Genomic DNA, 271,558 nt, shown 5'->3' on the forward strand with positions numbered 1-271,558 from the left:
ACGAGCTTGGAGGGTACTATGGTGTTGAATGCCGAGCTGTAGTCAATGAACAGCATTCTCACATAGGTATTCCTCTTGTCCAGATGGGTTAGGGCAGTGTGCAGTGTGGTTGAGATTGCATCGTCTGTGGACCTATTTGGGCGGTAAGCAAATTGGAGTGGGTCTAGGGTGTCAGGTAGGGTGGAGGTGATATGGTCCTTGACTAGTCTCTCAAAGCACTTCATGATGACGGAAGTGAGTGCTACGGGGCGGTAGTCGTTTAGCTCAGTTACCTTAGCTTTCTTGGGAACAGGAACAATGGTGGCCCTCTTGAAGCATGTGGGAACAGCAGACTGGTATAGGGATTGCTTGAATATGTCCGTAAACACACCGGCCAGCTGGTCTGCGCATGCTCTGAGGGCGCGGCTGGGGATGCCGTCTGGGCCTGCAGCCTTGCGAGGGTTAACACGTTTAAATGTCTTACTCACCTCAGCTGCAGTGAAGGAGAGACCGCATGTTTTCGTTGCAGGCCGTGTCAGTGGCACTGTATTGTCCTCAAAGCGGGCAAAAAAGTTATTTAGTCTGCCTGGGAGCAGGACATCCTGGTCCGTGACTGGGCTGGATTTCTTCCTGTAATCCGTGATTGACTGTAGACCCTGCCACATGCCTCTTGTGTCTGAGCCGTTGAATTGAGATTCTACTTTGTCTCTGTACTGACGCTTAGCTTGTTTGATAGCCTTGCGGAGGGAATAGCTGCACTGTTTGTATTCGGTCATGTTACCAGACACCTTGCCCTGATTAAAAGCAGTGGTTCGCGCTTTCAGTTTCACGCGAATGCTGCCATCAATCCACGGTTTCTGGTTAGGGAATGTTTTAATCGTTGCTATGGGAACAACATCTTCAACGCACGTTCTAATGAACTCGCACACCGAGCAATACCACGTGATGGAAGCAGTCTTGGAGTGTGGAGTCAGCTTGGTCGGACCAGCGTTGGACAGACCTCAGCGTGGGAGCCTCTTGTTTTAGTTTCTGTCTGTAGGCAGGGATCAACAAAATGGAGTCGTGGTCAGCTTTTCCGAAAGGGGGGTGGGGCAGGGCCTTATATGCGTTGCGGAAGTTAGAGTAACAATGATCCAAGGTCTTTCCACCCCTGGTTGCGCAATTGATATGCTGATAAAATTTAGGGAGTCTTGTTTTCAGATTAGCCTTGTTAAAATCCCCAGCTACAATGAATGCAGCCTCCGGATAAATGGTTTCCAGTTTGCAAAGAGTCAAATAAAGTTCATTCAGAGCCATCGATGTGTCTGCTTGGGGGGGGATATATACGGCTGTGATTATAATCGAAGAGAATTCTCTTGGTAGATAATGCGGTCTACATTTGTTGTGAGGAATTCTAAATCAGGTGAACAGAAGGATTTGAGTTCCTGTATGTTTCTTTAATCACACCATGTCACGTTAGCCATAAGGCATACGCCCCCACCCCTCTTCTTACCAGAAAAATGTTTGTTTCTGTCTGCGCGATGCGTGGAGAAACCCGTTGGCTGCACCGCCTCGGATAGCGTCTCTCCAGTGAGCCACGTTTCCGTGAAGCAAAGAACGTTACAGTCTCTGATGTCCCTCTGGAATGCTACCCTTGCTCGGATTTCATCAACCTTGTTGTCAAGAGACTGGACATTGGCAAGAAGAATGCTAGGGAGTGGTGCACGGTGAGCCCGTCTCCGGAGTCTGACCAGAAGACCGCCTCGTTTCCCTCTTTTTCTGAGTCGTTTTTTTGGGTCGCTGCATGGGATTCGCTCCGTTGTCCTGTTTGTAAGGCAGAACACAGGATCCGCGTCGCGAAAAACATATTCTTGGTCGTACTGATGGTGAGTTGACGCTGATCTTATATTCAGTAGTTCTTCTCGACTGTATGTAATGAAACCTAAGATGACCTGGGGTACTAATGTAAGAAATAACACGTAAAAAAACAAAAAACTGCATAGTTTCCTAGGAACGCGAAGCGAGGCGGCCATCTGTCGGCGCCGGAAGTATGTGGAAATGTGGAAGAATTCAAGGGTTCTGAATACTTTCCGAAGGCACAGTATATTCTGTGTTCAGATAAACGGTTGCATGAATAAAGGAAGTGTGATCATAATCATTAGGCTAAGACATCATAAATTCCCCCTAGCCTTCAGATGTGAGCCAAATGGCACACTTGCACTTGATACTGTATGTGTTTTTAGGCTATGGATGAGAAAGTGAACTTGACATTTCCAAACGTTTAGTTCAGTTGTATGTGGCTTCGCGATCTATTGACAGCAAGGGTTGCATTAAATAGGCACAATCTTTTTTTTATGATGCATTTGAAGTGAATTCATTCGCAAAAAACATACAGACAAAGCATTCACTGTGAAAGTTGATACAAGTAGGCCCTTCATACTGTATATAGGCTACGCGCAGCACTTTGTTCAATTTATCTGAATCAGTTATTCGCTTTCTTGCTCAAATCGCGAGCAACACCTGCCAAACTCAGACATTTCTCTCAAAATACAGGAATGTCAATTCCCACGGGACTACTTTTCCCTAAAAAACAGTTGGTCACTCTGGCTGGAATTGTTACTCTCCTGCCATGTAGAAATTACTGACATGGCGGATTCGGACAGGATGAAAATTACAGATGTGGTGTTTTGTGCTCGTGCGCCTTAAATACATTACCCCACCTCCCCCAGTAAAACTAATCTTGTCCGAATAGGGTTTATGTCATGGATAGAGTATGTGTTCTTAATGTTTGGACACTTTGTGTGTGTGTGTGTGTGTGTGTGTGTGTGTGTGTGTGTGTGTGTGTGTGTGTGTGTGTGTGTGTGTGTGTGTGTGTGTGTGTGTACATTGTTCAATCAATTGGTGAAAGAGAGCCTCAAATACCACATTCATTTGTACATATCCACTGTATACATGAATTGCGGCAGAGTTGGTTCCTGTTTCAAACACGTCTTCGGTCACCTTTGTGTGGGTCAATCAAAAATACCCTAATTGATTGGATGACAATAGAGCCTCCCACAATGCAGGTGATGGCTGCAGGATGAACTTGGAATAGAGCAACTGCAGGAACATGCAGTTGACTGCAGCCAAAACTTCAATAACTTTGAACACATGATTTTTTAAATAAAGTTCATGCACTCGACATGAAGGTGCAAGTTGGACCATTTTTATCCCCATAATGCAACACACTTTGAAAGCAGGTGACCAACGTGCCCACTGATTTCTCATCTCCTTAATTTACTGTAAAACCAAATAAGTTCTGGCTACTCAAACATTTTGATGAAAGTGATTCCCCCAAAAATATATTTTAAGAAAAGTATAAAGCTGAAGTGAGCAGTACTACCTTAATATGAGTAATACAAATGTTTTTTAGAGTAAGGTAAGTTGTAAGTTTAATGACCCCACTAAGCCACACATGCAATTATTTCCTAATGTGCCTTGCCTTTTCGATTGAATTGTGGAGTTACCACCCATGACTGTATTTGTTAGTGACAGAGACATGATTGTTGAATTCATACTTTGTCAGTTCTGTGACCTTCACCAAGTGAGACCTATCTAGTCGCACTTAATACAGTGGGGCAAAAAAGTATTTAGTCAGCCACCAATTGTGCAAGTTCTCCCACTTAAAAATATGAGAGAGGCTTGTAATTTTCATCATAGGTACACTTCAACTATGACAGACAAAATGAGAAAAAAAATCCAGAAAATCACATTGTAGGATTTTTGGGGAATTTATTTGCAAATTATGGTGGAAAATAAGTATTTGGTCACCTACAAACAAGCAAGATTTCTGGCTCTCACAGACCTGTAACTTCTTCTTTAAGAGGCTCCTCTGTCCTCCACTTGTTACCTGTATTAATGGCACCTGTTTGAACTTGTTATCAGTATAAAAGACACCTGTCCACAACCTCAAACAGTCACACTCCAAACTCCACTATGGCCAAGACCAAAGAGCTGTCAAATGACACCAGAAACAAAATTGTAGACCTGCACCAGGCTGGGAAGAATGAATTAAGGTAAGCAGCTTGGTTTGAAGAAATCAACTGTGGGAGCAATTATTAGGAAATGGAAGACATACAAGACCACTGATAATCTCCCTTGATCTGGGTCTCCACGCAAGATCTCACCCCGTGAAGTCAAAATGATCACAAGAACGGTGAGCAAAAATCCCAGAACCACACGGGGGGACCTAGTGAATGACCTGCAGAGAGCTGGGACCAAAGTAACAAAGCCTACCATCAGTAACACACTACGCCGCCAGGGACTCAAATCCTGCAGTGCCAGACGTGTCCCCCTGCTTAAGCCAGTACATGTCCAGGCCCGTCTGAAATTTGCTAGAGAGCATTTGGATGATCCAGAAGAAGATTGGGAGAATGTCATATGGTCAGATGAAACCAAAATATAACTTTTTGGTAAAAACTCAACTTGTCGTGTTTGGAGGACAAAGAATGCTGAGTTGCATCCAAAGAACACCATACCTACTGTGAAGCATGGGGGTGGAAACATCATGCTTTGGGGCTGTTTTTCTGCAAAGGGACCAGGACGACTGATCTGTGTAAAGGAAAGAATGAATGGGGCCATGTATCGTGAGATTTTGAGTGAAAACCTCCTTCCATCAGCAAGGGCATTGAAGATTAAACGTGGCTGGGTCTTTCAGCATGATAATGATCCCAAACACACCGCCCGGGCAACGAAGGAGTGGCTTCGTAAGAAGCATTTCAAGGTCCTGGAGTGGCCTAGCCAGTCTCCAGATCTCAACCCCATAGAAAATCTTTGGAGGGAGTTGAAAGTCCGTGTTGCCCAGCACAGCCCCAAAACATCACTGCTCTAGAGGAGATCTGCATGGAGGAATGGGCCAAAATACCAGCAACAGTGTGTGAAAACCTTGTGAAGACTTACAGAAAACGTTTGACCTCTGTCGTTGCCAACAAAGGGTATATAACAAAGTATGGAATTAAACGTTTGTTATTGACCAAATACTTATTTTCCACCATAATTTGCAATTAAATTAATAAGAAAATCTTACAATGTGATTTTCTGGATTGTTTTTCTCATTTTGTCTGTCATAGTTGAAGTGTACCTATGATCAAAATTACAGGCCTCTCTCATCTTTTTAAGTGGGAGAACTTGCACAATTGGTGGCTGACTAAATACTTTTTTGCCCCACTGTATATCTGGGTACATTTATTTAAAGTGATTTTGTAGTCATTACTCAAACTGATAGTGTCACAGTGGGTTCAAATTTGAGATGTATCAGCTGTAAAAAAAATAATAATTATGCCCCCACTAAGCCACGCTTCCAATATATACTGTGTGCCTTGTCTTTTTCGAGTGAATTGTAGTTACCACTAGGAGCACAACTTTCACTGAAATTGCATTTTTTCGTCCCCCCCAGTTTTATTATTGGAAAGTGATAGGAAACGAGGCAAAGGTGTGCTTTTGTCACGTCCTGACCATAGAAAGCCTGTATTTTCTATGGTAGAGTAGGTCAGGGCGTGACTAGGGGTGTTTAGTCTAGTTTAGTATTTCTATGTGAGGTTCTAGGTTTATTTTTCTATGTTGGTGTTTGTGTCTGATTCCCAATTAGAGGCAGCTGGTAATCGTTGTCTCTAATTGGGGATCATACTTCAGTTGCATTTTTTCCACCTGTGGGTTATAGGATATTGTTTATGTTTAGTTGCTGGTTAGCACTGCATTGTCGTAACGGTTCGTTTATTCTTTATTTTGTTTTGTATTTGCTTAAAGTTTCACTTTCATTAAAATGTGTGGAACTCAACATACGCTGCGCCTTGGTCCGACCATTATTATTACAAACAACGCGATAGCTTTAGGACCGTCCGAGCGGTCGGGTAGGCTGTTTGGAGTGTTTATCCGACTGGATAAAAGGAATATATATTTATATGTCCCCCCACTTCTAAAAACAACAGTTGCGCCCCTGGTTACCACCCATGACTGTATTTGTTAGTGACAGAGACATGGTTGTCAAATTTGTTTAGTTTCAGCCATGTGGCCTTCACCGAGTGAGTTCCTAGATGGATGTTATCATTATAATTAAATTCTTTATGACAATACATTGCACATCTCATGGCCTTATTTTGATGCCTAGCTTTACCCCAATAAAGTGGCCTGAAACTCATGGTTTACATGCGACATCAGGTCTGTGAGTTGGGTTGCAGAATTCTGTTCATTTTCCCCAAATTCCCAGATTTTCAAAACATCCTGGTTGAAGGATACTGGAACCTTCCAACTGGGATTTCTGGGACGCTTGGGCAATTTCTTAGAATTTTGCAACCCTACCTGCAAGTCACGTTATGCTGATTTGCATAGTGATGTGTATTTCCTATTGGAATTAGTGACGTTACATTTGATACTGGAGCTCCGAGGCATGATTCGAAATTGCTAAGCATTTTATTTTGAAGCAGTGTGCCGATACTTGTATCACTTTATCAGAAGAGTGTGATCAATGATGTCCGAATCTTAATTTTGTCAAACAACCACCTAATTGGTTTTGTATTGGTTTTTAGTAAAAGACAAAAAGGCTACCCTGCGCATGTGCTGCGGCATGTGCGATGTCAGCTATAATAATTTTGACCAGTAAGTGCTGCAAAATAAATAATGTTGTTTTCTAAACTAATCTAATATGTTGGATTTAATGCACCTGTTACTGTGATGGTTGTTCCAGTTTAGATGATTGAGGTAGTCTCAATATTTAATCTTCCTTACTCAGTCAGTCATTTTTTATGCAGGTTGTGTGGTGATTAACAATTCTACTTGTTGGACATCCTAATTCTGGTTGTATTTCAATAGGACTTACACATCACTTTGCCAGCCAATATAATGTGGTTTGCTGACCTTAATGTGGCTTTTAAATCAGGAGATTCCCAACACCGCTGTGTTAGGTTTTAACCAGGTTGTCATAAATTGTCATAAATAATACAATTTTAAAAACTAATAAGGCTGGTGAAATTGTTCATTGAGGGTTCTAGGAAGAACCCTCCAAAGATAAAAGGGTTGTCGGTACCGCACCTTCATAAGGGTTCTATGAAGAACCTTTAGATTATCAAATGTTTCTTGGTAGAACCCTTCATAGAGGGTTTTAGGCAGAACCCTTCATAGTGGGTTCTAGGTAAAACCATATACAGGGGATTCTCTAAGAACTCTAAATAGAGGGGTCTAGATTGAACCCTCTGTAAAGGGTTTTACCCAGCACCAAAAAGGGTTCCCCTATGAGGACAAACCGAAGAACCCTGTATGGTTATACTTCGCACCTTTTTTTCCTAAGAGTGTAGCTGTCTGGCTTTCATGTCCTTGTCTTTTGAACACTCCTTTCATGTCAAAAGTGTCTTCTTTTTTTACATAATTGTCAGACAGTCAAGATAGGCTTTGTTCTAATTAAAATGCACACATTTGTTTATTGTGATGTATCTTACCATATCAAAAACTGGGGATTCACAATGAGGGGAGCTGGAGAATGTACTTAAGGGAATACTAGGGAATGCCGTGATATTATCAAATTAAATCATCAAATGAATGAAATGTTATTTGTCACATGCGCCAAATATAACAGGTAATTTGACTTAAGGCACTTGGGAATGAACAGCAGTTGTAAAAAAAAATCTAATGCAATATATCGTTTTACAAATACAACTAAAAAGGTATTTGTTTGTGGATAGCGAATTGTATTTGTGGAAAGCGATTTACATTTGTGGATTGGTGATTTACATTTGTGGACTGGTGATTTACATTTGCGGAAAGTGATCTACATTTGTGGATTGGTGATTTACATTTATGGTAAGTGATTTACATTTGTGGAAAGTGATTTACATTTGTGAAAACATTTGGCATGATATTGATCCCATAGTTTGATTCGCTGTGGATGGGAGCAAGAGCGCACCAGAGCACCGATTTCTAGTGTCCCTCTCCTCCCCCAGTTGCAAATCATGACACAATGTCTAGGGGTATAAAAGCAGGACCACTCCTTTCACGGCGCACTGTAAGTCTGGTGACGATCACTCAACTCCTTAGCCGGACAGGGGTGTGTGCTGCCTGGTGTGAATGCGAGGATGGCGACGCTTGTGGAGTCCGCAGATATTGAGACTTTAAGCAACTCGAGCAACGTCATGGCATCCCCGATGTCCGCGAGTCTTTCGCACCGTTTTGTTGACAACAAATATTACCTGCTTGTGGTTATTGGGGAAATGGTCACGGAGGATCACTTGAAGTGTGCCATTGCCGATATAGAAAAAGGTAAGAAGACTGAGGGATGCGATATCCTATTACGATTTTGAGGATGTGGTGTAGGCTAGCCTATGGTGGTAGCGGCAGCAACAACATGCTTTGTCATAGGCTACAACTATACTCTATCTTATTTGGAATATTGTGAGAAGAACTAGCCTAGGCCTACATCACGCGCCAAGTCTGGATCCATGCTTTTGTAACTTAGGCTACTTTACGCATAACACTATCTAATTTTGGATGTATCCACTTCCATAGGCATTATTGACAATGATGCCCTCGGGCAACCAGAAAAAAACGTGAACATGATTGTGTTGTTGTTAAAGTGATGTGTTATTGCAGGCTGCGCGCACGGCCCATCCCAGTGTGGTATCTGCAAATCTGTGGTTTAACGCAAATCAAACAGATGGCATCCGTCCACACCTCAACACCCTTTCCCCCTTCACCTTCCTCCATACCCCATTTCTATAGGACAGAATATATTATGTTATGGAAAGGTATAGCCTACCTTTCCATAACACAATATATTCTGCAGTGTTACTTTAAATCAGTCACACGTGGAAAAGCTGTCGGGATTCGGGAATGATTCAGCATTCTTATTGTGCGTCAATGAGACATGTTTTTGCTTTTCTTGGGGATGTGATGCGGATCAGGGCCAGGATATAAGACCACCTGCGTCAATACATTTGTCATGTTTTGGTTTAGTGCATCCGTTGTTTCGTTGTCGGAAATGTATTCATAGGCCTACTGTTATAGAGGGGCCAGGGCCTATATTGTGCCCTTTACCCACACCTAAACTATAACAATATATATATATTTTTGGTGTTACGTAGCATCGCTACACTTTGCATTCGCACTTACTGAGACAGCTTTTGTTCCACTGTGTCACATTTTGCCTACGGGAACAACAAAGGAGGGTGTAGGCTAGGCTTCTTATTGGCCGGTGTGCGCACTCCAATAGTTCCATATTTTGAACACGATGTTGCTTTATGTACATGCGTGATAACACTCCTATTGCTGCTGCATCTTAAATCATCCACCGTGCCCGCCCCAACAGGACCCATCCCATTCCTCATCCTTGCTTTCTCATTCCTGTACCATGGTCTCTCTCATCCGACACCGGCATGTAGGCGTGGCCCACTCCGCACTGCGGTCCCTACGGAAAGTCGTAGGGAGCACTATTCAAACATAAACATAAAGGCGTTTGGGAATGACGGTGCTTGTTTCGTCTGTCAGCATTGGTTGGGCCTTGGGTGGTCATACAGGTTGGCATGACAAGAAGAAACTGTGGCGGTAGAAAAAAATGTGTGCGCGGATTACAGCGCCATGTTTCATAAACTTGTGGAACACTGAAAAACCTGCTGTGCCTACTGCACAGGAGTGATCAATGACAATTAATACTGTGGTTTTCTCCTATATTCTATTGTTTACAGTATAAACACACTATTAACAGAATTGCATGGATTATAAAAACAACAAATGATGGAATCCTACACATTCATATTTTAGGCCATATTCACAAAAACATGTGTTTATGCTTAGTAGATGGGGCCTATATTTTGAAGAGTTATTTATGAATTATGATGGCAAATCTGTTCATAGGCCTTTGCTAAGAACGTATGCTTTACATGAATTCCCTAAGGGATTTTAACGGGAAAACTAGACATTTGTTTTGAAACCTATTATAATATTTATGTATTTGTTATGATTATACGTTTGGTTGCGTTCTTGGCTAGCTTGTTGCATGTGTTGTTTAATGTCTGGTTTGAATGGGTCATGTCAGATATCAATCAGGATTTGGACACAGCTGCATCATGCTGTGCACACAGTTCCAGTAATGCTTCGTCATCTTCTAGCAGGGCAGTTTCTCTCCTGATGAATCAATCAGCACAGACCAGGCTTCACCCTTTGGTGTTCTACTGTTTGTGTCTTCATCACCTCCATGATGTTATCCCTGGACTTGACCGTGTCCAGACTGCTTGTCAATACGTTGCACCTTATTTTGTCCTATAGGCCTACTGGTTGTTATCTGCACTTTGGGGTCAATGTTGTTACTGTCTTGTATTACAGTGGGAACAAGAAAGTATTTAGTCAGCCACCAATTGTGCAAGTTCTCCCACTTAAAAAGATGAGAGAGGCCTGTCATTTTCATCATAGGTACACTTCAACTATGACAGAGAAAATGAGGGGAAAAATCCAGAAAATCACATTGTAGGATTTTTTATGAATTTATTTGCAAATGATGGTGGAAAATAAGTATTTGGTCAGTAACAAAAGTTTATCTCAATACTTTGTTATATACCCTTTGTTGGCAATGACAGAGGTTTTCTGTAAGTCTTCACAAGGTTGTCACACACTGTTGCTGGTATTTTGGCCTAATTTTGGGGCTGTTGCTGGGCAACACAGACTTTCAACTCCCTCCAAAGATTTTCTATGGGGTTGAGATCTGGAGACTGGCTAGGCCACTCCAAGACCTTGAAATGCTTCTTACGAAGCCACTCCTTCGTTGCCCGGGCGGTGTGTTTGGGATCATTGTCATGCTGAAAGACCCAGCCACGTTTCATCTTCAATTCCCTTGCTGATGGAAGGAGGTTTTCACTCAAAATCTCACAATACATGGCCCCATTCATTCTTTCCTTTACACGGATCAGTCGTCCTGGTCCCTTTGCAGAAAAACAGCCCCAAAGCATGATGTTTCCACCCCCATGCTTCACAGTAGGTATGGTGTTTTTTGGATGCAACTCAACGACAGGTTGAGTTTTTACTGTCCCCCCCGTGTGGTTCTGGGATTTTTGCTCACCGTTCTTGTGATCATTTTGACTTCACGGGTGAGATCTTGCGTGGAGCCCCAGATCGAGGGAGATTATCAGTGGTCTTGTATGTCTTCCATTTCCTAATAATTGCTCCCACAGTTGATTTCTTCAAACCAAGCTGCTTACCTATTGCAGATTCAGTCTTCCCAGCCTGGTGCAGGTCTACAATTTTGTTTCTGGTGTTCTTTGACAGCTCTTTGGTCTTGGCCATAGTGGAGTTTGGAGTGTGACTGTTTGAGGTTGTGGACAGGTGTCTTTTATACTGATAACAAGTTCAAACAGGTGCCATTAATACAGGTAACGAGTGGAGGACAGAGGAGCATCTTAAAGAAGAAGTTACAGGTCTGTGAGAGCCAGAAATCTTGCTTGTTTGTAGGTGACCAAATACTTATTTTCCACCATAATTTGCAAATAAATTCATTAAAATTCCTACAATGTGATTTTCTGGATATTTTTTCTCATTTTGTCTGTCATAGTTGAAGTGTACCTATGATGCAAATTACAGGCCTCTCTCATCTTTTTAAGTGGGAGAACTTGCACAATTGGTGGCTGACTAAATACTTTTTTGCCCCACTGTGTATATATATATATATATATGTATATATATATATATATACACAGTACCAGTCAAAAGTTTGGACACAGCTACTCATTCAAGGGTTTTTCTTTTTCTTAAACAATTTTCTACATGGTTGAATAATAGTGACAACATCAAAATTATGAAATAACACATATGGAATCACGTAGTAACCAAAAAAAGTGTTAAACAAATCAAAATATATTTTAGATTTTAGATTCTACAAAGTACCCACCCTTTGCCTTGATGACAGCTTTGGCATTCTCTCAACCAGCTTCACCTGGAATGCTTTTCCAACAGTCTTGTACCCACATATGCTGGGCACATGTTGGTTGCTTTTCCTTCACTCTGCGGTCCAACTCATTCCAAACCATCTCAATTGGGTTGAGGTCAGGTGATTGTGTAGGCCAGGTCATCTGATGCAGCACGCCATCACTCTCCTTCTTGGTCAAATAGCCCTTACACAGAGGGCTAGAGGTGTGTTGGGTCATTGTCCTGTTGAAAAACAAATGATAGTCCCACTAAGCTGATGGCGTATCACTGCAGAATGCTGTGGTAGCCATGCTGGTTAAGTGTGCCTTGAATTCTAAATTAATCACAGATAATGTCACCAGCAAAGCACCCACACCATCACACCTCCTCTTCCATGTTTCACGATGGGAACCACACTTGCAGAGATCATCCATTCACCTACTCTGCATCTCACAAAGACATGGCGGTTGGAACCAAGAATCTCAAATTTGGACTCATCAGACCAAATTATAGATTTACACTGGTCTAATGTCTATTGCTCGTGTTTCTTGGCCCAAGCAAGTGTCTTCTTCTCATTGGTGTCCTTAAGTAGTGTTTTTTGTTGTTGCAGCAATTCAACTACGAAGGCCTGATTCACACAGTCTCCATTGAACAGTGGATGCTGAGATGTGTCTGTTAGTTGAACTGTATGAAGTATTTATTTTGGCTTCAATTTGAGGTTGGTAACTCTAATGAACTTATCCTCTGCAGAAGAAGTAACTCTGGGTCTTCCTTTCTTGTGACGGTCCTCATGAGAGCCAGTTTCATTATCGCGCTTGATGGTTTTTGCGACTGCACTTGAAGAAACTTTCAAAGTTCTTGAAATGTTCCGGATTGACTGACCTTCATGTCTTATAGTAATGAGTGACTGTCGTTTCCCTTTGCTTATTTGACCTGTTCTTGCCATAATATGGATTTAGTCTTTTACCAAATATGGCTATCTTCTGTATACCACCCCCACCTTGTAACAACACAACTGATTGGCTCAAATGCATTATTAAGAAGGAAAGCAATTCCACATATTAACTTTTAACCAGACACACCTGTTAATTGAAATGCATTCCAGATACCTCATGAAGATGGTTGAGAAAATGCCAAGCGTGTGCAAAGCTGTCATTAAGGCAAAGGGTGGCTACTTTGAAGAATCTCAAATATAAAATACATTTTGATTTGTTCAACACTTTTTTGGTTACTACATAATGTGTTATTTCATAGTTTTGCTGTCTTCACTATTATTCTACAATTTTCTTTATTTGTACTATTTTCTACATTGTAGAATAATCTCTCCTTGGCACTGCTGCTTACATACACATATATATATATATATATGTATATGTATGTATATATATGTATATATGTATGTAAGCAGCAGTGCCAAGGAGAGATGATAAACAACAACATAATCCTGGTTATCATGACTCAGCCTTGGCCAGCAGCACCACCCAAAGCACTTGGCAAACTGAAGTTAAAGCACTTATAGATATTTCCATTTATAGATTTCCTCTCTCATGCCAAATGGTATATTTTAATTCCAGGACAGGCCCAATGAACTGGAAGAGTGAGACCAATGTTTAATAGATGCTGGTGACAACATTGAAACTTATAATTTGAACAAATCTGGACCTGCTGCCAACCCAGCTAACACATTTGGTTCCTTGGAAGTTGTGGGAATGTATATTTTTGGTTTCCCAGGATGAGTGAGACCAATGTTTAATAGATGCTGGTGACAACATTGAAACTTATAATTTGAACAAATCTGGACCTGTTGCCAACCCAGCTAACACATTTGGTTCCTTGGAAGTTGTGGGAATGTACATTTTTTGGTTTCCTATTGGTTCTGGGAATGAAGCCATAAGTTTCCTGACCAGTAAAACTGAATGTTTATTCAACGTTCTGTGAACAGAAGTGAATATTTAGCCTGTTCTGAGAATGTTAGTTTTATGTTGTAAATAAACAAGGTATTTCTGTAGTTTTTTTAAAATAAATTTGCAAACATTTCAAAAAAACTGTTTTTGCTTTGTCATTATGGGCTATTTTGTGTAGATTGCTTGAAAAACACATCAATCTTAGAATAAGGCTGCAACACAACAAAATGTGGAAAAAGTCATGGGTTCTGAATTCTTTCCGAAGGCACTGTATGTCCTGCCTCAAACATCATTATGCCTAAACCAATATACAGCTACACTGGCATCAAAAGACATTCAAATCCAAAATAATCACTGCTGCACACCAAAGCAAGGGAGATTCTGAGAACATTTTACTTTCCTATGAGGTTTTGTTTACCTTGTTTACCAAAACACAAATTATAAGTTATTTAAAGGTAATTAAATAATGTTCTGAGAACATGTTTCAATGAGTCTTTCAATAACACTGCTAGCTTAGGTTAACTGTTTTGAACTCCAGGCACAGATAGGACACATGGAAATTCATATGCTTAGGCATTAATCATGCAAACTTATTTATTTTTTATTGTGGCACGGCGTCAGTGAGATTCAAATCTATGATCTCCTGTTCTCTATCAATGGAATTAGTCCGCTGGATGGAGCTAGCATGACATGTTGTTTTAACGCATACATAGCTGTTCATTTTAGTCTATTCAAACAGACCCTATTTCAAAGGAAACAAGTGCTCATTAAGATCAGGATGGGCCAATTAGTGGGCACAGCCAACACACCTCCGCACACTTAACAAGATAGAGGATAGAGAGAGTTTTGTTGATGCTGAGAACGGAATGTAAATGTTTTTAAATAACATTCTTAGAACATTACTAATGTTTTCTTGTGTTTTTTATGGAACGTTATCTTAATGTTCTGAGAACATGACTTTAAATATAATCATGTGGAAACCTTCAGAAAGCGTTATGCTAAAGTACTGACATTCCCACAGAATAATATTGTTTCTTAACAATCTCTGAACATTCTGAAAGCATGACTTTAAATAGAACCATGAGGAAACCTGTAGAAAACATTATGCTGAAGGACTGAAATTCTCACAGAAGAATGATGTTTCTTAACATTCTCTAAACATTTTGAGAACATTACTTTAAATAATACCATGAGGAAACGTGAAGGAAACGTTATGCTGAGGTACTGCAATTCCCACTTAAGAAACATATGGTTCACAGAACATTATGTGCTAGCTGGGTATCCTGCAGCATTCCCAGAACATTATGGGAAGGTATGCAAATTAAACATAGGACAACCACGCTCTCACCAAGCTCTAAGAAACATATGGTTCTCACAATGTTACCTGCTAGCTGGGATGGCCCTTGATGCAACATGCATGGGGAATATTCATAGTGTGCTAGCCTCTGCCTGGCTAGCCTAGTGATAGAAGAAGTGGGTTTTTGCACTGATGTCTTTCTGTTCCTCAATCTTTTTGTTTTGTTTTCCGTGCAGGGATTCGCTCATGGGACACCAACCTCATCGACTGTAACCTAGACCAAGAACTCAAGCTCTTTGTCTCCAGACATTCAGCCCGTTTCTCTGCAGACGTACGAGGTAAGGTCAAGCACAAAACAAACGTGAAGATGTGACAACGCACCATTGGCAACTTTACAGTCTATGCGTGTTTAATGTTGGATATTCACCCTATACTTCACTTCTTTACATTTTCAGAGGATGCCTCTCTCTCTCTTGCTCTTTCTCTCCTTCTAACTCTCTCTCCTTCGTCAGGTACTAGGTGCAGTAACCCCCAGCAGTGTTTAGTGTGTGATCTCTGTGCTGTCTGTGATTGTATTATGTGTCTCTGGATCTGTAGTGTCAGCAGTGAGCTTGGCTGTCTCCCTATAGAGTGGGAAATAAAGCAGTGGTCCTGATAGACTAATAGCTAGCAGGACATGTGGCATGACAGTGGACAGGGTGACCTTGACCGGGAACAGACGTGCAGCCGACCTTTTGGCTTCACAAGGGGTTCCATTTTATAGGCCTTATTCCATACGTATAATCTACCTAATATCCATGCTATTACATTGGAATATACAGCTTTTATTACTATGGAATATTGTCTCTGTATTGTAAAGTATAACCCATACAGGTCATGATCATCTAGGCTGCCCATTGGGCTGATGGCTCCAGCCAAAAGAGAATAGATGGCAGGTGTTGTGGTTTGTGTTAATTACAAGCACACACCTACCTGGTGTAAGTTTGAACTGTACCTAGACAGTATACATAGATTCATATTTTTACTATCCTTGGAAGAGAACATTTCCCACATCCACGAGTACAAAGGCTATTTTAAGCTTAGGGGTTAGGTTTAGGGTTACAATTAGGGTTACAATTATGGTTAGGGCAAGGGGTTAGGTTTAGGAGTTAGGGTTACAGGTTAAGGTTTAGGGTTTAGGGAAAATAGGGTTTTTGAATGGAAATCAATTTTAAGTCACCATGAGGATAGAAAAACAAGTGTGTTTGTTTGTGTGTGTGTTTGCCTTTATGATCTCACCTCTCTGACCTTGGGTTGTGTCATTGTCAACTGACAGCTGGTGAATCAGCAGCAGTTTGTATATTTACATACCTAGAGGTTTGCATATTCAATTTGTTTAGTTTAGTCTTGCCAATGATTGTGTGATGTTGGGATATCCTTGGTGGATGCAGTGGAATACATTAAGTCATGCTACATTCAAATAATATGAAATCCTCACAAACAAACCAAAATAGATGCTAAATATAGATGAAAACCAAAGCCATTTATTACCATAGTGGTCGGAACTGGATTCTAGCTGTGTGGATTCTAGCTGTGTGTCTAGTCAAAATACACTTCTAATGTCGACCGCTAAACAGTGACACAGCAGGGGTTAGTAGCCATTTTACTTTCACCTCACTGAGCATAAAAGCCTTTAAGTGAGGTGAACTGTCCTCCTCTTTATTCCTCCTGTTATCCCTCTCGCTCTCTTTCTCTCCTCCAGCCTCGTCCTCTCTTCCTCTCTGTGTGTGTGTTGTTGCCGAGCAACGCGGCCCGGGTGCAGATGCACAGGAGAACCGTGGGTAATTAGCTCGATGAACCCCCCAGTTGCCTTGTTCTGGGCCTCACAATGACTGATGGAGGGAGGGATAGAAGGAGGGAGTTGGGGGAATGAGAGACAGATGAACTCCTCAGTAGCCTGGGTCTCACAATAAAAGGAGGGAAGATAGGGATGCACTCTAAAAAAAAAGTTTTTTAAAAAGAAGAAAAAATAAACATGTTGAATATGATTGACTCAATAAAATAGCATTCAACATAGGATTGTAATATTTTATTTATTTTACTAGGCTGTAACAAACTCTTATTTTCAATGACAGCCTAGGAACAGTGGGTTAGCCAATTTGAGAATGTATTCTAGCTTATTTACATATTTCCCAGAGTGCCTTTCCTTGTCAGCTCAGGGATATGAACTTGCAACCTTTCAGTTACTAGTCCAACGCTCTAACCACTAGGCTACCCTGCTGCCTCGTAATGTAACCAGCTGCAATAGGATTGTGAGTTGGCTCAACATTTGGGCATATAGCTGACCCAGCATACATTATCAAGTTAAATTGTATGTTCACTCAACTTTGAATTTCAGGTTGAGTGAACAAACAATTCAACTTGAGAATGTATTCTACCTTATTTACATATTTCCCAGATTGCCTTTCCAGTGAATTGTAGTTACCGCCCATGACTGTATTTGTTAGCGACAGAGACAGAATTGTTGTATTCAATGCATTGTGGTACTTTAGCCATCACCAAGTGAGTGCTAAGTCAAGCCGGGGCAAAGGTTGGCCTGGGGGCTATATGTGGACTGCAACTTGATTCAATATGGCCTGTGGAATTATGCTCAGATCACAAAAATAATTTGCTTTACTAAAGTTTTGAGAAAAATATTTGTTATTCAAATTAAAAGCCCATTGAATACTTGCCTTTGTGTAATGATTTAACTCCCATGGCTTGTGGGACATTTATTTTTAAGGAACATATAAACAACTGCACGAGGACAGACAGTGACTCACAGGCTAACACACGTCACAGTTACAAATAGTAGCTAGCTATAAATTGCGCAAAAATGTGTTTTTCAAAGAAAAGGAAAGTAGACAATGAATGTAGGGTGTTCCAGCGAGACTGGACATAGAATATGTCCTTATTGAGGTATCAGGGAAAGCTGTGTGCAAAGGGTGCAAAGAGAGCATTGCTGTCTTGAAAGACTACAATTTGTCCCGACACTTCCAGATGAGGCATGCAGAGAACTATAGGAATATGTCTTCTGAGCAGATGGCAAGTGCATCAAGTGCAGAGTTGCTTTCTCATTTGCAAAAGCAGTAAGGACTTTTCACAAAACTTAATTCATTAAACAACGGAATTGTGAGAGCTAGCTACAGTTGAAGTTGGAAGTTTAGGTAGGAGTCATTAAAACTACTCCACAAATTTCTTGTTAACAAACTATAGTTTTGGCAAGTAGGTTAGGACATCTACTTTGTGCATGACACAAGTAATTTTTGTTTACAGACAGATTATTTCACTTATAATTCACTGTATCACAATTCCAGTGGGTCAGAAGTTTACATACACTAAGTTGACTGTGCCTTTAAACAGCTTGTAAAATTCCAGAAAATTAGGTCATGGCTTTAGATGCTTCTGAAAGGCTAATTGACATCATTTGAGTCAATTGGAGAAGTACCTGTGGATGTATTTCAAGGCCTACCTTCAAACTCAGTGCCTCTTTGCTTGACATCATGGGAAAATAAAAATAAATCAGCTAAGACCCCAGAAAAAAACTGTAGACCCCCACAAGTCTGGTTCATCCTTGGGATCAATTTCCAAACGCCTGAAGGTACCACGTTCATCTGTACAAACAATAGTACACAAGTATAAACACCATGGGATGACGCAGCCGTCATACCTCTCAGGAAGGAGACCTATTCTGTCTCCTAGAGATGAATGTACTTTGGTGTGAAAAGTGCAAATCAATCCCAGAACAACAGAAAATGACCTTGTGAAGATCCTGGAGGAAACATGTACAAAAGTATCTATATCCAGAGTATAATGAGTCCTATATTGACATAACCTGAAAGGCCGCTCAGGAAGGAAGAAGCCACGGCTCCAAAACCGCCATAAAAAAGCAAGACTACGGTTTGCAACTGCAAATGGGGACAAAGATCGTACTTTTTGGAGAAACGTCCTCTGGTCTGATGGAACAAAAATAAAACTGTTTGGCCATAATGGCCATTGTTATGTTTGGAGGAAAAAGGGGGAGACTTGCAAGCCGAAGAACACCCTCCAAACCATGATGCACGGGGGTGGCAGCATCATGTTGTGGGGGTACTTTGCTGCAAGAGGGGCTGGCGCACTTCACAAAAAAATGGCATCATGAGGTAGGAAAATGACGTGGATATATTGAAGTAACATCTCAAGACATCCGTCAGGAAGTTAAAGCTTGGTCGCAAATGGGTCTTCCAAATGGACAATGACCCCAAGCATACTTCCAAAGTTGTGGCAAAATGGCTTAAGGACAATAAAGTCAAGGTATTGGAGTGGCCCTCAAAAAGCCCTGACCTCAATCCCATAGAAAATTTGTAGGCAGAACTGAAAAAGCGTGTGCGAGCAAGGAGGCCTACAAACCTGACTCAGTTACACCAGCACTGTCAGGAGGAATGGGCCAACATTCACCCAACTTATTGTGGGAAGCTTGTGGAAGGCTACCCAAAATGTTTGACCCAAGTTAAACAATTTAAAGGCAATGCTACCAAATACTAATTGAGTATATGTAAATGTCTGACCCACTGGGAATGTGATGAAAGAAATAAAATCTGAAATAAATCATTCTCTCTACTATTATTCTGACATTTCACATTCTAAAAATAAAGTGGTGATCCTAACTGACCTAACACAGGGAATTTTTACTATGATTAAATGTCAGGAATTGTGAAAAACTGAGTTTAAATGTATTTGGATAAGGTGTATGTAAACTTCCGACCTCAACTGTATGTACTGTCCCACAAAATTGCTAGACATAACAAGCCAATTGCTGAGGGCGAATTCATGAAATAATGTTTAATTGACTCTGCAGCAATATTTTGTCCCAACAAGAAAGCTGTTTGAAAATGTTTCCCTGTTAAGACGAACAGTGAAACGGCATGTTGAGGACATTGCAGAGAATATGGAACAGCAGTTGAAAGACAAGGTAAATTATTTTGTGGTTGTTGATATTCTTACGAGGCATAACCCCAGACTTTGAAATTACAGAGAAGCTTGCTTCAGTGCAGTTAATGAAGACCACGGGGAAATATTTGTTGGAGGACGTTAGTAAGTGTGTGGCAATGCTGGGACTGAGTTGTGAAAAGTTATCCAGTGTGACCACTTGGCAGGAAAAAACATTGGCCTTTTGAAAAGGATACAAGATCAAGTAGCTGAGCTGAATCCAGATCAGAAAATGATTTTCCTGCATTGCATTGCATCAGGAGGTGCTCTGTAAATGTGTTCTGAAAATGAGCCATGTTGTGGATACAGTCACTAAAGTGGTAAACTTCATAAGAGCAAAATCTTTAAACCACAGGCAGTTTGTCTCACTGTTAGAAGAGACAGAGTCGGGTCATGCAGATCTCCCCTACCACACAAACAGGAGATGGCTGAGTTTGGGGAAGGAACTTGAAAAGGTGTGGGACCTGAAGTTGGAGATTGCTGAGTTTTTGCAAACGAAAGGAAAATATGTGGATTTCCCTCAACTGCAAGATAAAGAATGGTTGGCTGTTTCTGCCTTCACCGTGGAAATCATGGCCCTCATGAATGAACTGAATTCCGAACTACAAGGGAAGGGCCTTTTTGCACATCCTTGTCAAAGCCTTCAAGGGAAAATTACTCCTCCTGACCGACCAAGTAGAAGCCAACAATCTCACCCACCTTCCGACACTACCAGTCTGTTCCCTATCAGATGACCAGCGGGAGAAGTATACATCGCTGCTGCGTGCTTTGAACGGTAAGTTTTCTCAGTGTTGGAAAATGACATGCTGTTGGTTTCCTCTCCTTTCACCTTCAATATGGATAACGCTCCCACTGACCTGCAACTTGAGCTTATCGATCTTCAGTCTGATGCCGTGATTGGAGAGCTATTCAAAACAATTTCACTGACGAGGTTCTATGCATTTCTCGATGAACAAAACTTTCCAAAGATTAGGAGTCATGCTCAGAAGATGTTTGTACTGTTTGGGTCAACCTATGTATGTGAACATACATTTTCAGTGATGAAATATAACAAGTCAAGGCACAGGTCATCTCTCAGCAATCCTGCGCATAGCGATGTCAGAAACTATACCTGACTTCACTGCTCTAGTCAATGCCCATCAGAGATTTCACTCCCCACACTGGTTGAGTAGTTTAAATGTAATGTTGAGCTCTCTCTCTTTCTTGTGTTGTTGTGCATACCCGTTAACAAGGGTTCTGTCCGTGGTGCTGAATGCACAGTGTACTTTTCCCTCCGTGTAGTTCATTGCATGTTTAATAATGAAAATACCTACCAAAAGGAGAACATGGATGTGGTTTATTTCTGTGCATGTTAAAAATGTATAATACGTATCATATCTGGAGGTGATTTACAGTAGATGTATCTGTCAACACAGTCATACACATGATGTATAATCCTGTAATATGATTCTGGCCCGCAATGGCAAAAATATATTCTAATGTGGCCCACCATGGAAAATAATTGCCCAGGCCTGGCCTAAGTGAACATGTTATCTTTAAAAATAAACACTTTATGACATTAAATTTATCATAAGGCCTTTCTTTGAGAGTTACACCCTAACACAGTGGGTTGAAACTCTTGGTTAAGAAAAATGGCATTATGCTTGCTTGCAAAGTGATGTGTATTTCCTATTGGAATTTCACTCAACAAGCTTGTTTAAATTCAGCTGATTTTGAGCGGAGTTTATTGACACTAACACATTATCTCATATTCTTGTCCTTCTGAAGTCCACTCAACTTGCAAAATTACGCTGATTAAGTAGTTGGTGAATTGGCTTTTTTACAATGTGGAGGGAGAGAATAATAAGCTGTGTAAAGTCTTATAAGTGATGATTTATGAGAAGCTTCTCATCTAGTATTCACAACAATCAAAAATGTAATTAGATATGATATAAATAAATAATATGCTCCTAGGAGATAATTGACTAGAAATGTCATTACCATTTTGCATGGTGAATAAATGATGGTGTTATTCATGTTGAGCTATGTACTATGCTGGTGTGCTTTTAAACTGTAAATTGGCCTGGTTTTAACACCACTTCCCCAATAAACACAATTATTAACAAACATAATTAAGCAAGTGCATATGTTCTCATGTTGATCCTCAATTAAAAGCTTTGAAAACATCAAAAGCCTACCATACTAACAGCGTTATCACTTATGGTTAATAAAAACTATTGAATCCTGGGCAATGCCATGATAACGGAGTGACACGGAGACTCATATTTTTCACTTTAAAATGTATGTCCAACCAAAACCAACGATTGCAAAGTTAAACAAGTCTATGCACAATGACTACTTTTAACAATTTCTACAGAACATCTTACAAAAATACATTTACTTGAAGAACAGTAGAGATGCAAAGTTTAGTAACAGAATGACAGTTTGTGCACAATACCCGAAAGGACACTTTTCACCAAAACCACTAGTTATTGCTGAAAGGTTTAGGTTCCACAGAATAGATCAGGAATAGGGAGAATCAGTGACGATGGTTGCTGCTGCATTAAATAAACTATCAGAGCACTGTGAGTTGAATGATGTTCTAAATGACACCACTAGAGACAGACTAGTATGTGGCCTACGGAGTGAAGCTACACAAAATAGACTTGACTGAAAGTAATCTGACCATGGCAAAGTCAACTGAAGTCAGTGTGTCCATGGAACTAGCTGCTAAAAGTGCACAGAGTTGCAACTGATATCAGAGACAGGGAGATCAAGGCACATTATTATTATATATATTTAATTTGACCTTTATTTAACTAGGCAAGTTAGTTATGAACAAATTCTTATTTATAATGACAGCCTACACCGGCCAAACCCAGACGACGCTGGGCACTGCCCTATGGGACTCCCAGTCACAACCGGTTGTGATACAGCCTGGATTCGAACCAGGGTGTCTGTAGTGATGCCTCTAATGCTGAGATGCAGTGTCTTAGACTGCTGCTCCACTCGGAACCCCTGTGGTAATGTGGGACATCAGGCGTGTACATGCTGCTGTAAGGACATGGATTTCTGAGCCTGTGATAAAGGGCCACATCAAACGAGCCTGCAGAAACAAAAAGAGCCCCGAGAAAATGTCAGAGACTGAAAACAAGGAGGAGACATTCCAGGAGCAGATCATGCATTCTGGTGAAGAGAAGCGGATTGCTTTCGCATTGAGGACATTGAACAAAAGCAGAAACTAACGCACAGATAGGACGAGAAGCCCTAGGCATCATCTTTGGAGTGTTTCAGTTTCACCAGGATCTGTACTGAAGGAACAGCTCCAGCTTCCGTCACTTAATGCAAGCTTAACAAATAAAAATGTAATAAAATGTTAAACAGGTGTAGACCAGCAGAGACTGCTGAGGGGATGGACAGCTCATAATAATGGATGGAACAGAGCAAATGGAATGGCATCAAACACATGGAAACCATGTGTTGATATATTTAATACCATTTCACTTATTCCACTCCAGCCATTACAACGAGCCCGTCCTCCCCAATTAAGGTAGCACCAACCTCCTGGGTGTAGACAAACAGAATACAAACGTTTTTTACCTTTGTAGGATGGTAAAAATTAGGGCAACTAAATCAATGGAGGCCAGAGGAAAAAAAGTGGTCATAAATCAGGAAAATAGGCTGGATGCTGTGGGAGAATTAAGGCTACCATTGAACTTGTCATCTTTCTTCTCAAATCCAGAGGACATAAAACAATATAGAGGTAAGATAGATATCGATTGAGACATGAGTATTTTCATATTTTAGTATAGGGTGTTCATATTAAATACTGTTACGGTTTTCTTCTGGTGAAAGAGAGGAGGACCAAAATGCAGCGTGGTTATTTATAAACATCTTTAATAAAGATGATAACGTGAACAATAAACATATACAAAACAAGAAACCGTGGAAAACCGAAAACAGTCCTAACTGGTGCAAAACACAGAGACAGGAACAATCACCCAACAAAACCCAACACAAAACAGGCTACCTAAATATGTTTCCCAATCAGAGACAATGACTAACACCTGCCTCTGATTGAGAACCATATCAGGCCAAACATAGAAATAGACAAACTAGACATACAACATAGAATGCCCACCCAGCTCACTTCCTGACCAACACTAAAACACACAAGAACTATGGTCAGAACGTGAAAGTACAAAGTACCTGTTTCAAAGACTTCTCACAAAAACAAGCGTATCTCTGTAAAATGTCAACGGAGCACTGAGCGTACCGCAATATATTTTTTATTTTCAAAGCCTGATTCAGCTTGTGTCATGCTTATTTTGCTATTTGTGACCCGCGGAAACAACTAGGAATACTACAACCACAAATCCCCCCCAAAAACATTTTGTCGATAAAGCTGCACCGCATCTGTCAACTTAGTTCAGTGCTTATTATTGGAAGTATTAAACTACGAAATACAGCTCTTTTAAAAAAAAATATAATGTTAATGATATGTTAGAGAAAGACCCCTTTTGAACAATTCAGAACATGAAGAATTACATTTGTCTTGGCAAAGTCTATTTTATAACACAAGGATGTGAAATGTCCTCACCAAGCGCGTTTTCACGCATTTTGGACACACCCTAAAGAGGGAAGACGAGGTCAGTGAAATATCAAGGGACCTCTGGATTCAGTTCAAATCAAATTTGATTGGTTACGTGCACATGGTTAGCAGGTGTTATTGCGAGTGTAGCGAAGTGCTTGTGTTTCTCGTTCCGACAGTGCAGCAATATCTAACAAGTAATCTAACAATTCCACAACAACTTCCTAATACACACAAAGCTAAGTAAAGGAATTGAATAAGAATGTATACATATAAATAAATACAGAAGTCGGAAGTTTACATACACCTTAGCCAAATATATTTAAACTCAGTTTTTCACAATTCCTGACATTTAATCCATGTAAAATTTCCCTGTTTAGGTCAGTTAGGATCCCACTTTATTTTAAGAATGTAGAGAGAATGATTTATTTCAGCTTTTATTTCTTTCATCACGTTTCCAGTGGGTCAGAAGTTTACATACACTCAATTAGTATTTGGTAGCATTGCCTTTAAATTGTTTAACTTGGGTCAAAAGTTTTGGGTAGCCTTCCACAAGCTTCCCACAATAAGTTGGGTGAATTTAGTCCATTCCTCCTGACGGAGCTGGTGTAACTGAGTCAGGTTTGTCGGCCTCCTAGCTCGCACACGCTTTTTCAGTTCTGCCCACAAATGTTCTATAGGATTGAGGTCAGGGCTTTGTGATGGCCACTCCAATACCTTGACTTTGTTGTCCTTAAGCCATTTTCCCACAACTTTGGAAGTATGCTTGGGGTCATTGTCCATTTGTAAGACCCATTTTTAATTTTTCCGTTATTTTACCAGATAAGTTGACTGAGAACACATTCTCATTTACAGCAACAACCTGGGGAATAGTTACAGCGGAGAAGAGGGGGATGAATGAGCCAATTGGAAACTGTGGATTATTAGGTGACCGTGATGGTTTGAGGGCCGGATTGGGAATTTAGCCAATTTAGCCAGGTTAACACCCCTACTCTTACGATAAGTGCCATGGGATATTTAATGACCTCAGATTTAGGAGACCGTTTAACGTCCCATCTGAAAGACGGCACCCTACACAGGGAAGTGTTCCCAATCACTGCCCTGGGGCATTGGGATATTTTTTAGACCAGAGGAAAGAGTGCCTCCTACTGGCCCTCCAACACCAATTTGCGACCAAGCTTTAACTTCCCGACTGATGTCTTGAGATGTTGCTTCAATATATCCACATCATTTTCCTGACTCATGATGTCATCTATTTTGTGAAGTGCACCAGCTCCTCCTGCAGCAAAGCACCCCCACAACATGATGCTGCCACCCCCGTGCTTCACGGTTAGGATGGTGTTGTTGGGCTTCCAAGCCTCCCCCTTTTTCCTCCAAACATTATGACCAAAGAGTTATATTTTTGTTTCATCAGACCAGAGGACATTTCTCAAAAAAATACAATCTTTGTCCTCATGTGCAGTTGCAAACCGTAGTCTGGCTTTTTTATGGAGGTTTTGGAGCAGTAGCTTCTTCATTGCTGAGTGGCCTTTCAGGTTATGTCGATATAGGACACGTTTTACTGTGGATATAGATACTTTTGTACCTGTTTCCTCCAGCATCTTCACAAGGTCTTTTGCTGTTGTTCTGGGATTGATTTGCACTTTTCACACCAAAGTACGTTCATCTCTAGGAGACAGAACACGTCTCCTTCCTGAGCGGTATGACGGCTGCGTGGTCCCATGGTGTTTATACTTGTGTACTATTGTTTGTACAGATGAATGTGGTACCTTCAGGCACTTGGAAACTGCTCCCAATGATGAACCAGACTTGTGGAGGTCTACAATTTTTTTCTGAGGTATTGGCTGATTTCTTTTGATTTTCCCATAATATCTTGACAAAGAGGCACTGAGTTTGAAGGTAGTCCTTGAAATACATCCACAAGTACACATCCAATTGACTCAAATTATGTCAATTAGCCTATCAGAAGCTTCTAAAGACGTAATTTTCTGGAATTTTCCAAGCTGTTTTAAAGGCACAGTCAACTTAGTGTATGTAAACTCTGACCAATTCACTGGAATTGTGATACAGTGAATTACAATAATAATAATCTGTAGGTAAACAATTGTTGGAAAAATTACTTGTGTCATGCACAAAGTACAGTGGGGCAAAAACGTATTTAGTCAGCCACCAATTGTGCAAGTTCTCCCACTTAAAAAGATGAGACGCCTGTAATTTTCATCATAGGTACACCTATGATGAAAATTACAGGCCTCTCTCATCTTTGTAAGTTGGAGAACTTGCACAATTGGTGGCTGACTAAATACTTTTTTGCCCCACTGTAGATGTCCTAACCAACTTGCCAAAACTCTAGTTTGTTAACAAGAAATTTGTGGAGTGGTTGAAAAATGAGTTTTAATGACTCCAACCTAAGTGTATGTAAACTTCCAACTTCAACTGTATATGGATGAGCAATGACAGAGCGGCATAGGCAAGATGCAATAGATGGTATGAAATACAGTATGTACATATGAGATGAGTGATGCAAGAAATGTAAACATTATTAAAGTGGCATTATTAAAGTGACTAGTGATCAGTTTATTAGAGGGGCCAATGATTTCAAGTCTGTATGTAGGCAGCAGCCACTCAATGTTAGTGGTGGCTGTTTAACAGTCTGATGGCCTTGATATAGAAGCTGTTTTTCAGTCTCTCGGTCCCTGCTTTGATGCACCTGTACTGACCTCGCCTTCTGGATGATAGCGGGGTGAACAGGCAGTGGCTCGGGTGGTTGTTGTCCTTGATGATCTTTATGGCCTTCCTGTGAAATCGGGTGGTGTAGGTGTCCTGGAGGGCAGGTAGTTTGCCCGCGGTGATGCGTTGTGCAGACCTCACTACCCTCTGGAGAGCCTTACGGTTGTGGGCGGAGCAGTTGCCGTACCAGGCGGTGATAGAGACCAACAGGATGCTCTCGGTTGTGCATCTGTAAAAGTTTGTGAGAGCTTTTCTTCAGCCTCCTGAGGTTGAAGAGGCGCTGCTGCGCCTTCTTCACCACGCTGTCTGTGTGGGTGGACCAATTCAGTTTGTCCGTGATGTGTACGCCGAGGAACTTAACTTACTACCCTCTCCACTACTGTCCCGTCGATGTGGATAGGGGGGTGCTCCCTCTGCTGTTTCCTGAAGTCCACGATAACCTCCTTTGTTTTGTTGACGTTGAGTTATTTTCCTGACACCACACTCTGTGGGCCCTCACCTCCTCCTTGTAGGCCGTCTCGTCGTTGTTGGTAATCAAGCCTACCACTGTAGTGTCGTCTGCAAACTTGATGTTTGAGTTGGAGGCGTGCGTGGCCACGCAGTCATTGTTCAACAAGGAGTACAGGAAAGGGCTCAGAACGCACCCTTGTGGGGCCCCAGTGTTGAGGATCAGCGGGGTGGAGATGTTGTTACCTACCCTCACCACCTGGGGGCAGCCCGTCAGGAAGTCCAGTACCCAGTTGCACAGGGCGGGGTCGAGACCCAGGGTCTCGAGCTTGATGATGAGTTTGGAGGGTACTATGGTGTTAAATGCTGATCTGTAGTCAATGAACAGCATTCTCACATAGGTATTCCTCTTGTCCAGATGGGTTAGGGCAGTGTGCAGTGTGGTTGCGATTGCGTCGTCTGTGGAATCATTGGGGCGGTAAGCAAATTGGAGTCGATCTAGGGTGTCAGGTAGGGTGGAGGTGATATGGTCCTTGACTAGTCTCTCAAAGCACTTCATGATGACGGAAGTGAGTGCTACGGGGCGGTAGGCATTTAGCTCAGTTACCTCTCCGCGCACCTCCCCACTCTGCAACAGTACGTCACCAGTCCAACTCACTCAACTCGCATCCTGGACCAGTGTTATGGCAATGTTATGAGTACGCATACAAGGCAGTGTGCAGTGCACCTATCGGGAAATGAGACCATTACTTTATCCATCTCCTACCGAGATAAAGGCAGCAGGTGAAACGCGAAAAACCCATTCAGGTATGGACAGAGGAGAGTAGGGAGGAGCTCAAAGATTGCTTTGACATCACAGACTGGGAGGTGTTCTTGCAGGGATCCCCACGAGTTGACAGACCTTATTACGTCACACATCCAGTTCTGTGAGGATACTGTCAATAACACAAAAACTGTCCAAATATTTCCTAACAACAAGCCCTGGGTGTCTTAGGACTTGAAATGTGCCTCAATGAAAGGAAGTTTGCATTCCTGAAAGGAGATACTGAAAATGAATTCAGGTCAAAAATGTGGAAAGCAAAAAACAACTTCAAGGAAAAAGTGGAACAGAGGTTCTGTACAGGCAATCCAAGACAGGCATGGGAAGGGCTTACTGCAATGATGGGATGAGAAGGGAAAAGAGAGAACAATAAAATTGCAGACTGTTCATTCTTTGTAAAATAATTAAACTGTTTTTATGGAAGATTTGACACTGTCTATTTTAAAGACGAATGTATACAAATATGTGAGAGCATCCCCAAATCCTCTACTGTCCAGATAACAGAGAACGAGGTGGCCTCATGCTTGTCAAATATTAAGTGCCGGGCCCAGACAGACTACGGGGCAAAGTTCTGAAGGTCTGCGCCGACCAGCTCGAGTCTTCACACGACTGTTTCAACTCCTGCTGAGCATCTGTACAGTGCCAAAACTCCTGGAAGGTGTTGACCATTGTACCGGTGCCTAAGACGTCACCAAATGACTTTCGACCTGTGGCCCTCACGCCCCTTCTGGCCAAATGCATGGAAAGGGTTGTTAGTAAGCATCTTACCTTTTCCATTGCAGATCAACTGGACCTGAGCATGATACCCTGACCTTGGTGAACATGGTGGCTAGTCACCTTCAACATGCAAAATCCTATGCACACATTTTATTTATTGATTTTAGTTCAGCTTTCAATACAATGCACACACAGCTGAAACGACAACTGGACCTGAATGTCAATGAAGGCCTCGCATGTTGGATCAAGGACTTTTTAATTGACCGCCCACAGAGGATCCTCATGAATGGGGTCCTCTCTGATGAACTGACCCTGAACACAGGGGCGCCCCAGGGGTGTGTCCTTTCCCTGTTGTTGTTCACTATCTACACTAATGAGATGAAGATCCAAGGAAACAATGTGAGCCTTTTTAAGAACGTGGATGACATGGCTCTGGTAGAACTCTTTTTTAAAGATGCTACGTCAGATGGGGACAGCTATTTTAAACAGACCAATAACCTTCAAGAATGGTGCCGGAAATCGTCTGAACATCAATGTGGAAAAGACAAAGGAGCTGATCATCAATGGCAACAACTTACCAATGTCCCAACTACTCTTTCTGAAAGACCAACCAGTGGAGGTGGTTGAGTGTTTCAAATTGTGACACAAATTGATAACAAGCTGAGGTTTACAGAGAATGCAGACTGTATTTTTTTAAAAGCAAGCCAGCGCCTGTTTTTAATCAGGAAATTGAAGGGGTTTGGGGTCAGCAGCTTGGTGGAGAGCATCCTCACGTTCAATATGACAGTCTGGTATGGTAATCTGAGCATGAGGAGCTAAAGCAAACTGACCAGAATAGTAAACACAGCTAGCAAAATAATTGGTCGACCACAGGCGCATTTGAGCAGTCTGTTCCACAAGGCAACAAAAAAGAAGGCACTGGCTGTTTGAGAGGCTTCCCTCTGGCCGGCGCTACAGAATGCCCATGGCCCAGAAGAACATGTTCAAACATAGTTTTTTTTCTTGTGCTGTTGGACTACTAAATGCAAACTAAATTGTGTCGGTGTATGTAGTTATCTATCCAGTGCAGTTGGGACAGCTGTCGGTTGTGAGTGAATGTTTTAATGTCCTCTATGTTTTTAGTGTATGCAACATGATGGACTGACTGGTTTAAATGTGTATGATGTGAGAATGTATGTGTATGTGATCCTTTTAAGGGACGGTGATGCCAAAGAAAAATGTCCGTTCTGGATGGACAATAAAGTTTTATTCTATTCTATTCTATTGAAGATGTTAGAACTGTCCATATTTACATTTCGTCAGCCAACAAGATGATTAGGCTCAACAAACAGCAAAAGCACCAGCCTATGTCAATTTACTATCACCCACAAAAGTTGCCCTATTCTATTGGTCAACTTGTCCTTCTGTGCGAGAAAGAACCCTAATCAAAACATAGTCTGGGACAGTTGTTGGATGCGATAGATCCCAAATTAATACAACCACTCGCATCAAAAACATGTTTTAAAAGCAATGAGGCTGATGCAACAGTTCAGAACGTTTAGCTTCACATGTTGATCAACTATTTAGGCTATTTCTTCACATTATAAGCGCAGCAATGCGCACACGTGTGAAAGTGTGAATGTTCCAAAATTCAATCAATTAACAATCCAACACCTTTCTCAAAAGTGACCACAAATGCGATTATGCATGTAATGCTATATCATAAAGGTGTTTTTTTTTATGGTGAAAATTATCTTCCCCTATCTTGCGCCGCCTATGTATGCCAGTTTGGCTCAACACCAGTTATAAAGCAGATTAATGTGCTTCATTTTAAGAAGTTCTTTGGCCACTTTAGTTGTGATACAAACCTTATCAAAACATATAGGTCTAGGTTACATGAGGTGTTCGACTATGATTTGAAAAAGTTGCACAAAAAAAAGGAACGTGCTGTTTCTTGCTTTACTGCAAATGGTCACATGGAATTTGACTGTGGTGATTTTATTTATTTGTTATTTAACCAGGCAAGTCAGTTAAAAACAACTTGTTCAGGGGCAGAACGACAGATTTTGACCTTGTCAGCTCAGGGATTCGATCTAGCAAACTTTTGGTTACAACACTCTAACCACTAGGCTACCTGCCACCCCTACAAATGACTTGTGACCGCCGGTGTGGCGGTAAAACAGTCACCGTAACGGCCCTAGCCATGGGATGTTTTTTCCACACTGTCAATGCCATTGAAACTATTTCTTTGAAGTTTTTCAATGCATTTTAATATTTGTAGCTACTTTAAGTAAATACCTGCAGTCAACTTGTGCAATACGTTAGGAGATGAAGCAGATCGCGTTCTTCATTTCACTTTATTTTACATTATGAAGCTTACTGTAGTTCCCCAGTGTGTATTGACAGGGGTCGCATTTTATATTGTAAGTCAAGTGTTTTTTGGATTCATTAGAGTAATCAGGGTGTGCAACTATAGTTTCCTTCGCAGAAAATATATTAGTGCAACACATTTAGCAGGAAATAGCTTCATTTTCATCAGATGACAACAGAAGTGCAACGCTATTTGGACTGAAGCCACACAAGTAAATGCTTACAATGAAAAATCAAGGTATTTTTTTGCAAAAATGTTGCATGGCCATCATATTTCTAATGTTTATCATATAAATATTGTAGCCAGCTAAATTTCCTAATATTTTGCTTAAAGTTAATCTCGCATTTTACCAGAGAAAGTAGGCTGGGTACTCTGAGAAATGTACCAGAGAAAAGTAACTACACATCAGTCACAGCGTTGTCTGCTGATAGAATGCTGTTCAAGAATTCTCATCCGACTGGAGAGGTGCAACTGAAGAACAAAATTTGTCTGATGCCGAGCAGAAATTACAATAAGAAACATTTTAGATCTGCGTTTACAAAACGCAGCTAGAGATTTCTTATACGTTTTCTTTTTTTCTTGTGTGAAAAAAGAACAATTCCGCATTAACACAAGCCTTGATAGTTATTTAAGTAAGTTACTGAATTAATAAGGTGACAGTGCATCATATTGTGTAAGCTTTCTGCCGTGTTTGAGAGGTCAAAGCCCTTTGGATGAGTTATCTGTACAGCTGCCACTGATATCTTTTGATTTCCTATTTTTTTTTTTCTCTCTCCTCTCCCTTCTTGGCTCGTTTGCTCCTACCCCAACTTCTCAGAGCAGAAAAGTCAGGCCCGTTGCCCTAGCGACTCCAGACTCCACACAGAAACAGGGTGAACACACTTTGCTTCAGCGTCAGTACTGTTCTTCAGACAAGCATGCGTCAAAACTTTGTTCATTTGCACAATGTCTCTCGTTCACATATGCTTGTAAATGTCCAAACTCACCAAAAATTATATTTGTTAGCTCCTATCTATAGATGTATAACTTTATGAGCTGGATTGCCTGTCTTTGCAATTTGTTTATTTTCTTATGCATATTTGGCTAGCAGCCTCTGTGGAAATTCGCTATTACTTGTGCTAATGTTGTTAGCATTCTAATACACCCAATAGTATGTTTGGTGCCCCCTTGTGTACTAATCCGGTAATTCCTTAAATCCCTGGCTAAGAGAAGGACGGTATGACCATATGAAAATCTGGATACCGCCCAACCCTAGTTTCACATGGCCTTTCCTTCCCACTGAGAGAGAGGTGGAGGGGTTGGAAGGACGGAGGGGTAGAGGGATGCAGGGGGTGGAAGAGGGTAGCAGAGAGGGCCCTTTTATCAACCAATCAACTATAATTGTCAGGGGTCAATCTAGCTTCAGTGACCCTTCCTTTATTGTTATCTCTTTCTTTTAAGAGGTAATGTAAAGGGATAAAGTAAACAGAGGCATTTTCCAAGGTGCACGGAGATGGGTGTGTTAGTTGTGTTTATAGAAAATGAATGCTGGGACTGTGGCCTAGTACTGCATATAGCTGAGTTTTAACATTTTATTTTTGGGTTGAACTGTTCCTTCTGTTCTCTGCAGAAAAGTAAAGTAGGGCACTAACCAAAGCATTTGATCTACATAGAAACCCTGAAAAAGGGAACAAAACGCCCATTTTTTCATTCCATTAGCTGCAGGGCTGTGCACAGTCCTTTTGGGGGGCATGCCTCAATCCAACAAACAAAAAAAACACTCAAACGCTGTCACAGACTCATCAAGCAATTATTACAAGAGGGGAATGCAGCACAATCTGATGAGTAAAGTATTTTGCTAAACTATTTTGAAGTGGAAATGCTGCACTTATTAATAATGACCAACACTATTTCAGTTAAAATAGACGATTGTAAGAAATATTGTAGCCTACTATTACTATTTCCAACCCAACTCCATTTGTTGCCATGTGCAAACAATCACTGTGCAATTGTAGCCTGTCATTACAGCATTTTCTAAGTGCAAGATAGGCTACAGAAATAAACTGTGTTTTATACCTGCATGTGGGGCTGAAAGTCATTCATGTAAGCAGCCAATTTCAACTAGGGATATATCATGTCACTTCTCTGGATTCCAAAGCAAGCAAAATCATACAGCCTATTGGTAACGGAGGTTGCAGGATTGGATGGAAAGCTTGTTCTGTCTGCATCACCCCATCACCCTGCCAGCAGTATGCTCATTGCCAGCGAGGCAGTGACAAAAACTTTGTTGAATCTCAAACTAACGATAGCAACGCCACTGCTAGCAAGATTAGCATTAGCTCTGAGAGCACTGACGACAGTTCAACACGGTTCCTCTCCGCAGCCACTTCCAATTCTTCTGGCATGCTTGCTACTCTCCTCCGGGAAATTCAAGATGGTAAAAAAGGTCTTTCACTAAAAATGTACAAGAAATCGTCTGAACTTCATTCTTCCTTTGACGGCCTGAAATCCTCCCTGAATGATCTGCTTTTGAGAGCAACCGAGGCTGAGTTGCACATCAGCACCATTGAAGATACCATCACATGTCATGACCAGGTGATCAAACAGCTGCAGAAGGACTATTCCTATCTCAAAAATAAGGTGGACTAGATGGAGAACCAGAGCAGACGTAGCAACATCCATGTGGTGGGATTGAAGGATGACAGCAAGGGCCGTGATCCCATTGTTTCTTCACTAAGTGGATCCCTGATGTCCTGGGCATAAACAACTTCACCAAGCCACTAGAAAATGAACGCACCCACAGAACCTTGATGCCAAAACCCACACCAGATAAGCCCACACGGTTCCTCTATTTCCAGGACAGGGAGAAGATACTGTGACTTGAAAGAGCCAAAGGGGACATCACCGTTGCTGGCAAGAGGGTCCATCTTTTCCCGGATATGAGCGTGGATCTCGCCAGTCGTCGCAAGCAGTTCATTCCAGCCACCACAGACCTGAAGGAGAAGAATATCACTGACTACCTCATTCACCCCGCGTGGATGAAAGTTCAGTACAATAGCCGAAGCCATCTCTTCGACACGCCGAGAGAAGAACTGAACCGCGTTTGAATTACAAAGGTCTATCGGTGGGATTTTACACAGTTATTGGATTTATCATGTTTTTGCTGTCCTGGGACTGAACTGCTAATGTCTATTTTGAATTTGGATGTGATTACCCCACGATTCGGCCGCTACAGGTGAGTGGGACTGTTACTGAGTTCTATTACACTCGTTATTATGGGACATTTACGGGACAGCATATTTTGGTTTTGATATTGACTGGGCGACGCAAAATCAGTAGGCCTATTGCTTTTTCCCTCATTTATGTTTCTCTTCTTCTCCTGAAAAGAGACTCAAGCGGACCTTATTGTTGACAGTAAAATATTCAGCATAGTAGATTTTAGTTTATGTCAAAGTTTAGCTAGTAAGAGCAAGATGGAAAGCGAGCAACAATGTATCTCTACAAATGTTTTAGTCCAGCTATCGGGTTGGGTTTTTTCTATGGTAAATGTTGTTTCCTTCCTAAAGAGACACATGGCGCCGGAGGAGATAGTCACTGTTTTACCGGAGTGTGCTGTTCTATCCTGCCGGTGCAGCGTACATCCCGCTAGCTGAATATCCATGTCGTCATTCAGCCACAATTCCGTGAAACATAGGATATTACAGATATTACAGGCCTGCAGTTTATCACAATATACTCTACCTCAGACGAGCAAAACATGTCCCTAATTGAGTCTGTAATACCATAATGCTTCAAGCAGACCACCATAGTCCCTGTGCCTAAGAACACGAAGCCAACCTGCCTAAATGACTACAGACCCGTAGCACTCACGTCCGTAGCCATGAAATGCTTTGAAAGGCTGGTAATGGCTCACATCAACACCATTATCCCAGAAACCCTAGACCCACTCCAATTTGCATACCGCCCAAACAGATCCACAGATGATGCAATCTCTATTGCACTCCACACTGCCCTTTCCCACCTGGACAAAAGGAACACCTATGTGAGCATGCTGTTCATTGACTACAGCTCAGCATTCAACACCATAGTACCCTCAAAGCTCATCACCAAGCTAAGGATCCTGGGACTAAACACCTCCCTCCACAACTGGATCCTGGACTTCCTGACAGGCCAACCCCAGGTGGTGAGGGTAGGTAGCAACACATCTGCCACTCTGATCCTCACCACTGGAGCTCCCCAGGGGTGCGTGCTCAGTCCCCTCCTGTACTCCCTGTTCACCCACGACTGCATGGCCAGGCACGACTCCAACACCATCATTAAGTTTTCTGATGACACAACAGTGGTAGGCCTGATCCCCGACAACGACGAGACAGCCTATAGGGAGGAGGTCAGAGACCTGGCCAGGTGGTGCCAGAATAACAACCTATCCCTTAACGTAACCAAGACTAAGGAGATGGTTTTGGACTACAGGAAAAGGAGCACCGAGCACCTCCCCATTCTCATCGACGGTGGAGCAGGTTGAGAGCTTCAAATTCCTTGGTGTCCACATCAACAACAAACTAGATTAGCCCAGGCACAACAAGACAGTCGTGAAGAGGGCACGACAAAGCCTATTCCCACTCAGGAAACTAAAAAGATTTGGCATGGGTCCTGAGATCCTCAAAAGGTTCTACAGCTGCAACATCGAGAGCATCCTGACCGGTTGCATCACTGCCTGGTACGGCAATTGCTCGGCCTCCGACCGCAAGGCACTTCAGAGGGTAGTGCGTTCGGCCCAGTACATCACTGGGGCAAAGCTGCCTGCCATCCAGGACCTCTACACCAGGCAGTGTCAGAGGAAGGCCCTAAAAACCCCAGCCACCCCAGTCATAGACTCTACTACCGCAGTACCAAGTCCAGGCTTCTCAACAGTTTTTACCCCCAAGCCATAAGACTCCTGAACATCTAACCAAATGGTTACCCGGACTATTTGCATTGTGTGCCCCCCCCAGCCCCTCTTTTACGATGCTACTATTCTCTGTTTATCTTATATGCATAGTCACTTTAACTATACATTCATGTACATACTACCTAAATGACCAACCAACCAGTGCTCCCGCACATTGGCTAACCGGGCTATCTGCATTGTGTCCCACCACCCGCCAACCCCTCTTTTTACGCTTCTGCTACTCTCTGTTCATCCTATATGCATAGTCACTTTAACGATACCTACATGTACATACTACCTCAATAAGCCTGACTAACAGGTGTCTGTATATAGCCTTGCTACTCTTTTTTTCAAATGTCTTTTTACTGTTGTTTTATTTCTTTACTTACACACACACACACACACACACACACACACACACACACACACACACACACACACACACACACACACACACACACCTGTATATAAGCATTTCACTGTAAGGCCTACTAGACCTATTGTATTCGGCGCACGTGACAAATAAACTTTGATTTGATTTGACATAGGTCACTTCAAGTATCACCTAATTATTTTCATAATAGTGTATACCATTCGGTTATCTATTTGAAACCCAGCCCATGCTTAATCCACTAACATATGTCACATTATACGTAAAAGGTCTTAACAGCCCGGTAAAGAGGAAAAGAGTGTATACATACTGTACCTTAAGAAATGAAAGGCTGACATTGTGTTCTTTATAACAAACACATCGTACAGCAGGTGAACACAAGAAATTAAAGAGGGAATGGGTGGGACAAGTTTTTGCGTCTTCTTTTAACTCCAAAGCAAGAGGAGCTGCAAAGTAGAAACATCCCCTTTTGTGTCAGCAACACCATATATGATCACTCAGGCAGGTTTGTTTTGGTGCAGTATGTCTTCGAAGTCTTGGACCCTATTGAATATTTATGCTCCCAAACTTTGATGACCATATGTTTATTCAGAATGTCTTCCTTCAGATTGCTCAAGCACCAGGATGGCTACTGGCTGGAGGAGATTTAAATGTTTGTTTAGATACAGTTCTTGACAGATCTGATAAACCCTCCCCTCTTAAAAAATCCGCCAATCTCACCATGTCATTCATGGAGGATCTCAATTTACTAGACGCTTGGAGATAGAGGCACCCACAGGATAGGGACTACTGTTTTTATTCACACCCACACAACACACACATGCATAGCTTTTTGCTATTTCACAAATTGTTAGATACTGAATATCTCCCCAGATTGCTTACTGACCATTCTCTGGCAATATCACTCTCCATCCTTACCAAGGTAAATGGAGCATATAAATGGAAAATAAATTCTACTCTTGAAGCAACCTGAATGTTGTGCATCCATCGAAGAGCAGGTTCATATTTTTTTCTTTGACAAACAAACCCTCTGCTCCTGACAGTTTCATTATTTGGGATGCATTGAAAACCTGAGGGGACAAATCATTGCCTTTACTAAAGGGTTGAAGAGAAAACACGATGCCGGAATGAATGTCCTTTAAATCTGAAATTCTTGAGCTCGATAAAAACCTATCAAAGAGGCCCGACTAAAGACCTATACGGGCTCTTGGTAAATAAAAAACTGCAATATAGTACGCAGAACACATATCAAACTGAGAGGGCCTTTACTAGATCAAAACAACGATCCTACGAACTTGGAAAAAAAGCCCATATAGTATCGGCATCGCAACAGAAAACAGAGGAAAGTAAGACAATTCATTCTATAGAAACTCTTACTAATGAGATATCCTTACACCCTACTGAAATGAATGATACTTTGAAGAAATACTCTATACTTCCCAATCAGAGATCAACTCATTTCTCTCCTCTCTCAACCTCCCATGCCAGAGGAGGACAGAGAGTGCCTGAGTGATCATTTCTCAGTCCCTGAATTGTTGGAGGCCATTAAATGTTTACCTTCTAATTAAGGAGCTATTGGTACCCTACCTTACGGAGGTACTTAAAAAAAAACAGGAACCGCAACTGCTTTTCAGAGTCTTTTTCTGAAGACGTGATTACAGTAATTCCCAAGAAAGGGGAAAACCCCCTAAAGTGCACCTCCTATAGGCCATCAAGATGTTATCTAAGAGACTGGAGTCACGCCTCCCTCTGCTGGTCAACCCAGATCAGACTGGCTTCATAATTACAGTTTTTTTTTGATTGCTTAAGCAAGATTTTCAAAACAGGGCCCGTGTTTTCAAAACACTACACACAATTAGCACAACCACACACCCAATTAGCAAAACACTACAGATCCTTTGCAAAATTAAACACTCTTGTAAAAACTATACACTTCTTTTTAAAAACCACACTTTGTTACCATATGAAACACACACGTTTCACATTACTATACTCTGTTTGCACGAGTTACACTCTGCTGTGATAAACCTAAAACACTTTTAGCACTTCTACTTCCCTATGATTAGAGTAGGCTACTATCAACAAAGTACAAATATAATGTACAAATTCACCAAACACTACACAATACCCATGTTGTAGACTGAAGAAACTCATTTATTTCTCAACACGCCCAAAATGTTGACATGGAGATTCATAATACTGTAACCAAACGTCACTTTAGTTCAAAAAAAAAAAATAACTACACATTGTCTCTTCGCCTAGCTGGATCTGGCCAGAGAATTTCATCAACATCGCAGACAATGTTGTCATTAGCAAGACACCTTGGAAAGAAACGTCTTGAATGACGAATCCATCCTTGCATTGCTGCTACCTCCATCTGGTCACAGGCCTCCTCCATGGCTTGGATGAGGGGTACCTCAGCCTGGAGACGGAGATCATGTACCTTCCACCGCCATGCAGAGAAAAACTCTTCTATAGGGTTGAGGAATGGAGAGTATGGTGGAAGATATAGGACGGTGAAATGTGGATGTTGCTGAAACCAGTTCTGAACCAGAGCAGAGCGGTGGAAAGACATTGTCCCAGACAACTATGTATTGCATATGATTGATTTGATTTGCTGCTGTTATGTTGTGCAATTGGTCCAAGAATGTAAGTTTGAGTGCTGTGTTGTAAGGGCCCATATGGGCATGGCGGTGGAGGACCCCATTCTGTGTAATGGCTGCACAGAGTGTTATATTACCCCCACATTGCCCTGGGACATTGACTATAGCCCTGTGGCCAATGATGTTTCTTCCCCTCCTTCGTGTTCTCGTCAGGTTGAACCCAGCCTCATCTACGTAAATGAACTCTCCATCCATTCGTAAAACTCTGAAAAACAGTGTCAGGCAAAATTGTGTAGTTCAGTGTAGATCTAGTATACATATTACAGTACAGTAAAAGATTATGAGACAGTATGCAAGATCACACTGCTAAAGTGAATACATACCTCTGCATAATCATGCCGCAGTCGTTTCACCCTTTCGGAATTGCGCTCGAAAGGCACTCGATAAATTTGCTTCATTTGAATATGTTTTTTTTTTAGGATGCGTGCCAGTGTTGATGTTGAGACCTGATGGATATCGTTGAAAATGGCGTGGTTATTGACAATGTTAGCTTGGAGCTGCTTGAGTGTTATAGCATTGTTGGCCAAAACCATGTTTACTATCTCCCTCTCTTGCTGTTCTGTGAACATAGGAGGCCTTCCCCCTTGTCGTCCCTGACCCTCAATCCTATGTAGAAGAAAAAAACAGTATACAATAGTACAGTAATTTCACAGGAAAAGGTAACAGAAGTGCTGATAGTGCATAGAATACAGTACTGTAAGCAGTTACTGAAACCGTGCAGATGTTTTTGATATGATGATATTTTTACAATACCTATTTTCCAGTCGAAATGTTCTCATCACACTTGCCACTGTATATCGGCTTAGATTTGGCTGTACTCGCAGTCCAGCCTCCCTCAGCGTCAGGCCGTGGTTGACAACGTGGTCGCAGATCTCATTTGTCAGATTCGGTCCTCTTTGAGCACCTTCTTGTCTTCCTCTTCCTCCCCTTCCTCCTCGTTGTTGTTGTTGTTGTTGTCGTCCTCCTCCTCCTCCTCCTCCTCGTCGTCGTCTTACTCTTTCTCTGACTCTTTCCATTGTGCTTGAAGACCAATGAACACCTGCTGCTTTTTATAGTGCTTATACACCTGATTGGTGTGTCTACAATTACAGTTTTTTCCAACTGCTTACACACATTTTTCAAAACTGTCTCCTTTTTTCAAAACTCTACACACAATTCCCAAAACTGCACACACAAAATGCAAAATGCCTCACATCTCCTTCAAAATGTAACACTGCATTCAAAATGCCATAAACACATGTCAGAATGAAGCATTTGCATCAAATGGCAAACACTGCTTTCATAATAGTAAATTTTTGGATATACCAAGTAAACACTGTTATTCTAAATCTAAAGCTCTTTGGTCTTTCATAGGCTAAAATCTACATTTCAATACAATGTTCTACAGTGAAAGTAATCTGCTGAGAGGGGTAATAAGTGCACTGTAAACACCAATACAATGTTCTACAGTGAAAGTAATCGGATGAGAGGGGTAACAAGTACACTGTAAACACCAATGCAATGTAGAAACAGAAAATATTTATTAGGCCAAACATTACTGTTGTATACAGTAGCATACAACAAAACCATAAACATATGTAAACCAAAAGTATATTCTTTAGAATACAGTAAAGAACACAATTGTGTGTGTGGGGTCCCGGGGGGGCAGTCCAGGAATTGGTGGGGGGGCAGTCACCAGTGCTAAGCTACGCTTCATCTCTTCTCCGGCCTGGGTCTGGCCACAATACTTCGTCCATATCAAGAGATACGTTTTCTCTTGCCAAACATCGAGGGAAGTATCTCCTAGCATGGCGTATCCAACCTTGGACAGAGGCAACCTCTATGTCCCCACATGCGTCCGCCATTGCCTGGAGAAGCGGCTGTACATTACTGTAATGCTAAAATAGTCATTAGATAGTTGCATACCTGTTCTCATTTCTGAAGGTTCGAATTATGGACGCCACTGTAAATCGACTCAAGTTGGGCTGGACTCTCAGTCCAGCCTCTCTCATGGTCAAACCAAAGTGTTGCCCTAATCTCATCAGAGATGGCTATCCTTCCTTCCCTTCTTTGCCCTTGCCCTTGTCCTCTTCTTCCTCTTCCTCTCCCTCCTACTCCTCTTGCTCTCTGTTCATTGTTGGCATCCATTGTAATGGTAATCTGACCTTTGACCTATTTATAGGCCTATACTACAGTAAAGCAGTGATTGGTTAGTGATCAGTTAAGCTATTAGTGTTTGCACATGTGAGGAGTGTGTGTGTGACCTGGTGAATAAGTGTAGCATTTTGATTGGTTGTGTTTGGAAAAGGAAAGCAAGTCACTTACTGTTAGATTTCTGTGTTTTAGGTAGAGAATTGTGTGTATTGTTTTGAAAAAAAAGTGTTTTATGCAATTGACAACTGAGTCAAAGGCTGAGAAATAGCTTATGGTTTGGGATATTTGGTGTGTAGTTTAGCACTTTGATTGAGAGGTTTCAAAAATCGTGTGACATGAAAAGATTTTGTGTGTAAGCAGTTGGAAAAAACTGTAAGCAAACGAGTATTTGCACACCTGATGACTGTGTTGAACCAATTGGTTGGACGGTGTGGTAATTTGACAGTCAGTGCTTTGGTATTGCAAGGACGTGACTTCATGATAGATTTTTGTGTGTAATGTATGTTAAGTCTGTTTTGCAAATTACTGTGTGTAGAATTTTGCAACAAGTGTGAGGTTGACAATGTGCTTATAGTTGTGCAAATATGGGCTGATGTTTTGCTTCTTGAGTGTAAGGTTTTGCTAATAGTGTACTACTTTTCATTTTAGTATGTAAGCAATCCAAAAAAACTGTAATAGATTGTCTTCCAATAATCTCAGAAAAGTATTTGATACAAAAACAAGACCTAGTGTTGCAGTGTCCCTCAACACCGAAAAGGCCTTTTCTTTCACTTTTTAGATAAGTTCGGTTTAGGCATCATGTTTTTAAACTTGGTAAAATCACTATCGTTAAGCTAAGATCTCATAAAACTAGGATTGCAATCAATGGGATTACTTCCTCTTCTTTCCTTCTCTATAGGAGGAACAGACAGGGTTTCCCTATTATCCCACACCTCTTCGCCCTCGCCATTGAACCGTGGGCTGAGGCTATAACATGCAGTGCCTTCAGAATATCTGCTTTGAAATTCACTCCTCGACTGAGGGACCTTACAGATCATTTACAGATAATTGTATTTGTGGGATACAGAGATGAGGTATTCATTCAAAAATCATACTTATCTTATCATGTGACTTGTTGAGCACATTTTTACTCCTGAATGTATTTAGGCTTACCATAACAAAGTGGTTGAATACTTATTGACAGTTCAGCTTTTCATTTTTAATTAAGTTGTAAACATTTCGAAAAAAAAACATAATTCCACTTTGACATTATATGTAGGCCAGCGAAAACAAATCTCAATTGAATCCATTATACATTCAGGCTGTAACACAACAAAATGTGGAAAAAGTCAAGTGGTGTGAATACTTCCTGAAGGCACTGTACACGGCTTTGAGTTTGGGCTATCAGTTTTTGTGGTCGACCTTATCTTGTTTCTAACGAACCCAGAACATTCCCTCTCTCACTTGCAGAACCTATTAGAGTGTTATAGTTCATTTACTGGATACAAGATAAAAATGTAAAAAATTAAGTGAAATTTGAACTTTGTGTTTGACCGTCATACCATCAAGCATAATGGTTTCAAATATTTGGGCATATTGATGGATGGTAACCTGAAGAACCTCTATAAACTCAATTTGGCCAGCTTGTTGCCAAAGGTGGAGGGCAACGTGTGTAAATGGAAGGACTTGCCACTCGTTTTACTGAGTAGAATTCATGTAATTCAAATGAATGTCCTGCCCAGATTTCCATATTTGTTTAAATCTCTCCCCATCCCTGTACCCGCAGCATTCATTTTCTCTCTCAACAAGCTGACTAGACACTTTATCTGGCACAGTAAAACGCCTAGGGGTTAGCCAGGACAAACTGACCCTTGATTACGGTCAAGGGGGCTTAAACCTCCCCAATTTTAGAATGTATTACTTGGTTGTGCACTCTAGACTATGGCCCTTCCCCCTCATGGTTGAACATTGAACGGTTTCATGCACATGAGGACACTAGGGCAGATTTGTTTTGCAAATGGGACATGAAGTCTATAAAAACTATCACAGACAACCCTTTAGTTAAACATTCCGTCCTGACTTGGTTTAAACTGCATGAGCTGTTCAGACGAGAGGGATTAATTCCCCTTAAACCCCTCTATGGAACAATAGATTGCTTCCCATGTTTCTCCAGAACAGTAACTTTAGATCATGGCCTGATAAGGGTATTACTCTTCTGAAACATTGTTATGAGGAGGGAATTCCTATGTCCTTTGAACTGCTGCAACAGCAATACCACTTGTCTAACAAGGACTCCTTTAGTGACCTACAACCTCATTTTATCAGGGTGAATCTCAAGGGCCAGTGGAACCTACCTAAGATGTCACCTATCGAACAACTCTGCCATGCGGACCAACCACTGTTCAAGACCATTTCCTATGTTGACGATCTATTTATGTCAGGATTACCACTGCCTGGGTTAGATAAACCCTGAATTAGATGGAGAGAAAAACTATCTGGGTATCAATCTTGATGAGGGGTTATGGAGTGACCTATGCAGGGATGGTGTTACATCCACATTGAACTCCAGATACAGACTGATCCAGTTTAATTTCCTCCATCAGCTCTATATCACCCCATCTAGACCTTCACAAGTTCCACCCTGGCATCTCCTCCCTACTTTTTTAGATGAACAGTAGATGAAGGAACATTCCTCCATTCAACTTGGCAGTGTTCAAAACTACAGTTTCTGGCAAGGGTATGTGATGCCATATCCTCAATCCATGGGGTTGCATTCCCCTTAGACCCAGAGGTTTGTCTACTGGGTAACTTTACTAATTCCTATCTTTAAAAAAAGCAGAAATATTACTAGCAATTGCCAAAACATGTATTACCTTGAAATGGAAAGCAGATACCCCGCTGCCAATTGGAATGTGACTATCCAAAGTTAGTAGTAGTACCCCACTGGAGAAAATGACTTATTCGTTGAGGAACAAGTCAGAGACATTTTACAGAATTTGGCAACCCTTTATTGATTTAATGGAGAATCTCCCCTCACATCTCATTGATTGCATCTCTGTATAATCCTCATCTAATGTTTCACACTCAATGTGCAATATGTAGCCTCCTGCATGTGACTGTGTGAGCCAATGTCTCATTTCTTTTTTTATTTTATAAACATTTTGTATGTTCGTTGTCTTGTAAGGTTATTGTCACATTGTTATATTGTTGTCAAATGTCTTTTGAAAAATTCAAAAATGGTATATATTGTACTTTTTAAAATATTTTTGAGTAAATTATACCACCACCGAAAAGGGGCATTTGCTCGACATAGGTAGATGAGGCATGGCGACAGTCCTCTTACCCATCCTCCTTAGGGGGAGTGTACCAGCTTAATGGAGGATATCCTGTTGAGCACAAGAGGTGTAGGCCGCCTCCTCCACCACCCAGCCCAATCTCCTCTCAGGCTGCTTTCGGAAATATGACCAGGCTTAGCAAAGGCAGGTTGGATTTAATCACTGTAATGTGGTTGAATTTAACTCCACATGTAAAACTTGTAAAGTTGTATTTCTGAGAATTGATTTCATTGTTTTTAATGTAACCTTGTTACATCTGTGCGCGTGCCTGATTTAGCTGCCACCTGCTAAGAAGACGGGGCCGGTAGAGAAATAGCCTGTGTTTGTGATGTTTGTGTATGGAGATTGTGTTTCCCGCAGTCAACTATTATTCTCATACAGAAACACAAAGGCCCCGGTTCTAGGCTGCAGGGTTCTGCTTATCAATCTCCATGAAGACCGTGGGGTTGAAACATTTCCCCTGGACATTAAAGTAATAAATCTGATGCTGTTAAGCCAGCCTTTGAAAATGAATGAATACACGGCAAGAGAATACAGTAATAGCTCCAGCTTTGAACTGCGCCAGGAAGTACAACACAGCGTCAAAGAGACAACCAGTTATTTTGAACATGAACTGAGCTAAGCTTGTTCCGCAATTTTAAAATCACAGTTCTCTCCTTGGAATAAAATAAACGCTGTGGATTTCCAATAGCAGTCTGTGTGTCAGTATCAAAAGCTGTAAATCGTATAGGCAGCTATCCAAGACAAACAACAACAACCGCCATAACATTTCCACCATGGATTAAAAAGAAGTCCTTCGACTAGGAACTACGTCTGCTTAACCTATTCCTCCTTTCTAATTTGGAGTGCATGATCCATTGGCCGTTGAAGGTTTAAAAATATATATATACATTACAGGATACGCAACTGGAAAAAGAAACATTACTATCGAGCTAAATCTATTCCTCTGATATGTGAGCCAGTCTTGCATTAGTGGCAGTAGATTGAGCACCTCCTCCATAGTGAGTGACAGCCCTCAGGAGGAGGGTACAGCAGGTGGGTTAATGGGTAGGAGGATCGATCTGGAATATGAAATATGTATGGCTAAATCAGCCCCGAGGCCAGAACCTACTGCTGTATGGAGCCCCCCAGACATTCTCCCTCTCTCTGAGATAATCACGACTGGTAGTCTTTCTTTATACCAGCAGAGCAGATCCACAACCCCGCCCTCAACCTCCAAGAAAGCATCATGCATTTCAGTTATTTCTGTTCTGTTGCAATCACGGTGTTAGTTCTACAAATCTGGCCTGGTTTTCCAGTAGTGATAGAACTTAAGCTTTTACGAGTGTTGGCATGTTATGATATGTGAAAAATCAAGCAGAGTTTTTTTGTAAATTATGAGGGACATTAACACCAGTCTCTTGAATCAAGTAATGTAGCAGCAGTATACCATGACTGTAGAACCTCTTGGTAAATACCACCACGGCTCACCACGATGAGTGAAAGGAGGAGAGGAGAAGGAGACAGAGAGAAAGATTGATTCCCACTGGGCACACACTGGTTGAATCAACATTGTTTCCATGTCATTTCAATGAAATTACGCTGAACCCGTGTGGAATAGACATGGAATTGAAGTCTATGCCCAGTGATTTGGGATGCCACTCAGGTGATTTAAAGGAAGGCATCGCAACTACTGTAGGTGAATGAGGACGAAGGAAAGTATTCAGATAAAGCAAGCTGCTGAAAGTTCCTAAAACAATGATTTCTTGTTTAGTCAGATTCTGGGTAGCTGGGCTGACTCTCGGATCCAGCCATTTCATGGCTATATTGGACAGGCAGTGATAAAGGCCACCTCTGGAGGAACACAACAATTTACATAGTCGCATTAAGACTGTCAGAAACATCTGTATCTGAACAGTTAGAGAGAGAGAGAGAGAGAGAATACATGAGATTTCACAATAAATGATTAATGATTGCCTTTTGATATTAAAGGAGAGCATTATGGAGTTGGAGTTATAAGATTAACAATTTAATGAAGAAACACTGGATTCATAAGATTCATACTGAAACAAATAGACTACAAAGAGATGTTTCTTTCTCACCGATTCCCTGGTTGAATTGGAAGTGACTGGGGGTAACTGGTGGTAATGGCTTCTTGGTGACAGTCTGTGGCTGGTGGTAGGTGGGTGATTAGTAGGCTGTGTGGGTAATTGGGTGTGTGCAGCCTTGATGATTGAGTGGAGGAGACTACTAAGAACATTTCGTCTCTGGAGGGCAGACATGCCATACTGGCCTGACAGGGCAAAGGAAAAAAATTATCTGCTGCAACTGTAGCCTCTGATTTAATAGGGCCATTAAACATTTTCAGCTATTTAAGGCATGCTTTTACATGCACCCACTATCAAAAAAACGTTTATCAATCAGCAAAAAATGTAAGCATTTCATTTATATATTTTCCACAGCACACATTGATTGAGTTATTCTTTCTCCCTTTGTTGTTTTCAGGGCAGAGAATTCTTCACCACAAAAGCAGCGTTCTCGAGACAGTAGTTCTTATCAACCCTTCAGATGCAGCTGTAGGCACTGAGGTAAGTACATTCCATAAGTACATAAATGGTCTAAGGCACTGCAGTGCTTGAGGCGTCACTACAGATCCGGGTTCGATCCCAGGCTGTGTCGCATCCGGCCGCAACCAGGAGACCCATGAGGCGACACACAATTGGCCCAATGTCGTCCGGGTTAGGGGAGGGCTTGGCCAGCCGGGATGTCCTTGTCCCATTGCGCTCTAGCGACTCCTGTGGCGGGCCGGGCTCATGCACGTTGACACGGTCGCCAGTTGAACAGTGCTTTCTCCCACACAATGGTGGGGCTGGCTTCCGGGTTAAGCGAGCAGTGTGTCAAGAAGCAGTGCGCCTTGGCAGGGTCTGTTTCGGAGGATGCATGGCTCTCGACCTTCACCTCTCCCGAGTACGTACGGGAGTTGCAGCGATGGGACAAGACTGTAACTACTAATTGGATATCACCAAATTAGGGCGAAAAAGGGCTATATACAGTGGGGAGAACAAGTATTTGATACACTGCCGATTTGGCAGGTTTTCCTACTTACAAAGCATGTAGAGGTCTGTAATTTTTATCATAGGTACACTTCAACTGTGAGAGACGGAATCTAAAACAAAAATCCAGAAAATCACATTGTATGATTTTTAAGTAATTCATTTGCATTTTATTGCATGACATAAGTAGTTGATCACCTACCAACCAGTAAGAATTCCGGCTCTCACAGACCTGTTAGTTTTTCTTTAAGAAGCCCACCTGTTCTCCACTCATTACCTGTATAAAAGGCACCTGTCCACACACTCAATCAAACAGACTCCAACCTCTCCACAATGGCCAAGACCAGAGAGCTGGTAAGGACATCAGGGATAAAATTGTAGACCTGCACAAGGCTGGGATGGGCTATATATATATATATATATATATATATATATAAATAAAAAGAAGTGGGTAGATCAGCTTTAACATTGCAGACATATTGTGGCTTCCATCAATGTAATTGTCTGCATCATTTCCAATCACCCATATAGATTTTTGTAAATATATACAGTACATTGGACACAAGTTTGGACACACCTACTCATTCAAGGGATTTTCTTTACTTTTTACTATTTTCTACATTGTAGAATAATAATCAATACATCAAAACTATGAAATAACACATATGGAATCATGCAGTAACCAAAAAAGTTATATTTTATATAATGTAGTAACCAAAAAATATATTTCAGATTTCAGATTCTTCAAAGTAGCCACCCTTTGCCTTGGTGACAGCTTTGCACTCTCTTGGCATTCTCTCAACCAGCTTCACCTGGAATGATTTTCCAACAGTTGCTGAGTAATTGTTGGCTGCTTTTCCTTAACTCTGCGGTCCAACTCATCTCAAACCATCTCAATTGGGTTGAGGTTTTGTGTTTGTGGAGGCCAGGTCATCTGATGTAGCACTCAATCACTCTCCTTCTTGGTCAAATAGCCCTTACACAGCCTGGTGTGTTAGGTCATTGTCCTGTTGAAAAACAAATGATAGTCCCACTAAGCGCAAACCACATGGGATGGTGTATCACTTCAGAATGCTGCGGTAGCCATGGTGGTTAAGTGTGCCTTGAATTCTAAATAAATCAAAGAAGTATCCCAGGAAAGCACCCACACCATCAAACCTCCTCCTCCATGCGTCACAGTGGAAAGCACACATGCAGAGATAATCTGTTCACCTACTCTGCATCTCAAAGACACTGCGGTTGGAACCAGAATTCTCACATTTGGACTCATCAGACCAAAGGACAGATTTCCACCATTTTACTGTCCATTGCTTGTGTTTCTTAGCCCAAGCAAGTCTTTTCTTATTGGTGTCCTTTAGTAGTGGTTTATTTGCAGCAATTCGACCATGAAGGCCTGATTCACGCAGTCTCATCTGAACAGTTGATGATGAGATGTGTCTGTTATTTGAACTCTGTGAAGCATTTATTTGGGCTGCATTTGGGTCTTTTACCAAATAGTGCTTTATTCTCAATACCACCCCTACCTTGTCACAGCACAACTGATTGGCTCAAACGCATTAAGAAGGAAATAAATTACACAAATTAACTTTTAACAAAGCACACCTGTTAATTTAAATGCATTCCAAGTGACTACCTCATGAAGCTGGTTGAGAGAATGCCAAGAGTGTGCAAAGCTGTCATCAAGGCAAAGGGTTGCTACTTTGAGGATTTGTTTAACCCTTTTTTGGCTACTACATGATTCTATATGTGTTATTTCATAGTTTTGATGTCTTCACTATTATTCTACAATGTAGAAAGTAGTAAAATAAAGAAAAACCCTGGAATGAGTAGTTGTGTCCAAACTTTTGACTGGTACTGTATATACAGTTTTATATATTACCCATTATTATTTTCCCCTAACCCTTCCACCTCTCCCCTAATAGGAGTAAACTAATGGACAACAACACTTAGGCTTCTACTTCCAGCTTATACATAATATATACAGTGCATTCGGAAAGTATTTTTGTTAAGTTACAGCCTTATTTTAAAATGGATTAACTAGTTTTTTCCCCTCATACTCCATAATGAAAAAGCAAAAACAGGTTTTTAGAAATTTTTGCTTATTTAAAAAATGAAATATTACATTTACATAAGTATTTTTTCAGTACTTTGTTGAAGCACCTTTGGCAGCGTTTACAACCTTGAGTCTTTTTGGGTATGACGCTACAAGATTGGCACACCTGTATTTGGGGAGATTCTCCCATTCTTCTCTGCAAATCCTCTCAAGCTCTGTCAGGTTGGATGGGGAGCGTCACTGCACAGCTAGTTTCAGGTCTCTCCAGAGATGTTCAATCAGGTTCAAGTCCGGGCTCTGGCTGGGCCACTCAAAGACATTCAGAGACTTGTCCTGAAGCCAGTCCTGCGTTGTCTTGGCTGCGTGCTTAGGGTCGTTGTCCTGTTGGAAGGTGAACCTTCGTACCAGTCTGAGGTTCTGAGCGGTCTTGAGTAGGTTTTCATCAAGGATCTCTCTGTACTATGCTCCATTCATCCTTCTCTCAATCTTGACTAGTCTCCCAGTTCCTGCCACTGAAAAACATCTCCACAGCATGATGCTTCCACTACCATGCTTCACCGTAGGGATGGCGCCAGCTTTCCTCCAGATGTGATGCTTGGCATTGAGGCCAAAGAGTTCAATCTTGGTTTCATCAGACCAGAGTATCTTGTTTCTCATGATCGGATTCCTTTAGGTGCCTTTTGGCAAAGTCCAAGTTGGGCTATAATGTGCCTTTTCTTGACGAGTGGCTTCCGTCTGGCAACTCTACCATAAGGCCTGATTGGTGGAGTGCTGCAGAGATGGTTGTCCTTCTGGAAGGTTCCCATCTCCACAGAGGAACTCTGGAGCTCTTTCAGAGTGACCATCGGGTTCTTGGTCACCTCCCTGACTAAGGCCCTCCTCCCCCGATTGCTCAGTTTGGCCGGGCGGCCAGCTCTAGGAAGAGTCTTGGTGGTTCCAAACTTCTTCCATTCAATGGAAGGCCACTGTGTTCTCGGGGCCCCTCAATGCTGTAGACATTTTTTGGTACCCTTTCCCCTGACCTGTGCCTCGACACAATCCTGTCTCTGAGCTCTATGGACAATTCCTTCAACCTGATGGCTTGGTTTTTGCTCTGACATGCACTTTCAACTCTGGGACCTTATGCAGACAGGTGTGTGCCTTTCCAAATCATGTCCAATCAATTGTATTTACCACAGGTGGACTCCAGTCCACTTGTAGACACATCTCAAGGATTATCAATGGAAACAGGATGCACCTGAGCTGAATTTAGAGTCTCATTGCAAAGGGTCTGAATACTTATGCAACTAAGGTATTTCTGTTTTTTATTTTTAATACATTTGCAAAATTTCGAAAACCTGTTTTCGCTTTGTCATTGTAGGGTATTGTGTGTAGATTGAGGAGGGAAAAAAATATTTAATACATTTTAGAGTAAGGCTTTAACATAAACCAATTTGGAAAAGGGGAAGGGGTCTGAATACTTTCCGAATGCACCGTACATTTTCTACGAACCCAGTATATTTTACAATAGTTATGTTTTGTTTGTTTTTAGTCCCATCCTTCAGCTCAACTCAACTCCTCCCATCTGTCTCTGAACACCATCCAGTTTTGATTTCTATTTGCCAAATATTTTTCAACTGTGCTGTGATGTTTCACATGTTTCCGAACCTTTCTATTCTCATAGATTCTACATATTGTACATGTCATTTTTTTCTTTCTAAGAGTATTATATTATTGATCGATTGACTATGACTTTTTAATCAAAAAGTAACACAATAAAATAACAATAAAGAGGCTATATACAGGGGGTACTGGTACCGAGTCAATGTGCCGGGGTACAGGTTAGTCGAGGTAATTGTTCAGCCGTCTTATGGCTTGGGGTTAGAAGCTGTAAATCACCCAGCAGTGCTATTTGCAGAGGGGGACATAACTTGGCAGGGTGTCTGGGGGTCATCCCATTTTGGTGGGAAATCTAAAGAACATTTCCTGTATGTCCACACAATATAATATGACCCATGGCCCTTCTAGCCATCTCTATTTAGAACAACAAAAAGTAAGCAAAAATGCCCACAGTCATCAAGCTAGGTAAGAGATCATTAAATATGTTTAAGTGATTGATAAGACTAAACTCGATCCATGATAATACATTAATCAATATTGTGTTGCACACCAATAGCCTAACAAATGAACAACTCTTACAAATAAAGTACAAATACAACTTTTTATTGTCTTTAAAACAGTACACCCACCATATAATTCATATCATAGGCCTAATAGTACTTGCACACAATATAGCTGGGTCACCCCGTCCTGCCCCTAGGGGTCCACGTAGCGCCCCAACCTAACACACCCCACTCAGCTTTAGAATCTTAGTGAAACATTCATTATTGGTTTCAGGTGTGCTAAGCCAGAGTGACAGCAGTACAGCAGACCCCCAGGGCCAGGACTGAGCAGCCCAGCAACTAGGAATAGCCTAAATCTCCCCTGACGTGGGCATGTTTTCAATATAGACTCCTTTTGTCATACAGTATTCCATATATGACATCCAGACCTTATGAAAGTTGCACAGTATACCCTTAATCTTAAAACAAATCTAGTGATACTGTACATAACTTGACATTTCTTCCATACATTGTGGGTGGATAACCAACCTTCCAATTAATTTTGTATATATATTTTTTTCATTTAACCTTTATTTAACGAGGTAAAACCCATTGAGGGTTCTCTTGGATAATATAATGTATAAATGTACACCAAGGTAATTCTTTGAAAACACGACTGAAATGGAGATAGAAACGGAGTTACTACAAAGAAAGTCTTTCAACTGTGAGTTCACCAGGTTTTCCAAAACCTTTGCCAGTACAGACAGTTCATAAATAATAGGTCACACAGTTTCTTCTGACAACAGTCTCCAGTATCAACATTTCCATGCAAACAAAAATAGGGAGAAGGGAGAATCTGTAGACATGCTAAGATTAAAGAATTGAGCCAGCCTTCAAGACCACAACATATGCAAATATGTCCCCATTTGTGTTATACACTTCCAGCAGAATAATACCATTTCTGAGTGCATGATATTCAGTTTCACTGGCATATTGTACATTCAATGGTTGGTCTTAAACTGCAGTAATTTATGTCTGAAATTATATGAACATGACTGGGCATTCTAACATATCTGTATACGTTCATCATCATCAATAGCGTCTCCCAGGTCTTCCTCACGATTTTTGTTTGACATGTTTTGTGTCATCGGGAAAAACCTCTATCAACCCTTAATACCATTTGGAAATCAACTTTAGAGGTTTGTCAGACTGTCTTAAAATAGCATCTGGCTTGTACAGTGATTGCTGTATAGAGAGAATAAAGTATTGTATCTGCAAAAAATCACCTCACAGACTGGTCTTCCCTGGCTGCCTGACTCTGCTGAGACCCCTGTCACCATCTGATCCTACTAAAATGAGGCATGACAAAGAATTACCTTGGTGTACATTTATACATTATACACTGCTCAAAAAAATAAAGGGAACACTTAAACAACACAATGTAACTCCAAGTCAATCACACTTCTGTGAAATCAAACTGTCCACTTAGGAAGCAACACTGATTGACAATACATTTCACATGCTGTTGTGCAAATGGAATAGACAACAGGTGGAAATTATAGGCAATTATCAAGACACCCCCAATAAAGGAGTGGTTCTGCAGGTGGGGACCACAGACCACTTCTCAGTTCCTATGCTTCCTGGCTGATGTTTTGGTCACTTTTGAATGCTGGCGGTGCTTTCACTCTAGTGGTAGCTTGAGACGGAGTCTACAACCCACACAAGTGGCTCAGGTAGTGCAGCTCATCCAGGATGGCACATCAATGCGAGCTGTGGCAAGAAGGTTTGCTGTGTCTGTCAGCGTAGTGTCCAGAGCATGGAGGCGCTACCAGGAGACAGGCCAGTACATCAGGAGACGTGGAGGAGGCCGTAGGAGGGCAACAACCCAGCAGCAGGACCGCTACCTCCGCCTTTGTGCAAGGAGGAGCAGGAAGTGCACTGCCAGAGCCCTGCAAAATGACCTCCAGCAGGCCACAAATGTGCATGTGTCTGCTCAAATGGTCAGAAACAGACTCCATGAGGGTGGTATGAGGGCCCGACGTCCACAGGTGGGGGTTGTGCTTACAGCCCAACACCGTGCAGGACGTTTGGCATTTGCCAGAGAGAACCTGATTCACACTGAGCACATGTGACAGACGTGACAGAGTCTGGAGACGCCGTGGAGAACGTTCTGCTGCCTGCAACATCCTCCAGCATGACCGGTTTGGCGGTGGGTCAGTCATGGTGTGGGGTGGCATTTCTTTGGGGGGCCTCCATGTGCTCGCCAGAGGTAGCCTGACTGCCATTTGGTACCGAGATGAGCTCCTCAGACCCCTTGGGAGACCATATGCTGGTGTGGTTGGCCCTGGGTTCTTCCTAATGCAAGACAATGCTAGACCTCATGTGGCTGGAGTGTGTCAATAGTTCCTGCAAGAGGAAGGCGTTGATGCTATGGACTGGCCCGCCTGTTCCCCAGACCTGAATCCAATTGAGCACATCTGGGACATCATGTCTCGCTCCATGCACCACAGACTGTCCAGGAGTTGGCGGATGCTTTAGTCCAGGTCTGGGAGGAGATCCCTCTGGAGACCATCCGCCACCTCATAAGGAGCATGCCCAGGCGTTGTAGGGAGGTCATACAGGCACGTGGAGGCCACACACACTACTGAGCCTCATTTTGACTTGTTTTAAGAACATTACATCAAAGTTGGATCAGCCTGTAGTGTGGCTTTCCACTTTAATTTTGAGTGTGACTCCAAATCCAGACCTCCATGGGTTGATACATTTGATTTCCATTGATCATTTTTGTGTGATTTTGTTGTCAGCACATTCAACTATGTAAAGAAAAAAGTATTTAATAAGAATATTTCATTCATTCAGATCATTCATTCAGGATGTGTTATTTTAGTGTTCCCTTTATTTTTTGAACAGTGTATTATCCAAGAATGTAATCAATGGTTCAATAATTGAAATGACCATTATTCCCAGGTCCCAGGCTGTAACTTTAATCTTAAACTGCTACTGTAGGTCTACCCATCAATTCAAGATGGAACTTTGTATCATTCACTGAATATAATGGAAAATTCACTTGAGCTCCGTACACTCAAGTCCGTACACCCTGCTGGGACCCCTATCACCATCTGATCCTGCTGGGACCCTTGTCACCATCTGATCCTGCTGGGACCCTTGTCACCATCTGATCCTACTAAGACATGATGAGCATAGTGTTGTGTACTGACTGCACTAGAGGGCTGCATTCCCGCGGGAAACCTGCTGGACATGCATGTCTCGACAGAGATCATTGCAGCACGACTCACAAGTCCTCAACTGGCAGCTTCATTAAATAGTACCCGCAAAACACCAGTCTCAACGTCAACAGTGAAGAGGCGACTCTGGGATGCTGGCCTTCTAGGCAGTTGCAAAGAAAAAGACATATCTCCGACTGGCCAATAAAAAGAAAAGATTAAGATGGGCAAAAGAACACAGACACTGGACAGAGGAACTGCACCCCGAGTCGCCTCTTCACTGTTGACATTGAGACTGGTGTTTTGCAGGTACTATTTAGTGAAGGTGCCAATTGAGGACTTGTGAAGGCATCTGTTTCTCAAACTAGACACTCTAATGTACTTGTCCTCTTGCTCAGTTGTGCACCGGGGCCTCCCACTCCTCTTTCTATTCTGGTTAGAGCTAGTTTGCGCTGTTCTGTGAAAGGAGTAGTACACATCGTTGTACGGGATCTTCAGTTTTTTGGCAATTTCTCGCATGGAATAGCCTTCATTTCTCAGAACAAGAATAGACTGATGAGTTCCAGAAGAAAGTTATTTGTTTCTGGACATTTTGAGCCTGAAATGCTGATGCTCCAGATACTCAACTAGTCTAAAGAAGGCCAGTTTTATTGCTTCTTTAATCAGAACAACAGTTTTCACCTGTGCTAACATAATTGCAAAAGGGTTTTCTAATGATCAATTATCCCTTTAAAATGATACATTGGGATTAGCTAACACTACGTGCCATTGGAACACAGGAGTGATGTTTGCTGAAAATGGGCCTCTGTAGGCCTATGTAGATATTCCATAAAAAATATGCAGTTTCCAGCTACAATAGTCATTTAAAACATTAACAATGTCTATACTGTGTTATTTTAAATGGACAAAAAATGTGCTTTTCTTTCAAAAACAAGGACATGTCTAAGTGACCCCAAACTTTTGAACGGTAGTGTACGCCTAAAATAACATTGTGGGACTGCGGTTGGGTTTGGGACCAGTTCTTGCGGTTGCAGGTGGGAGTCGGTGTCACGCCCTGATCTGAGATATCTCCGATTTTTTTTTATTTTGGTGGATACTAGGGTGGATACGCTAGTTTTGTATTGTCTAGGGGTTTTGTATTGTCTAGGAGTTTTTTGTATTGTCTAGTGTTTTTGTATGTCTAGGGTTTTGTAGGTCTAGGTATTTGTATGTTTATGGTGGCCTGATATGGTTCCCAATCAGAGGCAGCTGTTTATCGTTGTCTCTGATTGGGGATCATATTTAAGTAGCCATTTCCCTTTGGTGTTTGTGGGTTCTTGTCTACAGTAAGTTGTCGTTGTGCACTTCAGTAGCGGCACGGTTCGGGTGTTCTTTATTGTTTTTGTTCGGCGCTCATATAATAAATAGAGAATATACGTATACCACGCTGCACCTTGGTCTCATCATTACAACGAACGTGACAGTCGGACAGAAAGCCAGCAGGTGTGGGCGTGACCTCTACTGTGCACCATGACAGTGAAGCCTGTAATGTTATTGCTGTTTATTCCTGTGCCATTGTGAAAAGTAGGGAATTAGCTTGGGAAACTGACAGATCAATAACGCACATTTTATATACTGACTAATACAAATCACATTGCACTGATTAAAAGGTCAGAATATCAATCTTCAGAATATCAATCTTCAATCATTTGGCTGCTAGTTTCATCGTTTGATTCAGGTTTAGTTTGATTGAGGCAGAAATAATAGCTAATGTAAGCCAACTTTTAGCCAGCGCTCTCTCTAATGGTACATCAACTGGTGAAAGCTTGCCAAGTTCATGTACTTCTGAAATGTGACAAAACAAAGGCTACAAAACATGTCCATACAAACATCTGCTGTTAGATAGCAATATGAGGTGGCTATTATTACTATCTGACAGATAACTAGAGGCTAGAGTTGATAAGGCTGTGATAGCTACTCACTAGCATAGCTTATTCATTCCCCTATTTATTCACCTCAGTCGAGAGGGTATGAAACATTAGCTAACTTTACTTGCAGGTTACAATACTAGCTCAGCACTGCGAATAAACACTAGTTTAGTTTTTTTTCTGTTAAGTTAAACAGCAGTTACCTTGCCAGCTACATCAGTCAACTAAAGAGTAGCCGGTTTCTATTTCTTTTACAAGCCGGTGAACGAGCGCAACACATACACTGAACTATGCTCAACTCTCCCGTGCTGGTGCAGCCAGCCTTCCAGAAGTTTTGCCTTCACACAGCCCGTCAGCCCGCTGCCCGCTGACAAAAATGCAATTTCAGAATTTGGGGGACATGTCCTGTCCGTCAGTCGTATTGCTTGGGGATAGAAGCTGTTCAAGAGCCTGTTGGTGTCAGAGTTGATGCACTGGTACCTCTTGCCATGCAGCAGCAGAGAAAATAGTCCATGGCTTGTGGTTGGAGTCTTTGACGATTTTCCGGGCCGTCTTTTCACACCACCTGATATAGAGGTCCTGGATGGCAGGGAGCACAGCCCTAGGCTGTCCGCACAATCCTCTGTAGTGCCATGCGATTGAGGGCGGTGTTATTGCCATACCAAGCAGTGATGCAACCAGTCAATGTACTCTCAAGGTACAGCTGTAGAAACTTTTCAGGATTTGAGGTCCCATGCCAAACTTTTTCAAGTCTTCTTCATGACAGTGCGTGTGTGTTTTGACCATTTTAAGTCTTTAGTGATTTGGACATCAAGGAAGTTGAAGCTGTCTACCTGCTCCACTGACGCCCCTTCAATGTGGATGGGGCATGCTCGCCCCACCATTTCCTGTAGTCAAAGGTCAGCTCCTTGGTCTTGCTGATGTTGAGGGAGAGGTTGTTGCTCCGGCACCACACTGCAAGGTCACTGACCTCCTCCCTGTAGGCTGACTCATCGTTGCCGGTGATCAGGCCTACCAACTTCGTGTCGTCAGCGAACTTGATAATGGTTTTGGAGTTGTGCGTGGCCACACAGTTGTGGGTGAACAGTGGGGGCCCCTGTGTTAAGGGTCAACGTGGTGGAGTTGATGTTGCCTACCCTCACCACCTGGGGTCAGCCCGTCAGGAAGTCCAGGATCCAGTTGCAGAGGGAGGTGTTCAGACCCAGAGTCCAAAGCTTGGTTCCGAGCTTGGAGGGAACAATGGTGTTGAACGCTGAGCTGTAGTCAAGGAACAGCATTCTCGCATAGGTATTCCTCTTATCTAGATGGGTGAGGGCAGTGTGGAGTGCAATTGAGATTGCGCCGTCTATGGATTTGTTGTGGCGGTATGCAAATTGGAGTGGGTCTAGGGTGGCTGGAATGGAGGAGTTAATGTGTGCCATAACCAGCCTCTCAAAGCACTTGATTACAGAAGTGAGTGCTACAGGGTGGTATTCATTGTGGCATGAAGCCTTAGAGTTCTTAGGAACAGGAATGATTGTGGCCATCTTAAAACATGGGGATTACAGACTAGGACAAGGAGAGGTTGAAAATTACCATGAATATGCCTGCAAGCTGTTTTGCGCATGCTCTGAGAATGCACCCTGGAATACTGTCGGGGCCCGCGGCCTTGCAGGTGACCTGATTAAAGACCCTTCTCACGTCAGCCTCGGAGAGCGAGATCACCCAATCCTCTGGGTCGGTGATGGCCCGGCTCAACATTGTTGTTGTCCAAATTAAATGCATTTAGTTTGTCTGGTAGAGAGGCACGTTTGGGTCTTCCTTGCAATCCGTAATGGATTGTAGCCCCTGCCACATGCCTCCGGCGTCAGAGCCTGTGTAATATGACTTCACATTTTTCCTATATTGTCCTTTTGCTAGTTTGACCCTTCTTGTATTTATTCCTGTTTTTGGCGGTAGGATAAACTATGATTGCAAAAGAGATTCATGTCACAATTGCATTGAAACTCCAATGAAACATATGTCTTTCTGACATGTTTGATGCCTTTTTTCTGCCTAGGTTTGTCAAATGATCTCAGACACAGCCAGACACAAGCTGCTGGTGCTTTCAGGACAATGCTTTGAAGACACAGGAGAGCTGATTCTGCAGTCCGGCTCATTCTCTTTCTTAAACTTCATAGATATATTCACAGACCCCGAGGTGAGTCAAATTGAGCAAATTGTTTGCTAAACAATTACTATACAATTATAATTGTATAGTTTGTAATACAATTCTTAATCTGCTGAAGTTTACTGACCTATCAATGAGCAACCCTCATCAATACATCCGAAACAATACAATACATTTGTCATCTGTTATCTGTCATAATTGTGTTAATAAATATATTCTGTTTGATCAAACAGTCATGATTTTTATCTCAAGTCTGGAAATATCTCTCTCTTCCCCAGATTGGTGAATTGCTCATCACTATTCACCCAGCAAACAAAGCAAGCCTAGCCCTCTACTGCCCTGAGCAAGGCGACTGGAAAAATTCAAACCTGGACAAACACAACCTACAAGATTTCATCAACATGAAGCTCAACTCACCCTTGATACTCCCAGAGATGGAAGGTCTCTCAGAGTTCACAGAATACCTGTCGGAGTCAGTAGATATCCCATCGCCATTTGACATGTTGGAGCCACCAACCTCTGGTGGTTTCCTGAAGCTCTCAAAACCATGCTGCTACATCTTCCCCGGCGGCCGCGGCGACTCAGCCCTCTTTGCGGTGAACGGGTTCAACATGCTTATCAACGGGGGCTCCGACCGTAAGTCCTGCTTCTGGAAGCTGGTGAGACACCTAGACCGGGTAGACTCCATCCTCCTGACCCACATCGGGGATGACAACCTGCCTGGCATCAACAGCATGCTCCAGAGGAAGATGGCTGAGCTGGAGGAAGAGCAGTCCCATGGATCCCAAGCTACCGGCGACTGGGTGAAGAACCTCATATCCCCAGACATTGGAGTTGTGTTCTTGAACATTCCTGAGAATATAGGGAAGCCTGCTGAACCCAACTTCAGGGTGAGGAAAAACATTGAAGAGGTGGCACAAACTCTCCATTACCTGAGCAAGCTGAATCTGAGGCCCGAGCCTCTGCAGAGGCCGGTCGGGAACACAATCGAACCCATCATTCTGTTTCAGAAGATGGGTGTGGGGAAGCTTGAGATGTATGTGCTTAGCCCATCAAAGACCAGCAAGGACCTGCAGCACTTTATGAAGCAGTGGACAGGTAGTGAGAAAGACAAAGCCTCTGTTCTTCTGCCCAATGGAAAAGAATCAGAGCTCCCAATCTCTTACATGACCTCAATATCTTCATTGATCGTGTGGCACCCATCAAACCCTTCAGAGAAGATAGTGCGAGTTCTTTTCCCTGGAAATGCCACTCAGTATCACATTCTTGAAGGTTTGGAAAAACTAAAACACTTGGACTTTTTGAAGCAACCAGTTGTCACTCAGAAAGAGCTATCTTCTAACTTGGCTCCAGCCTTGAAGCAGGCAAAGTTGAAACATAAAACTGACAGCAAGGAGAGTCTGAAGTCAGTCTCAAGGCCATCACCAAGCAAAAGTTTCAAGAAGGAGTCAAAGGAGGAAGCTCCAGAGAAGGCAAAGACAGACGCAGAATCAGCTCGAGAAAAGATCCAAAAATTTGAGAAAAAAGAGAAACCTTTGGTGAAAAAGGAGAAAGCGAAGGCACCGGAAAAAGAAGTGAAGGCTAAAGCAGAGCCGACACATGAAACTCCAGAAAAGAAGAAGCCTGAAATTAAACCAAAAGCTCTTAAGGAGAAGATTATCAAGAAAGAACCCAGGAAGTCTGTAGAAAAAAAAAATGATGAAAAGGAGGTAAACAAAGAAGTAGCGAAGGAAGATGAGAAGCTAACATCTAAAAAGGAGGAAACACCCAAAAAGGAACAGAAACAAGAAACACCCAAAAAGGAACAGAAACAAGAAACACCCAAAAAGGAACAGAAGGTAAACAAAGAAGAGGTAAAGAAACACATTTTAAAGAAAGACAAAGATTTCAGGAGAGATTCCCCAATGAAGGTAAGGAAGGAAGAGAAAAAGGAGCAAAAGAAAGAAGATCTAAAGAAAGACATAAAGAAGCCATCCATGGATGTAAAAAATGCTTCATCTGCATTAGGTGAAGGGAAAAAACTTGCACCAAAACCAAAACCTCTGAAAAAAGATGACACTACAAAGAAAGACTTTGGAAGCCCTTTTAAGTCCAAGGGGAAACCAAAAGTCACCAAGAAGGACACCAAAGCCACGGATGCTAAATCTGCTGCTGCAGGAGCTGCAGCTGTCACAGCAGGAGTGGTAGCTGCCACTTGTGCTGCGGAGGTCCTTGAGACAGAAAGAGCCACAATGTCTTCTCCAGAGGACCTCACCAAGGACTTTGAGGAGCTCAAAGAAGAGGAGATCGTTCAGGAGGAAGAGCCGGTGGTGGTCCACAGAGAGGCCCTCCTGCACTCTAAAGAGTCTCCTGAAGCAGAAGAGTCTCTGGATGAGGGGATCACAACCACTGAGCATGAAGGAGAAAGCAGGGAGACCCCAGAGGAACAGGAGCATAAAGGCAAGTTGAGTTGCAGCGGCAGTGAGAAGTTTGAAGATGAGGGAACTGGGCTAGATTATGAAAAGAAGGGAGAGACAGAAGAGGTCCATGAGCCAATGAGAAGGGAAATGGACAAGCATGCTGAGGATAGTGAAGACAAGGACTCTGAGGATGAGGGTGCGGATGCAGACCAATATGTAAGAGATCATAACAGAAATGAAAGAGAAGTACAGAAGCTGGGTCTGTCTGTGACACACCCTCACATAACATCTGAGCCTCTCTCTCCGGCTGCATCTATTCATGATGAGACCCTTCCAGCTGGCTCCGACGACGACGAAGTAGCCTCAGATGATGAGAACCGAGACGAGGCATACACTGCTACATCTGGCCACACCCAGTCAACTATTGAGATCTCCAGTGTGCCTACTCCAATGGATGAAATGTCCACTCCAAGGGACATTATGAGTGATGAAACCACTAACGATGAGACAGAGGATTCTCCCTCTCAGGACATGGCCAGGTTTGGAGGAACCACGTTAGGAGACTTTGAGAGGAAGAGGCTGTCTCCGCTACAGGACGGCCCAGAGTCAGACCATTCAAAGAGTAATGCCACTGAAGGCAGGGACTACCACGCTTCTGCGTCCACAATATCTCCACCATCGTCACTGGAAGAGGACAAAGAGGAAGGATTCAAGTCAGACAAATTTGGTCTTGATTCGGCAAGACTCAGCTCTGCACTCTCCACTACTTCTCCTCTCATACGCTCCCCTTCAGCTCCTAAAGGAACCTTTGACTCATACCCCTCTGGATTCGCTGTACCAATTGAGCTGTGCACAACACTTTCAGGATCATCAAAGGCAGCAGCAGGGTCTTCCACCAGCCCCGATGACAAGACATTGGAAGGAACCACCTCACCTCATTCCTCTGGTCACACACCTTACTTTCAGTCTCCTGTGGATGAGAAGTATGGCTCTATACCACCTGCAAATGACCATGGTCCTGTAATCGTAGAGGTTACGGGTGACAAAGAGGATTCCATCAGGGTCAGCCCCATGGATGACCCAATTCCAGACCACACCTCACCTGTAGAGAAGGTGCTCTCCCCAATGAAGAGCCCACCACCAGTAAGAGGAAAGACACACTTTGATTTAGATCAAATGTTAACAATACACTTGAGTCAAGATGAGAAGAAAAATGGAGCTAGAGACAGTAACTCAGTCTCATCCACAAACCCCTTCGCAGGTTTCAAAGAGGAGAGTAAAATGTCGATCTCAGAGGGAACCACGTCTGATAAATCGGGCAGCCCTGTTGATGAGGCTGTAGCAGAGGACACTTTTTCACATGTCGCCTCGGCTTCCACCACCTCACTGGCCACCAGCTCATTCCCAGAGCCTACGACAGATGACGTTTCCCCTGCTCTCCACGCTGAAGCCGGCTCCCCTCAATCAACGGAGGTGGAGGACTCCTTGTCTGTCTCTGTGGTTCAGACTCCAACCCCCTTCCAGGAGGCAGAGATCTCTCCCAAGGGGGACAGCCCCAGGCCCATGTCAATCTCTCCAGACATCTCACCAAAGACGGCCAAATCAAAGACACCAGTACAGGAGCCCAAATCCCCGGAACATTCGACTATGTCATTTGGTCAGGAGTCCCCTGACCACTCATTAGCCCTGGACTTCAACAAACAGTCTCCAGAGCACACCTATGCAGGCAGCTTGCGCGCCACGGAGAATGGGCCGACAGAGGTGGACTACAGCCCGTCAGAGGACAATGATTTGAGACCCGCTGAGCAGTGCCCACCCACTATGGACAAGCCTATGCTCTTCAAAGAGAATGACTCAAGTCACGCCACCTCTGTGTCCCCTTCAGATGCATCCCAATCCACCCCCTCGACCACTACACCTTGTCAGATGAGGGAAATGTCACCTGTCTTAGCCCAGCAGATGGACAAATCCCCTGCCATCCCCTCTTCATCCTCCTATGTTTGCTTCACACAGAAAACAGAGATGTCTCTGGGAGCAGAAACTAATCCCTTCAAATGTGGAGATTCCAAATCCCCTGTCAGTCCCAAGGTTCCCTCCCCATCCTACCTTCCACTCTCCTCAAACCTCTCTGACTATCAGAAGTGTGCAGGTGGCTCCAAGGATCCAGACTCCTCCAAGAAGAGCCCTTCTTCTGGTTCCAGAACAGATGTTGACCTATGCTTGGTGACTTCCTGTGAATACCGACACCCTAAGACAGAGCTGTCCCCCTCCTTCATAAACCCCAGTCCCCTGGAGTACTTCATGAATGAGGAGAACCCTCTGGAGGAAGAGAAGCCCCTGGCTAAGTCAGATGGAGGACCTCCACCCCCCAGCAGTAAACTACACGCTAAGCAATGTGAAGAGACTCCACCAACCTCCATCAGTGAATCTGCCCCGTCCCAGACAGATTCGGATGTTCCCCCTGGGACTGAGGAGTGCCCTTCAATTACTGCAGATGCAAACATAGACTCTGAGGATGATTCTGAGACACTTCCCACTGACAGAACCCTAACGTACAGACACACAGATCCTCCTCCCGTGGCCCCCAGGGACTCTGCTCCGTCTCCAGCCCACCCAGATGTCACCATGGTGGATCCGGAGGCCGACAAGCCACCCCCTGACGACAACAACCAGACCAAGGACAAGGACTCAAAGGCAGAGGGAGTTGAAAAAGCTAAGAAGAAGAAGCTCACCAAGACCAAGTCCTCCTCTCCGGCCAGAAAGACTGGGCTCTCAAAAGTAAAGGATTCAAAAGTAATAGCCTCTCCCAAAAAGAGTGCAGGAGAAGGGAAAGATGCCAAAAATGCCACCAATACCTCTGCGTCAAGGGGTGTGAAAAGTGCCACATCAGGTAAGACCTGGTACTCATCACTCATCTTTTCATACTTGCTTGTGTGTTTAGATCCTTTGCTTCTTTTTCTGATTTAAAAAAAACAAGTTTAAGGTTTAAGCGCTATTTGCCTCGGTATAGTTTCACATTTCTTTCATCCATGATGTACGTTGATTTTCTAACATCTCTGTCTCAGGTTCAGGTAGTGGAAAGGCGGCAGCGGCAATGCCCGTACCCAACTGCCCTCCCACATACATGGACCTGGTTTACATCCCAAACCACTGCAGTGCCAAGAATGTGGATGCAGAGTTCTTCAAATGGGTCAGGTCCTCCTACTATGTAGTCAGTGGCAATGACCAGACGGCCCGGGAGCCCAGCAAAGCTGTCCTGGACTCACTGCTGGAGGGCAAAGCCACGTGGGGAAACAACATGCAGGTTTGGGGAGACAGTCAAAATCTATCGGAATTAACTGTGTTATAATGCCATAGTATCAGAAAGATAGAGACGATAGACGAGGCTTAAAAAGTGTACATAGAGGAAAAATAATATATGCCTGTATATATTTGCCTTTTAGAGCGGAACCAAACAAAGCTCTGAGTTTTTGAAAAAATTGTATTCAAACCCTAACCTCTTTTCCCTGTTGGCAGGTGACCCTGATCCCGACCCATGACTCAGAGGTGATGAGGGAGTGGTACCAGGAGACTCACGAGAAGCAGCAGGACCTGAACATAATGGTGCTGGCCTCCAGCTCCACCGTGGTCATGCAGGATGAGTCCTTCCCCGCCTGCAAGATAGAGCTGTGAACCTGATCCCGGGCCTCGTTCCGTTCCAAATTATGCGTCTCTTCTTCCCTTCATTTCTCCCTTCACTGGAGTGTGCACTCCATTGACATTCCAAGATGCACTTTCAGAGTGAGGGGACTGATGGAGGGAAGGGGTCGTAGTAATTTAGATTGGAACAACCCTCTGGACTCTCCTGATCAAAGGATCTAGTAACCAAGAGATCTAGTGATCAAGTGGATCATGTTGTTAGTGGTATCTTTGAGTTGGGGTGAGGGATGACGTAGACATAGAGTATAAACCACGTAAACACGTAATTTAAACAAAGGCTCTTTGACAACATTAATGAACAATGCATAGCTTACATTACAATTATGTTTGAGTTTGAAATGACAACCGCAAATGTAATTGTCCACAATACTCAAACAAACTATCTCACACAGGTTAGCATCAGCTTTGTGGAACACCTTGAATAAGGAATGATGTTATAATAATATCCGGTATGCATGAAATATATGACCTAAACCAGTGTGGAGAACATGAAGAGAAGGTCCCATCGTATATATTGGTGCTCTTGACGTAGATTTATTTATTCAGAAAACTCTCTTTCCCATGAGCACCAATTATATATGTATCAAGTAACATATAGATAGAAGAATCCATGAGAATACACTTGTTCATACTGGGGAAAAAATAGGTCTAACAATAATAAAAAATAGATATGATGAAATTAATTTATCCTCAAGGTTGGGACTACCAATTTAAAAGTCCAAATTCTTCTGGTACATGCTGACAACTTAGATATTGGGTGTGATAGTTTAATAGGTCATCAAGCAGTCTCAATCCACTGATTACATCTCTGTCCATAAAAATAACTAATATATAAGATTGATTTAACCCAGCTGCATACACCAAAGGATCGAGGAGAATTCATTTAAGTTATTGCCTTAGGAAGTGAATTGAATGTAAAAGATTGATGCACTGAGGACAAATAGAAGGCAGCATAAACTTAAAATAAAATAAAACGAGTTTGTCCCCAACTATCATATATCTGTCTCTATCTGTATAGAGCTAGTTTCGTTTGACACTGCATTGACGGAGTATGAAGAAATACATAGAGCAAGTTAAAGTTCAACTGCACTGAGGGGCCTGTGGATCATGTTAACTGTCTTATTCCATTGCGACTATTTTGAGAACAATACAATTCTAGTAAAGATGTATCCATTCGTTGTGTATCCATTCTGTTTCCGCAAAATATTGTTGATTGTTTTGCCCATTAGTTAATAATGGGCGTCATGATTTTAAACATTTTATCTCAGTGTTTTTAAAAGTTGTTATTTATTCATTTTAAACGTATACAATTCAGTATAAAAATAATGACCTTCTTGCGGGAGAATTGTTTAATGCAAGGTCAAACGTGCATTACAAATAAGTAGAACTTGTTGGCCAAATGTCAAATATGTTTCTTGACCAATTGAATTTGAAAAGCACTGTTTCAAAATGATATCTGTAACGTTCAGAAAGATCCAGAAATGGTCTGCTAATGTTTGTGTTGTACTGATTTCAATAGAACTCTATGTACTGTACTCTCCTGCTCAGTCCGTCCTGCAGCCTTTTGTGTCAACCACAAATGGAGCCCTAGCGACTGCTTGAATGTGCCACAATATGTTCCGGCTTGTGAAGCTTTCCTAAGCTTAGAATTATTTTATTTTTATTTTTTTAACACTGTACTATAATTATATATAGCTTTGTGGCAGGGTGACTGGCCGAAAGAAATGTGCATGAGTAATGTAAAATATAGCAAGTATGTTTTATCTTTTTAAGGATGGGGAAATCTGCCCTTAACTGCCAAAATAACAATGCAAGGCTGTGCTAATTAATATAAGACATACCCCACTGGGGACAGACGTCGGTTCAACGTCTAGTTTTGATTTACATTTGGATTAGTCGTCCAACTATTGTGAATTCAACATGAAATCAACAAAAAGTGTTGACATGATTAGATTTAGATTAAACGTTGGGTGTAAAAAAGAGTCAATTCGCTTATGTTGATTACTTTTTGCAAATCCAATCAGTTTTTCACATTGATTCAACGTCATCACATTTAATTTAATTTTTGAAATGTTGTGGAAACAATGTTGATTCAACCAGTTTTTGCCCAGTGGGAGGTACATGAATAGTTGGTTGTCTTTGGGGTGTTGCCTGCTACACCATTATGGCATGGAGTGAAAAGTGAAACAAACGGCCCCATCCTCTGACTATGTTGGCCGTTTTAAGGTCTTTAAATCTGCTCCATCATAGTCCTTGGCCCTGTAGCTACACAAAGAGGACGTATAGAACCTCGGCCAACCACAGGTCTGTAGAAAAATATATATGGCAGTACCTCTGCCAAAATCGCTATGAGTCAAGTAAAGCGCTGTATAGATACGCCTTGAGAAGAGTAGAACACGAGGGAGAGTGACTGTTTTGGGTGTGAGTTCCAGGTGTGAAAGACAAAAAAACGAGAGACTTTAAAAGCCAGGACAAATAATAAGAAATGTAACGCGAAGCCATAAACAGAACAATAGAAAACTCCAACCGCACACGTCAACCACAAATGACCGTGCCTATTTGGATGCCATGAACATCCAACCATCCTTTACTCAGAACGAACGGTCACTGTTAGGTGAAAACTCACAACGTAGACAAATTAGTACAGTCAACCAACCAGAGGCAGGGACTTAGTTACTGTCTCCATGGCCACGCAATTATCCAGTTGTCCCGTACAGCTCTGCAACAGGAACCTTTAACCATAAACATGACCATTCTGCCGTTCAACTACAAACTATAGTGACCGACCGACCATGCACACCACTCTTTCTTGACCTTTCCTCACGCTACTGCTTTATTGTATTCCTTGCTTTCTATAATCCCTGTAATCTCTCTATCTTTCTCTCTTTTGGATGATTGTTAATACTGTCTGCAGCCTTGTGATATAAAATTGTCTCGTGATCTCTGCATCCTCCCTCTCGTTTTCCAAACTCATACCTAATGTAGCGGTTAGTTTCACGTGAAAGTATTACTTAGTGCTTTTCTGATATTTGCGTGCAATATCTCCTCTCCCCTCCTATAGGACATTTGATGTAAAGGGCACAACTATTAAAAAGGAAACCTACAAAAAGAACCACAATAAACCTATGTTGTGGAGAATCATGAATGTGTGTCTTGGTGTCCTTTTTTCCTGAATGAATGTACAATATCAGTCAAAAGTTTGGACACACCTACTCCTTCAAGGTTTTTATTTTATTTTTTACTCATATCTACATTGTAGAATAATAGTGAGGAACAGAGAGAAGGGAGGAGAGATTGAAGGGAGGAGAGACAGAGATGAGGGAGGAGAGATTGAAGGCCCAGGAAGTCAACCTTTTTGTCACACTGGTTATAACCACTGGGATGGATAGGCGTGCTAGTCTAGTCTAGGCTGCAGCCCGCCTTGAGACACACATTGTCCCATGGACATTGCACTCGCAGGTGGTCTATCGAGTTTTTAAGGTGCCCTTTCCCATGGCAGCATCATTACCAGCAGCACGTTAGCGTGTGTCTGTCTGTTTGGGCCACAAGAACACATGTTCAGTTTGGAACAGGTTGGAACAGAGGCTTAATGAGCTAGTTACAGGGGAAGGTTATCACTGTAACCCCTCCAGATTGACACAACCACGCACTCACGCTCACAAGAACACACACATACACTTGTAACTCCTCCAGATGACATGAATTACTCATAAGTGCTGATGGGGAATTTCCCTAATTAACTGTGTCCAGCCCAGTAGCCATATGGGGTCATTCTGAGTGCAGACATTGTCACTCGCTATCTATTCTGAAAAATACAATAACATGTAACAATTTCAAAGATTTGGCTAAGTTACAGTTCATATAAGGAAATCAGTCAACTGAAATAAATAAATTAGTCCCTAACCATTGGATTTCAAATTACTGGGCAGATGGGCAGCCATGGGTGGGCCTAGGAGGGCATAGGCCCACCCACTTGGGAGCCTGGCTCAGCCAATCATAATGAGTTTTCACCCCACAATAGGGCTTTATTACAGACAAAAATACTCCTCAGCCCCTCCCCTCACTGACGATCCTGCAGGTGAAGAAGCTGGAAGATGTGTGAAGAAGATGTGGAGGTTCTGGGCTGGAGTGGTTACATGTGGTCTGCGGTTGTGAGGCCGGTTGGACGTACTGCCAAATTCTCTAAAACGACGTTGATGGCTGCTTATGGTAGAGAAATTAACATTAAATTATCTGGCAACAGCTTTGGTGGACATTCCTACAGTCAGCATGCCAATTGCATGAGACATATTTGCCATTGTGTTGTTGAGCTCACAGTACCCTGGGAAGACTCAGTAGATGAGGCTTATGAGCGAAAGCATCTGCGCTATGCCGATCTAGCTGCCGAAGCACGGCATCATGGCTGGAACACAGAAGTCCGACCAGTGGAGGTGGGCTGCAGAGGTTTTGTGGCAACATCTACAACCAGACTGCTTAGAGACCTTGGAATTAAGGGCCAGAGCCAGCGTTCGGCAATCAAAGCTGTATCGGAGGCGGCAGAAGGCAGCAGTCAGTGGCTCTGGATGAAGAGGAAAGACCCCAGCTGGGCCCCGAAGTGAGAGGGCCAGGAGGTATGCGGTCAACAATGCTTGACTCAGGGAGGAGGATGCCCCTGCCATGCATAGTCCCATGGGATGTTGGCTATCATCAACAAGGCAACTCCTATGACTAATTGGGAATGGGACGCAAGCGTAGGATTGATCACCCTGTCGCTGGCCGCCTTTGGGGAGGGTGTATAGTGTGAAAGGCCGAAACACCCTAGGAACCAAAGGTACACTACTGATGATGCGCTCCCCAAATTTCACCAGGCTCACTGTTCATTAACTCTTGGAAGTGCTTGCACAAAGGATAGTAACATCTCATCCTGTGTTCTTGGAATCTGACAAAACTGCACATTTTAGAGTGGCCTTTTATTGTCCCCGCACAAGGTGCACCTGTGTAATGATCATGCTGTTTAATCAGCTTATTGATATGCCACACCTGTCAGGTGGATTATCTTGACAAAAGATCAAATGCTCACTAACAGGGATGTAAACAGAGAGCGAGTCAGAGAGAGCGACTCTGTGGCCCATGCCAACCGTTTCAGCCAGGACATTTATTTATTAATGATGATGGCACAGGCCCACCCCGGGGCACTTTCCAGCGCCCGGACGAAGAGCACACAGGGATAAATCAAAGAACAGTCCGTCGTTAGTGGAATAACTTGGCAGAGAGTCAGAGGAAAAAGTCTGGGTTGCAAACTAGACCCATTGTATGAGCTATGTGAATTGGTCAGCTGGTTGTGTCTGTCCACTTTAAAAGCCAGGACAAACCTGCAGTATGTCTGAATGACTGTAACTGATATTTGCATTTAAGATCATTATTATTCTCCAAAATGAAGACAGAATATTAAATGAGATCAAGAACTGTAAATGCAAAAAGTTTTTCAAACCATCAGGTAGAAGGAGTGGCATAAGAACAGAGCTTTTTTAAGGTCTAGGAGGCCTTACAAAAAGTACATACTGTATCAGAGACTCAGGCTCCACAATGTCACAGATAATCCAGCAAGGGATGTACACCAGCCAGGATGTGGGAGGAGAGGACTAGCAACACAGAGGGGTTGTCCACTATCGGCATATCTAATTATTATGGCCATCAAAATGTTAGCATTAAAATCAGATCCAACAATAATAGCAGGGCTTCAAAAAGAGAGACTGGGGAAAAGCAGAAGCTGAGACAAAACGCTGGTTGACTTGACAAACAAGACGAACTGGCAACAGACAAACAGAGAACACAAGTACCCAGGGGATAATGGAGAAGATGAGCGACACCAGGAGGGGGTGGAGACAAGCACAGGGACAGGTGAAACAGATCAGGATGTGACATCCACAGCCTCATAGAGGATCTAGATAATGTTTCTAACCTCTCTGGATTACGGCAAAATGATGACGTGTACTATATTATGTATTGGATCACTAAAAATACAACTTTTACATTATCGTGTAGTTTACCAATAAAATGTTCTGATGATGATGTGGATTTACTTGGTATACATATCCCGAAAGAAAGAAATGATCTCACTCCAATACATTTTAATAGAAAGTTAGCAAACACAGATAAGATCTTGCTACCATGGAAAGCAAAATACCTTTCTATTTGTGGAAAAATCACAGGCCCATTTATTAGATGAATATGAATTCGGAGGGCAGAAATTTTTAAATATAAAAGCATTAGACCTCTCCCTAAAGGCTTTAGTCATACAAAAGTTATACTTAAATCCGAACTGGTCTTCTAACAAATTAGTAAGAACGTCTCACCCTATGTTCAAGAATGGCCTTTTTCCCTTTATTCAGATCACAACCTCTCACTTTCAGTTATTTGAAAAGGAAATGATCTCCCAAATATCGCTATTTTTAAAACAAGCCATAGGAAGTTGGTTGCAATTTCAATTTAATCCACCAGAAAAGACAGAACAAATAATACAACAAATATTGTGTTTAAAATAAAAAAAAATGAATTGATAATAAAAAATATATATATAAAAAAATAATCTTCATAAATGATATTAAAAATAGGACTGTTGGAGTTATGTCACACATGCATATGGACATACAGTATCTGCTCTGACCAAAATTACAACCAACTAATTGCATTACCGCAAAAATGGAAGAGGAAAGTGGAAGGGGGAAAAGGTAAGGATCTTGTCTTTCGGCCCTATATTAGAGACCATAATTAGTTAAAGAAAATTGTGATAAATCCAAAAGTATACCAGTTTCATTTAAGGACCAAATTGACAGCCATGCAATAAAGATTGCAAAATAGTTGGGATGAGATTTTTGACGTACCGATTGATATGCAAAACGACGCCGGATTCAAAATGTACAACATTCCCAGCTCTGCAGATTTTGCTGCGAAGCGACAGAATCATTAGATAATTTGTTCTGGCACTGTCCATACTGTGTGTAGCTTGTTTTTGGTCACAGGTCCAGGAATGGCTGAAGAACTGCAATATTTACCTGGAGCTAACCCTGCAGATAGCACTACTGGGTGATCTGAAAATGTCATTGATCAATAGTATAATAATAGTTTTAGCAAAAAAGCTTCTCGTTCACCCAAATCCAGATCGCAGATGTTCTGAAAGAGCTGCAAAACCTGGATCCGTACAAATCATCTGGGCTAGACAATCTGGACCCTCTCTTTCTAAAATGATCCACCACCATTGTTGCAACCCCTATTACCAGTCTGTTCAACCTCTCTTTCATTTTGTCCGAGATCCCTAAAGATTGGAAAGCTGCTGCGGTCACCCCCCTCTTCAAAGGGGGTGACACTCTAGACCCAAACTGTTACAGACCTATATCCATCCTGCCCTGCCTTTCTAATGTCTTTGAAAGCCAAGTTAATAAACAGATCACTGACCATTTAGAATCCCACCGTACCTTCTCCGCTGTGCAATTCGGTTTCCGAGCTGGTCACAGGTGCACCTCAGCCATGCTCAAGGTACTAAACAATATCATAACCGCCATCGATAAAAGACAGTACTGTGTAGCCGTCTTCATCGACCTGGCCAAGGCTTTCAACTCTGTCAATCACCGCATTCTTATCGGCAGACTCAATAGCCTTGGTTTCTCAAATGACTGCCTCGCCTGGTTCACCAACTACTTCGAAGTTAGAGTTCAGTGTGCAAAATCGGAGGGCCTGTTGTCCGGACCTCTGGCAGTCTCTATGGGGGTACCACAGGGTTCAATTCTCTGGCCAACTCTTTTCTCTGTATATATCAACGATGTCGCTCTTGCTGCGGGTGATTCCCTGATCCAACTCTACGCAGACGACACCATTCTGTATACATCTGGCCCTTCTTTGGACGCTGTGTTAACTAACCTCCAAATGAGCTTCAATGGCATACAACACTCCTTCTGTGGCCTCCAACTGCTCTTAAACGCTAGCAAAACCAAATGCATGCTTTTCAACCGATCGCTGCCCACACCCGCCCCACCCATCTAGCATCACTACTCTGGACGTTTCTGAGCTAGAATACGTGGACAACTACAAATACCTATGTGTCTGGCTAGACTGTAAACTCTCCTCCTCTGTCAGCAACAGGTGTGGCTGAAATAGCCAAATCCACTAATTTGAAGGGGTATCCACATACTTTTGGTGATGTAGTGTCCGTATAGCGCCTCCCACATTACCCCATTGTAGTTGAAATGTAAAATGTTTAAGGTAAGGTTACGGTATGGACGTCCCAAGGAGGCCAGATAGCACTTAACATTTCGTGTTTGAGGACATATTTCCATTATAGTGGTCACTCGACTATCTTGTCAATATAAAATAACATCTTTGTTATACCATATTGGTTGGAAGCAAATTGTGTATGAAACACTGCCTCCTGCAGGTTGTATGACGTTTTACCTTTCTGTTCAGCATGTGCGAAATTCATTTATTTGACTTGATATAAACACTACCAGACATCGGACAGCGAATAAGAATGGAAATGAGATGGAAAGAGATTGATTATTTTACTCCAAGACAGTCCGTTGGTCAGAATAAATATTCGTTTTACGTAGACATTTGGAAATCCGATGTAAAAAAAAAAAATAGTAAACACGGTGACAGGGCGCAGACATTTTGGAATGTACCAACTAAATCGTGAAAAAGTCGAGAATAAAACGTATATATTTATATTTCTCCATTGTTACATAAGTTATTAATTGCATGGTAAACAATAACTATAATTAGTCAATGTATAATAGTTTGCTGTGCTTCTAACAAACCCGGCGCAGCGAAAGCAGATTTTTTTCTTCACCCTTGGTTGTCGCAGTAATTGTACAGTCAGGGGGCAACATGGCGCTTGGAAGAATCAGTGTCTGCTTCCGAGTACTGCTTCATGATATTCCCTCAAAGGGATTATGTCGTGGCCTCATACAATCGGACTGTATGACATGCAGGGTAGGAGGTATATGAATAACGTATTTTATGTATATGATGTCATGGTGCAGTTTCTGTGCCGCTAGCGCTTGCTTGTCGACCACCACGGAATCTGTCTCGACTCAATGTCAATGTTGTTGTGACGGCGGCTGAGCTGTCTCTCCTGTCCTGTTATCATATTTATCTATCTTGGAACTACTTCAACTTTCCATACGAATGTGTAATGCATGCAGCCAATTATCACAAGTGTTGAACTTGTTCAGATAAGTGGGAAAGTACAGTACAGTACCCGGTCCTGTCCGGATGGCCTACAGCTTTTGTCAAATTGACATCAAAAGTTTTTTTGTTGCATTTGAGCTAAAGCCCTTTCTTAACCGTAAGCTAATTCATATCCATGTATATGCTGACTACTCCTGTTGCTTCATTCATTTCAGCAAAAAGGCATCTGCTGTCAGAGGATGTTGTCAAGCTACAAGAATTTCAGCAGCGGAAACTGGCAGTGGCTCATCAAGTGTCCGGATCAAAAAGTAGGCTACTGATTCTGATATGACCTTACTGTTTGGATCTAATACTACCGTACCACAACTACTAGTTTTGAAGTTGACAGACCCATGTTATATTCTCCAGGTCATTATATTGAGGTATTTAATCAGAAGCTGATGAAGAAACAGCTAGTATTGAAGGATGAGTTAAAGCTGCTTCTACACCTTTGCCAATCTGCAGAGGACATGGTCACAGCCAGAGGTGCCATCTACAGGTATGGGTCACAGTGAGATACTAGTTTCTTGCTAATGTATTGTGGCCACTGGCCTGATGATTTAGTATTTCATACTTCACATATTCAGTGGTGTCAAACTCTATCCTGAGTATGCTCACAATTAGCTGTCAAAACAGACCAGAAGATGAAGTCTCCTCAACTGTGTTAGGGACAGATAAAGCATAAGTTTGAAATAGTTTAATGCAATCTTGTAGTTTGACTAATGCTGGTAGTCTGGGGCTCCTTAGTGGCGCAGCGGTCTAAGGCATTGCATCTCAGTGCTAGAGACGTCACTACAGATGTAACGGATGTGAAACGGCTAGTTTAGTTAGCAGTGTGCGCTAAACAGCGTTTCAATCGGTGACGTCACTTGCTCTGAGACCTTGAAGTAGTAGTTCCCCTTGCTCTGCAAGGGCCGCGGCTTTTGTGGAGCGATGGGTAACGATGCTTCGAGGGTGACTGTTGATGTGTGCAGAAGGTCCCTGGTTCGCGCCCGGGTATGGGCGAGGGGACGGTCTAAATTTATACTGTTACACAGACCCTGGTTCGATTCCAGGCTGTATCACAACCAGCCATGATTGGGAGTCCCATAGGGTGGCGACACAATTGGCCCAGCATCGTTAGGGTTTGGCCGGTAAGGTAAATAAGAATTTGTTCTCAACTGGCTTGCCTAATAGTTAAATAAAACAAAATTCAGTTGAAATTCGTCATGGTTCTGTGTTTGTATATGTTTGTGTGTTCTGCTGTCCAGGTACCATGAGGAGAACAGAAACGTAGCATTTGGAGAGTTTAAGTTTGGTCCTCTCTTCATGAGGCTGTGCTATGAACTGGGGCTGGAGGAGATGGCTGCTGCCACACTGACAGACAAGGTAAACAATCTATTAATATGCAGTACTTAGACTATAATAATTAATCATCTCTGAATGAACTAAGAATAACAAGTGCTATAGAGATCATATGATGTAATTATTTTAGTGCAGTCCCATAGACTAGGGCATTGATTGAAGTTTACACATACTGTATTTGGTCAAGTTGTAAATATACGATCTTCTTTCTCTAACAGGATTTGAGAGGATTCTTCTCGGACTCCACCTCCTTCAATATTGCCATAGACATGCTGTTTATGAAAGGATTATATGAGAGTAAGTGACATCCTTTTAATAATAAAAGCCAGCAGGCATTCAACAAGAAAAGGTATATTTATAGATGACTGATCTCTGTCATCACTAAACCCTGTCCATACTACTAGGTGGTCTGGATGTACTGCGAGACATGAAGAACCAAGGTGTGCCATTCAACAAGGACACGTTCACATTAGCAACTGGTACTTGCTATAAACTGGTGAGGATTTGTCCACCTTGCAGACATTGTATTGTTCCACCCTATAGACCTTTTCAACTGTCAAAACAATAACACGTTCTATATGCACGCACAACCAAGAGGTTCCAGAGCAAACATCCAGTGCTAGCTAGCTAATTAGTTGGCCAGCTAGCACAAAATAACAAGTTCATATTTCTTGATTCAACCAAAAAGAACAGAACAAACGTGTCATATACACAAATTGACTTGCTACCAGAGAGACACTAAAGAGAGACACAGTTCATTCTCTTTTTGCTTTGGTGGTGTTAGCTAGCTGCAAATTGGCTAGCACGGCAAATAACCACATAGCTAGCGTGATCAGCGTACCTTGTTAGCCAACTAGATAAATTGTTGGCTGTCGTGAGAGAAATTAATCTAACAAAACTAAATGTAGCTAGCATACGAGTCCAATGTAAACAGGTTTCGTAATGCTTTAGTTGTTAGGAGTGTACTGATAATAAGTAGGACACGTGACATGCTGTCAACTTTGATGGAAAAAAACAATGCATATTCATGGCATGAGGCTAGTAACATAGCATCTCTCTCAACTGAATACAGGCGGTTGACGTCAACAACCCTCATTGAATATTCCAAAAGGGATTACAATAGTGACATGTATCTTATCAGTATATGCATAACATTTGTCAATAGACAGGTGATGTAATGCCCTGTTTCCTGTTTACCAGAACACTCCAGAGTCCTATAGAATCTGTACTGCCCTGATGGAGGAGGGACAGACCAAAGGACACATGATACCCAGGCACGCCTACTGCTTCACTGTGGCGCTAGCACTTAGACAGGTTGGTCATCCATCCTCTCTCGCACTCTCGCTTTCTCTCTCATATACAAATGTGATTCAATATATTTTATTTACCTTCCAGAATGATGTTGAAAAAGCACAATCCATGTTTGGTCAGATTATGAGCACTGACAGCAGAATATGCCAAAATCTCAAAGTGAGTTCTAATATTCAGTCTTCACTATATCTTTGTAATGTGTCTAGCTCCCACCCTGGGAGCAGCCTATTTGATGTAGTTTTGTGGTGGTGTTCCAGGTTCTGATACTGGCTATGGCAGGAGCTGTAAAAGAATCCCTCTTCATCCTGACCCTAGCCTTGGGTTCTAGCACCACTGTCTTTATCAAGAAGCCTGAATTTGCACAGGAAGTGGTGAGAAAAACACCCTACAAATGGATGTTTGTAATGTCTGATGTATAACCTATATGTTATTATCTCCTATACGTTATTATCTCTATACGTTATTATCCAGTCACAAATATAATTAATCAATACGTGTGTGATGTGTTTCTTAGGTGGACCTGGTGCGTTTGCGGAGTGAGGACAGTCCTTTGATGGCGGGTGTGGAGGAGGCAGTGTCCCGTCTCCAAAATGCTGGTCAGGTGACACAACGGAGCCTGGATGAAATGTTGTGTCACACCCCCACGGGGAAGAGGAGGATGCCCATAGGAATGATGGAGGAGAGATTGATCAGCCGGAGGACTCTGAGGCCCCTGCAGTCCACTCTGCTCTCAGAGTGAGGATGAGGACTAGGTGTATCTCCCAGCATGTTTGAGGGGATCGGTTCGTGGTGCAGAATCGCCAATCTTGACCCCATAATGAGTAGTTATTTGGGATGCAAGGTGATTTGTAGATCAGTGATTCTGTGCAGTTCGACTGCAATGTAGTCATCCTAAACTTTAGCTGTCCCAGTCATGGCCATCTCACACCACTCAAAAGGGACTGAACAGAGATGGTCTCTGAGCTTTGCTCTCTCTCTCTCTCCACCTGGACCTTAGTTATACTGTACCATTCAGTGAAATCAACCTTTCCTCTCAACCAGAGACCCCTCTGTATCCTTCCTTCTTGGTATTTTTGGTCTATCCTAAAATATGCTTTAGGGTGGAACCGATATACTTGTAAGTTCAATGGCTTGGGAGATCCTTTAGAGCCTTTCAGAAAGAATAAACTCCTGGCTGTGGAAAGGCTCCCTTGAATTCAAGGGATGCTCACCTCACATCAATGCAACACTATAACATCAGACATTGACAGCAATGTGTGGAAAGAAGAATGTAAGGGTATGTGAGACACACCTGTAATTGTTTGATCAAAATGTATTAAATATTGAATGCTATAAAAACAGTATTTTTCTTAGTTTTGATAGCACTCATATTTTTCCTCTACTTTGCTTTGATTCCTGTCAACAGTTCCTCCTTACATTAGGTAGATGCATTTTATTTCACCTTTAGTTGAGAACAAGTTCTCATTTACAACTGCGACCTGGCCAAGATGAAGTAAAGCAGTGCGACAAAAACAACACAGAGTTACATATGGGATAAATGAACGTACAGTCAATAACACAATAGAAAATCAATAACACAAATGCATCATAGATATACCTGAGTAAATCATAACACTCATTATGTATCCCTAAACAATAGCATTACATGCAGTGGTGGAAAATGTACACAACTGTCATACTTGAGTAAAAGTAAAGATACCTTAATAGAAAATGACTCGAGTGAAAGTCACCCAGTAAAATACTACTTGAGTAAAAGTATTTGGTTTTCGATATACTTAAGTATCAAAAGTAAATGTAAATGCTCAAATATACTTAAGTATCAAAAGTAGAAGTATAAATCATTTCAAATTCCTAATGTTAAGCAAAGCAGATGGCCACATTTTCAAGTTTTGTTTTAATTTACACATAGCCAGGGGCACACTCCAACACTCAAGACATCACAAACAAAGCATGTGTTTAGTGAGTTAGCCAGATCCGAGGCATCAGGAATGACCAGGGATGTTCTCTTGATAAGTATGTCAATTAGACCATTTTCATGTCCTGCTATGCATTCAAAATGTAATGAGCACTTTTGGTTGTCAGGTGAGCTGTATTGAGTAAAAAATACATTATTTTCTTTTGGAATGTAGTGAAGTATATATAAAAGTTGTCAAAAATATAAATAGTGAAGTACAGATAGCCCCGGAAAACGACTTAAGTAGTACTTTAAAGTATTTTTACATAAGTATTTTACACCACTGATCACATGATTGTATCTTGAATGCACCCACCCATTTAATATTGGCGCTGTAGAGTGCAGCATCTGCAGGACCAGCAAAGATTGTCATAACTAAACCAAGATAAACCACAGCGTGTCGTTTCTGATGGAAACAAATGAGTCATAGTGGGCAGAACAAGCACGAGCTAGTGAGATCCTATTGGGATCCTATGCGTTCCAGCATATTTCAGTTAGGTAACGCCTACTCTGCCAAGTGTGCATGTGCAATAACGCAATTCGCGTTTGCACTCCTAAACAACGCTTTTTTTTTTTTTTTACTTTTGCAAAGGGTAAAGTCTACAAAACTTAGTCCACTCTGTTCGTAACATAATTGTAGTTTTAGTAACAGAAAACTTTATTAAGCTGTTTCATCGATGAGAAAATTAGCAGAATTTCGGACAAAATCGATATCGGTCCATCTTCTCCCACTGCTGGCCACTGGGGTTTCTCAAACTACCCGCCAATCGGATGCTTCTCATTTATACATCCGGTGAAATATCTGTCTCATTGCTCTATCTGTGGTACTAGCCTCTGCTGAGTCCAAAACAACATGATGTTCCGGTTTTCAGGGGAAATGGGATGCCTGTGACGCACCATCGTCACTAGTTACCACGGCCACGAAGTCGTAAACACTGCATATTAATATAATGTATTGAGTTAAAATGTGATTTTAAGCTAACATTAACCCTAAGCTTAACCACACTGCTAACCTTATACCTAACCCTAACCTTAAACTATGACCAAAAAGCTAAATGTTTGTTTTCATTAGTTTTTTCAATATAGCCAATTTTGACTTTGTGGCTGTGCTATCTAGTTGAAACTGAGACATAATAATAACGCTGTAACGCAACTAACAAGGCGACAGTATATCTTACCACCTCTGAATGTACTATATTGGTTGAACAATGCAGGAAGGAGAGCGTCCCCCTAACGTGTTTTTTCTTCTCATCAAAACCAGTATCAAAGACCATACAGTATGGTTCTAGAAATTATGCGCCAGTATATAGGTAGTATAGACGATGCCGCCGACAGATATGGCAGCTCTGTTTCTAGCAACTTGTTATTTCTTACATTATCAGCCCAGAATGTTTTTGTGTTATTACATACAGTCGGAAATTACTTTTGTACAGAAACTCAAGTCATTTTGTTCACCCGACCTAGAATACCTCACAATCAAAAGCTGACCGTATTACCTCCCAAGATATTTATCTTCGGTTTTATTCACAGTCGGGTATATTCCCCCTTAAGCTGATACCACAACGCCCTCAAGGAACTACACTGGACTTTGTGAAAACTGGAAACCACATATTCTGAGGCCGTATTTGTTGTAGCTGGGGATATTAACAAAGCAAATTTGAGGAAAACGCTACTGAAGTTCTACTAACACATTGACTGTAGTACTTGCGATGCTAAAACTCTTGACCACTGCTACTCCAACTTCTGGGATGGCCCTCCCCAGCCCTCACTTCGACAAATCAGATCATGACTCCATTTTGCTCATCCCTTCTTGTAGGCAGAAACTCAAACAGGAAGTACCTGTGCTAAGGTCTGTTCAACGCTGGTCTGACCAATTGCTTCACAATTATTTATTTATTTTTTTATTTAAAATTGTACCCCTTTTTCTCCCCAATTTCATGGTATCCAATTGTTTTAGTAGCTACTATCTTGTCTCATCGCTACAACTCCCGTACAGGCTCGGGAGAGACGAAGGTTGAAAGTCATGCATCCTTCGATACACAACCCAACCAAGCCACACTGCTTCTTAACACAGCGCATCCAACCCGGAAGCACCAATGTGTCGGAGGAAACACCGTGCACCTGGCAACCTTGGTTAACACGCACTGCGCCCGGCCCGCCACAGGAGTCGCTGGTGCGCGATGAGACAAGGACCCTACCTACCAAGCCCTCCCTAACCCGGACGATGCTAGGCCAATTGTGCGTCGCCCCACGGACCTCCCGGTCGCGGCCGGTTACGACGAGTCTCTGATGGCACAGCTGGCGCTGCAGTACAGAGCCCTTAACCACTTAACCACTGTGCCACCCGGGAGGCTGCTTCACAATTGTTTTGATCATGTGGACTGGGACATATTCCGGGTAGCCTCTGAGAATAACATCGACGAATACACTGACACAGTGACTAAATTCATCAGGAAGTGATTAGCAGATGTTGTTCCCACTGTGACTATGGCAGCATTCATAGAAAACTGAAAGCGCGAACCATCGTATTTAACCATGGCAAGGTGACTGGAAGTATGGTTGAATACAAACAGTGTAATTATTCCCTCCATAAGGCAATCAAACAGGCAAAATGTCAGTACAGAGACAAAGTGGACTCGCAATTTAACGGCTCAGACACGAGACGTATGTGGCAGGGTCTACAGACAATCACGGATTACAAAGGGAAAACCATCCACGTCGTGGACACCCAGGTCTTGCTCCCGGAGAAGCTAAACACCTTCTTCGCCTGCTTTGAGGTTAACACTGTGCCACCGACGCTGACCGCTCCCAATGGCTTTGGGTTCTATGTTGTCCATGGCCGACATGAGTGAGACATTTAAAGGTGTTAACCCTCGCAAGGCTGCCGGCCCAGACGGCATCCCTAGCCGCATCCTCACCTGGCTGGAGTGTTTACATACATATTCAATTTCTCCCTATCCCAGTCTGCTGTTCTAACTTGCTTCAAGATGTCCACCATTGTTCCTGTACCCAAGAAAGCAATGGTAGCTAAACCAAATGACTATAGCCCCATAGCACTCACTTCTGTCATCATGAAGTGCTTTGAGAGGTTAGTTAAGGATCATATCACCTCTACCTTACTTGACACCCTAGACCCACTTCAATTTGGATACCGCCCCAATAGATCCACAGACGATGCAATCACCATCGTACTGCACACTGCCCTATCCCATCTGGACAAGAGGAATACCTATGTAAGAATGCTGTTCATTGACTATAGCTCAGCCTTCAAATCAAATCAACGTTTATTTGCCATGTGTGCCGAATACAACAGGTGTTCGTTCACCTTACAGTGAAATGCTTACTTACAGGCTTTAACCAATTGTGCAAAAAAGGTATTAGGTGAACGATAGGTAAGTAAAGAAATAAAAGCGACAGTGAAAAATAACAGTAGCGAGGCTATATACAGTAGCGAGGCTATAAAAGTAGCGAGGCTACATACAGACACCGGTTAATCAGGCTGATTGAGGTAGTATGTACATGTAGATATGGTTAAAGTGACTATGCATATATGATGAACAGAGAGGAGCAGTAGCGTAAAAGAGGGGTTGGCGGGTGGCGGGATAAACAGAGAGTAGCAGCAGCGTAAAAGAGGGGTTGGGTTGGGGGGGCACACAATGCAAATAGTCCGGGTAGCCATTTGATTACCTGTTCAGGACTTTTATGGATTGGGGGTAAAAACTGTTGAGAAGCCTATTTGTCCTAGACTTCACACTCCGGTACCGCTTGCCATGCGGTAGTAGAGAGAACAGTCTATGACTGGGGTGGCTGGGTCTTTGACAATTTTTAGGGCCTTCCTCTGACACCGCCTGGTGTAGAGGTCCTGGATGGCAGGCAGCTTTGCCCCAGTGATGTACTGGGCCGTACGCACTACCCTCTGTAGTGCCTTGCGGTCGAAGGCCGAGCAATTGTCGTACCAGGCAGTGATGTAACCCTAACCCTATGCTCTCAATGTTGCAGCTGTAGAATCTTTTGAGGATCTCAGGACCCATGCCAAATCTTTTTAGTTTTCTGAGGGGGAATAGGCTTTGTCGTGCCCTCTTCACAACCGTCTTGATGTGTCTGGACCATTCTAGTTTGTTGGTGATGTGGACACCAAGGAACTTGAAGCTCTCAACTTGCTCCACTACAGCCCCTACGATGAGAATGGGGGCGTGTTCGGTCCTCCTTTTCCTGTAGTCCACAATCATCTCCTTAGTCTTGGATATGTTGAGGGATATGTTGTTATTCTGGCACCACCCGGACAGGTCTCTGACCTCCTCCCTATAGGCTGTCTCGTCATTGTCGGTGATCAGGCCTACCACTGTTGTGTCATCTGCAAACTTAATGATGGTGTTGGAGTCGTGTCTGGCCATGCAGTTGTGGGTGAGCAGGGAGTACAGGAGGGGACTGAGCACGCACCCCTGGGGGGCTTCAGTGTTGAGGATCAGCATGGCAGATGTGCTACCTACCCTCACCACCTGTGGGTGGCCCGTCAGGATGTCCAGGATCCAGTTGCAGAGGGAGGTGTTTAGTCCCAGGATCCATAGCTTAGTGATGAGCTTTGAGTGTATTATGGTGTTGAACGCTGAGCTGTAGTCAATGAATAGCATTCTCACATACAGTGCCTTGCGAAAGTATTCGGCCCCCTTGAACTTTGCGACCTTTTGCCACATTTCAGGCTTCAAACATAAAGATATAAAACTGTATTTTTTTGTGAAGAATCAACAACAAGTGGGACACAATCATGAAGTGGAACGACATTTATTGGATATTTCAAACTTTTTTAACAAATCAAAAACTGAAAATTGGCCGTGCAAAATTATTCAGCCCCTTTACTTTCAGTGCAGCAAACTCTCTCCAGAAGTTCAGTGAGGATCTCTGAATGATCCAATGTTGACCTAAATGACTAATGATGATAAATACAATCCACCTGTGTGCAATCAAGTCTCCGTAGAGGTCCATTGTCACGTTCTGACCTCTATTTCCTTTGTTTTTGTATTTATTTAGTATGGTCAGGGCGTGAGTTGGGTGGGCAGTCTATGTTCGTTTTTCTATGTTTTGGGTCAGTTCTATGTTTTCGGCCTAGTATGGTTCTCAATCAGAGGCAGGTGTCTTTAGTTGTCTCTGATTGAGAATCATACTTAGGTAGCCTGGGTTTCACTGTTTGTTTGTGGGTGATTGTTCCTGTCACTGTGTTTGGTGTCACAGGATAGGACTGTTTTGCGTGTTCACATTTCTTGTTTTTTGTTAGTTTGTTCATGTGTAGCGATTTATTAAAACATGAATAACCACCACGCTGCGCTTTGGTCCGCTTCTCTTCCTCCTACAGACGAACGCCGTTACAGAATCACCCACCACAACAGGACCAAGCGGTGTGGTAATGGGCAAAGGAGAAAGCAGCAGCAGGAGCAGCGCGAGGAGGATTGGACATGGGAGGACGAACTAGACGGTAAAGGACCTTGGGCTCAGCCAGGAGAGTATCGCCGCCCCAAGGAAGAACGGGAGGCGGCGAAAGCGGAGAGGCGCTGGTATGAGGAGGCAGCGCGGCGTCGTGGATGGAAGCCCGGGAGTCAGCCCCAAAAATTTCTTGGGGGGGGGCTAACAGGGAGTATGGCTACGCCAGGTAGGAGACCTGAGCCAACTTCCTGTGGTTACCGGGGGGCTAGAGAGACCGGGCAGGCACCGTGTTATGCTGTGGAGCGCACGGTGTCCCCAGTGCGGGTGCACAGCCCGGTGCGGTACATTCCAGCTCCGCGTATCGGCCGGGCTAGAGTGGGCATCGAGCCAAGTGCCATGAAGCCGGCTCTACGCATCTGGTCTCCAGTGCGTCTCCTTGGGCCGGCTTACATGGCACCAGCCTTGCGCACGGTGTCCCCGGTTCGCCTGCATAGCCCAGTGCGGGCTATTCCACCTCGCCGCACTGGCAGGGCGACCGGGACCATTCAACCGGGTAAGGTTGGGCAGGCTCGGTGCTCAAGAGCTCCAGTGCGCCTGCACGGCCCGGTCTATCCGTCACCACCTCCACACCCCAGCCCTCCGGTGGCAGCTCCCCGTACCAGGCTGTCTCTCCGGCCCATCCGTCCAGAGCCTTCCTCCTCTCCAGCGCTGCCGGAGTCTCCCGCCTGTCCGGCGCCTCTGCCGGAGCCTCCCGCCTGTCCGGCGCCTCTGCCGGAGCCTCCCGCCTGTCCGGCGCCGCTGCCGGAGCCTCCCGCCTGTCCGGCGCCTCTGCCGGAGCCTCCCGCCTGTCCGGCGCCTCGGCCGGAGCCTCCCGCCTGTCCGGCGCCTCTGCCGGAGCCTCCCGCCTGTCCGGCGCCTCTGCCGGAGCCTCCCGCCTGTCCGGCGCCTCTGCCGGAGCCTCCCGCCTGTCCGGCGCCTCTGCCGGAGCCTCCCGCCTGTCCGGCGCCTCTGCCGGAGCCTCCCGCCTGTCCGGCGCCTCTGCCGGAGCCTCCCGTCTGCCCAGCGCCGCCCGTCTGCCCAGCGCCGCCAGCGCCGCCCGTCTGCCCAACGCCGCCAGCGCCGCCCGTCTGCCCAACGCCGCCAGCGCCGCCCGTCTGCCCAGCGCCGCCAGCGCCGCCCGTCTGCCCAACGCCGCCAGCGCCGCCCGTCTGCCCAGCGCCGCCAGCGCCGCCCGTCTGCCAGGAGCCGCCAATGCCGCCCGTCAGCCAGGGGCCGCCAGTGCCGCCCGTCAGCCAGGGGCCGCCAGTGCCGCCCGTCAGCCAGGGGCCGCCAGTGCCGCCAGTCAGCCAGGGGCCGCCAGTGCCGCCAGTCAACCAGGGGCCGCCAGTGCCGCCCGTCAGCCAGGGGCCGCCAGTGCCGCCAGTCAGCCAGGGGCCGCCAGTGCCGCCAGTCAGCCAGGGGCCGCCAGTGCCGCCAGTCAGCCAGGGGCCGCCAGTGCCGCCAGTCAGCCAGGGGCCGCTAGAGCCCCTCCGCCCGGAGCAGCTGCCCCTCTGTCCCGAGCAGCTGTCCCTCTGTCCCGAGCAGCTGTCCCTCTGTCCCGAGCAGCTGTCCCTCTGTCCCGAGCAGCTGCCCCTCTGTCCCGAGCAGCTGCCCCTCTGTCCCGAGCAGCTGCCCCTCTGTCCCGAGCAGCTGCCCCTCTGTCCCGAGCTGCTGCTTCACCTCTGTCCCGAGCTGCCCCTCTGTCCCAAGCAGCCCCTCTGTCCAGTGGGGTCATTGAGAGGGGTGGGCATGGGGAGTAAGCCACGGAGGCGGACAATACGGCGGACTAAGACAATGGCGAAGTGGGGTCCGCGTCCCGCGCCAGAGCCGCCACCGCGGACAGACGCCCACCCAGACCCTCCCCTATAGGTCAAGGTTTTGCGGCCGGAGTCCGCACCTTTGGGGGGGGGTACTGTCACGTTCTGACCTCTATTTCCTTTGTTTTTGTATTTATTTAGTATGGTCAGGGCGTGAGTTGGGTGGGCAGTCTATGTTCGTTTTTCTATGTTTTGGGTCAGTTCTATGTTTTCGGCCTAGTATGGTTCTCAATCAGAGGCAGGTGTCTTTAGTTGTCTCTGATTGAGAATCATACTTAGGTAGCCTGGGTTTCACTGTTTGTTTGTGGGTGATTGTTCCTGTCACTGTGTTTGGTGTCACAGGATAGGACTGTTTTGCGTGTTCACATTTCTTGTTTTTTGTTAGTTTGTTCATGTGTAGCGATTTATTAAAACATGAATAACCACCACGCTGCGCTTTGGTCCGCTTCTCTTCCTCCTACAGACGAACGCCGTTACATCCATTAAAAGCGCAGAGAGCATCATGAAGAACAAGGAACACACCAGGCAGGTCCGAGATACTGTTGTGAAGAAGTTTAAAGCCGGATTTGGATACAAAAAGATTTCCCAAGCTTTAAACATCCCAAGGAGCACTGTGCAAGCGATAATATTGAAATGGAAGGAGTATCAGACCACTGCAAATCTACCAAGACCTGGCCGTCCCTCTAAACTTTCAGCTCATACAAGGAGAAGACTGATCAGAGATGCAGCCAAGAGGCCCATGATCACTCTGGATGAACTGCAGAGATCTACAGCTGAGGTGGGAGACTCTGTCCATAGGACAACAATCTGTCGTATATTGCACAAATCTGGCCTTTATGGAAGAGTGGCAAGAAGAAAGCCATTTCTTAAAGATATCCATAAAAAGTGTTGTTTAAAGTTTGCCACAAGCCACCAAACATGTGGAAGAAGGTGCTCTGGTCAGATGAAACCAAAATTGAACTTTTTGGCAACAATGCAAAACGTTATGTTTGGCGTAAAAGAAACACAGCTCATCACCCTGAACACACCATCCCCACTGTCAAACATGGTGTTGGCAGCATCATGGTTTGGGCCTGCTTTTCTTCAGCAGGGACAGGGAAGATGGTTAAAATTGATGGGAAGATGGATGGAGCCAAATACAGGACCATTCTGGAAGAAAACCTGATGGAGTCTGCAAAAGACCTGAGACTGGGACGGAGATTTGTCTTCCAACAAGACAATGATCCAAAACATAAAGCAAAATCTACAATGGAATGGTTCAAAAATAAACATATCCAGGTGTTAGAATGGCCAAGTCAAAGTCCTGACCTGAATCCAATCGAGAATCTGTGGAAAGAACTGAAAACTGCTGTTCACAAATGCTCTCCATCCAACCTCACTGAGCTCGAGCTGTTTTGCAAGGAGGAATGGGAAAATTTTCTCTCGATGTGCAAAACTGATAGAGACATACCCCAAGCGACTTACAGCTGTAATCGCAGCAAAAGGTGGCGCTACAAAGTATTAACTTAAGGGGGCTGAATAATTTTGCACGCCCAATTTTTCAGTTTTTGATTTGTTAAAAAAGTTTGAAATATCCAATAAATGTTGTTCCACTTCATGAGTGTGTCCCACTTGTTGTTGATTCTTCACAAAAAAATACAGTTTTATATCTTTATGTTTGAAGCCTGAAATGTGGCAAAAGGTCGCAAAGTTCAAGGGGGCCGAATACTTTCGCAAGGCACTGTAAGTGTTCCTTTTGTCTAGGTGGGAAAGGGCAGTGTAGAGTGCAATAGAGATTGCATCATCTGTGGATCTGTTTGGGCGGGATGCAAATTGGAGTGGGCCTAGGGTTTCTGGGATAATGATGTTGATGTGAGCCATTACCAGCCTTTCAAAGCACTTCATGGCTACGGACGTGTGTGCTATGGGTCTGTAGTCATTTGGCAGGTTGCCTTTGTGTTCTTTGGCACAGGGACTATGGTGGTCTGCTTGAAACATGTTGGTATTACAGACTCAGTCAGGGACATGTTGAAAATGTCAGTGAAGACACCTGCCAGTTGGTCAGCACATGCCCGGAGCACACGTCCTGGTAATCCATCTGTTCCCGCAGCCTTGTGTATGTTGACCTGTTTAAAGGTCTTACTCACGTCGGCTATGGAGAGCGCGATCATAGTCATCCGGAACAGCTGATGCTCTCATGCGTGCCTCAGTGTTGTTTGCCTCGAAGCGAGAATAGAAGTGATTTAGCTCGTCTGGCAGGCTCGTGTCACTGGGCAGCTCGCGGCTGTGCTTCCCTTTGTAGTCTGTAATAGTTTGCAAGCCCTGCCACATAAGACGAGCATCGGAGCCGGTGTAGTATGATTGAATCTTAGCCCTGTATTGACGCTTTGCCTGTTTTATGGTTCGTCGCAGGGCATAGCGGGATTTCTTGTAAGCTTCCGGGTTAGAGTCTCGCACCTTGAAAGCGGCAGCTCTACTCTTTAGCTCAGTGCGAATGTTTCCTGTAATCCATGGCTTCTGGTTGGGGTATGTACGTACAGTCACTGTGGGGACGACGTCCTCGATGCACTTATCGATAAAGCCAGTGACTGATGTGGTGTACTCCTCAATGCCATCGGAAGAATTCGTTCCAGTCACTGGCAGCAGAGAACTGGAAGGAAAGGCGGCCAAAGGAGGTGTTGGCTTTGGGGATGACCAGTGAGATATACAGTCTAGAGCGCGTGCTAAGGGTGGGTGTTGTTATCATGAGCAGAGATAAGGTGGAGCTTTACCTAGCATAGATTTATAGATGACCTGGATCCAGTGGGTCTGGCGACGAATATGTAGCGAAGGCCAGCCGACCAGAGCATACAGGTTGCAGTGGTTGGTGGTATAAGGGGCTTTGGTAACAAAATGGATGGCACTGCGATAGACTGCATCCAGTTTGCTGAGTAGAGTATTGGAAGCTATTTTGTAGATGACATCGCCGAAGTCGAGGATCGGTAGGATGGTCAGTTTTACTAGGGTATGTTTGGCGGCGTGAGTGAAGGAGGCTTTGTTGCGAAATAGAAAGCCGATTATAGATTTAATTTTGGATTGGAGATGTTTAATATGAGTCTGGAAGGAGAGTTTACAGTCTAGCCAGACACCTAGATATTTGTAGTTGTCCACATATTCTAGGTCAGAACCGTCCAGGGTAGTGATGCTAGTCGGGCATGCGGGTGCCGGCAGCAAACGGTTGAAGAGCATTCATTTGGTTTTACTGCCGTTTAAGAGCAGTTGGAGGCCACGGAAGGAGTGTTATGGCATTGAAGCTCGTTTGGAGGTTAGTTAACACAGTGTCCAAAGAAGGGCCAGATGTATACAGAATCGTGTTGTCTGCATAGAGGTGGATCAGGGAATCACCCACAGCAAGAGCGACAGCATTGATATATACAGAGAAAAGAGTCGGCCCGAGAATTGAACCCTGTGGTACCGCCATAGAAACGGCCAGAGGTCCGGACAACAGGCCCTCCGATTTGACACACTGAACTCTGTCTGCAAAGTAGTTGGTGAACCAGGCGTGACAGTCATTTGATAAACCAAGGCTATTGAGTCTGCTGATAAGAATACGGTGATTGAGTCAAAAGCCTTGGCCAGGTCGATGAAGACGGCTGCACAGTCTTTTATCGATGGCGGTTATGATATCGTTTAGTACCTTGAGCGTGGCTGATCTGCACCCGTGACCAGCTCGGAAACCGGATTGAACAGTGGAGAATGTACGGTGGGATTCAAAATGGTCAGTGATCTGTTTATTATCTTGGCTTTCGAAGACTTTAGAAAGGCAGGGCAGGATGGATATAGGTCTATAACAGTTTGGGTCTAGAGTGTGACCCCCTTTGAAGAGGGGGATGACCGCGGCAGCTTTCCAATCTTTAGGGATCTCGGACGATAGGAAAGAGAGGTTGAACAGACTGGTAATAAAGGTTGCAACAATGGCGGCAGGAAGTTTAATAAAGAGAGGGTCCAGATTGTCTAGCCCAGTTGATTTGTACTGGTCTAGGTTTTGCAGCTCTTTCAGAAAATCTGCTATCTGGACTTGGGTGAAGGAGAAGCTGGGGAGGCTCGGGCAAGTAGCTGCAGGGGGTTAGAGCTGTTGGCCGGGGTTGGGATAGCCAGGAGGAAAGCATGGCCAGCCGTAGAGAAATGCTTATTAAAATGTTTGATTATCATAATTTTATCGGTGGTGACCGTGTTTCCTAGCCCCAGTGCAGTGGGCAGCTGGGAGAAGGTGCTCTTGTTCTCCATGGACTTTACAGTGTCCCAAAACTTTTTGGAGTTAGAGCTACAGGATGCACATTTCTGTGTGTATTGGTTCCTGAGTTCCCTGAACAGTTGCATATCGCGGGGACTATTCGATGCTATTGCAGTCCCACACAGGATGTTTTTGTGCTGGTCAAAGGTAGTCAGGTCTGGATTGAACGAAGGACTATATCTGTTCTTAGTTCTACATTTTTTGTAAGGGGCATGCTTATTTAAGATTGTGAGGAAATTACTTTTAAAGAACGACCAGGCATCCTCGACTGACGGGATGATGTCAATATCCTTCCAGAATACTCGGGCCAGGTCGATTACAAAGGCCTGCTCGCAGAAGGGCTTTAGGGAGCATTTGACAGTGAGGAGGGGTGGTCGTTTGACCGCGGACCCATAGCGGATGCAGGCAATGAGGCAGTGATTGCTAAGATCCTGATTGAAAACAGCAGACGTGTATTTGGAGGGCAAGTTGGTCAGAATAATATCTATGAGGGTGCCCATGTTTACAGATTTAGGGTTGTACCTGGTGGGTTCCTTTATGATTTGTGTGAGATTGAGGGCATCTAGCTTAGATTGTTGGACTGCCAGGGTGTTAAGCATATCCCAGTTTAGGTCACCTGACAGAACGAACTCTGAAGATAGATGAGGGGCAATCAATTCTCATATGGTGTCCAGGGCAAAGCTGGGAGCTGAGGGGGGTCTATAACCGGCGGCAACAGTGAGAGACTTATTTCTGGAGAGATTCATTTTTTAAATTAGAAGTTCAAACTGTTTGGGCATAGACCTGGAAAGTATGACAGAATCTCTGCAGTAGATTGCAACTCCTCCCCCCAGTTCTATCTTGACGGAAAATGTTGTAGTTGGGTATGGAAATTTCAGAATTTTTGGTGGCCTTCCTAAGCCAGGATTCAGACTTGGCAAGGACATCAGGGTTGGCGGAGTGTAAAACAAACTTAGGAAGGAGGCTTCTGATGTTAACATGCATGAAACCAAGGCTTTTTCAATTACAGAAGTCAACAAATGAGAGTGCCTGGGGACACGCAGGGCCTGGGTTAACCTCCACATCACCCGTGGAACAGAGGAGGAGTAGGATGAGGGTACGGCTAAAGGCTATCAAGACTCGTCGTCTAGTGCGTTGGGGACAGAGAATAAAAGGGGCAGATTTCTGGGCGTAGTAGAATAGATTCAAGGCATAATGTGCAGACAGGGGTATGGTGGAGGTAAGCCCAGGCAGTGAGTGTATTATGTGATGATAAGAGAGGTTGCCTCTCTGGACGTACTGGTTATACTGGATGAGGTCACCGCACGTGTGGGAGGTGGGACAAAGGAGGAATCTGAGGCATGTAGAGTGGGGCTAGGGGCTCCACTGTAAACTAAAACAATGATAACTATGCTAAACAACAGTATACAAGGCATATTGACATTTAAGAGAGACATAAAGCGAGGCATAAAGCAATCACATGTGTTGATTGGGAGAGCTAGCTAAGACAAGAATGGGTAAGACAAGAACAGCTAATTAGCGAAGACAACAACAACAGGTAAAATGGCAATGAATGGGCAGAGGGTCGGTTAACTACACACAGGGTCTGAGTTCGGGGCTAGGGCCGACAGATAAACAAAAAAACAAAAGCAAAATGGAGTACCGTGATAAATTAACAGTCCAGCCGGCATCAGCTATGTAGCCAAGTGATCATAGGGTCCAGTGAACAGCAATAGATGGAGCAGGGAAGCCGCGGCGTAGTCGTTACTACACTGCATTTAAAGTTAGCAGGCCGGGGTGAGTAGAAGCATCTGCTCCGACGTCCGGCAAAGGCCGATTGAGGGCACAGAGGATGGAATTATGTCTGCGGACCAGTTGTGGTGGTATGGCGGGGCGCCGTGTCAACGAAGGGACCGGGCCAGATGGCGAAAGAGGTATTGTAGTTGTAGTGAGGTGGGTTAATAACGGAAGGTATTTTTAATTTAAAAAATAGAAAAGGGATTAAAAAATAAATTGAAATATATACAAAAAAGACGAAAAATACAAACAGCAAACAAGAGGATGACAAACCACGTCTGCACTGCTACGCCCTCTGAACCCCGCCCTGTGCAACTGAGTCCTGGACTTCCTGACGGGCCACCCCCAGGTGGTGAAGGTGGGAAACAACACCTCCACTTTGCTGATCCACAGCACAGGGGCCCCACAAGGGTGCGTGCTCAGCCCCCTCCTGTACTCCCTGTTCATCCATACCTGTGTGGCCACGCATGCCTCCTACTCAATCATCAAGTTTCCAGACGACACAACAGTAGACCTGATTATCAACAATGATGAGAAAACCTACAGGGAGAAGGTGAGGGCCCTGGCGAAGTGGTGCAAGGAAAATAACCTCTCCCTCAACATCAACAAAATGAAGGAGCTGATCGTGGACTTCAGGAAACAGCAGAGAGAGCACGCCCCTATCCACATCGATGAGACCGCAGTGGAGAAGGTGAAAAGCTTCAATTTCCTTGACGTACACATAACTGTTGATCTGAAATGGTCCACCCACACAGACAGTGTGGTGAACGAGGCGCAACAGCGTCTCTTCAACCTCAGGAGGCTGAAGAAATTCGGCATGGCCCCTAAGACCCTCAAAAACTTTTACAGATGCAAAATTGAAAGCATCCTGTCGGGCTGCATCACCACCTGGTACGGCAACTGCACTGCCCGCAATCGCAGGGCTTTCAATAGGGTGGTGCGGTCTGCCCAACGCATCACTGCCTGCCCTCCATGACACCTACAGCACCCGATGTCACAGGAAGGCCAAAAGATCATCAAGAACATCAAACCACGAGCCACGGCCTGTTCATCCCGCTACCATCCAGAAGGTGTGGTCAGTACAGGTACATCAAAGCACGGACCAAGAGACCAAGTGAATCAGCTTCTATCTCAAGGCTATCAGACTGTTAAATATCCATCACTAGCCGGCTACCCCCTGGTTACTCAACCCTGCACCACTCCGCCAGGGCCCTAGACTGCTGCCCTAAATATACATAGCTTGGAATGGAACACTGGTCACTTTAATGTTTACATACTGCCTTAATCATTTTATATGTATTTACTGCATTTTAGTCAATGCCACTCTGACATTGCTCATCCAAATATTTATATATTTCTTAACTCCATTCTTTTACTTTAGATTTGTGTGTATTGTTGTGAATTGTTAGATATTACTGCACCATTGGAGCCAGGAACACAAGCATTTCTCTAAACCCGCAATAACATCTGCTAAATATGTGCATGTGACCAATAAAATTTGATATGATTTTGATCTAGTTTCAGGCGTTTATTTTACCCCTGCGACGTGCTGGCAGGCTACGTTAGGTTACTGCTAGAAACACGCTAGAAACACACCCACATGTAAACAAATGGTGACGTACAATATTTTAATCAGTCCAGGGAGGTTCATGGTGGACAGAAGTGAGGGAGAGGCTGAAAGCTGTGGCTAGCGATCAATCGTTGATAATCAAACAATCAATCAATCAATCAAACTTTACTCTGTGTGGGAGCGGTTCGGCACTGCTGTGCTGTGACTGGGTCAAAGATGGTAGGAGATAGTGATGGAGAAGAAAGTGAACCAAGTATGGAGCATAGTGGTACAAATAAAGAGGGGAGTGAGAAAAAGAAAGCGGGAGAGAAAGGGAGTAGGGGTTTGATGGGGAGCGAGAGGTCTATGGAGGCAGAAAAAGGAGTTTGAGGAGAGAAACGTAGCTTCCAACGCTAGCGGCAGTTCAGAGGTAGAGAGTGCAGAGGAAGGGCAAGATAAATCGCGAGGGGAGCATGGAGGTGAGGAGGAGCATAAAGTGATTCTGAAGTTTAGGGAGGAAAGGGAGAGTTGGGGCAATGAGTCCGATAAGGTTGACGGCTGTGATAAAATACTTGATTGGGGAAGTTATCCATGCTAAAGTGTTAAGAGATGGGAGCTTGTTGGTGTTCTGTAAAGTCATGGCGCGGAGGGAAAAAGCTCTCAGAGGGAAGCAAATAGGGAAGTACAAGGTGGTGCCGAGCAGCTGGACTGATCAAGCAGTGGATTAAAGGGGTGATAACAGGAGTGAGTGTTAGCACTAAAGAGGAGAGTGAATGTTCAAAGATTGCAAGCAGGGTAGCCTAGTGGTTAGAGCGTTGGACCTGCGTTGGAACCGGAAGGTTGAAAGTTCAAACCCCCGAGCTGACAAGGTACAAATATGTCGTTCTGCCCCTGAACAGGCAGTTAACCCACTGTTCCTAGGCTGTCATTGAAAATAAGAATTTGTTCTTAACTGACTTGCCTAGTTAAATAAAGGTAAAAAAAAACAAAACAAGGGGTGGAGTTAGGGTAGATAACCTGTCTATTCTGTTCCACTTCAAGGACCAGGTACTGCCAAATAAAGTCATCATAGGATATGCAGTACCAGCCAAAAGTTTGGACACACATACTCATTTAAGGGTTTTTCTTTATTTTTACTATTTTCTACATTGTAGAATAATAGTGAAGACATCTAAACTATGAAATAACACATATGGAATCATGTAATAACCAAAAAAAGTGTTAAACAAATCAAAACATGTTTTATATTTGAGATTCTTCAAATAGCCACCCTTTGCCTTGATGACTGCTTTGCACAATCTTGGCAGTCTCTAAACCAGCTTCATGAGGAATGCTTTTCCAACAGTCTTGGGTTGAGGTCAGTCAGGTGATTGTGGAGAACAGGTCATCTGATGCAAATAGATTTTGATTTGTTTAACCCTTTTTAGGTAACTACATGATTCTATATGTGTTATTCCATAGTTTTGATGACTTCACTATTATTCTACAACGTAGAAAATAAAAAAATAAAGAAAGGCCCTTGAATGAGTTGGTGTGTCCAAACTTTTGACTGGTACTGTATGAGTTACTATGTGAGGGCTTATGTACCGAACGCTTTAAGATTTTATAACTCCCAGAGGTTTGGGCATGTGGCAACAGCCTGTAAAGAGAAAAAGAGGTGTGCCATGTATGGAGGGGAGCATGAGTATGGGAAGTGTGGGGATCGTGTACAACCAAAATGCTGCAGCTGTGCTCAAAATGTGGCATATAGTGGGTGTGAGGCAATGAAGCAGGCAGTGGAGGTGCAATAAGTGAGATTGGAGAGAATGGTGTTATATGCTGATGCAGTGAGGGTGGTCCAGGTCCAGGGAGATACAAGTTCAAGGGAGAGATGGTTAGGAGCATCTAGACTGGGGATTACGGGGCAGGTAGGCGGCGATATGGGATACATAGATAATAGAATGCTGGTGACGTTCATAGCAGGAGCTATCAATAGCACTGCTAAAGTAAAACAGAGAGGATTCAGCTAATAGTGAAAGCTTCTGGGAGACATCTGAGTACGACAGGGTGACATGGGAAGAGGTTCGAGATTACCTCAATCAGCCGAGGGTGGAGTCATGTATTACTGGATCTTAGTTATGGTGGTAGTACTACAATGGAATGCTCGAAGCCTGTTGGCTTATGGGCAGGAGTTCAAGCAGTTCATTGTAGATATGCCAGCTAAGCCTGATGTGATGTGTGTACAGTCTCAAACCGACTGTGGAGTTGAGGGACATGTAGTGGTTCGTAGGGACAGAGATGTAGGGGGGGATATGCCACCTTCATAATGCAAGATAATCCTTATAGGATGCTAGGCAAAGGTATTAGATGGGAATATGTGGTGGTGGAGGTGTGGTTGAGAGGAGGGGTGCTACGTAGGTGGGTGTTTGGAAGGGCAAAGTGGGATACATTTCAGGAGCTGAGGGAGCAGGTGATGGCTTGGGTGGATATGAGAGGGGATGTGGATAGTATGAATAACTGGGTGAGAACAGCATTTGTGGGGGCAGCTACTGAGGCTATACCAAACAGTTCAGGGAGGAGGAGGAGGAAAGCAGTCCAATGGTGGATGGAGGAGTGAGGGGAAATGGTGAGGAGTAGGAACAGGGCATTTAGAGTACTGAAAAGGATGCATGACTTCCAACATCTGATTCAGTGTAAGCAGGCCCTGGTGAGGAGAACTATCCGTCAGGCAAAGAGGTCATGTTGGCATCGGTTCTGTGACACCAGTGGAAGGGTGACACCTGTGGGAGAAGTGTGGGGGATGATTAAGAGGATGAGTGGGGTTAGAATGGAGTGGGATTATCCAGTGTTGACGAGTGGGAAGGATGTGGCAGTAACAGATGAGGAGAAGGCAGAGATGATGGCCAAAACGTTTGTCGAAGTGCATAGCTCTGCAAATTTGTCAGAGGAGGGGCAGAGGGGAGAGATAGAATGAGGGAGGAACATCCTGGAGTGCTGGATAGGAGGAAGGATGTCAGTGATGTGTTGAATGCACCATTTACCAATCTGGAAGCCAGGGAAGGACCCAACGAGACCAACAAGCTATCGGCCAGTAGCTTTAACATCACATGCATGTAAGATTATGGAACGTATCATTACAGAGAGGCTAACTTATTTTCTGGAGAGCAGGGGGCTAGTATCGCCACATCAGTGTGGGTTCAGGAAGGGAAGGGGAACTATGGACCCAGTGCTCTGCTTAGAATCAGAGGTCAGGAAGGCTCAGGTGAACAAGGAGCCTGTTGTAGCTGCCTTTTTTGATGTGGAGAAGGCGTATGATATGATGTGGAAGCTTGATATTATGGGGGCAGGAGGAAGAATGTACAACTGGATAAAGGATTTCCTGTTTGAAAGGTCTATTCAGGTGAGGGTGGGAAAGTCACTATCAAGCAGCTACCTGGTGGATAATGGTACACCACAGGGGAGCGTGATTAGTCCTCTGTTGTTCACAATCATGATCAATGATGTTTACTCAGGTACAGCCAGATATTGGGAGGTCGTTATTTGCAGATGATGGGGCCTCATGGAAGAGGGGAAGAAATGTGCCATACATAGTCAGGAAGGTACAGGAAGCAATTGGGGAGGAAGAGCGGTGAGCATTAATGTGGGGATTCCGGTTCTCTGTAGAGAAAATTCAGTGGTGGTAAATGTGATATGCTGTCTGACGAGGAAGGAGTGGGGAGCTGGGCTTTCCTCATTGAGGACCATGTATGCTGCATTGATTTGATCTGTAATAGACTATGGCCGTATAGCGTATTAGACCTCATTGGAAAGGCTAAATGTCATACAGGGGCAAGGACTCAGAATATGTAGTGGGGCGTTTCGGATCTCCCCAGTGGCTGCACTACAGGTGGAGATGGGGGATGTGGCATTGCAGATTAGGAGACAGTAGCTGGCAATGAATTATTGGGACAACCTACAGGGACATGGGGTGTCTCATCCTGTGAAAGGGATTTTACAGGAATGCTGGGAACATGAGCGAAAACAGAACACAAGCTTTGACTGGGTGGGTAATACCCAGGTCGAAGGAGATGGGACTGTATTGAAGGGATTTTAGTCCAACGGTAGCTATTCCTGTAAATGCACTGTGACTACTCCCGCCTCCAGTAGTTAATCTAGAAGAGTTGGAGAGACTACAAAAAGATAGGGAGGGTGATGATCCATCTGATTCATTTAAGAGAAGTCTGGATACTGTGTATCAGGATTTTGTGGCCATTTACACAGATGGTTCAAAAGATCCAATGACAGGACGTACTGGGTCAGCATTTGTCGTGCAGGAATGTGGGGTGGCAGTCAGGAAACGTATTACAGATCATCTGACTGTATATATGGCGGAGCTGATAGCCATACTATTGGCCTTGCAGTGGGTGGAGGAAGTCAAGCCACACAGAGTAGTTATTTGCTCTGATTCATGTGCAGTGTTGATGACTCTCCAGTCCATTAGCTCACGTAGCAGACAAGACCTGCTTTATGAGGTGCTGCAAACCCATGGCAGGGTTAAACCGATAAGATTTACTTTGGTCCCAGCCCATTTGGGGGTGGAAGGGAACGAGGCAGTTGATGTACTGGCTAAACAAGCACTTAGAAGTGGGGATGTTGATGTTGTAGTTTCAATGAGCAAGGAAGAGACAAAAATCCTGATATGGACAGTGATGGTGCAGAGATGGCAGGAGCTGTGGAATAGAGATACTAAGGGCAGGCAAGGCTATTTTTAGGGACAGAAGAGACAAGGCTATTTTTACAAGATTAAGGGTGGAACACAGCAAGTTCAATAAATTCTTATATGTGAAAGAGGCTGGAATCTAGTATGAGGGAGAAGGGGATACAGGAAATTCGTTTAAAGAGTATATTAAGTAGAACGTCCTTAGATATAGTCTCGAATATTTTGATATCTTTTTAAGGACAACCGGGCTGGCAGGTAGGATTTTGTTTCTCCCCGTTTCTGGCCCACACTCCAGTACAGTACGTGGCGGTACTGCGCCATAACGTTGGATGCCAACCGCCGAAAAACCCCACCGAAGAAGACAGGACAAGAAACAGTGGAGAGAGCAGGTCGTAATAATCGTCATTTTTGAATGGTGTAAATGAATAATGGTAGCTGTCTAATTTGAAAGAAAAACGGATAACTGGCAAGTTTGTTGGATAGGAAAGTTGGTTAACATTGGCAGTGACACAAGCGAACAGGTTTTGGCGACAGAGGCAACCGTTAGCGTCTAAGTTAACCAGTCTGCTAGCTATGAGCTATCTTGAAGACAAAACCATGCTCAGTTGATAACCGCCATAGATTGTTATCTAGCTAGCCAGAGTAGAGACACGATCAAAGCTATCGTTAACACGTAATATATGTTTTTTGTCAATTGTTAGCAATATCATTGACGTTGGCCAGGTAACGTTAGCTTTCGTTGTCCTAGTGAGCCCCAGCCAATGGCCATTGTTATATTGACAAGGCAAGTCACTGAATAATTTATTGGGGCAAAATGAACTCCGACGAGGCAGCAGCTCCAAAACCTGTCACCGATGATGATGGCATGTCATGGTGGTATCGATGGCTCTGCAAAATCGCTGGGGTCCTGGGCGGTGTATGTAAGTAAACGCTAACCATCCATTTTCTTATCTCCTGTGGTTGCACCTGCTTACTGTATACACGACCGTCCGATTCTAATCGGTCCTGGCGCACCCTGCTTCCACGTCTACAGTCTCTAAATGTTTTAATGGGTCTATGCCTTTCATGACAGTGACAGATCATGAAGCATGTTACCGGCAAGCATTTTAAACGGTTTTCTCATGACCTATTCCTGGCATACTAGCCTATTGTTTATTTTTTTAACATGGCTCTTGACCAAAAATCGAATAAAATAAAGTTGTATTTATCACATGCGCCCAATACAATAGGCGTAGACCTTACCGTGAAATGCTTAAGTCCTTAACTAACAATGCAGTTCAATAAGTAGTAATTTACTAAATAAACAAAAGTAAAAAATGAAAAGAAAAAAAAAGTAACACAATAAAATAACAATAAGGATGCTATATACAGGGGGTACTGGTACGAGTCCATGTGCGGGGGTACAGGTTAGTCGAAGTAATTTGTAAGGTAGGGGTAAAGTGACTATGCATAGATAATAAACAGCTAGTAGCAGAAGTGTAAAAACAGGGGGGGGGGGGTGTGTGTCAATGTAAATAGTCTGGGTGGCCATTGTATTAATTGTTCAGCAGTCTTATGGCTTGGGATAGAAGCCTTTTGGTCCTAGACTTGGCGCTCCAGTACCGCTTGCCGTGCGGTTGTAGAGACAACCATTTATATATAGGTCCTGAACGGCAGGAAGCTTGGCCCCATTGATGTACTGGGCTCTATGCACCAACCTCTGTAGCGCCTTAAGGTCGGATGCTAAGCAGTTGCCATACCAGGCAGTGATACGAGTATTGTTGAAACACACACACAGAATTGTGAGTATTGTGCTGTTGGATAATGAGGCTATATTCTCTTTAGGAAGCTCTGTTGTGCATTCTTTGAAATATTACAGTGTTTAGTCAAGGCCTTCAGTCTCCTCACTGAGCCCCTGTCTGCCCGCCCAGACAAAGCACTGGCACACCACTCTACCCCCACATCTCTTTGTACAGCGCTAAACCCATTGGTCACATGTTCTGATTCAGAGTGGTTGGGTTAAATGCATTCAGTTGTGCAACTGACTAGGTATCCCCTTTTCCCCTCACTGCACCAGGAGGCTGGGAATGGGCACAATCATAGGCTGTCTGCTTGCCTGACTGGCACACATCTTCTAAGTCATCTATTCAGTGATAGCTTCTATTTTATAATGTCTGCTAGAGTATATCTTCCCTCAGGGACTCTGTGTGGGACCAGGGGAGAAGACTGCCCTTCTTATTAAAGCCACGGAAGTTCAAGGCTGACTGAAGGCATTGTTAGCAAAAAAAAAAGGTTCCCCTATTCATAGTGAATGGAAAAATAGCAATCTTCGTGGTCAGTTTTCATGTAAATAAGTAAAAAATTAAATCAAGGTACCAATAATTGCTTCACTTCCTGGACGAGCTCAAACTGCACATGTTACGTCTCCATGAGACGCCATCATAATCGACTTAACTCAATGGCGCATTGAAGCCAAATTTTCACATAGGAATGTATGGTGACACATGATCAATGGCTTTGTCCATTCATTTATACAGTCATTTTGTGAGACAGACAGAGTTGATGTTTGTGCTTATGTTGCACTTCCCCAGCATTAGGCCTATTGCAGCCCTGCCCTCCCTTCCCACCTATCCCTTTCCTGCCTTGCTGTGGCTGTGATACCGGAGTATTGGCCGCTGTATCACATTCCCATGCAGGACCGTTGCATAGTCAATGGGCTCTGTATTATTCAGCATGATGTAGAATCAGAGTGCAAGATAGGTCCTATATGCTTCCTCTGATGTTAGCTGCTGCAGAGTACTGCATGTATGTGTGTCTTCTTGTGTGTGGGTGTCTGTGGTTGTATGGCATGAGTGTGCTAGTTAGCTGAATGGTCTCGTCTGGTACTGTGGGATTAAAAAAAATAATTCAGTGCCATAACTTTTCATTTAATCACACTAGTATAAGATCTCCATCAAGAGCCTCCGGAGTGGTGCAGCGGTCTAAGGCACTGCATAAGGCGTTCACTACAGACCCGGGTTTGATCCCGGACTGTGTCGCAGCTGGCCGCGACCGGGAGACCCATGAGGCGGCGCACAATTGGCCCAGCGTCATGAGGGTTTAGTCGGGATGTCCTTGTCTCATCGCCCTCTAGCGACTCCTTGTGGGGGGCCGGTCGCATGCACATTGGTGCGGCTGGCTTCCGGGTTTAGCGAGCAGTGTGTCAAAAAGCAGTGCGGCTTAGCAGGGTCGTGTTTCGGAGGACGCATGGCTCGGGAGTTGGGGAGTTGCCGTGATGGGACAGGACTGTCACTACCAATTGGATTTCACGAAATTGGGGAGAAAAAGGGAGTCAATTATTTTTTTTATTCCATCAATCAGTCACTAGTAGCGTAAGGTTTCTCTCCTGATAGAAATCCTGAGCCGTGTTTTCAAGATTTTCTATGCTGCAGTATGTAACTTTTTGGGTGACCTAACCAAATTCACATAGAAATAGGAGTTACAGATATGTCACTCATTGAAAGCATGTCTAAGAAGTGGTAGATCTGTTTTAAGTGCGCTATTTCTATGCTTCATGTCTTTTATTTTCGGTTTTGTACACCAGTTTCAAACAGCTGAAAATACAATATTGTCGGTTATGGAAAATATTTCACAGCGGTTTAGATGGTACAATGATTCTCTACACTTTACTTGCTTGTTTTGTCACAAACTGAAATTAGGCAAACTATTAGAATTTTAGCAACCAGGAAATGGCTTGAGCAATTTCTGCATACTGCATCTTTCAATGGTTTCAAACCCCACAAGTTAATAATTTTGCCAAAATCAAAGTTGGGTACAAAAGACAAGATGAGCTACTGTAGTGGGCTGTGTGAATTAATTTACTTAAGTCTGTACCAACTTGTGTGTGTACACAGTACAATGGATATAATACGAGTAAGTATCCCATCTGTCCATTGTCTGGGTCCCTAATAATGCTCACAGTGGACTGGTAGCACCCAGCAGAGCCAACCAGGCAGTGCATAGCAGGGGCCTTGTAGGAACTTAGCAGGGGGCCTGTAAACTCTGATTAATACCCATCATCTGCCTCCTATTTGTCTCAAATATAGCTCTCTGCCAGAGAAGAGCTGAGCCTCTTGTGTTGGTTTCCCTGGTATCAAAACCACGTTTAAATGACAAATTCAGGCCCTTGTGGTTTCTAGTTAAGCTTTATTTGATTTGAGTTTGTATGAATAAGTTTGTATGAATCATCTTTCTAACTTGGAACAAAGACTCCTTTTATTATAGTCTGTTGGTATTCATGGTGTCCCTATTTGTGCCTGTATGTACTTGATCTGGTTGCATAATGAGAAATGTAACATTGCATGTAATATAATTTTCTCTCCCACTGAAGCATGTGCCATCTCAGGAGTGTGGATGTGTGTCACTGTCAACCCCTTAAACATCGCAGCTGGAGTATGGATGGTGTAAGTTTCAGTTTTCCACAATATGATCCTTACGTGTGTGCCTTTGTGTGTTTGCTCGTGTGTGTAAAAAATATTCACCAGCGCTGTGTTAACGTTCTCCTCCTGTTTCAAGGTTGAATGCCTTTGTGTTGTTCCTGTGTGAAGTGCCATTCTGCTGCCAGTTCATTGAGTTTGCGAATGCAGTGGCGGCTAGAGCGGACAAATTCAAGCCATGGCAGAAAGCCTTCTTCTACTGTGGGTAAGAACTGGACTGAGACCTGCTGGCTTCACAGGTCTCACCTGTCCATTTGTCTTGGCCTAGAATTTAAATGAACCTTTAACCAGTTGATAAACCCACTACCGGTTTAATGTGATCCAGTGTTTCCCATACTCCTTCCTTGGGACCCTTAAGGGGTGCACATTTAGTTTTTTGTCCTAGCACTACACAATTGATTAAAATTAACCTTGATGATTATTTCAATCAGATGTGTAGTTCTAGGGCAAGACCCCCCTTGGGGTCCAAGGGACCGAGTTTGGGAAACACTTATTTTTTAGGATGGCACTTTTTCCTATATCACAGTTGAAAAACACACTTCATATTCTCTTTAATCAATCCCTGTTTCTCTTATTTCCAGGATGGCACTGTTTCCCATATTCCTGAGCTTCTCCATCACCACGTTGTTTGGGAATGCCATTGCCTTTGCTACAGGTGTCCTCTATGGTCTCGCCTCCCTGGGCAAAAAGTATGACTTTTCTATTTAGACTTAGTGACAAGATTTTGGTTTGAATGTACTGTGTGTGTACATAGTGTACGTATTTTAGATTTAATTTTTTTTCTCGCACTTTTTCCCCTTTCAGTTCAAATTTCTCAATCAACATTTAGATTTTCAGGTGTTATTAATCAGTAACAAGATTCAATAAATGTAAAATAATGTAACGTCTTGTAACAGGAGACTGCTTTGTTCATACCCCTTATACACTTGAGTGACAAAGTAACCCTGTGAATCTCACATTCAACATCTCCCTGTTTTCTTCGGAAAATCTGACCATAATTCTATCCCGATTCCTGCTTACAAGCAAAAACTAAAGCAGGAAGTACCAGTGACGTGGATGCTGCTCTGTTTTGCTAGCACAGACTGGAATATGTTTTGGGATTCATCCAATGGCACTGAGGAGTATACCACTTCACCGGCTTTATCAATAAGTTCATCGACTTCGTCCCCATAGTGACCGTACATACATATCCAAACCAGAAGCCATAGATTACAGGCAACATCCACACCGAGCTATAGGCTGCCACTTTCAAGGAGCGGGACACTAATCGCTACGCTTATAAGAAATTCCGCTATGCCCTCAGATGAACCATCAGTCAAAGCTTCAATACAGGATTAACATGAAGTCCTACTACACCGGCTCTGACGCTTGTTGGATGTGGCTGGGCTCGCAAAATATTACTGACTACAAAGGGAAATTCAGCTGCAAGCTGCCCAGTGACGCGAGCCTACCAGATGGGCTAAATGCCTTTTATTCTCACTTTGAGGCAAGCAACAATGAAGCATGCATGAGAGCACCAGCTGTTCCGGACGACTGTGTGATCACGCACTCCGTAGCCAATGTGAGCAAGACCTTTAATAAACAGGTCAACATTCACAAGGCCACGGAGCCAGATGGATTACCAGGACGTGTACTCTGAGCATACGCGGACCAACTGGCAAGTGTTTTCACTGACATTTTCAACCTCTCCCAGACAGAGTTTGTAATACCTACATGTTCAAATGTATTTATATAGCCCTTCTTACATTAGCTGCTATATCAAAGTGCTGTACAGAAACCCAGCCTAAAACCCCAAATAGCAAGCAATGCAGGTGTAGAAGCACAGTGGCTAGGAAAAACTCCCAAGCAGACCATCATAGTCCCTGTGCCCAAGAAAGCAAAGGTAACCTGCCTAAATGATTACCGCCGCGTAGCACTCAAGTCGGTAGCCATGAAGTGCTTTGAAAGGCTGGTCATGGCTCACATCAACACCATTATCCCAGAAACCCTAGACCCACTCCAATTCGCAGACCGACCCAACAGATCCACAGATGACGTAATCGCACTCTACACTGTCCTTTCCCACCTGGAAAAAAGGAACACCTATGTGAGAATGCTGTTCATTGACTACAGATCAGCGTTCAACACCATATTGCCCTCAAAGCTCAATCACTAATCTAAGGACCTTGGGACTAAACACCTGCCTCTTCAACTGGATCCTGGGCTTCCTGACGGGCCGCAGCCAGGTGGTAAGGATAGGCAACACATCTGCCATGCTGATCCTCAACACAGGGCCCCCTCAGGGGTGGGTGCTCAGTCCCCTCCTGTACTCCCTGTTCACCCACAACTGTGTGGCCACGCACGACTCCAACACCATCATTAGGTTTGCTGATGACACAACGGAGGTAGGCCTGATTACCGACAACGATAAAGACAGCCTATAGGGAGGAGGTCAGAGACCTGGCAGTGGTGCCAGGACATCAACCTCTCCCTCAACGTGAGCAAGACACAGAAGATGATCATGGACTACAGGAAAAGGAGAGCCGAACACACCGCAATTCACATCGACAGAGCGGGTCAAGAGTTAAATTCCACACCACCAACAAACTAACATGGTCCAAACACACCAAGAAAGACGTGAAGAGGACACGACAACGCCGTTTCCCCCTCAAGAAGATTTGGCATGGGTCCCCAGATCCTCAAAAAGTTTTACGGCTGCACTGACTGGCTGCATCGCCTGGTATGGCAACTTCCCAGCATAAGGCGCTACAGAGGGTAGTGTGTACAGCCCAGTACATCACCGAGGCCAAGTTTCCTACCATCCAGGACCTATATTCTAGGCAAAAAAATCAGCAAAGACTCCAAACACCGAAGTCATAGACTGTTCTCTCTGCTACCGCACGGCCAGCGGTACCGGAGCCCCAAGTCTAGATCCAAAAGGCTCCTTAACATCTTCTATCCCCAAGCCATAAGACTGCTGAACAACTAATCAAATGGCCACCCGGACTATTTACATTGACACCCCCCTCTTTGATTTTACACTGCTGTTACATCTATGCAGGCACTTTTCCTCTACCTACATGTACAAATTACCTTGACTAACCTGTACCCCAGCACATTAATCCAGTACCCCCTGTATATAGCCTCATTATTATTATTGTATCTTTTTTTACTTTAGTTTATTTAGTAAATATTTTCTTAACTGCATATTCGGCGCTTGTGACAAATAAGATTTAACTTGTCATGCTTTCTTCCCTGCTTCTCTCTCCTCCATCTTTCAGGGGCGATGCGGTGAGTTACGCCAGGCTGAATCATGAGAAACAGGGGGATGAGGAGAAGATGACCGGGACGACTGACGGGTCAATATAGTGAGATGGCTATCCCATCATCCCTTTATCTGTTCCCACAGAGGAACAACACTATCCTTAACCAAGGGACAATGATGTCATCCCTGCTCCTCTCCTTTCCTCCCTCTCAGTTACTGAGTTTATTTATTTACCTAAATGGCTGCATCTTTGTCTTACTTGGTGTAATTTTTCCATATATATTTAATGTTGTTTGGTCCTTAGTGTGAATTTTGTTTTCATGACATTTTAACATAAAGGTTTAGCTGCTGTGCTGTTTTTGTTTTCCTGGTTACCCTTTTTGGCAAGTAGGAAAAGTTATGTACCCTCTTAGCCAATCCGCCTTTCAAGAAACCTGGGCGATAGTGAATGTGAAAGCTTTGTTTTTGTGAAGTTATTTCCCCAAATCATGTTACACTCATCGTGCCGCCGGAAATTCATCCATTGACAGTTATCCCAAACGTATATACATTCCATCCAGTAAACCCAAAGATAACAAGTCCTCTTTTTGTTTAATATCCGTTACTTGCGATATACAATGGATGTTTAGGTTTAATGTACCTACAGAGGACCCCGGACACGGAACTATGATGTAACCGTGAATCATAACAGCTTTCAGTGCATGTATAAGAGCTACTTTCTCAGCATTCTAAAAATGTGCATCTAATCAAACAGCTGCATGTTGCGTGTGTTTTGAGAAAACCCGATTAAGAATGTGAGTTGAATAGCTATGCTGCTTTAGCACCTCTTAACCTTTCAAATGCTATTGGTGTTCTCTTCTAGAACCTGATTGATCTATGCCACCTCAGAATGTTTGTGACCCTACATACAGTAGTGGGATCTGCCCCATGGAACCATGCTTTAAAGGACTGATGAGGGAATGTGTCTTGATTCAGGGACTATTTCGTGTGTAACACACAGAGCCATGATTTGCCTTTGTCCCTCAGTCAGGTGAAATATACACTGTTATGTCCAACCTCTGATCACAGGTACTAATGTGTTCAGCAACATGCTACCGTTGGGATTATTTCCCACTTTAGCTCTGGATCGGAAATAATTTAGTTACTCATTGAAATGGTCACCCATAACCAGTTCTCAGGTAGGCCTATTTTGTTTCCTAGATACTGGATAACTAGCTAACATGCTATTGCAGGTCACTTTAACCAATGCAAAAGGTACTATCCACATGAACCAGCTTTTGTAAAAAAAAAAAAAAGAATGAAACACTGAAGGAACACCAGCGATAATCTCACTAAGGCATACAATATAAAATACTATTTAGGCTTAAGTTCATTAATATGCAACATAAGCATGTTAGCAGCTGTCTAATGTAGCTTCACTGTTACCTTCCCTGACACAGAAAGCAACTGGGAAAGAGCTAGAAATTGGGTTGACTACATGTTTCATGCATTAAACCAGAGGTCTCTATTGCCCATATACAGGAGGGACACTAATCCTTAGTTTGTCATGATCTCTAGGCACAGAAGTTCTTCATGCCTACACTATACAGCCACACAATATTGTTATGGAACAATGGGCTCAAAAAAAGGGAAGCGTTAATCTTAAACGTTAACAGGTTGCCCGTGCAGTAGAAATGATAACTGACCTGTAGTTTGCTGTAAGGAGTGTGTGCATATGCTTCTGTGTATTGATGTTGAATTTGGTTGGTCGCTTATTTATGTCACGATGAACTGGAACTTCAAAAGGAGGCCACAAACTCAGTTGCTTATTATATGGCATTGTTCTCTCCCCATCTGACAAAAAAATAAAAACATTCTGCCTTTTAAAACAATGCCCGTCTTTTCCCAGTTATTACATGATCCATGCACATAAGTGTAAAAACATTACATACTGCATGTGATTAAAGATATCAAACTTTTAATGTTAAAGCCCACAAATGCAACAGCTTCTCTAAACCTAACCTGTGGACGTTAGAAGATAAAGAGATTAGTTTAAAACCCCGATCTGAACACTTAAGAGGATGTACCAGACAATGAATGAAAGATCGATGCATAGTTTAAGGAGCACTAGGATATTTGAGTGATTTGGGCTGAGTGGGATTTGAATAAAGTCAATATCCATTTGAACAAACTTCTTTGTGCAATCCTTATGGGTCACCAAACGATCCACTTCCCAAAGACACACTTGTTATTAATTCAGTCAAGCCACCTGGTTAGTCCACAGTCCCATAACAGAATGATGCAGTTAAGACTTCAGAACCAGTCAGGTTCATTTGAGTTTTGCTGATTTGGGCTTCCTTGGTTCTTTGGTCTTCTTGGTTAAGTCTGGGTTGTTATGACTAGCCTTGATCTCTGCTTCCCAATTCTTCTTCGCCATCGTGTACAATCTCATAGTCGCCTGGGCGTCTTGGACCTGCAAAACATTCTCAGACATTGGCTATGGCTCACAGAGGACTACTGTATAATTGTGATCAATTTTTTTTAATTTTTTTTTATAAATGTTGATAAAAAGCTGATTTACGGATGAATGTTCTCCCTGCTGTACTTTGACGTTAAGTATTTCTCTACACAGGAGTTTCAGAGAGGGCCGACCACTCTGAAAAGAAAATTACACTGTTCATACATTCCTCTTATAGTGTTATTATAACCCCTTCTGTCACACATAATACCTGCCCCCCCCCCCCCCCAAAAAAAAACAGCCTTTACCTTCACAATTTTCTTGAAAGGTTTATACTTCTGTGTGTCTCTGATTCTCTTTTTTGGGTGATCCAAGAGCAAAATCTGAAAGATTTCAATATGGAAAGTTTATGTAAATGTTGACAATGTTCTCAAGTCAAGTCAGGTTTTAGTTAGTGTAGGTTAGATCATAGAAGTGTACCTTAAGGTCATTGTGAATGGCGTGTCCCACTAGCGTTCTCCCCTGGAGGATCTCAGCCACCTCTGTCTGTACAGTCTTTACATTCTCACCTGCAGCATATAACAGCATTGATGACACAAAAGTCACATTTGAAAACAATGCGCAGAAAATCTAGTCCAAAATTTCCAAAGCCATCATAAGAACATTAATATAGTGTTAAAAGAGGTCTGAGGTTGGCTCATGCTGGGCACCGTTTTTGATGTTCTCCGGCCGGATGCCGCTAACAGCTGTCCTGTAGTCTGTCACCTTCTCGGTGGGCTTGACGTGTTTGTCGTAGATGCACTTCCCAAACTGGTTGACAAGGGAGACTCGGGCTACAATGCTGTCCTCTCCATCTGGCCCCACACCCACCATCTCACAGTCCATAGCTACCGCCTTAGTAAGGCTGACAAGTGCCATGATGAACAGGGAGAGAAAAAGGCTTGGTCACACCATAATTTTTTTTTCATTCAAGTGACTGAAGACAGCCAACAACATTCTGCTCTGTACTTTATGGTGAAGTAAGCTCAGGGCCCATATCCACAAAATGTCTCAGAGTAGGACTGCTAATCCAGGATCTGGCCATATAGTCTGTTATAGAAAGCGCTACTTTTCCAACTCAGCTGCTACTGTCAGAGCACATGCAGATATACACCTTACGATTAGGAGCTGCTGGTGTCCTCTAACTTACCCCTCGAACCCCCTGTCCTTGACCAGCGCCTTCTCTGTGGTCTGGGCATCTGTCTTCCGAATGCCTTGCATCTTCCTCATGATATCCGCTGCCTCTGTCCCCACTGTGGCCTCAATGTCGTCAGGGTCCACGTCATCAAACCACATGTCCGATCTAGTAGAGGAAAGATTACATGTATTAACCCCCACACACATTAACCAACACTGAGGTGCCAGTGGAAATAATGTGACAATTTGATCTTATGTTTGGATGCAAGTTTGACAACTGACTATTGAAGTGACTGAACACTCGGACACAAACCGTGCACATGCCTTCCACTACAGTGAGAGGTTGTTGAAGTCAAAATCTCAATAGTTATATATATACACACACACACCTGTCAGATGTTTTGCTTATGAGCGATATTGGTAACACTGGATGGACTTACTCAGTGGGTTTCTTTTCCTCCACTTCCTCTATTTTCTTCATCTGTGTGTTACCCTCCACCTGGGCGTTGTTCGGTTTCTTCTTCTTGGCGTTAGGCTGTTCTGTCCCCGATGTTCCTGGACCTTTCCCATTCACCTGGGATTTATTGGGAACGGCACTGTCCTTCCCTACTTTCCTACTGTACACCTGCATGGGCTTGGCATCATTCACTGTCTTTGATAAGTCTTTAGCAGGCTTCTTATCCTCCACCACCTTGTCCTTCTTTGAAATGTCTTTAGTGGGTTTCTTAGGGACTTCCTTCTTTGAGTTCTGCTGAACTGGTTTATTTTTTACTGGCAGGGGATTGGATTTGAACACCTGCAAGTAGAGAGTGAGCGAGCTTTAATAGCATCACAACATCCCATTTTAGACAATAATGACATTGCACCAATGCCTTCAGGTCTGTTATCATCTATCCAAAATATTTATCACAACATTTCTGACTTAGCCAAGTCATTACCAAGTCCTTACCTCTAGTAACGTTTTCCAGTTGGCTGAAAACTGTTCGGCATCTTTCGGGGGAAGCAATGCATTGGTTTTACCGTGATCTTTAGCCACTGGTTGTTTCTTGGTGTGTTCAAAAAACTTTTTCTTTACAGGTTTCTTTTTCTTTTGGTCCTGGCTGGGTTCTGGCGTTTTAGAAGAAGCAGCAGAGTCCGTTTTCTCTGGCTTGACTTTAGACATATCTCGAGGACTATGAGCTTTGATTTCGAAAATATGTCTGTCAATTCTCCTCTTCGAATTATTTTTTGAGTTAGGCAAGCTAACGTTAGCTGCTAAAGACACGTTGCAGTGTAATGGCAGCCTGAACTTTCATTATAACTTTAGGTCTTCACGTCTCATTCTAAAAAGTAAACATTGCTAAGCGACTAGCGTTTGACTTAATATGTGACAGCCGACTATACTTCAAACGTCCTGTTGCTCAGTAAATTGGCTTTTTGGATGACGTTAGCTTGCTAGCTAGTTTTGCTAACATGTGATCAGGAGATCAAGCATTAGTTAGTAAATTAGCTGGCTAATTACATTTGCTAAAGCAATGATTTGACGGTTGGAACCGCAATAGTTCACCTCTACAAATACCTTAATGAATACTTACAAACTCGCCATACTCGTTATGCTTTACAAACAGATATCTACACATGTTTTTCCGTACGTCGTGCTGAAATGTGTACTTCTGCAATGTGTCACAAATGTGAATGTCCGACAGGAAACGAGGGTTGGTCTTGGTTCCTAGAAACATGTTCTTTCTTCGTTTCTTCTATGCTATAATGTCGGTCCGCAAACAATCGCATGCCGCATGCTGTGCTGGAATGTACGATCAATCACGATCTGCTTAATTCAGCACTACCATGATTTTTTTTTTTTAAACAAATAAATCCCTGACTTCTACCACACTCTCCCCAAACACATTAAACTTGATCTATATCATGCTGAAACACTCCACCCTTAGGATTGTTCTGCATGTCAACAACCATTTCAATCCGTTACCCCCAATATCTCTTTTGCGGTCTCCGCAATAACCTTCTACCTGGCATTTCTGCTTTCCACATCCCGAGTCGTATTGATAACCTTACCAATAAAATCTATGAAGACAATTTCATTCAATTATCAAAGTGTCCTTTGACACAGCACATTCATGAGCACAAGATTTCTGAACAGGCCTCAAAACCATGCCAGGACCATCAGAAGCACCAGCCCTGACATTAGGTCCACTTACTACAGGTACATCCATGTAAGCTCCATCAGTCCGCACTGTAGTTCTACCAAACTGTTTGACGGCCTCTGCATACGATACATCATGACTGATCCTATATCTCTGAGCCTCTCTAGCCTCTCTGTACATGGCATCCACCAAATGCTGCGCTGTGTTCTCCCCCACAATTACAGCACTTAACCTTCACATTGCTTTGCCGTAATCATGTGCCCCTCCACACTTGGCACATATTTTCTTTCCTTTACACTGAGCAGCAACATGTCACATTCTTTGTCATTTAAAACACTGCAGTGCATATGGGACAAGTTCTCTAACATTGAAACTAAGGAATCCTACCTGTACGTTTCCCGGCAAGACTTTCTCAAACCTCAGCATCACTGACATCACAGAAGCTTTCACTTCTTTGACCCTCTTTCCTACTGATCAACCTTTTGGGCTCAATCTCTCTGCCTCCCTTCACATTTTCTTTAATATCATATGTGGACATAGATATTGGGACCCCAGTGATGACTCCCCTCAATCTAGCATAAGCACCAGGGACATGGCTTCCACACATTGCGGGGCCAGGCTACCACACAATATTAACAATCTACCATTTCCATTAACCAAGCTAATTTCACTTCACCTACCTATTTCTCTACGGCATTAGTTAGTTGGATAGGGTGTAAGTGAGGCCCTGTGGTCTCATCAAACACTATCACCACTTTCCACTCCAACACGTAAGTACTTTTGCTTCCTACCTTGGCCCTCTTCATGCTTTCTTTACTAGATGCTCCACTGCTTTCTGTATCATGATCTCTCATTTTCCTATCTTTCCACTACCGACCATTCCAGTCCTTGTCCCTCATCCTCCTGGTCCAAATCATCACAACTGACACCCATATTGTTTGCGTTCCAGCACAGCTGTTGCTTCACCAACTTTTTCTCAATTTCCTCCATTTCATCCGCACTACTCACCACCATTTCCCATTCCCCGAACTATGGATCAAATCTACACCGTGCTCAGACAATACATACAGCAAGTCCGCTTCTTCAGTGGGGTTTATCGGTGATTGGCATCCAACATTATGGTGCATTACCGCCACCTACTGTACTGGAGTGTGGGCCAGAGACAGGGAGAAACTAAATCATACCTGCCAGCCCCGTTTCTCTTAAAAAATATAACAAACTATTTGAGACTATATCTAATGACGTTCTACTCAATATATTCTTTAAACTAATTTCCTGTATCCCCTTCTCCCACATACTAGATCTCAGCCTCTCTCTTTCCCTCTGATACTGCCCACACTGTAGCAATACATGCTCCACGGTCTCTGTTTCCTGGCAATATTCACACTTTCCCCTTGGATGCTTTCCGATCACATTTAAGGTCTATTCAACTGGCTGTGTCCCAGCCTTAATCTTATGTAAATACCCTCCTCTCTTCTGTCCCTTCCTGCAATCCTCCCCTCCCCTCCCCGACTTTCCTCTGTACTTGAAAAAAATGCCTGCCCTCCACTGCTCCTGCCATCTCTGCACCATCACTGTCCATATCAGGATTTTTGTCTCTTCCTTGCTCATTGAAACTAAAACCTCAACATCCCCACTACTAAGTGCTTGTTTAGCCAGTAGATCAACTGTCTCGTTCCCATCCACCCCATACGGGGTGGGACCCAAGAAAATCTTATCTGTATACAAATTTGACTAATCCGACAATGGGTTCGTATCACCTCATAAAGCAGGTATTGTCTGCTACGTGAGCTAAAGGACTGCAGACTCATCAACACTGCACATGAATCAGAGCAAATAACTACTCTGTGTGGCTTGACTTCCTCTACCCACTGCAAGGCCAACAGTATGGCTATCAGCTCCGCCATATATACAGTCAGATGATCTGTAATACGTTTCCTGACTGCCACCCCACATTCCTGCACGACAAATTCTGACCCAGTACGTCCTGTCATTGGATCTTTTGAACCATCTGTGTAAATGGCCACAAAATCCTGATACACAGTATCCAGACTCCTCTTAAACTAATCAGATGGATCAACACCCTCCCTTTCTTTCTGTAGTCTCTCCAACAGTTCTAGATTAACTACTGGAGGCGGGAGTAGCCACGGTGCATTTACAGGAATAGCTACCGTGGGACTAAACTCCCTTCAATACAGTCCCATCTCCTTTGACCTGGGTATTACCCACCCAGTCAAAGCTTGTGTTCTGTTTTCGCTCATGTTCCCAGCATGCCTTTAAAATCCCTTTTGCAGGATGAGACACCCCATGTCCCTGTAGGTTGACCCAAAAATGCATTGCCAGCTGTTGTCTCCTAATCCGCAATGCCATATCCCCCATCTCCACCTGTAGTGCAGCCACTGGGGAGATCCGAAACGCCCCACTACATATTCTGAGTCCTTGCCCCTGTATGACATTTAGCCTTTCCAATGAGGTCTAATACGCTATACGGCCATAGTCTATTACAGATCGAATAAATGCAGCATACAAGGTCCTCAATGAGGAAAGACCAGCTCCCCACTCCTTCCTAGTCAGACAGCATATCACATTTACCACCACTGGGTTTTCTCTACAGAGAACCTGAATCCCCACATTAATGCCCACCGCTCTACCTCATCAATTGCTTCCTGTACCTTCCTGCCTATGAATGGCACATTTCTTACCCTCTTCCATGAGGCCCCATCATCTGCAAATAACGACATCCTAACATCTGGCTGTACCTGAGAGTAAACATAATTTATCATGATTGAGAACAACAGAGGACTAATCACACTCCCTTGTGGTGTACCATTATCCACCAGGTAGCTGCTTGATAGAGACTTCCACACCATCACCTGGATAGACCTTCCAAACAGGAAATCCTTTATCCAGTTGTACATTCTTTCTTCTATCCCCATTAACATCAAACTTGATTAACAACCCCTCCTTCCACATCATATCAGACGTCTTCTCCACATCAAAAAAGGCAGCTACAACAGTCTCCTTGTTCACCTGAGCCTTCCTGACCTCTGCTTCTAAGCAGAGCACTGGGTCCATAGTTCCCCTTCCCTTCCTGAACCCTCTCTGATGTGGCCATACTAGCCCCCTGCTCTCCAGGAATTAAGTTAGCCTCTCTGTAATCATACGTTCCATAATCTTACATTCATGTGATGTTAAAGCTACTGGCCGATAGCTTGTTGGTCTCGTTGGGTCCTTCCCTGGCTTCCAGATTGGTACCACTACTGCCTCCCTCCAACTGCCTGGTAGTTTCCCCTCCTCCCACACTGTGTTGTACAACACCAAAACCTTATCCAGTGCCTCATCACTAAGATGGGCCAACATAACATAGCACACCTCATCTTTCCCAGGTGAGGTTAACCCAGCCTTACCGATTGCCCTTTTCACCTTATTTACATCCTCCCTTCTATCCAGCACTCCAGGATGTTCCTCTCTCATTCTATCTCTCCCCCTCTGCCCTTCCCCTGACACATTTGCAGAGCTATGCCTTGGACAAACGCTTTGGCCATCATCTCTGCCTACTCCTCATCTGTTACAGCCACATCCTTCCCACTCGTCAACACTGGATAATTCCACTCCCCTCTGACCCCACTCATCCTCTTAATCATCCCCCACACTTCTCCCAGAGGTGTCGCCCTTCCAATGTTGTCACAGAACCGACGCCAACATGGCCTCTTTGCCTGACAGATAGTTCTCCTCACCAGGGCCTGCTTACGCTGAATCAGATGTTGAAAGCTTTTCAGTACTCTAAATGCCCTGTTCCTACTCCTCACCATTGCCCCACACTCCTCTGTCCAGCATGGGACTGCTTTCCTCCTCGTCATTAGCATAATATTTTTTTATACGACTAAATTACAAGGTAGCATACTCTGCTGACACTGACACACAGATCAATAAAACAACGTTGTGTGATCCATATAGTAATACAACAAACCCAACCTCCATGCCCCAAATCCCCTCAACCTGCCTCTCTGAACAGATAACTTCTGATCCCCAGCAATAACCACGATAACCACTGCCAGTAGGAGATGGCATAGAAAGGTTTTTCACAAAAATACTTTAACACCAGGGAGCAGTGTTGTCTTAATGATTAATCACATTCATCCTGTTTCAGAGCACTGCACCCAAATCACACTTCAACATACAAGACAATACATGTAGGTCTATTTGAAGTATTCTTGCATCAAATCAAATCAAATCCAATTGTATTGGTCACATACACATGGTTAGCAGATGTTAATGCGAGTGTAGCGAAATGCTTGTGCTTCTAGTTCCGACAATGCAGTAATAACCAACGAGTAATCGAACCTAACAATTTCACAACAACTACCTTATACACACAAGTGTAAAGGGATGAAGAATATGTACATAAAGATATATGAATGAGTGATGGTACAGGACGGCATAGGCAAGATGCAGTAGATGGTATAGAGTGCAGTATATACATATGAGATGAGTCATGTAGGGTATGTAAACATATAAAAGTGAAATTGTTTAAAGTGGCTAGTGATACAAATATGACATAACCTTTAGAACTTCGATAAAGGCCATAATATGACATGGCCCATTATTAATAGGATGATTTGTTATTAGCGTTACTCCATTTGAGTATCATGGTTAATTAATTCAAAACACGGACGGTTGAGGAGCAAATCGGTGGCAGTCACCGCAGTGTAAAAATACATATCATAATGTGATTATCAATTGTCACACGAATCAATCCAATTCAATTCAAGGGGCTTTATTGGCATGGGAAACATGTGTTAACATTGCCAAAGCAAGTGAGGTAGATAATTTACAAAAGTTATACACACACACACACACACACACACACAACTACGTAAACTCTCGCGCGTTTTTCCTGAGTGCACGCGCCTCCGCCGCTGTCATTGCTGTTCCCGCCCTCGGCACGGAACAGCAGCACCACATACTCCGTTTGAAGATTATGCTGCGGCTTCTGGCCATTTTGTAGAAGGCAGAATGAGGAGGTGAAGAAGAAAAAAAATAACGCACTAGGAGGGAAGGACAAATTCGGAGGGCGCTCACGAAGAGACAGTCAGCCTGAAAGCAAGATAAAAAAAAAGATATAGATATATATACCAGCCTCAGTGGTTTACCATCGGTACACCCCGTCTGAATCGTGGATTATTACGAGGAAATCGCATTGGAACCATGAGCTGGGGGTCAGAGCTATGGGTAAGTACCAGCGCAGATAACGGTCAATCAGTGGCTATCAATAGTAGAAAATATCCCGAAGACTGCTTGCAAACCAAGCCTGAATGTTTATTAGCTACATTGCAACAACTGCTATAAAAGCCATACCATCTTTCCCAGTAGTCAATCAGCTCATTCCAACGAAGGCGAATTCAAATTGATCATGTTCCCTGCCTTGACTGACATGTAGCCTAGGCTATTGTATAGATGTGGTCAATATGTCCAGTTCTAACTGGGGCAGTTAGGTTTTCCAGACCGCTGTGCATGTGGCTGTTGTAGATTGTACATAATAATGATGATCTTCACTGAGCTATTTCACAATGCATCCAATTCAACACAATTCAACATAACACTAACATGCGTATCTGAAACACACCCCTTTCTTCGGGTTTCCAGGCAGTGCTTCGGCTATTTCACTGCTATTCCATTCCTGACCATATGAATTGGTCTCTCTTGTTATGAGAAAGCTGAACACATTGTAATAGCCTACATATTGACACGGACTACACATTATTCTATGTAAATGAATGCTTGGTGGTAGTGGGGTACCTGTAAACTCTGAAAATATGAGTTTGCCTACATTGTGTGAATATTTAACAAAAAAAGAGCAGCAGGTATATGATGGATTCTTATCAGTGCTTATGGATTTTGTTTTAGATTTAAGCGGCCTACACATTTCCTATATATGGTTTGTCTTGGCAACAGAGAGTCTGAGTTGACGGTTGGAAGTTGAACAGGATATACCAGGGCTGCGGTTTCTCAGAACCGACACTGACACAACTCACTCACTCACTGGGCTGTATGACAGTTAGTTCTCCTCTCATGTCTCACACATAGAACCAACAATCAAGCAAGCACCATAATCAAAACTGGTTGTGCAATGCTGGATCGTCAAAACTCACTTGATTTAGCGAAACCAAACCGTGTGATTGCCCTCTGTTCAACTTTATTTTAAATAAAGAGGAGGAGGAAGAGGGTGAGGAAGTCAAATAGAAGTAGGGGGAAGAGCTGAATACCACTGCAAATTCCACAGCTATGATCCCACATTTCATCCACCCACTCATGTGCCCTGATACCAGAATTTGAAGAAAAATGTAAGCTAGTTAGTTGACCTACAACAGACATCAATCCCTGTATAATAGCCTTGAAGAAAGGCTCTCACTTATTTCAGCTTGTCTGCTTTTGGTGCCCAAAAGAAAGCAACTTAATTCTATATTCGAAGAGGTGCTTCAGATGTGATGGATTCCAAGATACAGGCCTACAACAGACCACACACACAAAACCCAGAGAGTCCCAAACCAGGGACTCTCTGCACACATCAACAACAGTCACCCACGAAGCATCGTTACCCATCGCTCCACAAAAGCCACGGCCCTTGCAGAGCAACCGGAACCACTACTTCAAGGTCTCAGAGCAAGTGACGTCACCGATTGAAACGCTATTTAGCGCTAACTAGCTAGCCATTTCACATCCGTTACACTCACCCCCCTTTTGACCTCCTCCTTTTCCGCAGCAACCAGTGATCCGGGTCACGGCACCAATGTAACAGTATAAGTTTAGACCGTCCCCTCGCCCATACCCGGGCGCGAACCAGGGACTCTCTGCACACATCAACAACAGTCACCCACGAAGCATCGTTACCCATTGCTCCACAAAAGCCGCGGCCCTTGCAGAGCAAGGGGAACCACTGCTTCAAGGTCTCAGAGCAAGTGACGTCACCGATTGAAACGCTATTTAGCGCAAACACCGCTAACTAGCTAGCCATTTCACATCCGTTACAGTAGCCTAGTAGTGGTAAAGCTGCTAGTGTGTTTGGTGTCCCTTGCTGTCATGCAAAACCCAATTTAAGATTGGGGTAGGCACTGTCTTCACCCTTTGTCCTGTGGTGACATCTCTATGCTGTCATTTGTAGAACAAGTGAAGAGTTTATTTCCAAAACGCAATATCCACCAATTTTTCACAGCTCTTTTTTTCTTCTGAAATGATTGCTTATGGGTACCCTCATGTGTGTTTAAAATATTAGTGTTCTAGGATTTTTCATTCATAGATTTTAGATACAAAACACTATGTCAATTGTTTAGCTAGAATGGAATGTTCATATCCTGTATATTTGATTGTGATATGTGGTTGTCTCACCTAGCTATTTTAAGATGAATGCACTTAGTGTACGTCACTGGATAAGAGCGTCTGTTAAATGACTGAAATGTCAAATGTAAATAAATGTTTTACATACATATCTCATACTACTGTAGTGAATAAAAACATTTTTTTTCTAAATATTGATGTCACAAATGCATTATTTGTACATTTCGTTATAAAATGTTTTGTCATTTGTTACATTTTATTGTATAAAACCTAGCAGTGCTACTTATATCTCTGAGAGTGAGGCGGATATATAGCATTTTGCAAAACAAAAACATTATAATTTGTCTCTCGAAATTAAACCATCAAGTGATAGATTTTAAACATTTAACAACCCCATGCCATGATTAGATAGTGGGGAAAATACACCAATCTCTTTCATAATTTCTTTAAAACAATAAAATATTAATTCACCAGCATTTCTGAAAATGATTATATAGCGTTTTGGAATGAAACTCTTCAAGTGCATCTTAACTTACGTTTGTAGGCCTATGGAATGGTGTGTTGCCCCATGGGTCTTATCAAGCTCAGCTCGTGGTGTTTTCGGCCTGAGCACACACAGAGAGTGAGGAAGTGATATTTCAGGAAGTGAAGTCAGTGTCACAGTTAACAAGCCGTGTTTCTCAACCACTCGAGAAGAACATCACTGGAGAGAGTTATAGACCTAGTGGACAGACTTCTTGTGATGTGACGCTCTCAGATGCTTCTGCTGGTCTTGAAAAGAAAAGGCAGGGAAAGACCAGAATAAGCCTCTTTGCAGGCTAAATCATCTGGTTAGGTTACCCGTCGTTAGAGAGAGAATGTTCCATTTAGGTAGTAATGGTACAGTTTTGGTTAGTTGCTCTTTTCTGTTTAATTGAAAATCGTTCTTAGTTACTATCTGTTTTCAACTCTGGCTTCATTGTAACAAAGCAGCAGCTCCCCAATGCTTTTTTTGGAGTGGTTGTGAGAGAGAATTTGACACACAACTGTGGTCAACAAGAGTTGCTGTAGGCCTATGTGGTCATTCAACTTATTTATGTTTCTCATCAAACAGATACCTTTGGTGAGGTACTTGTGTGTGTGTCTGCGTGTGCGAGCCTTTGCGAGTGAATAATACCAGTAATAGGCTACCGATGGGCTGACATAACAGGCTTAGAGTTATTGCATTCCATATGAGTAGAATCACTTGTGGTAGTGTATCGCCTACCCCCACGTAATGATACTGGGGATGAATCTTGTCATGTCTAAATGAAAAGGAATAGGTCCATGGCCGCATTCCTTCAGCTAGTAGTGATGTCGTCCATAGGCTACTCCTACACTGCACACAGCCTTCCACTGAGGTAAAGGGAGTCTCAGTTAGACAGTTTATTGGAAAATCCATTCGGGTTCTCTCTCTCCTCTTGCATGAGGTTGACTTCAGAAATAATCTGATTTCTATTGACCTGCAGACAGGCATTTTCCACTTGACACAGAGAGCAGAAAGTTCTGAACAGTGTAGACCGAACTCAGAAGTAACTCGGTAAATCTAACTCGCATTCTATTGGCTCTTAGTTCTTTTGAACAAATCCTTTCTCTTGGCCTTGCAGCTCCGAATTCAGTGTTCTTATATAGTAGGCCTAGCTGTCGTTCCTCATTGTTATAATTGATGATACAAAATGACATTCAAATAAATAGGCAGATTACTCCTACCTGTTCACTAGGTTTGTTTTGTTTTTGTTATGAATACCTTTTCTCGGAGCTAGTACTAAATATAGGCCCTATAATATGTCATGTGTAGGCCTAATCTCTGTGGATCATTCTCTGGTCTAGAGGGCATGTAGTCTCTCCTGAGGTGTCTGTGTCCCTCTTGTAACACAGCAGGAGGTATGAACACTGGACCTCTCCCTGCCTGCCTCTCTCTCTCTCTCTCTCTCTCTGTCTCTCTGTCTCTCTCTCTCTCTCTCTCTCTCTGTGTGCTTCCACAGATCTCTGGGACACCCCGGTGTGTGCTGCCACAGATCTCTGGGACACCCCGGTGGTGTAGGCAAAAATCTTCCCTGGCTTAATTTCATCAGCCTCAGATATGCTAATTGTTCTTTTTTTTTGTTTGCATAAGTTAAGTAAGGAAACCAGTATCTTGTGTATGCACAGCTTTAGTCTCACAGAGCACCCCCTCTCTCTTCCTTCTCTGAAGCTCTGCTGCGCACAAATGCTGCTATTGACGGAGAAAGTCAAGGGTGGTGAACCGTGATTGGTTCGCAGTGGGGACCGGGCCAGGAAAACATTTTGTAACTACAGAAGCACTGAACTCTACACTGTAACACATTGCAGCAAGTTTGTTAAAGTTACCGACTGTAATTCTATATTACAGTACAGTACTGTAAAAAGCAATGCATCATGGGGGCTCAATGGCATTCAGTTACACTGCTGTAGAATTACAATGAAACTTTGATAGAGGCTATATTTGTTGCCCCCTTACAGTACCATACTGTTTTGTTTTGTATTTTTGAATCTAAAAACATTTTCCCGTAAGTCTACAGTATTTTCCTGGCTATTGTGCTGCCAGTAATTTACTGTAATTCAGTACCACCCCCACAGAATACAGTACCATACTGTAATTTTGGAACACTTGGTATTGTTGTGGCTCATCAACACATTTGGAGGCGTGCCTTCTAAGAGGCTATACTTGTTGCACCCGTTCGTGAGAGTGCTGTACCAATTTGACGTGATATGTGGTAGTAGTTCTACCTCATTAATATTAGGACCCAAACAACATCTCATGACCATCGGGGTGGTAGGGTATCCTAGTGATTAGAGCGTTGGACTAGTAACTGGAAGGTTGCAAGTTCAAATCCCCGAGCTGACAAGGTTCAAATCTGTCGTTCTGCCCCTGAACAGGCAGTTAACCCACTGTTCCTAGGCCGTCATTGAAAATAAGAATGTGTTCTTAACTGACTTGCTTAGTTAAATAAAGGTAAAATATAAATAAATAAAAATCTCTCCATTTCTAAATGTAGGTGTGTAAGATCTTCACTGAACTAATTCTGCTTTGCCTCTGGGAGTGTTTCCTTTGTTTAGACTATATGTAATTATGTATTACAGCATACCAATTAATAGTTGGTGTTTTATATCACTTGCACTTGTAGAGACCTTAACAAAGGCTTCTAAATTGGCAGTGAGTGCAGGACAAAACCAATCAAAAGGACATGGCTAAACACTCAACCATTAAAGGTTTGATACTTGCTGCCACTCTGATCTATATGCATTATTTTATTTTATTTACTATTTTCTACATTGTAGAATAATAGCGAAGACCTCAAAACTATGAAATAACAAAGATGGAATCATGTAGTAACCAAAAAAAGTGTTTAACAAATCACAATATATTTTATATTTGAGGTTCTTCAAAGTAGCCACCCTTTGCCTTGATGATGGCTTTGCACACTCTTGGCATTTTCTCAACCAACTTCATGAGGTAGTCACCTGGAATGCATTTCAATTAACAGGTGTGCCTTGTTAAAAGTTAATTTGTGGAATTTCTTTCCTTCGTAATGCGTTCGAGCCAATCAGTTGTGTTGTGACAAGGTAGGGGTGGGTATACGGAAGATGGCCCTATTTGGTAAAAGACCAAGTCCATATTATGTCAAGAATAGGTCAAATAAGCAAAGGGAAACGACAGTCCAGCATTACTTTAAGACATAAAGGTCAGTCAATTTGGAACATTTCAGTGCAGTCGCAAAAACCATCAAGCACTATGATGAAACTACCCATAACATTTATCTAAAACAGGCTATAGGCTACATGTGCACCACCAAGTCAGAACAGTAGGCTAAGTTATGAAGGGGAAAGGGACAAAATTATTAGGGTGAGGCACATGGGCTACTAACAGCTTACTACACAACATACACTCAGTATTACTTTCTTAGCTACAGTGTGCATATCTCCCTGGCATATTACATCATTTATACAGCAGCATGCAAGACATTTTTGGAATCACTATTATGCTGTGCTCACTTGAACAGGAAGGTGGCGCGGCGGTCCTTCTTGTGGGCAAATTTGGTCATAAAACGGTGTCATCAAAGTCTGGCATTCTCTGGATGTATGCTGCTTTCACGACAACTGGGAACAAGGTTGAATCCTGACATCAGTGATCTTCAGGTCGGAGCTCTGCTCCACCTGCCCCGAGCGACGGATCGCCACTCAGCATGGCAACATTCCATGACAGACGGAAGCCTAATCATTTACGTTCCTATAATCTTAATAAAGCTCTTAATTCAGTTACGCTAGAGGGATCATAGCAAGTAGACCGTACACATACTACACAGTACACTGCTCAAATCCTGGCTCTGAAAGGGAAGAACGTTTTCGGGGTTATTACTTTAACAAGTTCAACACTCCGTTTAGTTTTTCACTTCTCATAGGAGTTTGGCCAGGGTTAGCATGAGAAGGAGACAGACAAACACACACAGACATACAGTACCAGTCAAAAGTCTGAACTATTTGTACTATTTTCTACATTGTCGAATAATAGCGAAGACCTCAAAACGACGAAATATCACATATGGAATCACGCAGTAACCAAAAAAGTGTTGTAGATTCTTCAAAGTAGCCACCCTTTGCCTTAATGACAGCTTTGAGTAGGTGTGTCCAAACGTTTCACTGACGCTGTAGATACTCTCACTTATTCCCACATTATTCCCACACATTCCCATACACACATTGAGGCAGCTCTCACTCTCTCATTGACCGGCCGATGGAATCAGGGAGGGCGACACTGCTCAGAGAGCAGCAACTGAAAGTGAGTTTTTTTGGTTGGCTCAACCACAACTCCACAACAAGAAATTGAACACATTTCTGTGCCAGTCTTGGCCCTTAATAGCTGCATGTTTAGCTGACAGGTTCGATGGGGACAGCAGCAGCGGGGGAGCAGAGGGAGGAATGTTAGCCTGGGTCTTTTGGTTTAATTGTAGCCACATGCCTGTCTGTTGGCCCGACACCCGTTAATTTAATAAAAAAGGGGAAAGTGGTTTGTCGGGGACTCGAGGAGGCCCTTTGAAAGTACCTCAAGTTGCTTTTCTCTCACACTGTTTTAGTGTAGTGTAGTGGAGGGTTCCAGACTGCAGCCACAGGGCAGGGCTGGAGTCCCAGACTCACTGAGATTAATCTAAACCTCATGGGCTTTGTTTGTTTGACTGGCGCTCATGCATCGATAGTTGTAATAGATACAGACAATGCCGAGCTCTTGTTGGGTAAGTACTGAGTACAGTACTGGGCTGTGAATGGCCTAGGGTTTTAAAGTTTGAGATGTGGCTTTCCTCTCTAGTTTCCTGAGTTCCTTCTCCTCCGCTGTTCCGATCCACACCCCTGGTCTGGCCCTGGATTCCCCCAGGGTCCCTGTCCCTTGCAATGTACCCCATGCTGTTCACTTGACATTCAGGTCACTTCCAGGGCTGAAACCCAAGCCTGCTTGTTTCCTCTCTTAATGGTCCATTAAGACTCTTAAGACTCTTAATGGTCTCTCCATTAAGACTCTTAATGGAGTCTTAATGGAAAAATCCACCCTCATTCCTTTAATTTACAGTGTTAAATAACACTCATTTTTGAGAACAATATTCTTTGTGAACAAATGTTTAATTTTGGCGTTATAATAAAGTTGGTAGCAACATGTAAAATCATTGTGGCTCAAGTTCACTACAAAATCCACAATGCAATGTTCTCTCTATGGGCTGGATAGCTAGCTATCTAGCAAATGTAGCTACACTACATGACGAAAAGTATGTGGACACCTGCTCATCGAAAATCTCATTACAAAATAATGGCCATTAATATGGACTTGGTCCTGTCTTTGCTGCTATAACAACCTCTACTGTTCTGGGAAGGATTTCCACTAGATGTTGGAACATTGCTGCAGTGACTTCCTTCTATTCAGCCACAAGAGCATTAGTGAGGCCAGTCAAGTTCTTCCACAGTTACAGTTGACCGGGGCAGCGGTAGCAGGGCAGAAATTTGCCGAACTGACTAGTTGGAAAGGTGGCATCCTATGACAGTGCCACATTGAAAGTCACTGAGTTCTTCAGTAAGGCCATTCTACTGCTGATTTTCTATGGAGATTGCATGGCTGTATGCACGCGATTGGTCGACAGTCTGCTGGGGGGAGGGGGTGTGTGATACGCTCCTTCATTCATTGGATTCCTATCTCCTTTCTATAATATCTCTGGCAACTGCACCATGATATGCACCCTGGGCTAAAGAGGCAGACAAATAGGAGAAATGTGCTAGAGCCTCCGTTAAATTAAAAATTTCTCGAGGTAGGAATTTCGTAAAAACATGATCAATGGCTCATTCGAGAGCAATATTAACATTCCTAATGGGTGAACCTTTCCTTTAATGAAGTGGGAGGTCAGGGGACTGGGACCCTAGTGGGGGAGATAGGCCCAATGTCCCCTTTCCCTGTTGGGACAGAGGGGGTCCCATACTCCTCTTCCTCCTCCTCCTTTTCCTCCCTCTTTTCACAACTCCTTCACCCACCTGCCGAGTGGCAGTGTTATTAATGTCTCCCCCTCCCCCTCCTCCCTAACTCCCTCTCTGACCCTCAAGGACGCCTGAATAGGTTCACCGCCTGAATAGGTTCACCTCTAATTCTTCCACATGACTCCAAGGATGGAAGGAGGGACAAAGGAGAAAGAGCTCAGGAGCATTGAAAGAGATAAGGAGAACCAATTTTCTCCACAGGGGAGGAGGAGGAGGAGAGAAGGAGAAGAGTGACGGGTGAAGGGGAGAAGGAAAGAGCGAAGGCATTAAAGGGTGTGCTGTGTTTTAGGGAAATAAGGGAAAGTGTGAGAAAGACAGGGAGAGAGATGTAGGGATATGCAGATTTTCCCCAGGCATGATAGCAGTAGCCTAATGATTTGCATGATATTCATATTGCTTCTGCCTTTCTGTCATTGTGTGGTTTCACGGGATGTGCCTCCTCAGTTTCTCAGTCTCTTTCCCTAAAGGGAACTGCTCTCCTGAAACCGGTAGCCAACTCAACGACAGGCTACACTAAAAGTAAACTTTTATTTAACTAGGCAAGTCAGTTAAGAACAAATTCTTATTTACCATGACGGTCGACACCAGCCAAACGATGCTGGGCCAATTGTGCACTGCCCTATTGGACTCCCAATCACGTCCGGTTGTGATACAGCCTGGATTTGAACCAGAGTGTCTGTAGTGATGCTTCTAGCACTGAGATGCAATGCCTTAGACCGCTACGCCACTCAATAGCTCCACAGGGGAGGAGGAGGAGGAGGAGAGAAGGAGAAGAGTGAAACGTTAAGGGGAGAAGGAAACTAAACCACATTTTCAATGACAAATAGCAGAACCTTGGCTCTATGATTCCAATGGGTTCTGTTTAATCTGGTTTAGTCTACCACACACACTAAGCTTGTTTAGGACAGGTGACGGAGTGTCTGGTCTCCCCCCACTCTCCCCTACTACTGTTGGGGACATGATTTTGTGTGGCTCCCATCCCTGTGTTCCTATGGGAAGGACTGAGGTCTTCCTTCTCACTGTGCTGTAGGACCTGTAATCGTCAGGAGACGTCTCTGTCTTTGTAACCCTCTCATCAACACCGTGAGAGAACACGAGTGGAGCCTAATCACAGTAGCCCTGGCCACCTGTGTGAATCACCTGTGTGAATCAGTGTGTCACCTGAACCTGGTCCCACCCCCCCCTCTCCGCCCCTAATGCTGTCTGCTATTTGATCCCCAGTAAACAATAATGGGGAACAAATGACTGTCATTTGTCATGTTTTGTGTCGGCTCCCTGCATACCTTGCTGTGCCAGAGAAGACAAAACGCAATGATCGCTCTCTTCCTTAACTTGTCACACACATCTCAAGGCTCATGAAACAACAACTCAGATTGTAAATTAGCTACTGTAAGTAGCCCAATCAAAACCTTAGATCCGGTCCAGTTAAGTTTTTGGCTAATGGTCTCCTTTAAATGGTTATCTTACTGTACTTTCAGTTGGGGATGAAAAGAAAACACGTCTTGATTAATGCATTATATCCTGATATTTTCACTTGCATTTCATAGTTGGGGTGAGTTGAAGATAGGTGTAGGCCGGACTATGTGCTTATTAATAGCTTGCACATCTTTCGAGTCAAGTGGGTGTGCTCTACAGTCAGTGTTTTGTCTGTGACTGTTTGAAGCTACAGGCTTCAATAGTTAAAATTAAATTGAAACATTCACCACAGGTTTCCACAGTTTAATCAGTGATGTAGGCCTACACACGATGAGCCTAGATCACAAGCGCAGAGAGAGAAGTCCGAACAAGTGAGTGCTACCAATGTTTCTCTGAAGCAGAAGTTGACCCTGGGCCTCCCTCATGCAGATTATTGGCTCTTGCACCACACGTGTTGCTTAGCAACCTAAAACATGAACTGAATAAATATTTATCTGGTTTGAGATTGACTCTTGAGATGCAGGCAAGAAGAAAACACAAACAAACCAAGATGTTGTTGACTTCACCGTTGATAGAAAGTTGAGATGAACAGATGTTTGGGAACAATATAAAATATAAATCTAGCAATTTCTTCTTGCAAACGGTGTATGTTTGCTTGTCATATGAGAACAGGATTTCCTCCAATGTTCCAACTCATCTCTGCGTCAGACCACAGAATGTCCGTTCTCTCTCTCTCTCTCTCTCTCTCTCTCTCTCTCTCTCTCTCTCTCTCTCTCTCCCTCTCTCTCTCTCTCTCTCTCTCCCCCTCTCTTTCTCCCCCTCTCTCTCGGGTGGGGCGATGTGGAGGAACTAGCCCCAGCCCTATCCCCATGGGTAACGGTTTGTGACACGTGCCAGACGGGTCCCCTCTGTTCTCTCCGTCCCCTGTCTGACAATGATGATGTCACAGTGTGTGCCCCGCTTGCCAGGTCCCGGGTTAAACTCATCCATTTAGTGATGATGACCCAGGATATCTATGTTTCCCCCAGGCCTAATGTGTGGTCTGTGGTGGAGTCTATCTGCTGCTCTGGGTCAAGATATCTGACATGATAGATCTATGCTCATGTTGGAAACATTCGATTGCTCTTGCCTTGAGTGATGAGAGGCAAAACAGGCCTAGACTTTTTACTTGAGATCTCATATCCAAAATGAACTTAACCTGCACTGTATCTAGGCAATAATGGTGCGTGGTTGTTTATAAAGAGGATTGATCTGTAGCTAGTGCAGTCGTCATGGTTGATCACTCCTGACTCGTCATTGATTTTGCTCTCTCTCAGGGCAAAGGCAAATGACTGGCTGATGATTGCATCAGTCAGTTCTAGTGTGTCGTGCATCCAACAAGGACGATCGCCGCAAGGTCGACCTATCCTATCTCATGCTGTCAGATGCTCTGATGGAGGACTTCTTCTTTGGAAGACAGAGAGACCGCATCACCATCCTCTCACTAATGTAGTCAAATGGTCATGCAAGTACTAGAGGTCGACCGATTAATCGGAATGGCCGATTTAATTAGGGCCGATTTCAAGTTTTCATAACAATCGGAAATCGGTATTTTTTTATACCTTTATTTAACTAGGCAAGTCAGTTAAGAACACATTCTTATTTTCAATGACGGCCTAGGAACGGTGGGTTAACTGCCTTGTTCAGGGGCAGAACAACAGATTTTCACCTTGTCAGCTCGGGGGATTCAATATTGCAACCTTACAGTTAACTAGTCCAACGCAATAACGACCTGCCTCTCTCTCGTTGCACTCCACAAGGAGACTGACTGTTAAGCGAATGCAGTAAGCCAAGGTAAGTTGCTAGCTAGCATTAAACTTATCTTATAAAAAACAATCAATCATAATCACTAGTTAACTACACATGGTTGATGATATTACTAGATATTATCTAGCGTGTCCTGCGTTACATATAATCTGACTGAGCATACAAGCATACAAGTATCTAAGTATCTGACTAAGCGGTGGTAGGCAGAAGCAGGTGCGTAAACATTCATTCAAACAGCACTTTCGTGCGTTTTGCCAGCAGCTCTTCGTTGTGCGTCAAGCATTGCGCTGTTTATGACTTCAAGCCTATCAACTCCCGAGATGAGGCTGGTGTAACCGAAGTGAAATGGCTAGCTAGTTAGCGCGCGCTAATAGCGTTTCAAACGTCACTCACTCTGAGCCTTGGGGTGGTTGTTTCCCTTGCTCTGCATGGGCAACGCTGCTTTGATGGTGGCTGTTGTCGTTGTGTTGCTGGTTTGAGCCCAGGGAGGAGCGAGGAGAGGGACGGAAGCTATACTGTTACACTGGCAATACTAAAGTGCCTATAAGAACATCCAATAGTCAAAGGTTAATGAGATACAAATGGTATAGAGGGAAATAGTCCTATAATTCCTATAATAACTACAACCTGTTAATATTGAAGACTCATGTTAAAAGGAACCACCAGCTTTCATATGTTCTCATGTTCTGAGCAAGGAACTGAAACATTAGCTTACTTACATAGTACATATTGCACTTTTACTTTCTTCTCCAACACTTTGTTTTTGCATTATTTATACCAAATTGAACATGTTTCATTATTTACTTGAGGATAAATTGATTTTATTGATGTATTATATTAAGTTAAAATAAGTGTTCATTCAGTATTGTTGTAATTGTCATGATTAATTTTTTTATAAAATAAATCGGCCGATTAATCGGTATCTGCTTTTTTGGTCCTCCAATAATCGGTATCGGCGTTGAAAAATCATAATCGGTCGACCTCTAGTAAGTACCATACGTTTCAGTAATGTTTGATTTTTCGCCTGTCCAAATACTGAAAGGATGACGTGCCACTTTCCTTTTTCGCTTCACCTGGCTAACACGAGGAAGAAAACCGCCTCCCAGGTCCAGTAGGCATAGCTCCATGTTTCTTCCTCGTAGAACTTTGCATTATTTCCTCTTATGACATGAACAGTGTGCCTCTCGGCCTGTCTGTTTTCTTATATCTCCGCCATCAGGTATTCAAATCGTTCCTGTTTTTCAATCACCGTGGGACAGCAGTTCATTATGCCAGGTGTTGTGTGGATTTTTTTTTATTTTCAAAAGGAAACAGGTCCATTGATTGGTCCCCTGGGTAGAAGTTGTTTCTTTGGAGAGGAAACAGACCTTTTGAAACAGGAAGTTGTTGCGATACCCTGATAGTTCTCCATCGTTTTGCACAGAGTCCTGCATTGAGTCCTACCTTGCAGTGTAGACTATGTGTCTATAAATGTATTGTGAAGGATGTTAGGAAAATGACAGAGAGAGAATCAAACTGGCCACAGTATAATATGACAAATCCGTCCACCACGTTGTCCTCCCTATCCAGTGATACAAAATGCAGGGAAGTGGTCCGAAAGCTATTGACAAACCTCCAGAAACAAATTAGTCTCAGGGACCAGATCGAGAGGGTATGCCACAAGTCACTCTCAACAGACGTGTTTGTAAAGGGCTCTACGGCTGGCAAGCATGCAGCGTTCCACTGATTTCACAGTAGAGATTCCCCCCCCCCCCCCCTTTTATTTTGTCTTTTCAATTCCAACTGCACGGATTGTTGTTGAAAAATATGACCCGTAACCTAAAGCAACAAATGCATACAAGAAAATTAAAGTAGAAAAATAGAAGTCGTAACAACAAAAACAATAAAACGTTAGATTTTTGGGGGGGAGATAATATGCAGACCAGATGTGCTTACACAGTACATGAAAGAGCGAGGACTCTGTGCTTTGGAAGGCAGGTGCTTTTAATGGCCGTTTGATGTCAAGTGATTCCGATGATTTAACTGATTGGCCCAGGCCTATCTCTTGTGTCAGTTAAATGAGTATGTATCTCACTGGCTGCTAGCCTAAGTAGCGGAGTAAGAATGAACTATAGCCTTTTAGGCAGATCCAGCCTACATTGCTTCACTCGCTCACTCATTCACTCACTCACTCACTCACTCACTCACTCACTCACTCACTCACTCACTCACTCACTCAAACTGTCATGGATCTAATCCTCTGAAGAACCGAAGAGATCGTGTGGTTCAGGGGGTTCACTAACAGCAATGCAGGGATTCTTTTTTTTTTGTGAGGCGAGTCTGAATGTTGGTGAGGACATTCTAACGCTTGTCTCCCCAAATCCGTAAATTCATCACATTAACTTTCAATTGCTGAATCAAAACTAATAGCCAGATGTTTGTCCATGTTAGATTGTACAGCAATGTAGAAGCCACCCCATCTCGCCAAAGTGCAGTCTCTGTAACTCCATGTGGCCCTAAGCTTTCATGTCATCGTCACTGCAGAACATCTTTGCTCTTCCATCCATAGCAGACTAATTAACCAGTATGTCCCCGACAACATCCATTCCCCCAGAAGGACCATCTGCAAGGGCATACCATTTCATCCCCGTCCACAGGCACATTCTCAGTCCGGGTGATAGATCTGTGAAGTGTCATACCTTCTATTTTCGGGTTTGAAATGAGAGGAAGGTGCATAAGTAGGCTGACGTGTCTCTCTCTCTCTCTCTCTCTCTCTTACGTAAAACCTGGTTCTCATTTCCACAATGGCCTACTTTGATACGTACTCATGCATGCAGCTCGCCTCCGACTAGCCCCATGGAGGTACAGTAGAGTTGGACCACACAAACATAATGGAATCTTATCCCTCACTCCACATACCCACCATGCCTCAAACCATATATGGATAGACACGGTGTACTGCCAGATCATCCAAAAGAACTTGCCAGAGTGACAGCCAGGAGCCAGAGCAGTAGACGCACCCAAAACAGCATTCCTTTATTTGGTGGTTTAGGAAATATCTCTAATCACAACTGACTAAATTACTAATAAAATAGAAATGTCTCCAGTCCAGACTGCATGAAACCCTCTCTGATGATTGGAGAGAGAGAGAAAGGGTCACTTCACAAAAGGCTTGACGGTTGTTTCCTACTTCACACAGAGTATGTCTATACTGCCCCATCTCGACACTTTAACCTTTACGGCCAAATTGTTGCCCTTGCCATTTCTGTCTGTGTTTATGTCTGTACAGACCATGAGGTCACGGCCTTTCCGGGCCTCTACGTGATGTAGAGAGAGGTACTATGTCATTAGTCAAAGATTTATGTACGATGTTGGAGTGTTGACTAAACGAAAACACGGGAACAGACACCATACACTGTTGTGTTTACCTGGAGGGTGCGTGCCTGCTTAAAAGACATGCGGTACAGGCAATCTGAGCCCCCCAAAATAGAGCGTTGGGTGTATAGTGGCTGGCAGGAGGTCGTGTTGAGGTGGATTCCTACTTGGGGGTGATGTGATCCTCCCCCTTGTGGTGTGAACTGACCCTGCTGGTCTTCCTGGACTGTGATATGAAGCAGTGCTAACTAAGATTGGGAGGGCCACGGTAAAACGAGAAGCCCTTCTACTAGAGTTACACTACCCTCCTTCCTTTAGCCTTCAGTGAAAGGCTATGGGCTATTTATGAACAGAGGTCTTTGGTGAGTCGTTCCGTGTCATTTCAGCAAGCCATGACACCCACCATCTCAGATTGTTCTGAAATTGTTTCTGGAGTTAGAAACAGGTACGATTGGCATTCCTGAACAATTATTTTGTAGAAATGTAATTGTATCTCAGCTAAACTAATTGATTGCACCCAAATTGATCATTTCTTTCAATAAATATGGTATCCAACATCCAATTTGGACCAAACTTCTTCTTACCAATGAGAAAGACATGAGAAATCTTTCTTTTTTTAAGCCACCCACGGAACCCACACCCATGCCAACCCCACCCCGACAACCAGTATACAGTATCATCAGTTCTCTATGTTTGACAAGTAGTAGGAAGCTGCAGCCTGAAGTATTGCTTACATAGCCCATACTATGTAACGCATTCCCTGTGAATCTAGTGATGTTTCCCCCCCCCGTTCAGAGCAATTAGTTATTGAAGCCGGTTGCATTATTTACCGTAAAGTAGTGTGAAAGTAACAGGTTCTGACCAATAGATGCCGCTGTTCATGCTATACCAGCACACTTGTTTATCCATTTTTGCATGTCTCTTGTGTTTATTAAATAGATCACAACATTTCCTTTGCAACTTTGGGTAGAAACCAATAGATTTGGCTCATGATGACAATAAATTGTGTGGTCATGCTCACAATTCTAGGCAGTCCTCCAAAGCAAATGTTTTGTTTAATGTTTTTCTGTAATATTCATATTTGGAAAAACTCACAGGATGGTTTTTCAATACCGTCAATACCGTATAAACTATTTATTAGATTTTTAAAAATGTTATTTATAGATTTGAATATCTGTAGCTACTTTTGAAGTAAATACCTGCAGTCACCTTGTGCAGTACGTTAGGAGATGAAGAACATTGCACTCTTCATTTCATCCGTCACATTATTATGTAGCTTATGGTCGTCCCCAGTCACGTGGTGTTTGTTTACACGCAAAAGAGACCAACGAAAAGAGACCGGCGCCTTTTGTCACTCACTGTCGTGCAGAGTGTACCAGGTGATCTAATTACAGTATGGAATGCCAAAATAAATGTTTGCCAGCTAGATATCTTATCTTATCTGGTCCCTGAGACTAATGTGTTTCTGGAGGTGTGTCAATAACTGTCTGAAATGTGCTAGATGCTCTGCAATTGTGCATTTGGTTTTCTAATTTAGTAGCTAGTTAGCTATCTAGCTAAGTGGTGAGCATCTTCAAAATGTTCGCAATACACTCGTTAGCATTTATGTTGCTCTCTCTATGGAGTCCTTAGTACACTATAACGTAAACTCACCCCATTCCGTACAAATGTGCGCAACCGCAACATTCAAATGAGGCTACAAAGAAAACTAATGGGACTGTAGCGACTGTGTTGACTTCAAAACCGGGGGTGTGAACTAGGTTTCCATTCAAGCGTTGATCAACATGGTAAGGGCTCTATAGTATTGGATAAAAGTTGAAAAAACGGACCCTCCGTTACATCGTGACGTGTCATGTCGTAACGTACAGCACGCATAAAGCAACTATTTCTGTCTTACAATCTCTCTCCACCAGGTGTAGAACTTCCCTCATCATTTAAAAACAAGAAATGGACAGAAATGGGGTAAGGGGGGACACCTAGTCATTTTTTGCGTCATCATTGCATGCCATCATCATTCTCAAAGCCGCTATTCAAATTCGACACAAACCTTCAAATAGGTATGTAATGACACATTATATAAACTCTTTATAGTGTTTTATTTACATCTTAGAGGCGATAAGGTGATAAGTTGGACAGAATGAGTGAAACAAAGCAATTTTTCACACAACATCTCTCCTTCTCACTATCACGCATTAGTTTCGCTTCCCCACCCTCCATTTAAAAAAAAGACCCGACAGGGCTCATTGTCTTCTTGAATTATGCAGAAAAGGGCAGCGTTTAGGTCATGTAATTGATTCTGTTGGAAAGGGGAGAAATTGTGCTTTACAATGGTATTAACATTACAGTTGATCTGGAAGTATTACGTTTTTGGGGCGCTAAAATAAGGCGTTGTACAAAAGTGAGTGAGTTTACGTTATATACAAGAGTATGTGGACACCCCTTCAAATTAGTGGATTTGGTTATTTCAGCCACACCCATTGCTGACAGGTATATAAAATCAAGCGCACAGCCATGCAATATCCATAGCAAAAACATTGGCAGTGGAATGGCTTTACTGAAGAGCTCAGTGACTTTCAACGTAGCACCCTCAGGATGCCACCTTTCCAACAAGTCAGTTCGTCAAATTTCTGCCCTGCTAGAGCTGCCCCGTTAGAGCTGCCCGGTCAACTGTAAGTCATGTTAATGTGAACTGGAAACGTCTAGGAGCAACAACAGCTCAGCTGCGAAATGGTAGGCCACACAAGCTCACAGAATGTGATCACCAGGTGTTGAAGCGCGTAGCGCCCACTACCGAGTTCCAAACTGCCTCTGGAAGCAACGTCAACACAATAACTGTTTTCGTCGGGAGCTTCATGAAATGGGTTTTCATGGCCGAGCAGCCACACACAAGCCTAAGTGCTATGCCAAGCGTCAACTGCAGTGGTGTAAAGCTCTCTGCCATTGAACTCTGGAGCAGTGGAAACGCGTTCTCTGGAGTGATGAATCACGCTTCACCATCTGGCAGTCCGACGGACAAATCTGGGATTGGTGGATGCCAAGAGAACGCTACCTTCTTGAATGCATAGTGCCAACTATAAAAGTTTGTTGGAGGAGGAATAATGGTCAGGGGCTGTTTTTCATGGTTTGCGCTATGCCCCTTAGTTCCTGTGAAGGGAAATATTAACGCTACAGCATTCAATGACATTCTAGAAGATTCTGTGCTTCCAACTTTGTGACAGTTTGGGGAAGGCCCTGTCCTGTTTCAGCATGACAATGCCCTCGTGCACAAAGCGAGGTCCATACAGAAATGGTTTGTCGAGATCGGTGTGGAAGAACTTGACTGGCCTGCACAGAGCCCTGACCTCAACCCCATCGAACACCTTTGGTATCAATTGGGACTACTAGCCAGGCCTAATCGACTACTAGCCAGGCCTAATTGCCCAACATCAGTGCCCAACCTCATTAATGTTCTTTTGGCTGAAGGGAAGCAAGTCTCCACAGCAATGTTACAAAATCTAAAGCTTTCCCAGAAGAGTGGAGGCTGTTATAGCAGCAAAGGGGGGACCAACTCCATATTAATGTCCATGATTTTGGAATGAGATATTCGACAAGCAGTTGTACACATACTTTTGGTCATGTAGTGTACTTGTTAGCATTTTGTTAGCATTCTGGTAAGTTCTTTTTTTTGGGCTTTGAATATTAGTTTATTTTTAAATAAATACCTGCAGTCAACTTGTGCACTAGGTAATAGATAAAGCAGATCGCATTCATAATTTCGCCCCTTAGATCATTTTTCATTATGAAGCTTTTCCGGTACTAGTTTCCCAAAACAGAGGTTTGAGCCAGTCACTTGTGTTTGTTTACAAAGAAGCACAACAGGCAAAATGGAAGCTTTGTGAGGTGAGTCACTCCAGCAGCTCAATTTAAGTGCGGTGATCAATTTACACTTGTATGAAATTCACTACTGTTTGCCATCTATAAATCTTAGAACTATTGAATTATAACTGCACATTCTCTCCAGCTGGGTTTTGCAAACTAAGTGGCTAACAATAGCTTGCAAGATCAAGCTTCTTAGTAACAGCAGCAGAGACACTCCCCTCCTGGAATAAATACTTGTTAATCTAACTGCAGTGTCCAATTAACAGTAGCTATTACAGTGAAAAAATACCATGCTATTGTTTGAGGAGAGTGCACAACAACAAAACATTTTTTACCACGGCAACTGGTTTGATACATTCACCTATGAAGGTAAATGAAGTACTTACATTCAGTAATCTTGCTCTGATTTGTCATCCTGAGGGTCCCAGATGTAGGCATAGTTTTGTTTTGATAAAATAATTGTTTATATTCAAATGTAGAAACTGGGTTCTACAGTTTGAACCCCTGCTGTCTTCGGCCATCTAGATGTGTGAAGGTTAGTGTTTTTTCCTGTAGGGAAGCTAATTATTCATCATGTATGACATTCCTGGGGTGTGTAAAATTACATGTTTTATTATCATAGCATTTTTGTATGTTCCATATAGTTATGTACTTCAAAATGTATCAATTGACCAATTCGGCACATCTTTTAAAAAGGTATTTACTTTTATTTCACCTTTATTTAACCAGGCAGGCTAGTTGAGAACAAGTTTTCACTTTCAACTGCGACCTGGCCAAGATAAAGCAAAGCAGTGCGACACAAACAACAGCACAGAGTTACACATGGAATAAACAAAACATACAGTCAATTCACAATAGAAAAAAGTCTATATACAGTGTGTGCAAATGAGGTAAGATAAGGGAGGTAAGGCAATAACTAAGGCCATAGTGGCAAAATAATTACAATTTAGCAATTACACATTGGAGTGATAGACGTGCAGAAGATGAATGCGCAAGTTGTGATACTGGGTTGCAAAGGAGCAACAACAACAAAAATAAGAGTATGGGGATGAGATAGTTGGATGGGCTATTTACAGATGGGCTATTTACAGATGGGCTATGTACAGGTGCAGTGATCTGTGAGCTGCTCTGACAGCTGCTGCTTAAAGTTAATGAGGGAGATAGGAGTCTCCAGCTTCAGTGATTTTTGCAATTTGTTCCAGTCATTGGCAGCAGAGAACTGGAAGAAAAGGCGGCCAAAGTAGGAATTGGCTTTGGGGGTGACCAGTGAAATATACCTGCTGGAGCACGTGCTACGGGTGGGTGCTGCTATGGTGACCAGTGAGCTGAGATGAGGCGGGGCTTTAGATGAGGCGGGGCTTTAGATGAGGCAAAGACTTATAGATGACCTGGAGCCAGTGGGTTTGGCGACGAATATGAAGCGAGGGCCAGCCAACGAGAGCATACAGATCACAGTGGTGGGTAGTATATGGGGCTTTGGTGACAAAATGAATGGCACTGTGATAGACTGCATCCAATTTGCTGAGTAGAGTGTTGGGGGCTATTTTGTAAATATACAGAGAAATATAGTATACAGAGAAAAGTATACAGAGAAAAGAGTCGGCCCGAGAATTGAACCCTGTGGCACCCCTATAGAGAGGTCCGGACAAAATGGTCGGTGATCTGTTTGTTAACTTGGCTTTCGAAGACCTTAGAAAGGCAGGGTAGGATAGATATAGGTCTGTAGCAGTTTGGGTCTAGAGTGTCTCCCCCTTTGAAGAGGGGGATGACCACAGCAGCTTTCCAATCCTTTGGGATCTCAGACGATACGAAAGAGAGGTTGAACAGGCTAGTAATAGGGGTTGCAACAATTTCAGCGGATAATTTTAGAAAGAGAGGTTCCAGATTGTCTAGTCCTGCTGATTTGTAGGGGTCCAGATTTTGCAGCTCTTTCAGAACATCAGCTATCTGGATTAGGTTGAAGGAGAAATGGGGGAGGCTTGGACAAGTTGCTGTGGGGGTGCAGGCCTGTTGACCAGGGCAGAGGTGGCCAAGTGGAAAGCATGGCCAGATGTAGAAAAATGCTTATTGAAATTCTCAATTATCGTGGATTTATTGGTGGTGCTCTTGTTTTCTAGCCTCAGTGCAGTGGTCAGCTGGGAGGAGCTGCTCTTATTCTCCATGGACTTTAGTGTCCCAGATCTTTTTGGATTTGTGCTGCAGGATGCAAATGTCTGTTTGAAAAAGCTAGCCTTTGCTTTCCTAACTGCCTGTGTATATTGGTTCCTAACTTCCCTGAAAATGTGCATATCACTAATGCAGCACGCTACAGGTTGTTTTTGTGCTGGTTAAGGGCAGTCAGGTCTGGAGTGAACCACAGGCTTTATCTGTTCCTGGTTGTACATTTTTTTAATGGGGCATGCTTATTTAAGATGGTGAGCAAAGCACTTTTAAAGAATAACCAGGCATCTTCTACTGACGGAATGAGTTCAATGTCTTTCCAGGCTACCCGGGTCAGGTCGATTAGAAAGGCCTGCTCGCTGAAGTGTTTTAGGGAGCGTTTGACAGTGATGAGGGGTGGTCGTTTGACCGCAGACCCATTACAGATGCAATCAATGAGGCAGTGATCGCTGAGATCCTAGTTGAAGACAGCAGAGGTGTATTTGGAGGGTAGGTTGGTTAGGATGATATCGATGAGGGTGCCTGTGTCTACGGATTTGGGGTTGTACCTGGTAGGTTCATTGATAATTTGTGTGAGATTGAGGGCATTCAAGCTTAGATTGTAGTATGCCCGGGGTGTTAAGCATGTCCCAGTTTAGGTCACCTAACAGCACGAGCTCTGAAGATAGATGGGGGCAATCAATCCCCATATGGTGTTCAGGGCACAGCTGGGGGCAGAAGGTGGTCTATAGCAAGCGGCAACGGTGAGAGACTTGTTTCTGGAAAGTTGGATTTTTAAAAGTAGAGCTCATATTGTTTGGGAAAACTCCTGGCAGACTTATTATGTAGTGATGTAATTCTTCACTGTATTTGTCTGAAACTCTGCACACACACTGATGCCATCTGGTGGCCAAAATCTAAATTACACCTATACTCCTATCTGAATGTATGGCCTTTCTCTTGCATTTCAAAGACGATACCAAAAAAAAATGAAACTGCATGTTTTTTTGTTTGTATTATCTTTTACCAGATCTATTGTGTTATATTCTCCTACATTAGTTTCACATTAACACAAACTTCAAAGTGTTTCCTTTCAAATGGTATCAAGAATATGCATATCCTTGCTTCAGGATCTTTTTAACAGAATAACCACCATTCAGGAGGATACAGACAGATCAAGGTGCTATCTCGAACCTAAAAGGGTTCTTCAGCTGTCCCCATAGGAGTACTCGTTGAATAACCCTTTTTGGTTCCAGGTAGAGGGTTCTACATGACCCTTTTGGAAACCTTTTTTCTAACAATGTATGCTTAGATATGCAGAAAAATAAACATATTTTTGACATAGAACTAAGCATAATGACTATGGCTCATGTTTGCTGGAAATAGCCATCCTCACATCCTTTATGCCCCCTCAGATTTTGGGGGTGCATGACACCCCTGCACGTTACGATAGCTTATAACTGAAATGCTCTGAAGAGTTTCCCTTGCTTGCTGTGGTCTGGATCTGCATAAGCCTAGTGTTGGTGGCCTTGGAGAGGGATTGAGTCTTGCGTCTGAAATGGCAGCCTAGTATCTACTGTACTTAGTGCACTACTTTTGACCACTACTATGGTCTGAAGTATGTGCACTACATAGGGAATATGGTGCCAATTTGGATTCAACCACAGTGCTATCTCTGGACAGCTGGTCCTCTGGGCAGGGGTGCCATTGTCGTGACATTACATTTACTGTTAACTGCTCGCCCTTGCCCATTAAACACGCCGATGCTCAGCGTGAGTGCTAGTCTGCGGCAGGGCATGGAGGCTGCCAGTTGGCTGTATGTTTGGGGCTTAAGGTTGATTCGTTGATGTAAAGTAGTAGGACCACTAGCTAGCATGGTAAGGCCTACAGTAACAACAACACAGGGCCTGCACTGTGCAGCTGGGAAGATGTGGACTAATCGGAATCACCCTTCCATGTCACCCAGCCACCCAATGTTATCAAGGTCTAGCACAGGGTTGGGCAACTTCTATCCTCGTGGGCCGGAGTGGTGTCACACTTTTTCCCCCCCATCCCTAGAAAACACAGCTGTTAAACTAATTGCGTTCTAAACTGAAGATCCTGATTAGATTATTGGAGTCGGGTGTGTATGCTGGGGCTGGGGCAAAAGTGTGACACCAATCAGGCCCTGAGGACTGGAGTTGCCCATCCCTGGTTCCAGACCAGATCAGATCCTGAACAGAGACCCTCTAGAGCAGAGGTGTTCAACTCTTACCCTACAAGGTCCAGAGCCTGCTGATTTTCTTTTCGACCTGATAATGAATTGCACCCACCGGGTGTCCCAGATCTAAATCAGAGGTCCATAGTTGAGTTTGAGGGCTCTAGAGTATTGGAAAGCTGTATGGGTTCCAATTTCCTTATACAGTATGGATGTGTTCCAATTCCCTAATATATTATACCAGCAAGAGCCTATAAGCCTATAGTTCAGTATGCTTTAGGCTATATGTTTTTCCACCCACTCTTCATCTGCATAGCTCTATCACATGGTTGGTTAAATCCTAGAAATCTCTCTTTATTTTCACCGTTTGCCTTTCATTCTAGACAAAATGCGATTATGTAAGAAATAAGACATTGATCTCTTTCAAAAATAACAAACTCTGAAAAACAGCTCTAAGAACAATGGCTGACGTGTGTTCATTGGCCCGGTGTAGTAATCTCAGAGAGAACAGTGACATTTGATTGGGCGGTGGGGTAGCGGGGGGGTCGGGGTGAGGCGAAAGGGTTTGTAATCAGATTAATAACCACGTCAAAACCAGGTTTCTACTGAGTCATGTCATGAGTCGTGGGCATTCTGGGTAAAGGCTGGTAATGTTCTAGACTGGTTAGATTGGTTCTGGAAGTCTCTCTTCATCCTTGGTTTCTATCTTTGTCCCTTTTGGTTCTTTCATCCTTTTTTTGTTTGAATCTTTGGTCTGTTGGAGTTATTGTTGTGATCTACAAAGGCCATCTTGGTCAGAACGTGTATTATTTTCCTCCATTGTGTTTTTTCACCTTCTGAAATGGATTAAAGTCCTTGTCTGCCCTATACCATTCTCCTAAATTGGTGTGCAATGACCATGAGCATGTTGCGCAGGCGGAGTGAGTTCTTTGGACTCCTGGACACTGTGTGCTCGCCCAAAACAGACACGATGAAAACGGATGTGCTGAGAAGGGCCTCGGCGCCGAACCCGGGGATGGGTGCAGGGACGGGGTTGAGCCATGAGACCCAGCAGCTGACCCCGTCTGAGGAGTATCTGCAGACCCTACTGCAGATGAAGATTACCAGCTCTGTGAGTGTGCATCAGTAACTGGTGATTCTATCCTCATCTTCAACATTACGCACCTGAGCGCCACAGTCTGTACAATACCGTTAGTAGGAATTTAATCTGCAATGCATTACTTAAAAAAAAAATACATGATACAGTATCTGAAGGAACCTTACTTGGTTTAAATTAAATGTTGGCTATGTAACACTAGCACAAATCTACTGTCACTTGGTGTCAGTTGAACTTCGGAGCTCAGGGACAGGGCGTTTATTTGTCACATGGCGGCGGTTAGCCTAGTGGTTCGAGCGTTGCCAGTAACCGGAAGGTTGCTGGATCGAATCCCCGAGCTGACAAGGAATAAATATGTTGTTCTGAGCAAGGCAATTAACCCACTTTTCCCTGGGTTCCGTGGATGTTGATTAAGGCAGCCCCCCGCACCTCTCTGATTCAGAGGGGGTTGGGTTAAATGTGGAAGACACATTTCAGTTGAATACAATCAGTTGGACAACTGACAAGGACTTTCCCTGATGAGCAAAGCCCAAATTATTTCTGCTGTAAAGGCCTCAATGAATGAGTCATTACCACCCTTCCAGTTACAGTGACTCACAGCCAGGGATCTAAATCAACATGTTTTAATTGGTAGCACTGGTGCTCCTAACTAAAACAAGGCAACAATAAACATGTTGTCTCCCACGATTTAGGCAGCAACCCCCCCCGCCCCAATTTGTGACAATTATTCAAACAATTAAGTATTTTTTTCCCTCGCCGGAAATCCGCACTGATAGCTCACAATGGATGGGACGTCAGAGAACGGACTCGACTGCTTGATAGAGAGATGCATTGAAGTTTTCAGTTATTACTATAGCGCCTCCCTTTCGCCAATCAGTGTAATTTTGTGAATGTCGGATCTCCGTGGCGAGACACATCATTCACCCAAGTTTCGTCAAAATAGGGCCAGTGGTGTCTGAGGTATCGTGTGTAACTAACACACGGCGATAGATTCATAGTCCCACCCATTGCCAACGTTAATACATTGTTAGCTGCATCTGTATAGAATTACAGTGCCTGTAGATAGTCGACACACTCTTTCAAAATGTTCACCATTTGTGAATGGGCGGAGCTTCTAGATCCTTATGGGGAACTTATTTCTCATGAGGAGATGCATATATGTACAGTGGCTGGCGAAAGTATTCACCCCCCCCCCCTGGCATTTTTCCTATTTTGTTCCCTTACAACCTGGAATTAAAATAGATGTTTTGGGGGGAGTTTGTATCATTTGATTTACACAACATGCAAAATATTTTTTTTATTGTGAAACAAACAAGAAATAAGACAACAAAAACTGAAAACATGAGCGTGCATAACTATTCACCCCCCCATTTTTGCCCATTCTTCAAGGAAAAACAGCAATTTTGAAGTCAGACCACAGATTCTCAATTGGATTGAGGTCTGGGCTTTGACTAGGCCACTCCAAGACTTTTAAGTGTTTCCCCTTAAACCACTCAAGTGTTGCTTTAGCAGTATGCTTAGGGTCATTGTCCTGCTGGAAGGTGAACCTCCGTCCCAGTCTCAAATCTCTGGAAGGCTGAAAGGTTTTCCTCAAGAATTTCCCTGTATTTAGCACCTTCCATCAATTCTGACCAGTTTCCCAGTCTCTGCCGATGAAGAACATCCCCATAGCATGATGCTGCTACCACCATGCTTCACTGTTCTCGGGGTGATGAGAGGTGTTAGGTTTGCAACAGACATAGCATTTTCCTTGATGGCAAAAAATATAAAGTTTAGTCTCATCTGACCAGAGTACCTTCTTCCATATGTTTTGGGAGTCTCCCACATGCCTTTTGGCAAACACCAAATGTGTTTGTTTCTTTTTTTTCTGGACACTCTTTCATAAAGCCCAGCTCTGTGGAGTGTACAGCTTAAAGTGGTCCTATGGACAGATGCTCCAATCTCTGCTGTGGAGCTTTGTAGCTCCTTCCGGGTTATCATTGGTCTCTTTGTTGCCTCTCTGGTTAATGCCTCTCTGGTGGGCGGCCCTCTCTTGGCAGGTTTGTTGTGGTGCCATATTCTTTAAAAAATGTTAGGATGGATTTAATGGTGCTCCGTGGGAGGTTAAAAGTTTCAGATATTTTTTATAAACCAACCCTGATCTGAACTTCTCCACAACTTTGTCCCTGACCTGTTTAGAGAGCTCCTTGGTCTTCATGGTGCCACTAGCTTGGTGGTGCCCCTTGCTTAGTGATGTTGCAGACTCTGGGGCCTTACAGAACAGCTGTATATATACTGAGATCATGTGACACTTAGATTGCACACAGGTGGACTTTATTTAACTAATTATGTGACTTCTGAAGGTAATTGGTTGCACCAGATCTTATTTAGGGGCTTCATAGCAAAGGGGGTGAATACATATGCACGGACCAGTTCCTTTTTCTGGGGGGAAACAAGTAATTTTTTTTCATTTCACTTCACTAATTTGGACTATTTTGTGTATGTCCATTACATGAAATCCAAATATACATCCATTTAAATTACTGGTTGTAATGCAACAAAAATAGGAAAAACACAAAGGGGGGTGAATACTTTTGCAAGGCACTGTACAAAATGTCATGACTGTAGCTCAAAAGGGACAGGATATATGCTTGTTCAAAGTTCGGTGGGGAACAAAAAAAATGCAGGAAATATAAGGAGCCGAGCTTATAGGTCCTTATGAGGGTTGAATGTTTTTCCAGTATTTTACAAATGTTCCATCCCAAGAATAAATCACTGTTCTCTCGGGAAACCTGGTATTTCCCACCAAAACCGGAAGTCATTGAAAAGCATTATAAAGCATATAAAGTACATTCGGAAAGTATTCAGACTCCTTAACTCTTTCCACATTTTGTTAAGGTACAGCCTTATTCTAAAATGTATGCAATAGTTTGTTTTTCTCATCAATGTACACACAATACCCCATAATGACAAAGTGTAAACAGGTTTTTAGAAATGTTTGCAAATGTATAAAAAATGTAAAACAGAAATACCTCACTTACAAAGTACCCTTTGCTATGAGAGTCGAAATTGAGCTCAGGTGCATCCTGTTTTCATTGATCATCCTTAAGATGTTTCTACAACTTGATTGGAGTCCACCTGTGCTAAATTCAGATTGGGCATGATTTGGAAAGGCACACACCTGTCTATATAGGTCCCACAGTTGACAGTGCATGTCAGTGCAAAAACCAAGCCAGACGGAAGCCGCTCCTCAGTGAAAGGTCCGCTTGGAGTTTGCCAAAAGGCACCTAAAGGACATTCAGCCCTAGTCCTTATGGGAAACATGTTGCTTAAGAGGAGATGCAAATACTGTATGTACAAAATGTCATGACTGTAGCTTGTTCAAAGTCTGGAATTTTAGTTGATTACTATAGCCTATAGGAAGGAGGTGAAATCTAGTTTTTTTGTTTATTATAAAAAGCTAAAATGTTGATACAAATACCTGCAAGCTGAGATCTACTGCTCAGATTTATTTTAAAAATGATTTAAAAATCTTAAGCCTTTGCAACAATAACCTATTCAAAACAGTGATATTTCAAAAGTTAAGGTTTATGATCACACCGGTAATAGATCAGTTGTTGTATTGCTTGTGAGGCACAGCTGAGTGGGCATAAACTTTTTTTATTTTATTTCAATTTACTGACGATGCCTGCATCTGATGATCAGTCTCAGTGGAGGGAGGGAGGGAGGGCGGGAGCAGCCCTCTGCTCTCTCACCGTCCGCTGAGACTGACCATGACCAAAATGGGGACACCGTCTTCCAGCTGATGGCGAAACTTGAGTCACTCCGCATTATTTTGGCCTCATCCACAAATTCATGTTACTCCTATGACCAGAGAAAGTGAAGTATTTCCACTAATAATAACAATGCAAGCCTTTTGATACACTCGTTCATTGCAGCTGCAGTGCTGGTTGAAGTGGAAGAAGGGAGAATCTCGTTTTATGGCGTATAAAAGTGTTGAATAAAAAGGGGGTTGACAGAGCTGAATGAAAACGTAAACATGAACAACTCACTCATAAAAACAGCAGCTCTTTGCTGTATTCGTCGACAGTCTCTCTTTTAAACGTTTGGAACTCTCACAGTATCCATTTTGCTGTCCTCTCGAGGAAGCTGCAGACACTGTAATCATAGGGCCATCTGATTGACGAGCCTTAGGCCTATAGGTGCACTATAGGTGCCCGCGGGGTATGGCACTCGGAGGCAGCAGTACAGCAAAGCCTAGTCATAACAACAATTTATTTTTCTTCTCCCCTAGTCATATTGATGCTCCCAAAATAAAATTCCAAGTAGCACAGCTAAATATTTAGGAGCATATGCGACCACAATGGCCTCACTTTAGAGCCCTGCTAACAGCAGAACGCACACACGTGTGGACAGACACACCACGACTAGCCACGGTCATGTTGCTATAAATATGTGCGTGGCATGCAAACAACAGCACTAACACACATGCTGATGTCAGCACACTCAGACAGCTGCGTTTATGCAAAAAAAGGAGGTGTGTGTATACATATTTTTAGAGGGCCGCTTTGAATACTTTATCAACAGCTCAACTGGGTGGAGTAAAACTCTCCGACAGCTGAAACAAAAGTATGCTTATATGAGGCTAAATATTAAGGGAGAACTTACATTCTAAACGCCATATAGGCTTTTTATATTGCATGGGGAAGATCAGAGCTGGTTTTAGTCAGGGTGATGTGGAGTCATTGCTTGTGGTTCAGAACAGGCTGAAACGGCCACATCAAGAGAAGGGAAGGAAGGGAGAGGTTTAGGTTAATGATTACAGTCTTGTGTAAAGTCATTGTTTAGGGGGGAGTAGGGCAGGGGGGCAGTGGGGTTGAAGGGGGCACTTAAGGTGCTTTTGTGCCTTTTTAGTTCAGCAAGGCAAATGTTTGTGGTGATACTCACTGTCCAGTGGAGACCTGTGTGTGTGTGTGTGTATGTGTATTTCTGTGTGGTGTGTGTGTCCCTTTGTGTGTGTGTGTGTGTGTCTGTCCCCTCTGCTTTGGGGTTACTGAGTCCTCCAGTGGAGATTATTATTCCTACCCAGTCCAATGGACAAAGCCTCTGTGTGCTCGGGACCCAGGTCGGCATCTCCCACTAAATATTTGCCCTGGTGGTCAGACGCCCAATACTCGTGAGACACACTGGAGTAGCCTAATGCATTGATAGGGCCGGGAGGAAACAAAACAACTATTTTGCAGAGTACAACTCTCCTCTCTGCTCTACTGTGCCTTTGTGTTGAGGTCAGACAGAGAGAGAGAGAGAGAGAGGGGAGATTGTTATATGTCATGACATTTGTTGGTTGTTTAGAATAGGAAAACTACTGAGCAATCATACATGTTCCTCTATGCTGCTGTAGTTTATTATGCAAGGACTAGAATTTCTGTCGGTGCATGTGGACTTGTTAGCACCAATTGGATATTCATCACAAAGAGCTAATGACCGATTGGGCGGCGGCGGGGGGGGGGCTTTTACACAACCAACCAACCGATCAGGGATTTATTGTTCATCAGAGTTTCTCGTTGAGAGATATTCTTAGGAAGACCTAATTGAAACCCCCCTTTCACCTCCCACTCTTGTGAAGTAGATATGACATACAGAGATCAAAGATAATGCCGTATTAGGAAAGTACTTTGTCCCTGTTAGCTAAACTACGGTGATGCTGATGACCGTTTGCTCTTTATGTTTAGTTTAAATAAGGAGTTGTAAGGACCACAAGTCCTAAGGACTTTAGGCTACATCATATGACTCGGTGCGTAGGTCCAGTAGTTCGGTATCTCAGCAACAAAAAGATAAATGCTAAGATCAGGATCGGATTCCTGATTATTATCCTGGTCTGTTATTTAGAAGAAACCAAATAACCCTAATTGCGCTACTGTTAATACTACGTGATACTTTTCAGTGGAATTACTTATTCCTTGTGACAAGGGCCGGGAGTTTGTCTCTGACCATGTGAACTGACCAGGAAAACCTCTGGGCCGTAGTTAGGCCTATAGCCAATCCATTTTTCCTTGTCAGGTCATATGATCAGGAAAGTCTCCTCTGAGCCCTACTCATAACATCTGGTCCACACTTCTGTCCTACGACACACTTCTATTCTATTCTACTGTGATGTAAAGGATTTCTGACCGAGACAATGACTTTTGTGCCCTCATTAGTTATAGTCACATTGTCTATCCTGTCTATCCGCCCAGCAGAACATCTGTCCCCTCTGTCTCTCTGTGTCACCTCTGTTGGGACATCTGGTGTCCCCCTCTCTCTCTCACCACGTGTGTCCTGTGGTATGACTATTATTTCTGGAGGAACAGTGGGAGACGATGCTACTTCTGAATGTTAATGTTTTCTGTCTGCATGATATTATGGGGCTCCAGAGTGGCGCAGCGGTCTAAGGCACTGCATCTCAGTGCTAGAGGCATCACTACAGACACCTTGGTTTGAATCCAGGCTGTATCACAACTTGCCGTGATTGGGAGTCCCATAGGGTGGTGCATAATTGGCCCAGCGTCATCCGGGTTTGGCCACTGTAGGCCGTCATTGTAAATTGTAAAATAAGAATTTGTTCTTAACTGACTTGCCTAGTTGAATGAAATAAAAATAAATTATTACTGGTGGTATTCATATTTTTTTTTATATAACTATGTAAATCAGTTATTAACTAATTCTTATTTACAATGAAAGCCTCTATATACAGTGCCTTGCGAAAGTATTCGGCCCCCTTGAACTTTGCGACCTTTTGCCACATTTCAGGCTTCAAACATAAAGATATAAAACTGTATTTTTTTGTGAAGAATCAACAACAAGTGGGACACAATCATGAAGTGGAACGACATTTATTGGATATTTCAAACTTTTTTAACAAATCAAAAACTGAAAAATTGGGCGTGCAAAATTATTCAGCCCCTTTACTTTCAGTGCAGCAAACTCTCTCCAGAAGTTCAGTGAGGATCTCTGAATGATCCAATGTTGACCTAAATGACTAATGATGATAAATACAATCCACCTGTGTGTAATCAAGTCTCCGTATAAATGCACCTGCACTGTGATAGTCTCAGAGGTCCGTTAAAAGCGCAGAGAGCATCATGAAGAACAAGGAACACACCAGGCAGGTCCGAGATACTGTTGTGAAGAAGTTTAAAGCCGGATTTGGATACAAAAAGATTTCCCAAGCTTTAAACATCCCAAGGAGCACTGTGCAAGCGATAATATTGAAATGGAAGGAGTATCAGACCACTGCAAATCTACCAAGACCTGGCCGTCCCTCTAAACTTTCAGCTCATACAAGGAGAAGACTGATCAGAGATGCAGCCAAGAGGCCCATGATCACTCTGGATGAACTGCAGAGATCTACAGCTGAGGTGGGAGACTCTGTCCATAGGACAACAATCAGTCGTATATTGCACAAATCTGGCCTTTATGGAAGAGTGGCAAGAAGAAAGCCATTTCTTAAAGATATCCATAAAAAGTGTCGTTTAAAGTTTGCCACAAGCCACCTGGGAGACACACCAAACATGTGGAAGAAGGTGCTCTGGTCAGATGAAACCAAAATTGAACTTTTTGGCAACAATGCAAAACGTTATGTTTGGCGTAAAAGCAACACAGCTGATCACACCATCCCCACTGTCAAACATGGTGGTGGCAGCATCATGGTTTGGGCCTGCTTTTCTTCAGCAGGGACAGGGAAGATGGTTAAAATTGATGGGAAGATGGATGGAGCCAAATACAGGACCATTCTGGAAGAAAACCTGATGGAGTCTGCAAAAGACCTGAGACTGGGACGGAGATTTGTCTTGGATCAAGACAATGATCCAAAACATAAAGCAAAATCTACAATGGAATGGTTCAAAAATAAACATATCCAGGTGTTAGAATGGCCAAGTCAAAGTCCAGACCTGAATCCAATCGAGAATCTGTGGAAAGAACTGAAAACTGCTGTTCACAAATGCTCTCCATCCAACCTCACTGAGCTCGAGCTGTTTTGCAAGGAGGAATGGGAAAAAATGTCAGTCTCTCGATGTGCAAAACTGATAGAGACATACCCCAAGCGACTTACAGCTGTAATCGCAGCAAAAGGTGGCGCTACAAAGTATTAACTTAAGGGGGCTGAATAATTTTGCACTCCCAATTTTTCAGTTTTTGATTTGTTAAAAAAGTTTGAAATATCCAATAAATGTCGTTCCACTTCATGATTGTGTCCCACTTGTTGTTGATTCTTCACAAAAAAATACAGTTTTATATCTTTATGTTTGAAGCCTGAAATGTGGCAAAGTTCGCAAAGTTCAAGGGGGCCGAATACTTTCGCAAGGCACTGTATATATATATATATATATATATATATATATATATATATATATAGTAGAAATAAATAAAAACCCTTGAATGAGCAGGTGTATCCGGTACTGTGTGTGTATATATATATATACATTGTAGAACAGTCAACACATCAAAACTATGAATTAACATATAGAATCATGTAGTAACCAAAAAATAGTGTTAAACAAAACATTAGTTATTCTTCAAAGTAGCCACCCTTTGCCTTGATGACATGACGTGTTCTAAAGCATGGTGTTTTGTAGACTCACTCCCATTTATGACATTTCTGTGACTATGCGATAATAAGCTACCTATGTGTAGGCCTATCTTTAGCACCTGGTTGGTGCGTGTGTGTGTGTGCGTGTGTGTGTGTGCATGTATGTGTGTGTGTGTGTGTGCGTGCGTGTGTGCGTGCGTCCTTAAGATTTTGTGACCCACAGAAACATGTAGGTCCATGACTCTTGCTCACTTGGACAACTACTTAACAGGCTATTAGATAGCGTTCTCTTATTTCAGCTGACCTGTTCAACCTTAAACACAGACCCCTCTCCCCTCTCTCTCTCTCTCTCTCTTTCTAATGGCCTATTGAATGCCTCTTCCCACTGGGCACAGCTTTCCATTTATTGAGAACACTGACCTGTAAAGAAGGGTTGGAGGTAGTTGGTTGTGGATGGGCAGGCTACAACGTTTGGATTGTAACTTATGATAAGGTATGAGACAGACTAGTCCTAGCCTGTAATGATCAGCAGGGTTTTTGAGTCTGCCCGGTCTACTACAGTCTTTCATTGGTATGAAAGGAAAACAGCAAACCACCAACCTAGAGTTAGGTGCCAATAAAATAATGGGAATCGCAATCTAAAAAGCTTATAGAGGAGGTTTCTCTAGATCTGGCTTCCTTGTGTCCTCTCTCCCGTCAAGAAGAGAGGGCGCCGTGTCAAACGTTTCATCAGAAGTTGTTGTCTTCTTCCAAGGCCTGTCGTGGTGAATCATCCTATGTTGGAGCTTACAGGGCCGTTATTATACACGTCTTGTCTGTGGGAGATTGCGGCTCTTTGGTGTTCTGTTCTGAACAGAGATTAAACAGAAGCAACAACAGCAGTCTCTCTGGAGAGTTGAGCTGTCAAGGGAGGGAGGGAGGGAGGTTCGAGGGGGAGAGAGAGAGCCTTCCAAAATATTTGGCAGTAGTCAATGATTTGCAGACCCTATCTAAGTGTTGTTGACCACCTTCGGGGGCCAGCATAATGGGGGCATTGTTACCCTCTGTAGTTGAAAAAAAAGTGTAGAAACTAGCCAGGTTATTGCCTAGGGGGCTTTATGCAAAGTCATTGCATTATTTTTCAGTGCCAACAGAAGTTATATTTTACCTTTCATTCTGTGTTAGATTACAGTAAGGGGCTAAGGAGAGAGGAGAAGGAAGAGGATGAGAAGAAGGAAGAGAGAGAGAGTGATACAGAAGGGTAGCAGAGAGAGAAGCCTGGATAATACCAGGCTTGACACAGAAGGGTAGCAGAGAGAGAGAAGCCTGGATAATACCAGGCATGACACAGAAGGGTAGCAGAGAGGTCGGGCCGAGGTGCACTCTGAAGCTTCATCATGTATTAGCAGCCCTGGAGAGATGACCAAACCAAACTATGGGATTAAATATAAAATCAGATTGCATTCCCCTGCATGCTAATGCTTGTCAACTGGCCTACCTACACAGAGCCATATAGTAGTATAGAGATATATAGGTAAGCAAAGGCCTATATAGGTAGGCATAGGCCTTAAACAAAATCCTTTGCTAAGCTACTTTACCACAAACAAGCACATCTTTGTGCATTATTGTAACATACTGTATAGCATTAGCCTCCTTTGTTGTTCATTTCAAGCCTTTGCACATCTCATGGAGGAGTGGGGTGATATAGCCTACAGTACGGTATATTGATTTGACTAAATATAATTAAATGGGCCGATCCGATGTGCAGTACAATAGTGAATCGGATAAGGCCTGAAACAACAAGTGTAGGAACGGCTGTGCCTGTCCCAGATCGCTGTGGAAATGAGGTCAGAGGTTACAGCTGATACAGAAGTGGGGCACGAGCAGGGGGCCATGGGATAGGAGGGGGTGAGAGGAAAGAATGAGAGGAGGGGGTGAGAGGAGAGAGAGGGACTGCGCCCCATAGTCAGGATGTTTTCCTCGGGAATGAAACAATGGGACAGCGTGAGGGGTTTTGAACACGAAGGCAGATGCCGACAGGGAATTTCTATAGATTTCAGATTCAGAAATAGATTGAAACAATGAAGATGGAGTGTCTCATGAAGCCGAGCGCACAAGTTTCTGATGAGCGAGACTACAAATGCTGTGACTGTCTGGTCCCCTGCCTCTTCCGGATTGTCTAAACACATTGTTTTGACGTGTCAAGGCAGTAGAGAATTGTGGTGATGGTTTTCTGTGATATCAGAGTGCACCTTTGACACAGATTCCTATACTCTCTGTCGTTTTCCTTGATATATTGTTCTGATATGCAGTGTTATTCATAATTTATTAGCACTTTTTCCGCCTGTGGGAATCGCCTGGCCAAGGTGTTTTTTTTCTCCCTTTCTAGTGGAAAGCCATTCGCTCCCTTTCTTCTATCTCCTTTTTCTGAGATCTCTCTCTTTATGCGGTAGAACGTGTCTTCTTGGTCGTGTATTCAGACCACGTGTCACCATTGTGACACATCTTTTCCCAGAAGTGTCCCCCACTGTCCTGCCTTGGGTTGTCCAGCTAATGAATGAGGGGATGTCGGTCATCTGCATTATCTTTCATCAAAGTGACCCCTCCCTCTTTCTCCAGTCCAGTCCCTCTCAACCCATCCTTTTCTTTCTTCTCCACCTCTTTTACGCCCCTCTATCCCCCCCCCCCCCCCTCTCTGAATCATTCCTCCTCTGACATCCCACTGAGTTCATCTCACGCCTGACGGAGCATTTAGCTTGCATGCTCCCAGGCTACGGCTGGCCGCAGATGCAGAGTGTGTGTAGGAGGAGTGTGTGTATGTGTGTCTCAGTACTGTATCCCTCTCTCTTGCTCCGGGACCCCTTCCCTTCGTTCTCTCAGACACACCAGGGTAGATTTTGGTCTCCTTGGTGAAAATAGGGGATAGGAATAGTGCGCTTGACCCTTCGAATGGTCACTGTTCCTTGGTAACCCTTTCTGTGTACTTTCAATGGGACTGGATACCGTCAGTATTTTCTGGAGAATGATACCCTTTCCAACCGAACCACAGTGAGGCTTGACTGGCTGTTCCACTCTGGGCAGAGAAGAGTTGGACCTTGGTTGGATTTTGATGTTGGACAAGGGTGGATCCCCCCCCCCCCCCCTGCGACTATAGGATACCATGCTGCCTCAACTGCCTCAACTAAGAAGGGTAATGTGACTTAGCCTACGTATTTTGGGTCAAATAATACACTGGCAAGATATGCATTGGATCCCAGAGGGTCGAACTTGAAACATGAATTTCCAAAGTGGTCCTCCTACTTCTGTGGAGGGATGCGTGTTAGTGCGCGGCATGTTTGGATGCAGTGGGGGTGTGGAGAAGTTCCGTATTATAGCACATTTTCATTTGGAGGACGCTCATTATGTGGTTGTATGGTGAGATCCTGTCGAGTGGCTGCTATCCAGTGTTTTAATTAACCAAACCCTGTGAGGAGATCTGCTGAATCTATTTGGCACAGAGGCTGGCAATGAGTGGCGAGCACCGCTTCAGGGACGAAGGGATGAAGAAGGGAGCAGAGTGAGAGAGAGAGAGAGAAAGAAAGAGGAGAGCATGCTGCAGAGAGTGCGTGAGAGAGGGGGGAGTGAGGGATAAAGACAAAGAAAGAAAGAATATGATATGAGAGGAAGCTACACGGGCATGTCTTTTTATTTCAATAGAATAGCCAAATGTTTTATAATTCTCTTCACATGAGTGGGTCCACTGAGGAATGTTCGTGTGTAAACCTTCAACCGAGTACGTATATGCCTGCTACATCAGGTTAGTGCGGGGCAGGGAGAGAAGATGGATGGAGAGGGATAGAGAGCAGTTGTTTCGCAAGCTATCTCTACCTGAAAATCCATGATCTAAGTGATTGATAGCTGCTATTCTGCAGTCATAAAAGTATGCCTTGTTTACTTTGAAGAACTACTAAAATAGTGATTGTGTCAGACAGCATAGGCGGCAGCTCTATGGAGATGAGATGATAACTTGAAATGAAATAATAAAGTCGTCAAATTAAACACATTTTAATATACACTTCAACTGATGTATTTTTAAAAAGTAAAGCAATGTGAATAAATAAGCAGTAATGGGAAGTCACGACCATCATGGGACTTTTATTAATTGTTTTTTTATTTTTATTTTTTTGCAGCATTTTGCAACCCGCATAATGCATAGCGTTTACAAAAATAGTGAAGACTGAAATCGAAACTTGATTATTTGTTAATAATTTAACCCGAAACTGAACCAACCTAAAAAAAAGCACTATTCGCTCAGCACTAATGATAGCCTACAGAAAAAAAGAACTGTCCCCCAAAAAAGTATATATATTTTTTGGCATCAAGCCCATATACTAAACTGCAGAACCCACATCCACTTCCTGTGGCAATGAGCTAGCTAGCTGTAGCAGGCTGGCTGCGTAAAACGATGGATTAAAGCAGCACAAAAGACACCCCCACTAGAACACTGTCATGCTGACTGGGACGGTAGCTCGGTCGACAGTTGGGGAATATCCTGCACCGAGGGATTCTGCTTTGGTTGAGGTGGACTACAGATGATGGGGGACTGTTGGAGCTATACCAAGGTGAATTTGTTACTGTCAATACTGTAAGTGGACGGTAGCTGTAGAGAAGCATGATTGCGCAATGTTTTGTGGTGCACTGGAGTGTGTTATCCTCTACTACAGTAGGGATGTTTTTTTGTAAGCTACACACAAAAAATGTCAAACATCTAAATACTACCAGATGGGGGTTATTTGGCTTATAACTGTTGTTGAACCCTTTTTGGTGATACAGTAGAACCCTTTTTTGAAGGTTCAGTAAAGAACCATCCTCATAAGGTTCTAAATGGTGCTATAAGGAACCCTTTCCTAAGGTTCTATAAAGCACCATTAAAAAAGGTTATGTATAGTGGCTGAGTGGCGCAGTGGTCTAAGGCAGTGCTAGCTGTGCCACTACAGATGCTGGTTCGAGTCCAGGCACTGTTGCAGATGGCCATGACCGGGAAACCTATGGGGTGGCACACAATTGGCCCGGCGTCGTCCGGGTTAGGCGATGTCTCAGCAATGTCGCCCGGGTTAGGGGAGGGTTTGGCTGGCCGGTTAGTCCTTGTCCTCTAGCGACTCCTAGTGACTCCGGGCCAGGGTGTATGGTGTTTCCTCTGACACATTGGTGTGGCTGGCTTCCGGGTTAAGGACACATGGCTCTTGACCTTTGCTTCTCCTGAGTCCGTACTAAAGGTTCTATATAGCACCAAAAAAGGGTTCCGCTATGGGTACAAATCTTTTTGGGGCTATCTAGAACCATTTTTTTGGAATGACACCCTTACTCACTGTTGCACAAAAAGAACTATGAGCAAACCACGCCCCAAAATATTCGAATGAGCTGCCTCCCCAGCATTTTAATTATCACTAAAAGAGCTAAAAGTAGCCTACAGTGAAAGTCCTTTTACTTGGAAGTGAAGAGGAGGCTGAATGTGTTTTTGTAAATGGTGGGGTCAAGGAGTTCGTCAGTGGAGGTGTTTCTGCTTGTAACCACTAGTGTACAGCAATACTACGGGGCGCCAGTATCTCATTTAAGAGACTAGGAGGACCATGGATGTCGTACCCACACTATTAGCTGTTTAGAAGAAGAAAGAAAACCAAAACCCCACAACGGCACCCAATACATGAATTACACATATCAGACAGTCTATAAAGTAAGTCAAGCGTTGTGTCTGATTGGTGGCTTTGGCTGGTAAAAACAGTCTCTTTGGAATCGGTACCGCTAGCTCCAAGAAGTACCAGACCCATAAGACTTTTACTAACAGACAAACAACGCTAAGTTAGAAAGGCTAGCTAGACCCACTGTTCAATTAAGTGACCTCAACTCTTTCTGTTTTACCCCGTTGCCTTATTAGACGGCAGGTGTGCCAAATAGACTTGGATAACAAGTTAAGTGGCAGCAGCAACGCGAGAGAGTAGGTCTAATTGTCGACTGTAAAACCCTTGGCCTTTTGAGAAGGGGAAAATATTAGCACAAACAGTGTTGCCGTGAGTAATTTTGTGTAGGCAAGGTACAGCCATTATAATGGATACCTGGAACTGTTAAACCTCTTGACATTTCAAAGCTGCTGCCGCGTTATCAACACGCATGGAAAAGGTCATGTAGTCAACTTTTGGTCCTTGGCAACTACTGTACTGAGGTTTGTGTCACTGCAAGATGGCTGCCCTTAACCAAATCTCAGAATGCTGCGTCAAAAACGTTAGAACTGTATTGGGATGTTATATTAATTCTTGCATCGTTCTCTCTCTCTCTCTCTCTCTCCTCTGTTTACAGGATCAGTTTGATAACTTGGAGAAGCATACACAGTCGGGCATCGAGTTTGTGGAGAGGTACACCAAATTCGTCAAAGAGCGATCGGAGATTGAAATCAACTATGCAAAGCAGATTAAGTGAGTTCTGCTTCTTTATTGCCCAGTGATGACCTTAGTCTAGGCCTCTGTCTAGATGTTTCACGGGTGAATGAAATGGATAGTACTCTTTAATAATGTAATAATTTCAGTCTCAGCCTTCTTCAGCGTACAGAGTATATAATGATTATAACATATAAGATATTTCACTGTCATTAAAAACAAACATGTCATGCTTCCGCACAGGCAAAGTCAATGACAGTTTGACGGTGTTCATCTCATTCAGCCTGCAGTGAGCACATCACTACTGTGTTGGTTTTAGTGAGGTCGTATCAGAGAGCCTGGCAGACTCAGCGATGTTAGCTTTAGTCAGGTGGGGGGCTAAATGAACAGAAAAGGGATGCCTGGAGCGGTAGTCTCTCGCTTTCTTTCTTTCCATCTCTCTCTCTCTCTCTAGCTGTCTGTTTCTCTCTCGGTCTCTCTTTCTTTGTTTCTCTCTGCGTCTCACTCTCTCATTTCTCTCTCTCGCTCTCTCCCTCTGGCACGATAGTGTTTTTCTCTCGCTGTTTTCTGCTGGAGGCGAGAAGAAGTAATGTGGGGGGCGGGTTGGGGGCATGTGTTGCCATAGTAACGAGGTATCATCATTATCAACCCCAGCCAGCGCTGACCCACATTTATTTTTTTCCAAACACGGGGGAGTGTAAGTCGTTTAGTCCCGCCCCCCTTTTAAACCTGCGCTCTTCCTCCCCTCAAATTCCATCAAACCACATTTTGGGATTTGGTTCCCCAGGAAGGAGGGTAGGGGTGAGGGGATATTCTTCCTAAGTCCTCTTACACCCCAACAACAAGCAGCAGGGATCTTCCCCCCAAATCCCTTATCTCGTTCCCTAGAGAGGGCCCATAAGAGGGCTAAACACTCTAAGTACTGACTACTGACCAACCCCCATCCAGCACCCCTCATCTGCACCCCTAACCCCTAACCCCACCTCCTTCTCTTTCTAGATAAATCTTCCTTTACCAAGGAGATAATAGAACTATTAGTTCCTCACTCTCTGTTTGCATGCATAGCGCACACACACGCATGTTCGTACACACACATACACACACACACACACACACACACACACACACACACACACACACACACACACACACACACACACACACACACACCACATGCCCTAATTAGTTTCCATCTGTGTCAGACTTTGGTATCTGTAACACAGAGATAGTATTTTATGGAGCGATTTCAGTGCCAACTTGCCTACACCGCCATGTGTATGGCGTCGTGTGGACGAGCAGTTTGCTGATGTCATCGTTGTGAACAGAGTGCCCCATGGTGGTGGTGGGGTTATGATATGGGCAGGCATAAGCTATGAACAATGAACACAATTGCATTTTATCGAAGACAATTTGAATGCACAGAGATACCGTGGCGAGATCCTGAGGCCTATTGTTGTGCATTCATCCGCCACCATCACCTCATGTTTCAGCATGATAACACATGTCGCAAGGATCTGTACACAATTCCTGGAAGCTGAACATGTTCCAGTTCTTCCATGGCCTTCATACTCACCAGACATGTCATCCATTGAGCATGTTTGGGATGCTCTGGATTGACGTCTACGACAGAGTGTTCCAGTTCCCGCCAATATCCAGCAACTTTGCACAGCCATTGAAGACGAGTGGGACAACATTCCACAGGCCACAGGTTTTCTGATCCACGCCCGTACCTTTAAAAAAAAAAAGTATCTGTTCTAACAGATGCAAATCTGTATTCCCAGTCATGTGAAATCAATAGATTGGGGCCTAATGAATTTATTTCAATTGACTGATTGACTTTATATGAACTGTAAAAAATCTTAGAAAATATTGCATTTTGCGTAAATATAGTTTTGTTCAGTATAGTTGAAATGCCCTGTCATATCCCTTCTAGGGATAGCCTCTCCACTCTCCACTCCCTGGCTTTTGTGACTGACTGGGTTAGAACCCGTTCTCCTGCGTGTCACAAGACTGAGTTAGCCCACTTAGTTAAAGCCTATAAAAGTTCATGTAAAGGACGACACGATGCTTGCTTAACGAGTACCCCTTCCCCCTGATTTTAGCTCATACCGAGACGCAAACTCAGGACCTCTGCCTCGCAAACACGTGACCGCTCACCTGAAGCACTCCAACCCACCGCGCTATTGAAAATTGTGCAAGGAGCGACACTTCAGGCTGATAAGTGAGTTTCACAGATCCCTATCTGCTACATTCACCTCCTTAACTCACTCCACAGCGACCCCAGCGGTTGAACCAGCGCTACTGTAGATCTGAGTCCAGTGGCACCATTGCAATGGACGTCACGCTGCCTGCTTAGCGAATACCGCTTCCCCCTGATTCAGCTCATATGGAGACTCGAACTTAGGACTTCTGCCTCGAAAACACATGTGACCGCCCTCCTGAAGCATTTCAACCCATCGTGCTATTTAAAAAAAAGGCCTACTTCAAATTGCGCAAGGGCCGATACTTTGAAATGATCTGCTACACTAATACAAGTCTTCGAAATCCAGCAAGGTGACTTGGCATGGTTTGGAGATCCATGCTTATGTGATGAGAACCTTGCCTGAGACCTGAAGACGTGTTAGTTTGACATGTGTTTGTTTGTGTTAGACATAGTCTAGTTTCAAGCAGGGCAGACTGGCCATCTGGTATTTCGTGCAAATGCCAGATGGACTGGTACATTTTTTCGCCCATTGGGCCTGTCTAACATGTTTTGGCTAAGTTATTTGGCTAATAATGGGGGCTGCATGGAAAAGAATGGGCCGGTGTGTTCAAAATGCCAGGGCCAGGTTTTGGTCCCAGTCTGCCCCTGGTTTCAAGTCTACAGCAAGGGTAGTCATTATAATATTAACATTTGACTCGGTTGAGACTGTGTTAGCCTGTTGAGCTAAAGCCTAGGCTAAAGCCTAGCCATTGGTCCTGTGACTTGGATGGATCTCTTCAAGTAGGTCAAAGGAGGGTGAAGTGTAACACGGTGGTTCTGTGACCACGCTCGTGTGATAAGAAAGTTGCATTTTCTAGTGCACAGGAGACCTGTGTTATAACCCAGTCAGTCAAACTAACACATGTCTTCATGTCTCAGCCAAGGTTGTTCATTACATGGCCTCGCGGGCAGTCTGATCCCACGAGCTTACATGAACGGTTCGCTACACGCGTTAATCAGTCTGGTATTTACGAGGTTACTCATCACATGGATGGATCACCAAACCGCCTCTGTTGCACTCATTAATTGGAGTGCAACAGATCCTTCTGCTTCTGTTTGCCACAGAAAGTGTTGTGGCTGTGCAGTAGGCCTGATTTCGAACCCAGTCAGTTATATTGGTGTCGTGATCTCTGAGTATGAGGTCAAAGAGGGGTGAAATGTAACCCGAGACTTGACGACTTGTGTTAGCTTCCTGGACTAATCCCTATGGGCTTCGTCTAAGTGGGCTAACACAGTCCTGTGACATGCAGGAGACCGGGTTTCTCACCCAGACGACCTACTGCTATCACAGAAAAATATGATTTGCAAGTGACAGAGAATGTTTCTAAAGCTTTCAACAAGGTTATTCTGTTTTTTTTTTTTTTTACACAATGTGCATCATTGTATGTGCATCTTTGGACTAATTAGTCTCCAACCAATCAATTTAGCTCGTTAAAGCAGATCGAATCTACCTGGATCACTCCTAGATCTAATAAACGCTAATGAAATTGGCCCTTGGATCATCCGCCCCTCGTCACACCTCTATGCTGGAGGAAGTTAGATTTATAGATTTTTTTCTTCTCCTCGCTCTCTTTCCTGCCTCTCTTCTCCCCCGTATGTGTCTCTTTTTCCTCTCCTCCCTCTCTTGAACCTTTTTTGAGGTTTTTCCCCCTCGCTGCTGCAATTCTGCTGTAGCTTGACCTTGTCCGTGTGAGTTCTGATAGAGCTGCGATGTCTGTTGGATCTTTGATAGATCTGTTCTATGGTCTCTGGGCCTGAACATGGCGACAGCTCTCTGCCGTGTATGAAACACCTCACAGATGGGTTAGCATCTCTGCATCCGCTATTAGAACGGACTCCTCAACAAGACAAACACCTCACTCTGCTCCATAGATACCACGGCACCACAATGGTCGAAGAGAAATGGTCGGAAATTAGACCAGAGGCATACAGTGAGCTCAAAGTATTGGGACAGTGACTCATTTTTGGTTGTTTTGACTCTCTATTCCAGTACTTTTGGATTTGAAATGATACAATGACTATGAATGGATCGTGAATAAGACATGCTAGCTTCTCACCATTACATTAACATGGGAGGTTAGCATTTTTGGGGGGGTATGATGTTTGTGCGGACAGTCTGTGCGTTAACCTCATAGTCATTGTATAATTTCAAATCCAAAGTGCTGGAGTACAGAGCCAAAACAACAACAAAATGGTCACTGTCCCAATACTTTTGGAGGTCACTGTATTTAAACCGTGCATGATATAGTGTGTAGACAGGCGGCATGGCTGGCTGCACAATACACGGTGCACAGTACCATTAGACCTACCATTTCACCAAACCAAACAGCATGCGCTGGTATAATCTAGGTTAAATCCTCCTCCACTGTACCGAATGGATAAACACGCACAATGTTTCATTATAGTACAGAAGGCTACAGTGCATTACGTTTCCTCCCCAAAGCACAGTAACACACATTGGCATAATCCACAGTACAGTAGAGTACAGTAGGCTAAGGACTATCATTGTGCATACTACGAAGAAGAATGGGGGTGTGGGTGTTACAAACACACTGTCTAGAGAAAATGACACCGTATCACCCAATATGGGGCACACACACACATGCACACGCACGCACGCACGCACACACACACACACACACACACACACACACACACACACACACACACACACACACACTGGTCTAATCCTTGTTAAGTCCTATGAGCACCCCCTGTCTGTCTGTGTGTTGGTTAAATACTCTATGGAGGAGGAGGAGGAGGAAAGCCAAATGCATTTTGAAATGACATCTGGCCATGAGAGACAGGCAGGGTAAAAGCAAGAGAGAAATTGAAGAAGAGCGGGGGAAGAGATAGATCTGCCTGGCAACAGAGCAGACACCAGGGGAGAGTAGTAGGGGGTTGTGGTGGAGAGAGAGAGAGATAGAGAGAGAGCGACAGTGAACGAGCAGACATGCTGTAGTGTTTTTACCACATCCATGATTCGTTCATTCCTTTTTTTTTTTTAACACATCACATGCGTGGCATTTCAATGCTAGTACTGCCGAGGAGGAACACGTGCATGTCTCATTGGCAGAGTTAGGCCCACATGGTAGCCTAATAATGACCTTTGCTACTGTCAATGGCCATTACAGTTGTTGTACCAGTATTATTAATATTGCCTCTATTATATTGCCGCAGTAGCTTAGTCGTTGAAGAAGCAGCAGTCGTTTCGTATCCCCCCCCCCCCCGCCATTGACCATTAATATTAATGACCACGTCGTCGCAGGGGTTCTGTTGATATTCTAGTGTTTCTATTGACCTTCATTGTGCTCACCATGTGCGACCTGACCTCCATTCCCCAAATGAGAGGTTTAATGGTCCAAACATCAGCATAGTAAACAGCACACCATGCATGAGTGAGAAGGCCTAGCTACAATATAGCAGGGTCCAAACACACCAGGAAAGTCGTGAAGAGGGCACGCCAAGAGAGCATCCTGACCGGTTGCATCACCGCCTGGTATGGCATATGCTTGGCATTCGGCTGTAAGGCGGCTGCAGAGGGTAGTGCGTACGGCCCAGTACATCACTGCGGCCAAGCGTCCTGCCATCGCAGGACCTATGTACTAGGCGGTGTCAGAGGAAGGCCCCCAAAAAATTGTCAAAGACCCAAGTCATAGACTGTTCTCTCTGCTACCGCACGGCAAGCGCTATCAGAGCGCCAAGTCTAGGTCCAAAAGGCCCTTTAACAGCTTCTAACCCCCAAGCCATAAGACTGCTGAACAATTCATCAAATGGCCACCCGGACTATTTTCCTTTGAAACCCCCCTCTTTGTTTTTACACTGCTGCTACTCGCTGTTTATTATCTATGCAGTCACTTTACACCTACCTACATGTACATATTACCTCGACTAACCTGTACCCCCTGTATATAGCCTCGTTATTTTATTGTGTTCGTTTTTATAAATGTTTTTACTTCAATTGCATTGTTGGTTAAGGGCTTGTAAAGTAAGCATTTCATGGTATATTCTACACCTGTTTACTCGGCGCATGTGACAAATAACATTTGATTTGATCTACGCTCTTTACAAGGAGCACATGTGCTCCGAAGTTGAAAGATGTAGGTAGCAGGGTCCAAACACACCAGGAAAGTCGTGAAGAGGGAGAGAGCATCCTGACCAGTTGCATCACCGCCTGGTATGGCAACTGCTCGGCATTCGGCTGTAAGGCGGCAGCAGAGGGTAGTGCGTATTTTGGAGCACAATTATTATTATTTTTGAAGTAATAAAGATAGAATTCCTTCATTTTTCGAGGTGTACTGGTGCCCCTAAATAAAACAAAAAGTTCCAGGTGGCACAGCCAAATATTTTGGTGCGTATGCGAGTAAAATGGTGGCATAATGGAGCCCTGATATGACTCACCATTCGCTGCCTGGCTGCCATGCAGCACACCTCATTGCTTCCTGATTTGCTCTGCATCTGTCTGCTGAAGTCTTATTGGCTTGTGTGGTGTGTTGCCGTTTCTAGGTGGATTCTTCTAATTGGTTTACCTGTTTTTATTGGCTGTCTGGTAGAGTCTACTGTACATACACTGAGTGTACAAAACACCTGCTCTTTCCATGACAATGACTGACCAGGTGAATCCAGGTGAAATCGATGATCTCTTCTTGATGTCACTTGTTACATCCACTTCAATCATTGTAGATGAAGGGGAGGAGACAGGCCTTGAGACAATTGAGACATGGATTGTGTATGTGTGCCATTCAGAGGTGGAATTGACAAGACAAAATATTTAAGTGCCTTTTGAACGGTGTATGGTAGTAGGTGCTAGGCGCACCGGTTTGAGTGTGTCAAGAATTGCAAAACTTCTGGGTTTTTCTTGCTCAACAGTTTCCCGTGTGTATCAAGAATAGTCCACCACCCAAAGGACCTCCAGAAAACTTGAAACAACTGTGGGAAGTATTGGAGTCAACATGGGCCAGCATCCCTGTGAAAACCTTGTAGAGTCCATGCTGCAACTCAATATTAGGAAGGTGTTCCTAATGTTTTGTACACTCAGTGTAGATTGAGTAACCTACTGTGTGTGCGTGCATGTGTGGAGTGCGTGCATGTGACTGTTATTAAACTGTGTGACATATAGCAGGTACAGAGCGATAACCAGAAATAGGTAAGGAGTTGAGCCGACTATCGCTAGCAAACAGAGAGAGAGAGAGAGGCTGACAGAGAGAAAGAGACAGGGGAAATGAAGGAGACAGAGTGAGGGTTAAAGAGAGAAAGGAAGGAAGGAAGCGAGAGAGACAGAGATTTTGTCCTGGCCAGGTCACGTGGTCTGGAAAATCTTCTGGCCCTAACCATAACCCCCCCCCCCCCCCTTTTCAGCATTCTACTAGTGCTGGCCTGTTCTATTCTACTCACTCGTCTCATGCATCTTCTTGGTGACTGATTGTGTGTTCGCGCTCCCGAGGCCATAAGCATTATTACTGGAAGAGGGGGATGGAGGATGGATGTGGGGAGGGGAGGGAGGGGGGGGGGGGGGGCGATGGCATAAAGCACTCTGGCAGATTGAACAGTAGTGGATGATCCATTGGCACAGTGACATGGACATCAGTAATGGAGGAGGAATTAGGGTATGTTCAGCCCGCCTGCTGTCCTATTGTATCAACCCAATTGGATAGTATACACATGCTTAAAATAGTAAAAAGAATCCAACATATTGTTACCCAGTACTGAAATAACAGACTACGGTTCTTCTCTCCTCACAGGAATCTATCAAAGAAGTATCAACCCAAGAAGAATTCAAAAGAGGAGGAGGAGAACAAGTGAGTTTGAGACTTTGCAATGCGACCATTGCAAATTGTTGATGTTTATTTTTTCTTCAATGAATGACACGACTTGAGCATGTTGTCATGACCCATCAATTGCTGTGTCAGCCCCTCCTCCTCTGACATCACTTTTTGTGACCTCTGACCTGTCAGGTACACGTCATGCCGGGCCTTCCTGTCGACACTGAATGAGCTGAACGACTACGCAGGTCAGCACGAAGTCATCGCTGAGAACCTGACCTCTCAGATCATCACAGAACTCTTGCGGTACCTCACGGAACTCAAGGCCGAGAGGAAATCGGTGAGACCACACTTCCTGTTAATATTCTGATGCCCTCCATGTACTGTATATTATTTTCTATTCTGTTCGACTCTATTATTTTATACGGTATGTGATATCTATCTTCTATTTATTTGTACCCATCCATTGATCCATCCATCCATCCATCTCTCTGGTCTGTCTCTCAGTAGACTGGTCTGTCTCTCAGTAGACTGGTCTGTCTCTCAATAGACTGTCGGTCAGTGAAGAGGCGACTCCGGGATGCTGACCTTCTAGGCAGTGTTGAAAAGAAAAATCCATATCTCAGACTGGTCAATAAAAATAAAAGATTAAGATGGGCAAAAGAACACAGACACTGGACAGATATATGCCTTTTTCTTTGCAACTCTGCCTAGAAGGCTAGCATCCCGGAGTCGCCTCTTCACTGTTGACGTTGAGACTGGTGTTTTGCAGATACTATTTAATGAAGCTGCCAGTTGAGGACTTGTGATGCGTCTGTTTCTCAAACTAGACACTCTACTGTACTTGTCCTCTTGCTCAGTTGTGCACCGGGGCCTCCCACTCCTCTTTCTATTCTGGTTAGTGCCAGTTTGTGCTGTTCTGTGAAGGGAGTAGTACACAGCGTCGTACAAGATCTTCAGTTTCTTGGCAATTTGTCGCATGGAATAGCCTTAATTTTTCAGAACAAGAATAGACTGACGAATTTCAGTCTAAAAAAGGCCAGTTTTATTGCTTCTTTAATCAGGACAACAGTTTTCAGCTGTGCTAACATAATAGCAAAAGGGTTTTCTAATGATCAATTAGCCATTTAAAATGATAAACTTGGATTAGCTAACACAATGTGCCATTGGAACACAGGAGTGACGGTTGCTGATAATGTGCCTCTGTACGCCTATGTAGATATTCCATAAAAAATCTGCCGTTTCCAGCTACAACATTAACAATGTCTACACTGTATTTCTGATCAATTTGATGTTATTTTAATGGACAAAAAATGTGCTTTTCTTTCAAAAACAAGGACATTTCTAAGAGACCCCAAACTTTTGAACGGTAGTGTACATATGAAATGTGTAAAACAGCATGTAAACATTATTAAAGTGACTTGTGTTCCATTATTAAAGTGACCAGTGATTCTATGTCTATAAGGCAGCAGCCTCTAAGGTGCCTGGTTGAGTAACCGGGTGGTACCCGGCTAGTGATGGCTATTTAACAGTCTGATGGCCTTGAGATAGAAGCTGTTTTTCAGATGTCCTTGATGATCTTTTTGGCCTTCCTGTGACATTGGGTGCTGTAGGTGTCCTGGAGGGCAGTCAGTGTGCCCCCGGTGATGGGTTGGGCAGACCGCACCACCCTCTGGAGAGCCCTGCAGTTGCGGGTTGTGCAGTTGCCGTACCATGCGGTGATACATCCCGACAGGATGCTCTCAATTGTGCATTTATAGAAGTTTCTTCAGCCTCCTGAGGTTGATGAGGCGCTGTTGCGCCTCCTTCACCACACTGTGTGGGTGAACCATTTCAGATTGTCAGTGATACAGTGGGGCAAAAAAGTATTTAGTCAGCCACCAATTGTGCAAGTTCTCCCACTTAAAAATATGAGAGAGGCCTGTAATTGTCATCATAGATACACTTCAACTATGACAGACAAAATGAGAAAAAAAATTCAAGAAAATCACATTGTCTGATTTTTTATGAATTTATTTGCAAATTATGGTGGAAAATAAGTATTTGGTCAATAACAGAAGTTTATCTCAATGCTTTGTTATATACCTTTTGTTGGCAATGAAAGAGGTCAAACGTTTTCTATAAGTCTTCACAAGGTTTTCACACACTGTTGCTGGTATTTTGGCCCATTCCTCCATGCAGATCTCCTCTAGAGCAGTGTTGCTTTGGGGCTGTTGCTGGGCAACACGGACTTTCAACTCCCTCCAAAGATTTTCTATGGGGTTGAGATCTGGAGACTGGCTAGGCCACTCCAGGACCTTGAAATGCTTCTTACGAAGCCAGTCCTTCGTTGCCCGGGCGGTGTGTTTGGGATGATTGTCATGCTGAAAGACCCAGCCACGTTTCATCTTCAATGCCCTTGCTGATGGTAGGAGGTTTTCACTCAAAATCTCACGATACATGGCCCCATTCATTCTTTCCTTTACACGGATCAGTCGTCCTGGTCCCTTTGCAGAAAAACAGCCCCAAAGCATGATGTTTCCACCCCCATGCTTCACAGTAGGTATGGTGTTCTTTGGATGCAACTCAGCATTCTTTGTCCTCCAAACACGACAAGTTGAGTTTTTACCAAAAAGTTATATTTTGGTTTCATCTGACCATATGACATTCTCCCAATCTTCTTCTGGATCATCCAAATGCTCTCTAGCAAACTTCAGTCGGGCCTGGACATGTACTGGCTTAAGCAGGGGGACACGTCTGACACTGCAGGATTTGAGTCCCTGGCGGCGTAGTGTGTTACTGATGGTAGGCTTTGTTACTTTGGTCCCAGCTCTCTGCAGGTCATTCACTAGGTCCCCCCGTGTGGTTCTGGGATTTTTGCTCACCGTTCTTGTGATCATTTGACCCCACGGGGTGAGATCTTGCGTGGAGCCCCAGATCGAGGGAGATTATCAGTGGTCTTCAGTATGTCTTCCATTTCCTAATAATTGCTCCCACAGTTGATTTCTTCAAACCAAGCTGCTTACCTATTGCAAATTCAGTCTTCCCAGCCTGGTGCAGGTCTACAATTTTGTTTCTGGTGTCCTTTGACAGCTCTTTGGTCTTGGCCATAGTGGAGTTTGGAGTGTGACTGTTTCAGGTTGTGGACAGGTGTCTTTTATACTGATAACAAGTTCAAACAGGTGCCATTAATACAGGTAACGAGTGGAGGACAGAGGAGCCTCTTAAAGAAGAAGTTCCAGGTCTGTGAGAGCCAGAAATCTTGCTTGTTTGTAGGTGACCAAATACTTATTTTCCACCATAATTTGCAAATAAATTCATTAAAATGTGATTTTCTGGATTTTTTTTCTCATTTTGTCTGTCATAGTTGAAGTGTACCTATGATGACAATTACAGGCCTCTCATCTTTTTAAGTGGGAGAACTTGCACAATTGGTGGCTGACTAATTGGTGGCTGACTAAATACTTTTTTGCCCCACTGTATGTAGGCCGAGGACCTTGAAGCTTTTTACCTTCTCCACTGCGGTCCCATCGATGTGGACAGAGGCGTGCTGCCTCTGCTGTTTCCTGAAGCCCACGATCAGCTCCTTCGTTTTGTTGACGTTGAGCAAGAGGTTATTTGCCTGGCACCACTCTGCCAAGGCCCTCAACTCTTCCCTGTAGGCTGTCACGTCATTGTTGGTAATCAGGCCTACTACCGTTGTGTCGTCTGCAAACTTGATGATTGAGTTGGAGGAGTGTGTGGCCATGTAGTCATGGGTGAACAGAGAATACAGGAGAGGGCTGAGCACGCACCCTTGTGGAGCCCCTGTGTTGAGGATCAGTGAAGTGGAGGTGTTGTTTCCTACCTTCACCACCTGAGGGCAACGGTTCACCATCTATGCATGGTTTCTGGTTTGGGTAGGTTTTAATAGTCAGAGCGGGAACAACATGCCTTATACACTTCCTGTTGAACTCAGTCACTGTGTCCATGTATATGTCAATGTTAATCTCAGAGGCTACCCAGAACATATCCCAGTCAGCATGATCAAAATAAACTTGAAGCATGGATTCCGATTGGTCAGATCAGTGTTGAGTAGATCTTAGCACAGGTACTTCCTGCTGTAGTTTCTGCCTATAGGAAGGGAGGAGCAAAATGGAGTTGTGATCTGATTGGCCGAAAGGAGGGCGGCGGAGGGCTTTGTAAGCATCCCGTAAGGGGGAGTTACATTGGTCGAGTGTTTTAGCAGCGTAGGTACTACAGCCAATGTGTTATAGAACTTCGGTAGTATTTTCCTCAAATTTGCATTGTTAAAATCCCCAGCTACAATAAATTCAGGCCTCAGGATATGTGGCTTCCAGTTTGCACAAAGTCCAGTGTATTTCCTTGAGGGCCGTCGTGGTATCGGCTTGAGGGGGAATATACACTGCTGTGTCTATAACCGAAGATAATTCTCTTGGGAGGTAATACGGTCAGCATTTGATTGTGAGGTATTCTAGGTCAGGTGAACAAAAGTTCTTTAGTTTCTGTATGTTATCACAATCACACCATGACTAGTTAATCATGAAACATACACCAAAGGCTTTCTTCTTCCCGGAGAGTTCTTTATGCCTGTCTGTGCGATGTACTGAGAACCCAGCTGACAGTTTTTCCGGAGAGAGCCATGATTCCGTGAAATAGAGTATGTTACAGACGTCTCTCTGGAAGGATATCCTCGCCTTGAGCTTGTCTACTTTATTGTCCAGAGACTGGACATTACGGAATAATATACTCGGAAGTGGTGGATGGTGTGCACGCCTCCTGAGTCGGAATAGAAATCCACTCCGAATACCTCAGCCTCTGGGATAAGTTCAATTGCCCTGGGGGCTATAGACAAATATCCAATTCGGGAAAGTTGTATTCCTGGTCGTAATGCTGGTGAGTTACCGCCGCTCTGATATCGAAAAGTTATTTCCAGCTGTATGTAATAACACAAAAAAACATTCTGGGCTAATAATGTAAGATATAACACACAACAAAACGAAATACTGCAAAGTTGCTTTGGAGCTAGAAGCAGGGCTGCCGTGTCTGTTGGCGCCATATCGGGTTGTCTATTGGTCTATGTTTGCGGTCAGTCTTGCTCTTCTACACTACTTACCCATAACCATACAGTTTATTTTATAGACAGTAAAACTTTCAAGCTTTATCCAGAAACCCAGACACACTTGCCCACAGGAAAGAGAGAGAGCGAGGCCTATCCCGTCTGTTTGCCCTATCCTGTAGGTTATAGTTGTGTCAAGATACTGTAGATACACAGCCAGCCGCCCAAAGACTGGCCATTGGGCCAACACATGACTCTATGGCTGTGTCCCAAATGGCACCCTATTCCCTATATAGGGCACTACTTTTGACCAAACAGAATAGGTACCATTAGGGTTGCAGCCTATGACTTATATGGAACAAATCTTAGACTCATCTATCATTTAGAGGATATTTTTCTCTTATAAACTCCCTTTTAAGACACTTGTCCTTCCCATTGTAAACATGCATTAACACAGTAGTAATATCTTAGTTAGGATTCAAGGAAAACAAAATAGAGGCCACCTTTTAGACATTAGTTTTGGTCAGAGGCAAGGAGAAACTACTCAACTAGAAAAAGAGCAGTTTGTCAGAAAAACTGTCAAGGCCCATCATGTCACGGAAGCTCTGCTAGGGAATAATTCAGAGTTGAAAACTGTAAAGAGCTGCAGGGCGTCAGTGGCTGACATGACCTTTCCCACTGACCTCTCTAAGCATGTGTCTACACACCACACAGTCAAGGACAAGACACTGTATGCCCTCCCTCTTGAGCTTCCCTTAAAAGACCACAGCAGGAAAACAAGGAACCACGAAGGACTATTGATTCAGCCATTTTTTTCCTAAAGCTCAGTTAGAACAACATAGAGATTGCGAACACAGAGAGGGGGATTTCCAGGGGGCTCTTCTAAATGTCTCTTGAGTTTGTTTGAAGAGGAATCCTCAGGCCCTCAAGGTTTGCCCTGGTCTGTAGGCTTTGGGTCTGGTTTGGTCTAGCCGGGCTTGGCTCGGCCTGGGTCTGGCCTCAGGTCTGGGTCTCTGTCTGTCTATTGTCTTGTGTTTGGCCCCGCTCCCAAAGGATTGGCCCTCATGCACTAGAAATGTTCCCCTCAGACTGCCTGCAGGATGCTATTGCAACCAACCGGCACACTCGCGCACACACTCCTTTTCCGCCTCCTCCGTCTCTCTGCTTTTCCCAGGGCAGTTTGCTCTCTTTTCTTATTCACCTCTCTTTTTTCCAGTCTTTAATTACATTTCTTACACATACACACTCGTCACCTGGTAGTCCGTCATCCATCTTCCTGCTCAATTTAATAACGTTTGGCTACAATCACAATGTTGCCTTGAGGACTGCCAGCTAGCCTCGTATCTAACTCTAAAACAACAAATGCCCACATCCAGCGATAGTAGCCTCTCTGTAAGCCAACATTGAAGGGGCTTTAAAAAAAATGGTTTTAAGGACAGTAAATTGTTTTTATCTGCATGATAGAGATGACTGATGTAACGTCTGCTTCCAAGTCACACTCTCAAATACATAGATCCCCTGAACTCAGCTCACTTTCCAGCTCACACTCTCAAACACATACAGTTGAAGTCGGAAGTTTACATACACTTAGGTTGGAGTCGTTAAAACTTGTTTTTCAACCATTCCACAAATTTCTTGTTAACAAACTATAGTTTTGGCAAGTCGGTTAGGACATCTACTTTGAGCATGACACAAGTCATTTTTCCAACAATTGTTTACAGACAGATTATTTCACTTATAATTCACAGTATCACAATTCCAGTGGGTCAGAAGTTTACATATGCTAAGTTGACTGTGCCTTTAAAAAGCTTGGAAAATTCCAGAAAATTATGTCATGGCTTTAGAAGCTTCTGATAGGCTAATTGACATCATTTGAGTCAATTGGAGGTATACCTGTGGATGTATTTCAAGGCCTACCTTCAAACTCAGTGCCTCTTTGCTTGACATCATGGGAAAATCAAAAGAAATCAGCCAAGACCTCAGAAAAAATGGGAGACATCCACAAGTCTGGTTCATCCTTGGGAGCAATTTCCAAATGCCTGAAGGTACAAACAATAGTAAGCAAGTATAAACACCATGGGGACCACACAGCTGTCATACCCCTAAGGAAGGAGATGCGTTCTGTCTCCTAGAGATGAACGTACTTTGGTGCGAAAAGTGCAAATCAATGCCAGAACAACAGCAAAGGACCTTGTGAAGATTCTGGAGGAAACAGACACAAAAGTATCTATATCCACAGTAAAACGAGTCCTATATCGACACAACCTGAAAGGCCGCTCAGCAGGGAAGAAGCCACTGCTCCAAAACCGTCATAAAAAAGCCAGACTACGGTTTGCAACTGCACATGGGGACAAAGATGGTACTTTTGTGAGAAATGTCCTCTGGTCTGATGAAACAAAAAATAGAACTGTTTGGCCATAATGACCATCATTATGCTTGGAGGAAAAAGGGTGAGGTTGGCAAGCCGAAGAACACCATCCCAACCGTGATGCACGGGGGTGGCAGCATCATATTGTGGGGGTGCTTTGCTGCAGGAGGGACTGGTGCACTGCTGCAGGAGGGACTGGTGCACAAAATAGATGGCATTATGAGGGAACAAAATTATGTGGATATATTGAAGCAAAATCTCAAGACATCAGTCAGGAAGTTAAAGCTTGGTTGCAAATGGTTCTTCCAAATGGACAATGACTGCAAGCATACTTTCAAAATTGTGGCAAAATGACTTAAGGACAACAAAGTCAAGGTATTAGAGTGGCCATCACAAAGCCCTGACCTCAATGCTATAGAAAATTTGTGGGCAGAACTGAAAATGCGTGTGCGAGCAAGGATCCTCCAAACCTGTGTCACGAGATACTAGGAGTGGTGGGTGGAATCAGGCGCAGAGAGCAGGGTTCAGTAGAGTGTCAATTTATTCTCCGGCGCACAAACGGTCACGCCAACACACAGGGCGCATACAATGAACCAGCCCAAAACACAAGACCAAAATAGTCCGGAGAATACATACACGAAAACCACCATACAACAGAGTAACAAAAACAATCCCGCACAAAACAAGGGTGGGACAACCTACTATATACAGTGCCTTGCGAAAGTATTCGGCCCCCTTGAACTTTGCGACCTTTTGCCACATTTCAGGCTTCAAACATAAAGATATAAAACTGTATTTTTTTGTGAAGAATCAACAACAAGTGGGACACAATCATGAAGTGGAACAACATTTATTGGATATTTCTAACTTTTTTAACAAATCAAAAACTGAAAAATTGGGCGTGCAAAATTATTCAGCCCCCTTAAGTTAATACTTTGTAGCGCCACCTTTTGCTGCGATTACAGCTGTAAGTCGCTTGGGGTATGTCTCTATCAGTTTTGCACATCGAGAGACTGACATTTTTTCCCATTCCTCCTTGCAAAACAGCTCAAGCTCAGTGAGGTTGGATGGAGAGCATTTGTGAACAGCAGTTTTCAGTTCTTTCCATAGATTCTCGATTGGATTCAGGTCTGGACTTTGACTTGGCCATTCTAACACCTGGATATGTTTATTTTTGAATCATTCCATTGTAGATTTTGCTTTATGTTTTGGATCATTGTCTTGTTGGAAGACAAATCTCCGTCCCAGTCTCAGGTCTTTTGCAGACTCCATCAGGTTTTCTTCCAGAATGGTCCTGTATTTGGCTCCATCCATCTTCCCATCAATTTTAACCATCTTCCCTGTCCCTGCTGAAGAAAAGCAGGCCCAAACCATGATGCTGCCACCACCATGTTTGACAGTGGGGATGGTGTGTTCAGCTGTGTTGCTTTTACGCCAAACATAACATTTTGCATTGTTGCCAAAAAGTTCAATTTTGGTTTCATCTGACCAGAGCACCTTCTTCCACATGTTTGGTGTGTCTCCCAGGTGGCTTGTGGCAAACTTTAAACGACACTTTTTATGGATATCTTTAAGAAATGGCTTTCTTCTTGCCACTCTTCCATAAAGGCCAGATTTGTGCAATATACGACTGATTGTTGTCCTATGGACAGAGTCTCCCACCTCAGCTGTAGATCTCTGCAGTTCATCCAGAGTGATCATGGGCCTCTTGGCTGCATCTCTGATCAGTCTTCTCCTTGTATGAGCTGAAAGTTTAGAGGGACGGCCAGGTCTTGGTAGATTTGCAGTGGTCTGATACTCCTTCCATTTCAATATTATCGCTTGCACAGTGCTCCTTGGGATGTTTAAAGCTTGGGAAATCTTTTTGTATCCAAATCCGGCTTTAAACTTCTTCACAACAGTATCTCGGACCTGCCTGGTGTGTTCCTTGTTCTTCATGATACTCTCTGCGCTTTTAACGGACCTCTGAGACTATCACAGTGCAGGTGCATTTATACGGAGACTTGATTACACACAGGTGGATTGTATTTATCATCATTAGTCATTTAGGTCAACATTGGATCATTCAGAGATCCTCACTGAACTTCTGGAGAGAGTTTGCTGCACTGAAAGTAAAGGGGCTGAATAATTTTGCACGCCCAATTTTTCAGTTTTTGATTTGTTAAAAAAGTTAGAAATATCCAATAAATGTTGTTCCACTTCATGATTGTGTCCCACTTGTTGTTGATTCTTCACCAAAAAATACAGTTTTATATCTTTATGTTTGAAGCCTGAAATGTGGCAAAAGGTCGCAAAGTTCAAGGGGGCCGAATACTTTCGCAAGGCACTGTATAAGGATGCTAATTAAACTAAAATACACACAGGTGAAACTAATAAGACAAAACCAACAGACAAACGAAAAAGGGATCGGTAGTGGCTAGTAGGACGGTGACGACGACCGCCGAGCACCGCCCGAACAGGCAGGGGAGCCAACTTCGGCGGAAGTCGTGACAGTACCCCCCCCTGACGCGCGGCCCCCGCAGCGCGCCGCCACCGGCCTCGAGGACGACCCGGAGGACGAGGTGCCGGGCGATCCGGGTGGAGGCGGTGAAAATCTCTCAGGAGAGAAGGTTCCAAAATGTCCCCCACCGGAATCCAGCATCTCTCCTGGGGGTACGGTCCCCCAGTCCACGAGGTACTGTAGGCCCCCCACCCGGCGTCTCGAATCCAGAATGCCCCGAACCATGTACGCCGGGGACCTCTCGATGTCCAGAGGGGGCGGAGGGACCTCAGGCACCTCACCTTCTTGCAGGGGACCAGCCACCACCGGCCTGAGGAGATCACATGAAATGAGGGGTTAATAGGGTAATACCTAGGAAGTTGTAACCTGTAACACACCTTGTTTATTCTCCTCAGGACTTGAACGGCCCCACACACTCAAAAGGGGACAAGTTAGTGGAGGAGTGGCGTAGGGAGTTCTGAGCGAGTTCAGCCCAAGGAACATACCGTGCCCACTCACCAGGCCGGTCCCGGCAATAGGACCGCAGAAACCTGCCCACATCCTGGTTTACGCGCTCCACCTGCCCATTACTCTCGGGGTGAAAACCTGAGGTTAAGCTGACCGAGACCCCCAGTCTCTCCATAAACGCCCTCCACACTCTGGACGTGAATTGGGGACCCCGATCAGAAACAATGTCCCCAGGCACCCCATAGTGCCGGAAGACATGGGTAAACAAGGCCTCCGCAGTCTGCAGGGCCAAACCGATCCACAACGACCAGGATCGTAGTACTTCCCTGGGACGGGGGAAGGTCGGTAAGAAAGTCCACCGATAAGTGGGTCCACGGCCGTTGTGGAACGGGGAGGGGTTGTAACTTCCCTCTAGGCAGGTGCCGAGGAGCCTTGCTCTGAGCACACACTGAGCAGGAGGAGACATAAAATCTCACGTCTTTAGCCAGCGTGGGCAACCAGTATCTCCCTCTAAGACTCTGCACTGTCCTCTCGATGCCAGGATGACCCGAGGAGGGGAGAGTATGAGCCCACCGGATCAGCTTATCCTTATATCCTTATCTCTAACCGTGAGGCCTCCTCTATCTCCGCGTCCACCTCCCATACCACCGGTGCCACGAGACATGACGGTGGAATGATGGGAGTTGGCTCAACTGACCGCTCCTCGGTATCATAGAGGCGGGACAGCGCGTCGGCTTTGGTGTTTTGGGAGCCTGGCCGGTATGAGATGGTAAACCGAAACCTGGTGAAAAACATGGCCCATCTAGCCTGACGTGGATTTAGTCTCCTCGCTGCCCGGATATACTCAAGATTACGATGGTCAGTCCAGATAAGAAAAGGGTGTTTCGCCCCTCACGGGCGCATTGGTGAACAGCTCTTTCAAACGTCTGAAAGCTCTGCCCGCCTCTGCTGACCAACGCAAGCGCACCGGTCCTCCCTTCAGCAGTGAGGTGATGGGAGCAGCCACCTGACCAAAACCCTGGATAAACCTCCGGTAGTAATTGGCAAACCCTAAAAAACGCTGCACTTCTTTCACCGTGGTCGGAGTCGGCCAATTACGCACGGCTGTAACGCGGTCATCCTCCATCACCACCCCGGAGGTGGAAATACGATACCCCAGGAAGGAAACGGACTGTTTGAAAAACTCACATTTCTCTGCCTTGCAATACAGGTCATGCTCCAGCAGTTGCCCAAGTACCTTACGCACCAGAGACACATGCGCCGCGCGTGTGGCAGAATAGATCAAGATGTCATCGATGTACACTACCACTCCCTGCCCGAGCAGGTCTCGGAGAATCTCATCTACGAAGGATTGGAAGACGGCTGGAGCATTCTTCAACCCATATGGCATGACACGGTACTCATAATGACCAGATGTAGTACTAAATGCGGTTTTCCACTCATCTCCTCCCCGGATACGCACCAGATTATACTCGCTCGTCAGGTCCAGTTTTGTGAAGAAGCGCGCCCCGTGAAATGATTCCACCGCCGTAGCGATGAGAGGTAGTGGGTAACTAAACCCCACTGTGATGGAATTTAGACCTCTATAATCAATGCACGGACGCAGACCTCCATCCTTCTTCTTCACAAAAAAGAAGCTTGAGGAGACGGGTGATGCGGAGGGCCGAATGTACCCCTGTCCCAGTGATTCAGCAACATATGTTTCCAACGCTACCGTCTCCTCCTGGGACAATGGATACACGTGACTCCTAGGAAGTGCAGCGTTCTCCAGAAGGTTTATCGCGCAGTCCTCTCGACGATGGGGTGGTAATTGGGTCGCCCACTTTTTACTGAAGGCGATAGCCAAATCGGCATATTCAGAGGGAATGCGCACGGTGGAAACCTGGTTTGGACTCTCCACCGTAGTCGCACCAACGGCAACTCCTATACACCTGCCTGAACACTCCTCTGACCACCCATTAAGAGCCCCCTGTTGCCAGGAAATCACCGGGTTGTGTTGAGCTAGCCAGGGAATTCCCAACACCACTGGAAACGCAGGTGAATCTATCTTATGATCCCCCTGCGTTACCATGTCCAGTGGCACCGTAGCCTCCCTATCTACTCCTGACCCTAATGGTCGACTATCTAAGGAGTGCACGGGGAAAGGTAGGTCTAACGACACCAGGGGAATCCCTAGCTTTAACGCGAGCTGCGCCTGAATCCACTAGCGCCTTATGCTGTAGAGAGGGGAAAAAGCCAGGGAAAGAAGTCAACACATACAGTACATATGACCGACAGGAAGCTCTGGGTGAGTCTGGTGCTTACTCACCTGGGGTGATCGAGTAGTGCTCCGCCAGCCCTCCCGACTCCCAGACGAGTTCCTCCAGCACCGGTCGGCCGTGTGCCCTCGTCGACCACAACTGGTGCAGGAGGACACTCCTCTTCCGGTCCCCCTCGAAGCCGCCCCTCCTAATTCCATAGGGATAGGGGCAGGAGGGCTGGGAAGTGGAAACGACAGGACCTGATCCGAACGCCCGCAGGCAGCCAGCAGGTTGTCGAGACGGATAGCCAAGTCAATGAGTTCATCCAGTGTGAAGGTGGTGTCCCGACATGCCAGCTCCCTGCGGACGTCCTCCCTGAGACTGCAGCGGAAATGATCTATCAAGGCCCTGTCGTTTCACCCTGCTCCTGCGGCCAAGGTCCTGAACTCCAGGGCAAAGTCCTGTATGCTCCTCGTCTCCTGACGCAGGTGGAACAGCCGTTCACCCGCCGCCCGACCCTCTGGTGGATGGTCAAACACAGCTCGGAATCAGCGGGTGAACTCTGGGTAATTATCCCTCGCCGAGTCCGGGCCATTCCACACTGCGTTGGCCCACTCGAGGGCTCGCCCAGTCAAACAGGAGACGAGGGCGCTCACGCTCTCCTCTCCGGAGGGAGCAGGACGCAAGGTAGCCAGGTACAGTTCCAGTTGGAGTAGGAAACCCTGGCACCCAGCCGCCGTTCCGTCATACTCCCGTAGGAGTGTCAGCCGAAGAGCCCCGGAGCCAGATGTGGTTGCAGGAGCAGGAGGTGCTGAAGGAGGGGGTGCTGGAGATGAGGTGGGAAGGCCTCTCCTTTCCCATCGATCCATCCTCTCCATCATTTGGTCCATGGCCGAACCAATCCTGTGAAGCACGCTGGTGTGATGGAGGACCCTCTCCTCCATCGATGGGAGAGGAGACGCGGCTGCTCCTGCTGATTCCATTATTCCGGTGCGGGATTCTGTCACGAAATACTAGGAGTGGTGGGTGGAATCAGCCCGAACAGGCAGGGGAGCAAACTTCGGCGGAAGTCGTGACAACCAGCTCTGTCAGGAGGAATGGGCCAAAATTCACCCAACTTATTGTGGGAAGCGTGTGGAAGGCTACCTGAAATGTTTGACCCAAGTTAAACAATTTAAAGGCAATGCTACCAAATACTAATTGAGTGTATGTAAACTTCTGACCCACTGGAAATGTGATGAAAGAAATAAAAGCTGAAATAAATCAACTATTATTCTGACATTTCACAATCTTAAAATAAAGTGGTGAACCTAACTGACCTAAGACAGGGAATTTCTACTACGATTAACTGTCAGGAATTGTGAAAAACTGAGTGTAAATGTATTTGGCCAGAGTGTATGTAAACTTCCTACTTCAACTGCAGATCCCCTGAACGCAGCTCACTCTCCAGATCCCAATCACCTGAATTCTGATCACCTGTTCACACACCTGTATATCATTTACACACACTATTCAGTTCAGTTCCTTTGCACCCCATCATTGTGAGGTATTGTTTTTTTTTTGTTACACGTTCTATTCAGAGCTCTGTTTATATCCATATTAGTCCTCACGTATATCATAGTTCTTCTCCTCACTAACAATGACTGCCTGTCGTCAACCTCTTGCCTGATCTCAGAGACTACGTTATTAGCCCTTTTCCCTGCCTGTACTGTCGCCTTTTTGGAGCCCCTGTGTATGACCTTCTGCCTCTCCCCGGACCCAACTACCTGCCTCCTCCTGTGTATGACCTTCTGCCTCTCCCCGGACCCAACTACCTGCCTCCTCCTGTGTATGACCTTCTGCCTCTCCCCGGACCCAACTACCTGCCTCCTCCTGTGGTCCTTTGCAAATAAACACCTGCTGCACCCTGCGCTTGAAGCCAGCACTCTGTCTCCCATCGTATTCATTCCAACTGACTCTGTTCTCCAGTATTCAGCTATATTTTCTTATTATTCCCTCTGTAACTAACCCTAAGTCAGTCAAACCCTGGTTTATTGGCCCATAGAGACACTGTTTGGGGCTCGATTCTAGCCCTTTGTTCAATGTTGTCCTTATTTCCTTATTGGTAAGAATACCACAGCATTTGGAAGTGGTTGTTTGTTGTGCTATCAGGTTGTTAGCTTGTTTGTGGAGTGCTGTAACCTGGTGGTCAGTCTGTTTTTAGCTCTGTCTAGCAGCCAACTTCCTCGTCGTTGTCATGCCAAACACGCAGCAGAAACCGACTGGAACAGGTTGTTGTACAGAGCACCTGTGTTGTGACGGTGTTGTTGAAAATAGAACGTTATGTCTGTGCATGTCGATAACACGCGAAGCCCGAGAGCTACACATGCTTATTCATAATTTATGAGCGTATCTGTTTACTAGTTTGCTTGTAGTAACATAGCATTGGCCAAATTAAGCATCAGAAGAAGCAGTCTAGAATAGAAATAGGTGGCCTTCTTCAGAGAGACCCTCTACGCTAAGCGTGTGGCCCAGAGTAAGTAGCCTAATATGTATAGATACTGGACTGTTATTTAGCAGTGGGAGAACGGGAGTAAGTTCTGCCTCTCTTTTAATCTTTTGGACACATGCAAGCATTAACACAGTCATCAGTATCTACTGTAGCCATTTGTTTTGCAGTAGAAACAGACCGATATCTGCAGACATAGACAGACAGAGGGATTATAGGATGGCTGAGTCAGTCTTGTCTACGGATTTCCCTTCTGGGGGCTTACAGTGGCCTACTGGCCTTTCAGTGGGACAGCACAGCGCAGGTGTAATCGATCTACAGCACAGAATGATAGGAGCATTAAATGAATACCTTAACCTCCATTAATTCCACAGTTATGGAGCTGGGTTTTGGACTGGAACCCCCCACCTCCTCTCCCCTCTCCCTCCCTGCCTCCCTCCCCCTCATCTTCATCCTCCTTCTCCTTCCATTTCTCCCTGTTAGAACCCTCAGAAAGCCCAGCTCTGGGGGACAGGGGGAGGTGGGGAGGTGGGGAAGGGGGCAGATGATGTGAGAGGGGGGTCAGTCCTCCTCCTTCCCAGATGCTTCTGAGCTTACGGTATATGGCAGTCTCTCCGCTGGGAGTCAGGCCAGGTGGGTCTGGTTTATGTAAGTGGCTGTATCCCTCTTTTTGGTCTTAGTGCTGTAGTAGGCCCCTAGAGGTAAGAAGAGTCACTGCCGCCTGAAAGTAGGTGCTGCACACATACACATTTTTACATACAATTAGGCTAAATACATACATTGAAATATGTGTTCATTGAGTCATGTGGGAGATTTGAGTGACACATTAACATTAATGCTGCCATAAAAACACAGCACAGTCCATATCCAAGGGTGGATGAGGCTAGCCAGATGACAACACATGGTGTGTATAGAGCAGGCAGGGTTAATATGGGATGAGACGGCTAAGTCTCTGAGGCCTTAGTACAGTTGCTGAGTTTATGCGGAGGAATCATTAAGATGGTCACTCAGCAACAACACACAGCCTGCCCTGAGTAGCAGACCTGGGTTCAAATACTATTTCAGGTATTTCAATTAGTCTTCAATACATTTCAAAACAGGTTTATTCAGGTAGCCTTTATTTGAGAAAAACAAGTAGTTGAGTATTAGAATGCATTTGGAAAAACACTTGGAAAGTATTTTAAAATAGTAAAATGCTCTGACTCAAATTTGAAAATAGTATTTTAAACCGTTTTAGAAAAATACATTCAAGTACAATTTGGTTGACTTTTTATTTATTTTGTATTTTTTTAAATAAATAACCATTCAAAGGCTCAAATAAAAGTACTTCTTTTGGGCTGTGTATTTGAAAATACTCAATACACAGAACAAAGTATTTAAATAACAAATACTCAAATACACATGTATTTGAACACAGGTCTGCTGACTGTCCTCTATGGACCTCCATGCCCTGCCCCGCTCAGAAGGCTTTAGCTGCATGCTGTAGAAGGGCTTGGAAAGACCCCGTAACGTTAATCGCTGTTAAACGCTGTCGAGAGCATCTGGGATTGCTGATTAGTTGGACTACTTGTAGATGTCATGATGGGCGTCTGAATGGTATTTTCATGTATTTCTGTGTCGTTATATGAAGTAAACATGCTGGCAGTAGCGCTGGGATTAGATGATTAGTAAGTACGCTTGTAGAGGTCTTGATAATGGGTCTCTGATGATTTTATCAAATTAATTGCCTGATCTGTTTAGGCCTATTTTGAAAAAAACAACAACATTGCTCTAGCAGTGTGTTTGAGGATTAGGAGGTTGCCCAGAAGTTCTAACCAGACCACAATGTGACAACTGTCCACGTTGGCCATCAAATATAAACAAAACCAACTGTTAGAGATGTGAAAAAACGATTGAAAGAATCTGTTGAAAAACTAAAAGGGAAAAACAAAAGGGTCATAAATGTCCTTGGCTAGCTTGGCGAGGGATACAGCTCTCATTCATCATGGGAAGAACGGTGCAGCTGAGTCGTTGAGAATGTTTCGTATCTGGAGCTGGTCTGGAGGCTGGGACGGTCTGCTTTGCTCTGCCTGTTACATTTCTCTCCCGTTGTGTGGAAAGATAAATCAAAACCAAAGAGAGGAGGTGGAAGAGGAGGGGAGCAGAAGGAGGATGAGGGGAGGGGAGGAGGAAGAGGTGGTGGGCCGAGGTCTCCTGTTCTCTCCCCCCAGACAGACCCAGACCCCAGTCATAAATGACCGCTCCTCACTGTGACTCTATACTGTCTGAAGTGTCCTTCAATGAGCTAAACACGAGGGTTAGTGTTTCGCTAGGTTTTCGTAGCGTCTCATATATGTCTGTGTCTGTGCAGACACACTGGTGGATAAATTGTGGGTCTTTATATCCGCCAGTCAGAGTTAGTGTGTATGTGTGTCTTCGATACGGTTAGCTGCACTCGGGTCACTAATTCTCCAGACCTGACAGTGAAAAATGTGCACCTGCGCACTGATCATAATAGCTGGTGCCAGAAAGACACAGAGAACCCAATAATACACATCTGATCCCGGTCCATCTATTCCACTCCAGTCCCACAGCTCCCACCATAATACATATCACTCAGAGAGAATGATGATTGGACTCATGAGCCTGGCATGGTGTGTGTGTATGTGTACACGTGAGAGAGAACCAGGGAGGGAGAGAGAGAGAGAGAGTGTGTGTGTGTGTGTGTGTGTGTGTGTGTGTGTGTGTGTGTGTGTGTGTGTGTGTGTGTGTGTGTGTGTGTGTGTGTGTGTGTGTGTGTGTGTGTGTGTGTGTGAGAGAGAGACTTTTTAAAATAATTTTTAAATCCCCTTTATTGGGTCAAGACCGTACAGTGCTTGAATATTCAATCTGAAATCATGCACCACCGCGCTCATGTGTACCAGCCTGTGAAAAAAACAGCAGTTTGAGAGGGTTTAAGAGAAAAACTCCAGATCCCACTCATTGCCCAATGTATAATCCTCCATTGGAGGTCAGCTGTCCATTTGTCGATTGGCCGCTTGTATAGCGATCACCAACAGCCTTTTGGGGAAGTGCCTGAACCAAACAACTCAGCCCACCTCATTGACTTCACCCCTTCCAGAGTACGTGCATTCACACATGTTGTGTACATCACATTCTTTCCAACTGCCTTGAACTCCCCAGTTCTGGGGTCATGAATGACAGCAGCAGACCCTCGCCCTCCTGCACTGCCCACGCAACAGCAGCAGTGACATTCAGGGCGGGGAGGACTCACTCTTGGCCCTCAGTCCACTGGTCAGAATGTGTGCTGTGGAACGCAAAACCTTGATAGATTGCTGGAAAGGAATCACAGACCACCTTTCTAATCTGCTTTAGCAGGCGGAATGATGACCGGCTTAGATATGAAATATGATCTTATATTCTGCACACAACAATGCTACAGGTCTACCATAAAAATAAAAATAACTTTTTCAAATCTCTCTCTCTCGAACTGGCATGGATCTAATCCTCTGAAGAACTAAAGAGATTGTGTGGTTCAGGGGGTTCACTCATTTTTTGTAAGGTGAGTCCTAAATGTTGGTGTGTGAGAGAGATCTTTTCTTTCTTTTCTTTTCTGTACCAGGAGCATAGTGCACAATTCCTTTGTCTGGGAGAAGAACACGTGTCCAAGTAAAAGGCTACCAACTGAACCTGGCATCACATGAGACACTTCATCGTACCGATCTTTTCTAAATCTCTTCTACCTGACTTGGACTCAACCCGCATTCTTAATCATTATCCCAAAATCTAGGCAACCAGCAAAGATTTTGGAGAAAGTCAAGAACATGGTAATTTAGACAGAGGGGAATTACAAGCCAAAGTGCATGTTTGGAACATTAATCAGCCTATCAATAATGCATGTTTCTCTGCCAGTCTCCCGTCCTCTGAATGTGAGAGCCTTCAGAGCTTCAGGTCATTGACCTGTTGAAATGCCAGCGGGCTCCTTGGCAGCCCCAAGCCCCGGCAGTTAACATGTTGCTGTTCTGAAGAGTGGAGGAGAGGGGAAGGAGAAGGGGAGGCTATGTGAGAGGGGAGATAAGAGGTGTGTTCCCCTCCCCTGGTGTGGACCATACGTTCTGTATGGACCGGGGCCAAGTGGATCACTGCAAGGCAGTCCAGTAATTTTATTTGGCCAGTTAGACTGGCAGACACTGAGAAGCACTGTCTGTAGACTATGTTGCCCATACAGATGCACATGTACAATCTTAGGGAAAAAAAGGTGCTATCTAGAACCTAAAAGGGTTCTTTGGCTGTCCCCACAGGAGAACCCTTTGAAGACCTCCTTTTGGTTCCATGAATAACTCTTCCCATAGAGGAACCCTTGGAACCTTTTTTTGTTTTGTTTTAAAAGTGTAGTATATGTTCTCATCAGACTAGACCTGCAGCATCTTTATTACAGATGGGTCTGAATCAGAAACACGAGGCAGACTCTTTTAGTTTTAGATGGTGCCCATGCCTCGTAAAGATGTCCAGGTCAGAATCATACACTTAGAAAACTCGTTTTACTTTAGACTGGCTAATGTTTTCATATGGCGTCCATGCATCGTATCGCCATATATCTCTGCCACATACTGTAGGACTATATATTCCATCACAGCCCTCCGTACTACAGTACTGAAGCATTGGTTGTTCTCAAGAGTAGCTTGTTTGGGGAGGAGTGTTAGTGTCTCAGTTTGTGTCCCATATGGCACCCTATTCCCTATGAGCCCTGGTCAAAAGAAGTGTACTATATAAATGGAATAGGGCGTAATTTGGAACACAGCCTCAGTGTGGTTTGTTTATCTTTGATGTGATGGAAGAAGGGTTGATTTGAAACGACATGGAGAGTTGGCTGTCCTTCCCCCTAAAACACAGTCTCCGTTGCCTTTGCTTTCGTAAACTTCCCTCAGAAATGTTGTCATGGAGAAACAAATATTTGCTTCACGGAGAGAGTTGGACATTAACAATGTCACTTGATCCGGTCCTTTCAGTGTCTTGTGTCTTGTGAAATGACTTGCCGCCTGCCTCTCTGTGTGGCGACCTGAGGAAGTAAATATTATTCTGTCAGTTATGATACATTTACAAACATGTTACATTTTAAAGGGGAGTTTGGGGAGCGACCCTTTAGTATATTTTCAGTTAAAGAGCTGAGACACTTGACTACACCACTGGACTCCCCAATGCATTTTAAAGGGTAGGAAGCATGTAACACCACAGTGTGGTCAAAGATGTATTAACTTAGTTGTAGTCACGGTCTGGTTACCTGTAAGTACAAACATAGTTACCTTTTTGGGTTGTTACAAATGTATATAACGGGTGGCTGTAATCCTGAATGCTGATTGGTTAAAACCGCATTCCAGCCCGTGTCTATTCCACAAGTTACCACCGGCTAAATCTATGAAGTTAAAATGCCTATTTACTCTGTTCCATCTGACTGCGCAATCCACTGTCCGATCAGCCCAGCCAGGCAATTTATAAACTTGATCTCCACTATAAAAAGCATCTTGTCACGTCTACTCCCGCTCCCCCTCTGCAGCCCTCGATGTTGCCAGTTTACTCATTTTTACGCACACCTGCCACCGTCGTTACGCGCACCTGCACCTCATGAGACTCACCTGGACTCCATCACCTTCCTGATTACCTCCCCTATATCTGTCACTCCCTTTGGTTATTTCCCCAGGTGTTATTGATTCTGTTTCTTTGTTTCATGTCTGTATGCTACTCGTGTTTCTTGTTTTGTTCCGGTATTTACTAAATTCACTCCCTGTTCTTGCTTCCCCATTCTTAGCGTACACTTTACACATCTAGACATTTTCTCACAATTCTTTTAGACTAATATTTAGTTTTCAACAGCGGAGATTTGTATAAACATTGTTGTCTGTCTCTCCGACATTTGCAACATTGTTTCAATATTCAAATTCGATCTCCACCTGTCCCATAGTAATGAACGTGTCGGGAGTTGGGAGTCGGGACGAGACAGACAGACTGACAGACAGGCAGGCAGGATGGCAGGCAGGTAGCATCTCTCAACCAGTTGAAATCATGAATCAGTTGGCCACATTTTTATGGATATATACAAAGATATGTCAATTGAAAAAAGGTCAAACTAAACTAAGTGCAGCTAGTTTACAGTCTTTCCAGATTCAGTTTGAAGTGATTGTGTTAGCTGTGTTGTTGGCTAGCTCCTCTGAACAACAGTGTCCTGACAAGAGAGCACATTTTCTATACCAGGCGAAATCGCTCCTCATTAGCTCATTGTTATGGATGTATCCAAATAAATGTCACCTGAAAACAGCTTAAAATGATCGCAAATGCAAATGCAACTACTGTTGTTATTCTGGCTGCGCTGTTTGACGTGACTGTAAATTAGCCATAGTTGGCTAGCTAGCAAGAAAGAGATAAGAACGCTCCCAGCCAGTATGGCAATGGAACATTTAGAACAAACGACTGGGTCGCATCCATAGACAGATACAGGACAAAGAAACTGCATTGGGACTTTTGATGTGTATCGTAATACAAATCCATATGTTACATGTGGTTACGTTTATGCTACATACCCTTTAAAGTGGCTCACACCATTGTGTGGGTGAGCCATTCCCTTTAAGTACTAAAGGACTTCCTCTGAAACAGTTTGAGGACTTCTTCCTTTGACAGCTTCCCCAAAGATAGTCATGGTTTTACCAGGGAGATAGGGAAGTGAGAATTGAGATTCCCAAGGTCAACCCAGTTCATTCATAAAGCCTAGACATTGATAGACATGTACTGTAACTATTTAATTGGGGAGACGTTAATTCTTTGTTAATTTCTTGTCATGTGTGTTTGTATGTGTGTTTGTGTGTGTGTGTGTGTATGTGTGCGTGTGTAAGTACGTGTGTCTGTGTGTGTGTGCGCGTGTTTGTTGTGTGCGACATGCATGCATTTGTGCCTGTCGACGTGTGTGTGTGTGTGTGTGTGTGTGTGTGTGTGTGTGTGTGTGTGTGTGTGTGTGTGTGTGTGTGTGTTTGTGTGTGTGTGTGTGTGTGTGTGTGTGTGTGTGTGTGTGTGTGTGTGCTGAGTACAAGAGTTACTGGCAGAGGCTATTTAGATTAGAAGCACTGACACGTCACTGAAATACAATCGCTGGGATTTTCATTCTGTGTAATAGCCTGTGTCCTTTATTGAACGCCTGGGGTAGATATTCAACACAGCTACTGAGGCTGAGACCAGCACAGACTGGTGCCTGCTGGGTAAAGCTCTCTTTCATTCGTTGTTGGTTTCAACTGCTTCAGGAGCGATATATTATTAGACCTTTATAACTGATAACGCAGATTTTTATGTCCGTTTTTTAGTCTTTCTTTTTAACATGTTCAATGAGAATCCAGAGAAGAAGTACTCGCTTTTGTATATACCAGTATACATTTTTTTCCACTAAGATGGCTGCAGAGAAACGTGCTCTGTCTTTTGGCCACGTGTGGTCTCAGTCATCTCCTTCTCTCATTCTTTCCCTGGAGGGGGGAGGCCAAGTGGGGCCTGTTAGAAAAACACCCAGCGTGTTTACTGAGCGTGCCCAGACCAACAGCTGCCATGTCCTCCGTGCGCAATATGCCACGCTTGGCAAGGCTGGCACTGGCAGCCATCTTAGAATATCTCTCTCTGTATCAATCTCTATCTGTGTTTGTCTGGGTATGTCTATGTCCTTTCCTGCTGCCCTTTTATATCTCCCTGTCTTTCCTGTCTATGCCAACATTTTCTCTCTCACTATCTTTCCTTTTCCCCCTCCATTTCTCTTTCTTTTCTCTCTCGCTCTCTTTCTCTCCCCCCCTCTCTAAATTCCTCTTCCCCTGTTTCTCTCTCTCTCTCTCTCTCTCTCTCTCACACACAGACACACACACATACATACACACACACACAAACATAGAGCCACACACACCGTCCATGGTCATGCCTCAGTACAGCCTAATTGTTTTCTGGTCCTCTGGGCTCTGGCCACCCGTGTTACATTGGGGGGGGGGGGGATGAAGATGGGTGTCCTATCCCCAGGCATGGTAATCATCAGTAGCTTGCTCTCACCTACCTGTAATATGTCACTAGTGTCAGAGCATGTGACTCTGCAGTGCAACACTCTAATCCCCGGTGTTTCCCTGCCCGGGTCCTCGAGTACTCCCAGACAAACACACCTCGTTCAACTCATTGAGGGCTTGATGATTGGTTGACAAGTTGAATCAGGTGTGCTTGTTGTCCATGGTTACAATACAAAATGTGTACTGTTGGGTGTACTGGAGGACCGGTGGTTGGGAAACACTGCTCTAATTTACCAACCAGCTTCTGTTTTGTTCTGCATTTTTTCATTTTTAAAGTAACATTATGTTGGATGTTGTAATGAGAATCTCCTGGTGTTTCACGGCATGCGTCCTGACAGAAACGTCAACCACCCCTCATTTCATCTGCCTTCCTTCTCTTTCATCAAGGGCAAACTCTGCGTTTCTCTCCCTCTATGTCTTTACCCCCCTCCCTTGATTTCTTGATCCACTGCCCGTGTAGATATGATTTATAAGCAGACATTGTAATAATAATAATAATAATCTCTCTCTCTCTCTCTCTCTCTCTCTCTCTCTCTCGCTCTCTCGCTCTCTCTTTCTCTCAGCATTTCCATGATGGACGTAAAGCACAGCAACACATTGAATGCTCGTGGAAACAGCTGGAGTCGGTGAGTACTGTGTGCAGTGTAGTATTACCGACTAGAGTATTATAGTCAGAGTACTACTACAGTTATGACAACGCAGTAGTCATAGTGTGCATGCAGTTGCTACATTGCAGTATGGTAGGTGGAAAAACTGAAGCCCATTACCTGGCAGTGAGAATGGCAGCTAGTCAAGTTTAGTGGGTATTGAACTGTTGAATAAAAATCACTAGGCAGGAATTTACACAGGAGTATACTCATAAAATACAGCCGTAATACAGCCTTCCTCCCGAAGCCATTCCATCCCAATGAGAAACTAAACCGAAACAATGGCCCTTTTATTGGGAATGAGAAAGAGTGTCGAGACTAGAACGGCAGAGATCAAAGTTTATCAACGGTCATAACTGCATCTCAGATTGAGATTGAGATTAGATCAGATTGAGAAGTGAAGTGCAGGTGGGGAAATTGTGTGGTGCCCTATGCTTCCTGGACAAGTAGATTTGTATCAAAGGTTTCATTTATAATAACATTTGACCATTAGACTTGTTAAATGCACTGCCAGAGACTGGTCAGAATGCATGGAAGCAGATTAAGATATTCCCTCATTAACAGGTTAACAGGTCCGACTGAGGTTCTCAGAAACACGGACGCTTTGTTATCGAGAACCTCTGATCTCAGAACAGCTGTGTTGAGTAGAGTTTCAAGGACACTGCAGCAAGTTATTGTGCATTCCTGAAGCATTTTTCCTGGACAAGCCTAGAATAAAGGGTTCTCTCCAAGCTGATCTCAAGTCGTGAAGCAGGAGAGGCCAACAAAATGAAGGCGTGGAAGAAAGGAGTGGAAGGAGTGTCTATGTGTTTGTTTTCTCTGTAAAGAAGAGCCTATCCCTGTGATTTTTTTTTTGAGCCTGTGCAGGGCATTCCCTATCACGGTGTGGTTGTCCTTTGAGGGAGTGAGAGGAAGAGAGAGAAAACAGAGAGAGGAAAACAGATGGAGAGAGAAGGAGTGAGGGAGAGAAAGAGGGAGAAAACATAGAGAGAGGAAAAAATATACTGTATATAGAGAGAGAGAACATGGCAGCTCTCCTCCCGCTCTCTGTCCTCAATGTCCCCATTGTGCTTGGAGCAGCTAGGCAGGGATCAGAGTGCACCCTCACAGAACAAACACTAATTGTTCAGAGCAAGGGATGGAAGAAGGGATGGTTTTGCGCACAAACGGCCACCATGAACATTTATTTAATCTTCAGACAGACTTGACTTTGAGAGAGAGAGCCTCTGGCTGTGTCAGAAGCCGCATGTCCAATGTAGGATAACTGACGTCTATGGCACACAATGTCTCATTTGCAACTATATGACGTCCACTCTGTGTGACGTCAAATCCCTCTCCATTCTCCCAAGTTTCCAAAGGGCAAATGTATATTAGCCTATATTATTAGTGAGCATGTCTAGGCCATACTGTATATGAGTGAATATAATATACTACAGTAGATATATTGCACCGACTGAGGTAATGTTATATTAGTGAGCTTATCTAGACCATAATATGTATGAGTGACATCTAAATGAACTGTGTGACTTCTCCCCTCAGAGTAAACGGCGGTTCGAGAGGGACTGTAAAGAGGCGGACAGGGCGCAGCAGTACTTTGAGAGAATGGACGCCGACATCAATGTGACGAAGGCAGACGTGGAGAAGGTATGTTCTGTCACTGCTCTCCCGCTTACCACAAACCAATCACAGACTCTCCTGCTTAACACCAACCAATCACAAACTCTCCTGCTTAACACTAACCAAACAAATGTAGATGCTCACTGCTCTCCTGCTCTACACCCGACCAATCCTTCTCTTTGTACTGTACCACGCCCCCCCCCTCTCTCTCTCTCTCTCTCTCGCTCTCTCTCTCCCTCTCTCCCTCTCTCACCCACCCCATGAGGGTGAGGCATCAGTAACAGTTTGTTTCGCTGCAGGTCTTTCTGTACAGGCTGGCACTGTCTCTCTCAGTCAGCAGCAGCACAATGACAGTGATCTCCCACTTCTCACCATGGCTGATAGCAGAACTGACTGAGTCCTCATTATCACTGCTGGCCAGGCCAGAAGCAGAGTAGCCAGTCACTGTGGCCTGCCTGTCTACCGTGTCGCTTGGCAGCACAACCAGCTTTGTGTCCTTGTGTGGGTTGAGGGAGGGGGGGGTTGTGTGTGTGTTTGTGTGTGTGTGTGTACATTGTTGTCTCTATCCAAGCCTCCATCCATGCGTGCTGGGAAAAGTAGTATTTGAGTCGTGTGAATGTGTTGTCTGTTTATCTGTGTTTCTGCTCTCCCTGGCCAATCTCACCAGTCACCTCAATTGTGGCCTTTTTATAAAAAAGCTTTTGGGGCCTTGTGTCGATGCCACCTCATGTGTCCCGAATCATCGGTCGGGAATCGGGATAGCCTCTGACATCCTTGCCTTTAACCCACACAGTGCCGCCCACGCCATGCCATGCTGCAAGGCATCATGGGTCACCACCGCCAGCATCCCGGCGTGTTGCTTCATCAGCAGTCCGCCCAGCAGCGACCCAGGCTCAGAGCTCAGAGCTGACATGGCTCAGATCCGATTATGATGCTAATACAGGCCTGAACAAGAAGCCTCTATGTCCCCACTGAGACTGACTCACAGCCAAACAGCCACAATGGGTGGGCTCAGACCATTGGCTCGGACCAGAGCAGCACTGTACAGAACTGGACTGACAGGAACTGAACTGAGATACAATATCAGCCCTGATTCTCCCTCAACAACAAAAACAGACCACATAACCAAGTCTGGGAAACAAGAGTGGCACTGTGTATGAGTCCCCTATGTTTTTGGAAATGATCTCTCAAGTAATTCCCTGCTTGGTTATGAGAAACCAACAAGTCTTTAGTAATAACAGGGATGTTTTTACTGCATGTGAAGATTGATGTTAGTCAACGTAAAATTGGTGACACTCTATATATAATGTTATGGTAAGGGAAGGCAACATAGGTCTTGGGAGTCTTGTATGTAGAGCTTATCATTGCCAGTGGATTATCTGATACATTAACATTCCACTTGTGGTAAACAGGCCCAGTCATAGATAAGCACGAGTCTGTAAGTACTCACACTCTACCCCCACACACAGTACACACATTGCTGTGTTCTCCAGTTGTGTGTTTTTCTATCTAACGGAACACTGCAGCAGTGTTAACACTTCCTACATTATTCGTACATAGTATCTGTTGGGTGTTTTTGACTCTGACCTCACTCTCCTCCTTTAACATTCTCCGATTCGCTTTCTCTTCCGAAGACATGGAGAAAAATAATAACGCTTTCATTTCCTCTTTTATAATACACCAAGCTGACTTTGGGACGTTCATTTTCAATTTTTCCCTTCCTTTTTATTATTTTTGTGACATAATTTCCCGGCATCTGCTCTTTTACTCTGTGCCGTCTTCTTTCCAACAGTTACTCAGCCTTTGTCTCGTTGCTGTTGTCGTGGCAGACCATAAGCGGCCCGCTATCGCTCTGATCATAGTGTCAGATGGGGAAAATGTGTGTCTTTCTGTTTCGGTCTGGGAATCGGAGAGCTGGGGTGGAATGGTGCCTTACTATTTTAACGTGACCTGTGTTCCTCAACTCTCTCTCTCACACTGGCACATAATATCATCATGGACACAGCATTGCAAACACGCTGAGATCACTAGTACAAAGTCGTGTACCAAATCCATCACTTTCTATCACACACAGAGCGATTCTTGTTATCCTTGAACAAATCTACTCTGAAACAAAAGGTGCACATCTCACACACGTGCTTATGGGTTTAGAAAGGAGAGGGCGCCTGTACCACGTCAGATTGAAATGTGTTCCGTTTTAAGGTTGCATCCCAACATTACACTTCATACACATCCACGTGAAGACTGAAATAGAACGAAACTGTTTGACATAGAAACACTGGATTCTCATCAGGTTTTCATTACGAAACATATTAATAACGTTCCACCCGCGAGGCCAAAGAGGGCGCTTTCGGTCACTGACTTAGGAAAGGGCTACCCCAGGCCACGTAAGAGGTCTGCTCGATGATCCTGGCAGACAGTTCAGCCGTGTGAAACCAAAACGCCTCCATGTGTTCTTGCTCCTACTCTGTCTGAAGAGACCGATTCCCTCCCTCTGTAATTTTCGAAGACCTTGGGAGTGTTACGAAGGCATGACATGTCACCACCCCAACCATGAATACGTTGATTTGAGTTATGGTGATGGTTGGATCACTCAGTGTTGGATTGTGTTTTTATGTGTTTATCTTGTGGTATGTTATCACAAGCACTGCCGAGAGAATTCGATAATGCGGAAACTGTTGTAAATCTTAACCTTAATACACTCCTAACTATGTTTAAGATAATAGCAGTATTCCACATGGGATATATTTGGACTAGGGAAATCCAAGGCTGTGTAGTCTCAGTTAGGACCATATCTCAGAGCGGTCAGTAATAATCAGAGAGACTGGAGTTTGTTGAGCTGGGGTTCTTGTGGTTTTAGTAAGCAGCTGGCGCAAACCTCACAGCTTCCTGTCTTCCACTGATGGGGAAAAGAATACCACAATTACGGTTTGGCTGCTTCACGGCTTAGATTTAGACAGGTCTCCTATGGAGTGTTGTCTTAGTTGGAAAGCACTGCTTGGTGCCCCTCACACCTCAGTTGTAAAGTACTCTAGAAAGGCACGATAGAGGCCTACCACTTGTAAATTATGGACATTTCAGTGGGAATTACAAACATTTAGAAGCCTTTTTAAAACTCCAATACACTGCTTTGCAGGAAAAATTCTCAGCAACAAAAGAGTGATTCTGTATTTGTTTAGCTACTGTGGTTAACAATACCAGTGTTAAAGTAGCCCTAACGTGATGTTGTTACCCTGTTCTGGCACAGCTTTGTGTTGATTTACCCATCATCCACGTACTTCCCCCTTCTCTGGATGAACTCGTCCTCATTGGTCGAGGAGATGTAGCAATGACTCAGTGGTGGAAAAAGTTGCCAATTGTCATACTTGAGCAAAAGTAAAGATATCTTAATAGGAAATGACTCAAGCAAAAGTGAAAGTCACCCAGTAAAATACTACTTGAGCAAAAGTTTTTAAGTATTTGGTTTTAAAATATACTTAAGTATCAAAAGTAAATGTAACTGCTAAAATATACTTTATATACTATAAATCATTTCAAATTCCTTTCCTTTCAAGAATTAAGCAAACCAGACGGCACCATTTTCTTGTTTTTTAAATTTACGGATAGCCAGGGGCACACTCAAACGCTCGCGCAACACAAGTGAAGCATTTGCGTTTGGTGAGTAGGGATGACCAGGGATGTTCTCTTGATAAGTGCATGAATTTGACCATTTTAATGTCTTGCTAAGCATTCAACATGTAATGAATACTTTTGGGTGTCAGGGAAAATGTATGGAGTAAAAAGTACATCATTGTCTTTAGGGATGTAATGAAGTAAAAATTCAAGTTGTCAAAAAATATAAATAGTAAAGTAAAGTACAGACACCCCCAAAAAACTACTTAAATAGTACTTTAAAGTATTTTTACTTCCGTTTTTTTACCCCTCTGCTAGGACTAAACTGGGTCCTGTTCAGCAGGAAGTGGCTAACACTTTTGTGTGTGTATTTTTGTTGTTGTTATTTATTTTCCTGCCATACCTTGAAGCGAAGTTCCCACAAGGTAGGTCCACACTGGGCAGAGCATGTGTTTATATCTGTGGGAACGCACACACACAAACACACACACACCGTCTCGAGTCTCGACCTTGTTTCTCAACATACACACAGGTCACCCCCAAAAACACAATCACCTGTTCAAGCCTTGCTAGTGACCACACCGACTCTCATTGAGCACTGTCCTATATCTGTACTCTGTCCAGTACTGGACAATGTCCATATGTCCTCTCAGGTATATCTGTATAGCTCTGTATTGTAGTTTTTATTTTATTTTTACCTTTTAATAACTTATCTTTGGTGTCTTTGTACCGTTTTCTTTTTTTTCTGTGTAAGAACAGAGAATTGATATCTCAGTCACTCGATGTGTGTAAACTTCTGCTTTGCTTTATCCTCATACCGTTCACATGAATCCACATCTTGCTCGGCTTATGGAACTATGCAAGCAAAAGCATCTATAAGTTATCTCCATTTTCTTCTTTTCCCAAAACACTCACACTACCATTACCACATTTTCGCCTCTAAGGTACATTGATGTGTGTAAGACATTTCAGTCTCGGAATAGCTTTGACGCTTTCGGTTTTGTTTTCGAGATTGAAGCGTCTTCTACAGAAGAGGTGGGAGTGGCGTGTGTGTGTATCACAGAGGAACGTAGGTTAGCTGCTGTTTGCTTCCTATAGCGTCGACAGGATGTGAAAGGGGCTGAGAGGTTTTGTCATCAGTCGTGTTGCCATGGTGGTGTGTGCCTGTCCTTCCGCACACCTGCCTCTCTCTTACACGCATTCACAGGTCTTCTGTATAGGTGTGGTAGTGGAAGTGGTTGTGTCCTTCCCCATTAGCTGGCTGTGTGTGTACCTCTGGTTAATGTGTGGGTGGAGAAGTCTGGGCTAGACTGTGTCTCTGTCCTCCAAGATGTGTAGGAGGAGGAATGGGGAGATGAAACCTCTCCCACCTGTCTGTCCCTCTGTCTCTGTGTGTGTGGGGTGGGGGGGGGGGGGTGAAACTGGACGCTGTCCTTCTAATGCTCCTGCTAGGACTCTGAGATACAGAAGACTTTGGCCATGTCCCTTGACATGTTTTGTTGATGTTGGTGGTTTATCAATGACAGATGGCATGATAATCAACATGACAGATGACATGACATATTGCTTTTTAGTCTGTGGTGAATTACATTCCTCCCATTCAAGGGTTAAGTTGGGAGTATTTGTCGCCCCTACGGTTCTTTCCTGTTCACGTGTGTGTTTCTCACTCATCCCCAATGGCTGCTGCCGCTACTGCTACTCCCTCCACAGACCTGCACCTGTAATAGTGTGTGTGCGTTTATGCTTGTGCGTATGTGTGAGTAATCTCTCTGTATGTGTGTGTGTGTGTGTGTGTGTCATGAGGCCACCAAGTTCATTAAGTGTGTGTGTGTGTGTGTGTGTGTGTGTGTGTGTGTGTGTGTGTGTGTGTGTGTGTGTGTGTGTGTGTGTGTGTGTGTGTGTGTGTGTGTGTGTTTGTGTTTGTTGTCCTCCTCAGGCGCGGCAGCAGGCTCAGATGAGACACCAGATGGCTGCTGACAGTAAGAGTGAATACTCCAACTTCCTGACCAAGTTCAACCAGGAACAGAACGAGCATTACTACACTCTCATCCCCAATATATTCCAGGTAATTCATTACTACACTCTCATCCCCAATATATTCCAGGTAATTCATTACTTCACTCTCATCCCCAATATATCACACACACACACACACACACACACACACACACACACACACACACACACACACACACACACACACACACAGGTCCAGAGTAGCTCCGAGTGGAAGAAGAAAGTATTTCAATTCTCGTATGTCTCCCTGAGAGCCAATGGAAAAACGTGGAGCACCTCTAAAACCACAGTCCTTATCACTGGATAGAGAACAATAGAGAGACAGAGAGTACATTTTCAGACCTATGGAAGGTTCTTGAAACCACTGCGCTCATAACTTTTGGTGGGGCATTGACCCAACGTCTTCTGACCTATATGTCTTTATATATCAGTCTGTTTAGTCCTACCCCCTCAGTAGCGTAGTGTGGGACAACTTCAGGGCCACTGTGAGCAGGTGTTTGTAATAGCATTGTCATGCGTGCTGAACATGACGTGTTTGTGGGGGTGTGTAGAAACTCCAGGAGATGGAGGAGAGGCGGATCGAGAGGGTGGGTGTGTCCATGAAGACATACGCGGAGGTGGACCGCGAGGTGCTGCCTATCGTAGGGAAATGTCTAGACGGAATGACTAAGGCTGCCGAGTCCATTGAGCCTAAGACTGTGAGTACACACACACACACACACACACACACACAATTGTGAGTTTAGTACTGTACCAAGTCACAACCATGTGGGTGCTATGTGTTGTTGATGGTATTTGCTCCTCACCAGGCTCTTTGTATGACTAAATTCAAAAACACTGGAGGTATGTGCCTCGCCCATCTGCCTCAAATGCTCATCTGCTCGGTCGTAGTAGAGCCTGGGATTACAACTGGTGTGACTCTTTTCCCTGGTGCCCTGTCACTCACTCACTCAGCCACCTGACTCAACCAATCACCACTGAGCTAATTTAGACCCCGTCTCCTGACACTCCTAAAGTTAATGGTTTCAGAGAGCGAGCTGGGAAAACAGCAGGGAAGCAGGAGCAATAATGAGAGAAAGTGGGAAGCGAGAGCGAGTGAGAGAGTGAGAGAGTGAGTGAGTGAGTGAGTGAGTGAGTGAGTGATGTGAAGGAGAGAGAGAGAGATGTGAAGGAGAGAGAGAGATGTGAAGGAGAGAGAGAGATGTGAGTGAGTGATGTGAAGGAGAGAGAGAGAGATGTGAAGGAGAGAGAGAGATGTGAAGGAGGGAGAGAGAGAGATGTGAAGTAGAGAGAGAGAGATGTGAAGGAGAGAGAGAGACGTGAAGGAGAGAGAGAGAGATGTGAAGGAGAGAGAGAGAAAGATGTGGAGAGAGAGAGCGATAAGGTTCGCTTTGAGAGCGAAAATTCACAATTATACTTACAATTAAACAACTGTCTTTGCCAACCTCCTGTCTTCGCCAAGGGGCTCTCTCTCTCCTCTGCCGGATGGAGAATGTTGCTAAATTAAGTATCACACTACATCATGGCAGGAGGGAGCAGCTTTTCTGGATCTGGACAGTTTATTGTCTGCACACTCAAAGTTAACTAGCAGTTCCCTACAAAACTGGGAGAAGATGAACTGATGCACTTAACCAGATAACAAACACCCATGTTGTTATTTTATCTCAAGTCATTGATGCATGAGTCATTGATATTGGCCAAAACAATCAGATTTTTCAAGCATTCAATCCAGTGTGCTAAGATGGCGGACCATATCTTAGTGCAAGCAATAGAAAATCATCAGCTTTTGATGTGTTTGTGTGTGGGTTAGAGAAGGAAGGGGAGCTGACTAAGCTAAGGCCTGTGCTTTTGCCTGTTCCAGGAAACAAAATAGGGATAACAGAGGCTGATGACCTCTAACCTTTGACCTTATCAGTATAGATAGGATAGAGATCAAGACCTCACAGCCTGCTGATTAACGAGCTGCTTCCTGACTGTCAGTCCCTGACGTCTGGTGTTTTCACCATAGCTCCTGTGTGACAGTTCCAGGTCGTTCCCCTCTTCCTCAGTTCAGGCTGTGGAGCCTCCCCGACCTCCAGTCACCCCCTGCATCCATCTTGATTGAGCCGAAGTAATGAACTGATAACAACAACTGGAAATAGTACAATAACAAATCAAGTCTTCCTGGTCTAGGACATTTCTGTCCTATGCTATTTCTGGACTTGGTTGAGGAAAACACAATCTGGTTTTAGGAATAGAAATAGAGTGAACAGAATTGTTTCTTTTAGATCAGTGTTTCAATCCTGTCTATATCTTTTCTCCATCCAGTCATATTCAAATGTTTGCTTAGCCATAAGATCTGAATTCCCCCTACTATCTCTCTCCCCACTTGATCCCACCCCACCAGGACTCAAAGCAGGTGGTGGAGTCGTATAAGTCTGGGTTCGAGCCCCCGGGGGACGTAGAATTTGAGGACTATGGGCCAGGCCAGTCCATGAAGAGGACGGTCTCCGAAACCAGCCTGTCCAACTCACGAGGAGAGGCCAAGGAACGACCCAGCGGGGGCAAGAGCAAGGGCAAACTGTGGCCTTTCATTAAGAACAAGAACAAGGTAACACACACACACACACTCTCTCACACACCTACTCGAAGGTCAAGCCTAAATTTGGGGGGGAGTTTTTTTTGGCCTCACTTCATTCTCCCTGTACAAGAATAAAGGACAAGAATGTGCATTGTTTTTGGCCATACTGTCTTTAATAGGGCTTCGATAATTGTCAGAGACTTCAGGGGACATTGTTGTAGGTCTTGGTGTTACTGTGTAGTAAATAACAGTAAAATGTGACTTTAATGTTTCATTTGGGTTGTCATTATAGTTCTGTTGGGTTGTTATTTATTGTTCTGGTCATTTTGTGATTACAGTACGTTAGTAGTGTTGTCAGTGTTATTATTTGCCACCCTTTACCCCCCCCATACCCCTGCTGGTTACTCACTGGTCATCAACATCATCCTCACTGTCGTTGAGCCACCAACCAACTCTTAACTTTAACGTGTTAACATAACAACAACAACAACAACAACAACCAACTAATGCATCCTCAATAACTGAGTACCACCCCTCCTCCCCCTCCTCCCTTCCACTCCCTCTCTCTGGGCCGGACAGATTAACTCACTGTCCTGCACACTGTCCTGTAGCCTAATAACAGTCTCCTTCATTGACCCTCCTCTTACACCGGGGGGGGGGGGGGGGGTCTGTCTGGAATGGCCTCTTCTCCCACAGCACTGTATGGTTCTGTATGGCTAGGCTGTCTAACACGGGGCCATTTGGGATGAGGGTCTAAGGTTGGAAGTGGCACCATTCGTACCTAATGGTGTCACTTCGTGATAGAGCTAGGGTGTGTGTGAGCGTCTGTGGCGTGTGGGTGTGCATGTCACTCACTAGCGCCGACTCCCTGCGGTTTGAGCATGATGTGTGTTGTTTGTTTGGTGTTCGTCCTGTTATATTGTAAGTTTGTTATATTTATGAGACTCTAAAGCGTAAGGGACAACTAATGACAGGGTGTTTGTCCTTACCTTTTTTTGTAAGGCCATGCACGTACTGTACCCCGAGAGTGTTAAGGCGTCCAGATGCTTCCCATCCAAAACAGTTTGAGCGTATATTACGATAACATTTTGTGACGTTTTTTGTTTGTTTTTGGTCTTCGGCTGTTCGTGCACACAATATTTTTTCTTGAGGCAAGCCCAAGTTCGGAAGCCGAAGTCTACGCCCCTTTTCCGGTGATTGGTCAACAGTAGGGATTCTTCAATTAAGTCATTCAAGGAGAGACACCTCGTTTTCGTGCACATTTTTTCACTCGAGAAATACTGCACCAAACATCTGAGATGTAAAATTGCGCGACCAGGAGCTCCTCTGCAAAAACGTCAAAATTAATGACAGATTTCTTTCAGTTATCTTCGATTAATTCTGACTATTTTGAGAAAGTGTATACTGGCTACGGCATCCCAAGAGGGACAAACAGTCCTATTGTTTTTCAAGCCAAGGTCTTCGTCTTCGTTCAAACCAAAGCATCCTGACGCCTTTAAGGGAACAGAATGTCCTGGAAGGACACAGACACACACATACAGGGAATCAGAGAGGTGCGGGTGGCTGTCATAATCGACCTCTACGTCTTTGGCGCCCGGGGAACAGTGGGTTAACTGCCTTGCTGAGGGGGCAGAACAACCTATTTTTACGTTGTCAGCTCGCGGATTCGATCTAGGGACTTTCCAGTTACTGGCCCAACGCTCTAACAAGTAGGCTACCTGCACAGTGAAAACATGTGAGACTTGTATCAGAGCAGAGCTGATACGGAAGACACGTGTTAGATCCTAGCCCTTTGCTATCTATAGAATGTCTATGTCCAACTAGAACTCCTCTCTGAATTAAAAGAGCAGCAAACCATTTACTTGATTTATTTACGTTTCGTTAACTTTGGTTTTAAAAGATGGGTATCCAAAGCGCTTTCATGCATGTTCTCTCACTGAGTATCAAAGCAATCTGTCAGTACAAATGGCAGATCTCTCTCTAGCTCCCAAAGGGCTGATAGCTCATTAATTGAGCGTTAAGTGGTTTGGGATTGCAGGAGTTTGGTTTCTGTGATTGAAATTCAGCCACTGTCACATCTCGGAGGATATGGTGAATTTCTAGTCCAAGAGCTCGCATGTGATGACGTTTCCCCCCCCAAAAAACCACTTGCTACAAAATGGAAGCTTGCATGTGCTTCCTGTAAAGCTGTCTGTTTAAATGTGTGGCAGCTGCAGCACCTTGCAATAACAATCTATTAACACTTCTGACTCACTCTGTTTAGAAATGTTACGGCCGTCGCTTGACAAGTTGTTTTTACTTCACGTTTGTTTGTCTGACAAGATTATACCACATAACAGCTGGTTACTTATGACACTGGGTTTGTTTGTGTTTGATATCTCTTTTGGTTGTCTTTGTTCCCGTTGGGTTTTTCTGTTACCTGTTTTTAACATTATTTGGGCCTTTATTTATCTCGTTTTGTGTTCCTCCCTCCTTCCTTTTTTGTCCTCTTGTTTTGATTCTGCCCCTTTTCCTCCTCCTCCTCTTCTTCTTGTCCTCCGTCACGGCTCCCTCTCATACTGGTAGCTTATGTCCCTGTTAACGTCCCCGCACCAGCCCCCCCCTGCCCCCCCAGCCTCCAGCCCCCCCTCACCCTCTGCTGTTCCCAACGACCCCCAGTCTCCCAAGCAGAACAAGGAGCCCCTCTCCAATCGCTTCAATGAGTTCATGGCCTCCAAACCCAAAATGACTTGCCTCCGGAGCCTGAGGCGAGGGGTAAGTGTGTGTGTGTCGTGCTGTGAGTGTTTGTGGTTGTGTGTCTGTGAGAGTGTGGTGAGTGTGTGCGTGTGCGTGCGTGCATGTGTGTGTGCTCGCCTGTCTCTGAGCTCTGTGGCGTCGCTGTATGGGGGAGGTTATACTCCAGTTGGCATCAGGCCTAAATTCTTCAGGTATCTCTTAATAATCTGTAATTGGCTATCGATTAGATCTTCATGATTTCCCAGTGTGCCAGAGATAACATCTCAACCTTACAATGAAATTTGCTGGTCCAAATCTATTTAGGACAACTCTGTCTATCCTCCAGCCTCCTCCATACGGCGTTCTGCCTGTGTCTGTATCTGTGTTACGCTTCTCTAGCATGCTTCCATAGTTCTGCGCTAGCGGAATCACATATTCAGTCGTCTGTCTGTCTGTCTTTCCAGACATAAACTCATGAACTCTCCAACCTGTTTCCTCAGTCTCCACTTTGAACTCTAAAACTGCTTCACACACAATGACAGTGTCACCTACCACATTGTAGCTCTCCTTGGAGAGTCGCCATGATGATGCAATGAAAGAAAGCACAAGTAGTACATTTGCTAAGTGTAGTAATAGGGAGAGTATAAGCAACTGGAAGAAGTTTTGTTTTTTAGTCAAGAACTACTTCCTTCCTTCCGCCTATCTGGGTCAAACTGAAAATCAGTAACAGTATAACGTGTTAAGATTATGCATAAAGTCAAAAGTCACAGTACATTGATTAGGACGTTGCGCTGGCCGCTATTGGCTGATTGAGTCACTGAGTCTGTCGGGCCGGGCCTGGCCTGGCTTGCAAGCAGGGCTTTTTTAGACGGCCCTGGGGTTCGACACACCCTCTTTATCTGCAGGCACACACACACGCTGCAGCTATGTGGTGTCATGGCGAGTTTCTATTCCTAAATCAGCCAGAACCGTGATCCCTGTCCAGGTCACGCCCACGGGGCCGACAGAGCTCCCTCTTGAGGTCAAGAACGTGCTTAGCTGCTCACGTGTTCCTTCCGGCCTCAACTAATACAGTTTGTTTATGTTCGTATCTTTTGAAGGGCAACAGTTAGAATGCAGTAGAGCCATATATTTCTCATAGCCCGGCCCACAATCTATGATGTCTGTGAAAGCAAAGGAACAATAGTAGTAGTAGTGTAATTAAAACAATGTTCTCCTTTGATAAATTATTGAAGGTCAGGAGAAGGAGGAAGTAGGGCAAATCTAGCAGGAAGTGAACATTTCCCAAACAGGAAGTGGAGCAATGACCATCTTCTAAACTGGCAGGCCAGGGTAGTTCTATATCTGAAGCATTGTTTTCTGTTAATGTTGCAGATTCAAATGAGTTCATTCCTGTATGACCTTTCTGTAACATTTGAATGAAGTGAAGGGAAAGAAAGGAAAAAGGTCAGGTTTTTGTTTTGGTCGGGCAGGGCGATGTATTGAGCACGAGATTGCCTATGTTTTAAGATTAATAGTGCTAAATATGAATCTCTCAACATTCTCTTCACTCCTTTTCATTATCCATATGGATGAAGTATTTCTGTTGTTTTTGTATGTGTATATTAACGTTGTTAAGAATACTCGTAGACATCAGTTTTGTGTTAAACTTTATTTTCTTTTAGGAACTCATTTTAAAAGCAGTAGAGAAGTCAGTTCAAACATGAGCCGTCTGCTCTGCACAAGCTGGAACGGGCGGCCATATTGCCTGCCCTGCTTAAACAGCTGCTGCTGTGACTCAGCGTCATAGTAATCCACAAGGCCTCTTAAAGAAGCCCTCTATCACTGGTCACACGCATAGAGATCCTATTAAATGACTAGAGGTGCTATGTCAAACCCCTCAAATTTCCAGCATGGTATGAAAATGGCAGCCATACATGCGGTAAAGAGGTGAATCGTACTCGACCAAAACAATGGAAATGCCATGGTAATGCATGGGGGAAGATCCTGAATCTCCTCATTGCCCCACAGGAAAATGAACCTACAGTTAGGCTATTGTTTATATGTGTATTTCATACTATGTTGAAGTAAAAATTGGAGTAAATTGCTTGTATGGATGTCAACCCCAACACATGTTCATGCCATTGTCACCAATCAACTGTATTACAGTTAAAAAATACCACCACTGGTTTCTGTAGGGAAAGGGGGATACCTAGTCAGTCAACTGAATGCATTCACCCGAAATGTGTCTTCTGCATTTAACCCAACCCCTCTGAATCAGAGAGGTGCAGGGGGGGGGCTGCCTTAATCAACGTCAGCGCCCAAGGAGCAGTTGTTGTTGGGGGTTAACTGCCTTGCTCAAAGGGCAGATGGGCAAATTTTCCCACCTTACCGGCTCAGGGAATCGAACCAGCAACCTTTTGGTTACTGACCCAACATTTTTAACCTCCAGGCTACCTGCCGCTCAGGTATGCTAGCTATGCTACCAGCTTATACGAATGGGAGTTAGCATTTAACAGTCATGTCTTTCGAAGCCTGAAAAGGGACAGCTTCTATATGCTATGCAGCGAAAACTGCCCAAAATCTAAAAATCTATCTGGAGTCAGCACATTGTGGGCCTGTTACAATACATAAAATCCGGACGGATTTGACATATATCCACTTTGTTAGATCAGATTTGTTGAATGTGGGCCAATCCGGCGTCCTTCTTCTACCACCCATTGACCTCTTTATGGCATCCATTGTGGTCAGGGAGAAATCCAAACCAGTCTAATTGGAATGAATGGCACTAGAGGGATAGGTGATGCATTTCCTGCTTTTACTTATGAAGGACATTTAAAGTAAGGCATGTGATAAATCAGTAATTGTGTAATAGAATTATTGTCAACCTAAAATATTGTCATCAAATTAGAAATACAATTTACACAGGTTTCTAAAAATTGCCTGTATGAATAGCCTCTAAAATATATATGTAAATAGACCATAAATGTCCCAATGTTTGTTTTCTTGGAAAGCTTTGTCATATTATGATACAGTATTTGTTGCAATTACAACTTGTCTATGTCCTATCATCAAATGATTTCAGCCTGGGTATGGCTGTAGGTTGACTGCATTGTTTGTATGGAATGTTATATTGACAGGTAATTTGAAACTTTATTGAAATCATTCCACTTAAACTGGCTGGCTGGCTAGCTAACAAACATACTGGGCAGATAATCTTCAAATTCATTGTTTTACACATATCTCATCACAGCATTGGCTGACCAACTCCCTTACCAACATGGCTGACCTTTTGTACCGTCATAAGAAGATTCATGTCCGTTGTAGTATTCTAATTCCTAATTCTAACCAAGTTATTTGTCAATCGTAGTACAGCACTACACTGCACAGGTGCTATTAGTGAGTGAAAATATTAATATTATCATTTCAATAAACCTCAGTATTGACTGAGAAAAATATTAGTTATGAAATGTGATATCTTTGACAGGGCCAATGGCTTTGAGATAGCCAATGTCCGTTTTCTTTCCTTATGACAGGTTATATAACATGTGATATGAGTGTGTATTTTAATGTCATGCTAGTTGTGTCTGTAGGTTGGGTTCTGGGTTCAGTCTTTGGCCAACAGCTGCACAGCAGAGGTATGCTTTACCCAGCATCCCCCAGTGGGAGGGCTTGTCATTCCTCAGCCCTCTGGGGCCAGCCCTCTGATCCAACGCCAGATACACACACACACACACACACAGAGAGAGAGAGAGAGAGAGAGAGAGAGAGAGAGAGAGAGAGAGAGAGAGAGAGAGAGAGAGAGAGAGAGAGAGAGAGAGAGAGAGAGAGAGAGAGAGAGAGAGAGAGAGAGAGAGCAAGGATAAATAATGACAGCATCATCAGAGTGAGTCAGAGAGTGCTTCTGTGAGAAAACACAGAAAAAAAGAGAGATGGATGATGTGTGTGTGTGTGCGTGCGTGCGTGCATGCGGGGGAGAGTGAAAACCCATTAGCCTCATTAGTAGCCCTGTGCTAATTGATGAAGCTGTGTTGTTCTCTCTCATAACCATGGCAGCAGCCTCCTACTCGCCCTCTCTCGCTCTGTTATCACAAAGACTGGAGGACTCAGGGCATACCCACGTACGCTTTCGAGGCCAGACAATATGTTGTAAGTGTGTATGTTGGCCGATGCGTGCGTGCGTGCCTTAATTAGGAAATATGTGTGTGTGTCTCAGCCATGTGCAGCACAGACAGTAGTCTCATATCATGATGATGCATTGACAGTATATACACTATCGTTCAAAAGTTTGGGGTCACTTTGAAATGTCCTTGTTTTTGAAAGGACATAAAATAACATCAAATTGATCAGAAATACAGTGTGGACATTGTTAATGTTGTAAATGACTATTGCTGGAAACGGCAGATTTCGCATGGAATAGCCTTCATTTCTCAGAACAAGAATAGACTGATGAGTTTCAGAAGAAAGGTCTTTGTTTCTGGCCATTTTGAGTCTATAATCGAACCCACAAATGCTGATGCTCCAGATAGTCAACTAGTCTGAAGAAGGCCCGTTTTATTGCTTCTTTAATCAGCACAACAGTTTTCAGTGCTAACATAATTGCAAAAGGGTTTTCTAATGATCAATTAGCCATTTAAAATGATCAACTTGGATTAGCTAGCACAACGTGCCATTGGATCACAGGAGTGATGGTTGCTGATTATGGTCCTCTGTACGCCTATGTAGATATTCCATAAAAAATTTGTCCGTTTCCAGCTACAATAGTCATTTACAACATTAACAATGACTACACTGTATTTCTGATCAATTTGATGCTCATTTAATGGACAAAAAAAAGTGATTTTCTTTCAAACACAAGGACAATACATAGAAATAATAATTTATTTCCAGTCAGACACTGTTGCCATTTTAGATATTTTTGTTTCCTTCTAAATGAGGCTAGTGTCTGTGACTGCCTCACTGTATTTCACATGGCCCTTCTGCCCTGTCGTAAGACCACACTATCCAAATGATCAGAACCAGGGATGACCTCATTTCCTGTCCCACATCTCAGCTTGTGGCGCTTTCTGTTGCAACACCACCAACCCCAGTATTGCATTGGACTCCTGCTGCAGTGCACATTTTTGGTAGGGGTCAATTCTCAAAGTGTCACAAGCACGACCCTTAAACTAAGGAAGTGGGATTGGAGCGTGGTGAATGATGGGTCTCCCCACCATTTGCTCCTTCATCTTGTTTTCTGGGGTTCACAACATTGGGTTGTGGTGCTCATAACACTTTTTTTTGGTAGGGTTTAATCTACCCAGAATTCACCCCTCCAGCGCATCCTTCTATGTGCTGGCACCATGGCACCATAGCCTATCTGTATACCATGTACCTGTATCTACCCATCTGTCTGAGACGTCTGACACGTCACGTTTTGACCCTATACACTCAGCTACAACAGATACTGGGGAACAACAGACCTCTATTACACCAGCAAGTTCTTAACGGAAATACCACAGTGAGAACAATTGTCAATGTCGAGAGGGATAATTAGGCACGATGGGGAGGCTGATCGAAGGCCCATTCCAGGTGAATGACTTGATTACAGGACCAAAGGGAGTATGGCCTGGCCTCATCATGGCCCCCCCGAGTGCGGCCTTTGAGCTGTTAACTGGATCACAGGTCGTTCGCTGTAGCTGGAGCGACCCAGTGTGTGTCAAAAGTATCTCTTTCCTTTGTTTCCTACAAACTACCCCCTCATAGTAAGTCATTACAGGGATTAAAGCTGGAGCGACCCAGTGGGTGTTAAAAGTATCTCTCCTCTCTATAACCATGGAGCTCACAATAGGCTCTAACGATCTTTAATAGTGCAATCCCTGTATGTGCAATTAAACCGAAGCAACCTCTTACATTATGATTTTTCCAGTTCTCTTTTTCTTCTTCTATCATTTGCCTTAATTGTCCTTTAAATCAAACAAATATAATTAATAATTAATCTTTGATGAACCAAGTGGTTATGGTTGTAGTTCGACCTTATTGACCTCATTGATAAAGAAGGCTGCTACTAGTTCCTGATTACTTGTGCTCATGGGCATGTATCCTGCCTGCTATAGCTTTGAATCTATGAGCAACTTCTCCCTAGTCTGAGTGCCAGTCTGTTTGTGCTTTCTTGACAACTCAGACTGGCCCAAACAGACTGGCACTTCGGCTCACCTCTCCCATGAGTGAATGTCACTGTTTGAAATATATCGTCTCTATGTGAACATGCGAACTGTCATCATGCTTTACTGTGACACACGTAGCCACCTGTTAAATGCTGTCATTGTGTGTGTGTGTGTGTGTGGGGAGGGGGGGGGGGGGGGGGGGGGGTACAGGGAGAACAGAGAGGGGGGTGTTATCATCCATCCTCTGTCCTCCTGTTTTCCTGCAGTGGGTGTCTCGACTCACCTCTCTCTCTCTCTGTCTCTCCTTCTCTCACTTTGCTCGCTCTCATTCGCCGTCCTGTGCAGTCTAGACTTGTGAGTTGGCTTCCTTGTCATCACCTCAAGTCATTTTAAAACCCAACTCTTATTTTGTCATTCATCCCTGAAACCTGACGTTGAACTTCACCAGACGAGAGAAGAGTTAACTAGAGCCATACGTTATATCGGGAGATAGTCCTGAGAATGACCGGTTATTGTCTTGGAATAGCGTCTCGCTGAGGTATTGCAGACTTTGTTTTTTCCATTGTAATTAGAACAAACTGTGGGAGCGTCCAAACGAACCAGCATCTGCAAAGAGCCTCAGACCTGTTGCACCTCACGTATCTGATCTGCTGTTTATCACAAATGATGATGGGTCTATGCATTTGCTGTTCAGTTTGTGAAAGCTCTGGTTATCACCTTGGTCAAGACGAACATCTTCAAATCCAATGACCGCAGTAATCTACCATATACAAAGCATCCAAGACTTCTACCTTCCCCTTTCCAGGTTTTGAAACACCCAATTATTTTCCTCATATGGTGAAGTTTGGCTAAGGAACTGCTTTTTCTTCTCAATATCCATGTCAACAACTAACGACATGCTGTGCATGTGCATGCAGTACCAGGAGGAACCGAAATGGACAATTGCTATGTGTTATTCTGCTGTTGTCTGACTTTTATCTGTTCTCTTTCTCTCCTGCTCCTCCTGCCGTTTCTCTCGCCTCTCTTCTACCCATGAAGCTTTCTCTCAAGCTGGTAAGCATGACCGTAACACTGCATGACCGTAGTGGCGTGAACCGCATTCTGAGCGTCGTGTGCACGTCCACCTAGCACCACGACGTGGTTGAGAATTCTTGTGTGGCCGCTGTTTGTTGGCGTTTGGTTCCTGTCGTCCGTTGTCTTTCATTTATTTAGTCATTTTGTTGTGACATGAGGATGGATTTTGCCGATGCAGACCCGTGTTGTTGTCTCATAATTTTTGTTTTTGTGTGTATTATTATTGTTTGTTGTGTCTCTCCCCACTGTGCCTGTGTGCTCTGTGCAGATCACACTCAATTCCCACGTCCGGAATCTTATTGAGGTGATCAGAATTACAGTTAATGTTTTGTTTGTCAGTCAGACCTGGGTTTTCGAATACTATTTGAAATCGTTGAAGTCATTTTCTTTTCATTTCATCGCAACAGACAAGCTCGGTCAAGTATTTAAAAGGATTTCAAATAGTATTTGAACTTAGGTCCGTCTGTCTGTCTGCTAGTTCCATCCCCTTTGATTTGTCCTCATACTCGTTAGATGCAAAGATGGATGATTCCAATAGATGCATAATAATCATAGCTGATATCAAAGATATAGGGTAGATACTGTAAAATCAAAGATGTGATACATGCTGATTTTGATAAATAGTCATTAACAGTGTTCTTAGTATGCACTTTGCAAGCCTCTAAAGATGATGTTTTTCAGCCTTCGCTGCCAAGCTCAGAGTGGTTTTGATGTAGAAATTAATGGCCCAAAAAGAGCTAAACTAAAATGTCCAGACGATGCCGAGCCTTCCAGGAATACCAAGTATTTTCCACTGAAATGCAGAACAGATGGGAACAAATGAAATTGAGCTTTTTTTTTTGTCTCAGTCAGGTAGAAACTCAGAGATCCTATTACATTACTAGAGGGGCTATGTCATAAACCCTCAACGTTCCGGAATGGGGTGAAAATGGCATACATATTGGTCAGAGAGAAATAATCAAAACCAGTCTTATTGGAATGAATGGCAGTAGAGGCATAATCCTGGAAAATAAAAGTAAGGCATATATCAGTAATTGTGTACTAGAATTATTGTCAACCTAAAATATTGTCATATAATTATAAATACAGTTTAAACAGGTTTTATACCAATTGTATGTATGAAATATATGTAAACAGGCCATAAATATCTGAATTTTGGTTTTCAATATCAATACTTGTTGCATTTACAACTTGTCAAAGTCTTATCGTCAACTGATTTCAGCCAGTGTACTGTATTGACTGTGGGTTGACCACATTGTTTGAATGGAATGTTGGCATATTGGCTGTTTAATTTGGAAACATTTATGGAATCATTCCTCTCAAAGATCAATTCTGTAAATGCATTATTTTACACAATATCCTATTACAGCACTGGCAAACCATGGTTGACCAACTCCCTGACCAAAATGGCTAATTCCTAATTCTATGTAGAAACGAACCTCTTCCCCAGGCTCAATTGCTGCAGAGAGAGAGAGAGAGAGAGAGAGAGTTGGTGGTGGAGGAGATTAGGTAGAATCTTATTTCAAATTCCATCTTTTGCAGTCTTCAAGTCCTCTGCATCAGACTTCTACATTGGAGCCCTGTGGGAATTTTGATTTGATAAATCATAAACTACAGAATACACTGCCTCAAAATAATTGCTGTAAATCTCCTTAGTCAACCCCAATAACATAAGCCACGTGATGATCATTAGTTCATTACTTTGTGTGTAGTAGTAATTATTGAGTGGTCAACATTGACAAATGCATGTCAAACAAATCCTTTGGCAAGAGATTAGAAAGGATCGAGATCAGTTGACCAGTGGTTAAATGTAATCAAGTAGATATGCAAATGAGTGTGAAATGTATGTTGAACAGGTAAGTTTCTGGGTAAAGATACACAACATGACCAAAAGTATGTGGACACCTACTTGTCGAACACCTCATTCCAAAGTCAATGGAGTTGGTCCCCCCCCCCCCCCCTTTGCTTTGCTGCTATAACAGCCTCCACTCTTCTGGGAAGGCTTTCCACTAGATGTTGGAACGTTGCTGCGGGGACTTGCTTCTATTCAGCCACAAGAGCATTAGTGAGGTCGGGCACTTATGTTCGGCGATTAGGCATGGCTCGCAGTCGGTGTTCCAATTCATCCCAAAGGTGTTCGATGGGGTTGAGGTCAAGGCTCTGTGCAGGCCAGTCAAGTTCTTCCACACCGATCTTGACAAACCATTTCTATATGGAGCTTGCTTTGTGCACAGGGGCATTCCCCAAACTTTTGCCACAAAGTTGGAAGCACAGAATCATCTAGAATGTCATTGTATGCTGTAGCATTAAGATTTGCCTTCACTGGAACCAAGGGGCCTAGTCTGAACCATGAAAAACAGCCCCAGAGCATTATTCCTCCTCACCAAACTTTACACTTGGCACTATGCATTGGGGCAGGTAGCATTCTCCTGGCATACGCCAAACCCAGATCGTGAAGCGTGATTCATCACTCCAGAGAACGTGTTTCCACTGCTCCAGAGTCCAATGGCGGCTAGCTTTACCACTATAGCTGACGCTTGGCATTAGGTTTGTGTGCGGCTGCAACAGTTCTTGTGCTGACATTGCCTCCAGAGGCAGTTAGGAACTCAGGAATGAGTGTTGCAACCAAGGACAGACAATTTTATGGGTTACGCGCTTCAGCACTTGGCGGTCCCGTTCTGTGGGCTTGTGTGGCCTACCACTTCGCAGCTGAGCCGGTGTTGCTCCTTGACGTTTCCACTTCACAATAACAGAACTTACAGTTGACAGGGGCAGCTCTAGCAGGGCAGACATTTGATGAACTGACTTGTTGGAAAGGTGGCATCCGATGACGGTGCCACATTGACAGTCACTGAAGTCTTCAGTAAGGCCATTCTACTGCCAATGTTTGTCTATGGAGATTGCATGGCTGTGTGCTCGGTTTTATACACCTGTCAGCAACGGGTGTGGCTGCAATAACCGAATCCACTAATTTGAAGGGGTGTCCACATAATTTTGTATATATTGTGTTTCACCTGTATAGCACCTTGTCTCATGAAAGAATTATCGCCTGTGTGGAGTATTTTGTTTTTACATCAATCAACAGCAAGCAGGCTGTTCTTTATTCTAGTGATCAACCATTTGTATAAATCATGTAAGTATGAATTTGAGCATGAACCAGACAATGTTGCATGTTTTCTGGTTGGTAAGTGTTGCACGCAGTGCAGCTAATGAGGTAAGGAAGGTCATCGCCATGGTAGCCTGGCCTGCTACTGTGCTTATATTGGCTTTCTCACCAGTAAACCCCAGTGACCTCTGACCCCTGACCCCTGGCGAAGTAGGAAGTTGACCTTTGTCCCTTTTATGATACAAGTATTGTTGTCTGAGCCTTAACATATCCAGTCCAAGCACATGATCAGATAAATACCATGAATACTATGGCTAGTCAAATAAGCCAATCTGAAAGCAATATATAAAATGTGAGGAAAGCAACAATGAATATCATTTGAATTGCTAACAATACAATGACAGTTAATTAATGTATAATTATCCATTGTATTGTATTGCTTTACAGGGATTTGTGACACAATAATTACCTGTGTATGTAAGAAATATAACCAAATAGTACCACCAAGTGGTGTATCTATGAACTGCAGTATATACAGGACATATACAGGCAGCTTACTTGGGAAAGTGGAGCAGGCCCAATTGAACACAGAAAACAGAGTGAATGACTCATCATCAGAGATTATCGATATTTATTCTATCCAGGAAGCTCCTTCATTAGGAAATGCGATCCTCTGCCCTTAAATGGCCCCACAGTTTCCATTTCAGATACACTACCTCCTTTTACGCTTCTATCTTGGCAGTTATGGTGATACTGAAATATGAACACCGAAAATGTGATTTGACTGGATATGAAGTAATGTGATACATCCTAATATCTTTTCAGGCTTGGGACTGAATAGGTTAAAGGTGGTTGAATGGCTCACAAGTACACAGAGAAACCCCCTAAGGATTCTGAAGGATTCTAAGCACCTGAAGGATTACGGTGTTACATAGAGATACTGAACATCTGAGAGGGGTGTTAGAATATGTTATACTGTATATTCATCCGTTTAGAGACACAATGTAGAATGCTCCTGAAACTCACTTTGTCCACAACTTTTCTTCCTCTCTTCCACTATCTCTCTCTCTTTTTAATTGTTGTATTTATCTCTCTCCATAAGGGCTCTGGACCAGAGGACTTCAGCCACCTGCCCCCAGAGCAGAGAAGAAAGAAGCTTCAGGCCAAGATAGACGACTTAAACAAGGACATCCAGAAAGAGATGGACCAGAAGTAAGTGTGTGTGTGTGTGTGTGTGTGTGTGTGTGTGTGTGTGTGTGTGTGTGTGTGTGTGTGTGTGTGTGTGTGTGTGTGTGTGTGTGTGTGTGTGTGTGTGTGTGTGTGTGTGTGTCTGCAACATAAGCCTCAGCCATATTTGTATGGAAATGATGTCCTAACTCCTCCATAAAAGCTCCCCCAAGTCTTTACTGTCAGCCAGACTTTTTATGGACCAAAATTTGCCCAGTAAAACTTTGGGATGGATATTAATACTCAGGGGTAGATTTAGGGGAAATGCTGTTGTCTTGATCAGCTTTAGACTAAGCTATCTATTTGTCGGAGCATGTCTTGAGTATTCATGTGTCACTCTCTCTTCCTCTGTCCGTCAGAGATGCCCTAACTAAGATGAAGGGGGTGTATGAGAAGAACCCTCAGATGGGTGACCCTGCCAGTGTGGACCCCCGCCTAGTAGAGATGGCAATGAACATCGAGAAACTGCAGTCCGAGGTGCAGAAATTCGAGGTGAGTCTTGAGTAACTAATCTCGAACTATCCCAGATAGGAATGTACTGTATTTCTAGATGCTGGAGGTACTCAGTGTTGTTAGTAGCATAGTTATCTTGTTTGGCTTTGCTAAGGCAGTACCTCATTAGATCAAACAGTAAAGTGCTCCAGAGTCCTGACTTCTCCTCTTCCTTATTTGGAAATGATGCACTGCCTTGGCGGCCTCTATTTGTTCTGGCTTGGTGTAATAGAGAAAGGAGCCTTAGTAAGAAGGCTATATCTGACTCTGGACTGCACTGCACTAGCAAATCTCATCTCACAATCCTAACGTAAGCGTGTGTGTGTGCGCGCGCGCGTGTGTACCAGGGATGGCTAGCTGAGGTGGAGGGGAGGTTACCATCGAAGAGCGATCCTCCCAGGAGACAGAGTGGTCTGTACGAGACACAGAACAGCAACAGCAGCACGGTTGCCAACAACTGTGCACAGGACAGAGAGAGGTACAGTAAACACACACACACACTCCATTATTCAACACGTTGTAGTTTGTTACTGTAATGTTGTGTTGTGAGGTTGCTATAGTTACTGTGTGTGTGTGTGTTGGTCCTTGAGCAGCCCGGATGGCAGTTACACAGAGGAGCAGAGTTCAGAGACTCAGGTCAAGGTGGCCATAGCCAACACTCCAGAGTTTGATGATGAGTTTGACGATGGGGATGAGGAGACGCTGCCCACTATCGGCACCTGTAAAGCCATCTACCAATTTGAAGGTAATACACCTTTAACAGGTAATACACCAATCAGAGACAACAACACGGGTAATGTGGGCTTGAACATCTATTTGACTATTTGAGAGATATGCAACAATAACACTGTTCCACCTTGTTTTGACACTTTACTGCCTTTCTCTCCCCCCCCCCCCCCCTCTTCTTCTCACTTTCTCTCTTTCTTATTCCACCTATTTTCCTCCTCTTCCCCTCCACTAGGTCATAATGAGGGGACTATATCAGTGACAGAGGGAGAGCTGTTGTATGTGATAGAGGAGGATAAAGGTGATGGCTGGACACGCGTCCGCAGAAACGAAGAGGAGGAAGGCTACGTGCCCACGTCTTATGTCGAGGTCCTTTTGGAAACAAACGCCAAAGGTGCTATGACGTACATTTAACTGAAGGGGTTTTCTTTTGGGGCCGAGGGCATTTTTTTTTTCGTTTTCAGGGGGGGGCGGGGCTCGGGGAGTTGAGTACACTCCTCCCACTCTCTTTACTCTGAATGATGGACCAACCAGAAGTCTCCATGTGCCTCTGTTATGATTACCATGTAGCTGAGATCGGTCCCATGCACTGTGGTGTTGTATGTGATGGGTATCTCAATGCATTTGGGAGACAGGATAGTTTTAAAAGAGGTATTGGCTGTTTTTGGTGTAGGGCGAAGTTATCCCTAGACACTGATCTTGGGTCGTTTTTTTACATTTCCCACAATAATGGTTAAGATCATGATTGGGGGTGGGGAAGCTGATCCTAGATCTGTACTAAGGGGGAAACTTGACCTCGGAGCGTTCTTTTCCCACCGGTTCTGAGAGAATTCTCTCCTCGTTACCTCTTGTTTGCCAGGAGAACTTTCTGTCGTTACTTCCAGTCAACTCGATGGGAATCAGGGCCGGTTGTACGGACGATATCAATGAGTGCTGCTGTCTTTTTTTGTTCTTGACATGCTTGCAGTCATATTTCCCCCAAAATGTTCTTATCACCTGACAAAGGTGTATTTAACATATAGAAACTGGCCTCAAAGGTAGACTAGAGTTGTGGTCAGGATGAAAACCAAAAGGCAAAATGTAAGTGCGTGTGTGTTTGACTACAAATGTTGATGGTCTTAACCACTGAATCATATTCCCACAGAGGCCAGTATCGAGGTGATATTTGGAGAGAACAAAATATTATAATACACTTTTTTTTAGGTTAAACCACGGGATCGTGTGTGTGGGGAAAAAACTGCTTGCTGTCCCCAGTAGTAAAGCATGCTAGATTGTACAATGTAGAAATATGCAAATTATTATTTGATTCTGCTGTAAAAAAAACAACAAAAAAAAACATATGCAATCATATTTTTTTTGTACTGTGACAAATGAATGTACCGAATCACAACGATTCACCCCCATACATAGGACTGCATTATGTAGCTCAGGAGGCTATTATAGTGCTCAGTGAATACTGTTAAAGATGCACGAATGTCACAGACTAAAAGGTCCAAGGAAGGGGCTATTTTTTTTTCTTTCTGGGCCTTTATTTTCCAGAACGGTTGTAGAGGAATTCAGGATTGAGAATGAGCTGTACCATTATTCTCTCCCTCATTCTCGGTGAGAACATTGTGAGAACGGATTTTTTGTTGTTGTGTGGCTGATTGTAACATCGGTGCTTGGTTGCCAGATCATGCATGGGTTTTGATTAGCACCTCGGTGCAGATGAGTCCATTTGAGAAGCATGGTCTGTGCTACAGTATGGTGTTGAAACTGTTTTATGCCACTAAAACATCCAGCCATTTCTCTTTTAAAGATTACTGAAGTGTGCAAACATAGGGCCAAAAGGCATGCTGGAAGAGACTCCAACTTTGTTGTCAAATCTCAAAAAGCTCAACAAATATGCTTCCGCAACTCTTTCTCCTATACCGGTGAAAGTAATCCCGTCTCTGACAGTGCTATTAACACAACCATTTCATCACCCTGCTAAATGGGGGTCCAAATGAAATGTGAGGCATGTTATGGTCATTTTCTCTTTCCCCCCCCCCTTTTTTTTGTGCATGTTACAAGCTTAAGTGTCTCTTTTCGTTTTTGGGAATGATAGATTCACACCAGACTTAACATTTAGAAACAGTATCATAAAAAATATGACTTTTAAGGTACAGTAACTGATATTAACGACAGAGAACAGTATTATTTCCTTTCAAAGGAAATTGCAAAGAATAGTTCTTCTTCCACCTCATTTAGTATGTGAACTACATTTTCTTTCCCTGAGATCTCTCTCTCTAACGTGTTCTTTTTTTTCCTTCATTTTTTGTTTGTTTGTTGTTTTTTTTCTTTCAAATTGCAGATTCCTAAAAGTGTGAGAGGCTGGCTCAGAAATGGCAAGCAGCCTCGGAGACAGAGCAACCACATTCACGTTCCTTTTATTGTCATAGAGTCAGAAAGAGAGAGGGACATGACCGAGACAAAAACGGGAGATCGATAATGATGCATCTCAATTTCCAACCCGATACATACGTAGAGTTCTCTTCTTTTGCAACAGTTTCTGACCAGAAGCAACAATAATAAGCATCACAATTTTGCACCCGTAAATCTTTTAATAGTCCATTACACATTTATAATTTTGCTTCCGTTGTCGCTGCAAAGCTTTGCCTCTCGATGTACTAACTCAGCTTCCGCTACGCGGCGTTACCATGGCGGCTGTTAGCTCTCTCGCCTCAAATCCCAACCCGCTCCCATGCCACCCCTCCCCAAACCCCTTCCTAAAGCACGGCAGGGTGTGGTCAGAGGCAAGACCAGATCCCCCTCATGGAAGGGGGGAAGAAGCAACACAATCTCCCCCCACAAACCCGCTTACACCCCACCCATACCATCTCACCTGACCAGACCATCAGACAGGAAGGCTGGAGAGGAAGCCAAACCGTGTCCCTCCAGTCCACCCTTGCATTCAAACCAATCAGGTGGATACAGTTGCCGTATCTCTCTCTCTCACTCATTGACTCAGAGCCATCATCATAGAAGGAACCGTCCAGATTCAGCATCACTTGGAGAGCCGTGGAGTACCCATGGAAACAACGCAGTCATTCCACTCTCTCAGACCGCAGCTCCATATTTTGCAGGTTTCAAATGGACTAAAACATGGACCGATTGGTCATCTTACTGTATGTGTGTATGAAAAAGCTTCATTTATGGTGTGTGTCTTCTGTGGTGTTTGTCAGTATCATGTACATCCTCCATACGTGACTGGGGAGGGGACAGGACTAGGAGCTCCAGGACCGAGAGGGGTTGGGGTGGGAAAGGGGACAGGTTCACTTTACTTCATCTCACCTGCACTCTCTCCCTACCATACTATCATGTGTTGTTACTGGCATCCACTCAAAGTGGTGGAAAAAGTATCCAATTGTCATACTTGAGTAAAAGTAAAGATACCTTAATAGAAAATTACTAAATTAAAAGTTGAAAGTTAAAAGTTAAGTTAAAAGTAAATGTCATTGCTAAAATATACTTACGTATCAAAAGTTAAAGTACAAATGATTTCACATTCCTTATATTAAGCAAACTAGGAGGCACTATTTTCTTGTTTTTTAAATGAACAGATAGCCAGGGGCACACTCCAACACTCAGGCAACACTCAAACAAATATCAAACGAAGCATTCTTGTTTAATGAGTCCGCCAGATCAGAAGCAGTAAGGATGACCAGGGATGGTCTCTTGATAAGTGAGTGAATTGCAACATTTTCCTGTCCTGCTAAGTATTCAAAATGTAACGAGTACTTTTGGGTGTCAGGTAAAATGTATGGAGTAAAAAGTACACTATTTTCTTTAGGAATGTAGTGAAGTAAATTTTGTCCAAAATATGAATAGTAAATTCAATTACAGATATCCCAAAAAATGACTTAAAAATATTTTTACTTTGAAGTACTATACACCACTGATCTCGTCTGCTCCTCTCTCTGGCCACACCCCTCCCCTCCTCAAACCCCAGATGCTGGTCATTGGCTGCGTTGATGGCCATGTCACAGCTTAGGATGGGGCTCCTCTCGGGCAGTGCGTGCAGTATGCATGCATGCCCTGTCTCCTCTTTGACTCGCCACCCTACAGCTCGGCTCCGGGGGGGGGGGGGGGGGGGGTTTATTTCAGTTAACTCACATTGCCTGTTACGCTTCTTAACCTGTTTGTCACCTTCTGGGTTCTGTGCCTGGGGATCCTCTACTAGCGCTTCCGTATTTTGTTTTGTTGTTGTTTGACTCGTCTCTGAAAGCATGTTCACCTACCTGTGTTTTTTTTAACAGTGAGTGTGTGCTCTCCCTCACAGTAACTCCTCCTGCTCAAAATCTCAGCTAAGAACGTTTTGGATTCCCGAAACTTCTGTTTCTGAATGATTTTATGCAAACAGTACATGGTTATAAAATGTAATTTGTCAATTTGTTATACTGTATGTAATGTTGTTTGCTGACATTGTACATGTTTGAGAAGTGTGTCGAAGGCAAGTGGTCGTTAGCTTCCACTAGCCTCATCCTGTGGATACATACTGTGCTGTGTAACGTCTCCACTGTATATCCTACCCAACAGACAGAATGTCCCCGGAAGAAAACTTGAGGATTAGTTAAATGTCTCATGTAATTTGCATGGTCCACTTACTACTGTATATGGAAGTATTGTAATACTGTGATCCACACACACACTTTCTTTCCCACAAGGTTGTGTGCGACTGAATATGAGACGAGACAGACTTCATTTTGGGCCTTAACTAGTTTAATCCATAGACTTAGATAGACATCGCATCATTGTATCTGTCCCATTATGGCATCTGTGAGGGCATGGGCAGCCCATTGAGGCCATCTCCATTTTGAAGTAGTCAATTTTCTTCTACCATGAGTTGGCAAACAAACTGAAAGGGTGCATATTGCCAGCTGGAGTGTGTATGAACAGGTTTAAACAGGTTTAAAGCCAAAGTTGGCAATTTACTGCCACCTGCAGTTCTGGAATGTTTGCTCATGCATATACTTCATTGGCTGATCCCTCCTGGTGACCTGGATGGAATTATGTGATCCTTCCTTAACCCATAGGAAGTCCCACCCAGTTGACTACTTCAAAATGGTAAAAGTCCTCAATGGCACTGCCCATGATAAAATGGGCTTTTAGGCACTAAAGTCCTCTATCTCTCTCTATGGATTTATCCTACCACTTAGTGTAAAGACAGATGTCATTCTATTATCTGTGGTATGTTGAATAGGTAAAGACGTCTCTTGTTTTCTTTTTTATAAAGGTTTTTTTGGAGGGGGGGGGGGGGGGGGGGTATTTTGTACGTGGCAGTCAAGGTAGATTATCCATAACATCTACAGAGATGATGATGTCCACTGTTTCCCTCTCTCAAAGGCACATACATTTTTTTTTTTTTCATTTTATTTATCATAATTTTTTTACCAATTTTGGGTCGATGAGATTTTAGCTTTTTATTTTGTAGCTAGTTGTTTCTTTAGCTGGAAAACTGTTGCACCTGAACTACAAACCACCTATAATGATGAAACCAGTTGTTTGATCTGCCTGAAGTCACTGCAGACGAAGTAATGAATAACAAATATTTGTTTTGTCTAATGAAGCCGTTAGTGATGGCACTCTATTCCCTATTTCGTGCACTACTTTGACCAGGCTCAAGAGTGTCTTGAAACTTTTTTTTATTACAATATTAGTACTCAAGCAACATTTCAAAGGGCAGCAACTGAAATTGTATCAATGCAAACTGTGTATATTATCATTAGAACAACAAACGAACAGTGATCCATCATCATTTGGAGTCCCCGTTACTTGTCATAATTTAAAAGCAGCGCAAATCTATAAGTTCTTTGGCCGAGGATCAGGTCAGGTCAAAGTCTCCTTTTGCTATTCCCATCCGTCCATCTCTTATTTTGATTATTGTGGATATTGATTTGGCAGTTGTTTTGTTTGTGAGAAGTGAAAAGGCAAAACTGATTCCCATGCAGACCGTCAGAAGGTGCATATCTGTAGTGCGCCGACAGACAGATAGAGCCACTCAGAAGTGAGCCAGTATAGAGTGGAATCTGCTTATCTCCTCTCCTGCTAATACTGGACTCGGATCATCCTAGATCTTCAGCCTGGCCCCAGTGCACCTGTACAGAAGAAATGGCTTGTTGGAATTAGAGAGAATATATATATAAATATATAAATAAATATTGATACAACTAAGACAAAAAAAAAAGGAAATAAACAGTCTATTTTTTAAGGTTTTAACGATTAAAAGGACCTACCGTTACTTTTTTTCTCTCTCGCTTTGCTAAGACTTTGTTTTATTGTTTTTGTTTTGTAAAGTCTGCCAAATGGTGTGTTTCGCACTTTTTTGTTGTTTGTGTTCCATTTGGTATATGCTTGCATTTCGGAGCACTGAATACTTTGTATTGTGTTAACTGTGCCAATTAAATACATGTTGAAAATAACTGGTCTTCGCTGTGGTCCGGAGAACAACACTGCCACATTGTGCAAGGACAATTTGAGGGGGGAAATTCCATTATCCATCATTTGTTGAACTTCTGATGCTCTCCAAGTCTAAGACTGGTGTTCGTTCTGCTGTCAAATAGCCCCACAAATGCTCCTCTTTCCATCATGTTTGGAAATCCTGACTGTCTACCTTTTGTTTCAGTGATTATTAGCAGGCTAATGTTGACACTTTGTCATTTCTGCCCAGTTTAGTAGTTTAGTCATTCAAGTAAGTTTTTTCCAAGAACAAACAACCTGGGTTAGAGGTTAAAATGGAATAAACTTGACTAGAACTGAATACAATTGTGACAATACCAGGTGAATCACCTGAGAATGGGGAGGGTGTTAGCTTACCTCAGCGAGGTCCAGTATAACCACAGGTTGCACAAGTCCACGATCCACCACAGATGACTGATTAAACTCAAGTCACACACTGTCCACTGGGGGAGAACGGGGGAAGGTGGGAAAGGCGAGGAACGTGTTGGTCAGAAGAAAAGTAAAACTATTGACAGTGAAATCGTCAGATGACTGGCGTATTACTTGCCTGGTATCATCACCTGTCGTAGTGAAACCATCTGGGAAAAAAACAGAACCCTACCAGTGAGAAAGATTAGATAACCAATACATGCAGTATAAAGACTTGCATACAATCAAATGTATTTATAAAGCCCTTTTACATCAGTTGTCGGGCACACTTTAAAATACTTGCGTATCAGTGAAGATAAACATTAGAGAAAGAGGAGATGACAACAATGTCGTTACACAAACGGAGCATCCATACACCTACTACATGAAGTAGCAGCAGTTCAGAGCGAGAATAAAACAAGACTACAAGCAAGAAACCGATAGAGAGTTGACGGAGTCGCTGTTCAGGCCTCTGACTGTACCTCCACCTGCCAGCGGTCTAAGCACAGGCCCCAGTCTCTCCAGGGTGAAGTAGGGATGGTTGGACAACTTAGGGTTGGAGAGGCTCTGTCTTGGGGCTTGCCTAAACATCAGACTGTTATCATGGTTACTCCATGGATTTTCTGTCTGACTGAAGTCGCACTAAAAAAGACAGTCTCTACAAGACAGAATGTGGAATAAAATGGTATTTACACTTACTTTACCGGTTGTACATGCTGCTGGTCCTTTTGGCGGTAGGAGTTGGAGATATCCACAGGAAAGTGTTGCTAGGTTCTGTCGCTTGTATTTTCATTCTCTTGGCCCATTGAACATGACGCACAATATGTAAACAATAGTAGAATGTAACCGAATGTAGTATGAGTCGTTATATTTGAGGTGATACACGTATCTGTTATGAGGAGTTGTAGTGTCGTCCAATAATCACTCTATTGCGGCATTCTAGACCTCAGCTGAATCTGGTAATGACTGGTGTGGCTGTTGAACAAGTTGAGGAGACTAAATTACTTGGTGTTACCTTAGATTGTAAACTGTCATGGTCAAAACATAAAGATTCAATGGTTGTAAAGATTTAGGAGAGGTCTGTCTGTAATAAAGAGATGCTCTGCTTTTTTGACACCACACTCCAAAAAGCAAGTCCTGCAGGCTCTAGTCTTCTCTTGATTATTGTCCAGCTGTGTGGTTGAGAGCTGCAAGGAAAGACCGAGTTAAGCTGCAGCTGGCCCAGAACAAAGCGGGACGTCTTTCTCTTCATTGTAGTCAGAGGGCTTTTATACAGTTGAAGTCGGAAGTTTACATACACCTTAGCCAAATACATTTCAACTCAATTACTGACATTTAATCCTAGTAAAAATGCCCTGTCTTAGGTCAGTTAGGATCACCACTTTATTTTAAGAATGTGAAATGTCAGAATAATAGTAGCGAGACTGATTTATTTCATCTTTTATTTCTTTCATCACATTCCAAGTGGGTCAGAAGTTTACATACACTCAATTAGTATTCGGTAGCATTGCCTATAACTTGGGTCAAACGTTTCTATAGGTTTGAAGTCAGGGCTTTGTGATGGCCACTCCAATACCTTGACTTTGTTGTCCTTATTAAGCCATTTTGCTACAACTTTGGAAGTATGCTTTGGGTCATTGTCCATTTGGAAGACCCATTTGCGACCAAGCTTTAACTTCCTGACTGATGTCTTGAGATGTTGCTTCAATACATCCACATAATTTTCCTCCCTCATGATGCCATCTATTTTGAGAAGTGCACCAGTCCCTCCTGCAGCAAAGCACCCCCACAACATGATGCTGCCACCCCCGTGCTTCAACGTTTGGGATGGTGTTCTTCAGCTTGCAAGCCTCCCTCTTTTTCCTCCGATATGTATACCTTTGTACCGGTTTTCTCCAGCATCTTCACAAGGTCCTTTGCTGTTGTTCTGGTATTGATTTGCACTTTTTGCACCAAAGCACGTTCATCTCTTGGAGATAGAGCGTGTCTCCTTCCTGAGCGGTATAACGGCTGCGTGGTCCCATGGTGTTCATACTTGCTTACTATTGTTTGTACAGATGAACATGGTACCATCAGGCATTTGGAAATTGCTCCAAAATATGAACCAGACTTGTGGATGTCTACAATTTTTTTCTGAGGTCTTGTCTGATTTATTTTGATTTTCCCATGATGTCAAGCAAAGAGGCACTGAGATTGAAGGTAGGCCTTGAAATACATCCACAAGGACACCTCCAATTGACTCAACTGATGTCAAATAGCCTATCAGAAGCTTCTAAAGCCATGACATCATTTTCTGGAATTTTCCAAACGGTTTAAAGGCACAGTCAACTTCTTACCCACTGGAATTGTGATAAGTGAAATAATCTGTCTGTAAACATTTGTTGGAAAAATTACTTTTGTCATGCACAAAGTAGACGTCCTAACTGACTTGTCAAAACTATAGTTTGTCAACAAGAAATGTGTGGAGTGGTTGAAAAATGAGTTTTAATGACTTCAACCTTAGTGTATGTAAACTTCCGACTTCAACTGTAAATACTATGCATGCCAGTCTCTCTTGGCTAAGAGTTGAAGAGAGACTGACTGCATCACTTCTTATTTATAAGAAACATTAATGTGTTGAAAATCCCAAATTGTTTACACACTTACCCCACCAGACATGCCACCAGGACCACCAGTCTTTTCACAGTCCCTAAATCCAGAATAAATGCAAGAAAGCGTAGTTTTATATAGAGCCATTATTGCATGGAACTCCATTCCATCTCATATTTCTCAAATAAACAGCAAACCTGGTTTAAACAACAGATAAAGCAACACCTCTCCCCTATTTGACCTAGATAGTTTCTGTATGTATTGATATGTAGGCTACATGTGCCTTAAAAACAATTATGCAGTTCTGTCCTTGTCTATTAATGTTATTTATGTATTATCTAATGTGTCATGTTTTGTGTGGACCACAGGAAGAGTAGCTGCTGCTTTTGCTACAGCTAATGGGGATCCTAATAAAATACAAAATGTACAAAAAAATACCAGTTAGTTGAATATTACATTTTACAATCGAGGTATAGACACGTATAATACCTCATATACCAACGTCTCATATGTAACGCTTCATACTATACACATCATTGCTATCAGCTGAGAGAGGCTGGAGGGGAGAAAACCACAGCGAACTACTACCAAACAACATTGTTAGTCTTCGAGACAAGGGCGAAAGTAGGTAGACAACTAACGAAAATCAGACACCTAGTTGTTTCATAGCGTATCGTTTTGTTTTAAAACGATCTGGCTCCAATTCGAAAATATTTTATTGACTTCCTGGATTGAAAAACGTGGTATCTATAACTCAATGTCATTGGCCCACACTAAAAATATGTAAATAAAATACAATGCATTCTGGGAAGGATATATTAATACAACGAATAAAACGTATATAACCACTGATTTGGATGTTAGAAAATATTACACGTATGGGGACATAATACGTTTTACTGTTATTGTATATTTGCCCAAAATGTCAGATTCAATTTTACTAACCGTGAACGAGAAGTTGATATTCTAGCCGTGGCTTATATAGCGATAATTTCCACATACCTCGTTGTGTTGTATGAAAGGAGAGAAGGTTAGCACTCCCCTTGACAAGGATGGAAGAGGCCCCAGTGGCCTTCAACACACATATGGTTAAGGCATTGCCACTTACTTCGTGGCATCTTCAACCAAGTTTTTAATTGATACATCCCCTTGAAATTGATTTAATTCTCACAGAAATATGTACTTCACACACACACAAAAAGACATGATAAGAATTATGAACCTTTATGCTTACTAGGACTGTTATTTCATTGGCTGCTTTTGGTTTTAAGAATTATCAATTTGCATTAATATTCACAAAATTAAGTTGCTACTCATGCCCCAAAACATAAGAAAACAGATAACAGCACGTAACACTGTACTGCAGATGAGAATGCTTCTTAATTACATACTGAAATCTTTGTGTAGGTTTTTTCAATTTATTTATCCGTTATTTTACCAGGTAAGTTGACTGAGAACACATTCTCATTTGCAGCGACCTGGGGAATAGTTACAGGGGATGAATAAGGCAATTGTAAACTGGGGATTATTAGGTGACCGTGATGGTTTGATGGCCAGATTGGGAATTTAGCCAGGACACCGGGGTTAACACCCCTACTCTTACAATAAGTGCCATGGGATCTTTAATGACAGAGAGTCAGGACACCTGTTTAACGTACCATCCAAAAGGCGGCACCCAATCACTGACCTGGGGAATTGGGATATTTTTTAGACCAGAGGAAAGAGTGCCTCCTACTGGCCCTCCAACACCACTTCCAGCAGCATCTGGTCTCCCATCCAGGAACTGACCAGTACCAACCCTGCTTAGCTTCAGAAGCAAGCCAGCAGTGGTATGCAGGGTGGTTTGCTGCTCGCCAATGACCAGAAGAGACCAGAAGAGGGCAGTCATGTTCTACCAAAGACAGAACAAGATCAATTCCTGCCTCCAACCATATCCCTCATAAAGGTATGCCTGACCAGCGGGTGAAGTGTCTGTAATAAAGATTGCTAAAATATTTGTCTCTGTCTCTGTGTAAGACATCAGGGCCCTCTGCCCAGACCACAGACCACAGCAGGAGATCTCGGTGTGTGTGTGTGTGTGTCTGTGGCTCCTGCATCAGGCAGGCAGACTGGTGAGATAGGTATTGCAGCAGTGTATGACTCGGTTTCTCTACTGCTCTAGCTCTATCTAATATGTGCACCCTGCTGAAACCAGTATCAAACCTTTGTCATCAATGACTTTGATAATATTTTGATGTTGTAGCCAGCAGGCCTGGAGGCGGGTAGTAGCCTGGACTGAACTGAGAGAGTTCCGGGCTACTGAGATATTAAAGTCTGTGCCAGTATAGAGGTGAACAAGTTCTTTAGGCTTTGTTATATTAGGTTTTTGTCATGTTCAATTTCAGCTCTAGAGGAAGACATGAGGGACCCGTAACTCTAACACCCTGCACCGCAGAGCTCAACCGTGTTGTGTGTCATCAGTTCCAGTCCCTCCTCAGTAATTCTCGATCATGGGAGCCCTTTTTCACAGCCAAGACTGTTTGCATGATTTCCATTGAAATCAGTATGTGCACTTCATGAGAACCGAATGAAAGGAAATGCAGTCAAAACACAGACAGCATCGGTGAAGAGTCAGGAGTCAAGAGTCCCTGGACCACTGACAACAAACCCCACGCTGTCAGGTAGGCTAGCCTAAACAAAATTACAAATGTGGATAGACACAAGTATCCACATTAAATAAAAAAAATAAAAAACACTTCAAATCCATGGTGTTTGTTCTATTTGTTTTTGTTTTTGCTTTGTTTTCATTAAATTAGTGAAAGAACGGCAATTTTTTAACCATCTGTACTTCATGGTAAAAAAAGAAGAAGGGGGGATTAATTTTGAAAAGCAGGGGGCGAAAAGGGAAAGATGTGAGAGTAAAACGTGGGTCAGCAGCAGCTGGGTCTGTTGGTCGATCGGTCCTCTTCTCCATCTGGAATAAATATGTCGTCACCTCCGCTCTGCTCCCCTCCATGCAGCTAGCTGAGGCTGAACTGAGCGCTGAGGTACTCCTTGAACCAGGGCTGTCTGCTGCCCAGTGGAGCTCCATGGCTTATTCAGTGCTGTGCTGGTCCCAACAAAAAGCCCGAAATGCTGGTCAACTCCCCTGCATCAACATCATGACCATGGTCAACTGCCAGCTGGCTTTAAGACCTTTACATGGTCAACAACAGTCTATTAAAAAAAGGTTATTGGGGATAAGGCCTACAAGGTTACAGAGAAGGAGTATAGAATAATAGACTAATTATTTAGATGAATTATATCTGCCTCCCCTTGCATCCATTTGTAGATAGATAGGCCTACAGTATGTGTGTGGACAATACATGAACACGCCCTTTAGGTGCTTTCACAGCTACAGTAGCCTAGCTGGTGGTCGTAAGCCATCTCTTGATGATGTTATCCATTTACAATGCAGGCCTGCCTATGTTTTATGACCTAAAGTTTAGGATCAACTTTTCACTTTCCTGCAGGCAGTGGGAAGTCACTCCGCTGACTAGCCTATAATTTTGCCTCTCTCATTTGCTGGGTGCTTATTAGTAGGGGAAGGAAAGGTGGAAGCAGAGTTGATCTGGGGAGAAGGAGACTGAAATCTGTGTGTCACAAAGTTTAAACCCCCAAGCGCCCAGAGAGATATTTATTTATTCTCTCTCTCTCTCTCTCTCTCTCTCTCTCTCTCTCTCTCTCTCTCTCTCTCTCTCTCTCTCTCTCTCTCTCTCTCTCTCTCTCTCTCTCTCTCTCTCTCTCTCTCTCTCTCTCTCTCTCTCTCTCTCTCTCTCTCTCTCTCTCTCTCTCTCTCTCTCTCTCTCTCTCTCTCTCTCTCTCTCTCTCTCTCTCTCTCTCTCTCTCTCTCTCTCTCTCTCTCTCTCTCTCTCTCTCATGCATGCATTCTCGTGGGATCGAATGAACTTTGCGGGTGTCACAGTATTTTCACATGAATAGGATACATGGGGTCATGTTTGATTGCGCAGCCTAGCCATGCAACGCCAGCTCCTTGTCTGAACAGTTTCCTCATAGTTGTTCTACTTCACAAAAACATTTCTGTATAGATTCACTGGAAGTTCATTGATAAACCTTTGAAAAATCCTGTCATAAGAGAGAGAGAGGGAAAGAGAGAGAAGAAAAAAGATGGAGAGAGGGAAAGACTTGCAGAGGTGCAGTGTTAGAATTTGGTGATCTAATTTTGTCCAACTATACTGAACAAATATATAAACGCAACATGCAAAGTGTATATTCTGTCAAATATTTTGCACAAATTTGTTTACGTGCCTGTTAGTAAGAATTTCTCTTTTGCTAAAATAATCCATCCACCTGACAGGTGTGGCATATCAAGAAGTTGATTAAACAGTATGATTAGTATACAGGTGCACCTTGTGTTAGGGACAATACAAGGCCACTCTACATTGCGCACAGATGCCTCAAGTTTTGCTGACTGCCAGAATGGCCACCAAAGCTGTTGCTAGAGAATTTAATGTTCATATCTCTACCATAAGCCTCCTCCTACGTCATTTTAGGGAATTTGGCAGTATGTCCAACCGGCCTCACTACTGCAGACGAATGACGTCATGTAGTAAAGCAGTTTACTGATGTCTACGCTGTCAACAAAGTGCCTCATGGTGGCTGTGGTGTTATGGTATGGGTAGGCATAAACTATGGACAACAAACGCAATTGCATTTTATCGATGGCAATTTGAATGCACAGACATACTGTGATGAGCTCCTTAGGCCCATTGTGAGGCCCAATTCCCAGTCATGTGAAATCCATAGAATAGGGCTTAATGAATTAATTTAAATTGACTGATTTTCTCACAGTAAAAAATAAAAAATTGTTGCATGTAGCATTTATATTTTTGTTCAGTATATTTGAAAATATCCCCAATGTTAAACCAGTTAGGGAACGTTCTTAGAACATTACCAAATTTGATTTGAAACGTAACTATGTTAGAACCTTTAGAATACGTTCTGTTCCATAGGGCCTCACACAATTGGCCCAGTGTTGTCTGGGTTAGGGGAGGGTTTGGCCTGGGGGGCTTTACTTGTCTCATTGCACTCTAGCGGCTCCTTGTGGCAGGCCGGGCGCCTGCAGGCTAACTCTAGTTGTCAGTTGAACGGTGTTTCCTCCGACACATTGGTGCAGCTGGCTTCCGGGTTAAGCGGGCGGATGTTAGGGAGTGTGGTTTGGCGGGTCATGTTTCGGAGGACGCATGACTAAACCTTCGCCTCTCTCGAGGCCGTTGGGGAGTTGCAGTGAGGAGGTAAGATCGTAATTGAAATTGGGAGAAAAAAATGGGGTAAAATAATAAAATACAAAAAAAAAATAACATTCTGTTAAAGTAATGAAATACCAAGAATATTACTTTTTTTGTTGTTCCTTAAATGTGCTGAGAATGTTTCATAGCCAACCAACTTTCCTGCACCATTCCCAGAAAGTTGTGGTAAAGTTGTATGCAAAATAACCATAGGACAAACACCCTCTCACCAAGCTCTAAGAAACATATGGTTCTCGGGGTGTTATGTGCTAGCAGTGGAGAGCTATGTCCTGCCAAGAAATGTGCTTATTTCCTGAGAAACATCTGGAAATGCTAAGAAAAATATATTGATGAAAAAATAGAAAAGGGTACAATGTAAAAATGATTCATTTGGATTTAATTCTTCTCAAAAATCACCTCTTGCTGGGCCAAAGATCAGCAGCTGGCATTTGGCTTGTGAGAGGGGTAGGACTATTGACTGAAAGTGACCATGGGGTTATAGCCCAGACAGACTGATCCAAGAGAACTGATGCCAACTCATCCCCTCTCCTTTTCTTTCTTGATCACTTTTCATTTTCTAGTCTCCTTTCTCATAGTCTTGTAATCATTACCCAGCTAGCACATTTGGTTCCTTGGAAGTTGTGGGAATGTATGTTTTTTGGTTTCACAATGATTGTGGGAACAGAGTCATATATTTCCTGAGTTCCTGAGTTCGAGTCCAGGCTCTGTCAAAGCTTTACCATTGAATGCTTACTTTACAAGCCCTTAACCAACAATGCAGTTTTAAGAAAAATAATAGTGAAGAAAAATAAATAAATAAATAAACTGAAGTTAAAAATAAAAGAGCAACAATAAAATAACAATAACGAGGCTATATACAGGGGGTACTGGTACAGAGTCAATGTGCGGGGGTAAAGGTTAGTTGAGGTATTTAAGGTCATATGTACATGTAGGTAGGGGTAAAGTGATTGTGTGTAGACAATAGATAATAAACAACGAGTAGCAGCAGCGTAAAAAAAGGGCCCCCCTGGTACTCTGGTACTCCCTGCTTTAGTTTTTTTCCCTTTGTTGCACATAGAAATGAGGTAAAATGGATTTAAGTTTCCCTGCATTAAAGTCCCTGGCCGCTAGGAGCGCAGGCTCTGGATGAGTATTCTCTTATGGCTTTTTACAGCTCGTTGGGTGCGATTTTAGTGCCAGCATTGGTTTGTGGTGGTAAATAGACAGCTACAAAAATATAGATGAAAACTCTCTTGGTAAATAGCGCTAAACAGCTTATCATGAGATACTCTACCTCAGATGTGCAAAACCTTGACACTTCCTTAATATTTGATTACGTTTTTGGCAAATAGACACAGACCCCTTGTCTTACCAGAGGCAGCTGTTCTGTCTTGCCGATGCATGGAAAAAGCAGCCAACAGTATATTTTCCATGTTGTCTTTCAGCCACAACTAGGTGAACCATAAGATATTACAGTTTTTAATGTCCCTTTGGTAGGATAATCTTGAACAGAACTCACCCAGTTTATTCTCCAATGACTGCACGTTGGCCAATAGGACAGATGGTAGAGGCGGGTTACTCACTCACCAACTAATTCTCATAAGGCGCCCCAATCTAAGTCCCCTGTATTGGCATCTTCTCTTCATGCGAATGATGACTCGTTAAAGAAAAACCTTTGTCCAGTTCGAGGTGAATAATCACTGTTCTGATATCCAGAAGCTCTTTTCGGTCATAAGAGATGGTGGCAGAAACATTATGTACAAAAAATGTTACAAACAACACGACAAAACACACAAAATAGCACAATTGGTTAGGAGCCCGCTAAAAGGCAGCCTTCTCCCCCGGCGCCATTCTTATATCCTTCCTGTTTGGCCCTGTCCGTGGGTGTCCTCGGATGGGGCCACAGTGTCTCCTGACCCATCCTGTCTCAGCCTCCAGTATTTATGCTGCAGTAGTTTATGTGTCGGGGGGCTAGGGTCAGTTTGTTATATCTGGAGTACTTCTCCTGTCCTATTCGGTGTCCTGTGTGAATCTAAGTGTGCGTTCTCTAATTCTCTCCTTCTCTCTTTCTTTCTCTCTCTCGGAGGACCTGAGCCCTAGGACCATGCCCCAGGACTACCTGACATGATGACTCCTTGCTGTCCCCAGTCCACCTGGCCGTGCTGCTGCTCCAGTTTCAATTGACCTGAGCCCTAGGACCATGCCCCAGGAATACCTGACATGATGACTCCTTGCTGTCCCCAGTCCACCTGACTGTGCTGCTGCTCCAGTTTCAACTGTTCTAGCTTATTATTATTCGACCATGCTGGTCATTTATGAACATTTGAACATCTTGGCCATGTTCTGTTATAATCTCCACCCGGCACAGCCAGAAGAGGACAGGCCATCCCACATAGCCTGGTTCCTCTCTAGGTTTCTTCCTAGGTTTTGGCCTTTCTAGGGAGTTTTTCCTAGCCACCGTGCTTCTACACCTGCATTGCTTGCTGTTTGGGGTTTTAGGCTGGGTTTCTGTACAGCACTTTGAGATATCAGCTGATGTACGAAGGGCTATATAAATACATTTGATTTGATTTGATATAAAGTATTTTAGGAAACTTTCTGTTAAAGTAATGAAATACATTTTTTTTGTCAAGTTTCTTATATGTACTGAGAATATACCAAAGCCAAGTAACTATCCTGCACCATTCCCAGAAAGGTGCAGGAAGGTTGTATGCAAAATATCCGTAGGACAACCACACTCTCACCAAGCTCTAAGAAACATATAGTTCTCAGAACATTATGTGCTAGCTGGGTAAGTAGTGTTTTCTAATTATGAATTTCCCATGTTACAATTAACACGTTCTCTATCAGGCCAAACATGGGCTGGCTAACCATTTTGAGTCTGGGGTTGCATTCAAGCCATCGAACTGTCTCGTTTTGTGCAATGTAATGATACTTATTGAATAGAAGGACATTTTATTTGTCTCAATCAAATCAGTGTCATATGTCATGATTTGACTTACAACGTTAATCTGAAGACTGTTATTTATCTAATCAACTAAATATGTTTAATTGTTACCCAATTAAATGAATCATGTAACAATTAACTCATTAGGATCTGGGGCACCAAGAGAGCGGTTCTATAAAGAGTTACCATCTCCCAAATTAAACTCCAACGGTTGTTACCTATCACATCTACAAACAGTCAACGTATTAATCATAACCTTGTATCATATCATCATTCTGAACAGTCGTGACCTCCTTGCATCTGCAAAAACTTGGGCCTTACTTATGATTCAGTACTACACAAATTGGTTTCATTATTTGTTTACTAGCTAACGAAATGGTAACACAGGATAGACATACACACTTAATACGTTAAAAACAGGTCCCTAGCGGACTGACAACCTATATGGCTGCTTGTTACAAAAGACATGGAGAAGGGGGCAAAGAGGTACAGAGACACTTGAAAGGAAACACTTTGAAGTTTGTGGAAATTTGAAAGGAATGTAGGAGAATATAACACAGTAGATCTGGTAAAAGATAATATAAAGAAAAACCAACCGTTCTTTTGTATTTTTTTGTTTCATCATCTTTGAAATGCAAGAGAAATGCCATAATGTATTATTCCAGCCCAGTTGCAATTTAGATTTTGGCCACTAGATGGCAGCAGTGTATGTGCAATGGTTTATACTGATCCAATGAACCATTGCATTTCTGTTCCAAATGTTGTATCAAGACTGCCCAAATGTGCCTAATATGTTCATTAATAACTTCATGTTCAAAATTGTGCACTCTCCTCAAACAACAGCATGGTAATATTTCACTGTAATAGCTACTGCAAATTGGACAGTGCAGTTAGATTAACCAGAATTTAAGCTTTCTGCCAATATCAGATATGTCTATGTCCTGGGAAATTGTCTTGTTATTTACAACCTCATGCTAATCCCATTAGCCTACGTTAGCTCAACCATGCCATGGAAGGGACACCTATCCCAAATAATTTTTAAAACACACTGTTTTGCAATGAAGGTCTACAGTAGCCTCACCTGCACTCTGTAGGGTAGCACCATGCCATAGCCGCAGGACAGCTAGTTTCCATCCTCCTCTGGGTACAATGACTTCAATACAAAACCTAGGAGGCTAGTGGTTCTCAACACTTTCCATGGAGTTACAGAGTAATTATGACAACTTCCGAAGAATGTCCTCCAACCTATCAGAGCTCTTGCTGCATGAACTGACATGTTGTCCACCCAATGAAAGGATCAGAAAATGAATCTAGTACTGAAAGAATAAGCTACAGCTAGCTAGTACTGCAGAGCATGAAATGTGGTGAGTAGTTGACTCAGAGAGAAAGACAATAGTTGAACAGTTTTGAACAAATACATTTCTTCAAAAATAGAAGCAAGAGAGAGAAAGAGAGAGAGAGCTAGATATATTTTGCTGTATTTTATCCCCTTACGTAGCTAGCAAATGCAGCTAGCTGGTTTAGCCTACTCAAACACCCGGCTCAAACAGGGATGCCATGTTAGCTAGCTGGCTATGGTTACCCAACTCTTGAACTTTTCCAAGTCATGGTAAGCTTTTGGTTGTATAAATTTTTTTGCCACCAGGGCCCGTTGGTGTAACTGCTAAACTGCTTGCTGACTGTACACTGTACTGCATGATTGCAGCTGGTTTACTAATGCCTTAGTTCTAGTAGCTAGCTATGTTGACTATGACGTTAGCTAATATGGTGACAACGATGTAGGCTGTTTGTAGAGGTTAGCAGTTACGATATGAAGGTTTGGCTTGGAAAGGTTTTTTCACCTGGTCACAGACAGCTGATGTGTTATTCACTAAAGTCCACAAGCGAAGGGAAAACGTGAGAGGAGAGCGAGTAGATGCAAGAAGGAATTATACAACGATCAAAGGGATCATGCTGTTTGTACTGTATGTGGCTGCTATGAAAGTAAACTGTGTCAGGGGTGTAATCATTCCATCGATTCTGTTGAAAAATGTTTCTTAACTGGAATCAAACGGAATGAAATTGGGATAAACATACCTGAATTTGTCCAATAGAAACTCTCGTTTGCAACTGTTTGACTAATGATTACACATTAGATCATCTAGATGCAGGTAAGAGTGTGCAAGGCGGCATTGCATGTGTCAATGCCTGTCACCTTAATTACTCAAATTTCTCTCGACCTGTGCACCTATGCTGTAAACGTTCGTTAATAATAGGCTAGGTTGTACTGTAGCAACCTCCTGATGGGTATAGGTAATTTTGACCTATCTATGTTACATTGAACTTTGGTAAATGGAATATGAAAGTCATCCAACATGCTTTAATAAGAAATAAGGCCATGCTCCAAAAAATAATAATCGTCCTCCCTCATCTTAAAAGGCACCGACCGCCACTGGTACGTACACTCAAATGCAATAACACATGGGCACACACACTCTTATTCCATTCCGTAAGCCATACAGTGCATGTGCCAGTATGGAACATGACATTGGGGAAATGAATGCCTGCTGCGTTTTCCGTCGGGTTACAATGAATGCCAGAACGTTGAGTGAAAGGAATATGTTTGCCACAGCACAAAGGAACCCTTGTTTGCCTAACCACTCTTTGTGGTCTTAATGGACATTTTTGGAAGGGCCTGTTTTTTTTGCTCCTCATAAACTGTGAGTTTCTACCATGTGTGACTGCAGCAAGATGGACCGAAAGGACGGACGCTTCGGATCATTTGACTATCTCTGACTCTTCAACAGCCAGACCACCCCACAGGACTCTCATACTGGGAACACCAGAGATGGGTAAACCAATCACGTGGAGCCAGTATGACCAATGCTGAACCTAGGATGACATAGTGCCTAACCTACCAAAATCCCCAACATATGCACACAGCCCCACTCACACACAAATTTGCACGTACACATTTGCACGTACACATACATGCACGTACACATACACATACACAGACACATGCACACTCGCATACACGCACACACACGTACACCTATATAAAGCAAAACTATGATACAAATACTTTATGTGCCCCCACCGCAGCACTTCGTACAAATCAAGATATATTGCTTCCTGTTCCATAACGCTCCCCATGTATGTACTGTCTTTACCCACTCTTCATTCTGTCTCTTTCTCTCTCCCCTCTCTACCATCAACTATCTTCTGTTCTATATGTTCTCTCACTTTCTCTATTTCACTCTCACTCAAGAGAAGATCGCCAAAGATCACAATTGGCTTTAAGAAAAACCTCTTCTTTTCACGGTCTCCTTTTCTTTCTTTCTGTCTTTCCCTTGTGTGTTCTGTTACTGGCATGATTCCTAGTTAACCCCTGACAAGGTCCTGATTGGCCAAATACACTTTGTGTCCAGGATGTGTCCTCCAACCAGATCCCCCCAGCCCTGACCCTACGGTGATGGGGGGGAGCCAGGAACCACTGATCCTCATTGGTTAGATCCCAAATGGAAGTTCAGATAGAACTTTGGACTCCAAATGTGTTGTCTTGGGCTGTGTTTTTGAATGTAATACTATAGCAAAGCAAATATACTGTAGGTCTGAACTCTATCAATCATCTTTTCACTCATCAAAGGAAACTGGGATTGCTGACAGCCTGTTTGACTTGACTATTGCATTATTAACAGTGTAACATATGTAGTTTTTATAATGAAGCCATCACATTGATTGCTTCAGCTGACATTGAATTATATCAACATTTCCTCCCTTCAGCACTAGAGACCTAAAAGTAGTGTTGGACATAGTTCGGTTACTGTCCGTTTTCCAGGAGGGCGGAGGCTAGGGTGGAGAGTGGAGGGAGGCTGTGCATGCTGTGTAGTTGTGCATAGTGGATCCTAGTTGTGGATAGTGGAGATCCTATGGGAAATCATGGTTTAGACCCCAGCCAAATGGGTCAGCATTACAAACAAGCAGGCTGTTTATGAAAGGCAGCTGCTAGGGCGGTTTCTTTATTAGCATCACAGACATGGATGGAGAAAAAGCTAGCATCCTCAGTGGACATTCCTCCCCCGAGCTGGTGCTGGAACTGTAAACGTATAATATATATCTTACTGTCCAGGGGAGGATGCTGCATTCCCATGTTCTTAAGGTCCATGTAGGGCTGGGCCTAAAAATCGCTAGGCTACACAGCAAATTTACAAGCGTTAAAATCTTGGTGTTGTGAGTGTTATATCTGAGTGTTGATTCTAGTGGGATTAACACGAGTGGGATGGAAATTGACACCGCATGCAGTGAATAAATTAAGTGCTACTTTAATCACAGTGGCATCAACACTGCATGGTGTTGTTGTTAATCGACTGTGTTGACTTAATTTTGGTTAACCTGCTGAGTGAAAAATATGTGGGAGGGACCTCATTATCATTCTTCCCAGAAGGCTCCGTTGAAGGTTGATTTTTAGAAGTTTGTTTAATATCTATGTTTCCGCCTTCACATTGGTTGATTCGTTGATCTTATACTATACAAAAATAACTTACATTTTTCTAACCTAATCCAATCTGTAAGGGGATGGATTTACTGCACCCGTAACTGAAATGGTTGTTCCAGTTTAGATGGTTTTGGTAGTCTAATACTGCAATTATTTTGCCATAGTAGTCACTCTGAACACAGGTTGTGGGTAATAGACTATTTCAATTGTTGTATTCTGATAGGAATTACAATTGTACAATTACAAATTGTATTTGTCATTTGTGCTGAATACATTAGGTGTTGATTTTACCATGAAATGCTTACTTACAGGCCCTTTCCCAACAATGCAGAGTTAAAAAGTAAGAAAATATTAAAATACAAATAAAAAAAGGACATAGTAACACAATAACATAATAACGAGGCTATACCCAAGAAGTACCGGTACCGAGCCAATGTCTAGGGGTACGAGTGCCTTCAGAAAGAATTCACACCCTTTAACTATCTTCAACGTTTTGTTGTGCTACAGCTTGAATTTAAAATTGAGTAAATGTTTTTATTTTATTCACTGGCCTACACACAATAAAATATAATGCTTAAGTGGAATAATGTATTTCTACATTTTTACAAATGAATTAATAATGAGTAATAGTCAATAATCAATAAGTATTGATTATCAATAAGTATTCAACCCCTGCATGGCCTTCAGCCGAAACGCGTTAGTTTTTAAAACTTTGTTTCTATTGAACATGCCATACTAATAAAGGCATTTTAATTAATTATATGAAGAGTGCCTTGGTCCTCCTTTCTTTTTGATGACCAATTTACACCTTTTACCATAGAGCACCTTCTGTCTACCAAAATGTACTATTGTGTACCTTAGTAGTGCTTCCCTTCCTCCTCTTTCTACAAGTATTCAACCCCTTTCTTATGGCAAGCCTAAATAAGCTCAGGAGTAAATATTTGCTATAAAATAAATTGCATGGATTCACTCTGTGTACAATAACAGTGTTTAACATGAATTCAAAGTTATTGACCGTCTCCACGGTGGCCCCTTTGATGAGGATGGGTGCGTGTCCAGCCTGGTTCCTCCTGAAGTCCAAATTCAGCTCCTTTGTTTTGCTAACGTTGTGGGAGAGGTTGTTTACCTGGCACCATGCCATCAAAGTGCCTACCTCCTCCCTGTAGGCTGTCTTGTCGTTTTTGGTAATCAGGCCTAATACTGTTGTGTCGTCAGCTAACTTGATGATGGAGTTAGAACTATGTGAGGCCATGCAGTCGTGGGTATACAGGGAATACAGGAGGGGACTGAGCACGCACCCTTGTGGGGCCCCCGTGTTGAGAATCATTGTCGAGGAGGTAATGTTGCCTACCTTCACCACCTGGGGTGGATTAACTGTTCAGCAGTCTTATGGCTTGGGGGTAGAAGCTGTTCAGTAGCCTTTTGGTTCCAGACTTGGCGCTCCGATACTGCTTACCTTGAGGTAGCAGAGACAACAGTCTATGAATTCGGTGGCTGGAGTCCTTGATGATTTTTAGATTCTTCCTCTGACAAAGCCTGGTAAAGAGGTCCTGGATGACAGGGAGCTCATCCCCAGTGATGTATTGGGCCGTTGACACTACCCTATGTTGTGTCTTGCGGTCGGATGCTGAGCAGTTGCCATACCAAGCGGTGATGCAGCCAGTTAAGATGCTTTTCATGGTGCAGCTGTATAACTTTTTGAGGATCTGAGGGCCCATGCCAAATCTTATCAGCCTCCTGAGGGGGAAGAGGCGTTGTCGTGATCATGATAGGTCCTTAGTGATGTGTACACCTAGGAACTCGAAACTCTTGACACGCTCCACTACAGCCCCATCGATGTGGATGGGGGTATGCTAGGCCCTCGGCCCTCCTTGCAGGAGAGGTTGTTGTCCTGGCAACACACTGCCAGATCTCTGACCTCCTCCCTATATGCTGTCTCATTGTTATTGGTGATCAGGCCTACCACCATTGTGTCATAGGCAAACTTAATGATGGTGTTGGAGTTGTGTGTAGCCATGCAGATGTGGGTGAACAGGGAGTACAGGATTGGACTAAGCGTGCCCCCCCGAGGGGCCACCATTTTAAGGATCAGCGTGGCGGATATGTTGTTGCCTACCCTCACCACCTGGGGGCGACTTATCAGGAAGTCCAGGATCCAGTTGCAGAGGGAGGTGTTCAGTCCCAGGGTCCTTCCTTCATGATGCACTTGAAGGGGACTATGGTGTTGAACGCTGGATCTTGGTTGAGATGGGTCTTTTGGGGCGAGGTTGGTCTGGTGGAGTGCTTGATGGTCTGTCTGTGCCCTTCTGTTGGGGGAGGGGTCTAGGCTGGTAGCAATTGGATGGAGTGGCAGTTTTGGTGGCCGCTGCTGTATCCAGTGTTGGCGAAGGGGTTGGTGCTGGGACTGAAAACTGTGAACTGTGCTGGGACTGGAAGCCATGGGTTGGAGCTCGGTCTGGTGTTGGAGGTGCTGGTTCAGGATCTGGGACTTAGGTTGGTGCTGAGTCTGGTGCTTGGACTGAGGGGTGGGAACCAGGAACCGGGAACCGGGTGCCGGGAGCAAGGAACTGGGGATGGTACAGGTGCTGGGTCTGTAGAGGGGAGGAAGGACAATCTGAGGAGCATGCAGACCCACCAAGGAGCCCTAGACCCAGAGGTCAAAGGTAGTACTCACCTGTGGCCTGCTCGCTCCGGGTGAAGGTCGTGCTGGATCTGCAGAGGGGAGGAAGGACAACCTGAGGAGCGTACAGACACAGAAGGAAGCCCTAGACCCGGAGGTAAGTGGTGGCACACCCCTATGGACTGCTTTCTCCGGGTGAAGGTTAAATCTTTGGTCCCTCCTCTGTGCCTCTTCTTATGGTGTTGGTACTGGTACTGGTGCCAGTTAAAACGGGTCTTAACTGAAGCAGCCATTTTCATGCCCCAATCCAGACGCTGTCTTTGTCCAGGACCTAGCAGCTAACTTGAGGGTGGTGAACCTACTTAACCAAACTTGTGTCATAGTCCTGGATGCATTCATTATGAAGCTGTACTGTAACTACCTTTGATTCTGTGTCTGAAAGTGGAAATGCTCTAAATCTACTAAACAAGGCCAAATCTTGGAAATGTCTGAATTCTGACCAAAACTGTTCTACTAACTGGGTGGTCTTGACTTTCAATGATTCTTGTGGCCTTGGGTGTTTCACCAGGCGGTTCAGGTCAGACGGCACAAAGCCCATAACTCTCTGGAGAACTGCCCTGCTGAGGACAAGGGGGCAGAGGGAGTAAAGGCTAGTCACAGCAGTGCTTCTACTCACCTCAAGGCCTGCTGTCCATTGTCTCATCCTCAGGTAGCTGGTCCTGTTCTGGATGCTGGGGGTGGTCCGGAGTGGTCCGTGAATATGGGTGTCAAGTATGGCCGCGGTCAAAACACTGTTACCGTTCCTTATTCCGCAGCCCTTCAGGTGTTGTGGTGGTCCGTGCACTAGAGGAACAGCACCAACTGCAATCAAGTCACTCTTACACGCACTGTCTGCTAGTCCATCGAAATAAAATAAAATAGAAGAGAGTAGAGAAAGGGACGCAACACCAGAAAATCTCCACCGCACATGCTTGTGCATAAAGAAGAGAAACCAGAGTGCTGATCCTTAACATGTGTTGACAATTCAACAGAACAGATGAACCGGAATGATATTTACTCTCACGTGTGGCCAAAAACAACTATCTGCAAGCCATGCCCCTACACAGCCACGCCTGCAGTCTTCTGATCTGACCCGGTGGATCATAGCTCAATAACCCAGCATCAACAACCCAACTTAAAGAAAACAATGGGTTGTTTGTAACCCAACTGGCTGGGTCAAAATAACCCAATGTGTGTTCTGTCCAATATTTACCCAAATTGGGTGTTTTTAATAACCCAGGATTTTTTTGAGTGAAGGCTGTAGTCACACTCCATGCATACACTCAATGACAAACACTATGGGACCAGTCCTTTTGATGTGTTTTTAAGTAACTCAGCGTTTGGTGTAAATCATGCACTGGTACATTAGCAAGAAATAAGTGAGAAACGTGAGTGCCTGCAACTTTGTGTAAATGAGAAATCATCCCTACAGTATGTGTGCTTTATGTTTCAATTTACTGTTGTCCTTATCAGTGCTAGTTTCTAGTTAGGCCTCTTTCTCAGTTTTAGAACTGCTATCTGTTTCCCTCATCTTAGTTCACATGAGGGTGGAGAAGTCTACAGGCTAACTTCCAGCCCTTAACTACTAGACATTGACTTTCAGGGCTGTATCCTGTATGCTATTTTAAAGTCCCAGCAGCTAACATACGGCAACATATGCCGTAATTAAAACGTCAACACACTACAGGCGGCACCACATACTCCTCTACATGTCACAATTAAAACGACCAGCCATATCTCTGTTGTTGAAGTTATTGCGAGGTACTGCATTTTCTTTGGAGATTGTGTTGGGTATTCACCAGACTCAGGGAGGGACAGGCAGCTACAGAACCTCATGCTGTTCCTCCCCAGTCAGGCAGTCACATTCACATTCCCCTGGAGTCATCAGACAGGTCAGCCACACTCTGACACAACCTCTTTTTCTCTCCATAATTTATTTATGCAAAAAGTCGCCTAGCAACCTCTACAACACCAGACCCCCACCTCACCTCCCTCTCCCATCATACATCTCCTTCTGTCTCTCTCGCTCCCTTTCTCTCTGACCGGTCCCTTGCCCCCCCCCCCCTCTCTCTCTCTCCTACCCGCTGTCTTTCTCTTTCTCTCCCTCTATCTCACTCTCTCTCCCACTTTCTCCACCTCTGAATGTGCCATTTACAGTTGACCTATTTAAGCAGACCAACATCTGGTGGAGCCTGACTGTTGCCTTTGGGATATCCAGGTACCATTGGTAGTCTGGGGAACTTCCAACTGTCTGAGTCACAGACTCTTGCTCATGGAACAGACGAGGCTGACACACACACACTCACTCACACATATATATTTTTTTACACACACACACACACACACACACACTAATTTATCCAACAACATGTTTTTTCATCTCTCTCCCTGTACTTCAGGGTCAGATGGGGGATAACCCGACAGTGTGTGCGTGCGTGCGCTTGTGCGTGTATGTGTGTGTGTGTGTGTGTGTCAGCCTAGTTACTAATCAGAGCAAGATAGCTCGCTCTCTCTCTCTCTCTCTCTCTCTCTCTCTCTCTCTCGCTCTCGCTCTCTGAATTCATCATTGTTCAAGCAGCCGCTTGGCTCTTTTGGAACTTATCTACTCTTGACTCTTCCCCTTCTTCCTCTCTGTCTGAAACCAAATGTTTTCAGTTGAAAAATAACAGGATCAGAGCGCGCTGCCTCCGGTCTGCCTTCCTGACATCATCCAGCAGAGCACACATCTGGAACCTTTACACTCTTAGTGTGTGTGTGTGTGTGTGTGTGTGTGTGTGTGTGTGTGTGTGTGTGTGTGTGTGTGTGTGGGAGACGGGAGACGGGAGATGTGGGAACTGGAGGAGAGGAAGGGGGGTCTGTGACACATCGGCAGCTAGAAAGAGTGGGGGAGAGAAAGAGAGAGGGAGAGGAAAGAGAGAAGAATGAGAGACAAGAGGGGAGAGAGTTGGTGTGTTTAGCTGAAAACATAGACAATGAAGAATGCAGCCTAGGCAAGAGAAAAAAAACTGGGCAAACACATTCTTGGCTAAAACACTCATGTATTTAGAGCTTTCGATCTTTAAACAATACATTTGACATTTTGACATTTTAGTCATTTAGCAGATGCTCTTGTCCAGAGCAACAGTAGTGAGTGCATACATTTTCATACTTAAATAAAAAAAAAACCCTGCTAAGCAGTTTTCGTTAGCCTTATCATTCCAGCTGAGAAACGTGATGTTAGATCTATTCTTAAGGGGTATATTCTTAAAGGAATGCTGGGAATCGAAGTGTCGGTGTGGTGGAAGAAGGTTTCCCAGTAAACATGACCCCATTGGCCCCATGTGGGTATTCGTGGGCAAGGTGGGAACAGGCTAGCCCACACCAAGCCCACATCAGCCCAACACGGGCCAGCACAGACCAGCCTGACCCAGGCTAGCCCACAACAAGTACAACACAGGCTAGCCTACACCAAACCCACAACAAGCCCAACACAGGCTAACCCACACTAATCCCACACCAGACCAAGACAGGCCAGACCACACCAAGCCGAGCTAGAGCCGGGGGCTCATTAGAATATTTGGGTGTGTGGTTTGCACACAATTATTCTTCTGCAACCGTTACTGAGAGTGTCGTTCCAGTTTAAATGTCCTCTTATGGGATGTCCATATTAACTTGTATTTGTATATTGCCAAAGTATTATTCTCTGTCTAACTTGGTTGTCTTTCTAATACCATGTTTCTTAAATCCCTTTAAGGTTTAACAATTATGCAGTTCATGCATTTCATTTAATTCCTATTAAATTGCAAAGGTGTTTTCGGCCCAATGTGGGCATCCTATATGAGCCAATATTTTTGCCCGCATTGGGCCAACCTCGTGCCAATGTGGGCATGCTTGCTGGGAAAATATGGGCTTACTTCTGGCAAAGTGAAGGCTGCCCTCAACAGATATATGCTGCCTGCTTTGGGACCGCATTGTTCCAATGAGGGCATGTTGGCTGTATCCCATTTCTGTCTGTTTCTTCACTCTCTTCCTGAGTGTAACATTCTCCACTCTAACCTTGCCTCCGCCATTCGGAATGCATTAGGGTGATATGGCAACAGTGAAAAGGTATACACCTAGCTGTGTGTTCCCACAGCCTCCCAGACTGCTTGGTTCCAGGTCCAATAGGATAATAACCCATCCACCCTTAGAGCTTTTCTGTTTGATTTGTTTGCTTTCTCCTATATTTCCTGTATTAGTTTTAGTGGAACCCAGAGCAAGTTTAGTTGTTTATAGAATAAGAGCATCTCCAGCTGGTCTGTCTGGAGAGGGTAAAGGTGTTGTGGTGATGATACGTAGGGAGGGAGCTGGCTAGTTCCTATTTTCACCACTAGAGGGCACTCTAGTTTCCTTACAGCCTTCTGATCAAACTGATGGCATATCAATGCTTATTAGGGGCAAACAGTATAATGTACAGTCATAGAGTTTCTAAACCCAGAGGCGCAACAATGCAAACATTTCCGGGAACACTTAACGAAACAGATCAAGCAGACCAGGCTGGGGTTTGGGGTTTGATTTGACGGCATGCACATGCAGAGTTCGGCGTGAGACGACCGTTAGAACCGATGACGTGTTTCTGTTTCTTAGCTAGCCAATGTCACCATGAATGTGATCGGAGATTTCTATTGCAGAAGCAGTTGATGCTTATCTTCACACTATACTGTCTTTGGTACAGTTTTCGGGCGGAGGGTGTTGGATCAGCAACGGCTTTAATGAAAGCCAGAAGGATATGACGTTGGATCGAAGTGAGCAAGTAGACAACCTGTACCGATACACAGGTTGACATTGAAAGACAGGAAATGACAGAGCACTGAAAGATGTGAGTGGCACAGATGAAAGAGTGAGAGAGATGTTTGCCAGATGTCTCTGTTCGGGTGACTACAGTATTACCAAAGATGAAGAGAGAGAGAGAGAGAGAGAGAGAGAGAGAGAGAGAGAGAGAGAGAGAGAGAGAGAGAGAGAGAGAGAGAGAGAGAAAGAGAGAGACAGATGTCTCTCTTCGGGTGACTGCACTACTGCCAAAGATTCTATACACCATAGAAAAAACAACTCCTTGGATCAAAAAAAACAACAACCTTCAACTGGTTACAAGTAAATGAGTTAGGATTTCTCAATTGAAAAATATTACGTTGTTGAAACCAAGTATATGATTGAACTGTTTTATTTGATTATTACCAAACCTAGCGTAGCACCCCATATTATCTGCATATTCGACACTATTTAAGAAATATATTACCTTCGACAGTGTTATTTTGTGATCAAGCCATCAATGTTTTATGATTATTGGTGTGGTAAAAATGTTAGCTAACGGGTTAGCATGTTTGACAATATGTCCCGTATTATTATCAACTTTTCATTGCGTAGCCTGGTGCATAGCCTGGTGCGTAGCCTGTAGCGTAGCCTGATGCGCCCGCCTGTAGCGTAGCCTGGTGCGTAGCCAGTAGCGTAGCCTGGTGCCTAGCCAGTAGCGTAGCCTGGTGCGCCCGCCTGTAGCGTAGCCTGGTGGGTAGCCTGTAGCGTAGCCTGTAGCATAGCCTGGTGCGCCCGCCTGTAGCGTAGCCTGATGCGCCCGCCTGTAGCGTAGCCTGGTGCGTAGCCAGTAGCGTAGCCTGGTGCGTAGCCAGTAGCGTAGCCTGGTGCACCCGCCTGTAGCGTAGCCTGGTGCGTAGCCTGTAGCGTAGCCTGTAGCGTAGCCTGGTGCGCCCGCCTGTAGCGTAGCCTGGTGCGCCCGCCTGTAGCGTAGCCTGGTGCGTAGCCTGTAGCGTAGCCTGGTGCGTAGCCTGGTGCGCCCGCCTGTAGCGTAGCCTGGTGCGCCCGCCTGTAGCTTAACCTGGTGCGTAGCCTGTAGCGTAGCCCGGTGCGCCCGCCTGTAGCGTAGCCTGGTGCGTAGCCTGTAGCGTAGCCTGGTGCGCCCGCCTGTAGACTGCAGTGTTTTTTCACCAACATCTTCTTCAGTGTTGTAACCAAATAACTTGTCATTATTTGTTTTACAGACTAATCTTATGTTTTGAGAAAGCAGATACAAGTTTAATACGAACATATAAATGGGTATGAATAGTTTAGGCAAAAAGTTGGATATTAAATTATGTGTGATCTGTCGTGCAGTCGAATTCTGCATTGTACAAGTAATATATATACACATTTTGTGGGACACGCCATTTGTACATACACATTTGTATTTAGTTCATTTAGCAGACAACTTTTAATACAGCATATTACCATTGCAGGGTGAAAGTGGGCCCAAAAAATGGCAAACTATTTTTTTTAAATGGTAAAGAAAACTATTTAGCATTTTGAAAATACAAATTACATCTCTCGAAAGTAGCTTGTTACAAAATACATTGGAATCTAGTTCAGCCCAGTGTAATAAAAATGACAGAATACTCAGAAGTAGTTGAAATACACATTTCAAATACATGTAACAGAAATACTGCCCATCTCTGTCTGTGGTATTACTCAGTTAGGGGAGTTCCTTTCACAACGTTGGTTTATCTCTCATGAACTACCTAGACTAAACCACATCTCCTCTCTCCTCATTTTTCATGTGATTCATCCATTTCTTTCTCTCCATCTCGTTTGTTGTTTACCTTTCCCTCCTTTCTTCTCAGCTCTTATTTTTTTTACCTCTTCTCTGCCATTTTATTCTCTCTTTACTCATCCATTCCTCTTCCATCCACACAGCTCTTCCACTCAAATTTCTACTTCCATTTTCTCACAATCCTTACTCCCTCTTTTCCACAACGCTGTCTGTCCTATGAGCTGGTTTGGGGCCAATTTAAATGACTGCAATAATTAATCTACACAGATTTCAAAGAAAGAGGGAGGAGAGTGAGGTACGAGTAAAGTTGGGATAGACGTTAATTAGAAAAGAGAAAGATGGATGAGAGAGAGAAGGGATAAAACAGCAAGACAGAGAGTTTAAGAAAGAAGGGGGAGGGACAAAGTGCAATGGTGGGAGAGTGGGAGAGTGTATGGAATGCAGTCTCCCCAGAGAGCACACATGTGTAAGGTTAGAGATTCGTGGACTCAAGCCTCTCTCTCTCACACACATCTCTGTTGGAACAGAGAGGCCTGCATGCACAGCCAGGCTGCCGCACAGTCATCTCCAGCAGGGCCTGTAGAACACACTGGACCCTACAGTATGTTAGAACAATACCACAACTTGCTCCTCCTGCAGCACTGAGCACAGAGCCAGGGAGCACAGCCACTGCAGACCCCGACACTGGAGAGGACACTGTCTCGCCACTTTATCCAATGGAGTTCTTCTTTCCCTCTTTAAACTTTTATTTTCCTCCTTTCGGCTCCACAGTTCTCTCTAACTCCCCCGTACTCGGTGGAACTGAACTGTCATCATGGAGTCTCATTCAGTCTCTCCCTCCACCCCATCATTCCGTAGGAGAATGTCCCAGAATGTTTGGGTTTCGTTTCAATCTCTGAACCTCCGAATGTCAGTCAGAACCCCCAGACGTTTTTCCCTTCACAGCAGAAAAGTGAGTCACAGTGATAAATTCCCAAATGTTATGTTCTGGCGGATTCTCAAGGGAAGCCATTAGTATGTTTTACTGTGCGTACTACAGTATAAGCTCAGTGGAACTGGATTCACATTTGATAAATGTAACAGCGCCAGGATATCATTTTATATAAAAACGCATACATTTTTACCGCACTACAGAAGCAGAGATTAGGCCTATGGGCCTGCTGTTTTTAGGGAAAACCATTAGCTGACAATAGCTGACTCTACCGATCCCCTTATCTGTCCTCATACGGCGATAGCCAGGGGAAAGCCCAGCTTGAACATGACTACTGGTCCAAATGAGCGTGAAAGTTTTTTGATTTGGCACTGAAGCAGATCCAATCCTGCTTCTCCTCTTTCTGTGCCAAGATCTCTGGCTGTTTCTTCCTTCTGGTGTTTTTGCGTGTCTCACATTTTCCATGTTATTGTTTTTTCTTCCTGGGGAGTAATGACTCTTCAGTCACATTGTAGTTGGACTGTGCTGTGGTCGTTCAAACACTTCAGGCAGAGCGTGGCTTCTGAGGGGTAGATATGATTTTGCGTCACGCCAGTTTCTGGGCTAAGAAACAGTCGTTCTCCGTGCTCATGCTGGTTGTCTTGGATTTGGTTGTTCTTCATCGTAGCTAAAGAGAACACGTTGTATGTACATGGTTACTCCATGGTATTAATATTTGTATTTGTGCACAGCTGGTCAGGCAATTTTACATTCAATTTCTTCCCACTGGGCAAAAACTGATTGAATCAATGTTGCTTCCGCATAATTTCAACCCCAAAAATCAATGTGATGACGCTGAATCAATGTGGAAAACGAATTGGATTTGCAAAAAGTAATCAACGTGAGGGCATTCCGTCTTTTTTCACCCAACTTTTAACATAAGACCCCTTTCACAGCCCCCATACTCAACTGGCGGACCACGGTCCGGGCTCAGAACGGGTCAATATGGATTGGGGAATTTGATAGGGCTTCGATCCCTGGTGTCGTATAAGCACACACAAGACATTTGTAGAAATGCAGGAATGAGCTTTAAAATGTCTACATTTACTTCCGCCAACAAGAGGGGTGTGAACAGTTTGGGGGTCGCATGGGTTGGGAGGTGAAGTGTGTTACGACACCGATACATTTCAATATCCATCTGACCTTTGCCACCCAGAAAATGTGTGTGACTGGACCTTCTCAAATTGTTCTTGAGTACCCCTACTCTAGAGGTTTCAAGAGAATACCCTCAGCTATACCTTTTTTTGAGGAACAGCCTGTTACATTCTGCAGTGAGCCAAGAAATAACTATGGAAGCCCATCCCCACCACCAAAAGAAATGTACAATGTGGATCGTTGATTATACAAAAAGGATATGTTTTTTTCATATTTAACATGGCACCACAGGTCCCAGAGTGGTGGGGTGGATTTTTTTCCCCTGGGGCCCTGAGTTGTTTCCTGTTCTGGTAGGCTAACCTAACCAACTCTGGACCCTAGTTGTAGTATGATATGTAATTAATCAGCTGTAAAAAATGGTTGTATTTTGGCTGATGATCTGACCAGACAATTCTTATAATCAGGGTCATATGGTTTAAAATTCCTGGCCATAGGGAGGATGAAAACCTTAAAACCCTGTCAAACTGCAGCAACCTTGTACTTGTTCAAATCAATTATATTTAAAAACTAACATGGGGTGGGGGGGTCCCACAGACAAAGAGACAACAACTGTGATTGGATAATAGAACTAATAACAGGGCTGATGTCACGTTGGTATAAATGGGTCAGGAGACAGGCGCAGGAATGCGTAAACGTTTTTAACAATTTCTTACCCGAATTTCGGCGTGACATGTAAAGGCACGTGGACGAAGACCATTCAAACAATATACAAAAGACAGGGTAGAAACCCAAACAAACGAGTGAGGAGTACCTTGAATAAATATCACAAGCCCGCAATGAGTAACACACGGGACGAGACCCGTAATCATCTGAGCAATCCACAATGGCACGAAAGCTAAAACACACAGCACAGGTGCTCACACGCACCAACGGACATTGTAACAATAATCGACAGGACACTGGTAAACTAAGGGCACACATACACAATTACTAATCAGTGGGAATAGGGGCCAGGTGTGCGTAATGACATTTCCGGAGGGATCTGTGACAGTCTGTTTTCACTCTGGTTGCATCGTGTAGGCCTTTGCATCTGTAATTAAAAAGTTATTCATACAGTATGCCATCACTATTGTGTTTATTGATTAATTCCAGTCAATAATTTGGGATTAAAAAGGCCTAGGTCCACCCAAAGTTTGAATATAAACCAAATTTGATAAAATTCACATTTTCTCAGAACTCAAATAAGTGGCCCATAATAAGCTATTAATAATCTTATGTTTCCCCAAGAACGACAACATGAATAGCATACAGCTGGCAGGTTTTACACTTTTTCGGCAGGATAGAACAGCTACTTCTGGTAAGACAAGGGGTGACGGTTTATGTATATTTGTAAACAACAGCTGGTGAACGAAATCTAAGGAAGTCTCAAGGTTGTAGACCACACTGTTTACCAAGAGAGTTTTGATCTACATTCTTCGTAGCTGTCTATTTTCCACCACAAACCAATGCTGGCACTAAGACTGCACTCAATGAGCTGTATACGGCCATAAGGAAGTCACTCACCAGAGGCGGCACTTCCGCTAGCAGAACCCCTCGCCAATAGCCAATGAAATTGCAGGGCGCCAAATACAAATCAACAGAAATCTCATAAATCAAAATTCTTAAACATACAAGTATTAGGCACCATTTTAAAGATACAATTCTCGTTAATCCAGCCACAGTGTCTGATTTCAAAAATGCTTTACAGCGAAAGCTCCACAAACGATTATGTTAGGTCACCACCAAGTCACAGAAAAACCCAGCCATTTTTCCAGCCAAAGAGAGGAGTCACAAAAAGCACAAATAGAGATAAAACGAATTACTAACCTTTGATGATCTTCATCAGATGACACTCATAGGACTTCATGTTACACAATACATGTTTGATTTGTTTATGTCCATATACCTCCTTTTGTTAGGGTGTTTGGTAAACAAATCGAAACGAGCGTGCAACTTCCAGCGGAAAGGTCAGACTAAAATTCCAAAAAGTTATATTACTGGTCGTAGAAACATATCAAACGATGTATAGAATCAATCTTTAGGATGTTTTTATCATAAATGTTCAATAATGTTCCAACCGGAGAATTCCATTGTCTGTAGAAAAGCAATGGAACGGGAGCTACCTCATGTGAATGCGCGTGACTGAGCTCGTGGCTGCTGGCAGACCTCTAACTCATTCCCCTCTCATTCAGCCCCCCTTCCTAGTAGAAGCATCAAACAACGTTCTAAAGACAGTTGACATCTAGTGGAAGCCTTAGGAAGTTCAACATAACCAATATCCCACTGTACTGTATCTTCAATAGGGGCTGAGTTGAAAAACTACAAATCTCAGATTTCCCACTTCCTGTTTGGATTTTTTTTCTCAGGTTTTTGCCTGCCATTTGAGTTCTGTTATACTCACAGACATCATTCAAACCGTTTTAGAAACTACAGAGTGTGTTCTATCCAATACAACTAATAATATGCATATATTAGCATCTGGGACTGAGTAGGAGGCAGTTTACTCTGGGCACGCTTTTCTTCCAAAAGTGAAAATGCTGCCCCCTAACCCAAGCAGGTTAATGCAGGGAAACTTACATTGGTTTTACCTCATTTCTACCAGCATGCTAAAGGTGCAACCAGAGGGAGAAAAAAAATCTACAAAAAAAGTGGTCAGATGAAGCAGATGCTAAGCTACAGGACTGTTTTCCCACTGTAGCACAGACTTTTCCTGGATGTTCCGGGATTCTTCCGGTGGCATTGAGTACACTACATCAGTCACTGGCTTCATCAATAAGTACGTCGATAACATCATCCCCACAGTGACTGTACGTACATACCACAACCAGAAGCCGTGGATTACAGGCAACATCCTCACTGAGCTAAAGGGTAGAGCTGCCGCTTTCAAGGTGCGGAACTCTAACCCAGAAGCTAATAATAAATCCCGCTATGCCCTCCGACGAACCATCTAACAGGCAAAGCGTCACACTGATCCTCAACACGGGGCCCCTCAGGGGTGCGTGCTCAGTCCCCTCCTGTACTCACTGTTCACTCATGACTGCATGGGCAGGCACGACTCCAACACCATCATTAAGTTTACCGATATCACAACAGTGGTAGGCCTGATCACAGACAGCGATGAGACAGCCTATAGAGAGAAGGCCAGAGACCTGGCAGTGTGGTGCCAGGACAACAATCTCTCCCTCAACGTGATCAAGACAAAGGAGAGGATTGTGGACTACAGGAAAAGGAGGACCGAGCATGCCCCCATTCTCATCGACAGGGCTGTAGTGGAGCAGGTTGAGACCTTTTAGTTCCTTGGTGTCCACATCACCAACAAAATATCATGGTCCGAACACACCAAGACAGCCGTGAAGAGGGCACGACAAAACCTATTCCTCCTCAGGAGAAGATTTGGCATGGGTCCTCAGATCCTCAAAAAGTTCAACAGCTGCACCATCAAGAGCATCCTGACTGGTTGCATCACTGCCTGATATGGCAACTGCACGGCCTTCGACCGCAAGGCACTACAGAGGGTGGTGTGTACGGTCCAGTACAACACTGGGGCCAAGCTTTCTGCCATCCAGGACCTCTATACCAGGGGGTGTCAGAGGAAGACCTTAAAAATTGTCAAAGACTCCAGACACCCTAGTCATTGACTGTTCTATATGCTGCCGCATGACAAGCGGTACAGGAGCGCCAAGTCTAAGTCCAAAATACTTCTTAACAGCCTCTACCCCCAAGCCATAAGACTCCAGAACAGCTAATCAAATAGCTACCCAGACTATTAGCATTGCCCCCCCCCCCACCTCTTTTACGCTGCTGCTACTCTCTGTTTATTATCTATGCATAGTAACTTTAACTCTACCTACACGTACATATTACCTCAATTAACCGATGTCTCCAAACATTGACTCTGTACCGGTATCCCCTGTATATAGCTTCGCTGTTGGGATTTTACTGCTGGTCTCAAATTATTTGTTACTTTTACTTCTTAATATATAAATATATATATTTTTTACTTATGTATTTTTTGCTTGACACTTATTTTTTCTTAAAACTGCATTGTTGGTTAAGGGCTTGTAAGTAAGCATTTCACTGTATGGTCTACACAAATGCAATTTGATTTGATTTGATTTGGTGGTTAGCTAATCATTAGTGTATGTGTGCATGTAGCTAGCTAACATTAGTTATGTATTTAGCTAGCTAACGTTAGCAAACACATTTTTTCTCTAGCAGCTAACTCTGAGTAAGATTACCTGCAGTCAGATGCTACCTAGTTAGCAATGTGGGAAAGCATAGCTAGCGGATTTTCTAACTAACTACAGTGCCTTGCAAAAGTATTCGGCCCCCTTGAACTTTGCGACCTTTTGCCACATTTCAGGCTTCAAACATAAAGATATAAAACTGTATTTTTTTTGTGAAGAATCAACAACAAGTGGGACACAATCATGAAGTGGAACGACATTTATTGGATATTTCAAACTTTTTTAACAAATCAATAACTGAAAAATTGGGCGTGCAAAATTATTCAGCTCCCTTAAGTTAATACTTTGTAGCGCCACCTTTTGCTGCGATTACAGCTGTAAGTCGCTTGGGGTATGTCTCTATAAGTTTTGCACATCGAGAGACAGCTCGAGCTCAGTGAGGTTGGATGGAGAGCATTTGTGAACAGCAGTTTTCAGTTCTTTCCACAGATTCTCGATTGGATTCAGGTCTGGACTTTGACTTGGCCATTCTAACACCTGGATATGTTTATTTTTGAACCATTCCATTGTAGATTTTGCTTTATGTTTTGGATCATTGTCTTGATCCAAGACAAATCTCCGTCCCAGTCTCAGGTCTTTTGCAGACTCCATCAGGTTTTCTTCCAGAATGGTCCTGTATTTGGCTCCATCCATCTTCCCATCAATTTTAACCATCTTCCCTGTCCCTGCTGAAGAAAAGCAGGCCCAAACCATGATGCTGCCACCACCATGTTTGACAGTGGGGATGGTGTGTTCAGGGTGATGAGCTGTGTTGCTTTTACGCCAAACATAACGTTTTGCATTGTTGCCAAAAAGTTCAATTTTGGTTTCATCTGACCAGAGCACCTTCTTCCACATGTTTGGTGTGTCTCCCAGGTGGCTTGTGGCAAACTTTAAACAACACTTTTTATGGATATCTTTAAGAAATGGCTTTCTTCTTGCCACTCTTCCATAAAGGCCAGATTTGTGCAATATACGACTGATTGTTGTCCTATGGACAGAGTCTCCCACCTCAGCTGTAGATCTCTGCAGTTCATCCAGAGTGATCATGGCCCTCTTGGCTGCATCTCTGATCAGTCTTCTCTTTGTGTGAGCTGAAAGTTTAGAGGGACGGCCAGGTCTTGGTAGATTTGCAGTGGTCTGATACTCCTTCCATTTCAATATTATCGCTTGCACAGTGCTCCTTGGGATGTTTAAAGCTTGGTAAATCTTTTTGTATCCAAATCCGGCTTTAAACTTCTTCACAACAGTATCTCGGACCTGCCTGGTGTGTTCCTTGTTCTTCATGATGCTCTCTGCGCTTTTAACGGACCTCTGAGACTATCACAGTGCAGGTGCATTTATACGGAGGCTTGATTACACACAGGTGGATTGTATTTATCATCATTAGTCATTTAGGTAAACATTGGATCATTCAGAGATCCTCACTGAACTTCTGGAGAGAGTTTGCTGCACTGAAAGTAAAGGGGCTGAATAATTTTGCACGCCCAATTTTTCAGTTTTTGAGTGGTTAAAAAAGTTTGAAATATCCAATAAATGTCATTCCACTTCATGATTGTGTCCCACTTGTTGTTGATTCTTCACAAAAAAATACAGTTTTATATCTTTATGTTTGAAGCCTGAAATGTGGCAAAAGGTCGCAAAGTTCAAGGGGGCCGAATACTTTCGCAAGGCACTGTAGCTTGCTGTAGCTATCCTGATATCTTCGCCAGAAAGTGTTTGCTTGTAAAGGCCCTTGTAAGAGTGGTGCGCCAGCACAAACTGTTTCTGCCTTGATACATTTGATTACTGCACCATTCGTATTAGCTACACTCTTAGAAAAAAGGGTTCCAGGGTTTTTGGAAGAAAGGGTTCTTTGATGATTCTTTGGAAGGAAAGATAATTTGTTTGGAAGAAAGAAGGGTTCTACATAGAACCGTATATAATATTCCCAAGCATGCTCTATTGAGGCGAGAATCTCTGAATTTTATGTTTTATGTGCATTGATTGGTTGATTAATTTGTGCTACACAAAGATAAATATCATTTATAAACTAATCCAATTTATTTAACCACTCAGGACAGGGAGAGGGTATTAATTATACAGGTGAGTGTACAACAAAAGTCTTTAGTGTTGTAATGATATACAGTGTATGTGTACTTATGACAATGTTGTTGACTCTGTGTGTGTGTGTGTGTGTGTGTGTGTGTGTGTGTGTGTGTGTGTGTGTGTGTGTGTGTATGTGCGTGCGTGCGTGCGTGCGTACGTCCAGGTGCCACAGTTGCTGTGCCAGGCGTGGGCATACCCCAGTGCCAACCCTCTCTGGAGCTACGCTCAGGTATCACCCCCCTATCGTGGATTTCAGGAGACAGCAGAGGGAGCATGCCCCTATTCACATCGAAAGGACCACAGTGGACAAGGTGAAAGATTCAAGTTCCTCGGTGTACACATTACTGACAATCTGAAATGGTCCACCCACACAGACAGTGTGGTGAAGAAGGCGCCTCAATAGCGCCTCTTCAACCTCAGGAGGCTGAAGAAATTTGGCTTGGCCCCTAAGACCATCACAAACTTTTACAGATGCACAATTGAGAGCCTCCTGTAAGGCTGTATCATCGCCTGGTATGGCAACTACACCAGGGCTCTCTAGAGGGTGGTGCGGTCTGCCTAACGTATCACCGGGGGCTCATTGCCTGCCCTCCAGGACACCTACAGCACCTGATATCACAGGAAGGCCAAAAAGATCATCAAGAACATCATCTACCCGAGCCACGGCCAGTTCACCCCGCCCTCATCCAGAAGGCGAGGTCAGTACAGGTGTATCAAAGCTGGGACTGAGAGACTGAAAAATAGCTTAAATCTCAAGGCCATCAGACTGTTAAATAGCCATCATTAGCCAGATACTCAACCCTGCACCTTAAAGGCTGCTGCCGTATGTACATAGACATGGACTCACTGGTCACTTTAATAATGGAACACTAGTCACTTTAATAATCTTTACATACAGCTTTACTCATTTCATATGTATATACAGTATTCAACTGTATTTTAGTCAATGCCAATCTGACATTGCTCGTCCTAATATTTATATATTTCTTAATTCCATTCTTTTACTCTTAGATTTGTGTGTATTGTTGTGATTTGCTAGATACTACTGCACTGTTGGAGCTCGGAAGACAAGCATTTTGCTACACCCGCAATAACATCTGCAAAATATGTGTATGTGACCAATAACATTTGATTTGATTTGAACACGACATCACAGTATTAGGTCAAACGATCAGAGCTGTTCACACTACCTTCGGACCTGTCCGCCTCTGGGTTGTGTTCATTTGAGAAATGGAAAACATTTCCCTACGTGAAACACGACCCTGATGTCCTTCCACCTATCAGAGCTGCATGCCGGTAGGGATGCAGAGTCACCTAGACTGCGGCTTAGTGTGTGTGAGTCGGCATGGTGATGAGGGAGTGTCTCCGCTCCTGTATGGACATCAACGGAGCCAACCTCAAATTCGAGGGACAGTACAGTATGGCACCTCCCCCAAGGTTTTGGGTGCATCAATAGCCTGAAGTGGCTCAATGTCAATATTTTCTGTTCTCTGCTCATTCTGATCTGAAAGAACTGGACGGGTGAAAACAAGTAAGAAAGTGCTGTCACATATCTGCTGTTCAGATCACTGCAAATGAATGAAAGGAGATAGAGGAAGCCACTGTAGACTACTGGGGTGCACCACTACAGTATGCTTTGGCTGCCTTGCTATGAGTTTAGGACCCAGGTAAGGGTGTGTGTTAGGGGTTGTGTTTCTCTCTCTCTCTCACTATGAAGAGACCATGGAGCTGCTCTCACCGATGACTCCACTGTCTGATGAAGAAACAGAACCACTTGATGACAGATTGGATCTTCCTCAAGAGGTCAAATGGCAGACTGTACTTTCTCAGGCAGCACCATCCCAGGCTGCTTCAGTGGACCATAAATCAGATAAGAGATAGCAGTATCATAATCAAACCCATAACACTCTTCTTATATAACTACATTCATGAACATAATGTTGCTTGCTTCATTCAAATCATTACAACTTAATGAGTCTTCCCACGGGCAGTTAAGAAGGTATGGCATAGAGCTCGCCAGCTTATAGTCCCAAAAAACGGAAATTTGTTACCTCTGTTTTGTTCAGTCATTCCTGTGGGGAAAAATAATGGTGAAATAATAGGGTTTTGTATTAAACAACAAAAATGAGGGCTAAGGTTATAGTAGATTTAGGAGATCTAATACGTTTTGGTCTATGAGATAATATCAGTCAGTTAACATGAACTTTGTGAATTATGAAGCTTTTATGTGCTTTTTTGACTGTATCCAGTGGGGAGGACAAGTATTTGATACACTGCCGATTTTGCAGGTTTTCCTACTTACAAAGCATGTAGAGGTCTGTAATTTTTATCATATCATCACTTCAACTGTGAGAGACAGAATCTAAAACAAAAATCCAGAAAATCACATTGTATGATTTTTAAGTAATTAATTTGCATTTTATTGCATGACATAAGTATTTGATACATCAGAAAAGCAGAACTTTATATTTGGTACAGAAACCTTTGTTTGCAATTACAGAGATCATACGTTTCCTGTAGTTCTTGACCAGGTTTGCACACACTGCAGCAGGGATTTTGGCCCACTCCTCCATACAGACCTTTTCCAGATCCTTCAGGTTTCGGGGGTGTCGCTGAGCAATACGGATTTTCAGCTCCCTCCAAAGATTTTCTATTGGGTTCAGGTCTGGAGACTGACTAGGCCACTCCAGGACCTTGAGATGCTCCTTACGGAGCAGCTCCTTAGTTGCCCTGGCTGTGTGTTTCGGGTCGTTGTCATGCTGGAAGACCCAGCCACGACCCATCTTCAATGCTCTTACTGAGGGAAGGAGGTTGTTGGCCAAGATCACGCGATGCATGGCCCCATCCATCCTCCCCTCAATACGGTGCAGTCGTCCTGTCTCCTTTGCAGAAAAGCATCCCCAAAGAATGATGTTTCCACCTCCATGCTTCACGGTTGGGATGGTGTTCTTGGGGTTGTACTCATCCTTCTTCTTCCTCCAAACACGGCGAGTGGAGCATGGTGGTGGCAGCATCATGCTGTGGGGATGTTTTTCCATCGGCAGGGGCTGGGAAACTGGTTAGAATTGAAGGAATGATGGATGGCGCTAAATATAGGGAAATTCTTGAGGGAAACCTGTTTCAGTCTTCCAGAGATTGGAGACTGGGACGGAGGTTCAACTTCCAGCAGGACAATGACCCTAAGCATACTGATGAAGCAACACTCGAGCAGTTTAAGGGGAAACATTTAAATGTCTTGGAATAACATTGCGTTGCTGCTGCCAACATACTGACTCAAATCTTTAGCCACTTTAATAATAAAAAATGGATGTGATAACTGTATCACTAGTCACTTTAAACAATGGCACTTTATATAATGTTTACATACCCTACATTGCTCATCTCATATGTATATACTGTACTCTATACCATCTACTGCACCTTGCCTATGCCGTTTGGCCATTGCTCATCCATATATTTATATGTGCATATTCTCATTCATTCCTTTACACTTGTGTGTATAAGGTAGTTGTTGTGAAATTGTTAGATTACTTGTTAGATATTACTGCACGGACAGATCTAGACACACAAGCATTTCACTTCACTCGCATTAATATCTGCTAACCATGTGTATGTGACCAATTAAATTTGATTTCATTATATGTTAAAAAAAATTGAACTAGTATTTGTTTGGAAGGTAGTTAAAGCATTTTTATCAAAGCAATCACCTTTGCATGTGAAAAAAGAATCCTGCTCATCACTTACCTCACTTTTGTTTTGAGCCAATTTCACAGTGGGCTTTGAACGGCCGCCTGGCTCCTGCCCAGGAGGGAGTCCGGGTCCAAAACTAATGCAATCAACTTTCACCTGGTGCAAAACACGGCAGATTAATCGAATCCCCTCACTGAGTGTGGTTACACGAATGGTCAGATTAATATAATAGTTTGAATTAAAACGTTTACATGCTTCACAAGAAGAACGATTTCCATAGCAATCCTGTTTACCTGGGCACATCTGAAATCATGCTACCTGATTGGCAGAAAATCTGCAATCTAAATAAACAACTTATTTTTGTTCTGACATATAAAGTTTGTATGTGAAAACTACTTCTAAGACACATACATCCAGTTGTTACGACCACACTTTACTGGCGCTAAAGAGGGAGGCTTGCTCGGCTTGTGCTAACACGAGGTGTCAATAATTAAAAAGATTGATAAACAAACTTAGATTTGAACTTTACGCTGATTAAGATAAGCAGAGTGAGGTGTTTACATGATTATTGCGTAATCTGCCTACTCCCATAATTAGTTTAATATCAAATTATTGGTGTGCATTTAAATGTACTCACTGACTGTTCCGTTGACAACATGCACATTACTTACTGATTGGCTGCCACTGTACAGTATGCTTCCAATCAGAGGATTGCAGGTGTGGCTTATTCTAGGCGTGGCTTTCAGTTAGCTGTTTTTGGTCTCCTATAAGAGGAGACCAGTTAAAAAAAACTCTGTTTATAAACAGTGAGCCTATACACTGTCAGATCTGCAGCTTTGTTTTAAGGCTGACATGTGCATTTATTACTGCTTCTCTGCCTTTTGGCTAAGATCAAGTGTAGTGTAGTACCTTTAACAGTGGCGATCGTAGGCCTGAGAGTACCCGGGAAGTTGTGCTTGAGTTAGTTTTGGGAGAGCTCCCAGGGGGAGGAAGAATCCAGAACCTTCCCACACCAACTCCTGCAACCAAATCTCCTTTTTAAATCCCGTTTTAACCTCTTCTCCCTACCACTCCCCTTTACCCTGGAGGGAGGGAGAGAAGGTACCTGATAAGTAACCCCTTTTAACTGTTCCAAATGCCTTTCTTTTTAGCACTGTTTTTACTCACCCTTTTATGGCTATTAACATCACCACTATTAATGTAAGGAGTGCTAAACAGAGACACGAAGACAGTCGGTTTTTATTATTTTTTAGAAAGGTTTAATTCAGATGTTTTTATTACAGGGTGTGGTCTACCCTTTTTTTCCTCTTATGGCAAATGGGAGGACAAGTGGCAGCACGGGCCTTTCATTTGGAGTGGATCCAATTTTAATAAAAATGATGGTGTTGCTATTTTAATCAAGACCCCACAGGTGGTGGTGAGGGGGAGCACGTGGTGGTTGCTGGGCGTGCTCTTTTAGCCAATTGCACTTTTATGGGAGGGATTTTAATGTGCTAAATGTGTATGATTTAACAATAAACACGACCGGTGTGCACTTTTAGAAGACCTACAGTCCCACATGCTAGGCAGGGATCCTCTAGTGGTGGGTGGGGATTTCAACTGTTTTAAGTAGAGCAGACAGGAGAGGATTGTAAGGTAGATAGGTCAAGTGTTTTATTGCAAGGGCTGTGCAGGGATTTTAAACTGACTGACTGTTTTAAAACCCTGCATCCAAGAGAGGAGGGCTTCACCTGGACCATTGGTGAAGGCACCAGAGCCTCTCGCATTGACTATATGTTTACCCGGGACTGTCCCCCAACTGATGCTAGAACCCCTACTTTCTTCTCAGATCACGTAATGCGTGCACCCTTTCACCAACGTCTGGAGTGACTGTGGGAAGAGGGCCCTGGAAACTGAACTGCTCGCTTTTAGAAGATGATAGAGTCGTTAGTCAGTACAGGTAGCGGTTCAGCCAGTGGCAGACACTACAGGACTTTTTTGACACACATGCACCGCCAAGTGCGTATTTTACATGGGCGACGTTAACATTTTATGCACCGACCTGTTATCTGTCAACAGGACCCTGGACAGGACTGACTGGTACAGACGAGCATCTCGGGCAAGACTGAACAGAGGACCACTTTTTCGGACCGTAGGCAGACCCAGACTTGATCAGACTATCACTGACAGTTAAAATGACTGACATAAGAGTACTGGGGGTAAAGTTTGACCGAGAGGGAGGAGGAAGCGGCAACTGGAGTGGGATCCTGGGGACCGTAAGAAAGAGATTGGGTTTTAAAGAGATTGGGTTTTTGGGGATTCGACAGATGACTTTTGAGGGCAAGGTTTTAATCATTAAAGCTGTGATTTTACCTGTGCTTTTATTAATCAGTTCTGTTTTTATCCCACAAAGAACTATTTTAGCGCTGGAATGGATGGTCTTTCAATTCCTGTGGTTAAGCAAGTGGGAGAGGCTGAAGAGGGAGGTGGTCAAGAGGCCCAAGTCCAAGGGGGGTAAAAGGCTTGCCTGACCACTACTTGTTCCTGGGCAGCCAATACACAGTGTTACATCTCACTTTTGCCACCTCCCCGGTCAACAACCAGACCCAGGCCCTCGCACGGTTCTGGCTGGGATCTTACCTCAGGACCCTGAGGCTGATCCCAGTTGACCTGCGTGCCCCAGTATCTTTCCTGCTCCCCACACACTATGTCCAGCTCCAAAAGGTTTTAAGACATTTTAAACTGGAGAAAGAGGCAGTCACGGTTTTAACTAAACATCGCTCTCTTTTCTCTCTTTTGCAGGAGCACTGGACACCAGTGTGTCGGTTTGGCGCAACGTGGCCCATCCTGCTCTGCTGAACCAACACCGGGACCTGTCCTGGAATGGTCGCCCATGGGATCCTCCTGGTCAGGACCGTTATGCACTCCCTGGGCATGGCGAGGACACCCACATTCCCCCGACCAGACTGCGGCCAAGATGAGTCGGAGAGTCACTTGCTCTGGGAGTGCAGAGCCGCCAGGGACATGTGGAAGGAAGCAGGCCCCCTGATCTCCCCATGTCTGCCAGCAGGGGAAGACCTAATGCCCCAGCTCATGCTGTATGGCGTGGGTCGAAGGCCTATTCCACCGAAGGTCTTCACCAAGGTCTGGCCCCCTCTCATGTGTCTGAAGGATGCACTGTGGTCCTCCCACAACCTGCTGGTAGCAAAACGAGTAGAGACCACCCCGCAGGCAGTGACCATGGTAGCCACGGAAACCCTGGGGTGGTATGGAAAAAAGGGGGCCTCGACCCCAGGCGAAGGGTCCCCCACAACACCCAAGGTCCCGGCGGTCATGGCCTGACAGCGCTGCGGCGCCTACCTGTGCAAAGGACCGAAGACAGCTTTTTTTAACAAAGTGACTTTTTAACATATTTTCATGTCTTAAAATTGTTTTAACTTTGTAAAATAAATTGTATACATTTTAAATGGCTTTCACAAGAAAATGTACTTTTATTCATGGTTGTTTCTATTGTTTTTAACATGTACTTTTTAACAAATGTAAATGTAATATTCAAATGCTTTTTGTTATGCTTTTATAATGTTTTTGTGTGTAAAATGTATAAATATATATGTGCTGTTTTTAAAAGCAAAGAACAATAAGATTTTGTCTCTAGATAACTATGTAATTGTAATAATCACTTTCCTACCAGACCATCATTTCAGTGAGTGTGATGGATTAACTACAGTAAACTACTGTGAATTTTACAATAGCCCACCTGTAACAAGTGGGAATTTAATTAGCATTATAAAACAAATCCCCATCAAAATCCATCAATTTAAGATAGAGATACAAGTTCTGTGTTTTTGCTTGGACTGCGTTTCAATCCGCCAACGTCGCCCATCTGCGATGAAAGGTGGCAGAGCTATAGCGGTGTTTGTCAGACCATGAGACATCCTGAAAATCAGTCTTCTCACGAAAATGTCAGTAGCGGCCGAACGTTTTGGCCCACAAACTATGAACCCTCACAAGACTAGTCTGGAGATAGCGTAAGTGATGAGTAGATTACTGTACCAGTTTTAAAAAATAAATGAAAGTACAGTGCCGTGAGAAAGTAGTTATTTAGTTTTCTCTTTACCCCCTTTTCATGGTATCCAATTGGTAGTTACAGTCTTGTCTCATCACTGCAACTCCCGTACGGACTCGGGCGAGACAAAGGTCAAGAGCTGTGTGTCCTCCGAAACACAACCCAACCAAGCCACACTGCTTCTTGACACAATGCCCACTTAACCCGGAAGCCGGCCGCACCAATATGTCAGAGGCAACATCATGTCAACGTGCACTGCGCCCTGCCCACCACAGGAGTCACTAGTGCACAAGGACATCCCTGCCGGCCAAAACCTCCCCTAACCCGGACAATTGTGCGCAGCCCCATGGGTCTCCCGTTTGCTGCCAGCTGGAACAGAGCCTGGACTCAAACCCAGAATTTTTAGTGGCACAGCTAGCACTGCAATGCAGTGCCTTAGACCACTGTGCCATTCGGGAGGACAGTTCTCTACTTTTGCATATTTTTTATACTGAATGTTATCAGGCCTTCAACCAAAACCTAATATTAGATAAAGGGAACCTGAGTGAACAAATAACACAACAATGACATATATATATTTCACAAACAATGTTATGCAACACCCAATGCCCCCGTGTGAAAAAGTTATTGCCCCTTCACACTCAAAAGCTGGTTGTGCCACCTTTAGCTGCAATGCTTCCTGTATTTGTTTATCAGTCTCTCACGTCGCTGTGGAGATGTTTTGGCCCACTCTTCCACGCAGAACTGCTGTAACTCATCTTTGGGTTTTCAAGCATGAACTGCTCATTTCAAGTCCTGCCACAACATCTCAATTGGGATTAGGCCAGTCCAAAACTACACATTTGTTGCTTTTAAGCCATTTTCATGTTGGTGACTGATTGAACGAATCCTCACTATCCTCACTAATAGTATCTGCAAATTACCAGTACGCCCAGACCCTTAATTTGAGAACGAAAGATATCTCAGTTTCAAGGTCTCAGCTTAGAGAGAAGAAGCCTTGTGAGGTATTGGTCTGTCAAATGCCCGAAGCAAATGTTAATGATGAATTAATTATGAATGATGAATAAGCTAAATCATTTAACTGCAGTATATAAGAGAACTAACGGGACTGCCCCGGGAGAGCTCCTGACAGATTGTTGGAACTCTCCAGTTAAATGTTAATAAACAATTATTAATTTTAGATTGACTTTGAGTGTTCCTGTGTAGAATTTCCACAACAATTTGGCGTCACGAATTGCATGATTGATTCTGCCTGCGGAGCTTTCCAGTGGGGGTCTGCGAGAAAAACCAGTGGTGCATTTTATAATAGCGCGAGGGAAATTCCTGTCTGACCAAAAGAGGAGAAGGACCTGCCCAGACCCTTACTCTGACCTGCCCAGGAGGAGACACATCATCCGCAAACATGACAACTGATTTCAGTAAGTCAATTTAAATGAATTTGTATAAAAAAAAAATATATATTTTAATAATAAAACTGATACCATTAGTCTTAAGTCAAGTAATAGCACGAAGTGGATGTGAAAGTTGCGTGAGTGTGGAAAGTATTAAACTGTTAGAAATGTAGATAATAAAAAAGATTATCTTTCCATGACAGAGGTTTGCCAAAAACCACTTCAAAGAATATTCTATAGACAGATGATTCAAAAGTATAACCTTTTGGGCGACATGGGTCCCATTATTCCTGCCAAAAACCAAACTCTGTATTCTACAGTAAGAACCTTAACCAATGGTCAAGCATGGTGGCGGTAGTGTGATGGTTTGGGGATGCTTTGTTGTACTCTTAGTTTATGGTTGACGCATCTTGCTGGCCATTGGCGTTTCCCAAAAATGTCAAAGCACGTGATTGCATCCAACTGGTATTTAAAACTTCACAACTGTTAAATTCCCACCACCCGCATGGTTACGAACACAGCTCTATATGTAATATATTGGGTAGAAAAATGTACCATTATACTAGATTATCCGCACATGTACCCTAAAAGGTACAGACAAGTACCATGTTCCTATGTGTACCTCTGAAGGGAACAACGCTATATCGTAACCGTACTCTTATTTTTGAGAGTATATGGATATATGTTCTTGGTAACAGATAACCATCTGGTGGAACTCCTGAGACATTAATGCACTCCAGAGCCCAAGTTGCAAGTTCAAGTTCAAATCCAGAGAGCATCTATGCACACTTAGGGCTAGATTCTATCAGATCTGCACTAGAAGGCACCCACATAAATTGTTTTTGCGCTGTCGAGCTGTCAAATACACAATCATATCCTGGCATTATACCTGAAGTGGAAATTGCCATTGCCTGCACTGAGCTGCATTAAGAGAAATCCCTTGCAGCCTTGTTTACAAGTTGGAACAGTCTACACTTTCATGTTCTGAACTTTGAACGCGAGTAGGATGGTTGTGGCTTCGTGACAATGACCACACGAGCAGCCACTCACGGATTTGACATCTGTAATGCAGTTACACCTCCAAAACACTGCTATCTGACCACAGCCTGCACAGCCATAATCTGCATAATCTGTAAAGGGGACCAGCCTACCTCGACCCTACTTCCACAAAACCCAGCAACCTGTGAGGGAAAGAGGGCCCCTTCTTTAAAACCTGCTTCAATTCTTACGACGGCAGGGCAAGTGCCTATGCCACCAACCCCACTAACCCAAATTTTAACCCCCCACCACCTCCACCAGGCAACAACATGAAGACCCAGAACCAGACCTTTCCACATGCGCCGCCTAACCCACCACCAAAGATGTCCCAGAAATGGTCTCCACCCGCTCCACCAGACAACAACAACGAAGACCCAGAACCAGACCCAGACCTTTCCACATGCCCCTGCCCACCACCAAAGACGCCACAGAAAAGGGCCCCACCCCTTTCACCACCCAAGACGCCCCAGAAACGACACTCGACCCTGCCAGCACATCCACCACCATCCCCTTCCTGGCCACCTCCACCTCCTGGGCCAGAGAGGAGCTGGTTCCCAAGCCCACCCGCCAAAAGAAACCTCCATTCCCCTCTCAAAATTCCCCTACTCCTTTGGCAGTCAAGAAGAACCACAATGCCCAGAACACACAAAATCTAGACGACAGACAAAAAATTAAAAAGACACAACAACACAACGGCAAAACACCAGACAATAAAAAAAACTGAATCAGAACTCCAAAGCCAGCACGTAGGCTCCCCGATGTCCTCTACACCTCAGAGGAACCATCTCCCCCTGCTGTTGCAAGATCTACCTTTTCACTGGCTATCCATTGGTTTCAAAAACAATGATTGATAGGCAGCTTAAACGTCTTGAATTCAACCATTATTGGGTTCAAATACACATTTAGATTTGTGAACAGCCATCCACATCAACCCTGGCCATCGTGAACAGCCATCCCCAACCCTGGCATCATGCATAAATTATATACAAATGAAAGAAAGCATTGTAATTTTGAATTTTGTGAAGTTAGTGTTGGAGAGGTGGTAACAATTATTGTTGTCCGTTAACATTGAGAAGACACCTGGTATTGACAACCTAGATGGAAAGTTACTGAGGATGGTAGCAGACAGTGTTGCCACTCATATTTGCCACATCTTTAATCTGAGTCTGGAGAAAAGTGTTTGTCCACTGACCTGGAGGGAGCCAAAGTGATACCGCTATCCAAGGATGGTAAAACACCCTTTATTGTCTCCAACAGCTGACCAATCAGCTTGCTGCCAGTTCATAGTAATTTTGTCAAAAAATGGTCTTTGACCAAATACAATGCTATTTCTTTGCGAATAATTTAACGACTGACTTTCAGAACGCTTATAGGATGGGAACTCAACATGTACTGCACTGACACAAATGACAGATGTGTGGCTGAAAGAAATGGTAAAATAAAGATTGTACAAGCTGTATTGTTCGATTTCAGTGCAACCTTTGATATTTTTGACCATCATTTGTTATTGAAAAAACAAACGTGTTATGGCTTTACATGATCTGCCACGGATAGAGAGCTAGCTATCTAAGAGAACACTGAGGGCTTTCTTTAATGGTAGATTCTCTGATGTTATACATGTATAGTGGTATTCCACAAGGGAGCGGTCTTGGCCCTTTACTATTCTCTATTTTTACTTATGATCTACCACTAGCCTTAAACTAAGCCTGTGTGTCTATGTATGCAAATGATTCAACATTATACATGTCAGCACCCACAACTAGTGAAATCACTGCAACCCTAAACTAAGGAGTTGCAGTCAGTTTAAGAATGGATGGGTAGGAATAATCCTTAACATATCTAAAACTAAAAGCAGTGTATATGGTACAAATCATTCCCTAAGATCTAGACCTCAGCTGAATCTGATTATGAATGAAGAGGAGACTAAACTTATTCATGTTACATTAGATTCTGAACTGTCACGGTCAAGGCATATTGATTCTATTGTTGTGAAGATGGGGAGTGGTCTGTGTGTTATAAAGAGATGCTCTGCATTTTTGACCCAACATTCAACCAAACAAGTCCTGCAGACTCTGGTTTTAACACATCTTGACTATTGCATGGTTATATGGTCAGGTGCTGCGAAAAAGGACCAAGGAAAGCTGCCGCTGCCACAGAACAGAGCAGCACATCTTGTCCTTCACTGTAAAACAGAGTGTTAATATCAACAAGATGCCTGCCAGTCTCACTTGGCTTAAAGTGGAAGAAAGAGTGACTGCATCACTTCTTGTTTTTATGAGAAATATAGCTATGATGAAAATTCCACATTGTCTGTATAACCAAATAACATACAGCTCTGACAGATACACATACGTACCCAACCAGACATGCCACCAGGAGTCTCTTCACAATCCCCACATTCAAAACAAATTTAAGGCAACACACAGTATTGTATAGAGCCATGTTTACATGGTGTGCCCTTCCATCTCAAATTACACAAGCAAACTGCAAAATCAGTTCTCCCATTATTTATTTGAAATGTATGTCCTTGTCCTTGTCCTTGAGCTGTTCTTGTCTTTTATTGTTCTGTTTTATTAGTCCCACCAAAAACAGTCACCAAAAACAGTATTCAGAAAAGGCTAAATTTGTACTTGTTTGGAGGCAGAGCTCATTAAAATAATACCCAGCTTGCTTTGCAAGCGTTTGACCAAAAAAGGAAGTGGAAAAACAATCAGCTGTCACACTGTTATCAAGAGTGACTTACAGTCAGTGCATTCAACTAAGGGAGATAAACAACAACTTATCACAGACGCAGCAAGAAAAAAAAAAACTGACTGAGAATGTTCTTGTAAGTGGTCTGTTGGTGGTCTGTTTGTACTCTAGGTTGCTCTTTTTTTGGTCACCATTGTGGCCACTTATTAAGCGTGTGAAAAAAAGTGCATGTGACAGGTGGGAGCAATAATGCATCATCTGTTGGGATGTTGACTTGGCTTCTCTTTCTTATATTATTAATAGGCGTTATTTATTTTCAACGTCAATACACAATGTATTTTCAACGTCAATACACAATGTATTTTCAACGTCAATACACAATGTATTTTCAACGTCAATACACAATGTATTTTCAACGTCAATACACAATGTATTTTCAACGTCAATACACAATGTATTTTCAACGTCAATACACAATGTATTTTCAACGTCAATACACAATGTATTTTCAACGTCTGGAAAACAAGTTATCTTTTCACCTTTCATTCAGCACCTAAAATGCTTTGGGAAAATACATCTAAAACATGTATTTTCAATTGAATTTTGCTTAATAGGGATCCATTGCTTTGGACCATTCGTGGGTCTGTTTCACAGAGGCCTTTCTTTGGGATGTGATTACCTTTCAAAATAAACAAAGCCCCGGTACCTACTCTTAATTAAATTACCTGCGTTTGTGTTTTCGTCTTCTTTTCCCACCATCGCTGCTCCTGTCTGGCCAATATACTAACTCAAAACAGGGAAAACAGTGAACAGTTAGACACATGCCATTTGGCAGTCACATATCAGAGTGAGAGAGGGAATTAACCAGTGTGTGTATTCAGGTATGTGTTTATGTGTGTGGAGGTTTGAGTTTGATCATGGAAATAGCTGTTGTCATGGACTACAATTTCAAAGAGAGGGAGAGAAATATAGAGTTGATAGAAAGAGGAGAAAGGAGAGAAGAAACCCCTCTCTTCATTAACTGATGATCATGGTAAATGGCTGTCATTTACTCTCCTCCCTTTTTCCCTTTTCCCCTCCCTCAGACATCCCCTCTCTTCCACTTGACACTCTGTACCCTCTGACCCCTTACAATCCCAAGCCTCCAGGAGGACAAACTTGACCTCACGTTCTTCCCTCCCTGTCAGCTTTGGTCTCTGTAAGGGGTGGTTTAAATTACCTCAGCTATCATCCAGGGGATCTACACAACCCTTACACCTCAACAACCCCCCCTCTTCCCTAGCCAAGGCACTGAAAAACACTCCTCCAGTCCCCCCTCACATCCCTCCTAACCTCCCACCTCCCTCCCACCTCCCTCTCACAATGTATCCCCCTGTCTCTGATTCCACTCTTGCACCACTGAATCCACTCTCTAGCCCCCCTAGTCTGTAGCCCCCTTCCTCCAACCCCCCAACCCTGGCCCCTGGTACTGCTACATACCAATAGAATCCCTGGAGACAACAGACTCTTCCCCAATGTTGATGTATAAGTTCACATGGGGTCGTGACCTCAGTGGGCTTCCTTCACCTTCATACAGATGATTATTATTGCATGTCCATCTTCTCTAGCTCTCTATTTCTCCTGGCCTACTGCAGCTGCCCCTTGTTCTCTAATAGACTTGGATCCAAATAGTGTATTTTTTTTTTTACAGTTTTGATTAGGCCTGCATGGATTGCCAGATTGACAGTTTTGCACTTCTGGGACTATTCTGTTTGATCCCCTTGCATCAGGCAAGCTCAGGCAAATTCAATCAATTTCGCTCTCGATTTACACTGGCCCATCTCCTCATCTGGAGACAGAAAGAGCAATTGAGAGGGTGCGAGAGGTGAGGGATCAGTGTCAACTCTCCTACAGAGAGTGTTAAGAGTGTTAAGTGTTAAGCTGAGCATGTTTACCTGACATCAGATTATATTAATGTGTTTGTTCCTTTCCTGTAGGGCTGGATGCTCATTGATGTCATTAGATCAATTTGTATATGGTTGAAACGCAATGTTGTATACAGTAGAAGCATAGTGGAAATAGTGTGTTCCATGGAATTCAGATCAAAATGGGTGCCCTATATCTCTTGCCTAAGTGTGTGTATGTTTATGCTGTATGTGTGTTTGCATGTCTGTTTACAGTGCATTCGGAAAGTATTCAGACCCCTTGACCTTTTCCACATTTTGTTACATTATAGCATTATTCTAAAATGGATTAAATTGTCCTAATGGCAAAGCAAAAACAGGTTTTTAGAAATGTCTGCAAATGCATTAGAAATAAAGAACTTAAATATCACAGTTACATAAGTATTCAGGCCCTTTTACTCAGTACTTTGTTGAAGCACCTTTGGCAGCGATTACAGCCTCGAGTCTTCTTGGGTATGACGCGACAAGCTTTGCACACCTGTATTTGGGTTGTTCCTCACATTCTTCTCTGCAGATCCTCTCAAGCTCTGTCAGGTTGGATGGGGAGCGTCGCTGCACAGCAAATTTCAGGTCTCTCCAGAGATGTTTGATTGGGTTCAAGTCCAGGCTCCGACTGGGCCACTCAAAGACATTCAGAGACTTTTTCCGAAGCCACTCCTGTGTTGTCCTGGCAGTGTGCTTAGGGTGGCTGTCCTGTTGGAAGGTGTAGCTTCGCCCAGGTCTGAGGTCCTGGGCGCTCTGCAGCAGGATTTCATCAAGGATCTCTCTATGCTCCTTTCATCTTTCTCTTGATCATGACTAGTCTGCCAGTCCCTGCCGCTGAAAAACATCCCCACAGCACGATGCTGCCGCCACCATGCTTCCCTGTAGAAATGGTGTCAGGCCAAAGAGTTCAATCTTGATTTCATCTGACCAGAAAATCTTGTTTCTCAGGGTCTGAGAGTCTTTATGTGCCTTTTAGCAAACTTCAAGTGGTCTGTCATGTGCCTTTTAGTGAGGAGTGGCTTCTGTCTGGCCACTCCACCATAAAGGCCTGATTGGTGGAGTGCTGCAGAGATGCTTGTCCTTCTGGAAAATTCGCCCATCTCAGGAACTCTGGAGCTCTGTCAGATTGACCATCAGGTTCTTGTTCACCTCCCTGACCAAGGCCCTTCTCCCCCGATTGCTCAGTTTGGCCGCCAGCTCTAGGAAGAGTCTTGGTGTTTCCAAACTTCTTCCATTTAAGAATGATGGAAGCCACTGTGTTCTTGGAGACCTTCAACGATGCAGACATGTATTGGTACCCTTCCCCAGATCTGTGCCTCGACACAATCCTGTCTCTGAGTTCTACGGACAATTCCTTCGACCTCATGTCTTGGTTTTTGCTCTGACATGCACTGTCAACTGTGGGACCCTATATACACTACCGTTCAAAAGTTTGGGGTCACTTAGAAATGTCCTTGTTTTTGAAAGAAAAGCATTTTTTGTCCATTAAAATAACATCAAATTGATCAGAAATACAGTGGAGACATTGTTAATGTTGTGAAGGACTATTGTTGCTGGAAACGTCCGATTTTTAATGGAATATCTGCATCGGCAACATAGGAATACAGAGGCCCATTATCTGCAACCATCACTCCTGTGTTCCAATAGCACGTTGTGTTAGCTAATCCAGGTTTATTATTTTAAAAGGCTAATTGATCATTGATCGTTCGGCCCAGTACATCACTGGGGCAAAGCTGCATGCCATCCAGGACCTCTACACCAGGCGGTGTCAGAGGAAGGCCCAAAAAATTGTCAAAGACCCCAGCCACCCCAGTCATAGACTGTTCTTTCTACTACCGCATGGCAAGCGGTACCGGAGTGCCAAGTCTAGGACAAAAAGGCTTCTCAACAGTTTTTACCCTCAAGCCATAAGACTCCTGAACTATTATACCCAGACTATTTGCATTGTGTACCCCCCCCCCCCTTCCCAACCCCTCTTTTACGCTGCTGCTACTCTCTGTTTATCTTATGTGCATAGTCACTTTAACTATACATTCATGTACATACTACCTCAATTGGCCCGACCAACCAGTGCTCCCGCCCATTGGCAAATCGGGCTATCTGCATTGTGTCCCACCACCCGCCAACTCCTATTTTTACGCTTCTGCTACTCTCTGTTCATCCTATATGCATAGTCACTTTAACGATACCTACATGTACATACTACCTCAATAAGCCTGACAAACAGGTGTCTGTATATAGCCTTGCTACTCTTTTTTCAAATGTCTTTTTACTGTTTTATTTCTTTACTTACCTACACACACACACACACACACACACACACATACCTTTTTTCCCCTGCATCATTGGTTAGAGCCTGTAAGTTAGCATTTCACTGTAAGGTGACCTGTTGTATTCGGCACACGTGACAAATAAACTTTGATTTGATTTGAAGAGGTGACTCCGGGATGCTGGCCTTCTAGACAGAGTTGCAAAGAAAAAGCCATGTCGCAGACTGTCTAATAACAAGAAAAGATTAAGATGGGCAAAGGAACACAGACACAGGACAGAGGAACTCTGCATCTCAGAGTCGCCTCTTCACTGTTGACATTGAGACTGGGGTTCTGCGGGCACTATTTAATGAAGCTGCCATTTGAGGACTCGTGATCGAACCCCCAAATGCTGATGCTCCAGATACTCAACTAGTCTAAAGAAGGACGGTTTTATTGGTTCTTTAATCAGAACAACAGTTTTCAGCTGTGCTAGCATAATTGCAAAAGGGTTTTCTAATGATCAATTAGCCGGGAGTGATGGT

General features: G+C 43.7%; 5 protein-coding genes, 1 non-coding gene and 2 pseudogenes across 25 annotated transcripts; 7 read left to right on the forward strand and 1 right to left on the reverse strand.

Moving 5' to 3' along the window:
- Positions 1–7,987: 7,987 nt before the first annotated feature.
- Positions 7,988–68,791, forward strand: LOC139388421 (microtubule-associated protein 1B-like). Its single transcript, XM_071135070.1, has 7 exons — positions 7,988–8,244; positions 15,312–15,413; positions 47,587–47,669; positions 59,438–59,578; positions 59,827–64,837; positions 65,013–65,251; positions 65,464–68,791. The coding sequence occupies exons 1-7, from the start codon at positions 8,061–8,063 to the stop codon at positions 65,617–65,619; spliced, it is 5,916 nt and encodes a 1,971-aa protein (XP_070991171.1). The 5' UTR covers positions 7,988–8,060; the 3' UTR covers positions 65,620–68,791.
- Positions 68,792–74,239: 5,448 nt separating this feature from the next.
- On the forward strand, positions 74,240–78,840 carry LOC139388615 (pentatricopeptide repeat domain 2). Of its 3 annotated transcripts, none has more exons than XM_071135377.1 (10): positions 74,240–74,332; positions 75,024–75,116; positions 75,217–75,346; positions 76,098–76,215; positions 76,410–76,488; positions 76,596–76,687; positions 77,392–77,505; positions 77,587–77,661; positions 77,760–77,873; positions 78,017–78,840. In XM_071135377.1, exons 3-10 carry the CDS (start codon positions 75,249–75,251, stop codon positions 78,239–78,241), a joined length of 915 nt encoding a protein of 304 aa, XP_070991478.1. In that variant the 5' UTR covers positions 74,240–74,332; positions 75,024–75,116; positions 75,217–75,248; the 3' UTR covers positions 78,242–78,840. The 3 variants fall into 3 exon arrangements, with proteins under 3 accessions (XP_070991478.1, XP_070991476.1, XP_070991477.1); XM_071135375.1 differs by lacking the exon at positions 74,240–74,332 and adding an exon at positions 74,392–74,617; XM_071135376.1 differs by lacking the exon at positions 74,240–74,332 and adding an exon at positions 74,496–74,610.
- Positions 78,841–99,314: 20,474 nt separating this feature from the next.
- On the forward strand, positions 99,315–108,554 carry LOC139387843 (calcium channel flower homolog). The gene is made up of 5 exons (XM_071134122.1): positions 99,315–99,905; positions 103,334–103,406; positions 103,519–103,644; positions 104,021–104,128; positions 106,700–108,554. The coding sequence occupies exons 1-5, from the start codon at positions 99,800–99,802 to the stop codon at positions 106,785–106,787; spliced, it is 501 nt and encodes a 166-aa protein (XP_070990223.1). The 5' UTR covers positions 99,315–99,799; the 3' UTR covers positions 106,788–108,554.
- LOC139387841 (RNA exonuclease 4-like) lies at positions 108,488–113,508 on the reverse strand. The gene is made up of 8 exons (XM_071134121.1): positions 111,246–113,508; positions 110,737–111,092; positions 110,310–110,462; positions 109,831–110,024; positions 109,601–109,689; positions 109,429–109,503; positions 109,244–109,318; positions 108,488–109,135 (listed from the first exon to the last, which is right to left on the reverse strand). Exons 1-8 carry the CDS (start codon positions 111,456–111,458, stop codon positions 108,992–108,994), a joined length of 1,299 nt encoding a protein of 432 aa, XP_070990222.1. The 5' UTR covers positions 111,459–113,508; the 3' UTR covers positions 108,488–108,991.
- Positions 113,509–117,395: 3,887 nt separating this feature from the next.
- On the forward strand, positions 117,396–220,623 carry LOC139388747 (formin-binding protein 1-like). Of its 18 annotated transcripts, none has more exons than XM_071135631.1 (18): positions 141,782–142,202; positions 157,048–157,163; positions 165,108–165,164; positions 165,321–165,468; positions 188,830–188,892; positions 190,453–190,557; positions 196,079–196,207; positions 196,710–196,856; positions 198,545–198,748; positions 201,284–201,472; positions 208,597–208,611; positions 208,901–208,936; positions 212,841–212,950; positions 213,325–213,457; positions 213,805–213,935; positions 214,048–214,220; positions 214,419–214,577; positions 216,516–220,623. In XM_071135631.1, the coding sequence occupies exons 1-18, from the start codon at positions 141,984–141,986 to the stop codon at positions 216,521–216,523; spliced, it is 2,142 nt and encodes a 713-aa protein (XP_070991732.1). In that variant the 5' UTR covers positions 141,782–141,983; the 3' UTR covers positions 216,524–220,623. The 18 variants fall into 18 exon arrangements, with proteins under 18 accessions (XP_070991747.1, XP_070991741.1, XP_070991746.1 ...); XM_071135636.1 differs by having other exon boundaries at positions 141,783–142,202; positions 214,048–214,202; XM_071135632.1 differs by having other exon boundaries at positions 141,783–142,202; positions 214,051–214,220.
- A 4,042-nt stretch (positions 220,624–224,665) lies between these two features.
- On the forward strand, positions 224,666–224,793 carry LOC139388823 (U6atac minor spliceosomal RNA). The gene has a single exon (XR_011629348.1). It is a non-coding gene; the product is annotated as a U6atac minor spliceosomal RNA (small nuclear RNA).
- A 34,051-nt stretch (positions 224,794–258,844) lies between these two features.
- LOC139387805 (uncharacterized) lies at positions 258,845–259,653 on the forward strand (annotated as a pseudogene).
- A 2-nt stretch (positions 259,654–259,655) lies between these two features.
- LOC139388139 (uncharacterized) lies at positions 259,656–260,992 on the forward strand (annotated as a pseudogene).
- The last annotated feature ends 10,566 nt before the right edge of the window (positions 260,993–271,558 follow it).

Source organism: Oncorhynchus clarkii, chromosome 29 (genome assembly GCF_045791955.1).
Source record: "Oncorhynchus clarkii lewisi isolate Uvic-CL-2024 chromosome 29, UVic_Ocla_1.0, whole genome shotgun sequence".
Lineage (NCBI taxonomy): Eukaryota > Metazoa > Chordata > Actinopteri > Salmoniformes > Salmonidae > Oncorhynchus > Oncorhynchus clarkii.

Excerpts from the sequence above, each read along its gene's own strand:
- LOC139387843 (XM_071134122.1), top strand. The coding sequence starts at position 99,800 with ATGAACTCCGACGAGGCAGCAGCTCCAAAACCTGTCACCGATGATGAT. Across the intron at positions 99,906-103,333 it reads TGGGGTCCTGGGCGGTGTAT|CATGTGCCATCTCAGGAGTG; the intron begins GTAAGTAAACGC and ends CTCCCACTGAAG. Across the intron at positions 103,407-103,518 it reads GCAGCTGGAGTATGGATGGT|GTTGAATGCCTTTGTGTTGT; the intron begins GTAAGTTTCAGT and ends TCCTGTTTCAAG.
- LOC139388421 (XM_071135070.1), top strand. The coding sequence starts at position 8,061 with ATGGCGACGCTTGTGGAGTCCGCAGATATTGAGACTTTAAGCAACTCG. Across the intron at positions 15,414-47,586 it reads TTTCTCTGCAGACGTACGAG|GGCAGAGAATTCTTCACCAC; the intron begins GTAAGGTCAAGC and ends TGTTGTTTTCAG. Across the intron at positions 47,670-59,437 it reads ATGCAGCTGTAGGCACTGAG|GTTTGTCAAATGATCTCAGA; the intron begins GTAAGTACATTC and ends TTTTCTGCCTAG.
- LOC139387841 (XM_071134121.1), bottom strand. The coding sequence starts at position 111,458 with ATGTCTAAAGTCAAGCCAGAGAAAACGGACTCTGCTGCTTCTTCTAAA. Across the intron at positions 109,504-109,600 it reads CCATTCACAATGACCTTAAG|ATTTTGCTCTTGGATCACCC; the intron begins GTACACTTCTAT and ends GAAATCTTTCAG. Across the intron at positions 109,319-109,428 it reads CTTTCAAGAAAATTGTGAAG|AGTGGTCGGCCCTCTCTGAA; the intron begins GTAAAGGCTGTT and ends TTTTCTTTTCAG.
- LOC139388615 (XM_071135375.1), top strand. The coding sequence starts at position 74,506 with ATGGCGCTTGGAAGAATCAGTGTCTGCTTCCGAGTACTGCTTCATGAT. Across the intron at positions 77,506-77,586 it reads TGGCGCTAGCACTTAGACAG|AATGATGTTGAAAAAGCACA; the intron begins GTTGGTCATCCA and ends TTTACCTTCCAG. Across the intron at positions 77,874-78,016 it reads CTGAATTTGCACAGGAAGTG|GTGGACCTGGTGCGTTTGCG; the intron begins GTGAGAAAAACA and ends TGTGTTTCTTAG.
- LOC139388747 (XM_071135630.1), top strand. The coding sequence starts at position 141,984 with ATGACCATGAGCATGTTGCGCAGGCGGAGTGAGTTCTTTGGACTCCTG. Across the intron at positions 142,203-157,047 it reads AGATGAAGATTACCAGCTCT|GATCAGTTTGATAACTTGGA; the intron begins GTGAGTGTGCAT and ends CTCTGTTTACAG. Across the intron at positions 165,165-165,320 it reads AAAGAGGAGGAGGAGAACAA|GTACACGTCATGCCGGGCCT; the intron begins GTGAGTTTGAGA and ends CTGACCTGTCAG.